Source organism: Cryptomeria japonica, chromosome 11 (genome assembly GCF_030272615.1).
Source record: "Cryptomeria japonica chromosome 11, Sugi_1.0, whole genome shotgun sequence".
Classification (NCBI taxonomy): domain Eukaryota; kingdom Viridiplantae; phylum Streptophyta; class Pinopsida; order Cupressales; family Cupressaceae; genus Cryptomeria; species Cryptomeria japonica.
Window position 1 is genome coordinate 403,730,034 of NC_081415.1, and position 288,358 is coordinate 404,018,391.

A 288,358-nucleotide genomic window follows, 5' to 3' on the forward strand; every position below is an offset into this window, starting at 1 on the left:
TACATTCACTATAAAACACAATAAGGGAACACAAAACAAAGTGGCAGATGCACTCAGTAATTGAGTCCATTTAGTGCAGGAGGTTCAGATCCAGAGTATTGGGATTGATGCCCTCAAAGACCTATACAAAGACGATGCAGATTTTGGTGAGATATATGAGGTTCGCATTACTCTTTATGACGCATATCATACTTTGTATTTTGTTTACATGATTCAGAATCACTTATTGTTCAAAGGGGGACAGTTGTGTATTCCAAAGTGTTAAATGAGAGGAAATCTCATTAAGGAGAAACATTGTGATCCTATGGGAGGTCATTTTGGTATTGATAAAACACTAGAGTTGGTCAGGAGGCACTACTTTTGGCCTAAAATGCAGATAGACATTAGGAAGTTTGGAGAGTCTTACACAATCTCTCAAAGAGCTAAGGGAGTTAGCACAAATCAAGGCCTTTACCAACCATTGCCAATACCTACAAAACCATGGGATAGTGTGAGTATGGACTTTGTTATTGGTTTGCCTAGGACAAGACAAGGGTTTGACATCATTTTTGTCATTGTAGATAGATTCAGTAAAATGACACATTTTGTACCCTTCAAGTTCACAAATGATGCATCTCACATTGCAAATTTATTCTTTAAGGAAGTAGTCAGAATCCATGGATTGTCTTCCTCAATCATATTAGACAGAGATGTAAAGTTTCAAGGCCATTTTTGGCAAACTCTTTGGAAGAAGTTAGGCACAAATTTGTCATTCAGTTCTACCTACCACCCTCAAATAGGTGGGCAGACTAAAGTCACAAATAGGTCTCTTGGAAACCTACTCAGATGTCTAACCAAGAAGTATGCACAAGCTTGGGATTCAATTCTTCCACAGGCAGAATTTGCATTTAATGATACTATTAACGGGAGCACTGAAAAACTCCTTTTTAGATCAACTATGGCATTCATCCTAGAGGGGTGATGGAGTTAAGAGAGCTACCAAATTATTTCAAAGCAAGTGCCCAAGGAGAATATTTGGCCGAGTTTATCAAACAAATGCATGAACAGGTGAAGGAGACTTTGAAATCTACTGCAGAGAAGTATAAGGTACATGCAGATCATAGAAAAAGATATGTCAGTTTCAAAATAGGAGATCAAGTGTGGGCTTATTTGAACAAAGGCAGGTTGCCTAAAGGCAAGTACACCAAGTTGTAGATGATGCAGATTGGTCCTTGACAAATCATCCATAAGTTTGGAGATAATGCATATGAAATCTCTCTACCACCTAATCTTGCTATTTCTCCTATTTTTAATGTTTGTGATCTCATTCCATTTAGGAGTATTGTAGATGATAACAATTCTTTGTAGGAAGCTGATGATGAACAGGTTGAATGGCTGAAGGACCTTCCACCTAGCCAACCACTCCAGTTGGAGAAAGTGTTGGACACTAAAGTGATAAAACAGACTAGGAAGAACACCTACAAGGAACATCTAGTCAAGTGGAGAGGTTTACCAGACTTGGATTCTACTTGGATGGATGAGCAGACAATCCTCAAGCATGGCACCACATTTCAAGGGCTACTCTCAAGTAGGAACTTGAGTTCAAAGCAACAAGGGGAGTATGGTGCAGGAGTACCTAAGCACCAAGAGGCTACAAGAAGATAAAATGCAATTCATGAGTAAATTCAATCACATTTGAGTTTTTATGTTCATTTTAAGTCATGGTGAATAAATATGTAAGGCTAATTAGAGCCATTTGTAAAAAGGTGTCAAATTATCCTAGTTAAGCTCTTAATTGGTCAAATGGGTTAAAAATTGTGAAATGACCCTTGAAATGATAATAAGAATGTATAATATTTTTAAATGGTCATTTGGACATGTATTGAAGGTTTTTATAAAGCCATAAAGTCATCTGTGCAAAAGTGTAAAAGTTGTCAACTTGACAACAAAATGTTGTCAAGCAAAGTTGCAAAAGGGGTTAAAAGCTGGTTATGAGAGGTAGTTGTATGGTCAAAACTGACCAAGAGTCTATAAAAAAGAATTTTATGGTCATTCCAAGTGAGAAAAGGAAGAAAGGGAAGAAAGGAGAACATTTTGATACATTTTGGTGCATTCGACTATTGTTATTTTGATTGGCTTTCAAAATTTTATGTTGGTTCTAGGACTTGTGCGACCATGTATGGTCTGGAAACCTTTGTATATATATAATTAATAGTTATATATGCGAATTAATTTTATTTTCCTTTTGGTTTGGAGTGATTATCTTTAGAAATGAAGAATTTATGGAATTTTTGGTGAAAGTTGTTGATTGCAGATTTGAGGTTTCCTAAGAACAGTCATGTTGCAGCATATGGTATGGACTCATATGAAATAATTATGACCTCTAAATAGATTTAATTAAAATATATGTGAATTATCTTTCTTTTATTTTGGTTTGATACTTTTTTGTTTATATTTGTGGAAGTTATGAAGAGTTTGGTGAAAACTGGTTTTAAACTATCTTCAATGGAGTTGCAGGCAATGATGTGTCTTTATATATAGATTAAACCATTGGAAAATTTAATGTATTACATATTATTAAATTAAATCCATAAAGGGTTCATGTAAAATTGGTTTTAGATCATTTGGGTTTGTTTTTTGAAAGATATTTGATGCCCTAGGCGGACTGGACATGCACATGCTTTGTTTGGGGACAACAAAAATGGATCTCAATGCAGCGGACATAACTTTTAATTGAACCGTTGGATGTGGATAATATTTTGATATGTTGTTTCTAATTTAGTTATTCAAAGTCTGACCGAAGGGATTGAGGTTTTGTTTTTGGGTTAGAGAGTTATAGACCTTTGTGTACAGGATTATCCAAGGGGACAGCAAGTTGGCAAGTTTGATACCTAGATTAAGTTTATATTTTCTTGATTGATTGATTGTTGAAGTATGATGAAATATGCCTCTAATAAGTTATTCTCATGATGAAAATGTGGATCAATCAGCATGATCCTATATTTGTGATTGGTTTTTCGAGATGCTCTGCATCAAGCTTCTTCCTCTCTTATCTCATGCTCTTTCCCCTTTATCTTTTTCTGGTGGTCTAGGTCCTCATAGCCACGCAGGATAAGCTTTTCCTTCATAACTATGACTTTTCCTTATCCTGCGTGACTTTTCACATCCTTAGTTAACCCCATGGGATAAGCCTATTGAGTCTCCCTTTCTTTTGCCTTTACCTTTCCTTATCCCACGTTGCTTGTGTTTCGTTGCTTGCCTTTGATGTCTGAAGACCATGTAGGATAAGCTCTTTTGTCTTTCATCTTAACATTTTCTCATCCCATGGCCCTTTCCTTATCCCCATGGGGACATGTGGGATAAGGAAATCCATCTTTGTTTCCCTTCATTCTCTTATCCTTCGAGCCTCAACTGACTGATGGGAACCTTTGTGGGATAAGGATTTCTTTAGTATCTTTTGATCATTCTTATCCTATGTTGTATTTTCATCTTTTCTCCTTGCCTCTTCATACACTAGCAGTCTTGATCTTTTTTTCCATGCGAGATAAGTCTTTTCGTCTTTTTTTTTAATATATTCTTATCCCGCATTGCTCATATTCCTTTTATCTTTTCATTGCTTGATCATGTCTCTATACCCTATTATACGCCTATGCGGGATAAGCTATTTTCCCTTTACCTTAGTTCCTTCTTATCCCACAACCCTTTTCTTATCCCCGTGGGGATGCGCAAGATAAGAAAACCTTTTACTTTTCCCTTGTTAACTTGTCTCGCATGACCCTTGCTTGTTGCTTCCTGCTCCACAGGATAAGGAAAACATTTTCTTCACTTTGTTGCCTTGTGGGCCTTATCTCGCACAACCTTTGTTCATCACCTTTTGCCCTATAGGATAAGGGAAATCTCTACTTGGCTATCTTACATGCCTTATCATGTGAGCTTTGGTGATGCTTCTCTTTGTAACATAGGGAAACATTTATTCTCTAAATAAGCCTTAGTCTTATCACGCGCTGTCAGGAAACTGCATGATGATGCTCGCGGGATAACACCTCTCTCTGCATGATGCTTTCAGCTTATCCCGCACGAGCGGGGCCCACTATGAATATACTCGCGAGATAACAGCCACTCACACATCCATACTTTTTGCTTATCTTGCACAACTGGGATATTGGGGCTAGCACTTAAGTGAAGAATTCAAGCACATGGGACTCATAATGGATAAAGTGATCGTGTGATGGGGCGATCCTAAGGAAAAATATGACTAAGCTTTAGTCACCGAGGGAATTATATGATCTTTAGGGAACAAATGTTTTAGGTAACCAGCCCTATATAAAAAATTGATGTGTGGGGTTGGTAAACTTATGACAGAGAACCCTCTTGATCATGACCTAAGGTGAGGAAACTAGCTTACGTCAGTCAACTACGAAACATAACATAGCCCAAGAGAACAAAGGGGAAATTTAGCAAAATAAAAATCCTCCAAAAACCCTAAACATCACAAGAGAGGCATATCAAAAGCCAAAATTTAGCACTTCCAATAGTGCAAAAATATGAGCTCACCAAATGAGCTACAAAGGCATGTTCTGAAAGGCGATTATGAATGCAATATACAAAATTTTGAGGCTAGGTCTTCAAAATTGGATAAAAATTTTGAAGTCCCAACAGTGGCTCTATCTCAAGGATGCATACCCCTCGCAGGCATGGCAATAATTTAGATCTCTGGAGGAGAAAACCGAATGCCTTGTCCATTGGGCCACTCTATCATTGTGTACTGCATTCTAAAAATCTGACTTTAGCATCCAATAGGTGGTCCCAAACCACCAAACATGTAGAACCAAAACTTACCCCTATCAAAAATATGGCATCCCACAGATTTCATTATGCCCAATCTAAATTAAATGTTGAAAACACATTGATCATAGGCATAACCATTCATACTAGCAGCTAATGTCTTATTTATACTGCTTCTCTCATTACCCCAATCACTTTGCAATGCACCACTACCTAACAGCTGAAAGTATTCATCATAAGACAACCCATGGTTGTCATGCTCTTTGAAAGACACACATTCATATTCATTGTAGCCTACATCATGACATACCATGGATGCATGATTCATCAAATGGGCACATGGATTTCCTACAAGTTGAAAACACTCATGCACCTCTTTGTTGTCAACATTACGTGTTTCTACCTCATTAATCAAGAGAAGATCCATTTCATCTTTTGAATCTTCTTGCTCATGCACATAGGACCTCTCATCAAAGAGCTCAGTCACATTTTGCAAGCTCTCTTCATCAAAATCAGCATGAGAGTCCTTTTGATGTTGATCCTTATAGTGGAACTCATAGATATACTTATTCAACTATGTAATCATAGATCTCTGAATCATCTTCAATCATCACACTTTCAGGTTCACCATAGTTATCTTCATGAAGTTCAAAAACTTATATTCCTTCATAGGCATTGCTAGTATCTTCCACCTCATGGGCATGACTCATGTTAGCTAGAAAATATTGTCAATCCAAGCTATTTTTGGTCCTATTATGATTCCACACAAGAGTCTAAAATCTCTATGACATCAGCTAGTTTTGTGGTATAACAATCATGGATGCACTGTGTTTCCCGCTCATCCACTTCCTCGTGGTACATAGGTAACTCATCACATGAAAAAATTGAGGTACCAACATCTTGTTCACTAAAATTAAGCTCATATAGAACATATGAACCTATTTCCTTAGCTTCATGGAGGTCACTCTCACATATTGACAATGCAACTTCCTCATCTAAAAGTGCATCCTCCTCTTCAAAAAGTGGATTTAAGACCACATAGGAATTGGTCGCAAGCATGTCATTGCAAAAAACATGCTAGTTCATGTCTATGGTCTCATCACAGTTGTATAAACCATTTCAATTTTTTTATCAGCACATATAGGCTCATTTATTTTAGGTGCATGGCCTTTGCACTTCATTCATATCACGTTGCTACACCATGCCATAACTCTGAGCAATAAACTCATCATCAACATAATCATATTCATAGGTGAAACTAGGATGTGAGGCTTCATCTTCTTCATTGAGCACATATTTATAGTCATCATCATTGTTCAAGTCTACCCCAGTCTCATATGCTGCAACTGAATCTAAATTTGATTCACAATCGACATTCTGAGCACTAAGACAACAAACCACATGACTCTAATCATGGAAGTAGACAACATTATCATAAGCATGAGCATGGGGATCATAACTTGCATGGTTTTCAACACTTGTATATGCATAATCAGTATAATGTATTTTTTGTTCACTTATTAACTGAGGTGTCATGTTATTAGCATCCATAACACCAAACATTTTTCTTGAGTCAAGACCACCATAAGACTACCACTGACATGTCTTCATTTCTTTCAAACATCATTGCGTTATTGCTGACCAAATCTCGGTCATACACCATTGGATCAATGGCACCTTCATATTGCTAGTGAGAAACACAAGGCTTAGCTTGATATTCATTTGTGTACATCACTGGTTCTGGGACACTGGGTTCAAACTGATGCAAACAATCATTCTCGGGTGTATACACATAATTGAGCTGCTCATAGGTGCATCTTGGAGTAGGCGCTTCAAAAATAAATGTTTCTTGAGGCACACTTGCTTCTTCAACATACTTTGTATTAGCTCTGGGCTCATGAACAACACTATGTAAAACTTGTTGATTTTCATTTTGGGGAGATACACATGAGGGGACATCAAGCTGGAAATTACCTCTTACTTTAGAACCATTTTTCTTATTTACATACCAAGCTCTCTTTTCAAGCTTTAACGTTCTGCCCATTCCAAACTTAGAGACCTTATAAATGTTCTTGGCTATCTCATAAGCTTCATAAATCATTTTAGGGCTCTCATTTCTTAGCCCGTAGCTCATATTTTTACCAAAGGTGCCAAGGTAAACCACTAAAGCTATGTCATCTGATGGTCTGATATTCTGTGGGATTATTTTCAATGTCTTCGCAAATCTGAGATTGAAAGTTGAGACCATCTCATCTTCTTCAATGTGAATCTCCATAAAATCCTAGATCATTGAAGATAGAAATTTTCTCACAAAACTGATCTCTGAAAGCTGACTGAAACTATTCCCATGAGCTGATCGAACATGGTAACCAATTAGAGAACCACTCTCTTACATCCTCTTTCAAGGAATGAACAAAGAGTCTCATAAACACATCATCATTATTGACCTTATATTCCTCCATTATCTCATTGAACCATTGCAAATTCTTCTTAGATGATTCCTCCTTCAACCCATCGAATTTAGGAATCTTATCTTTGACTTCAAGGGGTATGGGGTTTGGGAAACCCACAATAACATAAAATCTTAAAGCCTTATACCTTTGAGTGATTAAATCTCTTTGATTTCTTGGCTAGGGCTAACTTCTTAGCCTATTTACACTAGGAGCCAAGTAGGGATACATACTTTGATACATTTTAAATGTGCTCACCCAAGATTTTGTAAATACAACTTGAAAATGCTTTTGACCACAACCCTTTCTCAAGATCACACACTATTACAACATGCATGTTTTCTTTCAAGAAACATAACTTATAAAATACCCACAAGCATGTAAAAACTTTCTTATTACAACTTCCCTCTAGTAATGCTAAAATCATTCAATAGGGAAACATTCAAGTGCTAAAACTTTTAACACATGATTTTCAGAAAAAAATTTATTCTCAGCAATATTCTGAGAATAACTAGAAGTATGCAATTGTTGCTCACTTTCCTTTTCAATAAAACTTCAAAGGTCTGGATCTTCACATCACCCCTTCATTAGGGTCTTTAACGGAGTTGCCAACTCCTTGCAAAGGAACATTTTTTTGAACAACAGAAAGCTTATTTAAAAAACTTTAATATTCTGAGTTCTTCACCAACAAAGCTACTTCAAACTCCTTTATACAAGCTGTAACAAACTTCTTCTAGACTGAATACCTTTTAACCAGAGACTCTAGGCAACCTTTTGATACACTTTTCTTTTAAGACTCCCCAGCATAGTCGTCAATCTGTTGGTTCCCAAACCAATAGTCCCTGAGTCCCAGAGGAATTGCAACTAACTCATCGACAAACTCAGGGAGGGATTTGGCCAATGAATGAGACTTAGTCACAAGACTGAGATCTCCTGCACTTTTGGCTCTACAAGACCAAGGCGGGTGAACCTATGCAATGTCAAAACAACTAACAACTTCACAATATTACGGACATTATGTGTACAACAATCATCCCAATGAAAATGTACTAAGGAAGATAGTTTAACTCCTTGTTATGGCATCAACCTTAGTTTTTAAGCATCTATGCAATTCATTGAGGGAAGGTTTCGACACTAATCCTACTCCTACAAACAAGAAAATAAAGAGACTTGAAAAGAGAGGGATTTTGGAAATGAGAATAACATATGACCAGTGCCTTCATCAATTGAGCAGTATAGTTATCCCTTAGTTTGGAACTTTACATCCAAGTATTTTTCTTTGTAACCAAGGAGATCTAAGTGCTAATACCTTCTATCAACACCCATCAGCCTAGTCTTCCTGCAATCATGCTTAACAATCCTATATGCAACATGCATTACTCACCATTCTACTTAAGAATTTTAATCTCTTCCTTGAAGAGATGCAAAAATGGAATGAGCCTTACTGGGACAAAACACATGCAATCCTTAATTGTGTATTTCATAAATAACCTAGTTACATATTGGAGACAAAAGCAAGGAAAACCAATATCTATTCTTGCCCTGCCAATTACAAATACTCAAGATATAAAGTCTACACAAGTTGAAGATATACACTAACTATCATTACATCCCTGCACTATACATGGAGGTCGTTAAGAACCTCAACCAAACACAACCTCTACTCATAACCAACCCCTTCACACTAGCCCTGAATTCCCTTTTATAAGACAAGGGAGCAAAACAAGCTACAGGCCAAGTGAGACACATGCATCAAAATTAGATTGTTTGGGATAAAATACACAATGCGGTATCCCTCTTCCTACTCTGCATGTAATCCATCTAGAGATAATCAATGCAAGAAGCCATGAATATAGTCTTTGGGATCTGGGACCACAAATCACAAGGACAACCATTAGTAGGGGCTTCAAGCCTCACATAAATCTACCACATTTAGTTCATCCTCTACTGCATTTTAACTGATCTCTGAACCTAGATTACTATATTTAGTAATCTATACCCTCTTTGTGTCCTTTCATCTTCTTGGTTGGAGACCCTTTGATGTGCTCAAGGCAGAAAAATCCCACTAGCAAAAGATCATCAGATTTCATGGAGCTACTCAACTGATCCTCATTCAATGCAAGACCCCTCGGCACCATTGTTGTTGTTTGATCAAATCTGGTTGCAAAAATCTACCTGCAGCATGTTGGCACAATCATTTTCACTAGCATCATCTCCTTTCTCGATATGTGGAACCTAGCCAATCAATACGTGCCATGTCCTCAAAATACTCCCCTCTGTCCTCTGGTCAACCTCCATCAACCCTCGACATGGATAACTTGACGCCACAAGCCCCTCATTCTATCACTTTCACACTATGGGATAATGGGGAGCTCTATCTCCCTTTGCGGCTTTGACCTTTTCCTTATCCCCGCAAGGACACGCAGGATAAAGAAATTCATCTTTGTGTTCCTTCACTTTATTAACCCACGACCTTTTGCTACACCCTTCTTGCCCTCATGGGATAAGCCCTTTTCCTTTTGTCTTCATATTTTCTTATCCCGCAAGCCATTTTACGCCTCTTGAACACTGCACGAGATAAGCCTTCTTTGATTTTTCTTTGTTCGGCTTCCTCCTCTCTTATCCCGCGCTCCTTTCCCCTTTATCTTTTTCTGGCAGTCTGGTTCCTCATAGTCACATGGGATAAGCTTTTCCTTTGTAACTTCAACTTTTCGATATCCCACATGACTTTTCACATCCTTAGTTAACCTCGCAGGATAAACCTATCAAGTCTCCCTTTCTTTTGTCTTTACCTTTCCTTATCTAGCATCACTTGTGTTTCCTTGCTTGCCTTTTATGTCTCAAGACCACATGGGATAAGCCCTTTTATCTTTCATCTCAACATTTTCTTATCCTACAGCCCTTTCCTTATCCTCGTGGGGATGCGCGGGATAAGGAACTCCATCTTTGTTTCCCTTCGCTCTCTTATCTTGTGAGCCTAAATTGACTAATGGGAACCTTTGTGGGGTAAGGATTTCTTTAGTATCTTTTGATCATTCTTATCTGCGTTGTATCTTCATCTTCACTCCTTGCCTCTTCATACACTAGCAGTCTTGATCTTTGTTGCCATGCAGGATAAGTATTTTCATCTTTTGCTTTGATATTTTCTTATCCCACATTGCTCATATTCCTTTTTTCTTTTCGCTGGTTGATAATGTCTCTATATCCTATTTTGCTTCTATGTGGGATAAGCTATTTTCCCTTTACCTTAGTTCTTTCTTATCCCACAACCCTTTTCTTATCCCTGCGGGGACGCGCGGGATAAGAAAACCTTTTACTTTTCCATTGTTAACTTGTCTCGTGTGACCCTTTCTTGTTGCTTTCTACTCCGCGGGATAAGAAAAACCTTTCCTTTGCGTTGTTTCCTTGTGGGCCTTGTCCCGCGCATCCTTTGTTCATTGCCTTTTGCCCTACGGGATAAGGGAAACCTCCACTTTGCTGCCTTACATGCCTTATCCCGCGAGCCTTGGCGATGCTTCTCTTTGTAACATAGGGCAACATTTATTTTGTAAATAGGCCTTAGTCTTATCCCGTTCTATCAAGAAACTGGATGATGATGCTCGCAGGATAACACCTCTCTCTACATTATGCTTTCAACTTATCCTGCGCGAGTAGTACCCACTGTGAATATACTCACGGGATAACAACCGCTCAGACATTCATATGATTTTCTTATTTTGCACAACTGGGATATTGGGATCAGCACTTAAGTGAAGAATTCAAGCACATGGGAGTCATAATGGATAAAGTGATCGTGTGATGGGGCCATCCTAAGGAAAAATATGACTAAGCTTTAGTCACCAAGGGAGTTATATGATCATTAGGGAATAAATATTTTAGGTAATCGGCCTGATATAAAAACTTGATGTGTGGGGCCAATAAACTTATGATAGAGAATCCTCCCAATCATGACCTAAGGAGAGGAAACCGTCTGACTCCGGTCAACTGTGAAACATAACATGGCCCAAGAGAACAAAGGGGAAACTTAGCAAAATAAAAAATCCTCCAAAAACCCTAAACCCTAGGATTTTTATCACAAGAGAGGCATATCAAAAGCCAAAATTTAGCACTTCCAACAACGCAAAAATATGAGCTCACCAATTGAGCTACAAAGGCCTGTTCTGAAAGGCAATTTTGAATGCAATATACAAAATTTTGAGCCTGGGTCTTCAAATTGGAAAAAAAAATTGAAGTCCCAACATAATGCAAAACTAAAATCAAAATAGAAATATAACAATTATACCTCAATAAAGCATGCATCATTTTGACCTTCATTACGCTTCTTGACCTTCGTGTATTGGTAATATGTTGGTCTCATAATCTATAGAACTATTATTGTAGTGTAATCGAATGAAAGCTCGAAGACTATAGTTAGAAATAATACATGGTCAAGGTTTCTTTTATAGGTTTTCTAATATTGATCAAGAGTGGATATCCGATCAATTAGAAGCATATAAGATTAGCGGATGAGATTAAATATGAAAAAGTCAATCAATCTAATTAGGGAGATAATTTATTGAAAGGAGTTAGCCAAGATTGATTGATCAGTCAAACTAAAAGTGAGTGGGAGTTGGAGAAGTGGAAGTGAAAGATTAAATTAACATTAAATAATTAAATAACTATTTAATTGTGCATGAAAGAGAAATAAATAAATTAATATTCTATTTATTTTTAGAAGAACTCAATTTTAAATAAGTGAATAATTAAATTAATTACAGTACTTATTTAATTATATAAGACTTAATTAATTAAATAATCAAAATAATTATTTAATTGTGAGAAAAGGAGAAGAAAACATTTAATTAACTAATTAAATTTATTTAATTAATCTTTATAATAATTAAATAGTACAAATTATTTGATTGTTTGTGCATGAAAGAATTAGTTAAATAATAAAAAATTATTTAATTAGTGTTAGAAAAAATTAAGATAATTAAAAATTATTTGAATTATGATGGAGGGACATTTTGATTTTTGAATTTGAAATGGAAGAATAAAGTTAGTTTAATTAAATAATTAAACTTATTCAATTATTTAAATGAAAAATTAGTAAAATTTTGTTTGCAAGCATTAAGACAATTTGTAGTGTCTATTGGTATGTATGTGTTTGTGTTTTGGTTGGTTGTTGTGTTAAGTGGAAGAGACATGTTGGGTTGTGGGATGAAGTTTATATTTGTTTGTGATGTATTTGGTTGTTGATTTTGGGTGGCATGGTTTTGGTTCTAGTTCAGGTTTTGGTTTTGGTTATATTATTTTGGGTTGTGTGTGATGTGTTGGTGGATTGTGTTGTTTTTTGGGTGAGTGGTCACATTTTGTAAAGTGGGTTTGGGAATTGTAGTCCAAAGTATGGTGGTGTAGGAATTTTTGTGTTATTCATTTCATGTGAGGCGTTTACCAAAGGCATGCTCATGTTCAACTACTAGGAAACTAAACTTTTTGTGGGAGTATCATGTTTTGAGATCCTATGTTTTGGGATGTTGAATTAAATGTGGGCTCTATCACATTGGAGATGACAAGATCAGAAGGAATTCTAGCTCCATTATATGCTATTAATAAGAAATACCTATTGGGGTCTATAGATAATATTGCATCCATGAATCTAAAGATTCAAGGATCTTGAGACATATTGTCAATTTCCTCCTGAGTTATTATTTTGTCAACATTAGTCAAGGAGAATTTATCAGTAGAAGGTTGCAATGTAGCACCTTGTCATGGAGTTTGATATGAGTTTGAGGATGATCCAAATTGCATCATGCTAGTATGATTAAATTGTTAGACAACTCAAATAACCAGAGGACAACTGAGAGGGGGGTGAATCAGTTGTCAACAGATTATAGAACTTTAAGCATTCAAATCCTTATTACCGGAACACATAAACTCAATACCGAAATGCATAAACCAAATACCAGAATAACTGATATAGCAATTAAACATAAACATAAATCACAAAATAGTTACCATCCATCCAGAATACATGACACCAAGAATTGTACGTGGAAAACCTAGTAAAGGGAAAAACCACGGTGGGAAGCCTACCCACACTCAGATAATACTTATGCAGTAAGTATGTGATTACAAAATGAGGGGCCTACACATGCAGGAAGGCCAACAACCTAGAGCACATTGCTCATCACAAAAGGAGCCTCACTGACTATAAAAACATCAGACTACAATCCGAAATGAAGATTGAACTGCAAGTATAGCATCTCCTATGCTTGAGTACAGTTCCAGTTAAGCTCAATATTGGAGTCCTTAAAACTCTTCCACAAACCCAATTTGATCACCTATGATTGACCAAAACCTCTGCATATGATTACAACATTATTCGCACATAGGTAATCCTATATCCCATAACCCATGATCTACAAAGAGATCTTACATCATATTTATACCAACCTAGGACCTAAACAATTAGGTCGGCCACCTAAAAGATAATACAATAGATTCATAACATAAACCCGCAATCCAATGATCAACCAAGTCACCTTAGGCCGAAAATAATGTAAACCAATCATTAAATCCTACCAGTAATGCATCGAGATCATCCACCAACATGTTACATAAACTGGTCCATAACCTAGATAACACTGGACCCAGAATAGGTCATCATAAACCAAATCCAACACCACCAATCAACAGGAACATGAACAAGATAATCAACAACATCCTGAAAGCCATATAGAAGCCGCACCAACACCACTTATCACGTGCATCAAAATATCTTTAACAAAGCTCTGTTGGTAAAACCTTTACCGGTAACCAAAAGGCTTACTAGACCAAATGATAGCTCTTGAGTCATCAAATCCCAAACCAACTGATCGTGATACGCATTTGAATAGCATGAATGATAGATCCAAACCAATTCCACAAACCAAAGCATACTGGATCAATATCATAATCCAACCACTCTACCAAAACCAACTGGAAACTAGTAAACAACCAAAATAGTCGATGTTTCCATCAATGACAAAACATCAATGCAACACATAATCAATTCCTCCAAATTGCTATTCATATGCTAATACGATGATGGACCAAAATTAACCCAAGAAAAGTCTAGACCTCAAAAAGATAATGATCACAATGTTGGTTGATAAAATTTATTAAACCTAAACTATATTGGTGAATTTTAGGCCCTACTATTGATAGGATGATGGATGGTGTGATATCAAGACTACCAATGAATAACTATGGTCTAATTAGGATTTGATTTGTTTGTTGGTTTTGATATACTTGGTTTTTTGGTTGAAATGTTGGATGGGTGCTTGATGATAATTCGATCCTAAATGGATGTGTTCCTAAGATAAGTGAATGCAATGGTGTATAAAATAAAAATGTTAAGCTAAGATTATATGTTAGGTCTCAGGTCTCTATCTCTAGTCTATGTAAATCTAGTTTGGTCTAAGATTTGGATTCTCAAGGTAAAAACCCTATTTTTTTAGTGTAAAATAGATCCATCAGGTAATGGGTTGGTTGCAATGCAGACTCTTATATATGTATGACAAGAAGTTTCAATTGCATAATTCTACTCAAATATGTCAAAATTTAGGATATAGTCAACAAGATTGATGTGTGGTAGAGTTTAACAAATATATGACCAAATCCTATAGATGTGTAGTTGACTGCAACAAATGTATGATAGAATCTAATACTTGTGTAACTAACTGGAATAAATGCAATGATAAAATCTATAGTTGTAGTACAAAACTTATAGTTGACTAAATTTATGTGGCCCTAGTTTTTTTAAGAATAGATGTGAGACTATTTTACTCAAATCCATAATTCTGGTCTGATTTTGTAAATTGTGTGTCTAAGAGTGTTATTTGATTTGAACAAACATTTTATGTTTTAATTTTTTTCAATAAGACACTTAGAAGACAATAAAAATAGAATGGTTGAGTAACTCTGGACTTTAGGGTGATACGGCTTAAGGCTAAAAAGGCCAATTTCATCACTGTTATAGCTCAACTTGGAGACAGACATAAGCAAGCACAACCAAATTATTCAAGTATGTGTGTATACTTAATATAGGCCCATAATGCAAGCACTAACACCCTAGGATTGGTGTGAGACACCTTTCTTTCAAGAGAATATAGCTAGACATCCAGTGGCACAAGGGCTCACATTTTCTCTCTCCTTGGGAAGCTAGAGAAGCCCAACCCAAGAATTTCCATCTCAAAACAAGGGAGTGAATGTGAGTAAATTTGAGGTACAGTCTACATCTCCTAAATTGCATAATTAATGGCCAATGGATCCTAGGCTTCTATGCACAAAGGCTTATAGTATGGGACAATTGTAAACATAGATCCCATCTATAATGGCCTAAGATTTGAGGGGTCTCCTCTACTCTCCTCACCAAAAAATTCTTGGTTGACTGAGGATCTTGTGGCTTAGCTTCAAACAAAACTAGCCACTTGTTTAGGCACAACATTTTCTCTCCCACATTTATATATCTATAGTGCCATACATTGTACTCCTTTAATTATGCGTCTAATTTTACACTCTCATAGATGTCATTTTATTTTATTTTTCCATTCCTCTAAGCATTTTGGGACCTTTTCTTTCCTTGAATTCATCCTCAATTCAATAATATGAGTCATGTCTTATTTTAAAACTTTAATACACTCTTCTTTTGACCCTTACTTTAAGTGTGTTCTTTATTCTTTATCATTTTAAGCTTATATAGAGCCTATCTCATTTTAAAGTTCAAAGAAATTTTTCCCCCACTTAAATGTCATCAATCATAATATAAATTATATATCCAATATCAAGGCCCTATTATGATGCTTAACTTAAAATTTAGGCCTATTTCATCAAGTCTGAAGTGTGTGATGCATTTTGACTGAAATTTTGGGAGAGTAATGTGTTGGCCTTGACATTTCTCGATATATCCTTGAAGTTGGTCTATGACAATTTTAAGTAGGCCAAAAATTTAAATTATCTTGACAAGCCTATATAATTCATCACCCTCAATTCATTTCAAGAGCATTTCCTATTCTTCAATAGAAGATATGAGTTTAAGGAACATCAAGCTACAACAAGAAAACTTCAGTTATATTTTAATGATGAATTTTTTGACCATTTATAATGTTATTGTATAAACACATAGAGGGGTTACCTTAAGAGCATTGCATCATCATTGATATCATTAAACCTGAGATAATATTGTTTTAGTTCAATATATTACTGTAGATTTTTATTTCTTTCCTAATAATAATTCTTGTAGGGTCAATTCCAGCATGGGGTTTGAATAAGGCAATCTCATATACAACCCAACTCATATTTTTCTTCTCTTTTGTATTTTTTGGATTAGAAACAGGTTTCATGTTTAGACTAAGGATATAGGAGCATAGTATAGACAAAGATAGAGGAAATGATAGAATATGTATTACAAAAGAGGATGACTACGATGGCCACCACCATAGTCTAGGTGTTTTAACCTACAAGTTGATCAAATGATAGTTTGGGAGCTCACAAGTTTAGTTGGAATCATGTTCTACACCTAAAGAGCTATCTAGACTAGGGCACCTAGCCATAGTGCCCACCCAGTTTCAACTTAGATTTATATGGCAAGTTCCTCTTTGCATCTCCTTTTTAGTTCTATACACAAGTTTGTATTTGGTAATATTGGTTTTTCTCAAATTTATTTGGTGGTGTTGGGTTTGATTCCTAGTTTGCATGTCTAGACTAGTGAGCCCCATTTCCCATACATTACATTTTGGTAAACCTTGTTGCATAAGACACTATTCGAGTGATGCTCCAATGGAGATTGGTGATGTATGGTGCATGATTTTTCTTAGGAGTTGTCATTGATCGAAACTCAACCTATTGATCTTATCGGGTATGGAGTTTTGGTTATCCAAATGTCCTAAGGATGTCTTGAGTATGTTTTGGCATAAGTCTATCGGTGATACACAATGTACACTGTTGATGAAAATCTCTCATTTCTAGTGATGTTTTTTTGGTTTCAGTGATCTGATTTAAGTTGATTGAGTATCAGAAGCATATTATCATGCAATTATCCTCTGGTGTTGTCTCTTAAGCACGTTAGAAGGTCTGGTATCCGGTAGAACAATAAAACAAGGTTATCTTCATTATTAATGATGTATCATGTGGACTAGATTCCTTGAGGTAATTCTAGTAGTTGTTGGTAATTTCAAGGTAATTGGATCGACTTATGGAAAGTGTGATCATATGTTTTGGATCCGGAATATGGTTTTGTGAAGATTTGAGCCGACTTGAAGCTACACATTTCATATTTTGATATTTTGTGAAGCCGACTTGTGGGAGATCATTTTTGCTAGTGTGGATATATAAGATTGACTTGGTTAATGCATTTATGTGTGGATATAATGTGTGAGATGATTTTGGGATCAATTGAACATAATTTCACGTGTGTACCTTGAGTTTTTTTAATCTAATAATTAGTAGTAGGGCAAAGCAAAGAAGTTTATCAAAACAACAACAATGGATCACTTTGTGCCTAACCGAAACTGTTATTAGCATGGTTAGATGCTTTTCTTTAGCTCATTACTAATTGTAATTATTTTTTATTAGCTTGTAAGGTAGTGAGCCTTCCTCTAGGTTGTAGCCCTTTGTAATAGAGAAGTGAGCTCTAGGTAGTGTCCCTGAATGCATGTGCATCCTGTTGGAGTTGAGAAAATACAACACCACAGGAGCCCAAATGATCTCTACAAGTTGAAAAACCTGTTACACGAAGAAGTAAGGAAGCAAATCACAGAAGAAAGAAATACACAGAAAATATGCTCAAAAAGAGAGAGCTCAATATTCACAAAATGTAATGTAATAATCCTCCTTCTTGTTCCAAAGAAAAGAAAGAACTTAACCTTTAATAGGTCAAGAAGCCCTAAAAGGGAAAACCTAGGTTTGCACATAATAATTAATAAAAGAATTAATTATTATGCACCTAAAGTTAGCTTAAGTGTAAAAGAGATAAAGGGAACTTAAATAATTAAACAAATATTGTTTAATTAATCAAGTAAATACCTGAATACTCTAACACCCCCCCTTAAGCTAGACTTAGGGAGAAGCTAAAACCTAGAACAACTACTGAAAGCAGGAAAGATGGGTCCCGGCAACAAGGCCTGATCAGGTACCCAAATACAATGAAATCTCTATGAACTGGAGAAATAGAGAAAACCACGTGGGAAAAAAACTCTACTCCAAAAAGAGATGGAAAAGAACACCATTGAAGCATGAAGAACCTGCAAACACTGTCAAAGAATAATTGTTGATCTGAAGAACCTCCACTGAAAAAGAACATGACCAGGTAGAGAAGACTGTAATCTGTATGAGTGACCTCAAATGACACTACTCGAATCAGAAGGCAAATAAGGCAAACAACTGAAATCGAAGATACAGATGGCATGAAAACACCAAAGCCTGAAGAGTTGATCAATCGAACCAAGGAAGCATTAGAACCAACAGGACAAACCTCCCCATAATGCTGAAAAAGGAGAGGGACAGGAACACTGAAAAGAATGGCCAAGAAGAACTGCATGACGAAGAACCAAGAACATCAAAGGTGCTGAGACAGTACATGGTGTCATGGAAGGAACACTCACTTGACACATAACATGAGGCGAATATCATGGAAGGAACACTCACTTGACAAAGGTGGATGGCAAACAAGACAAACATCAACCCCCTCATGGCACTTTATCAAAAGTGCATGTACAATAAGGCACAAGATGTGCAAGATCCCAAGTAAACAATGCACAATGGCACTTTATCTCAGTGCATTTGCATAAAAGAAGCTACAATGATAATAAGATTGGAAAGAGAAAGGAGAACCAAAATAGAGACATCCTACCCAGAGAAGAGATCCCAGGACCTGAAACAACCAAGATATCCACCAGAGTGCTGAAAAGAAAAAAAATGAATAAAATATGCATGGAAAAAAATCTGGAAATAAAACTCAAATGGCTAGAAAGTACACAGCACACGCTTTCCAAATTTTTTTTTTTTTTGAAAAATAGAGGTCGGATGCTCATTCTACGTCTCTCGGAGTGCAAAAAAGAGACCTCACTTTGACTGGAAAAAAAATAGTCAAACAACAAAATTGGAAAAAATTACCAACATCACGAGGTCCGGCTCAGAACCAAATTTTCGATGCCTATTTGTTTTCAAAAAAATGACTTTGTATGCCCAAGATATGACCAAAAAATCAAACCCCCCTTCAAAACAAAAGGAAGGGGTAGTCTGGTGGCTCTGGCGAGCAGAGGTGGCTAGTGAGTGGCGCTCTGGTGGCAGGTTGGTGGTTCCCCGGTGGTGCTCCGGTAGTGGAGCGGCCATCGGGCGGAGCAAAGGCAGCCCAGGCGGTGGGGCCGAGGAGCAGGACCAAGCAGAGTGGAGCAAAGGCAGTGCAGCGGCCGGGAGGCGGAGATAGGCCGGGCGGAGGTGTTGGGTCGGGCGGAGCAAAGCGCTGGCGGCGCGGCGCTACGGGATAAGCAGAGTAGAGCACTAGAGGCGCGACGCCGCGGGCAAGGTGCTGCAGGCTGAGCGGAGCAGGCTAGGGCAGTGCGGCGGCTAGGGTTGCTGCGGTCGCAACGGCGTGGGCCACAGGCAGGAAGACCAGTGGTGGGGGCCGGCGGGCGGCAGGGTCGAGGAGCGACGGGGGCCGCAGGGAGCTATCGGTAGGGGCTGAAAGGTGGGGCCAGAGACCGAGGACCAGCGGGGTCTGGTGGGCGTGACGGTAGGGGTCTGGACTGATAGGTTCGATCGTCGTACGACGGCCGGACTGTTAGCGCCGATACCTTGCGCAATCCCAAAAAACCCAAAAAATTGCAAAAAACTTGCTTCTTTTTTCACCGTTTTTTTTATTTTTTTATTTTTTTTTATTTTTTTCAAAAAATCAAAATCCAGCCTGCATGTAGTAAAAAGGCAAAAGAAAAAAAAAATTGAATTTTTTTCTCGATTTGCGTGCCAAAGCCGTACAGCCTATTGTTGGAGAAAAAATTCACCCAGATGCTCAGGAGTCAAAAATAGATAAATTTTATATGACTATAGGGGTTTTTGGGCCTTTTGAGCATGATGGTGAGGTCTATTTAGGTGCAAAGTGCTCAGACAAAAAAATCCTATCCGTAAGCATACAAAACAAATTGCCTGAAACCCTAGATCTGCTTCCAATGCAAAAATTCTCAAAACAAGAACAAATAGCTGCAGATCTGAAGCTCTGATACCATGTTGGAGTTGAGAAAATACAACACCGTAGGAGCCCAAATGATCTCTGCAAGTTGAAAAACCTGTTACAAGGAGAAGCAAGGAAGCAAATCACATAAGAAAGAAATACACATAAAATATGCTCAAAAAGAGAGAGCTCAATATTCACAAAATGTAATGTAATAATCCTCCTTCTTGTTACAAAGAAAAGAAAAAACTTAACCTTTAATAGGTCAAGAAGCCCTAAAAGGGAAAACCTAGGTTTGCACATAATAATTAATAAAAGAATTAATTATTATGGACCTAAAGTTAGCTTAGGTGTAAAAGAGATAAAGGGAACTTAAATAATTAAATAGATAGATATTATTTAATTAATCAAGTAAATACCCAAATACTCTAACACATTCCAACTCATGTAATATTGTTTTACTACTGGCTATAGTATAATATTATTGTGGGTCCAAATCCCATCGTGTTTTCTCCCTTTCCTAGTTTCCATGTAAAAATATTGGTGTTATGGTTATATGCATATTGGCTTTGTGTTTCTACATTTCAGTTTCTTATTTGTGCATCTGGTTGATAAAGAATCAAATTAAAAAATTTACAAATACTAAAACACTAATTCACCCCCCTCTCAGTGTTCATTGATTCCAACAATTGGTATCAGAGCTTAGTTCCTCCAAGGAATCCTAACATCTTGAGGAAGATCCAGAAGATTGAATCAATGGACTCCAGTTTGCAGAGACAGCTTAGTGTGGCACTCGAAGATCTTGATGTAGCAATGAAGGAAAAGAGTACCCTAAAAATAAATCTTAATGCAGTTGAAGACTTCATTGAAACCATGAAAGATCGATTGAACACCTCTTGGGAAAAGAGAAAGGAGATGATGGACAAGCTAAAGGAGAAAGAAGAGCAAAGCATTGAAAATCAAGACAAGACTGATTAATGTGAGAAGTTGGCAAGGGAGAATGCATTTTTGAAGAATGAGATACAATCTATTGTGATGAAGCTGACTAAGGAGATTGAAGACCAGAAGAAGAATGAAGAAATCTTGACTCAATCCTTGAAAGAAAGATCTGATGAATGTTCTAGATTGACATATGAGAATGATCATTTGAAACTTGAATTGGTGTAAACAAAGAATGATGTATAAGAATTTGAAAGACAGATCATAATTCTAAGAGATGAGCTGACTACTGTTAATGAGTACAAAGAGAATTTCAAAGCTAGTTCAGCCCAGTTGGATGAGATGCTAGATAGTTAGTGACATGGAAAAGACATGCGAGGACTTGGATTTGAGAAAGGAGAATCCTCCGGTCTCAGACAAATCAATGAAAAATATAATCATCAGCAGAGAAAGAAACCTCTAGTTAGACAACCTAATGCCTATAAATTCAATGGTATATGTTTTACTTGCAATACATTTGGTCATATGGTAAATCAATGCAGAAGTAGGATGAATGATGAAATGATAAATAATGTGATGAATAATGGTCCTACCTTTATCACTCAATGTTTCATATGCAAAAACTTTGGTAATAATTCAAATATGTGTAGAATGATGATCAACTTATGTTATGCCTCGCATATCTACCCCCATTATTTTTTTGGCATGAAAATGCGGGTCCCCCTTTTTTGTCTTTCATTTTCTTTCTTTTTGCCTTCCTTTTTGTTTTTGCTTTGGACACTTCAGAACCCCAGAACCCTAGAGTTCCGAGGTGCCCTTTTGGTTTGTTTTTGGCTTGCTTCAGAACCTCGGAACCTCGAAGTTCCGAAGTGGTCTTTGTGCCTTTGTGTTTTTTTTAAAGACCTCAGAACCCTGAAGTTCCAAAGTCTTGTCTTCTTCATTATGTTGATAACTTAGATCCCCGAAAATTTGAATTCTTGTTTTGTTTTGTTTTTCAGTTTGAGCTTTGGAATTTCAGAATTCTGAAATCCTAGACTCATTTTGTGTTTCATCTCAGGACTTCAGAACCCCGGAGTCCCAAGATGTATTTTTGTGCATGTGTCAGGGCCCAAGGTTTCGAGCTTCCCTTTGTTTTATCTCAGGATCCTGGAACCCTGGAATCCCGAGGTCATGTTTTGTGAGATAGTATGGTCACCAAAGAGGGTATAAATAGGGCAGCATGGGTGATTTTTATTCATTTGTGCATTTTGCATCTCTGAAACTTGAGCTCTCCCTCCGCACGATTTGCTTCCTCACTCGTTCGTGTTTTTCAGTTCGTCACCTCGTCACGTTGCTTGGTTTGTTTGTTTGTTTTTATTTTCTCATTTTTTTCATGTTGTTTAGCTAGGGTAAGATTATTTTTATGCTTTCAATAAAATTGGTTGTTTCATTTTTCCTGCCTTGTGGAACCCTAGTTTCAGCACCTCGGATCTCGGAACCCCAAAATCCTGAGGTGCCTAATTTTACCTAATTCAGCGACTCGAAACCCCAGAACCCTGGAGCTCGGAAGCCCTCATTTGACAAAGTTTTATCCACCTTGGGACTCTATAATCCTGAAATCCTTGCACATAAAGTTTGATGTTTTACCCACCTCAGAACCCTAGAGTTTTGAAGTCCCTTGCTTGAGAGATTTTCCCATTTTGAGATTCTGAAATTTTAGAATCCCAAAGTCTATTTTTTAAGTTGTCTCATCCAACCTGGAACCCCAAAACCCCAGAGTTTCAAAATTGATCTTTGGAGTATTCTACCTACGTCAGAACCCTGAAACTTCAGAGTTTTGAAATCTCCCTTTTGAGGTCTTTTGCCAAACCCAGAACCCTAGAACTCTAGAGTTCCGAAGTTGGTTGCTTTTGCCCTTTCATTAATTCGGGATCCTGGAACCTCAGAATCCTGAAGTTCCTTCTTGTTTTTCATTTTATAACTCGGTATCTCAGAACCCCGGAATCCCGAAATTAGCTGCTTGAAGGGTTTTATACCCCGAAAACCTAGAGTTCCAAAATATGTGGTGATTTGATAATATGAAGTGATAGCTAATTATTGATATTTTCTTGCAAGATAAAGAAGATTGATGGACTCATCCCCAAGAAAGGAAAGAATAAAGGAAGAAGAAAAGCTTGATAAGAAGCCAATAACAATGAAGTATCAATATCAAGGGCATGTTGATGCCCAAAACCACAGATTGGGAAAACAAGAGGCTTGTCGAATCCTCAGGTAGTCCAATCAACCTTGGCCAGCGAACAAGGATGGTCAAAGACCAAATCCCTCTGCACTTAAGGCTCCACTGAACCTAGGTGGGTGTGCCTCTTCCTCTCAAGCACAAAAGAGGTTATTTATAGTGGATTTAAACCTTTTAGCAAGTTTACACAACTGGCAAATTATTGTTCTGCAACTATGCTTTATTATGTGCTTTAACCGAATGCTTTGAAAAGAAATGATTGTGAATGTATATTGAAAATGAGATTACTTTTAGGACTTAAATGAAATCTGCATAGATCAGTTCATATAGGATTTGGGAAGAACGTTTCTCTATCAAGGACCTTGAATGCATACAGATAAAAAACTTAAAAGATCAATAACAGACTAGTGCCTCTATCCAGCAATATATATGACACTTTGTGGACAAAATATCTTATCAACTCAAGAGACAATTTCTCATCAACTATGAAGGTTCAGTATGCGTTACACAAACAATAAGAACTCAATCTTTCACTTAATGCAATAGCATGTGATTCACATCATAGAAAAATATAAACAAATTTATCAAGAGGACAAAGACAACCATCAACACAAAAGTGTACACAATATTTGGAAAAAGAAACAGCGAAATTTGTATATTAATCTTCAAGAAATAATTGCATACATAAGCTGCACTTGTAGATACTCCATTACAGATTGCTTGCACAAAATGATACTTCTTCTTCCTATAGACTTCTCTAATACAAAATGATATTCAATCCTTACAACAGTATCTTGTTCTTATGACTCTCTAATTGTCCCCCCTTGTTCTGGGTGACTTCCCTTTTATACACATAAGGGATAGTTACAGACAGTTGCTTCTCAAAGGACACACCCTTTGCTTTAAGCAATAATTACAAAGCAAACCCTAAAAAATACTAAATGATGCTTAATAATGTTCTTTCTAATCTTTCACTTTGATAAAATTCCACTTCCGCTCTTGAACTCCTTGATATTCCTCATCACCAAACTTTGATAAAATATCCTGCACATAAACTAAACCAATCAAATTCATTGATTTAAAAAATTAAATACTCTCAATTAGGTTTTTCTTATGAAAGATTAATAATCCCTTTCCCTAATGCAAGATTAATCCTCCTTAATCAAATTATATCATCAAGAGTATATTTTGCAAAGTGATATTTATACTTGGGACTTTTAAAACATTACTTCATATAATAAAACAAAATATTTACCCTAGTATATATTTCCAAATAATAATAGAAGGTAAAATACTTTATAGTAAATAATAATACTTCCCTTAGAAAATGATAAGCATGGATAAATATTCCAACTTTGCAATACCTTTTCATCCTTTTAGGACAACTTCATCTTTCTTGGGAATATTTTATCATATAGGATAAATACTTTGTAAAAATCAATCAAACATTAACTATATGATAAAAATAATTTACCCTAATGAACATATTCAATTTATTAACTTAGGGCAAATAATATGCATATGAAAAGATTGCCTCAAAACACCAAAATCCATTTTAATAAATGTTACATTTTACCTTGGGTAAAAAGAACTTTTCAAAATACATTTTCTTCTTTGAACAAAATATAATATTCACACTTTGATCCTCAAATACATTATTCATACAATAAAGAATAATATTTACCCCAATATGGATTCAATTCAAAAAATTAGGGTAAAAACATGATGAGAGACAATATCATTAGGTCACCATATTGAGAGCACTTATGTATAAATATAATTTCCCCTTTGTCAAAATATATTATTTTATAACTTCTTCAAAGGCAATTAGAATATTATCATAATTATATCAAAGACTACAAATAAAATTTGTTTTCAAAGTGCTTTTGCAAGTAAATAAAGATTATTATGTGGTGAGAAATACTCCCTGCTCAACACGTGCTTAGGAAAAATAAATTCAAACTTTCATATGTGAGTGTCCTGCACACCAAACAATGTAATAAAAAATTTATATTACATGAGGGATATTTAATAATTTTCCCCTTAAAATAGAATTTTAGGGCAAATGTTTACATAAATAAGAATCCCTAACATTCAAATGATTTTCAGAATATCTTTCAAAAGTTACACTAATCATTTTAAAATTTCTCAAAAATTTGTCTATTTACATTTAATAATGTTTAGAGAAATTTTTACTTAATAAATTCTGAAAATTTCCAATAGTAACAAATCCTTTTGGAAATATTATTACTCTCTAAACCAACAAAAGAGAAAAATAATTAAAATATACTCATTCTTTGGTTATTCATAAATAAAATTTACTCAAAAATATATATTCAACTCGTTAATTTAAGGTAAAAAATATTTATGAAAGCTTAAAAGATCATAACATTAAAATCCACTTATTAATCAAATATTATGCATTAAAGAACATTTCTATGTAAAATATAATTATTCCTTTTACACAAATATTTCCCTTTCAAAAAATAAAATAAAATAATTCAAAGTTCATAAAATGTGGAAAATATAATCTTTGAAATAATAATTTTCCTTTTCTATGGTATTTACATGAATGGTAAAAAATCATTATGAAAATAAAATACTCTATTAAATTTCTTAGGTAAAAAGATACTTCCTACATGCAAACCTAAGAAATATAATTTTGTGTTATAGTATCCTCCACCAAAAAAAAATAAAAAATAAAAAAATCAAATACCTTAATAAATTTATATCTTTCTAATCATATTTTTAGAAATAGAAACATTGACAACATATCCCTTATGAACAAATAATTTTCCCTAAAGAACAATCTAGACCTTTGTTCATGCTAAAATAGTTGCTTGGAAGTATAAATCATTTTACCCTTTAAAAATTTCCAAAAGTAAAATATTAAAATAAAAATACTTACCCTTTGCAAAACAAAAATTAAAAATATATTATGGCAATGAAGACTTCTCCTTTGGTTTTGATTTATTAGGCATAGAGGCTTTATTATCTCTCTTCCGAGAGCGTTATTTTTAATTTAGTGCTTCTGTCAATCTTCCCTTTTAAAATTGTTTCAAACTATGCAAGAAAATAAAAAATTTAATTTCTTCTGCGGCCTATTTTGGATTAATTTCATTGCCGACTAACCAGGCATCCGATTACCACGAAATTTGGCCAAAAGTTATGATAATTTAAATAAAACATGGGTTTTATTTCAAATTTCAATTAGCTCACCAAATTTTGGTACTTGCTTTGTAAACTGGCATGTCAGAGCTAGTCGCGGGCAATATAAATTTTAAATTAATACATCAAATGACCTCTGATCTCTGTGAAAATTAAAATGGAAGCAACTGATATAATAATGCTTAGGTGAGAAGAAATCATGATTCGAAAAGACTTACCTGGAATGATTTCGTCTTTGCAACCATATACATACCTGGAAATCGACCACCTTGTTCATGCATCAAAGTAGGTTGCAGGGAACTCAGAGTGGAATACACACTTGATCTCAATAATTGCAGAGAGAGATTTGCTTCCTAGTATGAATCTAGAACCTTAAAAAAATTTAAGGGTCCAATAGGGCAGACACTCACCTCAAAGTTGGAAGATGAAGTTCAATGGGTGACTGATACTGAGATTAGACACATAGAAATTGAAGATATCAAAACCCAACTGGCACCTGCACCTCATACCCTTGAAGCACCCTACAAGAGAATTAGGAGATCGAGGCTGGTAGAGGCAACTATTTTTCCTCAAGCCATGTAGTCACCCGAGCTTATCATGGCAATTGCCCAATACTACCATTCGGATACAAGATAATGTGTTGATGCAGACAGAAATGTGATTGTAGATCTTTCACCAGATATGATAGGAATAACTTTTGGAATACCAGTGAGAGAGGAGGTTCTAGTAACAACTGAAGAACAGTCCACCTCCATATTTCTAAAGAATGCTTCTAATTACAAAATACACATCAATGAAGCATGGCTCGAGGAGCCAAGCAAGAAAGGGCTAAAAGCTACAAAGATTTTGAAAGCATATTTTTCAGGAACCTCAAAGAGACCTCATCATCATGTTGAGTAGAGCATTTGGAAAGCCAAACTGTAGGCATTTTCATACATGGATGTTTAATTACATGCATACAATTTTGATTTACCACGGGTTATTTCAAATAGCATTCATAATCAACTAACCACGGTCCTCCAAAAGTAAGAAATTCTTCATGAATTCTTATGTCATATGGGTGGTAGCTTGTGTCGATAAGTTTCCAGGGCTAAAAACTAAAGGGAAACTAGGAGAAGATCCCAGATAGAAAAGAGTGTGGGAATATTACACTTAATTGCCTATCTCTCAGACCAAACTTCATTTTAAAAGATTGAATGATGCTTTCATTTATGTTGTAATAATAAAACTAACAGGTGATATTGGGTACAGACTGGCCCTAGAGGCAATGCAAATGGTTTAAGAATAAGGGTGTTGGTTCTTGCAAAACCAACAATCTACCTACCTTCGGGTCAGAGGCTTTACAGGCAACCCATTCCTTCTACCAAGGTATTGTAGCAATAGAATAATCATTTTCGAGTATGCCAAGCAATTAGTTAGTCTACAAGCATTGTTGATATTGAAGCACAAGATAGGAATTACTTTGCCTATATCTCTAGAACATTTTCCATGTGCTAATATACAGGCAGCTAAGGCGACAGAGAAAGAACTTTAGGATTTGAGCCTAAAAGAGTTCAATTATTCAAGAGAAATATATGACCCATATTTAAAACTGAAACAAATGATGCCTATTTCTTACAAGGGTCACAAGCCAGCCTTAGAAGAATTTTGGGATAATTACAAGATAGCTTTGAGGCCAGAGAAAAAGGATATTACAGGTTGATTGCCCCATAGATTAGAGATTTTGAAATTAAAACAAATATGTCAAAGAAGTTAAGGGATGATGGTGAGCTTCTCGATCCCTTATTCAAAGAAAAGGGAATTGATAAAAGACCCCTTACTCCTATTAGATGGTCTAACCAAGAAGAGTTGGATATTGATACTATTACTGCAAAGGTTCTAGAGAGAACAATGCAATGTCTAAACTTAAGGATCCAACCAAGTGCTACCATGGAGAAGAAAAAGGGCAAAGCTATTGATAACCCTCAAACCAAAGTCCACAAAGAGTATGTAAGAATAAGAGGTCCGATTCAAGGAAGAATACTTCCACCGATCGTGAGGAGGCAGCAGTACCAATTGATAATCAGGAGCTTAAGAGGCAATTGGATGCTAAAATGAAAGAATCTAAATTCTTGAAAACCGTCGTTGAACATGGGATCGCCACAAGGTTACAAGTTATTCCACAAGCTTTTGTTACTCCCATTGTTCCTACTATTGGGATGGTTCCAAGAGAGGGCGCCTCTCAAACTGAGACTACTTAAACATAGCCTCCTACTACTACTTCAACACAAAAGACCAAACCTCCTTGAGTGCCAACTCAAGAACAAGTCATCATCCATAAAATTGAAACAGATTCTGATGAAGATGATGATCCAATTGCAATTGTAGCAAAGAAGAGGAAAGTTGAAAAGAAACAAAAAGAACCACAAGAGGATCCTGCTACAACTCAACCAAAAAAAAACTAGGGGTTATAGAAGAGCCAACAGTATAGGTGCAACCAATGGAAATTCATGTACAGGTTATGGGAGAAGAAGGATATGATGAAGGACAAGAACATGTTGAACATGATGAGCAAAATGAAAGGATGGTCCCTACTCTTGAGGACCAAGAAATATTACTTCAGTGGTTAGGACGGGACAGGAAAAGGCAGGTAGAAGAAACAAAAAAAGTATTTGAAGAAGAAGTTTTAGAAAAGTTGGAGGAGATAGAAAAGAAAAAGTATCCCATGCAGGTACTGCAAGCTAATATTTCTCAACAAGTTGCTCAATTCCAACAAAGGCCTCCAACTCCTTTAGATTAGTGGGAGAAACAAGAAGAACAATAGGAACAAGACCACCAAGAAGAAGAGAAGGAATAGAATATAGAAGCTCACGGGCTCACTGCAAATGTAACAGTGCAGGGAGGGGAACAGAACAAAACTGCAACTCAATAGTTAAACTTTACCTTCAAGAAGAAGGAAAAGGTCATCCTCCCAAATACAACTTTGTAGGATGCAATTACCGAGTCTCCAAGGAGAGAAAATAAAGCAAGAACAATTCATCATCTATCAAGGACAGACTCAGAAGATGTATCGGTTCGAGATTTTGAATAAACCTCTCAAGCCACCCCTAGGTACCAAGTATCAGAAGTCATTTTGGGTAGATAGGCTAAGTGGGGGGAGATTGATACTCTAGTTGTTGCGACTTCCACTGTCCGAACAATAATGTAGAAGGAATATAAAACAAAATCGGAGGTCAAGGCACAATTGAGGCAATATAAGAAACTAATCATGGATATAGCCAAGCCTCTTGATTCTAGAACTGATGATGCTTTTCCATCTACTTCTTCTCTCCTGCAAGGTGATATTAAGGCATTGTATGAAATGAGGAAAGTAGCCCCAACGGTTAATATTTGGGCAAAATATCAGTTGAATAAAGTTAAAATGTTCCTACAAAATACAATGGAGATAGTTGACGAAGCCTATTTTAATAAAAATGCTCTTATTTACTATTCCACACAATGGGAACAAGAGCTTCTTCAATTCTCAAAATAACACAAGATCCTGAAGAAAATCAGAGGGTTAGAAGAAGATGTGACTGCGAAAGAGGATTTATTGGGAGGAGGGACTATTGACAAATTACAATCATGTATACACATTCTAGGCCTGAAGATAGAAATAATGGAGCAAATTTGCATCAAGGTTCTGAAAGAACATCCTCCATTCCTTGATGTACTTGAGAAATATGCGCAATTCTTGATCAAATTGTTAGGAAAGTATGGCCATAGCCTCAAATAGAATGGAGTGTTACATCAAGAGGTCGTACTCAACAAGTGGGATTCTTATGTCACTGATCATTTTGCAGATATTACAGAGGTTACTATGGACACAATGAATAGATATATGTATGTAATTTTCCACTGTCAAGGATCTGAGACAATAATGGATCAAATGGTCAGCAAGTTGGAGGGTATAAAGGAGATACTTAGAGTATCTAAATTCAAGATAAGTTGCATTGTTGACCCACCTATAGCTTCCCTAGATTGCTTCATCAACAACTACCGAAAATACAAGAAGAAGTAAATGATGAACTTGTAGTTGTAGGAAGCATTGGAGCACCACCACCACAATCACCATCAACACAACTGAGACTTCAAGTGGAGCTACATTTAATACTTTTTTGAGTATTCCTTTTTGCATAATTCAAAGTTATTTCTATTGGAGCATCATTTTGTAAGTGAACATTGAGTACTAGTATAGTAGCACTTAACTGAAGTTCACAGGAAGCGACTTGCATGTCAACTGCAACTCCCCCCTTTTTGTAATCCTAGTTTGTAGGAATGGTGCCTACTTAGAATGTAGGGTTAAACTCTATAAATTGTAGAATTTGGGCAATTTTGAGGTCCGTGAATTGATGATTCATGGCCATTTAGTTAGCAAGTTTAGTTTTATGCAATTTCTTTCCCATGAACTCTTGAGGATTTTTTTATTCATTTTATAAAAGATTAATACAAAAGAAGCTTGTGAATTGCCTGATCTACAATATGTATTCTCTTGGTTTCTATTCTTCGTAGTCTGGTATCTTCTTCCATTTGAATCAGCAACTTTTCCTTCCAAGATTTATTGCTTTATGAATCATATTACACATGTTACTGGTATATGAGGATTAAATGGTAGAGAGATTATATGATCTTGTGATTGCCATTTCCATTTATGTGCAGGTTGTATGACTTCGTATATCTGCTGGAACGTCCCTTTTGAATACTGATTAAATGTTAATGATAATACCTTATTGTGATCCATTGACTTTGTAATTCATTAAGTTGTTCAGTATTGGTTTAGTTATTGTCTCTTGTTACCCTGACCAATCTATTAAAGTTTAGTTATCAATTGAAAATCAGAAAATACAAAAAAGGATTTTGTTTGTTTTGTTTCAACCAGCAGGTCCCTTGACAGGTACAATCACAGCAGCCACTGAGTGACCCAACACTATCATGACCCGACTATAGAGAACTTGGAGTAATTAGTCTTTCGAGATTGATTTCTTTTTAGGAGAGGTGGTATACATTTCATATTCTACCTGACTATTGGTGAGTGTGTCAAAACATCTATCAACAACTTCCAGAATAAGGGATGTTTTGCATGTGGGATGTTTGCACATATATCTAGCCAATGTAGGATGAGACCAAATCAAATGAACTTTAGGCATATGCAAAGAAATGTTGTTTGTCATGCATGCAATAAACTAAGTCATATTGAAAGGCATTGCAGAAGCAAGAATGCACTAGTGAACAAGAGCAAATCATATGAGAAAGGCAAAGCAAAGGTAGATGAAATAAGAGACCAGCATAAGAAAATGTGGGTAAAGAAAGAAGATCAGAATGTGTAGAATGGCTCCACACCTGAATCCGGTGATGGAACCTCATCTGTAACTAGGGATTTTTGGCCTTAGGGGGAGTTTTTCATGTAAATCATTAGAACCCCCTCTTTAGAGATCTATAACCGGTTCTGGAAGGTTGCAGAAGATTTAGATCAATTATGCAGATGATATCCAAAAGATTTGTGACAGATTGGTAATTTAGTGAATGTAATGATGAAAAGTAAGGTAAGCGAAAGATTTAAGGTTGAGAATTTATTACAAATCAAAATTAGGTTAAAAAGGCATTCCAAAATATTATTCTTCACAATGCGACCAAGAGAAAAGAGAAGAGCTTCAAAGTGAAAGAGATTCGATAGCATAAAGCAACCTTGAAGCGATCATTCACTGAATTCCTGCGCCCAGTTGAGAATCTAGAGGTATTTATGCATTCATGAGCTATCTTTTAAACCCTAAATTTGCAATGACATCCACATCTGGCATTGCTAACCCTATGGTTGTTGATTTCTGAGAGGGATAGGCCCATTTTCAAAAGGCATCCTTTCAAATCGGTCGAAGATGATTCGGAAGGAGTGTTTTCTTCAGTTTTGTACGGTGTTCTTCACAATGAAGATATAAGGGCATACATTCACTGTGAGTTTAAAGAACTTGGAAATGTAGACATCCTTACACTCTACAACAAGCATATGGTGGATAGCCTTGGCAACCTGAAGCCAAAATACAAGATTCTTATCGAAAAGGGTTTCAAATAGTTCATCCATTTTCTAGTATTTGATGAAGTGGAATGGGTCTGGAATATTCTTAGAAGGGTTCATGATGAGTTTATCTGGCTGGACAAACCACATAAGATCACAAACTAGGCCATTTAGGCAGTCACATGTTTGAGTGCAATTGGTGAGATTCTGAGCCTAAGAAAAGTGCAAAATACCATTGTGGCAGTTGTTACTAGTTCCCAATATGATAATCGTTCGATGACAATTAGTGATATAGTTAAGAATGATGTGAGATTCACCTCAATGGTGGTGGACTACAAAGTATATCAATCCAGTAGGCAGAATTCAATCTCTAGTACAACAATATTCACTACATATTAGATGCTTAAGGAGGATAAAAGGTGTGATCTTTGTTCAGTAGTTTTAAGTGAATTGTTAAGAAATTTGAAGAAAATAAAACAAGAAAAGAAACATACTTTCAAGTTTGGATCTTTAATTGTGTACTTAGCTCTATATTTCTTGAATGAGATCCCCAATATTGGTAAATTCCAGTGGGCTTATGAAAAACGGGTGGTGATGCAAATTAAGGAAGGGTTGTTGGGTATAGGTGACAATACAATTAGAATATCTACCTTGTGGGGATATTTCAATAATTTCCAAGCCTCTATGAAATCCTAAGAAAGAATCCCCAAAGAGATAGTAGAGAAGTATGAGAAGACAATTTGTTTTATGGTTGATAAAGATCAATGCCATATGGAGGCAGTTGAGCCAAGAACAACCTGAATCATGCCCATGGGGTATGAGGTTGATGCTATTATGCTTGAAGCATATGCTCAATACCTACTAAGTCAACTGGTAGATCAAAAGGAGCAAAGATTTGGAACTTTTCAGGAAAAAGACCTAAGCCTACATAAGAAATTCACTGAGGCATAAAGGAAGAGGAAAGTGAGAAAGGAGGTAGAGGAACTGGGTAAATAGGTGGGCATTACCAGAGAAGCAGTGCAGAAGGCAAGAGAGAAGAAAATTTTGAAGGACGAAGATGTTGTGAAGCCACAAGCTAAACTGGCTCCTCCCAAGCAACCCAAGGCTAAGACTAGCAAATTTGCACCTGCCCCTAGTCTGTAGAAACCAGTACCTCCTCCCAAGCCTAAACCAGTAGTATCTATCGGTGGTACTGAGAAAATGAAGAAGGAGAAGTCTACAAGATAATATATTGCAACAAAAGAGGAAACATAGTCAAATGAAGAGGTGAGGCAAGTAAAGAAGACTGCCACCTATGCAAGGGTAGTCAGAAAGCCTACATCTAGTGATGCTCCTCAAACCAAGAAATCTAAGTCTCAAGCAGAGCCATTCAGAAAGGCTAGGGCAGGCAAGAAGAAGAAATCAGAGATAGATGAAGCTCTTAAATCCGGTAAGATAGAAGGTCCATAGGAAATTGTGCCCCCATTGACTTTACAATAGTTAATTGATGAGATTTTGAAAGATGGAAATTTGAAAAATGTTAATGTATATTATGAGAATTTTGAGGATAAAGATCAACGAGTTGTTGAAGAGGAAATTGTAGAGTATATGGATAAATTCAGTGAGGTTTTGATAGAATTATCATTTATTATCCCCAAGAGCTTGTATGATATCTTGGATGCCTGATGACACATAGCCAATATAGAGGATAAAAGGTTGGAAGAATTTACATTAGTAAAGTTGTGTCCGAAAATAACTAGAGAAGAAATACCTAATATTTTGGGACTTGCAAGGGAAAACTTTCGGAGCAAGCATAGAGTGAATAAAATAATGATCGGAAGGGTAGACAAAGTAGTAAAAGATATTGAAGGTATTTTAAGGAAAATTTTGAAAGAAAATGGCTATCAAGTTATTCCGAAAAATAATGATACCCAACCGGAAGGACATTCAAGTAAAGACACTTCTCCTCCGGCAATTCATGTGTAGACAAAAGTTCCTCATGATCAACCAACTATACAAATTGATCTAGTTGAACAAAAAGCTTCAGTTGAAGTTGTGGATAGCTCTGGTGATGCTACTCAGGATCCTCCTGAGATAGAAATAACTAAAGAAGTTATAGTAAAGGAGTTAGGTGAAGTAGGAAAGGGTGATAAATATGATGGCCAAGAGGGTAAAAAGGATAATATTGAAGAAGTTGTGAAGGAGAAGGGTGATGAGCAAATTTTTGAGCCTCTAGCAACCATGAAAGTTGTGAAGGAGAAGGGTGATGAGAAAATTGTCGAGTCTCTAGCAACCATGACAAAAGCTATTGTTCCTAATAAAGGAAAGTAGATTGCAGCTGAAGATGATCTTTCTCATGGTCTAGTTGACTTAAGCACCCTATCCCATCTTCAAGCATTAAAGTTGGCCACCCTTGCACAAATCAAAGCCAGTGAGGACTTACTCAAGTCTACATCAGAAGAGAAAGAGGCAATATCTTTGGATACTACAGTTTTGGAGAAAGTTTTGCCTAACCTTAAGCAGATTACCAATGACTCACGCTCTGGTAAGATTAAGGATATGTTGAACCAAGTAGAATCTGATTTTGTATCATTAGAAAAAGCTTTAGATATAAAGGTCTTGAATAAGTTCAATAAGATGAGGCTTAAAACCTATTTGAAGATAATTGAAGTTGATAGAGAAGTTTTGAAGACTGCAGTGAAGAGTGTAGAGGATGCATTAGGTGAAGGCAGAAAAATATTCAAATCACGTATATTTTTGCCCAAGTTTACTATAGATATTGATAAGCAAATAAGAGATTTTGAAGGGAAGCTTGCAAGTATTGGTCATTCATTTGCCCCTCATTCAGTTTTTCCAAGTTCCCTTGAAGCCCAAATAATGGATTTTACTGACAAAATAAAGGGATTGACTAAAGAAAAAGAGAAAGTATTGAGCAGAGTGTGAGAACTAAGAAGTATGATCACTCCTTAGATGGACACCTTACTTGGAACTCAGTAGGATGCAACCGGTGCTTTAGGTAAACTGATGACATCTGATCTCAAAGGTCTTGAAGTTCATGCATACATGTTTAGTGCTCTAATTAATGTATTAGATTGTTTCTTGAGAGGATGGAATGATTACTTGAAATCCTTAAAGGTTACCTATGCAGATATTTTTAAATTCATGTAAATTATTGCATTCATTTGTACATAAGTTTTGGTTGATCCCTACCCTTTGCCATTGATGTAAAAGGGGGGGAGAGAGTTGGAGATAATAGTGAAAAATGATGCTTATTATTAGGGGGACTCAATTGAGTGTATAGAATTCAGATTGTCATATTTCTTGCAGTTTTTGGAGCATTTTTCATAGTGTTGCCATCAATGCCAAAGGGGGAGATTGTTGGCATAAGACACTATTTTGGTGATGCTTCAGTGGATATTGGTGATGTATGGTGCATGACTTTTCTTAGGAGTTTTCTTTGATTGAAACTCAGCTTATTGATCTTATCTGGTATGGAGTTTTCACTATGCGGATGTCTTGAGGATGTCTTGAGTATGTTTTGGCATAAGTCTATCGATGATACTCAGTGTACATTATTGCTAAGAATTTCTCATTTTTGGTGTTTTTTTTTTTGTTTCAGTGATCTAAGTTAAGTTGATTGAGTATGAGAAGCAGATTATCATGCAATTCTATCCTCTGGTGTTGTCTCTTAAGCATGTTAGAATGTTTGATATCTAGTAGAGAAAAAAAATAGGGTTATCTTCATTGTTAATGGTATCATGTGGACCAGATTCCTTGAGGTAATTCCAGTGGTTTTTGGTAAGTTAAAGGTAATTGGATTGACTTATGGAAAGTGTGTGATCATATGTTTGGATCTGGAATATGGTTTTGTGAAGATTTGAGCTGACTTGAAGCTACATGTTTCATATTCAGATATTTTGTGAAAACTTGTGGAAGATCATTTTTGCCAATGCGGATATATAAAATCAACTTGGTTAATGCATTTATGTTTGGATATGATATGTGAGATGATTTTGGGAGCGATTGAGTTCAGTTTCATGTGTGCACCTTGAAGTCTGTTGATCCGATAATCAATAGCAGGGCAAAATAGAGTAGTTTATTAGAACAACAACATCAGATCACTTTGTGCCTAAATGGAACTGTTATTTGGCATGGTCAGATGCTTTTCTTCAATTCATCTCTCATTTTAATATTTTTTTATTATCATGTAAGGCAGTGAGCCCTCCTCTAGGTTGTAGCCCTTTTGTAATTGAGAAGTGAGCTCTAGGCAGTGTGCTTGAATGCATGTGCATTGCAACTATGTAATATTGTTTTACTACTATCCATAGTATAATAATATTGTGGGTCCAAATCTCACCATGGTTTTTCCCTTTTTTGGTTTCCACATAAAAATATTGGTGTTATGGTTATATGCATATTTGCTTTGTGTTTCTACATTTAAATTTTCTATTTGTGCATCTGGATGATAAAGAATCAGATTAACAAATTTACAAATACCTGAACACTGATTCACCACCCCCCTCTTAGTGTTCATTGATTCCAACAAACCCAACTCTTCTTACATTTGCATAACTTTTGACTTTAAATTTTAAATCTGATTTTTGTGTGAAATTTCTATAAACCCATTGCATACAATGGTTGAACATTACTTTGGTTACAACATTGTTGATTAATATGACACATGGTTATATTATTTGATCATAAATGTATTTGATTAAATGGAATCATTATCTTCTTTTTCTAGTTAAATTTCAATTTTTATCTAAGGTATTCATGATGTTCCCTTTTATGGATATGGTGATAACTTAGTTATTCCTTCTCTCCATGTTGCAATTTTTTTTCCTCTTCCGAAATTGGTCCCACCCACGATGACATTATAGTAACTCATGCCAATAGGAAGGTTATTTCCAATTCATCCAAGTGTTTGATTCAATTCTTGATTCATTTTGATGGCCAAGGCATAGACTTTTGCCAAGATATCCCTGTCAGCTTCAAGTACAGTTTGTATAATAAAAATTTCACTCCAAGGGTCTATGGCCATAAAGTAAGCTTTGATTGCTACTGGTTGTCACACTTGATAAGGAGCTTGAAGCTTTTTGTAATCTCTCTAAAAAATTGTATTGAAGGTAGTCAAAGGTTCATTAGACAACTTATTCAATGAAGCAAATTGATGATAAAGGGTTGTCGGATCGACATATAGTCAAAACTGAGACACAAAAACTTTTTCCAAAATATCCTAACTGGTGACAGAGTTGGCAGGTAGCGTCAAATACCAATTATACTCATTATCTCCAAGTGAGTATGGGAAGAGTCGATATACCACATCCTCATGCTCGATGTGGCTACGAACAACTACATCCTTTAGTGCTTGAATATGCTCTTTTGTTGTCCTAGGTCCCCCAAACTCATACTTTCTACAAAATTTGTATGGGTTTCTAGGGAGATCATGAATTCCTCTAGGTATTTCTCCTAATGGTGTATGATTTTGGTTGAAAAATCCCATTTGAGGTTATGATGGATTCTGACTTACAAAAGGTGCAGCGATGGATTGAGGACTAGGGATTAGCTAGTTTTCTATGTTTAATTCTGTTGACTGCACCAATTATTCTATTGAAGACTATCCTTTATATTTGTTTCTCTTCTTCCTAGTCATAGGTCCTAACTCTACCAAGTCCGATGAGGAAGATGTGCTCCTAAGAACTCTCTAAAAGCATTCTAGAGAAAAAAAAGATATATACTCCAGTTTATTTCCTTAGTTTCTCAGTGGTTTAGGAGGTGGTTGAGGGTTTCTTTAAGCAAAGAGTTGTCTTTGTGCTTCATCTTCTATGTGTCTACCCTTCTGCCTATTGTTTTCAAGCACTTCTCTCATATGTAAGCAATCACTATAACTCTTTCTACTGTTCCAAGCAAGGAGATAGAGTTGAGAAATGACTTCTTCTTGTTCGTAACCAAGATTGCATTTTGTAAATGGGAGAAATCCATCTCCTTGGAGTACCATGTTAGGTCATACTATGATAGTGTAATGGGTACTCAGAATAGACTATTTGAGGCCCTCCTTCTAGTGCCATTTTTTGTTGATGGTTGTTTTGACACACTCATCAATAGTCAAGTAGAATATGAAACGTATACCACCTCTCCTGAAAAGCAATCAATCTTGAAAGACTAATTACTCCAAGGTCTCTATATTCGAGTCATGATGGTGTTAGGTCATGCATTGGCTAATGCGATTGTACCTGTCAAGGGGCCTGCTAGTTGAAACAAAACAAACAAAATCCTTTTTTTTTGTATTTTCTGATTTACACTTGATAAAGAAATTGCAAAAGATTGGTCAGGGTAACAAGAGATAATAAATAAACCAATATTGAACAACTTAGTGAATTACAAAGTCAATGGATCACAACAAGTTATTATCAATAACATCTAATGACCATTCAAAGGGACATTCCAACAAATATGTGAGGTCATACAACCCACACATAAATGGAAATGGAAATCACAAGATCATATAATCACTTTACTATTTTATCCTCATACACCATTAACATGCACAATATGATCCATAAAACAATAAAGATTGAAAGAACAAGTTACTGATTCAAATGGAAGAAGATACTAGACTATGAAGAACAAAAACCAAGAGAACATGTATTGTAGATCAAGAAATCCACAAGCTGCTTTTGTATTGATGTTTGTAAAATAAATGACAAAATCTTCAAGAGTTCATAGGAAAGAAATTGCATAAAACTAAATTGTCTATCTAAATAGCCTTGAATCATCAATTCATGGACCCTTCAAATGGCCCAAATTCTGCAATTTATAGAGTTTAACCCTACATTCTAGGAAGGCACCATGCCTACAAATTAGGATTACAAAAGGGGAGAGTTGCAATCGACATGCAAGTCGCTACCTATGAACTGCAATTAAGTGTTACTAAACTAGTACTCAATGTTCACTTCCAAAACTATTCCCCTACAACAAGAACTTTGAATCATGCAAAAAGGAATGCTCAAAAAGTAAGTATTAAATGCAGCTCAAGTTGAAGGCTCAGTTGTAGTGCTGATGATTGTGGTGATGGTGCTCTAGTGCTTCTTACATCTACAAGTTCATCATTTACTTCTTCTTGTAGTTCTGGTAATTGTTGATGAAGAAGTTGAGGGAAGCAGTAGGTGGGTCAACAATGTAACTTATCCTAAATTTAGATACTCTAAGTATCTCCTTTATACTCTGTGACTTGCTGACCATTTGATACATTATTGTCTTATCTCCTTGACACTATAAAATTGCATAGATATATCTATTCATTGTTTCTATAGTAACCTTCGTAGTATTTAATAAATAATCAGCAACATAAAAATCCCACTTGCTGAGTACAACCTCTTGATGTAACACTCTATTTTGTTTGAGGTTGTGGCCATACTTTCCAAACAATTTGACCAAGAATTGATCATATTGCTCAAGTGCGTCAAGGAGTGGATGATATTCTTTCAGAACCTTGATGTGACTCTGCTCCATTATTTCTACCTTCAAGTCTAGAATGTCTATACATGATTGTAATTTATCAATAGTCTATCCTCCCAATATATCCTCTTTCACAGTCACATCTTCCTCTAATCCTCTGATTTTCTTTAGGATCTTGTGTTGTTTTGAGAATTGAAGAAGTTTTTGTTTGTTGGCAATTGACACTCATTTGATTGGTTTCATATGTTGTCATTGATGGCAACATGTTCCGGCTTCAGTCTTTGGTTTGGTACTTCATCGGCACTGGTAGGAAGGACTCTATGAATACCGGCATTGGAGACCGACATCATTGGGAGATCTGGCAATAAGAAAATAATTTTGTTATTTATGTATATATGTAATGAGTTGACATGTATAATCATTTTGGTATTGCCTATGTAAGCCGATATGATTCATGATTGTAAGGGTATATAGGTCAGTTGATTAGATCATTTTGATGTATGATGTAGAGATGAGTTTTGTAATGCAAAGATCATGTATATGAGGTTTGTAGATAATTTTGGATGCACTCATAGAGTGAAGTTTATTCCAGTAAGGGTTTAAGTTTTCAAAACCAGAACAGTCAGGGTTTGAACCGGAACTCAATCAGGCATAGAAGATGCATTAAATGAGCTTAGTTTTATGTTTTACTATTCAAAGTGATTGTAGTCAGTGAGACTCCTTTGTTTTGAGAAGTGTGCTCTAGATAGTAATCCTTATTGCATGTGCAGGCCCCCATATTATGTAATATCTTTTCATATGGCCAGTGGATTGATATTGTGGGTCAAAAATCCCACTGTGGTTTTTACTCTTTGAGGTTTTCCACATATAAATTCTTTGTTTTATGGTGTTTAATTGTGTGATTGGTTCATTGATTTCTTTACTTATTTCAATTATATATGTACCAATTTATCGATTAGTGAATGCTTTTTATAACAAGGTTAAAATTGAACATACTGGCAAAACATTGATTCACCCCTCCTCTCAGTGTTCTTGGATTCCAACAATTGGTATCAGAGCCTTGTGCCTTGGAGGAAGTCTAACAACTTGAGGAAGATCCTGAATCTGGAATCCATGGATATGAGTATGGAGAAAAAACTTGAGGTAGCACTTGAAGATTATGATGCTAAAAGGATGAAGAACTTGAAGTTACAAGATGAATTAAATTCTGCAAAGGAATTCATTCTTATCCTAAAGGAGAGGCTATCATCTATTCAAGCTAGGAGGAAGGAACTTCTACAAAATCAAGATAATGAAGAGAAAGATGCCCTTAATGAAAAAAGTCAGAAGCTGAGTCAAGAGAATGTGGTCATGAGGAAAGAAATGCAAGCTCTGATGAATGAAGAAGACTGGAAGATGAATGAAGAAAACCTTGGGACATCTCTAAAAGATAGATCTGATGAATGCATTTGGTTGGATCATGAAAATGATATGTTGAGAACATAATTAGTACAATCCCAAAGAAATGAACAAGAACATGAAAGACAGATGATATTCCTAAGAGATGATCTGACTATTGCAAGTGAGTACAAGGACAAATTCAAGGTTAGTTTAGAACAGGTTGATGAATTATTGAAAAGCCAAACACAAAATGGAGATTCCAGTGGACTTGTTTTTGAACAAGGTCAAAGCTCTAGTACTGCAAATGAGGATCAGAACAACCAAAAGAAATCGGTAAGGCAGCTTAATCCTTACAAAATTCAATGTTAGATGTTTTGTTTGTAATAAATTTGGTCATATGGCTAGGCAATGTAGAAATAGAGAAAATCATAACTATAACTCTACTCTCGATCAATTTTCTAAATGCACTAAGTTTGGTCATAAGATAGAAGATTGCAGAATGAATGTAAAATGTCATGCATGTGGAAAATTTGGACATATGGCTAATCAGTGCAGGTCAAGCAATTATACTGGTTATAGCAAAGCAATTATACCAGTTATAGCAAAGCAATTCAAAAGAACAATATTACATGCTATGCATGCAACAAGATTGGACACATAGCTAAGTTTTGTAGAAGAAGAAATCCACCGGTTAACAATGATGGATCAAATGATAAAGGGAAAGAAAAGATCAATGAAATCCGATTGGATCATACCAAGAAATGGGTTAGGAATTCATATGATCAATCAGTAGATGGAATTACTCCAGTTAATCAACTGACAGAGGAGATTGCTCCTACACCAGTAGGAAGCTCATCCAGTAACTGAGGTAGATGCCTTAGGGGTAGGAAAATTTCATGAAAATATTGTATGAGCCCTGGGAAGGAGATTTGGAAGAAGTTCCACACATTGGAAAAGGTTTATCCGACATGGAGATGTTCGACTGAGATCCAGTATGTTCCACTGGAAGTCATTCATATCAATGGCAGATTAGGGTTTTTCAAAGGTTAAAAGGTTGAATCCACTTCATTTTTTATCACCTTGCATTCAGAGTGATCTAGAGTGATACAGAGTGAGTCTAAGGCGATTCAGTGCAATCAGAAAACTTCATCAGCGATTTCACCAGCACTTGGAAGAATTCTCTAGGGTTATTCACCGACAACCATTTCTCAGGTATTTATCACAATCATCTTTCATCATGGAAGTTGGATCATCCTCTACACCTACTTTCATTGCAAATCCAACTGTTGTCGAGGTTAAGGATCGTCTCAGGCTAATTTTCAAGCAATTCCTGCCTATTGCCACCTTGGATGATTCGATTGGCACATTTTTTGCGTGTTTCGAAAGGAGTTGTTTATGTGGAAGATGTCAGAGCATATATTCACTCTCACATTGAGGATTTAAGTACCAGTGACATCAAGAATATATATATGAATGATTAAATGGGTGACTCTGGAAAGATGAAGCCCGAATATGAGCATGTTGAGGATCTAGGGTTTACTGGAATTCTTGATATCCCGAAATTCAAAGATGAGATCATCCGATATGTACTGAGTAGAGTTCATGGAGAGTTCATTTGGTTGGATAGGACATATAAGATCATGAAGGAGGCCATTAGGGCCATCACTGGTTTGTCGTAGATTGGTCAACATCCAAAGAAAAAGATTTCAAATGATCAAATTAATAAACTCACTAGCGCAACTTTGAACTAGCGATCGATGAGGGTCAGCACCATCATTGATAGAGACATTAGATTTGGCAGCATGATCATTAGGTATAAGGTAACTCAATCCAATTATTTCAATTTTGTTTCTAGCTCTTGCATATATGTCGCACATAAGATTAGGAGGGAAAATGAGAAAATAGATCTTTGTGGATGGATGAATAATGAGTTGTTAATTAACCTTGGAAATATTAAAGGAGAGAAGATAGGGATATTCCAATATGGGATCTCATTGTCTGCTTGATTCTATTTTTCCTTAATGAAACTCTTGATTTTGGGAAGAGACAGTGGGAATTTGATATCTCGGTAGGAAGACAATTGAAGCAATCTATTGCTAGCTTGGGTAGCTTACAAGATGATAAGGTTTGGGGTTACTTCAAGGCATTTAAGAAAGAAATGAAATCTAGAGAAAGGGTTCCTAACCACATTGTTGACAAATAATCAACCGAGATCTTCTTTATGGTGAAAAAGTATGAAACCTTAATGGAAGCAGTTAAACGCTAGAAGATATGGATAGAGGAGATGGGATATGAGGTTGAAGTTGAGATTCTGGATGCTTATGCTAAAATGTTAATTGATGCTCTAATTGATGAGGCTGAAAAGACTTTCGGTACTGCAAAGAAAAAGAAGCAAAAGGTTCAAACTGAAACTGAATTCAATAGGAAGAAGAGGGAGAAACAGCAAGGCAAGGCCAACAAATTTGTTGAACAAGTATCCCAAGACATCAAGGCCTTAATGGATGTTGTTCTGGCAAAAGGAAGGAAGAGGAAAGAGCTTGAAATCTTCATTGAGCCCATTCCATCAAACTCTGGAACTAAAGTTGACACTCCTTTAGCATTCAAGAGGGTATTGAGGAAGAAAGGTGAGGAGTCTAAGGAGTAACAAGGAAGAAACCGGTAAGAAAGGTCACAATCAAGGTACCGACCAACAAACCTGAAAAGAAAAGAGATCTAAAGGAAACATCTCTTACACCTTCTGCACCATCTGATATTAGTAGAAGAAAGAAGAAGGATGACATAGACCTTGCTATTGCAATCGGTAATGTATCTATAATCCCTCCCAAGACTTGTACATAATTGATAGATGAAATCACTAAGGATGGTATGTTGAAAAATGTACAATATTATTATGAGCACTTAGATGATGATGAGCATAAAGAAATTGATGAAGTAGTTTTGTTATACCTAGATATATTTAAGAAGGCTTTGTTAGAAATTGAGAAGCAAATACCAACACAACTATATGAAAATCTAGATACTAGGAGATTATCTGCTATGGAGGATAAGCACATAAAAATTCAAGATTTATTAACTAACTATGGTTCAATTACTCCAAATGAGTTGGATACAACCCTTGAAGTTGCAGACAGAACAATTTTCCGCAACAAGCACAGGATAATTAGTCTTATGGCAGGTAGGGTTAATGAAATAATCAATGAAACTCACAAGGCATGGGTTCAATTCTTTGTTGATAACCTTGGTTTCTTCTCTTCATCGAAATCCAAGACTGAGACTACTGAAATCCCAGTTGAAGGGAAAGGAAAAGGTATAGTAGGTACCCCACCTACAATTTTGATGGATACTAAGGCATTGGATGTAGAGCCCCCGATAGAATCTAATTTATAGGATAGAGAGGAGATACCGGTAGATACATAGAATGTATGAGTAAAGGATACAGTTCATGTGGAACGGACAGTAATGGATATTGCACCAAGTGGCAAAGCCACCAATACAATAAAGGATATTATTAAAGGTATTAAACCATAAAAGGAAAAGGGAGAGGAATCTGGTATCCAACACATCATTATTGTCAATTGACACCTCCCAGGTAGAGTAGAAGAGCATAACTGAGATGAGTTCTATTGAGCTCATGATGATGGCTTCTCAAAAGATGATGAAGGAAGGATCAGTGGACAAAGGAATAATTAATAAGTCAATTTCAATTTTGCACAGACTTGTCCCGAAGTGCCAGTTTGACAAAGGACCAAGCCCATCCGGCAAGCTCAAAATAATTACTGAGCACATTTCTAAGGATTTTCAATCACTGCAGCAAATATCTAACCGACAGGCATTGGAAAGATTCACTCAAGCTAAGAGAGCTACTTTTGATCACTTGATTGAATTAGAGAAGAAAGAGATTACTAACAAATTGAAGTTAATTGATACTACTTTAAGGCAATGTACAAATATATACAGAGTATGTTGTAACACTAGATTACTTACTACAGATATATATAAAGGGATCAAAGGTTCTCAGGATAAAATTGTAGGTATAGTCAAATCTTTTGATGGTTCCAATTCTTTGACTACATCTATTGATGGGAAGATTTTGGTATTAGAAGCTTAAATTTCATCTCTTGAAAGGGAAAGAGACAAAATCATAAGGAGAGCTAAAGGGCTTAGAGGATTGGTGAGTCCCTAGTTAGACTCCTTGAGTGTACATAAGAAGGAATGCATTGATATAGTTGGTAATCCCACATAGGTAGATCTTAAGGAGAAAGATTCCCATTCTCATATGCTTAGTGGACTTGTATCAGTATCTGGCACATTCAAATCTTGTTGGGACACTTATCTAGAGCTTTTGGAGAAAGCCTATCCGGAAATTTTCAAGTATATTCAGCTCCGGTAAAGTGTTTTGGGACACATTCTTTGTACATAATTTCATTTTTTCATCCCAATTTTTGGTGTTTTTTGGCATTCATGTCAAAGGGGGAGGTATAGGTGAAAAATATATCCTTGAAATCAAGATATTAGGAGTATTTGTATAGATCATGATTACAAGTGGATATTCAGCTCAAGGGGAGCAGTCGCAGGTTGAATCCGGTAGATGGAAACCATTATCATTTTTCACATGAGTGTTGCCATCAATGCCAAAGGGGGAGATTGTTGGCAATTGACACTCATTTGATTGGTTTCATTCATTTTCATTGATGGTAAAATGTTTTGGCTTCATTCTTTGGTTTTGTACTTCACCGGTAGACACTTCACCGACACTGGTTGGTATCTTCACCTGTAGGAAGGACTCTATGAATACCGACATTGGAGGCGGACATCATTGGGAGATCTGGAAATCAGAAAATAATTTTGTTATTTATGTATATATGTAATGAGCCGGCATGTATAATCATTTTTATATTGTCTCTGTAAGTCGACATGAGTCATGAAGGATTGTAAGGGTATATAGGTCAGTTGATTAGATCATTTTGATGTATGATACAGAGATAGGTTTTGTAATGCAGAGACCATGTACATGAGGTTTGTAGATGATTTTGGATGTGCTCATAGAGTGAAGGTCATTCTAGTAAGGGTTTAAGGTTTCAGAACCAGAATAGTCAGATCTTGAATCGGAACTCAATGAGGCATAGCAGATGCATTAAATGAGTTCAATTTTATGTTTTATTATTCAAAGTGATTGTAGTAAGTGAGACTCCTTTGTGTTGAGCAGTGTGCTCTATGCGGTAAGCCTTCCTATATGTGCAGGCCCCCATATTATATAATATCTTTTCATATGGCCACTAGATTGATATTGTGGGTCAAATCCCACCATGGTTTTTCCTCTTTGAGGTTTTCCACCTATAAATTATTTTTGTTATGGTGTTCATTTGTGTGATTGATTTACTTCTTTCAATTATATGTGTATTGGTTTACCAGTTAGTGAATGCATGTTATAATAAGGTTTAAATTGAATATACCAACAGAACACTGATTCACCCCCCCCCCCCCCTCTAAGTGTTCTTAGATTCCAACATTGTTCCCATTGTGTGGAATAGTAAATAAGAGCATTTTCATTAAAATAGGCTTCTTCAACTATCTCTATTGTATTTTCTAGAAACATTTTAACTTTATTCAATTGATCTTTTGCCCAAGTCTTAACCATTGTGGCCACTTTCCTCATTTCATACAATGCCTTAATATCACCTTGCGGGAGCGATGAAGTAGATGGAAAAGCAACGTTATTTCTATAATCAAGATGCTTGGCTATCTCCATGATTAGTTTCTTATATTGCCTCAATTGTGCCTTGACCTCTACCTTCATTTATATTCCTTCTTCATTCTTATTTAGACAGTGGAAGTCGCAGCAACTAGAGTATCAATCTTTCCCCACTTAGTTTTTCTACCCAAATTGACTTTTGATACTTGGCACCTTGGGGTGTCTTGAGAGGATTCTTCATAATCTTGAACCAGTGTTGTTATGTTAGCAATTACATCTCCTGAGTTTGTCCTTGATAGATGATGGATTTTTCTTGCTTCCTTTGCTCTCCTTGGAGACTCGGTAATTGCATCCTGCAAGGTTATATTCGAGAGGATGACCTTTTCCTTCTTCTTGAAGGTAAGATTTAACCATTGAGGCACAATATCGTCTTGTTTCCCTCCCTGCACCATTGCATCTTTAGTAATCATGTGAGCTTCTATATTATGGTCCTACTCTACTTCTTGGTGCTCTTACTCGTGTTGTTCTTCTTTTTTCTCCTGCTGATCTGTAGGATTTGGTGGCCTTTGTTGGAATTGAGAGACTTTTTGAGCAAGATTAGCTTGCAATACCTGTGTGGATTGTTGTTTCTTTGTTATCTCCAACTTTTTTGAAACTTCTTATTCAAATACTTTTTTTGTTTCTTTTGCCTGCCTTTTCCCTTCGCCTCCTAACTATTGAAGTAATATTTCTTGGTTTTTAGGAGTAAGGACCATCCTTTCATCTTTTTCATCATGTTCAACATGTTCACTGTGTTCTTGTCCTTCATCATATCCTTCTTCTCCCATAACCTGTACATGAATTTCCATTGGTTGCACATGTACTACTGGCTATTTTGTAACCCTAAGTTGTTTTTCTGGTTGAGTTGTAGAAGGCTCCTCCTATGGTTCTTTTTGTTTCTTTCCAACTTTCCTCTTCTTTGCTACAACTACAATTGGTTCATCATCTTCATCAGAATCTATCTCAATATTATGGATGATGACTTGTTCTTGGGTTGGCACTGGAGGAGGTGTGCTCTTTCTTGTTGAAGGAACGGGAGGAGGTTGTGTTTCAATAGTCTCAATTTTAGAGGTGCCCTCTCCTGGAACCATCCCAATAGTAGGAACAATGAGAGTAATGAAAGCTTGTGGAATAGCATGTAACCCTATGGTAATCCCATGTTGAGCACCAGTTTTCAAGAATTGAGATTCTTTCATTTTAGTGTCCAACTACCTCTTAAGCTCCCGATTATCAATTGGTATTGTTGCCTCAGGATCAGTGGAAGTATTCTTCCTTGAATCAGACCTCATTCTTCTTACATATTCTTTGTTGACTTTGGTCTTAGGGTTATCAATAGCTTTTCCCTTTTTCTTCTCCTTGGCAGCACTTGGTCGGATCCTTAAGTTTAGCCATTGCGTTGTTCTCTCCACAACCTTTGCAGTAACAGTATCAATATCTACATCTTCTTGGTTGGACCATCTAATTGGAGTAAGGGGTCTTTTATCAACTCCCTTTTCTTTTTTATGGGATCAAGCAACTCACCATCATCCCTTAACTCCTTTGTAATATTTGTTTCAATTTCAAAATCTTTGATCTGTGGAGCAGTCAACCTATAATATCCTTTATCAATGGCCTCAAATATATTATGTAAATTAGCCAAAAAATATTGTATGGCTGGCTTGTGACCTTTGTAAGAGATAGGCATCATTTGTTTTAGTTTTTCATATGGGTCATATCTCTCTCTTGAATAATTGTACTCTTTTATGATCAAATCTTGAACTTCTTGTTCTGTCTCCTTAGCTGCATGTATATTAGGACATGTATAATGTTCTAGAGAAATGGGCAAAGTAATTTTTATCTTACTCTTCAGTGTTAGCAATTCATGTAGACCAACCAATTGCCTGACATATTCCAAAATGATTATTTTGTTGCTACAATACCTTGGTAGAAGGAATGGATTGCCTGTAAAGCCACTAACTCGAAGGTGGGTAGATCATTGGTTTTCTAAGAACCAACACCCCCATTATTTAACCATTTACATTGCCTCTGGGGTCAGTCTATATCTAACATCACCTGTTAGTTTTATTATTACAGCATAAATGAAAGCATCATTCAATCTTTTAAAATGAAGTTTGGCCTAAGAGATAGGCAATTGAGTGTAATATTTCCACACTATTTTCTGTCTGATTTCTTCTCCTAGTTTTCCTTCAGTTTTTAGCCATGTAAACTTACCAACATGAGCTAGCACCCATATGACATAAAAATTCATGAAGAAATTCTTCGTTTGGAGGACTATGGCTAGCTGATTATGAATGTTATCAAAAATATGTGGCCAATTAAAATATTCTTTTCCAATCAAAATTGTGGTCATGTAATGAAATATCCATGTGTGTAAATGCTTGTAATCTGGCTTTCAAAGGCTCTACTCAACATGATGATAAGGTCTCTTTGAGGCTCCCGAAAGTCTACTCTCAAAATATCTATATCCTTTATACATGTCTTCCTTGGCTCTTCTAGCGAGGATTCATTGATATGTCTTTTGCAATTAGAAGCATTCTTCACAAATATAGAGCTGGATTGTTGCTCAGTTGTTACTAGAACCTCTTCCCTCACTAGTATCCCAAAATTCAATAATATCATATCTGGTGATAGATCTACAGTCACATTCCCATTTGCATCAACACATTTCATGGAGTTCGATTGGTAGTGTTGGGAAATTGTCATGATAAGCTTGGATGACTGCATGGCTTGAGGAAAAAGAGTCACTTCTACTAGCCCTAATCTTTTGATTCTCCTATATGGTGCATCAAGGGTATGAGGCGCAGGTGTCAGTTGGGTTTTGATGTCTTCAATCTCTATATGCCCAATCTTAGTATCAGTCACCCACTCAACTTCATCTTCTAGCTTTGAGGCAAGCATCTTTCCTTGATATTGATACTTTAGCGTTATTGGCTTCTTGTCAAGCTTCGCTTCCTCCTTAGTCCTTTTCTTTCTTGGGGATGGTTTCATCAATCTACTTTATCCTGCAAGAAAAGATCAATAATTATCTATTACTTCATATTATCAAATCATCACATACTTCAGAACTCTGGGGTTTCAGGGTGTAAAACCCTTCAAAAAAGCTAATTTCAGGATTTCAGGGTTTTGGGATCCCAAGTTAAGGAAAGGGAAAAAAAACTAACTTTGGAACTCCAGGGTTACGGGGTTTCAAGTTTGGCATAGGACCTCAAAAGGTAGATTTCAAAACTCTAGAGTTCCAGGGTTTCGGGGTGGATAAAACATTACAAGAGTCAATTTCAGAAATCTAGGGTTCTGGGGTTCCGAAATGGATAAGACCGCTTCAAAAACAAAGTCTGGGATTCTAAGGTTCTGGATCCCGAAATGGGCAAATCTCTCAAGTGTTCAGCTTCAGAACTCCAGAGTTCCGGGGTGGGTAAAACATCAAAGTTTATAAGGTGCAAGGATCTCCGGGTTATGGGGTTCTGGGATCCCAAGTTAGATAAAACTCTTTTAAAATGAGGGCTTTGGAACTTCGGGGTTCTAGGGTTTTGAGTTGCTAAGTTAGGTAGAACTTAGGCACTTCAGGATTTCAGGGTTCTGAGATCCCAAGGTGCTAAAACTAGGATTCTGCAAGGCAGGAAAAATGAATCAGCCAATTTTATTAAAAGCATAAAAATCTAATCTAACCCTAGCTAAATGACATGAAAAATGAGAAAAAAAAAACAAAAAAATCAACCAACCTGACGAGGCCATGAACCGGAAAACACGAATGAGTGAGGAAGCAAATCATGCAAAGGGAGAGCTCAAGTTTCAGAGATGAAGAATGCACAAACGAATGAAAATCACCCATTTTGCCCTATTTATACCCTCCTCTTTGGCAACTATACTATCTCACAAAAAACCACCTCGGGATTCCAGGGTTCCGGACTCCCAAAATAAAACAAAGGGAAGCTCAGAACTCTAGGGTTCCGAGGCCTTAACACATGGAAAATGACATCTTGGGACTTCAGGGTTTCGGAGTTCCAAGGTGGAACACAAAATGAAATCGGGATTTCAGGATTCCAAAATTCTGAAACTCAAGCCAAAACACAACCAAAACAAGAAGAAAAAAGACAAGAATTTGGAACTACGAGGTTCTGAGGCCCTAAGCTAACAACACAAACAAGACTTTAGGATTCCAGGGTTCCAGAGTTTTGAGATCTTGAACCAAATGACAAGAAGGAAACTACGAGATTCTGAAGTTTTAGAATTTTGAAGTCTCATAGAAACAAAAGCACAAAGAACGCTTCGGAACTCTGAGGTTCCGGAGTTCCAAAGCAGAGATGAAAACAAACAAAAGGGCACCTCAGAACTCTGGGGTTCTAAAGTGTCCCAAGCAAAAACATAAAGGAAGTCAAAAAGAAAGAAAACAAAAGACAAGAAAAGGAGGACCCACATTTTCATGCCAAAGAAAATGATGGGGGTAGATACGCAAGGTATAACAAATGGCGACTTTCTGGGAAAAATGACTCTAGGCATTTTAGAATGTCAGATTCTTTGTTTTTGCAGATTTACAAGAATACTGCCATTTAGGGTAATAAGGTTTGAATGAACCAATGACCAGACAATCAAATTAGGAACAAAACAAGATCAGCATTAAGTGTGTGCTTCCGATTAAGTACTGAATCTCTCTAATCATGAAGATAGACAATAGAACGTGAACCCAAGTTACATGAGTGAAGTCAACATATATATTTTGTGAAATTTTATCCTAGGCATAGATATGCTACCAGCCAGGCTTCTATAGTCTCGATAGAGATACCTCTGGTCCTCGTCAAGTAGTGCTCCACTGCCAGCCAGGTGTCTATAGCCTTAGTGGAGATTACTTGAAACACCCTAAGAAGTTGCATCAGGTTAATAGTTTTGTTCTCATTCCTTTTTTTTAAAGCATTTACTTTCACTTTATTGGATATAAAGCCTTAAATGCTTGAAACTTAAAGCAACTTTCAAAACAATGAATCTCTGAAACCGGGTTGGGGACCATGGTGGACAACGATAAACAACCTGACTTTGGATTTTTCACTTTGAAACAAGCTCTATTGACATCTTCAAGGATTTCATGATGTATCTTAATGTGACGATGGTGTTGGGCAATCGAGTTAGTCTTCACCAATTGAATATCAAAAATTCAAATCATCATTGACCTTTTATATTCCACCTTGGACAAATGTAGGCAAGGATTTCAAAACTATCCCAGGGATAATGAATTTATAAAGAGCTAAGAATCAAAGTCTCTCAAAATGCAACCATGTTATGCAAATAATATATACCATATCAAAAAATTTGAGAATAAATACTTTCCCCAAATGAAACAAAGCAACGAACAATGACAACAAAACAAAACAAAACCAAAACACAAACAAACACAACAAAACAAACAAAAGAAAAGAAAACAAAGCAAACAAAAACAACTAAACTACTATGATACAGAGGATCAAGCTCAACTTTATATTTAATCAAAATAATGCTTGAGAAACTGACCATTGATAGGAAATGGTACAGGTTCTCTAGTTAATGAGCTCAATCGGAAGGTGTTCTCTCCTAAGATTTCAGCAATTTGCTAAGGACCTAACCACAATCTTTCAAATTTATGGTGATAACCCTTCTTTTCTTTGGCTTTATCCCATAGAAGAACTAAGTCAGAGATTCAAAAGATATTCACCTTGTCTCTTTTATCAAACCATCACTTAATGATAGCTTGATGCTTAGCGAAATGTTGTAAGGTGTTTATCCTACATTCATCAAGTTTAAACAGGTTCGGGAGGCGAACTTCTACCTGGTCCTCAATTTCAAGTTCTTTCATCAATTGGAGGATAGGGATTTCTATATTGACCGAGAAAACCAGATTTTTTCCATAGACAAGGTAGTATGGAGAAGTCCCTAGGCCAGCCTTAATTCTTGTTCTCTCAACCCAAAGGGCGTACTTCAATTGGTTGTCCCAATCCCTAGGGTTCTTCTCAAGTAGTTTCTTGATGACATCTAGGATATTCTTATTAGTAAACTCAGCCACTTTTTTTCCCTGAGGATAATAATTAGACAAAAATTTAAGAACTACCCTGAATTCATATTCCCATTGCATTAGTTGTGCAGAAGTAAAAGCTAGACAGTTGTCACATAGGCATTCCAAACCTGGTCATGATATGTTCTTCAAGGAATTTAAGAATTATTTTTGTAGTGGCATTCTTACATGATTGGGCTTTTGTCTAGGGAGTGCAATAATATGTGGCGGTCAGTATGAATTTGTGCCCTGCAGATGAATTGGGGTTAATCACTCCAACAAAATCCAATGCCCATTGGACGAAAGGTATAACCTCAAATACTGGCTGAAGGGGCATAGCTAGATTCCTTTCTCTAGAAGTCATTGTCTGACAAGTGTGATAGTGCCTTACATGTGCATGAGTGTCCTTAAATATATTGGGCCAATAGTAACTAGCTTTTATGATTTGATGAGTTGTAGCATCTGCCAACCCATAGCTCATACCATATTTGCCATGAAATTCTTCAATCATCTTACTAGCTTCCTGGCAATCTAGACATCTAAGATAGATGCCTTCATAATTTTTTTGATAGAGTGTTGAATCCTTAATCATATAATTGGCACTTTTGAGCCTCAAGTCTTGTCTTTGTGTCACAATCAATCCTTATGGGCATCTGTTATTCAGTAAAATAAAAATCAAATCCATGTACTAGGGATCTTTTGTGAATGATTCCAAAGTGTAATGTTGACATTGAATGTGGGGGGTATCAACTGCTATTGTTTGCGACACACCTTGGTCTCTCACCAATCTCATGGGATGCATTTCTAAATCAAATTCTTGCAAAATGGCCATCCATTTTCCACGGTGTTCTCCAAGTTCACTTTGCATTAGTAACGACTTGACTACTTGGTCAGGGACAATTGCATATATCTTACTCCTAAAGATATAGGGTCTAAAATTCTTTACAGCTCTTACCAAAGCAAAATCATGTTTCTCAAGAGTTGAGTATCTTACTTCAGCATTTTTGAAAGGTGAACTCATAAATACAATTGGTTTTTCATCTCCCGCTTGTCTTTGTGTCAAAACAACAACACCAGAATGCAATGAGGCAAAAGAATATATGTAGAATGGCAAAGTATAATCAAGACTAGTCAACACAAGAGCTTTTGCAATGGATTTCTTGATCTGGGTAAATGACTCTTTTTCTTCAGTGTTCCATTCTATTTTGGCATCATTCTTCATCATCTCATCCAATGGTTTGACTATCTCTGCAAATCCAATGATGAATTTTCTCACAAAATTAATCTTCCCAAAGAAAGATCTCATCTCCTTTTTATTCCCTGGCATTTGCAATTTCAGCAGGGCTTCCACTCAATCTGAATCGATTGATATTCCTCTCTCTGAGATCAAATGACCAAGGAGCTTCCCTTCAACAACCCCAGACACACACTTCTTGGGATTAAGAGATATGCCATATTTTTGGCATCTTTCTAACACTTTACATAGGTGGTCTAGATGATCTTTCCTGATTTTTGAGAATATGGTGAGTTCATCCATATATATGATGATGCATTTGCAGATCAATTCCTTGAAGGCAATATCCATTGCTTGTTGAAAGGTTGCGCCAGTGTTTATCAACCTGAATGGCATCCGGAGATATGCATAAGTACCCCATTTGGTGGCGAAAGTTGTCTTCAAATGATCTTCATGGCTGACCAACACTTGATTATACCCAGAATAACCATCAAAGAATGACATCATTTGTGAACCATTCACAATCTACAAAACTTCTGTAGACATCTAAAAAAGGTCAACTCTTGCGGAGTCATACTTTAACATTAGCGCATTGCCTTATTTTAGGTATTTTTGTGTCGCATCAAAATTTGTTCTATGTTGCATACTTGGTCTTTATCATTTGTGAGCATCGAGTCCTTCTTCTGCATTCCTCATTTTTATCGCTTTTGAATTAGGGTTTTATCCTCTTATCAATCTTGTCATTTTGAGATCGATTTGTCATCGATCCTCGTCCTTGTCAATCTCATCAATTTTGTGATCGATTTGTCATCGATCCTTGTCCTCTTCAATCATGTCAATTGGCACATATCAATTTGGTCTCTTTATCAATATTGGTCAAATTTGTCAACCAATTTCAATTGTTTATCAATCAAATCATTTATCAAGTCAGAATCATGATCAAATCGAATCTACATCAATTATCTTTTGTCAAGACCTAATCTTCTAAGGTTTTATGATTTATTCATTTAATCTTGTTTGGCATTTTCCCTCTAGGTTAAATAATTTATTTATTTATCCTAAGTCTTCTTGTCAAAATTAAATATTTGTTTAATTGGCTAATTAATTCCTCCTCTTTTTGTGAATTAATTAATGAATGAAAAATTGTTAATTAATTCACTTAATTTTCTAATTTTTCCAATTCCTAATTTCCACCTCATTTTCTAATTTTCTAAATTCAATTTCCACCTAATCAATTTCTCTCTAGTCTCTCCCTATTTTTGTGCTTCGGTGGAAGCATGAATTTCTCATGCGTCATACTGTTGGCATAGCAAGATGTCATAAAGCTTTTAGTCCTCTAACCTTTGCATTGGCAATATGTCATAATTCATGACATAGAAGGTGTCATAACCTTCTTTCTTCAACTCAATTTTGCCATTTTTGAAATCAATTGCCTCTAATATCAATTTCATGCTAATCTTGTCCTCTCTCCAATTTGTTTATAAATTGGATGAGTTTCTTCAATCAAAGGATCTGGTCGAATCAATCACGCTTCTAGTACCCTTATGTTGTCGTCTTGCTTTGACATTATACTCATGCACTTGAAGGTGAGATCCACAAAACAAAGCTATTTGAAGGAGAAAGAAGGACAATGGAGCCACATGAAGGAGACATCTGCATTTGGTTTGCTTAGTTTTCATTTTGAATGTCTTGTTTTCATGTTTTCATTAAGTGTAATTAGGATTGGTCATTGCAATTGAGTTTTTGTGATTGAGCTAGACCAATTTGCTATTTGCTTTGATGATTTCCAAATTTCCTATCTACATTAATTGGTGAACCTGACATGAACTAACCCCCTAACCAGGCTTTGAGTGCTTTTGAGTTGATTTGCAGGTGAAAAACCCAAGAAACAGGGCAATTCAGGGGTATTCGGGCACTTCTGCGCCTGTGTAGGAGAGTTCTGCGCCTGTGTCAAGCAATCTGTGCCTATGTCAAGGACTTTTGTGGCTATGTCAAAGGGATTTGTGCCCATGTTACTGCATTCTACGCCTGTGTGAAACATTTTGCGCCTATGTAAGGCCAGAAACAGAGGTAAAAAGCAGTGTTTTTACTTGCAAATTGCTTTGTTTTGCATTTTGTTTTTGCTTTTTTGTTTTTCTTTGGTACTAATTCTCTATGCAGCACCTTGGCATTATGCATGACAAAGACAAAAATGAAACTACTAACAAATTTTATGCAGGTTCGCTAGTCAAAGACCAAACAAATCAAACTTTTAACTTGATGATTTTTTAAGTTGCCTTGTATTTCAACCGAACTTTTGTGTTTGTGGTTCATAATTAGGCACCTAGTATGATTGCTAAGTAGGATGGAATGAATGTGTGTTTTCTTTGATTGTTGAGTTTGACATTGGAGTAGGAGAGTATGCTCTCATCCTTCTTAGGGTGATCAGAAATCCAAATCTTCGATACCATTCTCATGGCTCGGATTGTTTGTTACCTTTAGAGGGCCTACCTTCTCGACCATTTGCTTTCTTTTGCAAGCAAGTGACAATCGTGAGAAGGGAATGACCCAAAGTGAGCACAGCCAGAGTACCCTGGCATTCTAACTCACTATAAATAAATACCTGATGGGCGAAAGATTTGAAGGAAGGGTTATGTGGGAATTGCAGTTACTTGGGAAGTGATGACCCTTGGACTCTTTCTCATATCAACATATAAGTAGGGCCTCACGGTCTAAATCATGTTTGCACGACTACATTTGTTTGGTATCTTGGTGGGCTTAATGTCTCAATCATGCTTGCATGACACCAAGGAGTAACGCTTAACAGAAATCCTTACTAAACACCTTGTATTTAGAGGCCAAAAATCCTTCTAGTTGCTTGAGAAGGACAAGTTCGGATACTTGGAAGAGATACTAAGTTCACCATGGGGAGATTTCCATGGGGACTAATGCTTGGCTACCCTGAGAAGTGAGTGTCGTGGAGGGGAGCCCGTGGGGTCAAGCATCTATGTATTCTCCTTGAATCTCATAATGAATCTACCTCTCAAGTACCTACTGCCCTTGCCATCCATAAGAAATGTGTGAATGAGCATGATTGTTTTGAGTCTAAGTTGAAATATCTTGTCTTCTTTTCTTGTCAAAAGTTGAGTTGTGTCTCATTTCAAAAAAAAAACCAAGACAAATTGATTCAAAACAAGGTTAAACACAAGAGTATTTCATTCAACAAAGTTCAAAACACCTTCAAACATGGTTGTCAAACATTTTCCAAAATCTTGTCTCAACATTCATGTCACTTAGATTTAGGTTCATCCTAGGTTTACATTTTGCAAATTCATTGTCAACTACCAAGGTTAGGTTTCACCTAGGTCATACTCCTATGCATATCAATAAGGGTCATCCATTTGCATGTGTCCTCTTGCATTAGAGTAATACCATTTCATAATTCAACCTTAGGTTTTGTCTTAGGTTGACATTGTCATACATTTGCATTTGCATCCTTGTCCTCATAACATTAGGTCACATTTGCATACCCTAGGTCCCTTCATTAAGCTTAGGTCATTATCATATCATATTAGGGTCATTTGCATAGTAATTGTCCCTTTGCATATAGTGCCAAAACTAGGTTTTGTCATACTTGAGTAATCCAAATCTTTGATACAACCCTAAGTCATTGTTAAGAAGTCTAGACCTTATCAAACTTTTGTCTTTTTGTCATCAATGTCATTTGGTCAAACCTAGCTTAGTATCCAAGCATATAGGGGAGACATTGTCATTTTGTCCTTTTGTCACTTGGTCCTTTTGTCCTTTGAGGTCTAGACGTCATTTCAGTTTCCTAAGGGTCTCTTTTTAGATTTGCATCCCTAAAAGTTTGTCAAAATCTTGAAAAGGTACAAAAACATTAAGTTGCATTGTTATCCTTTTAGCTTGCATTTGTCAATCCCATTAGTTGCATTTCATAGTGACATGTTTGTTGAAATGAGGTCTCAACCTTCTTACGAAGCCATGTCATCACAATTGAGAAATCAATCATGTCAATCCAATCTCTACATGTCTCAGAACTTGGATCAAACTTATCATGATGATGTAAATGTCCAAATACAAAAACTAGAGGAGAAACTAGCTCAAGAAGAGGAGATATTGGAACAAAAAGTGAAAAACATTGAGAAGAATAGATCACAAATGTCCAAAATGTTACAAAAATTTCCAGGTCGAAATCCAAAGATTGAGCCAATTGATGTAAGATCTCTTCTTGAACGATCAGACATACCAGCTCTCCTCTCCCAAATAGAGATGATGAAACAATTTCAAGAAAGGAGACAACATCAATTTCAACATTATGTGCCTCCACAACAAGAACAAGAAGGTGTTTACTATCAATCAGATTTTCAACCTGTAGACACCTAAAAATGGTCAACGCTTGCGGAGTCATACTTTAACATTTGCGTATTGCCTCATTTTAGGTTTTTGCGTCGCATTAACATTTCTCCTATGATTTGTATTTGGTTTTTATCATTTGCGAACATCGAGTCATTCTTCTACATTCTTCATTCATCTCGTCTTCGAATTTGGTCTTGTCGACAACAATCTTTAATCATGATTTTGGTCGATTTTTGTCCTTGTCAATCTTGTCATATTGCGATCAATTCGTCATCGATCCTTGTCCTTTTCAATCATGTCAATTTGGTCAATTTGTCATTAATTTTTGTCAACCAATCTCAATCAAATCATTTATCACATTGGTCATTTATCAATCTAAAATCAAATCATGATCAAGTCAATTATCTTTCATCAAGACCTAATTCACCTTCTAGGGTTTCATGATTTAGTCATTTAACCTTGCTTATCATTTTCTTCCTTTAGGATTAATAAATTACTTATTTATCCTAAGTATTCTCATCACAATTAAATATTCATTTAATTGGCTAATTATTCCTCTTTTGTGAATTAATTAATAAATGAAAGATTATTAATTAATTTACCTAATTTCTAATTTCTTAATTCCTCTTTTCCCTATTTTTCTAATTTCTTAATTCTTAGATTCAATTTCCTCCTATTTCTCTCCTAAATTTATGGAAATGACATAGAAATTTGTCATAAATTGTCATAAATTCTTGACATAGAAATTTGTCATAGAATTTGTCATAAATTGTCATAAATTCTTGACATAGAAATTTGTCATAGAATTGTCATAAGCCTTGCATAGCAATTTGTCATAGATATGTCATAATTTTGCTATTATTGATTTGAATTTCTATTTGAATCACTTTCATGCTAATAACCCCCTAATCCGAATTTCTATCGAATTATCGAACTTACGCTTCTAGTACTCTTGAGCTTTTCATCAATCTTGCTTTCAATTGTGTGAGCACTTGTAGGTGAGATCCACAAACCCATTGAAGAGGAAAGAACAACAATGGAGCCGCATGGAAGAAGCATATGATTTGCATGATATTTTCTTTTAAATGCTTTGTTTTCATACCTCTATTGAATGTACTTAGAATTAGGTTCATTTACAATGAATGTTCTTTTGATTAAGTTATCATGTCTTGTGTTTTGATCTACTTATCTTGTGATGATTCCTAATTTCTATGCTACATTAATTGGTGAACCCGACATGAATACTAACCTTCTAACCCCTCTACTGTGATTTGGAGTGCTTCTAAGTTGATTTGCAGGTCAAAAACTCAAAAACAGGGCCGTGCAGGGTATTCTGGAGACTTATGCGCTTGTGTGAAGCATTCTGCGCCTGTGTTGAGACATCTTGCGCCTGTGTTGAAACATTCTGCGCTTGTGTTAGACATCCTGCGCTTGTGTCCTGACTTCTGCGCCTGTGTCAAGTCCAGATCAGAGGTGAAAAATGCAGTTTTTACTTGAAATCTTTGGTGTTTTTGCATTCTGTTTTCTATGCTTTGGATTTTGGTACTGATTATGTGTGCAGGATCTTGGCATATGCATGACAAAGACTAAAAATCAAATTACTAACATGTGTTATGCAGATTCGATGGTCAAAGACAACAAATCAAACTTCTGACATGTGTTTTTGCAGGTTGCCTTGGAGAAACAACCAAATTGTGTGTTTGAGATTTTTAATTAGGCACTTAGTGATTTATAAATAGGTGGAAATGAACCTTTGTTTTCTTTGTTTGTTAATTATGACATTGGAGTAGGAGAGTATGCTCTCATCCTTCATAGGGTGATCAGAAATCCAGATCTTCGATACCATGCTTGTGTTGTTGATTGTTTGTCTCCATTAGAGGGCTTGCCTTCCCGACCACTTTGCTTTAGCAAGTGAGTGATAATCGTGAGAAGGGAATGACCCAAAGTGAGTACGGCTAGAATTCCTTGGCATTCTAACTCACTATAAAAAAATACCTGATGAGCGAAAGCTTTGAAGGAAGTGTTACGTGGGAATTGCAGTTACTTGGGAAGTGATGACCCTTGAACTCTTTCTCATATCAACATCTAAGTAGGGCCTCTTGGTCTAAATCGCGCTTGCGCAACTACATTTGTTTGGTATCTTGATGGGCTTAATGTCTCAATCATGCTTGCATGACATCAAGGAGTAACGCTTAACAGAAACCCTTACTACATACCTTGTTTTTAGAGGCCAAAAACCTTTCTAGTTGCTTGAGAAGGACAAATTCGGATACTTGGAAGAGATACTAAGTTCGCCATGGGGAGATTCCATGGGGACTGATGCTTGGCTGCCCTGAGAAGTGAGTGTCGTGGAGGGGAGCCCGTGGGGTCAAGCATCTATGTATTCTCCTTGAATCCCATAATGAGTCTACCTCTCAAGTACCTAATGTCCTTGCCTACCCTAAGGAATGTGGAAATGAGCATGATTATCTTGAGTCTAAGTTATAACATCTTGTATTCTTTGATTGTCAAAAGTTGAATGTTATCCCATTTCAAAAGCAAAACACATTGATTAAAACAAGATTAAACCCAAGATATTCATCCAACAAAAATTCAACAAGATTCAAAGATCATATTCCTTCAAACATGATGATCCAACATTGTTCAAAAACTTGTCTCAACTCTTATGTCAATTACATTTAGGTTCATCCTAGGTTGCATTTTTCAAAGTCATTGTCAAGTATCAAGGTTACGTTTCACCTAAGTCATACTTCTTTTGCATATCAATAGAAGTCATCCATTTGCATATGTCCTCTTGCATAAGAGTAATATCATTTCATAATTAAACCTTAGGTTTCATCTTAGGTTGACATTGTCATACATTTGCATTTGCATATCCCAAGTCTCTTCATTAAGCCTAAGTCATTGTCATATCATATTAAGATCATTTGCATATTAATTGTCCCTTTGCATATAGTCTCAAAAACCTAGGTCTTGTCATACTTGAGCAATCCAAATCTTTGATAAACCCTAAGTCATTGTTAAGAAGTCTAGACCTTATCAAATCTTTTGTCCTTTTGTCATCAATATCATTTCATCAAACCTAGCTTAGTATCCAAGCATATAGGGGAGACATTGTCATCTTGTCCTTTGTCAATTAAGCCCTTTTGTCCTTTGAGGTCTAGATATCATTCCAATTTCCTAAGGGTCCCTCTCTTAGATTTGCATTCATAAGTTTGTCAAAATCTTCAAAAACAACAAAAACATAGATTGCATTCTTAACATAGATTGCATTTTCATCTATCTAGTTTGCATTTAGTTGCATATCATACATCATCCTTTTAAAATCAAAAAAATTCCAAAAAAAAATATTGCATTTGCATAAGTGACATGTCTATTGAAACAAGGTTCCAAGCACCAATGATGCAACAAAGTTTGACATATCAACCGACAATGCAATCACAATTCTATCCAACCCAACAACAAGGCAATATCAATAAAACTTATGATGATGAAACAAGTCTCCAAATACAAAAACTAGAGGAGAAACTAGCTCAAGAACAAGAGATTTTCGAACAAAGAGTGAAAAACAGTGAGAAGATTAGATCACAAATGTCCAAAATGTTTCAAAAATTTCCAGGTCAAAATCCAAATATTGAGCCAATTGATGTAAGATCTCTTCTTGAACGATCAGACATACCAGCTCTCCTCTCGCAAATAGAGATGATGAAACAATTACAAAAAAGGAGACAACATCAATTTCAACATTATGTGCCTCCACAACAAGAACAAGGTGTTTACTATCAATCAGATTGTCAACCATCACAACCAATTGTTCAACATATGCAACCAACACAATCAATGGTCCAATTTCAACAATATGTCCAACCCACTATACAATGTCAACAAATGGTTCAACCAATGGTGGAATATCAACAAGTTCAATCAACATATCAATGTCAACAACCGCCATCAAACATTCAAAAACAAAGGTTGCAACATGCACCAAGCCAAATTTTGAACATGTCAAACCAATCTGATCAACATCTAGTTCGAAATCAAAACATGACATCAAATCAAATACAAGTTCAAATTCCAAGTCCAATCAGGTCAAAACCTAAAAAGAAAGGTGGCTTTATTGCAATGTTCTTAAAGAACCGACCAAGTGAATTCTTTGAGGAAGATAAAAATAATACAATTATGTCTAGCAATGCCTCATCCCCTCACGAGAAAATTGACTCTCCAGTGGCATCTATCCCTACACCTCTAGAAGTTTCACAAGAACCTTTTATATTGTCCTGATCAAACAATACACCCAAGGATGCAATTATTCAAGAGCTATCCATAATTGATTGCCAGGATAATCCAATTCATGATGCACATCCTTGTCATGTTTCAGAAATACAAGACCCAATGCCACCATGCACTTTACTGCCATTACCTGTTTTAGAGGACCCCATTCCAAGTCCCTCTTCCTCATATTTAAGCATTGATTCCTTGCTAGAATCCATCACAAATGTTCAAAGTGCATTTCCTTCATGCCAAAACATTGATTCCTTGTCAAAATCCCCCATGCATATCCAAAGTCCAACCTCATGTCAAGAGGATAATTTAGAGCATGAAGATATGTGTCCTAAAGAAAATCAAGATCAAGATCCCAAAACCTTATCATCCCATCCAATTGTTGACCAAGACCCCATCTTCCCACACATTCATAATGATCCTCCTATCACTATCCATTCTATCCAAGAGAACACCTTTTCAAGTCCTATTGACACTCCATTCCCCGAGCAAGATCAAGATATTCTAGTCCATCCAATCCCAAACGATCCCATTCCATTTCATGAACACGATGTCCTTTCAAATCTCATTGACATTCCACTTCCTAAACAAGATCAAGATATCCCTTCCATTCTTTCTGACGATCCCATTGAAAGTCTAGAGCAAAGCACCTTTAAAGAGGATTCCAATGATCTTCCTCCTTGTCAAGATCAAACCATTCCTTCAAATCCTCCACAAGATCCACTTGTTCCTCCATCTCCTTGTCCTAATCTCATTTCTTTTGAGGATCCCATTATTTCTCCCATTCCATCTCTTGAAGAGCCTATCATTGAACCATGTCCACTACACAATCCTAGTCCCCCTCATGATCCTGATACCCCTCATGATTCTAACATGTCAGTGCAAGATGTTCATGAACCCCCTACATGCATAATGGGTTCTTCCACTTTGGTGCAATCTGATCCACTTCAAGATCTCATTATTTCTCTCATATGACATCCACCTCATAATGAACTCGCGTCTTCTTCCCAAAGAAAAGAGTATCCTATTAGTCAAAATATTGATAAAGGCAAAGGGGTAGACCTTCACAAGCAAGAACCCTTCCATATCAAAGAGTATACTAATGGTCATGGCTACAGAGCTCACACTCAAGGCGTTGGTATCCCTTCAAAGTCAAAATCCAAATGTCCACCTTCCCCATCATCGCTTCCATCCATTCTAGGTCCCTATATCCCTCCATCTCCTATGCAACGTCAGCAAAGGCACACATCTTGGAGAACCTTCCATCCATCCCACATGCCTCCATGTCATTCCCATCCACACCGACATTCATTCCCTCCTCCAAGCAATTTGGATGCCAAGTATAAAAGTCATAAGTCTAAAAATCCACATGTATTCAAGGATCAACATGTCCAATCTAATCGGCTTGTCAAAACAAAGAACAATATGATTTATAAAGAAAAAGAAAAATACAAAAGGCCACAAAGGCCCACTGAGAAAAATAAAGCAAAGTCAAAATATATATGGGTTCCTAAATCCCTTGTGCAAGCAATGCACTCCAAGGAACCACAAAAGCATGAAAAATCAAAAACCATGTGGATTCCTAAGAAGCTCCTTGAAGCACAAAAAGAACAACCCAGCTTGGCATCCAAACCTCTCAAATTTGTTCCTCCATCACCTTCTTCATCCATTTTGGGCCCTTATGTCCCAAAATCCCAAGCTATTCCTCCATCCAAATCTCACAATCTGAGATACATTTTTCCTCCATCAGTCCATCACCCCTCAAGGTGTGTGCCAATGTCGATCTTGCCTTCATTTCCATCCACTAAAGCCCAATTCTTCCAACACCCTATCCATTATCCAATGCATATTTTCCATCCTTCGATCCCTTTGGTCCAATCCTTTGCATAAATCCTGGCCTTAGTTTCATGTCATTTTCCATGTCCTTATCCTACCAACATCTTTGAGCATACTTTTAAAGGTCATGGTCTATTTTTTTCAAGGCTACTATCCAAACAAAAAGACGCTTGAGTCCTTCTTCCATTCCCTATCATGTGTCCGTCTTCTTCTGAAAAAGTCAAAATCCAAAAAAATACAAAAAAAAAAATACAAAAAAATGAAAAAAGAAAAAAATACAAAAAAATGAAAAAAGCAAAAAATACAAAAAAATGAAAAAAGCAAAAAATACAAAAAAATGAAAAAAGAAAAAAAGAAAAAAAGAGAAAAGAAAAAAATGAAGGATTCGCCCTCTAGTGAAAACCTGGGAAAACAGGCGCTTTGGGCAAGTACCATGGTGAAAACCTGGCAAAACAGGCGCTTTGGGCAAGTACCATGGTGAAAACCTGGCAATCAGGCACCATGAGTAATGAGATTATTTCTCCGTCATCTATCATGACTTCTAGCCATGATTTCTCTCGGCTAGTTATCATGCCTATCTTTCACTCAACCCAATGTTTTATTCCAGGCCTGTTATTGGTCAACATCACTGTCTTGCTTACTCCAGTGTCTTGTACATATGTTTTGGTCCTGGTTTATGTGTCTTTCAAGTGCGCATTGGGTACTTTTCCCTCGTCATGATCAATCACTAGAGCATAAAAATCGAATAATGTCCTGAAAAAGTCTTAAAAAAATTGAAAAATGATCCTGAAAAAATCCAAAAAAAAATAAAAATTGAAAAATGTCCTGAAAAAAGTCTTAAAAAAACTGAAAAATGTCTTGAAAAAATTCATAAAAATCAAAAAAAGGTCCTGAAAAAAATCTCTAAAAATCAAATAATGTCCTGAAAAAAGATCAAAAAAAAAAAAATCCCTAAAAAATCAAATAAAGTCTTGAAAAAATGAACACAAAAAAATTGTAAAACTCCAAAAAACAAAAACAAACATTTTGCAATAAATTATTCCTTTTGTGCATAAGACAAACCACTGAGCATTCATCCAATGACACTTGCAATCCATTTCACACTGTGCTTTAATGAAATCACGCTTTAACAGATGAACTCTTTCAGTCAAACCAAACATTCAACCTGATCAAAATTGTCATATCACTCGAATATCAGTATCGAAATCATTTGTCCTTGTCTCTTCTATCATGGGTCTTATACAAGGTGTGGTATACTCGAAACCAGACTGTGTCCTGTCTTAGACGGGGTACTGCATTCCCTGAAACCAGACAGCATGATCGTCCTACCAATGCTTTCAACTTTTGACAATGAAGATCAAGATGTTTGTTTGATTTGTTGGAATTTGTGCATCTTATCTTTTTACTGATTTATCTTTGGCTTCGATCATGTTCCTATGTTGCTCGATGATGTCACTAAGTGATTTAGAGTGACCGGGATGGTTCATGATCCTTTTCCTTTTGGTTGTGATTGTTGTTTGTCTGCGATGTGTCTGTCTTACGCAAAGGGATTGCATTATCGCTTTGGCCTTCATTGCCATGTAGCACTGCATCCATTTTGCCATATCAAATAAAGGTTCTCACCTACTTCTGTGCATTAGTGAAAGCAAGTATTTCTTCATCTCTACCTGCCCTCTACATTTTTTCGGTCAGTCTTGGCAGTCCGTTCGATCCTATGATTTTTATCGATCAATTGGCCTCTTTTCTGCATATTTCAGGCCAATTCCTCGAGGGGGCATGCATATGTCATTGTTATTGTCTGGGGCATTTTCATATGTCATTATTATTGTCTGGGGCATTTTCATTATTGTTCTTTGAAACAACACTCAAAATCGCATTGTCTCAAAGAGAGGCAAAATGTAGACACCTAAAAATGGTCAACGCTTGCGGAGTCATACTTTAACATTTGCGTATTGCCTCATTTTAGGTTTTTGCATCGCATTAACATTTCTCCTATGATTCGTACTTGGTTTTTATCATTTGCGAACATCGAGTCATTCTTCTACATTCTTCATTCATCTCGTCTTCGAATTTGGTCTTGTCGACAACAATCTTTAATCATGATTTTGGTCGATTTTTGTCCTTGTCAATCTTGTCATATTGCGATCGATTCGTCATCGATCCTTGTCCTTTTCAATCATGTCAATTTGGTCAATTTGTCATTAATTTTTGTCAACCAATCTCAATCAAATCATTTATCACATTGGTCATTTATCAATCCAAAATAAAATCATGATCAAGTCAATTATCTTTCATCAAGACCTAATTCACCTTCTAGGGTTTCATGATTTAGTCATTTAACCTTGCTTATCATTTTCTTCCTTTAGGATTAATAAATTACTTATTTATCCTAAGTATTCTCATCACAATTAAATATTCATTTAATTGGCTAATTATTCCTCTTTTGTGAATTAATTAATAAATGAAAGATTATTAATTAATTTACCTAATTTCTAATTTCTTAATTCCTCTTTTCCCTATTTTTCTAATTTCTTAATTCTTAAATTCAATTTCCTCCTATTTCTCTCCTAAATTTATGGAAATGACATAGAAATTTGTCATAAATTGTCATAAATTCTTGACATAGAAATTTGTCATAGAATTTGTCATAAATTGTCATAAATTCTTGACATAGAAATTTGTCATAGAATTGTCATAAGCCTTGCATAGCAATTTGTCATAGATATGTCATAATTTTGCTATTATTGATTTGAATTTCTATTCGAATCACTTTCATGCTAATAACCCCCTAATCCAAATTTCTATCAAATTACCAAACTTACGCTTCTAGTACTCTTGAGATTTTCATCAATCTTGCTTTCAATTGTGTGAGCACTTGTAGGTGAGATCCACAAACCCATTGAAGAGGAAAGAACAACAATGGAGCCGCATGGAAGAAGCATATGGTTTGCATGATATTTTCTTTTAAATGCTTTGTTTTCATACCTCTATTGAATGTACTTAGAATTAGGTTCATTTACAATGAATGTTCTTTTGATTAAGTTATCATGTCTTGTGTTTTGATCTACTTATCTTGTGATGATTCCTAATTTCTATGCTACACAACCATCACAACCAATTGTTCAATAGTTCGAACATTTCCAACAGACACAACCAATGGTCCAACATATACAACCAATACAACCAATGGTCCAATTTCAACAATATGTCCAACCAACTATACAATGTCCACAAATGGTTCAACCAATGGTGGAATATCAATGTCAACAACCACAACCAAACGTTCAAAAACAAAGGTTGCAGCACACACCAACCCAAGTTTCAAACATGTCAGAACAATTGAACCAAGTCCAATATCAAAACATGACATCAGATCAGAACCAACTCCTTGCCAAACAAGTTCAAATTCCAGATACAACTATGTCAAAACCTCGAAAGAAAGGTGGCTTTATTGCAATGATCTTAAGGAAACTACCAAGTGAGTTCTTTGAGGAATATCAAGATAATACACTTATGTCTAGCAATGCCTCATCCCCCCACAAACAAATTGACTCTCCAGTGGCATCTATCCCTACACCTTTAGAAGTTTCATAGGAACCTTCCATATTGTCCTCATCAAACAATGCACCCAAGGATGAAATTATCGAAGGACTATCCATAATTGATTGCCAAGATAATCCAATTCATGATGCACATCCTTGTCATGTTTCAGAAATACAAGACCCAATGCCACCATGCACTTTATTGCCATTACCTGTTTTAGAGGACCCCATTTGAAGTCCCTCTTCCTCATGTTCAAGCATTGATTCCTTGCCAGAATCCATCACAGATCAAGATCAAGATCTTGAAACCTTATCATCCCATCCAATTGTTGACCAGGATCTCATCTTCCCAGAAACTCATGATGATTCCCCTATTCTTGTCCATCCTATCCAAAGTCCTATTGACACTCCATTCCCCGGGCAAGATCAAGATATCCCAGTTCATCCAATCCCAAATGATCCCCTTCCATTTCATGAACACAATGTCCTTTCAAATCCCATTGACATTCCACTTCCTGAGAAAGATCAAGATATCCTTTCCATCCTTTATGATGATCCCATTGAAAGTCAAGAGCAAAGCACCTTTAAAGAGGATTCCAATGATCTTCCTCCTTGTCAAGATCAAATTATTCCTTTAGATCCTCCACAGGATCCACTTGTTCCTCCATCTCCTTGTCCTAATGCTCCATACACACTCCAAGATCGCATTTCTTTTGATGATCCCATTATTTTTCCCATTCCATCTCTTGAAGAGCCTGTCATTGAGCCATGTCCACTACACAATCCAAGTCCCCCTCATGATCCTAATCCCACTCATGATTCTAACATGTCAGTGCAAGATGTTCATGAATCCTCGACATGCATAATGGGTTCTTCCACTTTGGTCCAATCTGATCCACTTCAAGATCTCATTATTTCTCTCATATCATATCCACCTCATAATGGACTCGCGTCTTCTTCCCAACAAAAAGAGTATCCTACAAGTCAAGATATTCATAAAGGAAAAGGAGTAGATCTTCATAAGCAATAATCCCTCCATATCAAAAAAGATCTTAAGGGTCATGTCTACACAACTCACTCTCAAGACGTTGGTATCCCTCCATCAAAATCAAAACATACACCTTCCCCATCATACTTTCCATCCATCTTAGGTCCTTATATCCCTTCGTCCTCTATGCAAGGTCAGCAAAGGCACACATCCTTGAGTAAATTTCATCCATCCAAAAGAATTTTATTTCATTCATATCTATCCATGCATTCCTTTCCCCCTCCAAGCAATTTGGATGCCAAGCATAAATGTCATAAGTCTAGCAATCCACATGTATTCAAGGATCAACATGTCCAATCTAATCAACATGTCGAAGCAAAGAAAAATATGAGCCAAAAAGAAAAGGAAAAATCCAAAAGGTTACAAAGGCCCATTGCTAAAAAACAAAAGTCAAAATCTATATGGGTTCCTAAATCCCCTGTGCAAGCAATGCACTCCAAGGAACCACAAAAGCATGCAAAATAAAAAACCATGTGGATCCTGAAGCAACTCCTTGAAGCACAAAAGCCTAAAGAAACATCCAACTTGGAATCCAAAGTTGCTATTCCTCCATCCAACCCTCTCAAATTTGTTCCTCCATCACCTTCTTCATCCATTTTGGGCCCTTATGTCCCAAAATCCCTAGTTATTCCTTCATCAAAATCTCCATATCCAAAACCCACTCTTCCTCCATCAGTCCATCACCCGTCAAGGTGTGTGCCAATGTTGATCTTGCCTTCATTTTCATCCACTAAAGCCCAATTTTTCCAATACCCTATCCATTATCCAATGCATATTTTCCATCCTTCCATCCCTCTGGTCCAATCCTTTGCATAAATCCTTGCCTTAGTTTCATCTCATTTTCCATGTCCTCATCCTACCAACGTCTTTGAGCATACTTTCAAAGGTCATGGTCCATTTATTTCAAGTTACTATCCAAACAATAATATGCTTGAGTCCTTCTTCCATCCCCTATCATGTGTCCAACTTCTATTGAAAAAGTCAAAATACAAAAAAAAATTGAAAAAAAAAAAAAGACAAAAGAAAAAAATTAAAGCAAAAATAATTTGTCCACTGGTGAAAACTTGGCAAACAGGCGCCTTGGGCAAGTACCATGATGAAAACTTGGCAAACAGGCATCATGTGTAATCTATGAACTTCTTGCATACCGTACTTGGGGGCAGGTTTCCTCCTTCATATCTTATTGCCCTTCACTATCCTATCGAACCCCTGTCATTACCCTTCATATCCTATTGTCCCTCATGTCCATTTCCTCTTTCCACCTTTGATCTTGACAAGGCTGAGGATCTTCATGAGCATCACACATCTTGTAGTCCATCATAGCTTTTGGTCATTTATCCATTTGCTTATTATAACTTTTCATCCATATTCCCTATCTTATTGCAAATTTCTGCCACTATCCCGTATCCTATCCCGACCTTCAGTCCATGTCCCTTATCCATTCTTGGTCTTGCTTATCCTATCCATATCTTATCACTATCCATACACTCTTTTTCATTCCTTGATCTTGATCTGACATAAGGACGCAAAATTTAAACATGGTTTCAAAAACCTCTTAACATGTCCCTCATGCCATGTCACTGCTGTGCATTGTCATATCCAGTCTCTTGTCCCATCATGCCATAGCCCTTGAAAATTGCATCCGCATTATCTCCATGATAAAAGGCCTTTGTCTTCCCTCTATCCATCATCATTTCAGAAAGCCTATTTATTCACCTATCATATTCCTTGCCTTGCTAGACACTGGAGGCAAAATCCCTAAAAATCAAATAATGTCCTGAAATAATAAAAAAAAAAATCAAATCAAATAATGTCCTGAAAAAATTAAAAAAAATCAAATAATGTTCTGAAAAAAAACCAAAAAAATCAAATAATGTCCTGAAAAAAATGAACAATTTTTTTTTCAAAACATTCAAATTCCAAAAACAATTCCTTTGGCATTTTGCATTTTGTCAATAAATATCCCCTTTGTGCATAGACAGATCGCTGAGCATACATCCAACGATAATTAATCAAACATTGTGCTTTAATGAAATCACGCATTAATAGATGAACTTTTCAATCAAACCAGGCATTCAAACTGATCAAAATTGTCATGTCAATCACTCAACATCAATATCATTTGTCCTTGTCACTATTATAATGGGTCTTATACAGGGTGTGGTATACTCCAAACCAAACTGTGTCCTATCTTAGATGGGGTACCGCATTTCCTGGAATCAGACAACATGATCATTCTTGTTTTCCACTTTTGACAATGATGATCAGAATGTTTGTTTGACTTGTTTGAATTTGCAAGTCTTATCTTTTTATTGATTTATTTTTGGCTTCGACCATGTTCCTATGTTGCTCGATGATGTCACTAAGTGATTTAGAGTGGTTGGGATGGCTCATGGTCCTTTATTATTTTTTGTCTTCTATTTGTGGAGTGTTTCATAACATTCTGGGGCAAGCTGTCTTAGGATTTTTGAACTATTCCTTGTCTGTGAACATGTCTATCTTACGGAAAGGGATTGCATTATCGCTCTAGCCTTCATTGCCATGTTGCACCGCATCCATTTTGCCATATCAAATAAAGGTTCTCACCTACTTATGTGCATATGTGAAAGCAAGTTTTCCTTCATCTCTAACTGTCCTCTGTCTAATTTCTTCTTACTAACATTTCTTCCATCAGTCTTGGCAGTCCGTTCGAACCTATCGTCTTCTGTTATTCTTATCGATCACTTGGCCTCTTTTTTGGATTTTTCTGGCCAATTCCTCGAGGGGGCATGCATATGTCATTATTATTGTCTAGGGCATTTTCATTATTGTTCTTTGAAACAATGCTTAGAATCGCATTGTCTCAAAGAGGGGCAAAATGTAGACATCTAAAAATGGTCAACGCTTGCGGAGTCATACTTTAACATTGGCGCATTGCCTTATTTTAGGTATTTTTGCATCGCATTAACATTTCTTCTATGTTGCATACTTGGTCTTTATCATTTGTGAGCATCGAGTCCTTCTTTTGCATTCCTCATTTTTATTGCTTTTGAATTAGGGTTTTGTCCTCTTATCAATCTTGTTGTTTTGAGATCGATTTGTCATCGATCCTTGTCCTTGTCAATCTTGTCAATTTTGCGATCGATTTGTCATCGATCCTTGTCCTCTTCAATCATGTCAATTGGTGCATATCAATTTGGTCTCTTTATCAATATTGGTCAATTTGTCAACCAATTTCAATTGTTTATCAATCAAATCATTTATCAAGTCAGAATCATGATCAAATCGAATCTACATCAATTATCTTTTGTGAAGACCTAATCTTCTAAGGTTTTATGATTTATTCATTTAATCTTGTTTGGCATTTTCCCTCTAGGTGAAATAATTTATTTATTTATCCTAAGTCTTCTTGTCACAATTAAATATTTGTTTAATTGGCTAATTAATTCCTCCTCTTTTTGTGAATTAATTAATGAATGAAAAATTGTTAATTAATTCACTTAATTTTCTAATTTCATCAATTTCTAATTTTTCCAATTCCTAATTTCCACCTCATTTTCTAATTTGCTAAATTCAATTTCCACCTAATCAATTTCTCTCTAGTCTCTCCCTATTTTTGTGCTTCGGTGGAAGCATGAATTTCTCATGCGTCATACTGTTGGCATAGCAAGATGTCATAAAGCTTTTAGTCCTCTAACCTTTGCATTGGCAATATGTCATAATTCATGACATAGAAGGTGTCATAACCTTCTTTCTTCAACTCAATTTTGCCATTTTTGAAATCAATTGCCTCTAATATCATTTTCATGCTAATCTTGTCCTCTCTCCAATTTGTTTATAAATTGGATGAGTTTCTTCAATCAAAGGATCTGGTCAAATCAATCACGCTTCTAGTACCCTTATGCTGTCGTCTTGCTTTCACATTATACTCATGCACTTGAAGGTGAGATCCACAAAAAAAAGCTATTTGAAGGAGAAAGAAGGACAATGGAGCCACATGAAGGAGACATCTGCATTTGGTTTGCTTAGTTTTCATTTTGAATGTCTTGTTTTCATGTTTTCATTGAGTGTAATTAGGATTGGTCATTGCAATTGAGTTTTTGTGATTGAGCTAGACCAATTTGCTATTTGCTTTGATGATTTCCAAATTTCCTATCTACAACTTCATCCAAGGAAGGTAAGGGATAGTTGTCTTTTTTAGATGCCTTGTTGAGATTTTAGAAATCTACGCACAACCTAATCTCTCCATTTTTTCTATATTGGTACCAGGTTAGCCACCCAGGTGGAATGGCATATAGGGAAAATAATCCTAGTAGTAAGCAACTTCTGAACTTGTTCGAAAATAAGGGGCTCTATCAATGAATTGGCAGATCGTTGTTTCTATCTGAATGGATTTATATTGGGTTTCAAAGGTATAACATGTGTGATAATAGATGTATCAAATGTTTTCAGGTCTTCGTATCCCCATGCTATAACATCAATATATTCCCTTAGGATTTGCAAGATTTTCTCCCTCAGTGGGAATGCAAATCTTCCCAATATAAACTATATTTTCTTGACCTTCCTAACCAATGTTATGTGGTTCATATTTTTTGGCATCTGAGTCAATAGTCAGTCTTTCTTTTACCCTAGGATCATAGTCAAAAAGTCATTCTAAGGTCACCATACCTTTAGGAATAACATTTGTGGAAAGGTTAACGATATCCTCATTACTATCTTCATCAGAGATATACCAATAATTTGTTCTTCAAAGGTGGCAAAATTAGCAAGGAAAGCTAGAATGTGTCTATCATCTTCAAAGACTTGGAAATGAGTAATGTTGTCAGATATTGTGGGTGTTGAGACTAGATCTATAGAGAATATTTTCAAAGGAGATTAACTTACTAGTTCCAACATACTTGCTGCTACAACTAATGCATCTGATATGCCATTTCTTTTCCTGGGCACTAAGTGAATGTCAAACTCATCAAAATATTCAATCAGCACCCATACCTAGTTCCTATATGTCACCAGCCTCTTATCATGACACGCATACTGACTCCTTACTTTCTTAACCACCAACTTGGAATCTACTTACACCCTTAAACACTTAGCTCCCTTTTTGAGGGAAAAGAGGAGTCCTCTAACTAAGACCTCATATTTAGTCATATTGTGAGTACAAGAGAATTAGAGTCCATATGAGGCTAGAAAGGTTTTCCCTTTGGGACTAGTTAGTTCAAATCCAACTCCACTGCCTTGTTTGGATCTAGATCCATCAAACTTCAAAAGCGAGATCTCATCTTTGATTTTCCTTATATTATGCTCTTTGGAAATGGTAATTGTAGGATCTTGCATTGGTTCTGAGTCTAATTGTCATTCTTCAGGAATAGCATTTGCAGAATCCTTCATAGGATCTACTGTTGACTCATGTGTATTAGGAGGAACCTCAGTGGTTGTAAGAATAGGTTGTTCAACATGTGGCTCTTCTATGGTCATGGTTTGATCTTTTGTTGGTTCATCTTTCTCCTCTCGAGGGATTTCTATTCGGGCTACTAGTCTTCGCATTCCTTAGGTGTAGTATCATAATAAGTGTCTTCCTCAGAAGGAGGACTCGTCAAATTTGTAACTTTATTTCTACAAGAAATGCAAGCCACCTCTGAGTATGCTTAGTGGTGAATTATACACCATTGCGGCAACAACAAATATTCAAGCCGAAGATCATTTCCTAACAACTGCATCCCTTGTCGCATTTTTCGTAACAAACTTATTGATCCTCTTCATCTGATCAGGAACCTCAACTTATTGTGGCTTGAATATGGCTAGAGTTGTGAAAATTATTATTTCATTCATTTTGTAAACTCCAGGTTTTACTTCAATGTAAGCTACCTCATTAGCGGCCCCATAGTCAGTAATCAGCTTCTTCAACCTGGGCTCACTATCAATCTGTATCTATTTACTCACCCATTTCCATGGAATCCATAGATAGGTAAAACATGTTGAGAAGTATCCTCCTAAAGTCAGACCAATCCCTACTGAGAAGAATCTTGTATACTTCAGGTATGTCAACAACTTGGATATCTATGTAATGGGATACTCGAGGATCTACACCCAGCTAAATATAAACATCTTTTGGTTCCCCAATTAAATTGACTTCATTTTATCTACTTGTACCACTTTGTTGTTGGTATGAACTGGATTGAGACCTAATTTATGATAAATGGAATAAGGCATTACATATCTGGAGGCTCCTGAATCTACCAAACAATTATGTAGGTTCTTACCAAAAAAAATTATACATAACAAAAATGGAGGGTTCTCAATGTTATCAGGGTGGGTTGTAGCGTTAACATCTTCTATTCCTACCATTTTGACTTCATGACTTTGTGCCTCCACCTAATCAAGTTTCTTCAAGAGAGCTTCCTTCTACTTGGGGCAATGCTATAATACTTCTAAGAGAGACATTGTGGTGGCAGTATTCTCCATTTCTCTAGTGACATCATATGACCTCTTGATAGAGTATTCTTGACCCTTTTCACCTTTAGATTTTACTCCTTGGAAGGGTGGAAGTGAAGGTGGATTGTTACTTGTAGTTGGATCTAGTGGAACTTGGATATCCTTAGGAGGCATAGGTGTAGTAAACGGTCATTTTTCTTGACTCCTCAAGTTATAAATATTCCTTGTATTTTGAAAGGCCTGTGCATCATAGACCTGTGGTTCTGCCTGAGCTTCTCCTTCAAACTCCCTAAATAGGAAAGTATCTACTAGCATTGTAGTGTTGACCTTCTCAAGTTCCTTAGTGGAAGATCCTCTCAGTTGTGAATCAGATTGTGTAATCCTGATCATCTTCTCCATTTAAGCATACTTAACTTCCAAGTACGACATCGTATTGTGTAACCTGCACCAATTAGTCATTAAATTCATGTCAGCCATATTAACCATCTAAGTCTAATTAGGATTATCTCTTGCATCAGGATGATCATGGTTTACACCCCCATTGTTTGGACTAGTATTCCAATATTTATTGTAATGTTTGGGGTTATATCTCTAATTTTAGTTTTGATTTTGATAACCTCGTTGGTTATTATATGACTAAGATTGGTTATACCCTCGTGGGTTTATCTTTAATTGGCTTAAGTTAGTAGTGACTTGGGATAGAATTTTCTTTAATGCTTCTACTTCAGCTAAGCGGTGTGAGCCTTGATTAATCGATGTTGATATTGCTTCATTTGCAAATATTGTGCTAGGAGAATTATATAGTTGTGTTGTTCCATGTTCTTTATCATTGAATTGAACTTGTGGGGCAAAAAAGTTGGGATTAGTCCATTGTAAAGCTTGAGTTGCAAATTGTTGGTTCACTTGTTGATTTTCAATTGGTTTTGGTCTGTATAAGGGAACCAGATTCATAGTTGGTGCTCCAACTAGTGTTGTTGATGATACTCCTAGAAACTAGTTGTACTTTCCGTAACTCATGCCAATAGGAAGGTTGTGTCCAATTCCTCTAGGTGTTTGATTCATTTTGATATCCAAGGCATAGACTTTTGCCAAGGTATCCTTGTCAACTTTAGGTATAGTTTGTGTAATAAACATTGCACTCCATGGTTCTATGGCCCTAAAGTAAGCTTTGATTGCTATCGGTTTTGCAAATTGATAAGGATCTTGAAGCTTCTTGTAATCTCTATGAAAAACTTGTATTGGAGGTAGTCAAAGGTTCATTAGGAAACTTCTTCAATGAAGAAAATTAATGATAAAGGGTTGTCAGATAGACATATACTCAAAACTGAGCAATAAAACCTTTTTCCAAAATATCCCAACTGGTGACAAAGATGGTAGGTAGTGTCAAATACCAATTATACTCAATGCCTTTGAGTGAGTATGGGAAGAGTCAACATACCACATCTTCATGCTCGATGTCATTACAAACAATTGCATCCTTGAATGCTTCAATATGCTCTTTCATTGTCCTGGGTCCCCCAAACTCATACTTGCTAAAAAAATTGTCTGGGTTTCTAGGGAGATCATGAATTCCTTTAGGTATTGCTCCTAATAGTGTATGATTTTGGTTGAAAAGTGCCATTTAAGGTTATGGTGGATTCTAACTTAAGAAAGGTGCAGTGATGGGTTGAGGAGTATGGATTAGCTAGTTTTCTATGTTGGATTCTGATGACTGCACTGGTGAGTCTGTTAAAGACTATCCTTTATCTTTGTTTCTCTTCTTCCTAGTTACAAGTACTTTATCTTTGATGTAATACTTCATTCTGTTTGAGGTTGTGGCCATACTTTCCTAACAATTTGATCAATAATTTCTCATATTGCTCAAGTGCATCAAGGAGTGAGCCATGTTCTTTCAAAACCTTGATGTGACTCTTCTCCATTATTTATGCCTTCAAATCTAGAATGTCTATACAATATTGTCATTTATCAGTAGTCTCTCCTCCCAATAAATCCTTTTTCATAATCACATCTTCTTCTAATCCTCAAATTTTATTTAGGATCTTGTAATGTTTTAATAATTGAAGAAGTTGTTGTTCCCATTGTGTGCAACAGTAAATAATAGCATTTTCATTAAAATAGGCTTCTTCAACTATCTCTATTGTATTTTGTAGGAACATTTTAACTTTATTCAACTGATCTTTTTCCCAAGTCTTAACCATTGTTACCACTTTCCTCATTTCATATAATGCCTTAATATCACCCTATGAGAGTGATGAAGTAGATGGCAAAGCATCGTCAGTTCTAGAATCAAGAGGCTTGTCTATCTCCATGATTAGTTGCTTATATTGCCTCAATTGTGCCTTGATCTCAACCTTTATTTTATATTCCTTCTCCATTGTTTTTCGGATAGTGGAATTCATAGCAACTAGAGTATCAATCTCCCCCCACTTAGTTTGTCTACCCAAATTGACTTCTAATACTTGGCACCTACGGGTGGCTTGAGATGTTTATTCATAATCTTGAACCGGTGCTGTTATGCTAGCAATTACATCTCTTGAGTCTATCCTTGATAGATGATAGATTGTTCTTGCTTCCTTTTCTCTTCGTTGAGACTTGATAATTGCATACTAAAAAGTTATATTGAAGGTAAAATTTAACCATTGAGGTACAGTGTCTTCTTTCTCCCCTCCCTGCACCATTACATCCACAGTAATCTTGTGAGATTATATATTTTGTTCCTGCTCTTCTTCTTGCTGCTCTTTCTCTTGTTGTTCTTCTTGCTTCTCCTGCTGATCTAGAGGAGTTGGTGGCCTTTGTTGGAATTGAGAGACTTGTTGAGAAAGATTAGCTTGCAGTACTTATGTGGGTTGTTGTTTCTTTTCTATCTCCTTCAACTTTTATGAAGCTTCTTCTTCAAATAATTTTTATGTTTTTTCTGCCTGCCTTTAACCATCTCCTCCTAAATTCTGAAGTAATATTTCTTGGTCCTTAGGAGTAAGGACCATCCTTTCATCTTTCTCATCATGCTCAACATGTTCATTGTGTTCTTGTACTTCATCATATCCTTCTTCTCCCATATCCTATGCATGAATTTTCATTTGTTGCACCTATACTGTTGGCTCTTTCATAACCCCGAGTTGTTTTTCTAGTTGAGTTGTAGAAGGATCCTCCTATGGTTCTTTTTGTTTCTTTTCAAATTTCCTCTTCTTTTCTATGTTGGTATTTTGGTATGCTTTTGTCATTGATGTCAACACCTATCAACACTTATCAACTCTGGTACTTTGGAGAAATGGTTATGTTCATTGGCAAGCAAGTGACTTATGCACAATCACCGGTATCTAGTACACTGGCAGGATATATTGTTCACCGACACTTGGAATGACATGGAAAACATCTGGTTATGTCAAAGACATCATTTGGACACTTTGTCTTGGAGATTTGTTCATTGGATTATTCGTGTTTGCATATTTGTTGTTACTGGTAAATAGGTCTAGAATAAGCACCGACAGGCTTATCTATTCCAGATCAGCACGGCATGCTTTGGAGATGATTTTGTTGTTATTGTAAATGCATTAAGCTGACATGTTGAATTGGCATCGGTTATTGATTTACTTGTAATTATTTTATTGTAATATCTTTTAGAGCTGACCTACTAAAATTGGTCTTAGGTTATGGTATATATGTAAGATCGATAGGTGATTGGGAAAAAGAATTATAAGAAGATATATGTGACAATAAGCATAGCTATACACATAGACATTATTTAAGGTGAAGCAAGGTTTTTGTAAAGGCAATCAGAACTACATTGATACTGAATCTAGCATATGAAGATGCTATTTTGAGCAGTACATCATTATTGGATTTAACCATCCAATTGTAGTTAGTGTGACTCCTATCTGTGTTTGAGCAGTGAGCTCTAGGTGCTTGGCCTTTCTACATGTGCAGACCCCATTTATATACACATAATATCTGCAGTAGTATCATCTAATTGTGGGTAAGGTTTCCCACCTTGGTTTTTCCTCTTATAGGGTTTCCACGTACAAATATTGGTGTTATGTGTTGTGGATGTTATTGTCTTTCTATTTCATGCATTAATCTTTACTGGTATTGTAATTAACTAATAAACTATCTACCGACATAAAGTTTGATTTACTGGTATTAAGCATTAAGATTGGTTAAGTTGTTTTTGGTTTGAATTTATTTGACAACTGATTCATTTCCCCTCTCAGTTGTCACTGGGACCTAACAATTGGTATCAGAGTAGAGTCCTCTTTTTGCAGAAGTTTAACAGCTTGAGGAGATCCAATGTCTACTAACTATTTCATGAAGGACAGTCCTAAACTTGATGGAACCAACTATGGTATATGGAAGATCAGAATGGAGACACATCTAAATTACATTGGAAAGGACATCTGGGATGTTACAAAGAATGGCTACATTGCTCCTACTCAAAGTCAGCCTAATCCACCTACCTTAGGAAAAGATGAAGAAAATGATTGCAAGGCAAGAGAAGCACTTTTGAGCGCATTATCAGATCAACAAATCATGGGATTATCAGATAGGTCTACTGCTAAAGCTATTTGGGATCATTTGGAAAGAAGGAAGGAGATTCCACAGTCAAAATTGCAAAACTTGAAAGCTTCCGGGTGAGGTATGAAAATTTGAAAATGGAAGAAGATGAAAGGATTTCTGCTTTCATGGAAAGAGTAAATGAAATTGTTTTGGGTATTAAATGTTGAGGAGGAACCTTAAGTGAAGATGAAATTGTTTCACAAGTTTTAAGAGGATTGCCACCAGCATATAAAATGAAAGTTACTGCTATAAATGAATTGAGAACAATGCCTAATACATCAGTAACTAGGGATACTTTGATTGGAAAACTTTCAGCTTTTTAAATTGAGGAATTTGGTCATGTTGCTACTATAAAGATAGATTTAGCTTTTAAGGCATCAACATCATCTGCACCATCTTTTAACAAATCTGATTGGAAAGCCTTTTATGCAAAAGAACTTGAGGAAAGCAGGAGAGAAAATGAAGAACTTGAAGAACTTGAAGCACTATTTGCAAGGAAAATGCCTAAAGGTCCAGTTGGAAGTAAGTATGAAGGTAAATCACCTTTTAAATGTTTTAACTGTAATAAGATTGGTCATATGGCTTCAAGATGCCCTAATAGACATTCTAGACTAAGAGAAGAAGCTAGAAGAACATAGAAGTCTAACCCTGAATATCAGAGATACGGATTTAGGAAGAATAAAGATAAATCTTGTTATCTTTCTAAGGAGTCACCGATGATTCTAATGAGGATCCGACAGACAATGGATGGGTTTTTGTTGCTATGACATAAGATCAACCAGCACCTAATGTTCAACTGGTAGAGAAGGCCTTGGTAGCTAAAGTTGAAGTTAAGGATGAATGGATCATTGATTCAGGATGTTCACATCATATTACTGGTGATAAAGGTAAATTGTTGAACTTTTAGGAATATAATGGAGGTCTGGTAAGATTTGGAGATGATAAAGCTTGTATGATCAAAGGAAAAGGTACTATATCTCTTGATGGTAAGCATAATAATGACAATGTTTCCTATGTAGAAGGTTTAAAGTATAATATTTCGAGTGTTGGTCAATTAGTTGAAAAAGGATTTCAATTACAATTCAAGCATGGAAAATGCAAAATTATGAACAGAACTGCTTTGGAAATTGCAACCGGTAATCAAACTAAAGGAAATATCTTTCATTTAAATAATAGTGAAAAGACATGCTCGATTGCACACATTGATGAAAGTTGGCTATGGCATAAGAGACTCTGTCATGTAAATTTTGATTGCATGGTAAAAATTAGTACTACTAAGGCAGTTAGAGACTTACCTAAGATTGTTAAACCTCACAATCTGGTATGTAAGGAATGTCAATTTGGAAAACAAGTTAGAGCATCTTTTAAAAGTATTCTAGAAAAATCCAATAATGCTCTTGACTTAATTCACACTAATTTATGTGGTCCAGCTAGAACTAAAAGCTTACAAGGTGATAGATATTTCATGCTAATCATTGATGACTATTCTAGAATGTGTTGGGTTACTTTTCTCAGAGAAAAATCAGAAGCTCTTGGGAAGTTCAAACTATTCAAAGCAATGGTAGAAAATGAAACCGGTAAGAAAATCAAATGTCTGAGATCATATCAAGGAGGTGAATTCACATCTAAGGAATTTAATACATTCTATGAAGTGAATGGAATCAAAAGACAATTATCAGCACCCCGGACACCATAGCAGAATGGAGTTGTAGAAAGGAAAAATAGAACTATCTTGGATGCATCTAGAAGTATGTTATCTGAAGCAAATCTACCACATGTATATTGGAGAGAGGCAGTAAGCACAATGGTCTTTACATTCAACAAAGTTCACATCAAAGGTGAAACCGGTAAGACCCCTCGTGAACTATGGTTTGGTATTACTCCTACTCTTAAATATTTTAGAATATTTGGAAGTAAATGCTATATGAGAAGAGATGAGTATATTGGCAAATTTGACCCTAGAAGTGATGACGGAATATTTCTTGGTTATTCATCTAAGAGCAAAGCATATAGATGTTTTAACAAGAGATTGCAGAAAATTGTTGAGAGTACAAAAATGAAGATTGATGAACAGTTTAGAGGAAATTCAAGGTATATAGACTCTGAACCGGCAACAGAGATATTGACAAATGAACCTACATTGAATCCACCGGTAAAAAATGAAGATCCAGTTACACCGGTATCATCTGAAAATTCCACTGTAACTGAGGAACAATAGCAAACAAAGACACCCCAGCATGTAAGATTGAACCACTCTGAAAATCAGATAATTGAGAACAAGTATCAAGGAGTTATGACAAGAGGAAGACTGGAAAATGAAGAGGTATGTCTTATTTCTCAAATTGAACCATCATCAATTAATGAGGCATGTGAAGATGAACACTGGATTAAAGCTATGGAAGAGGAACTAGAACAAATTGAGAAGAATAACACATGGACATTAGTTCCCCAACCTAAAGACAAAAATGTGATTGGAACAAAATGGGTATTCAAAAACAAACTTAATGAAGATGGGAAGGTAATCCAAAATAAAGAAAGACTAGTGTGTAAGGGATATTCTCAAAAAGAAGGAATTGATTATAATGAAACCTTTGCATCGGTAGCTAGAATTGAGGCAGTTAGATTATTCTTGGCTTTTGCAACACACAAGAACTACAGAGTATATCAAATGGATATTAAATGTGCATTTTTTAATGGAGATCTCGAAGAAAAAGTCTACATTGAGAAATCTGATGGATTTTCTTTAATAGACAACAAAGATATGGTTTGCAGGTTAAGGAAAGCTTTGTATGGGTTGAAGCAAGCTCCAAGAGCTTGGTATGCTAGATTGAAAAAATATCTTTTAAAGATCAGGTTTTCTAAAGGTAATGCTGATAGCAACTTATACTATAAAGTGACTAATGATGACATCTTGGTTATAGAAGATTTTGTTGATGGTATAATCTTTGGAGGAGAAGATGGATTATGTAAAGACTTTTCTATTGAAATGCAGCATGAATTTGAAATGTCTATGATTGGAGAGATAAAATTCTTTTTAGGATTGCAGATTTCATAGACTGATAAAGCTATATTCTTGAGTCAATCCAAGTACTTGAAGGAGTTGCTAAAGAAATTTGGGATGGAAAAGTCTAAACCGGTAAGTACACCTATGACTACAAATGACAAATTATCACTGAGGGGTGAATCTACACTTGTTAATCCGAATAGGTACAAGTCTATGATAGGAGGCCTACTGTATTTGACACAAACAAGACCTAATATTATTAATGCAGTATGTATTGTTTCATGATTTCAAAGTAATCCTAGAGAAAATCATGAATCATCAGTAAAAAGGATTTTCCGGTACTTACAAGGCACTACAAATCTTGGCTTATGGTATCCTAGAGATGAAAACTTTGAATTATGTGCATACACAGATGCAAATTGGGAAGGAGATGTGGATGACAGAAAAAGAATCACCGGTGGAGCATTTTTTCTTGGAAGCAGATTAATTTCTTGGTTAAGAAACAAAGTTGTACATCTTTATCAACAACAGAATCAGAATATGTTGCAGCAGCAACTAACTGTACACAGGTATTATGGCTTAAGCAAATGTTGAAGGACATAAAGGTAAAATGCAAGGAACCTATAACTATCTATTGTGATAACACTACAACAACTGATATATCTAAGAATCCAGTACTACATTCTAAAACTAAACATGTTTCTATCAAATTGAATTTTCTGAAAGAGAATGTTAAAGCAAAAAAGGTAAAACTGGTTTATGTGAATACTAACGAGTAGATTGCAAATATTTTCACTAATCATTTGCCTAAGGAGACTTTTGAATATCTCAGAGATCAGCTTGGGGTCATACCCCCACCAGTAGAGACTTAGATAGTTGATGTTTGTCATCAACTGGCAGAACTAACATAGAAATCTTTTATTCTGGCTTTGATGAGGAGAGCTACTTCTCAGGGGGAGTAGTTGGCATATTGAACTGATTGGTATTTTGTATTTGAACCTGGCTTTTGTATTGGCTTTGGCATTTGATGTCAAAGGGGGAGAGATTGATATGGAAAAACACAAGGAAAACACATGTTACTCTCAGGGGGAGAGACTATTACTTTGGGAGAGATTGATTACTCTTTGTATCTGAATTTTGATTTATGTTTATGATGTCTTTTGGGAGATTTTTGGTTTTTGGTATTTGGCATTTTTGTTTTGGCACTTTGAGGGTTTTTCCATCTTGTGTTGCCATCAATGCCAAAGGGGGAGATTGTTGGTATTTTGGTATGGTTTTTTCATTGATGTCAACACCTATCAACACTTATCAACTCTGGCACTTTGGAGAAATGGTTATGTTCACGGGCAAGCAAGTGACTTATGCACAGTCACCGGTATCTCGTACATCGGCAGGATATATTGTTCACCGACACTTGGAATGACATGGAAAACATCTGGTTATGTCGAAGACATTGTTTGGACACTTTGTCTTGGAGATTTGTTCATTGGATTATTCGTGTTTGCATATTTGTTGTTACCTGCAAATGGGTCCAGAATAAGCACCGACATGCTTATCTATTCCATATCAGCACGACAGGCTTTGGAGATGATTTTGTTCTTATTGTAAATGCATTAAGCTAACATGTTGAATCAGAAATTGCATCGGTTATTGATTTACTTGTAATTATTTTATTGTAATATCTTTTAGAGCTGACCTACTAAAATTGGTCTTAGGATATGGTATATATGTAAGATTGATAGGCGATTGGGAAAAAGAATTATAAGAAGATATATGCAAGAATAATCAGAGCTATACATGCAGACATCATTTAAGGCAAAGCAAGGTTTTTGTAAAGGCAATCAGAACTACACCGGTACTGAATCCCGCATATGAAGATGCTATTTTGAGTAGTACATCATTATTGGATTTAACCATCCAATTGTAGTCAGTGTGACTCCTATCTGTGTTTGAGCAGTGAGCTCTAAGTGCTTGGCCTTTCTACATGTGCAGACCCCATTTGTATACACATACTATCTACAGTAGTATCATCTGATTGTGGGTAAAGTTTCCCACTCTGGTTTTTCCCCTTACAAGGTTTCCACGTACAAATATTGGTGTTATGTGTTGTGGATGTTATTGTCTTTCTGTTTCATGCATTAATCTTTACTAGTACTATAATTAACTGATAAACTGTCTATCGGCATAAAGTTTGATTTACCGGTATTAAGCATTAAAGTTGGTTAGTTGTTTTTGGTTTGAATTTATTTGACAACTGATTCACCCCCCTCTCACTTGTCTCTGGGACCTAACATTCTACAACTATAATTGGTCCATCTATCAATATTATGGATGGTGACTTATTCTTGGGTTGGCGTTGGAGGAGGTTTGGTCTTTTGTGTTGAAGGAGTAGGAGGATGTTGTGTTTGATTAGTCTTAGTTTGAGAGGTGCCCTCTACTATAATCCTCCCAATAGTAGGAACAATGGGAGTAGCTAAAGCTTTTGGAATAGCTTGTAACCCTATGGTAATCCCACGTTTAGCGACACTTTTCAAGAATTGAGAATCTTTCATTTTAGTGTCCAACTGTCTCTTAAGCTCTCAATTATCAATTGGTACTGCGGCCCCCTCAGGATTAGTGGAATTATTCTTCCTTGAATCAAACCTCATTCTTCTTACATATTCATTGTGGACTTTGGTCTGAGGATTATCACTAGCTTTTCCCTTTTTCTTCTCCCTAGCAGCACTTGGTCAGATCCTTAAGTTTTACCATTGTGTTGTTCTCTCCACAACCTTTGTAGTAATAGTATCAATATCTACCTCTTCTTGATTGGACCATATAATAGGAGTAAGGGGTCTTTTATCAACTCCCTTTTCTTTAAATACAAGATCAACCAGCTCACCATCATCCCTTAACTCCTTTGGAATATATGTTTCAATTTAAAAATCTCTGATCTGTGGAACAGTCAACCTGTAATATCCTTTTTCTCTACCCTCAAATTTGTCCTATAAATTAGCTCAAAAATATTCTAAGGCTGACTTGCAACCTTTGTAAGAGATAGGAATTATTTGTTTCAGTTTTCTGTATGGGTCATATCTCTCTTGAATGATTGAACTCTTTTATGCTAAAATCTTGAATTTCTTGTTCTTTCACCTTAGCTACCTATATATTAGGACATGTATAATGTTCTAGAGAAACGAGCAAAGTAATTCTTGTCTTGTCCTTCGGTGTCAAAAATACCTATAGACCAACCAATTGCATGACATATTCCAAAATGATTATTTTGTTACTACAATTCTTTGGTAGAAGGAATGGATTGCCTATAAAGCCACTAACCTGAAGGTAGGTAGATCATTGGTTTTTTAAGAACCAACACCCCCATCCTTTAACCATTTGCATTACCTCTGAGGTCAGTCTATATCCAACATCACCTATTTGTTTTATTATTACAGCGTAAATGAAAGCATCATTCAATCTTTTAAAATGAAGTTTGGTCTGAGAGATAGGCAATTGAGTGTAATATTCTTACACTCTTTTCTGTCTGAGTTCTTCTCCTAGTTTCCCTTCAGTTTTTATCCCTAGAAACTTACCAGCATGAGCTAGCACCCATATGACATAAGAAGCCATGAAGAACTTTTTGGTTTGGAGGACTGTGGTTAGCCGATTATTAATGTTATCAAAAATAATTTGTGGCCATCAAAATAATATTTGCCAATCAAAATTGTGGTCATGTAATGAAACATCCATGTGTGAAAATTTGTGCAGTCTAGATTTCCAAAGGATTTTCTCAACATGATGATAAGGTCTCTTTGAGGCTCTCGAAAGTCTGCTCTTGAAATATGTATAGCCTTTACACCTATCTTCCTTGGCTCTTCTAGCCAGGCTTCATTGATATGTCTTTTGCAGTTAGAAGCATTCTTCACAAATATAGAGGTGGATTGATCCTAATTTGTTACTAGAACCTCTTCCCTCACTGGTATCCCAAAAGTCATTCCTATCATATATAGTGATAGATCTACAATCATATTCCCATTTGCATCCATATTTCTTGGTGTCCAGTTGGTTGTGTTGGGAAATTGTCATGATAAGCTCGGATGACTACATGGCTTGAGGAAAAATAGTCACTTCTACTAGCCCTAATCTCTTGATTCTCCTATATGGAGCTTCAAGGGTAGGAGGTGCAGGTGTCAGTTGTGTTTTGATGTCTTCAATCTCTATATGTCTGATCTTAGTATTGGTCACCCACTGAACTTCATCTTCCAGCTTTGAGACGACTGCTTGCCCTTGATATTTATACTTCATCGTTATTGGCTTCTTCTCAAACTTTGCTTCCTCCTTAGTCCTTTTCTTGCTTTGGGATGGGTCCATCAATTTGCTTTTTCCTACAAGAAAATATCATAATTAGCTATTACTTCATATTATCAAATCATCACATACTTTGAAACTCCAGGGTTCCGAGGTTCTGGATGTAAAACCCTTCAAAACAACTAATTTTGGGATTCCGGGGTTTTGGGATACTAAGTTATAAATGATTAATAGAAAGGAACTTCAGGATTCTAGGGTTTTGGGATCCTGAGTTAAGGAAAGGGCAAAATAACTAACTCCAGAACTTTGGGGTTCTGAGGTGGATAAAAAACATTACAAGAGTCAATTTCAGAACTCCGGGGTTTTGAAATGGATAAGACCCCTTCAAAAAAAAAGTTTGGGATTCTGAGGTTCCAGAATCCTGAAATGGGCAAATCTCTCAAGAAAGGGACTTTGGAACTCTAGGGTTTCGGGGTGGGTAAAGCATCAAACTTTATAAGGTGCAAGGATTTTGGGATTTCGTGGTTCTAGGATCCCGAGTTAGATAAAACTCTTGTCAAATGAGGGCTTTGGAACTCTAGTGTTCTAGGGTTTCGAGGTGCTGAGTTGGGTAAAACTTAGGCACTTCGGCTTTTGGGGGTTATGAGATCCTAAGGTGTCAAAACTAGGGTTTTGCAAGGCAGGAAAAATTAATTGGCCAATTTTATTAAATTCATAAAAATCTAATCTTAACCCTAGTTGAATGACATGAAAAATGAGAAAATAAAGAAAAAAAAACCAACCAACTTGACAAGGCGGCGAACTAGAAAACACGAACGAGTGTGGGAGAAAATTGTGCAGAGGGAGAGCTCAAGTTTCCAAGATGAAGAATGCACAAATGAATGAAAATCACCCATGTTTCCCTATTTATACCCTCCTCTTTGGCAACCATACTATCTCACAAAACACGACCTCAGGATTCTAAGGTTCCGAAATCCTGAAATAAAAACAAATGGAAGCTCAGAACTCTGGGGTTCCATGGTTCCAAGGCCCTAACACATGCAAAACAAGATCTTGGGACTCCGGGGTTTCAAAGTTCTGAAGTGGAACACAAAATGAGCTCAGATTTTTTAGGATCCTAAAATTCCCAAACTCATGGCAAAACACAACCAAAACAAGAAGAAAAAAGGCAAGACTTCAGAACTTTGGGGTTCCGGGGTTCTGAGGCCCTGAGCTAACAACACAAACAAGACCTCAGGATTCTAGGGTTCCAGAGTTTCGAGTGTTAGGACCTGAAGGCAACTGAGAGGGGGGGGTGAATCAATTGACTATTAATTTCAACCCAAATATAACTTAATCAAACTTGATGCATAATACTGGTAAACCAAACTTAATGTTGGTTGACAGTTTAACAGTTAATAACAATATCGGTGAAGCTTAATGCATGAAACAAAAAGAGAAATAACATCCACAACACATAACATAAATATTTGTATGTGGAAACCCTATAAGGGGAAAAACCATAGTGGGAAACCTTACCCACAATCAGATGATACTACTGCAGATAGTATGTGTGTACAAATGGGGTCTGCATATGCAAAAAGGTTAGCTCCCTAGAGCTCACTGCTCAAACACAAAATGAGAATCACACTAACTACAATTGGATGGTTAAATCCAATGGTAATGTACTGCTCAAAATAGCATCTTCATATGCTGGATTTAGTACCAGTTAAGATCTAATTTTCTTCTTCAAACCTTCCTTGAATCTTCAAATGATGTTTGCATGAGGATCTCTTCTTATATTCTCATATACCGAATATCACAACCTTATAATACCTTATGTCCTTCCTCTACCACATAATCTCACAAATGAGATCTTACATATATACCAAAACCTAAGACCAAATGTGTAGGTCGGCTTACTAAGAATATTACAATAAAATCATTTACAAATGAATCAATATGTGATGCATCATGTCGGGTTAATGCATTTACAATAATAACCAATCAATAAATCATCTCCATAACATTTCATGCTGATTTGGAATAGATAACGCTTGTCGGTCCATAACCTAGACCAATTTGTCGGTAACAACAAATATGCCAACTCAATTAGACCAATAACCAAATCTCCAAAACAAGTGTCCAAACCATGTCTTTGACATAACCAAGTAACCTCCAGATGATAACAAGTCATCCTTAGTGCCGGTGAACAATATAACCTGCCTATGAACCAAATACCGGTGACTGTGCATAAGTCACTGAACATGCCAGTGAACATAACCAAAGATCTCCAGAAAGATAAGTGTTGATAAGTGTTGACATCAATGAAAAAACCAATGCAACACATCCATAATACCAACAATCTCCACCTTTGGCATTTATGGCAACACAAGATGGAAAAACCATCTAAGTGCCAAAGCATAAATACCAAAAACCAAAAACCAACAATCTCCCAAAGAGATCAATTACCAGAAATCAAAATATAGAATATCTCTCCCCCAATGAGTAATCTCTCCCCAAAAGATAATGTGTTTTTCCATAGATATCTCTCCCCCTTTGACAATCAAATGCCAAAGCAATACAAATACCAGATACAACTAGTTCATATAACTAATTATAAATACCAACTTATCTAACTACTCCCCCTAAGAAGTAGCTCTCCTCCATCAAAGCCAGAAAAAGGTTTCTCTGTAAATTCCTATCAGTCTGGTGCCAAGCATCAACTATCTAAGTCTCTATCGGTGAGGGTATTAACCCAAGTTGTTCTCTGAGATATTCTAAAGTTTCCTTATGCAAACTCTCTGTAAAGATATTTGCAATCTTCTCTTTAGTATTCACATAAACCAATTTCACTTCCTTTGCTTCAACATTCTCTTTCAAAAATTGAATTTGATAGAAACATGTTTAGTTTTAGAGTGAAATACAGGATTCTTAGATATATCAATTGCTGCCATATTATCATAGTAAATAATTATAGGCTCTTTTCATTTTACCTTTATGTCCTTCAATATTTGTTTAATCCATAATAACTAAGTACAATTAGTTGTTGCTACAACATATTTTTATTTTGTTGTTGATAATGATGTACAACTCTATTTCTTACTCAACCATGAAATCAATCTGCTACCAAGAAAGAATGCTCTATCAGTGGTGCTCTTTTTGTCATCTATATCTCCTACCCATTTTGCATTGGTGTATGTACATAAATCAAAATTTTCATCTTTAGGATACCATAAACCAAGATTTGTTGTGCCTTGTAGATACCAGAAAATCCTTTTTACTGTTGATTCATGATTTTCCTTAGGATTACTCTGAAATCTTGAAACAATACATACTGCATTCATAATATTAGGTCTTGTTTGTGTCAAATATAGTAAACCTCCAATCATAGATTTATATCTTGTCGGATTAACAGGTGTTCAATCATCCTTCAATGATAGTTTATCAGTTGTAGTCATAGGAGTACTTACCAGTTTAGATTTTTCCATACCAAATTTATTCAGTAGTTCCTTCAAGTAATTTGATTGACATATGAATATACCTTTATCAGTCTATGAAATCTACAATCCTAAAAAGAATTTTATCTCCCCAATCATAGACATTTCAAATTCTTCCTGCATCTTATTAGAAAATTCTTTACACAATCCATCTTCTCCTCCAAAAATGATATCATCAACAAAAAATTCAATAACCAAGATTTTATCATTAGTCACTTTGAAATATAAGTTGTTGTCAGCATTATCTTTAGTTTAACCAAGCTTCAAAAGATATTTGTCCAATCTAGCATACCAAGCTCTAGGAGCTTGCTTCAATCTATATAAAGCTTTCCTTAACCTACAAACCATATCTTTGTCATTTGTCAAAGAAAATCCATCAGGTTGTTCAATGTAAACTTCCTCTTCAAGATCACCATTCAGAAATACACATTTAACATCCATTTGATATACTTTATAGTTCTTGTGTGTTGTAAATGCTAGGAATAGTCTACCTACCTCAATTCTAGCTACCGGTGCAAAGGTTTCATTGTAATAAATCCCTTCTTTCTGTGAATATTCCTTACACACTAATCTTGCTTTGTTTCTTATTACCTTACCATCTTCATTAAGTGTATTTCTGAATACCCATTTAGTTCCAATTACATTTTCATTTTTAGGCCGGGGAACCAATGTCTATGTGTTATTCTTTTCAATTTGTTCCAATTCATCTTCCATAGCTTTAATCCAATGTTTATCTTCACATGCCTCAAAAATAGTTGTTGGTTCAATTTGAGAAATTAAGCATACCTCTTCATTTGTTAGTCTTCCTCTTGTCATTACACCTTGATACTTATTCCCAATTATCTGACTTTCAGAGTGATTCAATCTTACATACCTGGGTGTATTCACTTGTTGTTGTTGTTCAGTCACTATAAAATTCTTAGATGATGCCAATGTGACTGGATCAACATTCAGTACTAGTGCACTCAGAGTAGGTTTATTTATGATCATCTCAATTGCCGGTTCAGAATCCATAGACCTTGAATCTCTTCTAAAGTGTTCATCAATCTTCACATTTGCACTCTCAATGATTTTCTGTAATCTCTTATTAAAACATCTATATGCCTTGCTCTTAGATGAATAACCAAGAAATATTCCTTCATCACTTCTAGGATCAAATTTACCAATATAATCATCTCTCCTAATATAACATTTGCTTCCAAATATTCTGAAATATTTAAGAGTAGGAGTATTACCAAACCATAGTTCATGAGGGGTCTTACCGGTTTCACCTTTGATGTGAACTCTGTTGATTGTGTAAACCATTGTATTCACTGCTTCTCTCCAATATACATGAGGTAGGTTTGCTTCTGATATCATGCTTCTAGCTGCATCTAGAATAGTTATGTTCTTCCTTTCCACAACTCCATTCTGCTGGGGTGTTTGCGGTGCTGATAGTTGTCTTCTGATTCCATTCACTTCATAGATTGTATTAAATTCCTTAGATGTGAATTCACCTACTTGATCTGATCTTAAACATTTGATTTTCTTACTGGTTTCATTCTCTACCATTGCCTTGAATAGTTTGAATTTCCCAAAAGCTTCTGATTTCTCCCCGAGAAAAGTAACCCAACACATTCTAGAATAATCATCAATGATTAACATAAAATATCTATCTCCTTGTAGACTTCTAGTTCTTGTTGGACCACATAAATCAGTATAAATTAAATCAAGAACATTATTGGATTTCTTTGCAATACTTTTAAAAGTTGTTCTAACTTGCTTTCCAAATTGACATTCCTTACATACTGGATTGTGAGGTTTTACAATCTTAGGTAAATTGCTTACTGCCTTAGTTGTACTGATCTTTACAATGCAATCAAAATTCACATGACAAAGTCTCTTATGCCATAACCAACTTTCACAATATGTGCAATCAAGAATGTCTTCTCATTGTTATTCAACTGAAAGATATTGCCTCTAGTCTGATTACCGGTTGCAATTTCCAAACCAGTTCTATTCATGATTTTGCATTTACCATTCTTGAATTGTAATTGAAATACCTTTTCAACTAATTGACCAACACTCAAAAGATTATGCTTCAAACCTTCAACATAATAAACATTGTCAGTATTGTGCTTACCATCAAAAGATATAGTGCCTTTTCCTCTAATCAAACAAGCTTTATCATCCCCAAATCTTACTAGACCTCCATTGTATTCCTAAAAAGTTAAGAATCTACTTTTATCACCAGTCATATGATGTGAACATCCGGAATCAATGATCCATTCATCCTTTTCTTCAATTTTAGCTACCAGGGCCTACTCTACCAGTTGTACAGTGGGTGTCGGTTGATCTTCTGTTATTGCAACAAAATCCCATCCATTGTCTGTTGGTTCCTCATCAGAATCATCAGTAACTCATTCATTAGCATAGTTACATGATTTGTCTCTATTCTTCTTAAATCTGTATCTTTGATATTCAGGGTTAGGCTTGTATGTTCTTTTAGCTTCTTCTCTTAATCTTGCATGTCCATCAGGACATCTAGATGCCATATGACCAATTTTATTGTAGTTAAAACATTTAAATGGTGCTTTACCTTCATACTTACTTCCAACTAGACCTTTAGGCATTTTCCTTGCGAATAGTGCTTCAAGTTCTTTTGGTTCTTCATTCTCCTTCCTAATGTCTTCAAGTTCTCTTGTATAAAGTGCTTTCCAATCAGATTTCTCAGATGATGATGATGATTTTGCAGATGATGATGATGCTTTGAAAGCTAAATCTATCTTAATTGTAGCAATAGGACCAAATTCCTCAAGTTCAAAAGCTGAAAGTTTTCCAACCAAGGTATCTCTAGATACTGATGTATTAGGCATTGTTCTCAATTCATTAAGAGTAGTTACTTTCATTTTGTATACCAGTGGCAATTCTCTAAAAAATTTAGAAACAATCTCATCTTCACTTAAGGATCCTCCACAACATTGTATAACCAAAAGAATTTCATGAAATCTTTCCATAAAAGCAGAAATTCTTTCATCTTCTTCCATTTTCAGATTTTCATACCTGACTCGGAAGCATTCCAGTTTTGCAATTTTGAGAGTGGTATCTCCTTCATTCAATGTCTCCAATTTGTCCCAAATATCTTTAGTAGTAGATCAGTCTGATAATCCCATGATTTACTGATCTGACAATGCGCTCAAAAGTGCTTCTCTTGCTTTGCAATCATTCTCCTGATCTTTAACCAATGTAGGTGGATTAGGTTGACTCTATGTAGGACCAACATAGCCATTCTTTGTAACATCCCATATGTCTCTTCCAATGCAATTCAGATGTGTCTCCGTTCTAATCTTCCATATACCATAGTTAGTTCCATCAAGTTTCAAATTGTCCTTCCTCAAATAGTTAGTTGCCATAGAATCTCCTCAAGTTGTTAAACTTCTGCAAAAAGAGGACTTAGCTCTTATACCAATTGTTAGGACTCAGAGGTAACTAAGAGGGGGGTGAGTTAGTTGATGATTAATTTCAACCCAAATATAACTTAATCAAACTTGATGCATAATACCAGTAAACCAAAGTTAATGTCGGTTGATATTTTAACAGTTAATAAGAATACCGATGAAGCTTAATGCATGAAGCAGATAGATAAATAACATCCACAACACATAGCACAGATATTTGTACGTGGAAATCCTGTAAGGGGAAAAACCACAGTGGGAAACCTTACCCACAATCAGATGATACTACTGCAGATAGTATGTGTGTACAAATGGGGTTTGCACATGCAGAAAGGCCAAGTGCCTAGAGCTCACTGCTCAAACACAAAATGAGAGTCACACTGACTACAATTGGATGGTTAAATACAATGATAATGTACTACTCAAAATAGCATCTTCATATGCTGGATTCAGTACCGGTTTAGCTCTTATTGTCTTCTTCAAACCTTCCTTGAATCTTCAAATGATGTCTATGTGAGTAGCTCTACTTACATTTGCATATGCCGAATATCACAACCTTATAATACCTTATGTCCTTCCTCTACCACATAATCTCACATATGAGATCTTACATATATACCAAAACCTAAGACCAAATGTGTAGGTTGGCTTACTAAGAATATTACAATAAAATCAATTAGAAATGAATCAATATGTGATGCATCATGTCGGCTCAATGCATTTACAATAATAACCAATGAATAAATCATCTCCATAGCATGTTGTGCTGATTTGGAATAGATAATACTTGCCAGTCCATAACCTAGATGAATTTTCCAGTAACAACAAATATGCCAACTTGACTAGACCAATAACCAAATCTCCAAAACAAGTGTCCAAACCATGTCTTTGACATAACCAAGCAACCTCCAGATGATAACAAGTCATCCTTAGTGTCGGTGAACAATATAACATGTGGGTGAACCAGATACCGGTGACTATACATAAGTCACTGAACATGCCAGTGAACATAACCAAAGATCTCCATAAAGATAAGTGCTGATAAGTGTTGACATCAATGACAAAACCTATGCAACACATCCATAATACCAACACTGAGGTCTCTAACCAAACGATGAGAAGGAGACTTCAGGGTTTTGGATTTCCAAAATTCTGAAGTCTCAACAGAAACAAAAGCACAAAGAATGTGATATAGAGCCCTCCTAGTAACTTGCCAAGCACTCCAAGGTATCTAACACTGACCCCTCAAAACAACAATAGGATCCTATCAAGACAAGGCTCTACAACATTGGTTCAATATCTCAGAACCTCAATGACTCATACCTACTCAACTTGGATAAGTTGCTCCAACATACACTTTGAGACCTCCAAGGTTATTGATCATTAGTACACTTGTTTTGGGTCAAACATGACTCACCTGGACTAGATCAAACATTGGTTGTATGGGTTTGATCCCATTCCCTATAGTACCTTCACAATTAGGCCTATTTGCTAGTAGCCCTTTGAAGCGAGTAAAGGGACCTTAACTCCAAACCTTTCCAAACACCGTAGAAAAAAAATCATGGATTCAAGTACACTTTTGGGCCTTACACAATTCCCCAAAAGGAAGGGTTAAGGTCTGACAAACAAAGGTCTGAACCAATAGAATGTTAACTATTCTAAAGGGCTAATTAGGCCTCCATTTGTGAAGCATCTATGTCCAAATGAGAAAACCATAAAATCACAACCCCATGAGAATGTGGGGAACCATAAACCATCATGGATTCTAGGGTTACACACCTAGAATCACCACCATTTGAATACAAGGGTAACTTTGTTGTTTAGAAACTAGGTTGCCATATAGAGATGTCTACCTAGGGTCAGTCCAAACACACATCTCCCTTACTCCTCTTGCAAAATTATTTTGGAAACTTAGAATACACTGGACATAATTTCATTTCACCAAATCTAATGAGTCTCAGATTGATAAATTGCAAGTTATGGCCATGGAGGAGTAAAACCCTAGGTAAACCCTGGTTTTCCAGGCACCTACAGCCAAAATTGGAATATCAGGAGAAAACACACGATCTGAACCCCAAAACAAATCCAAAACAAAGGTAACTCTCTACTCTAATCAATTCAAATCAGTGGGGATTATTCCCAATCCGTACAATACCGTACTCCATACCAAAACTCTAGAATTGTAGGAAAAACTTAGAATTTCATTAGTTTGCAGTCACCAAAATATTTCCTCCATACAGTCTCTCCTTGGGAATTGGATCCACAAGGTGTATAAACCACTCCACAAATACTCTCAACTGAAAACAAGAGGTTAGAGCCATTGGAGGAGTTCAAAAAAACAAAAATGCAAAAAGTGCATAAAAGTTGCTTATGACAACTTTTGACAACTTTTGCCAAAGTTGTCAAAATGTCATCTTTCACCTCCTAATGCCTTGGGTCAAGACTAACCTCTCTTAAAACATCCTAGAAGCACTAAAACTACTAGGATAACTATTTCCTACACACATTTTATCCCCTATTGTCCAAAAGTCCTAATTGGCTTATTGAGATGCCAAAATAGGAGTTTGGATCACAAGATGGGGGTCTTTTATTACAAACACATAATGCATGATTGAAACACATATAAAATATCCCAAAGACATGTTTGATGCCTTATCCTTCCTCCTCTAAGTCTTATTTATCATCTTGAAGGGGTGCTCCTGCACTATACTCCCTGAAAGAAGTAATCTCAAGTCCACTTTAGATGAGAGCCTACAGGTCTGCACCATGGTCTTTGATCTATTGTTCTGTCATCCAGACTACTTCAGAATCAGGTTGTCCTTTCTAATCCACCAAATACTCCATGTAAACTTTGTTCCTTATTCTCTTTGCAACCTTGGTGTCTAAAACCTTATGCAACTTTGGTGGTTCATGTTTGGGAATGTCATAATCTGCAATAACTTGAATTGTGTCTTCTCCTACATGAACACAATATTTATAAAGTGTTAAGTCACATACATTAAAGATAGGTGACAAACCAAGATCAGGTCAGAGTTGAAGTTCATAAGCATTTTGGCCACATTTTTTTCAAAATTTGCAGGGTCCAATCTTTCTTTGCATCGGCTTTGTATATCTACCTTTTGGAAGTCTTTCCTTATTCAAGTGAACCCACACCAACTCTCCCACATCAAACTGAACATCCCTCTTCTTTTTGTCAGCATGAGCTTTATATCTTTCTGTGGATTGTTGATGGTGAGTTTGAACTTGGTCATGGATTTCTTTTATGGTGGTAGAAAAGGTTTCCCCATCTGCACTAATAACTTCTCCTTGAGGTAGTTCTCTCAACTCCATCACACCCCTTGGGTGGATGCCATATACAATCTAGAAGGGTGACTTTCCGGTACTCCTATTCACTATATCATTATAGGATAATTCTACCTAAGACAATATGGTATCCCATCTCTCTCCATGCTATCTAGTCAAACATCTTAGCAGATTTCCCAATGACCTGTTTACAACTTCAGTTTGGCCATCCGTTTGGGGATGGTGGGCTAAGGAGAAGCCTAGATTTGTACCAAGCTTCTTCCAAAGGGTCTTCTAGAAGTGTCCAATAAATTTCACATCCCTGTCAGAGACTATAGTCAAAGGTAAACCATGTATCCAGACAATCTCCTTGAAGAACAAGTCATCAACATAAGAAGCATCACAATTGGTTTTGCATGGCAAGAAATGTACCATTTTACTAAACCTATCCACCACTACAAAAATGCTATCATATCCTTTCCTTGTCCTAGGCAATCCTAAAACAAAATCCATACTTATGCTTTTCCATGGTCTTGAAGGGATGGGTAAAGGCTGGTATAGGCCTGCATTTGTGGACTTTCCCTTTTCCTTTTGGCATATCACACATATCTCCACAAATCTCCTGACATCTATCTGTAGTTTGGGCCAAAATTAGTGCCTCTTCACCAAATCTAGTGTCTTGTCAAGGCGAAAGTGGTCTGCCATTGCTCCACAATGTTTCTCCTTAATTATATTCAGTCTCATAGAGCATTTGGGTATGCATAGTTGTGCACCCTTAAAGAACAATCCATTTTGAACCAAAAAATAAGAGAAATCAACATGAAACCGCTCATCAAATGAAGCACATACCTTATAGATTTCTCCAAATTCTTCATCATCCTCATACATGGCTTTCAAGGAATCTATTCCAACACTCTCCAATTGGATTTGATTTGTTGTTAGGACTCTTCTACTCAAAGCATCTACCACCTTATTCTTGACCCCTTTCTTGTGCTTAAGAATTAAAGTGAAGGCTTGTAGGGTCTCTACCCACTTCATATGCCTGTGATTCAACTTTTCTTGACTATTTATAAAGCGAAGGGCCTGATTGTCTGTGAAGACTATGAATTATTTTGGCAACAAGTAGTGTCTCCACTTTTTCAAGGATTGTACAAGAGCATACATCTCTAGGTCATAGGATGAATATCTTCTCTTTGCCTCATTTAACTTCTCAATGAAGAAGGCAATAGGTCTTCCCTCTTGACTGAGCACTGCCCCAATAGCCATTTGACTAGCATCACACTCCACTTGGAAGATCTTGTTGAAATTAGGTAGGGCGAGGACCGGCTGCTCTGCAACTTTTCTTTTCAATGTTTCAAAGGAGTTATCTACCTCTTCTATCCAGCTGAACCTGCACTTTTGTCCTCCCTTTATGGTATCAAGCATAGGAGCACAAATATGGCTAAATCCTCTTATAAACTTCCTATAGAATGTAGCTAAGCCATGAAAACTTCAAACATCATTCATTTTTCTAGGTGTAGGCCAAGACAATATGGCACTCACCTTTTCTTGATCCATTTTCAACTCACCATATGAGATTACAAATCCCAAGTAAATGATCTCTTCCTGCATAAAGAAACACTTTTCCAAATTGATCATTAATTGCTCTTCATACAATCTTTTTAGGACCAAGTCTACATGTTTTAGATGCTCTCCTTTGGTTTGACTGAAAACTAGAATGTCATCTAGGTATACTATGACAAATTTTCCTATGAAATCCCTGAAGACTTCATTCATTAACCTCATAAAGGTACTAGGTGCATTGGATAAGCCAAAGGGAATGACCTTCCACTCATACAAACCCTCATTTGTTTTAAATGCAGCCTTCCACTCATCTCCCAACCTAATCCTAATCTGATGATAGCCACTCTTCAAGTCAACTTTTATAAAATACCTAGCACCCCCCAAACAATCCACTAAATCTTCAATCCTAGGCATTGGAAATCTATACCTGATAGTAATTTTGTTGATAGCCCTTGATTCAATACAAAGCCTCCAAGTGCCTTCCTTTTTGGATGCCAAGACTATAGGGACTACACATGGGCTCAAGCTTTTGCCAATCAGTTCATACTCCAACAATTCTTCAACCTATTTTGCCATCTCAACATTTTGATCCAGTGTGAGCTTGTATGTTGCTTTATTAGGAAAGGTGGATCTAGGTATAAGATCTATGCAATCATTTATATCCCTCATGGGAGGTAGTGACCTTGGCATGCCATCAGAGATGACACCCTTGTATTTGCTTAGTAGTTATTGCACTGCAGGTTTAACCAGCCTCAATCTGTCTTCTTTCTTATCTTCAGACCTCTCCACCTTTATTACTGTTGGACTAGGAATAAGGGAATAACAAACAATTCCTTCATCTACCATGTTATTCATGAATCGCTTCCCTCCTAACACCAACACCTTGGCCTCCTTTGGTTTGGTTTACTCCTCATTCTCCATCAGAGGTAACAAATCAATCACCTTACCATATTTGGTGATGGAATATGTGTTCCTAGCACCATAATGTTGTGCCTTCAAATCAAATTGCCATGGTCTCCCAAATAGGAGATGGCAAGCATCCATCTTTGCAATGTCAAACATCAGTCTATCCTTATCGGTTCCAATCTGGAACTCTACCCAAGCCTACTCTTCCACAACAGCTTGTTGTCCTTGGGTGGGCCATGAGACCTTGTAGGGGCAAGGTGAGGTAGTCTCCTCAACTTTAGTTTCTCCACCATTTCTATAGACACAAAGTTTTTAGTTGAACTAAAATCTATTAGAACCTTGCATACCTTTCCACCCACTTTGCAAGTGGTCTTGAATAGAGACTTCCTCTGTGGGGGTTCTTTATCAGTCATCTTCATGGTAGTTACTACTCTTCTGATCATCAAAGCCTCACCTCTTTCAGGGTAGCCATAACTATCAGGGGTATTGACACTTTAGTATGTATTTCCTCTTGCCACACTTTGGCAATCAACTTCTAAAACTAAGTTACTTCTCCTCTCTCCCATGGAACTAGTAGGTTTATCAGGGCATCTATTGGCCATGTGTCCTTCTTGGTTGTAGTTATAAAATCTGATTGGACCTCTACCTTGAGATCTCCCTCTAAATGGTGGTCTCCTTCCTCTGAAGTTACCTCTCTGATTGTATCCTCCATTGTTATTGGAACTACTCTCTCCTTTAGTGCCTTCTTGACTGGTTTCACCTTGGTTTCCAAAACCATTTCCCTTACCTCTGAAAAAATTTATTCCACCCTCTATTGTCTTCCTCTTCCTTTATTATTCTTCTCTTGTCTCCTTTTGATCTTCTCTTTCACCTTGATGGAAAGTTGATGGAATATACAAATGGTATCTGGGCTAAGAAGGTTTAGTTCTTCTTGAATGTTGTACCTTAATCCATTTAGGTATTAGGAAAATTTCTCACTCTCTTCCTCCTTTGTTTTAGACTTCATACATAGCCTTTGGAACTCCTCAGTGTAAGAGTTCACATCCATCTCCTTCTGCTTGAGATTTTGTCTCCTCTTGTGGAGTTGAATTTCATAGTCTTTGGGTGCATATGTCTCCTTTATTAAGGCAACCATCCTCTTCCAAGAAACAACCTTGGGTTTTTTGTCCTTCTCTCTTTCCTCTTGGACAAAGTTCTACCAAGTTAGGGTGGCTCCCTTCAACTTGGACTTAGAAATCTTCACCTTCTGGTGTCCTGGAATGTCTTAACATTCAAAGAAACTAGACAGAGAGTCTATCCAATCTACCACAACATCTGGTTCCATCTTCCCAGTGAATGTTGGAAAATCAATCTTCTGCTCCATGGTTCTCATCTCCATGGATTTGAGGGCATTAAGGAAGTGCCTCTAGTTAGGATCAATCGCCTCTTCCTCCGGCATAGGGATCTCATCCTCATCCCCTTATTCACCACTACTAGTACCTCCATCTTCCTTCCCATCTACTCTGCCTCTCAACCTCTCTAGCTCCCTCTGCATTTCCTTGGAAGAAGTTGCCTTCTCTCTCACAATCTTTTCCAAATCCATGTTGGTGATTGCTCCTCTAGGGACTTCTTCTTCATGTCCCTCTGCCATTCCTCAAATCTCTATCTCCTTACCAAAGTTGTTACTAGCTTTGATACCACTTGATGCAGAGATCTCCTTGTAACCTGCCAAGCACTCCAAGGTGTATGACACTGACCCCTCAAAACAACAATAGGATCCTACCAAGGTAAGGCTATAAAACATTAGTTTAATATCTCACAATCTCCATGACTCATACCTACTCAACTTGGATAACTTGCTCCAACATACACTTTGTGACCTCCAATGTTATTGATCATTACCACACTTGTTTTGGGTAAAACATGACTCACCTGGACCAAGTCAAACATTGGTTGTACGTGTTCGACCCCATTCCCTATAGTACCTTCACAATTAAGCCTATTTGCTAGTAGCCCTTTGAAGCGGTAAAGGGACATTAAGTCCAAACCTTTCCAAACACCCTAGAAAACAAATCATGGATTCAAATACCCTTTTGGGCCTTACATAGTTCCCCAAAAGGAAGGGTCAAGGTCTCACAAAAAAAGGTCTGAACCGGTAGAATGTTGATTGTCTTAAAGGGCTAATTAGGCCTCCATTTGTGAAAAATCTATGTCCAAATGAGAAAACCATACAATAAAAACCCCATGAGAATGTGGGGAACCATAAACCATCATGGATTATATGGTTACATGCCTAGAATCATTTCCATTTGCATACAAGGGTAACTTTGTTGTTTAGGCACTAGGTAGCCACATAGAGATGTCTACCTAGGGTCGGTCCAAACACACACCTCCCTTGCTCCTCCTACAAAATTATTTTGGAAACTTAGAATACACTGGCCATACTTGCATTTCACCAAATCCCATGAGTCTCAGATTCATAAATTGCAAGTTATGGCCATGGAGGAGTAAAACCCTAGGTAAACCCTAGTTTTCCGGGCACCTACAACCAAAATTGGAATATCCGGAGAAAAACACATGATCTAAACCCCAAACCAAAGCCAAAACAAATTTAACTCTCTACTATAACCAATTCACATCATTAGGGATTGTTCCCAATCTGTACAGTATCGTACTCCGTACCAAAACTCTAGAATTACAGGAAAAACTCAGAATTTCATTAGTTTGCAGTCATCAAAATATTTCCTTCGTATAGTCTATCCTTGGGAATTGGATCCACAAGGTGTATAAACCACTCCAAAACTTTTCTCAACTAAAAACAAGAGGTTAGAGTCATTGGAGGAGTTCAAAAAAACAAAAATTTAAAAAGTGCATAAAAGTTGCTTATGACAACTTTTGACAACTTTTGCCAAAGTTGTCAAAATGTCATCTTTCGCCTCCTAATGCCTTGGGTCAACACTAACCCCTCCTAAAACATCATAGAAGCACTAAAACTACTAGGATAACTATTCCCTACACACATTTGATCCCCTATTGTCCAAAAGTCCTAATTGGCTTATTGAGATGCCAAAATAGGAGTTTGGCTCACAAAATGGGGGTCTTTTATTACAAACACATAATGCTTGATTGAAACACATATAAAATATCCTAAAGACATATTTGATGTCTTATCCTTCCTCCTATGAGTCTAATTTATCATCTTGAAGGTGTTCTCCTACACCAGAATGCTTTGGAACTCCAGGGTTCCAGAGTAGAGACAAAAACAAACAAAAGGGCACCTCGGAACTCCAGGGTTCCAAGTTTCCGAAGTGTCCCAAGCAAGAACACAAAGGAAGGAAAAAAGAAAGGAAAAAAAGACAAGAAAAGGGGGACCCTCATTTTCATGCCAAATAAAATGATGGGGGTAGATATTCAAGGCATAACACTTCCCACTTCTTAACCTTTTTTTCCGCCACCCCTTCGTCTTTCACAATATGTTGGTAAGGAATATGATCTTATTGAGAAACTTTGTGCTAATCAAGCCTAGTTCTCCCTTTAATACCTGATTCAAACTTCACCTACATACCATTGGATTCTCCAAGAATCCTTATACAATATAGTTGTCCCACCTTCTGCTAGACCAAATTATGTAGCAGCCTTTCTTGATCATATGAATGAAAATAAGATCGACATATTGTGTTTTCCCAAGGTGAGTTACATTTTTGGAAGTTAAAAACCAATATAATCTTATAATAATTTTCATCAATGAAACTATGATAATAAAAACTTTAGTAGATGTTGGATTAGGTCTTAATGTTTGTAGCATTGACTTGATGTGTAGAATAAAAGTGGATACTTCTCTTATTCAACACAGTCCTCTTCCTATTTGTAGATTTCATAATTTTGGTAAGCGGTCATTAGGTAGAATTAAATTTCCTATTAAAGTAGGTCATGTGATCGTACCCATGCATATCCATGTCATGCATGGTACTCTCACGTTTAACCTTCTTCTAGGTATACCTTGGATTCATTCTATGCAAGTGGTCCCTTCAACTCTTCATCGCAATCTCATGTTTATCTATAGCAACATGTATACCTTAAAGGGTGATAAGAATTTACAGAGTTGTTTGCACATAGAAATTCAATCTCAATCTCTTTCAATTTATTCAATTATTTCCCCAATACAAAAAAATGCACCATCTACTACTAAAGATCCTCCTTCACTTGAAGAGATACTCTTATAGGATGATTGGGGTTCTTTAGACATTACACCCTTCTTTTGTGAACATAAAGTCCCCAAATTTAAGACTCAATCCTTGAAGGAGCCTAGTGTGTCATTTGTTCAAGCTTCTACTAAGTCCACTCCAACCTCTTCTTCTTCTAACACATGTATTTATGATAATTAAGGGTCATTCAATTTCAACCCAATTAAAACCAAGAGTTAGCCCTCTCCTGACATTTCAAAACCCACTAAAACTCCTACACAATTTGGAAAAAAATTATGGAGTTGATCTCAAAATAATTTCTAAACATAGATATAATGGACACAGTTTATAACGTGTGTCAAAAAGTATTGAGGCTCATGAGAAATCTATGTCACACTATTATAAAGAGGTTTTATGTTTCCAACCTCCTCCTTTATTGACATTGCCTCCCCCATTTCCTAAAGAATTTATGTCCTCTTCTACCATCTTCTCATTGCAACAAGAGAGTATTTTGCTAAACTTTCTTCAAGACAACTTGATTACTCCTCCTTGGCCTAAATGAAATAGAAAATGTAGACAAAATCTTGAAAATTCTTATGTATGTGTGTATCATCAAGAATATGGCCATTCCACTAATGAATGTCAAACTTTGAAGGTTAAAATTAAACAATTTATTGATCCTTGTATTGTTCAAATGACAAGTGACAACAAGTGGCACATTTTTCATGACCCTTCTAAATAAAATTTAGTTACTATTATTTTTCTCCTCACTATGTGACATTAGTATCTTACCTATTGGGGGCTCATTGTCATTCATGGTGGTACAATTTCATGTGCAATCATACTAGGTTAGCAAAATTTTCTCTTTTTTATTCGTTTCTCTACCCTAGGGGGCAATAATAATTTTCAATCATTTATTCTTCTTAAGGATCCACTTTCCCCTTGTTCAATTGCATCTTTTGTGGCATTTTTCCTTTCTTGCCTAGAATTGAGGACCTCTTCCTTTCTTGAAATATTATATCTTGTGAATGATCTCTTCTTGGTGATAGAGAGTGTTTAATCCTTCATCAAGGGTCTCCTTTCCTAGCAATACAAAATGTGTGTATCCTTGATCTCCTTGCCCTTATAGTTGAAGATTTCATCTTTATTAAAGATATCCTCTTTTAGGTAGATATTTTTATTAAATATTTCCTCTGAGAGGTAGATATCTTTATAAAAATATCTATTATCCCCCCTATGATAGTCATATATCCTTAAAAAGGATCCCTTTACACTTGTTGCAAAATATCTCTTTTACAATTATTTCTTCCTTGCTATCCTATACAAGGATTTTTTTTCCTATTTTATAACACATGTATGTTTATTGAGGATATCTCCTTGGTGGTGAAGGTGTTTATCCTTGGTGTGGATCTCTATCTTCCTCAAGTTATTAACATGGAGATATGTTGACATTTTAAGGGGGTCATATGAAGCCTCCTTGTTGTTTGTGTTGGTGCACACTACAATGCCCATTTTGTAGTTGAGTTTTCAAATTGCCTTAAAAATAGAGGATTTTTTTTGGTAATCCTTGTGTCGATGCATTTTACAACACCTATTTTACAATTGATTTTTTCTTTGCAATCTTCCTTAGCATAGATCACCTAGCATAAAAAACACAACTTGCTAGCTAGTGGAATATGTGATGCAATCATAAATCACCCAACATTAAACACCTTGTTGGCAAATGGAACTCTCTCTCTCTCTCTCTCTATGGACCCATAGTAGAACATACCTTTCTAGTTATTGGATCATGTTTTCTTGTCTCATCAATCAATATACATCCTTTTTCTTTGTATAAGTTTTTGATTAAGGAAAATAAGGTTTTAAGGGACCCAAAACCCACTTACAATACAAAGGATAGGCACGAAATAAACTAGAGAAGACAAGACCTAGACAAAAAAGCTGCAAAAAAACTAGTAGAAAAACCAGCAGCTAGGAAAAAAGGACAGCATAGAGCCAGTGAGAAACTGGCAGCCAAAAACCAACATTACATATCAAATAAAAACTTTAATGGACTCCTCTACATTCTTAACCAACAGCATCATGGCCTTAGTGGCTTCTCTCATATCTTTGTTCTTCTGCTTCAACTGAATGTCTTTTGCCTTTGTCTCCAAATCACTGGTCGTCTACCCGGTCCTTCGCCTTGAGATTTGTGGAGTAGAGCTAGAGGTTAGCATATCATCAATGATTACAATATCCTTATTTTGATGTTTCCTCTCCAAGTGATCCACTAAGGCATTCATATTTTGAGACAAGATCCTCAAGACCTCAAGACTGTGATTCATAAAATTCTTCAATGCCTTCTCAATTTTAACAACCCGATTGATGATAATTTCATTATCAGCCTCAGTCTTATCTTTGACAATCCTAATCACATCTTCCAGATGTTTCAAATCACCATTTATAAGATCTTTCTCTAACCAGTCCTGTATTTCAATTTCATCCTCTGCTTCGTTGGTTTCCACCTCCGCACTCTTTTTCCCTGAATTAGTATCCTTGATCAAATTGTGAATCTTATACTCCAGGTCTCTCTATTTACTTTGTATGCTGGTTATTTTTTCAATAACCCACTTCTGAAAATTGAAAGACTCCAACATGCAATTTTGAGCGGCATTCAAAATGGTGTTCACCATATCCCTTCCCTGCTCAGAGCTCATAGAATTAGGGTTATCTTCCTCCATGGAATCCTGGGCAACATTCCTGCTATCCAAAACCATAGGGTTAGAATTAGGGTTTTTGGTATAAGCATCTCTTTTCTCTTCCTCCTCTTCTCCAGCATCCTCTTTCTTCTCACTTTCCAGATCAATATATGCCTCCTTCCCCTGTTCCTCCTCCATACCATCAACCACATCCATGTCCACTTTTTCAATGTCAATCCTCCCTTTTTTATGGATAGGAACATTAGACAAATCATCTTTAGACTCAAAGTCATTACAACTCTCTGAAATATGAGCATTTGTCACCAGATTATCATCCTTGCTAACCCTAGCTTTTTCCTTCAAGTGTTCGTAAATGAGCAGAATAAGCCCCTGATGGGCTATGGGGTAAGATTTGGACTTTTTGGCATGGTCAGCCAAGCTCTCATTCAAGGAGGATGGTAAATAAAAGGGCAAAGAAATCTTAACCCCATGGCGGAAATGATTAAGTATAGCAAAATTATAGTTGTAAACTTTAGTAAATCTACCATCAATAGTCAGGAATTCCATCAAAACCCTTAGCATCTTCTACCAAAAAGATTTTACCTGATGAGGGAGGTAGTAAGAAACGTTGTCTTTCTTGGCAAACTGAGCCTTCTCATCATCAGTTTTTGGGAAATTTTTAATTGCTTCAGTGACAAACTTTCAGTCTCTGTAGAACTTTGTGCCCTCCTTTTGCAATCATGTGACTTTCGCAACCAAATCCTCATCAATCTTCTAGGTCTCCCCAAACAATGTAACTTTGTTGTTGTTCCAACCCTTAGCAAAGCCTTGAGATACCGATTTTTTGTTTCCATGCAGCTTTTCCATGTAGTCTATGAATCCATATCTATGGAGCCTCCTCCACACTTTCCGCTCACTTTTCCAATTCTCACAACTAGACAACTCATTCTAATTTAGGTTACCTCCCATGTTGAAAATAGGTCGAAGTCTTCAATAGTATATCTCACAAATTGTAGACCAAGACTTAAACACAGGATCTTGAGAAAAATATGGGATTCACAAAATAGAGTACCTTCCATGGTTTTAAAAAAGTAAATAATAATGGCCGCAGAGATCCAGCACTTATTATTATAAGTCCCGTCATACCAATGATCATAAAAATGATGCCTAAAAACAATCATTAACTGACATTTCACATACCCCCAATCTATGTCTTTGATTTCTGGACCCCAAGAGGTAATCATGATTTTAACTTGAACCATTAATACGATCAAAAGATAATTGCTCCCAAACATCCCTTTTACATTGGGCTTCTCCAATATATTTAGAATCCACCTCTAAATAGACCCCCTCATTAGCTAAAAGGTCTGCAACCTTATTGCCTTCCCTTACAGTATGGGTTATGAGAATACTATCATAGTCATTTAATAACTTTTTAGTACTTTCAATAGTATCAGTTATATTCCAAGATGAAGAGCTAGTACCTTTAAGAGCCTGAATGATATTGAGGGAGTCACCTTCCAACCATATTTTTTAAAATTTGAAACCCTAAGAAAGTTGGAGGCATTTCAGCATAGCCTGAGCTTCAGCAACATGATTATTTTGAACTCCTAAGGGAGAAGCAATAGCAGCAATGCAAACACCTTGAGAATTTCTTATGACACCTCCCCCTCTGGACTTCCCAAGGTTTCCTTTAGCAGCCCCATCAAAATTCACCTTGACCTAGTCATAATTGGGAAATCTCCAGACAACATTTTCTCTCCTATTCTTATTGTCAGATTTGCAAACTTTGTGAATCAGATTCCATTCAGTAAGGATGTCTTTCTCAATATCATTCATGTTAGCAAAAAAGCATTGCTTGTTGTTTATGTGAGGAATATTTATGTTTTCTTTTATAGCCCTACAAATTTTTTCAAAGACCACCTGAGATGTGCACTTAGCTTCCCTAAAGATTCTGTTATTTCTCTCTTTCCAGATATACCAACAAGTCATGGGAAGGATCAAGCACCAAAGGTTCTTGATAAGAGGAAATTTGGCAAGAAAGGTCCATTGCCAAATAGTTTCCTTGAGACTGTTGTGCATAACCCAATCAACTTTCCATTTCACCCAAAACTTACTCCAGATTTTCCAAGTGAAGGAGCAATGGATGAACAGATGATCAACTGATTCTTCCTCTTTCTGACAAAGCTCACACCTATTAGGAAACATAAACCCTCTTCAGGCCAAGTTATCAATAGTTAGAATCCTATTATGAATAGCAAGCCAAAAAAACATGTTAACTTTAGCAATAAGAATTATATTCCACACTTTACCCCATATTGGGTTGTTGATCTAGGTAAAAGTGTTTTTATAGGCTGAGGCAATAGTGAATTTACCCTTAGGATTACTCTTCTAGAGGAACACATCATCAAAATCTTTATTAATAGAAAAGGACAGCAGATCCTACTGAAGCAACGAAAACCCAGCATAAATAGCATCAAGCCTTACCCATCTATTCTCCTTCTAGTAGTTACAAACCATAGACCCAGACCTTCTTTTACATTCATCAATGAATTGACTGCAGTCTTGATTAAATAGAGGTTCATCTTTTTATAAGTTAACATGTACTCTTGTAATAACATACAGAGAATCATATTAGTGGTTGAGGCATTTTAATGTCAAGGTCCCTTCAATTAGTTGATTTGGATCCTTTTGTTTTTGTACTAATGTTGTTTCCCTTGTGTATATTTGAAGGTTGTTTTGCATGGATTGATAGGATCCTATGCTAGGGAGCTTGCACAACCCTCAAACTTAATAGAATCCTATAGCTAGCTTCTCTTTCTCTTAGATTCTCTTTCTCTTCATTTCTACTTTACTATGAGTATGATTGTAAGTTCATACTCCCACTTAAGTTGGGGATAAATGTAGTATTGTAAATTGTACTTCTTTAATTATTAGTCCAATTTAACACTCTACTAGCACTCATTTTAATTTTTTACCATTCCTATAAACATTTAGGGACATTTTCTTGCCTTGAATTAATCACCAATTCAAGAATATGAGTCCTATCCTATTTTAAAACTTCAACACATTCATCTTTGGTTCCTTACTTTAAGTGTGCCCTTTATTCTATATCATTTTAAGCTTATATGGGTCCTATCTCATTTTAAAGTTCAAATGATTTCCCCCCCACTCAAATGTCATCAATCCTAATATAAATTACAGATCCAATATCAAGGCCCTATTATCTCACTTCCCTTAAAATTTTCACGAGGGTTTCACTTAGTGAACTTGGGTTATATCACGTGCATTCATGGCATACTAAAGAATCCCCCTATTTTCAATAAATATTGCCCTAAACTCCTTTTTTGTCACCCCCTCCCAATACACAGCCTGAATTAAAAGCCCCCTATCTTCGCCAAATATTGCATTTTTTATTACCCGAATTAAAAACTGTTGGCAATATTACAAGGATATTGAGAAGGTTGTTGATGATTATGGACATAACTGATTAAAGATGTTTTACTATCTTGATATTATTATTTTGTCATTGATGTCAAGAAATTGATTTTCTAATTCAGTATGATGTTTCCATATCTTAAGAAATATGATATGAAGATTATAAAGAAGTCGGTAAAGACATAGGAAAGAATATGATGAATAAGGGGATAAGTTATTCAATGGGCAACTCTACCGAGTCAGACAATGATGAGATCTTGATGTTTTAGATTGTTTTAACATCATACATATGTTGTAAAATGTAAAGGTTAATACTACACTATGATATCAGGCAAAGAACCTAGTCAGTAAACCCTAAGGTTATCGCAGTCGGTTAATAAAGACAGAATGTCTACCGAGTAAAGTTTAGTATTCACCAAGTTGTAGCCGAGATATAACAGAATGCATTAAATGTTTACATGTGATATTTAATGAAAGAAGATGATGAGCTGGAGCGGATCAATGATTGGCAAGCCGTGGAAGAAGTTTGTTAACAAATCTAAGGCAATGGAAAGTCAGCAAGAAGATCTACAGCTCAGATTGAACCGCATTACCCTAACACAAGTTCCAAGGTGAATGTGAAAGTTCCAAGGTAGGGTAAAATGTTTTCAGATCAAAAGATACAATGAACCCGGACAAGATTGAAGATCTGATGGCTATGATTGATCATGGGAAATGTGATCAAGGAGATTAAGCGGATAGAAGATTGTTTATAAATAAGGAACTGTTGATAAACAATGTATGCAGGCAAGTGTATGCACAGGGATTCTACATAGTGATTACCAAGCACAGAAGCTTGAAGACCTATTAGAATAACAAAGTATTGATGCCCAGTAGATAGACAAGATTAGTTCTATGTCTAGATTGTATTGAACAAATAGGAATCTGCTTTAGCATTTTAGATGTGAAGTTGCAGACAAATTGTATTACTGTTATTTTGTGAAAGTGACAAGAAATCTCTTAACCAAGTGGACTTAACAGTCTTATATGTAAATCCTCTAACAAGGTGACATTCTAAATGAGTGTTTGAAATCCTTTGACAAGGTCACTTCTAACAAAGTGAAGATCCTAACAGATCTGAGGGAAATCCCTTAACCGGGTCACATCTAGCAATGTGTTTTGTAATCTTTAACAGGATTGGCTTTTAACCGAGCATACTCTAGAAGAGTATATTTCTTAGTGGGTTTGAAATCCCACAATGGTTTTTCCCTATTTGGGTTTCCATGTTAAATTTGGTGTTATGAGGTTTATATTGTTCATATACTTTTGAGTTTGCATGTTTGACAGTTTTTGATTATATGACTGATATATGTTACCGAGGTTGAATCTGATGTTTTTATGGATGAATAAGTTTGTATGATTCACCCCCCCTCTCATCTTGTTGGCTATTGGATCTGTACTTATATTAAGTATAAGAACTATCAAAAACACCCCTATTTTCACTAATAGGCAATATATTGTACCCTCATTTTTGTGATATTAAACCCCCCAATATGAATGCACGTGATATAATATTGCCTAGTTAGTGAAGCCCCCGTTAAAATTTTAACCTATTTTGTTGAAACAATTTAGACAAATTTGAAGTGTCTGATGCTTTTTGGATAAAATTTCCAAAGAGTAATGTGTCAACCTTGACATTTCTAAATCTATCCTTGAAGTTGGGATATGACTATTTTAAATCAGTTAAAAAGTCAAATTACCTTGTGAACCCTATATAGGTCATCACCCTTAATTAACTTTATATCTCATCTACAAGTTTCATTTAAAGAGTAGTTATTATTCTTCAAGAGAATATTTGAGTTTAAGGAGTATCAAGATATAACAAGAAAACTTGAATTAGTTTTAAATCATTGTGGAATTTGTGATGATTTATCATATTATTGCTTCAACACATGGAGAACTTATCCTAAGAACATTGCATCATCACTGAGATCATTAAGCTTGAGGTAATATTATTTTTAGCTCAATATATTACTTCATATTTTTATTTCTTTCATAATCATCATTGTTGTAGGGTTAATTCCAACTTGAGGTTTGACTTAGGCAGGCCTGCATATAGTCCAACACCATTTTTGACTTCTCTTATACATTTATAGGCTTATAAATAGGTTTCATGTTAAGACTAATGATACATGATCATAATACAAAAAAAGGAAGAGGCAAATAGAGAAAATTAATTAGTAAAATGGAGGACTAGGGTGCCTAGTGCCATATTCCACCAAGACTAGGTCACCTAGCACCATATTCCAGGTGCTTTGACCTAGAAGTTGACTAGAGGACTATTTGGGAGCTCCAAAGTGTATCATCATAAATTATATCCCTATACAATTTCATCCTCACTTAGGTATCACTTTAGCATCCTGACCTTCCATGTTTTGACCATGTTTGATTTGTGCTCACACCGACTTCAAATTTTAATCTTCATGATCATTTGGCTCAGTGGTCTAGAAATCAGACCTGATAGCTTGAAAATGAACATCCCAAACACCCTTGTCCTCAAAAAAGGACATCCCAGATGCCATCATCCCACTTAAAGGTGCCCAATTTTGGACCCAACAATGCTCATAAATTTGAGTGGGAATTCCATTCTTGTGTCAGCCTATCTCAAAAATTCACACGTGTTTGATGAGGTGAGGTATAAAAGTAAGCCTTGCCCCATAATTTGAACATATGTGTCTTACATCCTCTCCATATGATTCAATTCTAAATTCAACTCCCAAAATTCAAATTCAAGTGAGCAAGTAATCAAGCATTTTCAAGGCATTGAAAGAGATGTCAAGTATTCAAATTTGAAGCATTCAAAATGGCATCCATGATCAAGACATTGTGAATACATCCTACATGACAACATCAACCTTTGCATTAAGACTTCAAGGAAATATTTATCAAGGTATAACATTCCATTTCAACATTTCATTTCAGATCTAGCCTCTACCCTTAAAAGGAATTCTTTACATTTCAATCTCAATTTTAATAATTTGGTTAATTTCAAACCTAGGGTTTGACCTAGGAAAATTCCTATTCCCAACACAAATTCATTTTTTTGTGTGCAGATCACAAGTTCAAAAGTTTTAATTGCAAAATCAGACAAAGTAGATAGAGACAATTAGATCCATCTTTTACAAGAGCAAAAAGAGGAGGACAAGGTCACCCCACACACCTATGTCTAAATTTTTTTTAGCAAATTTTTAAGAGGATATTCAAGATTTCAATGCGATCCTAGAAAGATAAACTTTGTCCACATCTAACATTGTGAGGATGGGGTCACCTGGATCATCCTTGTCCCACACTTTGAGGCTTAAATTCTAGACACAAGTTGCCCTCTGCTCCCTAATTCCAAATCTATGTTTATATCTACATATCATGTCTAAAACTTCCTATTCATGATAATTTATATCAATTTCACACATTTAGTTATAGATCTAGCATTTAATTTATATATTTTCATAACTCATTTTCAACTCAAATAAGGAGACCCAAATCTCGCTTGTGCTCAGACCCTTTCAATTAGACTTCTGATTAAGCCAAGTGGGTGTATCACTCTCCTTAATGTTATATGTTGAAAAATAGGTTTTGTTCTTAGTTTGCATGCATAAAGTTGTGAACACTCATTTTTTACCATTACACTAATCTTAATTGAATTCATGTTTAACACCCGAAGAGTTGTCTAGACTAGGGCACCTAGCCACAATGCCCACCCATTTTCAGCTCAAATTTTTGTGACAAGTTCCTCTCTACATCACTTTTTTAGTTTTGTACATGTTAGTTGATTTATACATCTACATTTGTTTGTTTATGTTGTTTATTGTCAATTTTGCACCATTTAGCCTAGTTCTTTGCATCTATCTTATCCAATCAATCAAAAACAAAAGAGTACTATTGCAACACATTTATTGTTGTGCTAAATGATCAACCTAGTAATGCTTAGTACAAATGCTAGAGATAAATAGATCTGTGAGAGGTAGTTAGTCCATGTTCCAAATCCAAAGGGGGACATTAGTGATTAGTCCAACCACCCCCCCCCCCCCTCAATATCACCTGAGGAGATTCAAACCTATGACCCGGATTTGATACCAATTGGTATCAAAGTTGATTTCCTTTAGAAGAAGCTTAATCACTTGAGGCAGACCCAGGATGGCACAAGATGGATTCTTTCTTGAAGATAAGGATGGAATCACATTTAAACTCTATGGATTTTGGGAGTTGGAACTCTGCTGTAGATATTTATATTACTCCCTCTACTCCACGTACTACTCTAGATAAGATTAGGGAATATTTGAACAATGAAAATGCAAGGAATGAAGATATAAGTAAATTGTCTAATATTGAGCTCTTGAAGGTAATGGACTACAAATATGCCAAGGATATTTGGGAGAAACTTAGTAGTACCTGTTATGCCTTGTATACTAGCCCCCTCCATTTCATGCCTTGAAATGTGGGTCCCCCCTTGCTTTTCTTATTTCCCTATTGTTTTCCTTTTCCTTTTGTGTTATTTGTTTTTCCTCTCAAAAGTTTCAGATTTCCAGAACCTTGAAGTCCTACTTTCCTTTTTCTTCCACTTCGCAATCCTAAGCTCCTAGAATCTTGAAGTGCACTTTGTTCCCCTTTTTTCTTTTTCTTTGTTTGGCTTCACAATTTTGAGATCCCCAGAACCCGAAGTCTTTGTTGTTTTCCTCTTGGGAACTTCGCGATTCCAAGATCCCAAAATCTTGAAGTTCCCTTTGTTGGTTTCTTTTTTACTTCATAACTTCGAAACCCTAGAGCCCTGGAGTCCTCGTTGGCTTATTTTCTACACTTCACAACTCCAAAACCTTGGAGTCCCAAATATTTCCATTGTTGGTTTGTCTAGGCCTCGAGATTTTGGAATCCCGATTTTGCCTTGTTTTGTTTGTTATTTCCTTTAGAGTTTCAGAACTCTGGGATCCCATAATCCTAGAGTGTGCCTCGGTTCCCATGATTTGCATGGAAGTATAAATAGCCCTCCTGGGGTCATTTGACCTCATTTGTGTGCTTTGGTTTATTGATCTTTTTTCTCCTCTCAATGATTTAGTCTCTCCAAGGTGTGCTTTGTGTCCCTTCTTTCTCTCTCGTCCAAGTAGGCTTCCTCATTCCTACCTTGTGTTTTGTTTTTTCTTGCCTTTGTGTTTCATTTCGCATTTTTTTAGCTTTTTCTTAGGTTTTTTTTTTACATTTCAATAAGTCAAATTTTTGACAGTTAGGTTTTTTTTCCAATCTTGTAGCATTTCGGGATGTCAGGTCCTTGAGATCCTAGTCTATTGGCCTGACCTTCACTCTAAAACCCTAAGTTCTTGAGAGCCCAGAGTCCCCTTGTAAATTGCCTTCTTGTCTCTACAGAACTCCAAAATCTTGAGATTCCAGAGGATGTGCTTAACCCCATGTTTGACAAAATTCGAAACCCCAGGTTCCTGGGGTCCCAAAGTGAGTTCTTGAGTGTCTTTCCATCCACTTTGAAATCTCAGGTTCTTGAGATCCAAAAGTATCTTGCAGCCTATCTATCTCAAGCCTTTGAAACCCTGAAATCTTGAGATTGTGAAGTCATCCCATAAGCCTCTTACCCTCCGCTTTGGGATCTTGAGACCCCGAAGCATTGATTTTATTGTCAAACTCACCCTAGAGCCCTGGGATTTCAGATCTACGAGGAGAGTTCTTTTTTGAGTTTCCAAGATTTGAGACCCCAGAATCCTGGGATCCCGAAGTCTAACTACTTTAGTAAGGGTTTATTTTGAACCCAGAACCTTGAGACTCCAAGATTTTAGAGTTCATTTTTATATTAAAAAAATTATAAAGTATTGACTAAGTGCTTCCTTGTGCGGTATGAAGAATTATTATGGAAACATCCACCACCCCAAGGAAGAAGACCAGAAGTGAGGTCAAGCTCGAGAAAAACCTAATCACAATGAAGTACCAATACCAAGGCCAAACATTGGTCTCTAAATTTGAAAATGAGGTACAGTGGGTTACTAACACAAAAATAGGGCATATTGAGCTAGATGTAATTAAGAAGGAAATGACTCAGTGAAACCTCAAGGGATCATATAGGAGAATCAAGTGGTCTAAGCTCATGGAGGAAACAGTCTTTCCTCATGCAATACAGTCTCCTAAACTAATACTCACAATAGCCCAACATTATGAGAATAATACCAAGAGATGCATGGACACCAAAGGGAATGTAATGGTTAGCCTCTTGCCCGACATGCTCACTATGACCTTCAATATTCCAAAATATGAGAAGTTCCTCCAAACAACTAAAGATGAAGTTATCCAAATTTTCAACAAGAATTTTGTAGACAATAGGCACCATATAAATGAGATGTGTCTTAAAGAACCAATAAAATTAGGATTGAAGGCTACAGACAACATCCTAAGGGGTGACTTCAAAGATGCACCATGGACTTGATTATCATGCTTAGTTGAGCATTTGGCAAAGAAGAGTGTAGGAATTACCATTTATCGATGTTCCACTACATTCACATTATTCTTATAGGGAAGGAATACTTTGACTGGGCACAAATCATGTTTGATAATATTCATCAGCAAATGTGTAATGTATTAGAGAAAAAGAAGTTTTTTATGACCTCTTATATAATTTGGGTAGTGGCTAGGAACAGAATCTACCCTGGGTTGAACACTAGTGGTAGACTTAGAGAAGCACCTAAGGAATGGAGCGCATGGGAATATTATACTCAATTGCCCATCCAACAAGCCAAGTTTCATTTTAAAAGGATTAATGACTCTTTCATATATGCAGTCATATGTAGATTGACAGACGATGTTGCGTATCGACTCTCTTGAGAATCCATGGAGATGATAAAAGAATGGGGAACATGGTTCATCCAAAACCAATGATCCACCTATATCTAATTAAGTGGATTCACAGGGAATCCCCTCCTTCCTCAATACTACAGCAACTGTGTCATCATTCTTGAATATGCAAGGCAAGTTATGGGACTTCAGTCTCTCATGACCCTTAAGCATAAAATTGGAGTTACCTTTCCAATTTCTCTTGAGTACTACAAGTTACATAATATACAAACATCCAAGACATCTATCCATGAGTTGCATGATCTCAGCCTTAAGGAATTAAAGTATGCCCCACAGAGGTACAACCCATTTGGAAAACTTAAAGCAATGATGTTGGTATCTTATGAATGTGATATTCCAAAATTGGAAGATTTTTTGGCAGGTATGTAGGATATCTTTGAAGCCACAAAAGGGGGTTCTACAGGTTAATAGTTCCCCAAGTCAAGGAATTCAAGATAGAAACAAATATTCCCAATGAGCTCAGAGATGATGGGGTGATCCTCGACCCGACCTATGATGAAACCATGGTCGACCAAAGACCTCTCTCCCAATCAGATATCCAAATAGAAGAAGGTGGATATTGACATTGTCACTAAAAAGGTGGTTCAAAGAATGAGGCAGTGGCTGAGTCTCAGGATTTGTCCTAGTGTTTATAAACACAAGAAGAAAGGGAAGGCTAACAAAAATCCTCAATCAAAATCCACCAAGGAATATGTAAGAAGGATGAGGTCCAAGTCTAGAAAGAACACACCACTAGATCCAGAGGCTACTGTGCCTACCATGGACAAGGAAGATTTGATGAAACAATTGGATGTAAAGATGGAGTCACAACTCCTCAAAATGACATTCTAACATGGTATAACAACTGGACTACTTGTGATGCCACAAGCTTCAATCACACCTATTGTGTTGGCAATTGGCATCATCCTTTGGGAAGGAATGTCACAAGAATGAGGCACTAAACAATCATCTCCCCCTACTCAAACTCCGACATCAACCACTCAAACTCTGACATCAACCACAACATCATCTCATGAGCAGGTAACAATTCATAATGTCGAATCAGATTTAGATGTTGATGATGATGATGAGCCCATTTATTTGGTAGCTAGTAAAAGGAAAGAAAACCTTATGTGTAGGCAAACTAACCCCAGAAAAGTTAAAAAAAAAATAGTGATGGAACAAGTTTCTTTTATCCCTTGGGATGAGCTGCATACTCAAACATAGCATGATGAGCCCAACGATCAAATGGTGGAAATCACTCGAACATAGTGTTAGGTCCCGAAGACAACTGAGAGGGGGGGGTGAATCAGTAGTCTAATAAATTCAAACCAAAAACTTATTAACCAACTTAATGCTTAATACTGGTAAACCAGTTAAGTATGCCGGTAGACAGTGTTAACAGTAAATTGCCATACCGGTAAGAATTAATGCATGAAACATAAACACAAAGTCATCCACAACACATGACACCAATATTTGTACGTGGAAACCTTGTAAGGGGAAAAAACACGGTGGGAAACCTTACCCACAATCAGATGATACTACTACCAATAGTAAGTGTACAAAGAGGGGTCTGCACATGCAGAAAGGCCAACAGCCTAGAGCTCACTGCTCAATCACATATGGGAGTCACACTAACTACAATTGGATGGTTAAATCCAATAAGAATGTACTGTACAAAATCGCATCTTCATATGCTGAATTCAGTATCGATGTAATGTTGATATGCTTCTACAAAACCCTAACTTCACCTTCAGATGATGTCTTTGTGTATACCTCTTCTTGATCTCGCATATACCTTCACTCAAATATTTTTCGCACACCACACTTGATCTTACAAATAAGATCTTACATTTATACCATACCCTAAGACCAATTTTAGTAGATCGGCTCTACAAGATATTACAATAAAACATTTTACAAATAATATAATATCTGATGCAATAACTGATAAAACATGTCGGCTTAGAGCATTTATAACAATAATAAATCATCTCCATAGCGTGCCATGCTAATCTGGAAAAGATAAACCTATCGGTGTAACCCTAGATAACCTGGACCTATTTGCCGGTAAAAGCAAATATGCAAATAAGATTATATCAATGATTATTAATTCAAAATAAAGTGTCCACATGATGTCTTCGACATTACCAAGTGTCTTCCATGTCATTCCAGGTACCGGTGAACAATATATCCTGCCGGTAAACCATATACCAGTAACTGTTGCATAGTTTACTGTTTGCCAGTGAATGTTGCTGGATCTCCAAAGTAGGTGTATTTAGTAGGTGTTGACATCAATGACAAAACCATACCAAAATATCAACAATCTCCCCCTTTGGCATTGATGGCAACACAAGATGGAAAAACCATCAAAGTTGCAAAACAGAAATGCCAAATACAAAAACCAACAATCTTCATTTCTCTCCCAATCTCTCATGTGTTTTTCAAAATCTCTCCCCTAAAATCTCTTTTTCTTACCAAAAAGATAATGTGTTTTTCCATAGATATCTCTCCCCCTTTGACATCAAATGCCAAAGTCACAAAAGGTCAAGTTCATACAAAATACCAACCAATTTAATATGCCAACTACTCCCCCTGAGAAGTAGCTTCCTCATCAAATACCAGAATAAAAGATTTGTCCATTTAATTCTGTCGGGTGATGACAATCATCAACTATCTAAGTCACTACCAGTGGAGGTATGACTCTGAGCTGATCTCTGAGATACTCAAAAGTTTCCTTAGGCAAGGGTTTTGTGAAAATATCTGCAAGCTGTTCTTTAGTATTCACATAAACTAGTTTTATCTCTTTTTCTTCAACTTTTTCCCTTAGAAAATTTAGTTTGATAGAAACATGTTTTGTTTTAGAATGTAATACCAAATTTTTAGATATATCAATTGCTGCAGTGTTATCATAGTATATAGTAATAGGTTCCTTGCATTTTACCTTTATGTCTTTCAACATTTGCTTAAGCCAAAGTACCTATGTACAGTTTGTTGCTGCTGCAACATATTCTGATTCTGCTATTGATAAAGATGTACAACTCTGTTTCTTACTCAACCAAGAAACTAATCTTTTTCCAAGAAAGAATGCTCCTCCAGTGGTGCTTTTTCTATCATCCACATCTCCTGCCCAATTTGCATCTGTATATGCACATAGATCAAAATTTTCATTTTTAGGATACCATAATCCAAGATTTGTTGTGCCGTGTAAGTACTGAAAAATCCTTTTCACTGCTGATTCATGATTTTCCTTAGGATTACTCTAAAATCTTGAAACTATACATACTGCATTCATAATATCAGGTCTGGTTTATGTCAAATATAGTAAACCTCCTATCATCGATTTGTATCTAGTTGGATTAACAAGTGTAGATTCATCCCTTTGAGATAATTTTGATAACTCAATGATGAACCACTAGTACCAAACCGGTACTGAGAGGGGGGGGTGAATCAGTACAAACACCAATACAGTGCAAAACTAGTTTGACAACAAATACTCCAAAAGACTAACAAAAAGGGATACCAGTAAAATAGAGTGCAACCGACAACATCCAGTATAGCTCAACCAGTCATGAACCAGTCACTCAATAAGCTTTCCTCTTGGCTCAATACCACAGTATCATTATATTCTCATGCATAAACAAGTAAACTTAACCATCAAATCTTCACAATAGTGAGTTCAATATGTTTTATAGACAGGCATAAAACATAGAACCTTCATGTGCTTAACAGGTAAAACAAAGCATCACAAGACAAAAGCATTTCACATGACACACATATTTTTAACGTGGAAACCCAACTGGGAAAAACTACGCTGGAGATGAATACCCACAAGCTACTTTTTGAACTCTCTAGAAGTCCACTCTGTTAGGAGCCTTGTTCGGTTAAGGACATTACAATAGGTTCTTGTAGGAACCGATCCTGTTAGCGATCACCCGGTTAAGGGATACCTAGTTAAGGGTTAAACCCGGTAGGGTCACCTTGTTAGAGGATTTCAAGAACTCAATAGCTGAAAGGATCTCCTAAGCTTCTCAATCTTCTTAGAACTCATTAGCCTCGAGTTACACGGTTAAGGGATTTGAAACAAGCTGGTTAAGACCACCCAATTTAAGGGATTTTGAATCAAGCCAGTTAAGGCTACCCTGTTAGGGGATTTTACAACTGTTGAAGTGGTTAGAGATCAACAGGTATTACAATGATCTGTTAGTAGCACTCAATGCTAATGTAGATCCATTTTGGCTCCTCTTCACCTTTTGCACATTCACTTTGTAGATATCTCTTCTCTCCTTTGGTCTGGCAAGAATCACGTATCACTTCCCTTGGATACACACTCACAACTTTTGCCAACAATCTCAGAAAGAAACACAACATCAACCTTATAGGAAACAAACAGGTCGGTAGCAAAAACCCTAAACCCTAAACCTGTTAGGTTAAGCAATTCAAATGGTTCGATCCTGACCATTGAATCATAATGCATTAAATGCAACAATCTTGAATTGATCTCAAGACATTCTCCATCATCCATTATCCACCATTTTCATGGCAGCTGATAACCCATCATGCATTATCATTGTTTGACAGACTTCGCACTTTCCCGAGGTGGATAGGAATAGTCTTCTTCATGCAAGATCCTTCACGCGCATAGAGCTTACATGGCAACATGATCTGTCCTCCATCATACTGCTAACTCATCACAAAAAGATTACCGATTGCATCACTTGAGTTGCTCCAACTGGAAACCCTAAAGTGGAAGCTACCTACCAACCGGTAACCATACAATGCTTCCATGTGCCGGTTCACATAACTACATGCCGGTTCACCTTGAACAAATGTGCCGCTTCACTTTGGCATATAAACCGGTTCATACATATGTTGGTTCCTCTCTCTTCACCTATCACATGTGTCGGTTCTCACCATGTCTCGTATTGACATCAATGACAACATACAATATCATTATGTCTTCATGTCAGTTCACATAATGCCAACAATCTCCCCCTTTGGCATTGATGGAAATATACAAAAGATATCTTCTCTGCTTCACATCTTCTCCCCATTTGCTGCAGATATATTTTCGCTTCACTCCTTGTCCCCCTTTGACAACAATGCCAAAGTGGACGTACAAAGATTTCTATTTCATCATGTTGCTCCCCTTGAGGAGTAGCATCCTTCAACACACCAATCAACCAAAACTTTATCTTTCCAGTACCTGACTGATGTGGAACAATCACTTTTAGTTCACCTCCTGAAGGGGCAATACCCCTAATTCACCTCTCAAATGCACAAATGTTGTTTTTGGGAGAGGCTTGGTGAATATATCTGCTAACTGCTCCTTACTGGACACATGCTCCAGTGCAATCTCTTTATTCTGAACCTTTTCCCTCAAGAAATTATACTTAAGCTAAAAATGCTTGGTTCTAGAATGTAAAACCAAATTCTTTGATATATTGATAGCACTTGTGTTATCACAGAATATACTTACCAATTCAGAAATAGGGATCTTGAAGCCTTCCAGTACATGCTTCATCCAGATTGTCTGAGTGCAGTTCATGAAAGCTGCAACATACTCCGCTTCCGCTGTAGACTGAGAGATGCAACTCTATTTTTTACTCATCCATGAGACCAGTCTACCACCAAGAAAGAATGCACCACCGGTTGTGCTCTTCCAGTCATCCACATTACTAGCCCAATTAGCATCTGCGAATACTTTTAGATTGAAATTATTGTTGTATGGGTACCACAATCCATAGTCAACTATTCCCTTCAGATAGCTAAGAATCCGCTTGACTACACTTAAGTGAGACTCTCTTGGACTCTTCTGGAACCATGCAGTGATGCCAACTACATGGGCAATATCCGGTCTACTATGCACTACATAATGAAACTTACCAATCATTGATCGGTATTCCTTCTCATCAACCAGTGCGGAATCATCTTCCTTTGTCAATTTGCAACCGGTCACCATCAGTGTACCAACCGGTTTTCTATCTTCCATGCCAAAAGTCTTCAACACCTCTTTGACATATTTGGACTGAGTGATGAAGATTCCATCTTCCATTTGTTGGATCTATAGTCCAATGAAGAACTTAATCTCCCCTATGAGTGACATCTCAAACTCTTTCTTCATCTCATCAGCAAACTCATGACTCATCTTATCATCTCCACCAAAGATGATGTCATCAACAAAAACTTTATAGATCAGGATCTGATCTCCTTCAAATTTCAAGTAGATGTTGTTGTCTTCACTTGTTCTCTCAAATCCAATCTTCACAAGATGGGAATGTAGGCGCTCATACCATGCCCTAGGTGCTTGCTTTAGACCATATAATGCTTTATGTAGCCTACATACCATGTCACTATCTTCAGATAGGGCAAACCCATCTGGTTGCTCAATATACACCTCCTCTTCAAGTACACCATTTAGAAATGCAGATTTTACATCCATTTGATATACCTTGAATCTCTTAAAAGCTGCATATGCAAGAAGCATATGAACTCCTTCTAGTCTGGCTATAGGAGAAAAGGTTTCCCCATAGTCTTCACCTTCTTCTTGAGCATATCCTTTACATACCAATCTGGCTTTATTCTGAATCATTGTGCCATCCTCATTCAACTTATTTATGAACACCCATTTTGTGCCAATGACATTTTTATGCTCTGGTCTGGATACCAAGGACCATGTACCATTTTTCTCTATCTAGTCAAGTTCTTCTTCCATTGCCTTGATCCAGTCTTCATCTTTATGAGCCTCTTTGAATGACTTAGGCTCAAGTTTAGAGATCATACATAAGTTTTCTCTGATCTTTCTTCTAGTAAGGATTCCTACATCCTTATCACCTATGATCTGCTTGGGATCATGATTCAACTTGACATACCAAGGAATGGTCTTAATTTGTTCTTCTTGGTTTTCTTCTTCATCCTCATCTTCATCAGTATCAGCATTCACCGGTTCAGGAACATTGTTACTGGTACTAGGTTGACTGACAACCAGTTCCTAGAAGGTTGCAACCAATTCATTTACAACTTGCTCACTACCGGTTTCCTCAGTCTTCTCAAAGGATTCACCAACTTTTACATTGATACTTTCCATAATTCTTTGAGTCCTATTGTTATAGCACTTGTAAGCTTTACTCTTGGTGGAATATCCTAGAAATATTCCCTCATCACATTTAGCTTCAAATTTACCCTAATGATCACTCCTCTTGATGTAACATTTGCTACCAAATACCTTAAAGTAGTTAACCATAGGTGTCTTACCGGTCCAATACTCATAAGGAGTTTTGTCCTTACTCTTTTTGATGAGTACCCAGTTCATAGTGTAGACTGCAGTGCTCACTGCTTCTCTCCAGAAGGTGTGAGCAACCTTTCCTTGGATCAACATGGTTCTAGCTGCTTCAACCACAATCCGGTTATTCCTCTTTTCTAGGCCATTCTGCTGTGGAGTCTGGGGGGCAGACAACTATCTCTTGATGCCAAATTCTTCACAATACTTGTTGAATTCACTAGAAGTGAATTCCCCTCCTTGATCAGTTCTAAGACATTTGATCCTTTTACCGCTTTCCTTCTCCACTAATGCTCTAAATGCTTTGAATTTCCCAAAAGCTTTAGACTTGTCTTTCAAGAATGTGACCCACATCATTCTTGAGCAGTCATCAGTGAGAATCATGAAGTACCTATCACCCTGCACACTTCTAGTTTTCATAGGACCACATAGATTAGTATGCACAAGATCAAGCAAGTTGTCAGCAGTGAAAGATTTACCTTTAAAGGTTGAGGAAGACATTTTCCCCAATTGACATTCTCTACACAAGGTATTATCCAGTTTGCTCAGCACCGGCAACCCTCTAACTGCCTTGATCTTACTAGCCTTCACAATGTTGTCAAAGTTCACATGACAGAATCTCCTATGCCATATCCAGCTATCATCAAGCTTAGCCATAAGACATGTACTTATATTAGCATTTAGATGAAATAGGTTACCTTTAGTCTGCATGCCAGTGGCTACCAATTTACCATCTTTACCTTTGATTCTGCAAACTCCATTCTTGAATTGTAGAGTGAAACCACTGTCATTTAGTTGGGCAACACTTAGAAGGTTGTGTCTAAGACCATCAACCCAGTACACATTGTCAGCACTACTCTTTCCATTCAAAGAGATGGACCCTCTGCCTTTGACCATACATGGTGCATCATTGCCAAAGCGAACCACACCACCATCATACTCCTCTAAGAGTAGAAACTTGCTCCGGTCACTAGTCATATGGTGAGAACAGTCGTTGTCAATGATCCACTCATTGGAATCATCAAACTGGGAGACAAGAGCCTTCTTGTCTGCCACATCTTCCTTTACAGCAACAAACACAATGTCTTCATTCTCTTCATCTTCTGATTCCTCATCTATGACACCTTCATCAATTGCCACAAAACAATTTCTTCGGTTTCCTCCTTTGAATTTCTTGGACCTTTCTGGTTTATCCTTGTTGTCACTATTAGGACAGTTCATAGAAATATGTCCTATCCAGTTATAGGAGAAACATTTCAAAGGATGCTTACCTTTGTATTTACCAGTCCCTTTTGGGAATCTCCTAGGTAGAAGAGCTTCAAATTCCATCAGAAACTCTTCATCCTTCATTTCTCTATTCTGACTGGGTTCCCCACTAGTGCTAGCCTCTTTTCCTTTTCTGGATGGTATGGCAGAAGCTTTAAAAGCTAATTCTGACTTTTGAACACTACCATCAAAACTATTTAGCTCATAGGCTGTCAACTTGGCTATGATGGAGTCCAAGGATGCCTTAGACTTGTCTATTGATCTCAGCTCTTGAATAGAAGCAACCCTTATTGCATAGACTGGCAATAGGGATCTCAGGACTTTACTTACCACAATGGAATCTTCTATTTTGCCACCTACACTCTTTATTTCTCCAACAACTGTTTTGATTCTTATTCCATACTGCTGAATGGTCTCTCCTTCAACCATCCGCATGTCTTCAAATTTCCCTCTCAGGCTTTCTTCCTTAGCCTGTTTTACATGCTCATCACCACCATAGATATTTTCAAGAGCATCCCATACCTCTTTGGGGTTTGCCTTGTCCTGAACATCAATAAACTCAATGTCAAATAAACTACTGATGAGGGCTTCCATGACTTGCCCATTTTCTTGTATCTTTCTCTTTTGGTCATTGGTGAGAGTATCGGTAGGAACAACATATACATTTTCAACATAAATCCAGTGTTGAACACCCATGATTTTGATGAATATCTTCATCCTATCTTTCCATATACCAAAATTTTCCATGTTAAACTTTGGACCTTCCCTCTTCATCATTTATCTAGGATCTTTTCCTCAAGCGGTTAGGCTTCCAGCACAAAGGACCTAGAGGAGCTCTGATACCAATTGATAACTCAATGTTGAACCACTAGTACCAAACTGGTACTGAGAGGGGGGGGTGAATCAGTACAAACACCAATACAATCCAAAACCGGTTTGACAACAAATACTCCAAAAGACTAACAAAAAGGGATACCGGTAAAACAGAGTGCAACCGACAACATCCAGTATAGCTCAACTAGTCATCAATCAGTCACTCAATAAGCTTTCCTCTTGGCTCAATACCACAGTATCATTATATTCTCATGCATAAACAAGTAAACTTAACCATTAGATCTTCACAACAATGAGTTCAATATGTTTTATAGACAGGCATAAAACATAGAACCTTCAAGTGCTTAACAGGTAAAACAAAGCATCACAAGACAAAAGCATTTCACATGACACACATATTTTTCATGTGGAAACCCAACTGGGAAAAACCACAGTGGGGATGAATACCCACAAGCTGCTTTTTGAACTCTTTAGAGGTTTGCTCTGTTAGGAGCCTTGTCCAGTTAAGGACATTACAATAGGTTTTGGTAGGAACCGATCCTATTAGGGATCACCCGGTTAAGGGTTAAACCCGGTAGGGTCACCTTATTAGAGGATTTCAAGAAATCAATAGCTGAAAGGATCTCCTAAGCTTCTCAAGCTTCTCATAATTCATTAGCCTTGAGTTACCCGATTAAGGGATTTGAAACAAGCTGGTTAAGACCACCTGATTTAAGGGATTTTGAATCAAGCTAGTTAAGGCTACCCTGTTAGGGGATTTTACAATTGTTGAAGTGGTTAGACATCAACAGGTATTACAATGATCTGTTAACAACACTCAATGCTAATGCAGATCTGTTTTGGCTCCTCTTCACCTTCTGCGCATTCACTTTGGAAATATCTCTTCTCTCCTTTGGTCTAGCAAGAATCACGTATCACTTCCCTTGGATACACACTCACAACTTTTGCCAACAATCTCAGAAAGAAACACAACATCAACCTTATAGGAAACATACAGGTCGGTAGCAAAAACCCTAAACCCTAAACCTGTTAGGTTAAGCAATTCAAATGGTTTGATCCTGACCATTGAATCATATTGCATTAAATGCAACAATCTTGAATCGATCTCAAGACATTCTCCATCATCCATTATCCACCGTTTTCATGGCGGTTGATAACCCATCATGCATTATCACCATTTGATAGACTTCACACTTTCCCGAGGTGGATAGGAATAGTCTTCTTCATGCAAGATCCTTCACGCGCATAGAGCTTACGTGGCAACACGATCTGTCCTCCATCATACTGCTAACTCATCACACAAATATTACTGATTGAGTCACTTGAGTTGCTCCAACCAGAAACCCTAAAGTGGAAGCTACCTACCAACCGGTAACCATACAATTCTTCCATGTGTCGGTTCACATAACTACATGTCGGTTCACCTTGAACAAATGTGCCGCTTCACTTTGGCATATAAACTGGTTCATACATATGCAGGTTCCTCTCTCTTCACCTATCAGATGTGCTAGTTCTCACCATGTCTCATATTGACATCAATGACAACATACAATATCATTATGTCTTCATGCCGGTTCACATAATGCCAACAAATTTGTCATTTGTAGTCATAGGTGTGCTTACCGGTTTAGAGTTCTCCATCCCAAATTTCTTAAGTAGTTCTTTCAAGTACTTAGATTGACTCAAAAATATACCTTTATCAGTCTATAAAATCTACAATCCTAAAAAGAATTTTATTTCTCCAATCATAGACATTTCAAATTCTTACTGCATTTCAAGAGAAAATTCTTTGCATAATTAATCTTCTCCTCCAAAGATTATATCATCAACAAATACTTCAATAATCAGGATGTCATCATTAGTTACTTTGTAATATAAATTGCTATCTACATTTCCTTTAGTAAAACCAATCTTTAAAAGATACTTATCCAATCTTGCATACGAAGCTCTTGGGGCTTGTTTTAATCCATACAAAGCTTTTCTTAATCTACAAACCATATCATTGTCATTTGTTAAAGAAAATCCATCAGGTTGTTCAATATAGACTTCCTCTTCAAGATCTCCATTCAAAAATGCACATTTAATATCCATTTGATAAACTTTGTAATCCTTGTGAGCTGCAAAAGCCAAGAATAATCTAACTGCCTCAATTCTGGCTACTGGTGCAAAGGTTTCATTGTAATCAACTCCTTCCTTCTGAGAATATCCCTTACACACTAGTCTTGCTTTATTTCTGACAACCTTACCATCTTCATTAAGTTTGTTTCTAAATACCCATTTGGTTCCAATTACATTTTTATTTTTAGGCCGGGGAACTAATGTCCAAGTATTATTTTTCTCAATTTGTCCTAATTCTTCCTCCATGGCTTTGATCCAAAATTTATCTTCACATGCCTCATTGATAGTTAATGGTTCAATTTGAGAAATAAGACATACCTCTTCATTTGCCAATCTTCCTCTTGTCATAACTCCTTTAAATTTGCTTCAAATTATCTGATCTTTAGAATGATTCAGTCTTACATACCGGGGTGTCTTAGTTTGTTGTTGTTCTTCAATTACTGTGGAATCCTCTGATGATACGAGAGTAACTGGATTATCATTATGTACTGGTGGATTTATTGTAGGTTCATTTGTCATAATTTTTGTTTCCGGTTCAGAGTGTATATATCTTGAAGTTCCTCTGAATTGTTCATCAATCTTTACATTTGTACTCTCAACAATTTTCTGTAATCTTTTATTAAACCATCTATATGCCTTGCTCTTAGATGAATAACCAAGAAATATTCCTTCATCACTTCTAGGATCAAACTTGCCAATATACTCATCTCTTCTAATATAACATTTACTTTAAAAAATTCTGAAGTACTTAAGAGTAGGAATATTACCAAACCATAGTTCATGAGGGGTCTTGCCGGTTTCACCTTTGATGTGAACTTTGTTGAATGTATAGATAGCAATGCTTACTGCCTCTCTCTAGTACACATGTGGTAGATTTTCTTTTGATAACATACTTCTTGTTGCATCCAAGATAGTTCTATTTTTCCTTTCAACAACTCCATTTTGTTGTGGTGTCCGAGGTGCTGATAACTGTCTTTCGATTCCATTCACTTCACAAAATGTATTAAAATCTTTAGATGTGAATTCTCCTCCTTGATCTGATCTTGAACATTTGATTTTCTTACCGGTTTCATTTTCAACCATTGCTTTGAATAGTTTGAACTTTCCAAGTGCTTCTGATTTTTCTCTGAGAAAAGTAACCCAACACATTCTAGAATAATCATCAATAATTAGCATGAAATATCTATCACCTTGTAAGCTTTTAGTTCTAGCTGGACCACATAAATCAGTGTGAATTAAATCAAGACCATTATTGGATTTTTCTGGAATACTTTTGAAACTAGCTCTAACTTGTTTTCCAAATTGACATTCCTTGCAAATTGTATTCTGAGGTTTCATAATTTTATGTAGATCTCTAACTGCCTTAGAAGTACTGATTTTTACCATGCAATCAAAATTTACATGACATAGTCTTTTATGCCATAACCAACTTTCATCTATATGTGCAATTAAGCATGCCTTTTCACTGTTATTCAAATGAAAGATATTACCTCTAGTCTGATTGCCGGTTGCAATTTCCAAACCAGTTCTATTCATGATTTTGCATTTTCCATTTTTAAATTGTTACTGAAAACCTTTCTCAACTAATTGACCAACACTTAAAAGATTATCTTTTAATCCTTCAACATAGTAGACATTGTCAGTGTTATGTTTACCATCAAGAGATATTGAACCCTTACCTTTGATTGAACAGGCTTTGTCATCTCCAAATCTTACTAAACCTCCATTGTATTCTTGAAAGTTCAAGAATTTACCTTTGTCTCTAGTCATGTGATGTGAGCATCCTGAGTCAATAATCCATTCATCCTTTGATTCAACTTTAGCTGCTAGGGCTTGTTCTACCAGTTAAGCAATAGGTGTCGGTTTATCTTCTGTTATAGCAACAAAGACCCACCCATTGTCTGCTGGATCCTCATCAGAATCATTAGTCACACCTTCATCAGCAATGTAGCAAGATTTATCTTTGTTCTTCTTAAATCTATATCTCTGATATTCAGGATTAGGCTTGTATGTTCTTCTAGCTTCTTCTCTTAGTCTAGCATGTCTATCAGGGCATCTTGAAGCCATATGACCAATCTTATTGTAGTTAAAATATTTAAAGGGTGCTTTACCTTCATACTTACTTCCAATTGGACCTTTTGGCATTTTTCTTGCAAATAGTGCTTCAAGTTCTTCAAGCTCTTCATTCTCCTTCCTGGTTTCTTCAAGTTCTTTTGCATAAAAGGCTCTCCAGTCTGGTTTGTCAAAAGATGGAGCAGATTATGTTGATGCTTTGAAGGCCAAATCAGTCTTTATAGTAGCAACAGGACCAAATTCCTCAATTTCAAAAGCTGAAAGTTTTCCAATCAATGTATCCCTAGTTACTGATGTATTAGGCATTGTTCTCAACTCATTTACAGCAGTAACCTTCATTTTTTATGCCGGTGGCAAACCTCTTAAGATTTTTGAAACAATCTCATCCTCACTTAGGGTTCCTCCACAACATTTGATACCCAAAACAATTTCATTTACTCTTTCCATGAAAGCAGAAATCCTTTCATCTTCTTCCATTTTCAGATGTTCATACCTGACTCAGAAGCTTTCAAGTTTTGCAATTTTGACTTTAGAGTCTCCTTCATTCAATGTTTCCAAATGATCCCAAATAGCTTTAGCAGTAGACCTATCTGATAATCCCATGATTTGTTGATCTGATAATGCGCTCAAGAGTGCTTCTCTTGCTTTGCAATCATTTTCTTCATCTTTAGCTAAACTAGTTGGAGCAGTCTGACGAGCTACAACAATAGTATAACCATTCTTAGTAACTTCCCAGATGTCTTTACTGATGCAATTCAAATGTGTCTCCATTCTGATCTTCCATATCCCATAGTTGGTTCCATCAAGTTTAGGACTATCCTTTCTAAAATAATTAGTAGACATTGGATCTCCTCAAGTTGTTAAACTTCTGCAAAAAGAGGACTAGGCTCTGATACCAATTGTTAGGTCCCAGAGACAACTGAGAGGGCGGGGGGGGTGAATCAATTGTCTAATAAATTCAAACCAAAAACTTATTAACCAACTTAATGCTTAATACCAGTTGTAGCATAGGAAATAGGGAATCATCACAAACAAATATAAACATACTAATCATTAGCTCAATCACGAAAGCTCATTGCAATGATCTATCCTAAACCACACTCAATAGAGACATGAAATAAAAACATTCAAAACTAGAAATTAAGAAAACCAAAGGTATGATTTGAATGCTCCTTCATGCGGCTCCATTGTTCTTCTTTCCTCTCCAAATAGTTTTTGTTGTGGATCTCACCTACAAGTGCACACACATAATTGAAAGCAAGTAGACAAGATTATTGATCAAGAGTACTTGAAATGTGATTGACTAGAAATTTGATAATCCGATTAGCAATCAAGAATCAAGGCCTTTGAGTGAAGAAATTCATCCAATTTATAGACAAATTGGAGAAAAAGATCAAATTAGCATGATAATGATTCGAATGGAAATTCAAATCAAGAATAGCAAATTTATGACATGTGTATGACAAATTGCTATGCAAGGATTTATGACAATTTATGACAATTTATGACAAATTGCTATGCAAGGACTTATGACAAGATTTTGGAATAGAAATAGACATTTAGGAATTTAGAAAATTAGGTTAGAAATGATGACTTGGAAATTAGGAAATTGATGCAAATTAGGTAAATTAATTAATAATTTCTCATTCATTAATTAATTTACAAAAATAGGAGGAATTAATTAGCCAATTAAATAAACATTTAATTGTGACAAGAAGACTTAGGATAAATAAATAAATCATTTAACCTAAAGGGGAGAATGACAATCAAGATTAAATGAATAAATCATAAAACCTTAGAAGATGAATTAAAAATGCAAGGATGACAATTAGGTCTTGACAAAGGATAGTTGATATCGATTCGATCATGATTTTGAATTGATAAATGACCAGTGTTGATAAATGATTTGATTGAGATCAGTTGACAAAAATCAATGACAAATTGACCAAATTGACATAATTGAAAAGGACAAGGATCGATGACGAATCGATCACAATATGACAAGATTGACAAGGACAAAGATCGACCAAAATCATGATTAAAGATTGTTGTCGACAAGACCAATTTCAAAAGCGAGATAGATGAAGAATGCAGAAGAAGGACTCGATGCTCGCAAATGATAAAGACCAAGTGCATAACATAGGAGAAATGTTAATGCGACGCAAAAACTCTAAAATGAGGCAATGCGCAAATGTTAAAGTATGATCCCACAAGCGTTGACCATTTTTAGGTGTCTACATTTTTCCCCTCTTTGAGACAATGTGATTTGAAGCATTGTTTCAAAGAACAATAATGAAAATGCCCCAGACAATGACAATGACATATGCATGCCCCCTCGAGGAATTGGCCAGAAACATGCAGAAAAGAGGCCAATTGATCGATAAGAATGATAGAAAATGATAGGTTCAAACGGACTACCAAGATTGACGGAAGAAATGTTAGTAAGAAGAAATGAGACAGAAAATAGTTAGAGACGAAGAAAAACTTGCTTTCACTAATGCACTTTGTAGGTGAGAACCTTTATTTAATGTAGCAAAATGGATGCATAGCATCATGGCATTGAAGGCCAGAGCTGAAATGCAACCCTTTTTTGCAAAAGACAGACACATCGCAGACAAACAACAATCACAACAAAAAAAAAAGAAAAAAAAGAAAGGGACCATGAACCATCCCGGTCACTCTAAATCACTCAGTGACATCATCAAGCAACATAGGAACATGACCGAAGCCAAAGATAAATCAGTAAAAAGATAAGATGCACAAATTCCAACAAATCAAACAAACATGTTGATCTTCGTTGTCAAAAGTTGAAAGCGTTGATAGAACGATCATGCTGTCTGGTTTCAGGGAATGCGGTACCTCATCTAAGACAGGACACAGTCTAGTTTCGAGTATACCACACCTTGTATAAGACCCATGATAGTGTGCCAAGGACAAATGATTTTGCGGTTGATTGATACGACAATTTTGATCAGTTTGAATGTCTGGTTTGAGTGAAAAAGTTCATCTGTTTATGCATGATTTCATTAAAGCACAATGTTGATTGTGAGTCGTTGGATGTATGCTCAGTGATTTGTCTTATGCACAAAAGGGATCCTTTATTTTTTTTGTTTTGCTTTTCGATTTTTACAATTTTTTTGTGTTCATTTTTTCAAGACTTTATTTGACTTTTTTAAAGATTTTTTTCAGGACTTTATTTGATTTTTTTGGATTTTTTCAGGACATACTAATTTTTATGATTTTTTCAAGACGTTTTTCAATTTTTATGATTTTATTTGAGGACATTTTTCAATTTTTATGATTTTTTCAGGACATTTTTCAATTTGTTTGGATTATTTCAGGACATTTTTCAATTTTTTTGATTATTGCCCCCAGTGTCTAGCAAGGCAAGGAATATGACAGGTGAATAAACAGGCTTTCTGAAATGTTGGTGGATAGAGGGAAGACAAAGGCCTTTTTATTATTGAGACAATACGGATGCAATTTTCAAGGGCTATTGTGTGATGGGACAAGAGACTCGATATGACAATGTAAAGTAGGAACATGGCATGAGGGACATGTCAAGAGGTTTTTGAAACCATGTTTAAATTTTGCGTCCTTATGTCAAATCAAGATCAAGGAATGAAATAGAGTGTATGGATAGTGATAAGATATGGATAGGATAAGAAAGACCAGGAATGGAAAAGGGACATGGACTGAAGGTCGGGATAGGATAAGGGATATTGGCAGAAAGTTGCAATAAGCTAGGGAATATGGATGAAAGGTTGCAATAAGCAAATGGATAAAGACCAAAAGCTATGATAGACTAAAAGCTGCAAACAAGATGCATGACGCTCATGATGATCCTCAGCCTTGTCAAGATCAAAGGTGGAAAAGGGAATATGTACATGAGGGACAATAGGATATGAAGGGTAATGACATGGTATGATAGGATAATGGAGGGCAATAGGATATGAAGGAGGAGACCTGCCCCCAAGTACGATATGCAAGAAGTTCATGGATTACGCATGATGCCTGTTTGCCAGGTTTTCATCATGGTACTTGCCCAAGGCACCTATTTGCCAGGTTTTCACCAGTGGACGAATTATTTTTGCTTTAATTTTTTTTTTTTTTTGTCTTTTTTTTTTTGTCTTTTTTTTTTGTATTTTTTTAATTTTTTCAATAGAAGATGGACACATGATAGGGGATGGAAGAAGGACTCAAGCGTCTTTTTGTTTGGATAGTAGCCTTGAAAAAAAAATGGATGATGACCTTTAAAAGTATGCTCAAAGACGTTGGTAGGATAATGACATGGAAAAATAAGATGAAACTAAGGCAAGGATTTATGCAAAGGATCGGATCAAAGGGATTGAAGGATGGAAAATATGCATTGGATAATGGATAGGGTATTGGAAGAATTTGGCTTCAGTGGATGAAAATGAAGGCAAGATCGACATTGGCACACACCTTGAGGGGTGATGGACTGATGGAGGAAAGATGTATTTTGGATATTGAGATTTTGATGGAGGAATAGCTATGGATTTTGGGACATAAGGGCCCAAAATGGATGAAGAAGGTGGTGGAGGAATAGACTTGGAAGGTTTGGATGGAGGAATAGCAATTTTGGATGCCAATTGTGATGTTTCTTTAGGCTTTTGTGCTTCAAGGAGCTTCTTAGGGATCCACATGGTTTTTGATTTTTCATGCTTTTGTGGTTCCTTGGAGTGCATTTCTTGCACAAGGGATTTAGGAACCCATATATATTTTGACTTTGCTTTATTTTTCTCAGTGGGCCTTTGTGGCCTTTTGGATATTTCTTTTTCTTTATAGATCATATTTTTCTTTGTTTTGACATGTCGATTATATTGGACATGTTGATCCTTGAATACATGTGGATTGCTAGACTTATGACTTTTATACTTGGCATCCAAATTGCTTGGAGGGGGAAAGGAATGCATGGATGGATATGAATGAAATGGAGTTATTTTGGATTGATGAAATTTACTCAAGGATGTGTGCCTTTGTTGACCTTGCATAGGGGATGAAGGGATATAAGGACCTAAGATGGATGGAAAGTATGATGGGGAAGGTATATGTTTCAATTTTGATGGAGGGATACCAACATCTTGAGAGTGAGTTGTGTAGACATGACCCTTAAGATCTTCTTTAACATGAAGGGATTCTTTCTTATGGAGATATACTCCTTTCCTTTATGAATATCTTGACTTGTAGGATACTCTTTTCTTTGGGAAGAAGACGTGAGTCCATTATGAGGTGGATATGATATGAGAGAAATAATGAGATCTTGAAGTGGATCAGATTGCACCAAAGTGGAAGAACCCATTATGCATGTCGAGGGTTCATGAACATCTTGCATTGACATGTTAGAATCATGAAGGGGATTAGGATCATGAGGGGGACAAGGATTGTGTAGTGGACATGGTTCAATGACAGGCTCTTCAAGAGATGGAATGGGAGAAATAATGGGATCATCACAAGAAATATGATCTTGGAGTGGATATGCTGGATTAAGACAAGGAGATGGAGGAACAAGTGGATCTTGTGGAGGATCTAAAGGAATAATTTGATCTTGACAAGGAGGAATATCATTGGAATCCTCTTTAAAGGTGCTTTTCTCTTGACTTTTAATGGGATCATCAGAAAGGATGGAAGGGATATCTTGATCTTTCTTAGGAAGTGGAATGTCAATGGGATTTGAAAGGATATTGTTTTCATGAAATGGAAGGGGATCATTTGGGATTGGATGGACTAGGATATCTTGATCTTGCTCAAGGAATGGAGTGTCAATAGGACTTTGGATAGGATGGACAAGAATAGGGGAATCATCGTGAGTGTCTGGGAACATGGGATCTTGGTCAACAATTGGATGGGATGATAAGGTTTCAAGATCTTGATCTTGATTTTCTTTAGGACTCATTTCTTCATGCTCTAAATTATCCTCTTGACATGAGGTTGAACTTTGGATATGCATGAGGAATTCTGGCAAGGGATTAATGCTTGAACATGAGGAAGAGGGACTTCGAATGGGGTCCTCTAAAACAAGTAATGGCAATAAAGTGCATGGTGGCATTGGGTCTTGTATTTTTGAAACATGAAAAGGACGTGCATCATGAATTGGATTATCATGGCAATCAATTATGGATAGCCCTTGGGTAATTGCATCCTTGGGTGTATTGTTTGATGAGGACAATATAGAAGGTTCTTGTGAAACTTCTAAAGGTGTAGGGATAGATGCCACTAGAGAGTCAATTTGTTTGCGAGGGGATGAGGCATTGCTAGACATAAGTGTATTATTTTGATCTTCCTCAAAGAACTCACTTGGTAATTTCCTTAAGAGCATTGCAATAAAGCCACCTTTCTTTCAAGGTTTTGACATGATTGGATCTAGAATTTGAACTTGTTTGGAAAGAATTTGGTTCTGGTCTGATGTCGTGTTTTTATTTCGAACTAGATGTTGATCAAATTGGTTTGACATGTTCAAAATTTGGCTTGGTGCATGTTGCAAGCTTTGTTTTTGAATGTTTGGTGGTTGTTGTTGACATTGATATTCCACCATTGGTTGAACCATTTTTTGACATTGTATAGTTGGTTGGACATATTGTTGAAATTGGACCATTGGTTGTGTCTGTTGGAAATGTTGGAGCTGTTGAACAATTGGTTGTGATGGTTGAAAATCTGATTGATAGTAAACACCTTCTTGTTCTTGTTGTGGAGGCACATAATGTTGAAATTGATGTTGTCTCTTTTCTTGAAATTGTTTCATCATCTCTATTTGGGAGAGGAGAGCTGGTATGTCTAACTGTTCAAGAAGAGATCTTACATCAATTGGCTCAATCTTTGGATTTCGACCTTGAAATTTTTGAAACATTTTGGACATTTGTGATCTATTCTTCTCAATGTTTTTCACTCTTTGTTCCAATATCTCTTCTTCTTGAGCTAGTTTCTCCTCTAGTTTTTGTATTTGGACATTTACATCATCATGATAAGTTTGATCGATATTGCCTTGTTGTTGGGTTGCATAGAATTGTGATCGCCTTGGATTAAAATTTGATTGCATTGTCGATTGATACGTCAAACTTTGTTGCATCATTGGTGCTTGGAACCTTGTTTCAATAGACATGTCACTATGCAAATGCAATATTTTTGAAAATTTTCAAGGATAATATATGATATGCAACTAAATGCAAACTAAATGAATGAGAATGCAATCTATGGCAAGAATGCAACCTATGTTTTTGGTTGTTTTTCAAGATTTTGACAAACTTTTTGGAATGCAGATCTAAAAGAGACCCTTAGGAAATTGAAATGATGTCTAGACCTCAAAGGACAAAAGGACCAAGTGACAAAAGGACAAAATGACAAAGTCTCACCTATATGCTTGGATACTAAGCTAGGTTTGACCAAATGACAATAATGACAAAAAGAGAAAAGGTTTGATAAGATCTAGACCTCCTAACAATGACTTAGGGTTTATCAAAGATTTGGATTACTCAAGTATGACAAAACCTAGTTTTGACACTATATGCAAAGGGACAATTAATATGCAAGTGACTCTAATATGATATGATAATGACCTAAGCCTAATTAAGAGACTTAGGGTATGCAATGTATGACAATGGTATGACTTTAATGCAAGAGGACATATGCAAATGGATGACCCTTATTGAAAAGAGTATGACTTAGGTGAAACCTAACCTTGGTACTTGACAATGAACTTTGCAAAATGCAACCTAGGATGAACCTAAATGTAAGTGACATGAATGTTAAGACAAGATTTTGAACAATGTTTGACAACCATGTTTGAAAGTGTTTTGAATCTTGTTGAACCTTTGTTGGATGAATGTCTCGTGTGTTTAATCTTATGTTGGATCAATTTGCTTTGTTCTTGAAATGAGATACAATTCAACTTTTGACAAACAAAGAATACAAGATATTTCAACTTAGACTCAAGACGATCATGCTCATTCCCACATTTCTTATGGTAGGCAAGGACATTAGGTACTTGAGAGGTAGACTCATTATGGGATTCAAGGAGAATACATAGATGCTTGACCCCATGGGCTCCCCTCCATGGCACTCACTTCTAAGGGCAGCCAAGCATCAGTCCCCATGGAAATCTCCCCATGGAAAACTTAGTATCTCTTCCAAGTATCCGAATTTGTCCTTCTCAAGCAACTAGAAGGGTTTTTGGCTTCTAAAAACAAGGTGTTTAGTAAGGATTTCTATTAAGCGTTACTCCTTGATGTCACGCAAGTGTGATTGAGACATTAATCCCATCAAGATACCAAACAAATGTAGTCACACAAGCACGATTTAGACCATGAGGTCCTACTTAGATGTTGATATGAGAAAGAGTCCAAGGGTCATCACATCCCAAGTAACTGCAATTCCCACGTAACCCTTCCTTCAAAGCTTTCGCTCATCGGGTATTTTTTTATAGTGAGTTAGAATGCCAAGGAATTCTATCCATACTCACTTTGGGTCATTCCCTTCTCACGATTATCACTTGCTTGCAAAAGCAAAGTGGTCGGGAAGGCAGTCCCTCTAAAGGTGACAAACAATTAAAGACACAAGCATGGTATCGAAGATCTGGATTTCTGATCACCCTAAGAAGGATGAGAGCATACTCTCCTACTCCAATGTCACACTCAACAATCAAAGAAAAAACATGTTCATTCCAACCTATTTTAAAAATCACTAGGTGCCCAAAACATTAATGACAAACACCAAGTTTAGTTGTTTCTCCAAGGCAACCTGCAAAACCCGAGTTAGAAGTTTGAGGTGCTTATTCTTTGACTATCGATTCTGCATAACACATGTTAGTAGTTTGATTTGTTGTCTTTTCCATGTGTATGCCAAGATTCTACATAGATAATTAGTACCAAAAACCAAAAAATAGAAAACAGAATGCAAAAAAAAAGACAATTTTCAAGTAAAACACCGCATTTTTACCCCTGTTCTGGACTTTACACAGGCGCAGAACTCAAGACACAGGCGCAGAATGCAGGACATAGGTGTAGAATGTCTTCAACACAAGCGTAGAATGCTCAAAATAGGCACAAGTTGTCTTACACAGGTGCAGAAGTCTCCAGAAAGCCCTGCACTGCCCTGTTTTTGGGTTTTTTGGCCTGCAAATCAACTCAAAAGCACTCAAAGACACAGTAAAGGGGTTAGATGGTTAGTGTTCATGTCGGATTCACCAATTAATGTAGCATAGGAAATAGGGAATCATCACAAACAAATATAAACATACTAATCATTAGCTCAATCACGAAAGCTCATTGCAATGATCTATCCTAAACCACACTCAATAGAGACATGAAATAAAAACATTCAAAACTAGAAATTAAGCAAACCAAAGGTATGATTTGAATGCTCCTTCATGCGGCTCCATTGTTCTTCTTTCCTCTCCAAATAGTTTTTGTTGTGGATCTCACCTACAAGTGCACACACATAATTGAAAGCAAGTAGACAAGATTATTGATCAAGAGTACTAGAAATGTGATTGACTAGAAATTTGATAATCTGATTAGCGATCAAGAATCAAGGCCTTTGAGTGAAGAAATTCATCCAATTTATAGACAAATTGGAGAAAAAGATCAAATTAGCATGATAATGATTCGAATGGAAATTCAAATCAAGAATAGCAAATTTATGACATGTGTATGACAAATTGCTATGCAAGGATTTATGACAATTTATGACAATTTATGACAAATTGCTATGCAAGGACTTATGACAAGATTTTGGAATAGAAATAGACATTTAGGAATTTAGAAAATTAGGTTAGAAATGATGACTTGGAAATTAGGAAATTGATGCAAATTAGGTAAATTAATTAATAATTTCTCATTCATTAATTAATTTACAAAAATAGGAGGAATTAATTAGCCAATTAAATAAACATTTAATTATGACAAGAAGACTTAGGATAAATAAATAAATCATTTAACCTAAAGGGGAGAATGACAATCAAGATTAAATGAATAAATCATAAAACCTTAGAAGATGAATTAAAAATGCAAGGATGACAATTAGGTCTTGACAAAGGATAGTTGATATCGATTCGATCATGATTTTGAATTGATAAATGATTTGATTGAGATCGGTTGACAAAAATCAATGAAAAATTGACCAAATTGACATGATTGAAAAGGACAAGGATCGATGACGAATCAATCGCAATATGACAAGATTGACAAGGACAAAGATCGACCAAAATCATGATTAAAGATTGTTGTCGACAAGACCAATTTTGAAAGCGAGATAGATGAAGAATGCAGAAGAAGGACTCGATGCTCGCAAATGATAAAGACCAAGTGCGTAACATAGGAGAAATGTTAATGCGACGCAAAATCTCTAAAATGAGGCAATGCACAAATGTTAAAGTATGATCCCACAAGCGTTGACCATTTTTAGGTGTCTACACCAGTAAACCAGTTAAGTATGTCGGTAGACAGTGTTAACAATAAATTGCCATACTGGTAAGAATTAATGCATGAAACATAAACACAAAGTCATCCACAACACATGACACCAATATTTGTATGTGGAAACCCTGTAAGGGGAAAAACCATGGTGGGAAACCTTACCCACAATCAAATGATACTACTGCAGATAGTAAGTGTACAAAGAGGGGTCTGCACATGCAGAAAGGCCAATAGCCTAGAGCTCACTGCTCAATCACAAACGGGAGTCACACTGACTACAGTTGGATAGTTAAATCCAATAAGAATGTACTGTACAAAATTGCATCTTCATATGCTGAATTCAGTACCGGTGTAATGCTAATATGCTTCTACAAAAACCTAACTTCACCTTCAGATGATGTCTTCATCTCGCATATACCTTCACTCAAATATTTTTCGCACACCACACTTGATCTTACAAATAAGATCTTACATTTATACCATACCCTAAGACCAATTTTCGTAGGTCGGCTCTACAAGATATTACAATAAAACATTTTATAAATAATATAATATCCAATGCAATAACTAATAAAACATGTCGGCTTAGAGCATTTATAACAATAATAAATCATCTCCATAGCATGCCATGCTGATCTGGAAAAGATAAACCTGCCGGTGTAACCCTAGATAACCTGGACCTATTTGCCGATAAAAGCAAATATGCAAATAAGATTATATCAATGATTATTAATTCAAAATAAAGTGTCCACATGATGTCTTCGACATTACCAAGTGTCTTCCATGTCATTCCAGGTACCGGTGAACAATGTATCCTGCCAGTAAACCATATACCTGTAACTGTTGCACAGTTTACTATTTGTCAGTGAATGTTGCTGGATCTCCAAAGTAGGTGTATTTAGTAGGTGTTGACATCAATGACAAAACCATACCAAAATACCAACACATAGGTTTTTGATGCACATGTTGAAACCATGGATGTTGATGACTATCATGAACAAGATGAATGAATGGTGCTCATGCCATAGTATTAGGAGCTACTCCTTAAACAATTGGTAGGAGATGAACAAAAACAAAAAGATGATGCAAACAAAGAAGCCTTAGAACAAGGAGTGGGAGAGAAATTAGAAGAGTTTGCTAAGAAACAACAATGGTAGAACTTTGAGAAAGTGTTGTAAGCAAATATAGCACAACAAGTCTCACAGTCTCCCTTGCTCCATGAACAATCTATTGAGCAACCATATGAGTGACCCTAGAATACAAATAATGAACAAGAGTAAGAAATGAATAATGATAATTAAGAGGATGGGGAAGAATAGGAACAACAATTAGAAGCACATGTGCTAACTACCCAACTCACCTCACAAGATGACCAACTGGACTCCAGCATGCTATAATGGTTGAACTTCAACTTCCAAATGAAGAAGAAGATCGTTCTCCTCAGCATAACCTTGCAAGAAGCAATCGTCGAGTCCCTGAGAAGAACCAAAAAGGCTAAAAATCTATATCAACTCTTGAGGAGTGACTTTGAGGATATTGTGGCTAGCATTTTTGCCCCCACTCAACAAGAAGGACAATCTTCTCTGAAATATCAGATTTCTCAAGTCAATATTGGTAAACAAACCAAGTGGGGAGAAATAGCCTCTTTAGACATAGCCACTGCTTCCATAAAAACAATAATAGAAAAGGAACATGAATCTAAGAAAGAAGTAAAGGCCCAGCTATAACAATAAAAACAATTGCTCATCAAAATGTCAAAACCATTAGATTCAAGGTCTGGTGACACTTTATCTTCAACCTCCTCACTCCCATGGGAAAAAGTCAAGAAATTGTATGAGATGAGGAGAATGGATACCATGGTAAAGACTTGGAAAAGAGATCAATTGAGAAAGGTGAGAATGTTTTTACAAGACACCATGGAGATATACAAAGATGCTCACTTCCTCGAGAAGGGACTCATTCTCCATTCTACACAATGGGAAACTCAGTCTAATAGGCTCTCAAAACAAGCCAAAGTACTTGGGAAGATCAAGGGATTGGGAGAAGAGAAGATAAAGAAAGAAGACTTGTTAGGGGGACAAGACCTTAGTAGTTTGTAGTCCTGCATTGATATTTTGGAGTTGAAGGTGGATATGATAGACAAATATAGGGCAAGAGTACTCAAAGAACATCCACCTTTCTCTGGTCTCCTGGAGAAATACAAGCAATGTGTAACAAAACTCCTAGGCAAATATGGAACTGACCTAATGCAAGCAGGGGTACTATATCAAGAAGTGGTTCTCAAGCAGTGAGATGGGTATGCAACTGAATACTTTTCCCCAACCACCAAGTTTGATGTCATAGTCATGGACAAGTATATGCACTTATTTATCTAGTCTTATCAGGCTACACAAACAGTAGATGAGTTGGTTGATAAGATGGAAGGGGTCAAGGAAATATTAAGAGTTTTAAAGTTCTGGAGTAAGTATGTGTCTGATCCACCATTTGCCTCAATAGACTACTACATGGGGAACTACCACAGTTACAAGGAGAGTAGAAAGTAAACAAAAAGTTGACTCTTGGTGTGCTCCTTGGTAACTACAATTTTGAAGAGGAGCTTGGATCACACCTGTCATGCATAGATATCACTTTCAGGCAGGCACACTCATGTGTAAGGTGGAAGTGTAGTCACATCTAAAGAAGACTCACTGTTCACATGCATAAAGTGTGAGCTGAGTGGAGTTCAAAAGAAGTGACTTGCATGTTGAATATGACTCTGACCATTTTGTAAGTAGGTTGTAGGCTTAGTTTCTTCCTAGATTATAGGAGGCATGGCACTATAAATTTTAATGACCCAAGCCATTTTGAGGGTCTAAAATTGAAGATTGGAGCCCATAGTTAGGATTTTATTTACATTTCCAACATTTTAGGTTTCAAACTTTTTTAAAATCTTCCAATATCAGTGCTCGTTGGTACCTATATTTTTCATAAGTAATCAATGCAAGATGCTTTATGGATCACCTGTTCCATGATCTGTGTTGAATGAAGTTAGTATTTTTGTGATCTGATATCTTCTCTCATTCCAGATAGCATGAATTCTTTGAATATTATGGATTTCATTTTTATGGTATGTGAAGTTAACGATCATCTCTTTTTGTGTGTAAGGTTTCTAATCTTGCATGTAGGTAGAAGTTTTACCTACTACTATCTAGTTTGTTATCTAAAATATTTGATTATTTGGAGTATCTATCTTTGATTTAACAATCTTACATGGTTATATTTGTTTCCTCTTCACTCTCTATATCTTTTGTATTTTATTTCTAAGTGCATGTGAGTGTCTTTTGTAACCAGCAATACCACCTTGATTTAGCAAGTCACATGAACCTTGAGTTACCCCTTTCACATTTGTGACCCAACAAATGGGACCTTTGGAGGGCTTGGATTTTGTAGTCATTGTTCTTTTCAAGAGAGGCTCCGCTTCACAAATCCTACATGTAAGGTGAGTATAAAAGTCCCATCAATATCACCTATGAAGGATACAAGAAGATAAAGTAAGTCAAGTTGCAAAATCTCAAAAGTATATTTGAAAGCTTAAGAATGTCAGAAGATGAAATTATTGACAACTACATGCACCAAGTAACAAAGGTAGTTTCTAGAATCAAAGGTGTTGGTGGATAAATAAAAGAAGATGAAATTGTGAGGAAGGTACTTAGGACTCTTTGAAAATATTTTATTCCTAAGGTGTATATTATTGAAGATAGTAGAGATTTGGATACTTATACTATGGATTAGCTCTATGGATCCCTCTCTGCCTTTGAGATGAGAAATATTGAATTGATTAAAAATAAGAGAGAAGATGCATTCAATTAAGTAAGAAGGATAAATATGATGCTTACCTAGATGAACAAGAAGAAAACTTTGTGAGAACACTACCGAAGCGAACTGGTAAAGTAGATGATAGAGATAATGGAGATAAGCCTAAGGGAACTATTTACTCCAAAGAGAGTAGTCATGCATTAGAAGATGAGGACTATGATGATTATAGAGATGAAAACCTATTTATGGTTGTGAAAGTTGATGATGACAAGGAAACCAATATCCAGAAGTCTTAAGAGAACAATGAAAGATCAATAATTGTGTGGTTTGGTTTGCATGCAAAAGAGGAGATGAATGCATGGGTGATTGACAGTGGTTGCTCTAACCACATGACAAGTGATAGAAGAAAATTTATCATTTTTTAAAAGACAAATGGTGGATCAGTTAAGTTAGGTGGTGTAGAATCTATTCAAGTCTATGGAAAAGGGACAATATCCATTTATGGGAATATCAAGACAAAGGATGATCTATATGTTAAAAGTTTGAAGCACAATCTTCTTGGTGTTAGTTAGATGTTTAATAAAGGATATAGACTTACATTTCATGATGAGGGTTGTGAGATCAAAAAAGATGACTCTAGAAGATTGGTTGCAGAAGGAATAAAACTGATGGAAATATGTAGTAATTGAAGGAAGTTATTCATGCCAGCTATTTGATTGCTTAGAGTAGTGAATATTGGCTTTGGCATAAGAAGATGGGACACATAAACTTTGATAACTTGGTGAATATTAGTTCCATGGACATTTTAATAGATATTTTTTAAATATTACCAAACTTGCAAACATGGTATGCAAAGAATGTAAGATGGGAAAATAGACAAAGACAAGATTCTAGAGCAAGGATTTTTCTACATCAAAACCTTTGGAGCTAATATATACCAATCTATGTGAACCTACCAAGACAAGGAAACTTAATGGTGAAAGTTAATTTATGATACTTGTAAATGATTATTGTAGAATAACATGGGTTACTTTTACATAGGAGAAATCAGAAGCTTTAGATAGATTTAGGATTTACAAATCTATGGTTGAAAATGAAATACATGCTAAGATAAATTGCTTAAGGTCTGATAGAGCTAATGAATTTATATCAAATAAGTTTGAAATATTTTGTGAAGAGCATGGTATAAAAAGACATTTGTCTAGTCCTAGGATACCATAGAAGAATAGGATTGCTAAAAGAAAAAATAGGACTATTAAAGAGATGGCTAGAATAATATTGAAAGATGTCAATTTACTGGATGTTTATTGGAAGGTGTTGAACACAAGATGCCACTAAGAGGGGGTGGATGAATCAGTGATATCCAATTTCTTAACCTCTTAATACTAAGAGTGATTTCGGGTTATCAATTTTAATGCCAAGTTAACCTACCAGTAAGATAAAACAAGACAACACAATGCAAACACACAAAGGCACATCACATAGCACTAGTATATATGAGGAAAACCCAAGATGGGAAAAATCGTGATGAGAAATGTTGCTAGAGTCTACTACTCCAATCCATCCTCATAATGAAACATTTGTTACAACATTTAGGGTACCAACCCAAGGAGCACCACCCCTTCTTTAGAACACCAACCCAAGGAGCACCAACCCCTAATTTAGGGAGCCAACCCAACAAGAACCAATCCTTGCACCGAGCACCAACTCAGTATTCACAATACATAACAAATTAATACAAAAGTAGTAACCCCGGTTACTAGTAAATATTGTAACAACAGCATATGCTTCACCATGTCAGTTTTGCACCTCCTTTGCCTCACCGGTCCACTCCTCCACTTGTCACTATTTCCTTTCTTGTCTGATCTCTTCTTATTCTTTCTCTCTCTCTCTTCTTAGCTTGATGCTACTTCCTTACCAGTCCAGACACTACCGATTCACCTCTTCTCTAAACTCTATCGATTTTCTGCTCTTCCAGTATGACTCTCCTCCTGCTTTGCTTCTCCCTTCCAGGATCTCCTTGGAGCTAACACTTCACTACCACATTCTCTGCAACCTCCTTTCCAATTCTAACATTACTAGTTTCTTGACTGTCTCACTCTTTGGCAACTTGTCGGTTGCTTTGACCTTACCGGTTTGACCCTTTGTTAAACCCTCTTACCGGTTTGACCTTACCAACATTTAGTCACTGTGATCTTCAATGAACTTCTCTAACTGATTATCCCTTTTCTACCACTTACTTCACCAGCATCACTTTCCCACGCAACATCCACTACTTTCCATCTTTGGTCCACATACTTATAGCCAGAATTTCCCACCAAATGGTAGATTCAAATTTTGTGTGTTAGGTTTCTTCATTGACCAATGAGGCATACCATATCCAATCAAATCTTATCAAATAATGTCTCAGAGATGATTGCATGTATATCACCACCAATGTTGTTCCTTCTAGTGTACACCTTCTATTTTAAACAACCTCCATTCAATCTATCAGTTCATCTCATAGTCAATCACCATAAATGGTTTGATGGTTTGCATCACCTACTTTGATTTGTAACCAGACATCCTACATCAATTAGTGCATCCCATCGATCACCTCTGTTACACCTTCCTCAATCCACACACCTCTATAATACATTCCTTGATTTACAGGGTCTACATTTAATATCGACCGACTCTATAACTACCACGTAGATGCACACTCCATCTACCGCTTCATGTATGTCCGCCACCTTGACTCCACGTGGCACCTTTTTTAGCATCTGCCTTGGCTCACTATGTTAGTATGATTTGGTCACTAACCAATCAACTCACAACCTATATATCTTACCTTACTGATTAACCTTCATAACTTCACCTTCCTTGTGTCAGTGGATCATGTCATCCCAGTCATCACACATAGTGGTTCTCATCTTTGTGTTGCATGGTCATTGTCCTTACAAATCAGCATGTTCATGTTCATCTGATGAGAGCCTTTCACTCGTGCACTTTCTCTCATACTGGTAGCCCTATTTATTGATGGACACTACATCTGCCTTCATGTCAGTAACATGCATAACAACATCATACAAGAAGACTTCAACTATCATTGCATCAATCTGCATCTGTATTCCAGTTGCACTCTCTTTCTGTAGATGAATCTTTCCTTCTCCTTAAACTGACAGGTTCTCCTCTTAGCTGGTTTGTCAAGGTGGAAAACTTGTCATCTTATCTCTTCCTTCTCTGTCTTGGTAGCACATCATGTCTTCACATGCTGATCTAGTGCACATCTCTAATCTCAAACTCAAGAGGCTTCCTCATCATCCATATTACTCATCTGGTCTATGCATCCAATCACCAGCCTTTTCTTACTCTAACTATCTTATCCCAGAGAGTTATGATGTATGCCATGTATATTGTGGGATAAGCAAGGTATTGCCACTTACCGATGGGAAGAATAACCAATTGTACTTCAACTACCAAACATAGGTGGAGGAGGATCTATGTCACATGCCAATAATAATGTGACCTCACTAAGGAGAGGATACATCTTCAAATTGACATATGTCTTGATAGCTTTTCCATATGTCATCTTTTCTCACTAAAGTAGCACACTCTCTATCAACCTTCTCTTCATCCAATGGGAGTCCTTCTAGATGGCATCATACTAGCATACTGGTGCTTTGTTCACTTTGCAATCTTATCGTTCATCATCATATTGGTTAGTACCAACATGTATACTAACATGTTCATCCACTTGTTCACTGGATACCGGTTTCTTCATACCCAACATCAACTTGTATATTGGTGACTCTAGCTTGCATATTGGTTGGCCTAAATTGCACATACTACCGATTGACATCCATTACAATAATACCAGTTTACATCAATGACATAACTACACATACATTTCCCATACCGGTTGTTGTTCTCAAAATTTGATTCCCCTTAAGACCCTTATAGTAATATGATAAACTCTGCCTGCAGAAGAGAAATCAAAGAGAAGGAAACTTTCAAAACAACATATGACAAGGTTTGATTAACCTTCTACACTTTGAACTTGTCCAAATTTCAGGTGGGTATACCCTTTTGTGAACTGAGTTCACACTTTTAAAAGACAAATCCATAGTAAACCAGTCCGAAAACCAGTGGATCCTATCACCTTAAAACCAACTGAAACAAAGAAATAAAACTTGTACTCATATTTAGTATTGGTCTACAAGTTGTGTAAAAAGACAACCACAATATATACCAGTGCCTTACCCATTGGCCACAGAGTCATCTAAGTTTAGGCAATGCTCCCACAATCGAATATCTCCACACATCCTATCAACTCTGCTTCTACAGATCCCCACATATGCCTAACATACATAAGAATTTCACTCATACCAAACCAAACTACATTTATTAAATTCAAAGTATCCCACAAAGAATTTACAAATAGAAATGATTCCTGCGTATTTAATTCCCCTCATGAAGAGAAAAGATAAGAAGCACATCTACTTGAAGTCACCTTACAACCCATATTCAAAAGGAATAACCCTAGATTACTCAGAATTAAATAGTAAATATTTGCAAAACATAATTGAAGACAACACAAAGTTTAAGCTCAAAACTGATGGTCTGTATATTGATATTATTTCAGAAAGTATTACAAAAACATTTGAATTTTCTCCATTAATACTTAGAAAAAAGCTCAGATAAATTTTTGTAGCGTTTCCTTACAATTGCTTCTGATCCCCCTTTTACTAGTCTCGGTATCCATTTATAATAACATGGATGCTTACAAAGCTTTGGACTTTCCTAGGAGAGTTTGTTACAATCATTACTTCTCTTAAGAAGTAGTTACAAAACCTTTTCCAAATGTGGTTACAAGTCTTTTTCAACATCTACGGCTTCTTCTACTTGTTGTTCTTTTGCAACATCTTCTAACTATTCCACATCCAATACTGCATATTTTCTTGTCCATTCCTAGTATACATCATCAGTAGGCCATGAGAAGTTAACCACTTTTCCTTTTGTCTTGGCTAATCTTTTCCAAGAGTTCCTCATTTTGTTGACCTCTGAGTTCAGAAAACCATAATGAGATTTGATTTTCTCAATCTCCTCAATTGTTTTGATAAATATGGAGGCATCCTCTGAATTAATAATTCCTTTTATTCTCAATGACAATTTGGCTTCTAATTCCTTAAGCCATATTTGTTTGTCCTTTAATTGTGTTGGATTGGCAAAACCCCCTAGGAGTAATTCAAAAACTTGATCAGTGTACTCTTTCTTGTACAAGTTGATCTTTCTATCTGCATTATCTACTCCTTCTGCCAACTTTACTAAATCCTTTGTCATATCATTGGTAGATTTAATAATGGGGTCAGCCCCTGCCTCATCATAGGATACACAAATAAGTTCTATATCCTACTCTCTGGGCTTCCACTTGTCAAAAATAGGCATTAGAACAGCCTTGTCTCCATTTAGCTCATTCCACATTTCCAAAATCTTACTCATGTTATTGTACATTAGTGAGGACCCTATGGTGTCAGTAAAACTCAAAATTGTAGCCCTTACTCTTTCTTCATATTTCTTTGTATATAAGGCCTGAGCCTGTTTTAGCTTCTCCAATTCATGAGGAGTGATCTCAATCAACTAGGAACTAGAAGGTGTTGGAGATGGTGGGAATTCAATAATGGGGCTGGTAGGTGGAGGCCTTGTAGGAGAAGAAGATATCATCAATGTTGAAGACTCACCTTGATGGTATTGTCCTGCCAACTGGCTTTGTATCTTGGCAATGATGCTATCTTTACCCCTTACCTCTTCCTTGGCACTGTTATAAGCTTTTAAAACTGTTTCCAACTTAACTTGAAGATCTGCCTTTTCTTCTGCTTCTTTCTCTACCACTGCAACACTGAATTTTGCAGTCTCTAGGACTGTGCTTGCAGCTTCTACCACCCAGTGCTTTGTACTCTTTTCACTATCATACCTCCAAGGTAACTTGACCCTGGGGTGTCTTTATTCTTTCTATTTTCATCTCTTTTCAGAGACCACATAACCAGGGCAGCATTATCCTTGCTGAAAGTGACTCCCTCCATAGGTTTAGTCTCCTTCCTTACTGCCTCTAAAACCAAGGCATCTGCTATGTCCCATTCAGGGAGAATGAGTACACCAGCCTTTGCCACCATGTCTCTTCCTTTCTCAGGAGTGATGGTCTTAAACTCAGTAATCATCTCTTGCTTGATTTCTTCCTCCACCACAGATGGATCCTTATGGGGCTACTCACCTTTCCTTTTCTCACACCTAGCATTAAATTGACCAATATTGTGCTTCCACATGAATTGCATGAAAGCTCTTGATGTGACAAAGTTATTATTAGCCATGAAATCCTCACTAGCTTGTTTGATCTCAGGATCCAACTCTTGGCCTTTGAACTCACTAGTGGTTATGTTCATCTCAACATTAAGGGGCTCTTCTAGCATTCCCTCTTCCACTTCATCATAGGTGTAGGCTACCTCTCCAAGACTGCCTAATTGTAACAGTTGCTCAGTAGCTTCATGTTTATCTCCTATATGAATAGGGGATTGAGATGGGGAATACAAGGGTTCATCAAATTGTACTTCCTTTCCCACTCTTTGCCTCTTTGGGCTCTCCTGAAAGTCAATGACATCCTGTATCTTCCTCTTTCCTTTTGAGGTAGAAGGCTCCCTTATTGTTGGCATCAACACACTCTAGTTAGACTTCTTATGTAACATGTGATCACCTAGAGGGATTGCTTTGGCAGATGTAGACCTAGTTAAAACTAGTATTTCTTTCTCAGGGTTGTTCTTAATCACAACCTCCCTCTTTTCTTTCAATGTCTGCATTACATCTTCAAAACAAAGAATTAAGAATTTTACCTTTTCTTCAAAGGGGTGGAAATTGGACAAGGGGTCATAGCTGGTGTCAAATTGGTGCACAAAATCAAGGGCCTTCTTATAGGTCACCCACTTTTCTTTCCTTAGATCTTGCTCATCCAAATCAAACTCATTCCTGGTGAGGTCTTCAGGGAAATAGAATTGGTGAGGTCTACCTCTACATATTGCCCTCTTTCTGAACATGTCATTGAAGAAATCTTCAGGGTCGGCATACCTTGATACTTCAGTTGATAAATGGTATGGTTGAAGGAAATATTCAAAGCACTTCCAACCCCCTTTAGTTATTACAAACTGATGAGCTATAGTTATTGTAGGGAAAATGGTCCCTTTACCTCTACCCGTTAGCTCTGCCTCTTGCACATCACCAATCTACCTAAGAACTTCTGCAATTCCTACTTTAAGAGGGACCTAATATGGCAACAAAAATGGAGTGCCGCTGAAACCATACACTCTGAAAACTATGGAGACAGGGTATAAGTACATATCACCCCAATTGTGGACAATTTTAATATTTTCAGCAAACCCTTTTGGCCTAATGAATTCAAAAAGGACCTTAGGGACTCTTGGATTTTTTGAACATATAAGAGTCCTAATCTTAGATGCAAAGCACTTATCAAATCTCAAGTAGATAGCATCTTCTCTGTCCCATGAAAGCACCGTACTCCATAACTAAACTGGCATCTTCTCTCCATCATTTTATTTCACAAGATCCATTCCATTTACAAAATAGTCACCTCCCTTGAACAAAAATAAGTACATGAGGAGGGAGTACCATCCAAAAGGCCTATCCACTTTCCCATTCTTTATCCCTATCAAGCCTTCATGGATGGCATCAGTAACATAGGAAGCATAATCAAAGGTCACTGCCAAAGAAGGATTCAAAATTTGAGCAATCATTAATGTGTAATGAGTTTGCATGTTTGCCTCAGCATCCTCTCCTAAAATTTGGCAGAGTGACCAGTATAATCCCTTGGCTCTAAGGGTGAATAGATTTAAGGAGAAAGGATCCATAGTATTGGGACCTACAACTGTTAATCCACCTATCTTCACAAAGAATTCTTTAAGAGGCCTACTCCTAAGGTGATTCCTTTGTGCATTGTAAACCTGAGCTAGTGATTTAAAATTGATGGGTTCTAAAAAATTGGAAAATTCACTAAGCCCAAAAGCATTTTTGAACTCCTCATTATTAATCTCAATGAGGGTTTTTCCATTTATGTCCCGAATACTCTTTGTAGTAGGGTCATAATTGTGTGCAACCTGAGTTAGAAGGTCCACATCCATGAACACTCTAGGAACTACCAATTTTCCTACATCTAACTCCCAAATGTTGTTCATTGGTGCTGGGGAATGTCTCATACCGAATCCAACCTTGAAAAGACCCAATCCAGACAATCCTATCTATGGGTCTCTCAGCTAATTGCCTTTGTCATATAATCCTTCTCCTATTTTTCAGGCGAGGAGCTCTTGGCACTAATTCTTTTACCTTAGCTGCCACATTAGTTGACATGGTCAACTATTCTAGGAAATCGTCACAAATTGCCCTCTCTTGGTAATTAACCTTTCTTGAGAAATCCCTTTTAGGTGCCATCTTAAAATTTCTAGACAAGCAACTTAATTACTAACCACACAGTTCTGTAACAGATCAAAACTCCAATTTAAACAAACTGTCAAGTAATTTCTAAGCAAGAGTACAAGAGAACTTGTTCTTGGCTCGAAGAATTCTGCTTTGCACCTGAAAAAATCTGCTCTGCACCCGCTTCTCTGCAATAGCTCTTCAAAATGATGTCTTCATTCAATTGATACGAGATCATATATGGTAGTCGGGCTCTTAACTGCGACATTGATACCGCATGCTTCGGTCGTCCCTTCAGGATTGAATTCATAGAAGAATTCAAAAATTTCGCTCCAATGGGTCATAACACACTTGTGTATTTTCTTTTTTGCTCTTTCTCCATTTCGCAGAGCCTAACATCCTTGCACGTTCATCTAACAAAATTGTGTTGGCCATTAGATCATATCAAACTTGCGCTACCTTTACCCTTTTACCTTTCCTCATCTGGCAACGAGCTAAAAATCTTTTCACCACTTTGTGGGCTTTAACCCTTGAGCATTTTCCTTTCGCGAAGCTACGCCAAGCGTTAGATAGAACTCAAACTGCTCGGCCTTTAACTCTGACCAGGACCGTCAACCCATTTAACTAACCACAACTCATCTTGATGGCTAACGGTTTTTGCTATTTCGCAAGGGTTAATCTGCTTCCATCTTTGGACCACAAAACAATGAGAAGCATTGGATCAATCTTGAGATGAACACCTTTTAAGTGGGACCTTTATCTGGGTATTACATACCCCACTTGTTTATTGACTAACAAAGGCCACGTGGCACTCAGCCATTAGCCCTAGAAGCTCCTTCGGGTTCAGTTCTGAGTCAGCCACATGTCTTACTTCAATATTCCCACATAACTGTCGGTTACACATAGGCGGGCCCTTAATTTATTTTTAAAACCATGTGTCATCCGACACATCACCATCGAGCCCCACAAGAAGTAGCAAATGTCAGTCCATGTCATGCCGGATAGAACCTCTTTTGTCTTTCACCATTTTGCGGGCCTTAATCTTCGGTTGGTTTGCAGCCATGAAACAATGAGAACCCTTGGATCAAAATAGAGTTGATCATCTTTTACCTTTATTACCTATCCTTTGGGCCCACTAGCTCTTTCACCATTTCGCAGGCCTTAAAGTACTAGCATCTTACCTTCACGAATTTACGCAAGTCATCAGATCTCAAGAACATGCATGATACTTAACAACTTACTTAAAATCGGCAAACGTGGGTCTTCTGACTCAGCTTTATCCACCTGGCATTCGGTCATTCCTGAACTAACATGTCAACTTCTTACTTGTTATCTCAGCCAGCTGGACTTCCCACTTGGAATGACATGTCATTTTGCCATTTTGTGAAAGCTATCTTGTGAGCACCTTCCTCCTATGAAACTGCGCTGGCCATTAGATCTCGGGGACCTACACGTCTATTATGCCTTTTAGGAACCTCTTTTGCCTGGGCCCAAAAACCTTTCGCTATTTCGCAAAGAATAAACTGTGAGCATCTCTTGGCCGCGAAACAACGAAAGCTGTCAATTTCTTTTAAACTTGATCGCCTTTTGGTCATGGAAAAGTATTCATCATTGGGTCCCACCAAACCTCTTCGCCATTTCATGAAAGGTAACTTACTTGCTTATTTTGGCTGCGAATCAACATGAACCATTGGATTCAAAATGAGATGGGGTCTCGTTAAGCTGGCCACCAATACACATAGTCAAGCCTACTTTTGCTTTTCGCTATTTCACATAGCTTAATGCACCTGCAAATTCACCTAACAAAACAGTGAAAGGCATAGATTAATCTGAGAGTTTCGTGACACTTACAGGACTCGACAACATTTAGGAAAAGCCATAAGCAATAGGCATAAAAAATTTCAATTAATCAGAGACCGCCTAGGCAAGTAACATGGGGGGACACTTTACACAACTCAAAGACCCATTACTTAAGTGAATAAAGTAATTCAAAAATAGAAGCTAGAGGGTTTTTTATCAGACATTTGAGAGATTAAAAACTAAACCCTTAACCCTTAAAGACCTAGAACAGATTTGAAGCAATTAATAGCATACCTGACCCAAAAATTTTCAAAGCTTAGCCAATCATGGGAAAAGAAAACCCATTTCTTAAAGAGTGATAACACCAGTTACCATCCTATATCGATTGACATTAAGGACAACACAATGCCAACAATCTCCCCCTTTGGCATTGATGTCAACACATCTAGTATCTGGCATACTATAGATTATTTCTCTCCCTTTGACAACAATGGAAAAGGGTCTTGACATCTGGTATACTACAAGCTCTCTCCCCCTTTTCTATCGGTACTGCAAATATTATCTCTCCCCCTTTCTACTGGTTGCTTCTTCCCTTTTTCACCACTATGCTCTGCAACCTCTCAACTAGCAGCACTTAAGATGGAGGACTCAGACAGTGACTGACACCAATTGAGTATACTAATTTGATACTAATTGTAGAAGCACTCAATTGTGAAAGATGTGTCAGTGAATACGGCTTACCTATGTGTCAGACTACATCATCCCCATCTGATATCAATTATTCTTAAGAATCAAAAGTAATTGTACTATGAGTGCTTCCAATTGATACCAATTGTTTATGCAGACACTGATATCAATGATATATTTTTCCTCTAGTGGGGTTTTCTTTGACACCAATATGTTGAAAGAAATCATATATATTTGACATATTCTTCCCCTGTGCATGTAATTCTCCCTCTTTGTCAACATCCCTGTATACCAGCCCAGTGTTCCTTTCACTTGGTGTCCCAGTTGCTATTTTCATTAAAGTACAAATTGGATAGACATTGAAAGATACAAAATATGAGAAATGATGAGCACTTCCTAAAGTCTCATCCATATTGATGCAGATGCAATGACACTTGATCTCCTCCTGTGTCCAGTGTATCATATACCAATCGTAAGATATGATTGTGAACTCCCCCTAAACCATAGATCTCTCTAGTCTTCATTTTTCTATTAGTTCCTAAACTAGTATACCAATCTGCACCTATTATTGGTAGACATGAGCATAAGTGCTCTGCAGATGGTCTTCCACTTCTAAGATGTCCACCACAATCTTGTGAAATACTCTTCAATGACCACAATGCCAAGTCATATTAACTTCATGTCAACTCTCAACCCGGTTGACATCATGATGTCTCATATACATGGGATCATCTACTGGTCCAACATACTGTCGTTTAGGACTACTTCTAATATCATCAGAGACATAAATTCATATGTCCAAGCCATAGGAGCCACTGCAACACTACCGAAACATATTGACTTACCTATTTGGCAATATCGGTTAACAACCATACCAGTAACACACTACACATATTGGTTTACTCTACCGGTTCAATATCTCCATTGTGACACCTTGTCCATTAGCCTTTGTCTTCTTGTGTCAAGTGTCTTTGATCCCAAATGCAATTTGAACCATCCATTGAAACATGCAGCAGTAACTCATTTTCCCTATATGGATGTGTAGTCAAGGCAGTAACCACACACACTACTATCTCACTTTATTCCTCTTATGGACAACAACCTATCTTCTCCTTTGTCCCTATCAAGCATGGGGGTGAATGATCTGATCAATATTTAGCTCCCCCTTAATCCTACATCTCCTTTAAGCTTTAGGATATATCACTTGTGCATTGAATGCACAATGTCTGTTCATGCTCTTATCTTCCTACTTCTTCCTCCATACCTTCTTGATCTCTTTCCTTTCCTCATTTGTAGCCTTTGGATTAGTGTTGACCTTCTTCTTCTCATTGGACCTTTCTTTACCAAATTTTACAGCATGACTGGTAGCATTGTTGTAGTAGCACACAACATTCATGCCAATCAAATGATTGGGGGACCTTCTAGCATACCAGTTTGCTCCTCCTTTTCTAATTATTTCATAGTAGCCAGCTACCAGTCTCCATGGATTCCGTGATTGTAAAGAAAGACTTCTCCTCTTGTTCCATACAGGTCTATGTTGCTCATATGCCCTATGACTTCTTCCATACTAATCATAAATGTTATACCGGCTGCCATGTAACTGAAAACTCTTCTTCCTGCATTCATGACTTTTATGGCCAAAACCACTAGATCTTCGACAGATAATATTATTATTTCTAGGAAAAACATTGTCTATTCCTAGATCTCATTCTGCATTCATCTTCCCTATGACCGTAATCTTTTCAAGAGAAGCAGTAACTGGTAAAGAATGGCATATGACTTACAAATTTATTTTGCCATGCATGAGGAGATCTTATCGGTTTAGTATCTCCATATCTTCTTCTCCTAGGATTGTTCTTGAACTGTGCGGTCAGTGTAGTCCTTTCATTTGATCCCTTCTTATCCCACACTTGCTTTGTCTTGTGGGTAGTAGCATTTATTTTTCTTCTACTAGTAGGATGTCTTCTATGTTGTCTCCTTCTCAGGTTCTTTCTTCCAGTGAAGCTACCTTCTCTTTTCTTTCCTTTTCCTTTTGGATCAGCATTGTTCCTCCTTCTTATAGCATCGGTCTTCATCATCATGTCTTCACCAGTTTTGATTAGATCTACCTTCTTCCTAGGATTATTTCTAACTATAAAGGTTTGACCCTTGCCATTTCCATTTGAGGAGACAAATTGAATATCTTTTTGGGAGGTCTCCTTGCTTATAGATAATTGATCGATACCACATCCTAATCCACCGGTATTCTTGGAGTGTTTATGTTGGCTTAACATCTTAACCAAGGCCTCAGTGTTGCCATCATATCAGATCCTTACCTTGAGCTCATCATGAGATTTCTCAAGGTCTCTTCTAGTGTTCTCCATTTCTTCTCTTTTCTTATGGCATTCTTTATCCTTGGCCTCTAGATCAGACTAGAGATCTTTGCACCTACACTCCTTGGAGTCTTCTTGTTGATTTTTCAACTCTGAGATATATTTCTCAAATTCTTCAAGGCATTTGATCAACCGGTTTTGTTCCACAATAGCAACATTCTTGAATAACTTGTATTCATTTCTCACTTTACTAAGCTCCTCGAGTACACTTACAAGTTCTCCTTCTAGATCTACCTTTGCTTCATCTTCACTATCAATCCCAAACACATCTTGCTGGTGGGATTCATCTTCATGATCACTTTCAGATGTGTGCCTCTCATTTTCTGATTCTTGAGTCATGAAGAGTTGAGTTTCCTCATCATCATTACTGTAGTTGTTGATTGATCTTCCTTAATCATCTGCACATATGTTTTTTGCATTGTTATACTTGTTTTCACAGACTGATCCAACAATAGTAGGCTCATTCCCATAGAGCTTATTCAATCTATCCCATTAAATCTTTGCAGATCTACACTTATCTACCTATGAAGGAACATCACCGGTAAGCTCATTGAATATGGCCTTCATGGCTTCTTCATTGCACCTAGATCTTCTTTCTGCTTCAGTACCGGTGGGAGGACTGACAGGACTAGAGAGACCATTGACAACTGACATCCATACATCATACCCTAAGGAGGACAAGTAGACTTCCATCCTACAACTCCAAATAGAAAATTTTGAACCATCAAACACTGGAGTAGGGGGTGACACTAAACAGACCATTGTGTTCAAATACCAGAATCTACCCAAGCTGGAGAAAGCTTATCAACCGGGAACCTAGGCTTTGATACCAATTGTTGAACACAAGATGCCACTAAGAGGGGGGGGTGAATTAGTGATCCAATTTCTTAACCTTTTAATACTAAGAGTGATTATTGGTTATCAATCCTAATGCCAAGTTAGCCTACCGGTAAGATAAAACAAGACAACATAATGCAACCACACAAAGGCACATCACATAACACCAGTATTTACGAGGAAAACCCAAGATGGGAAAAACCTCGGTGAGAAATGTTGGAGTCTACTTCTCCAATCTAACCTCACAATGAAACATTGGTTACAACATTTAGGGCACCACCCCTACTTTAGGGCACCAACCCAAGGAGCACCAACCCCTGCACCAAGAACTAAATCAGTGTTCACAATATATAATGAATTAATACAAAATTTGTAACCTTGATTACTAGTGAATCTTGTAACCACAACATACGCTTCACCCTATCAGTTTTTCACCTCCTCTGCCTCACCGGTCTACTCCACCTGTCACTCTTTCCTTTCTTGTCTGATCTCTGCTTATTCTTTCTCTCTCTCTTCTTATCTTGCTACTACTTCCTTACTGATTCAGACACTACCAGTTCACCTCTTCTCTAAACTCTGTCGATTTTCTGCTCTTCCAGTCTGACTCTCCTCTTGCTTTGCTTCTCCCTTCCTAGATCTCCTTGGAGTTGACACTTCACTATCACTTTCTTTTCTACCTCCTTACCAGTTCTAACATTACTAGTTTCTTGATTCTCTCACTCTTTGGCGGCTTTCCAGTTGCTTTGACCTCACCGGTTTGACCCTCTGTTAAACCCTCTTACCGGTTTAACATTACCAATATTCAGTCACTGTGATCTTAAATGAACTTCTTCGACTGATTATCCCTTCACTTCCACTTAATTTATTGGCATCACTTTCCCATGCAGAATCCACTACTTTCCATCTTTGGTCAGCATACTTATAGCCAGACTTTCCCGCCAAACGATAGATTCAAATTTGGTGTGTTAGGGTTTCTTCACCGACCAACGAGGCATACCATATCCAATCAAATATCATCAGATCATGTCTCATATGTTATTTCTTGTACATCACTGCCAACATCGTGGCTTCCAGTGCATGCCTTCTATCTTTAGCAACCTGAATTAAATCTCTCGGTTCATCTCTTGGTCAATCACCATAAATGGTTTGGCGGTTTGCATCACCTACTTTGATCTGTACCCATACATCCTGCATTGATCAGTGCATCCCATCGATCACCTTTGTTCAACCTTCCTCAAGTCACAAACCTCTACAATACATCCCTTGATTTATAAGGTTTATATTTAATATTGACCGACTCTGTAACTACCTTGTAGGTGCACACTCCATCTACCACTTCATGCATGTCTACCACCTCGACTCCATGTGGAACCTTTGTCAGCATCCACCTTGGCTCACTATGTTGGTCCGACTTGGTCACTGACCAATCAATGCACAACTGGTATATCTTGCCTTATTGGTTAACCTTCATACCTTCACCTTCCTTGTGTTGGTGGATCATGTCAGCCCGGTCATCACACCTACCGGTTCTCATCTCTATGTTGTCACTGCATCACATTGACTGATTATTGTCCTTACAAATCAGCATGTTCATGTTCATCTAATAAGAGCCTTTCACTCATTCACTTTCTTGCATATAGGTAGCCCTATTTACCGGTGGACACTACATATGCCTTCATGTTGGTAGCATGCATAACAACATCATGCAAGTGGTCTTCAACTATCATTGCATCAATTTGAATCTGCATTCTAGTTGCACTCTCTGTCTGCAGTTGAATCTTTACTTCTCCTTAATCTAATAGGTTCTCCTCTTAGTCGATTTGTCAAGGTGGAAAACTCATCATCTGAAATATTCCTTTTCTATCTTGATAGCACATCATGTCTTCACATGCTGATCTGGTGCACTTCTCTAATCTCAAACTCAGGAGGCTTCATCATCATCTACATCACTCATCCGGTCTATGCATCCAATCACCTGCCTTTGCTTACTTTGATTGTCTTATCCTGGAGAGTTATGATGTATGCCATGTATATTGTGGGATAAGAAAGGTATTACCACTTACCGATGGGAAGAATAGACAATTGCACTTCAACTGTCAAACACTGGTGGAGGAGGATCTATGTCACTTGTCAGTAATAATGTGACTTCACTGAGGAGAGGATACATCTTCAACTTGACATATGTCCCGGTAGCTTTTCCATATGTCATATTTTCTCACTAAAGTAGCACACTCTCTGTCAACCTTCTCTTCATCCAGTGGGAGTCTTGCTAGATGGCATCATACTAGCATACCGGTGGCATGTTCACTCTGCAGTCTTACCGGTCATCATCTTACAGATGTATACTAACATGTTCTTCCACTTGTTCACTGGATACCAGTTTCTTCATACCCAACATCAACTTGTATACCGATGACTCTAGCTTGCATACCGGTTGGCCTCAATTGCACATACTATTGGTTGACATCCATGATAGTAATATTGGTTTACATCAATGACAACACTGCACATACATCTCCCATACTGATTGCCATCCTATACCAGTTGACATCAATGACAACACAATGCCAATATAAGAAAGATATGCATATTACAATGCATATTCCTAACTGACTGAAGGTGAGAGTTAATCATTCAAAGAATCCTTATGAGATTTGGCATAAAAGACCTATCACTTTCAAGTATTTAAAAATCTTTAGAAGAAAATGTAATGTCAAAAGATATGAAGATGATCTTGGAAAGCATGATTCAAGAGTTAATGACTGAATCTTTCTTAGTTACTCAACAAGAAGAAAGACATACAGATGTTTCAACAAAATACTTTGGAAGATAATTGAAAGTGCAAAAGTATAGATGATGATTGGGATCACATTACACTAGGACCTAAGGATTGTAGGTGCAATGTTTCTCCTTGCACTAAAGAGGAAGAGGAAGAAAAGGAAAAGGAAGAAAAGAAAATATAGGAAAAGAAATTAGAAAATACCCCCAAGACTCTAGATAGATATTCAAAAAAATCAGTCTGAAGATCATATTATAGGTGAAAAGAATGGAGTGCGGGCCCAGAGGAGACTTGCTAAGGAAAGAGAATAGGTAAATATTTTCCATCTACCAAATGTTGAGACAAAAAATTTCTTATGCATGAAAGGAGGAAGGATGGATGAAAGCTATGGAAAAAGAAATTGATCAGATTGAGAAGAATCAAACATAAAATCTTATTTCTAGACCTAATGATGAGAATGTCATTGAAACACAGTGGGTGTTCTAGAACAAATTGAATGAAAAAAGGAAAAGTGAAAAGGAACAAGGCCATATTGGTGCATAAGGGATATCCTCAAGTTGAAGGCATTGTTTTTAAAGATAATTTTGCTTCATTGGCTAGAATGGAGGAAATCATAATGTTTTTAGCTTTTTCTGCTCATAAAAACTTTAAGGTATATCAAATGGATGTTAAGTCATCCTTTCTAAATGGAGATATAGAAGAATAAATCTACATAGAACAACCTAATGTATTTTAGTTGGCAAAATATCCAAACATGGTATGCAAAATAAAAAAGGTGCTATACAATCACAATCAAGCTCCTAGGGCTTGGCATGCTAGGTTGGACAAGTATCTACTATAGCAAGGCTTCAAGAAAGGTACAAATGATAGAAATATTTATTTTAAAATTGAGTATGGAATTGTTAAAGTTGTGAAATACAACCTCACAGAACCCAATGAACACTTGTATGCAAATAACCTGTGACAACAATGGAAGATTCACAAAACACAAAGATTGCTTTGAAAACCTAGAGAAAAAGAATGCAATAATAATAATAATCAGATAATGAATTACAAAAGGTATCAATCCTTATAAAAGGAGATCAAAACTAAAAAGGGAAAACCATAAAAGCAATTAATAATTAATAATAAAGTAATTATTAATATTCCTAAGTTTAGCTTCCTAAATTTAGCTTAAGTGAAATAGAGAAAAGGTGACTTAATTATTACTTCAATAAGATTTAATTAATTAAGTAAACTAATACCTTTTATTCTAACACCCCCCCTTAAGATGAAGATAGAGAGAATCTAAAAAAACAACTAAGGACTAGATGCATGAAATCAAAAAATGGGTCTCGGCAACAAGGCCTGATTAGGTACCCAAGTACAATGAAATCTCTGTAAACTAGAGAAAAAAGGGAAAACCCAACAGGCAAAAACTCTTCTCCTAAAAGAGATAAAATCATGCTAAAAAACATGAAGGAAGGAAGGCCTCACAAAGACCCCCCAAGGACATCTTCCTTCACCCCGAGCATAGAGCGCAACTGAAGATAGCACGACGATGCCAAAGGTTTCGTGAAGGTGTCAGCAACTTTCTCCTCTATAGGAATGTACTCCAAGGTGAGTGAAGCATCCTGAATCAACTTCCTAATGAAGTGCATGTGGATCTTAATGTGCTCCATTCATTGATGCTCCACTGGACTACACAAAATGTGTATAGCACTCTGATTGTTGCACCAAATAAGTGTGGGACTATCAGGAGAAAAACCAAACTCTGTCAACAACTATCGAAACCATAAAATCTCCTGGCTAGCTAACACTATAGATCAGTACTCAATCTCTATAGATGGTAATGCAATAGCAGATTTCTTATTACAAGACCATGTGATAGGACCAAAACCAAGACAAAAAAAAGCCAGAAGTAGACTTTCGATCATCGACATCACCAACTCAATCTGAGTTAGTGAAGCCAACTATGTGAGGAGCCCCTGATGTATAGTGAATGCCATATTGTGAAGTGCCCTGAATGTACCTCAAGATACATTTGGTAGCATGCTAGTGGCTCTCATGTGGATCACATGAGAACCTAGAGACAAAGCCAACTGGAAAGGAAAGATCAAGATATCAATACGTCAGGTACAACAAATTGCCAACCAACTGCTTGTATAACGTAGATTCTATTGAGAGTAGGGCAAGTGGAAGACAAAACAACACTTGACTGAAATGGTATGGGGGTAGGCTTACAATCAATCATGCCAAATCTTTGGAGCATGTCAAGAGCATACTTCTGCTGATAAATGTAAATCCCATCCGAAGACTGGACAACCTATAGACCAAGAAAATAGTGCAAAAGACCAAGATTTGTCCTTTTAAACTGCTCCATCAAATCTCTCTGAATACTTTCAATCATAGAGGATGAGCTACCTATAATAATGAGACCATCAATATATACAACAAGAATCAAAATATCACCCTCTAGAGGCTGAATGTAAACTATGGGATCAGAATGATAGTGAGTGAAGTGAGAGGAGAGCAAAAAAGAGTCCATCTTCTCATACCAAGCTCGAGGGGATTTTTTGAGACCATATAAAGAACGCCTAAGTCTAAAAACTAGATAAGTGTCTTGCACAAACCCCTGAGGCTTCTCCATATAGATCTCCTCATGTAGGTCACCATGCAAGAAATCACTCTTCACATCCATCTGAAAAACTAGCCATCCCTGGGAAGCTCCTAGTGATAGTACAAAGCAATCTTGGTAATAGGAGCAAAGGTCTCAGAGTAGTCAATACCCTTATCCTGAGAAAACCCCTTCGCAACAAGATGTTCTTTATACTTATTTATCGACCCATCTATAGAATACTTGGTACGATACACCCACTTGCATTGAACCAACTTTCTTCCCTTAGGAAGAGATCTAAGTGTTGGTATTTTGGATATGTTGATATGGTTTTGTCATTGATGTCAACAAATAATTAACACTTATCAACTCTGGCACTTGGAGAATTGGCAAAGTTCATCGGCAAGCTAGTGGCTTATGCACACTCACCAATATCTGGTACACCGGCTGGATATATTGTTCACCGACACTTGGAATGACATGGAAAACACTTGGTTATGTCGAAGAAATCATTTGGACACTTTGTCTTGAAGATTTGTTCATTGGTATATTCATGTTTGCATATTTGTTGTTACCGGCAAATAGGTCCAGGATAAGCACCGATAGGATTATCTATTCTAGATCAGTACGGCACGCTATGGAGATGATTTTGTTGTTATTGTAAATGCATTGAGCTGACATCATGCATCGGATATTGTTTTATTTGTAATTAATTTGATTGTAATATCTTTTAGAGCCAACCTACTAAAATTGGTCTTAGGTTATGGTATATATGTAAGATCTTATTTGTAAGATCAATATGTGAATGTGAGAAGGATTGTAATTCGGTATATGTGAATATAAGAAAAGCTATACACGTAGACATCATTTGAAGGTTGAAGAAAGGTTTATGTGAAGACATATTAGAACTGAACTAGTACGGAATCCAGCATATGAAGATGCTATTTTGAGCAGTACATCATTATTGGATTTAACCATCCAATTGTAGTCAGTGTGACTCCTATTTGTGTTTGAGCAGTGAGCTCTCTGCGCTTGGCCTTTCTGCATGTGCAGACCCCATTTGTATACACATACTATCTGCAGTAGTATAATCTGATTGTGGGTAAGGTTTCCCACCGTGGTTTTTCCCCTTACAGGGTTTCCACATACAAATATTGGTGTTATGTGTTGTGGATGTTATTGTCTTTCTGTTTCATGCATTAATCTTTACCGGTACTGCAATTAACTGATAAAGTGTCTACTCGCATAAAGTTTGGTTTACCGGTATTAAGCATTAAGGTTGGTTAAGTTGTTTTTAGTTTAAATTTATTTGACAACTGATTCACCCCCCCCGCCCTCTCAGTTGTCTCTGGGACCTAACAATTGGTATCAGAGCCTATTCCTCTTTTTGTAGAAATTTAACAGCTTGAGGAGATCAAATGTCTTCTAACTATTTCAGGAAGGACAGTCCTAAACTTGATGGAACCAACTATGGCATATGGAAGATCAGGATGGAGACACATCTAAATTGGATTGGAAAGGACATCTAGGATGTTATAAAGAATGGCTATACTGCTCCTTCTCAAAGTCAGCCTAATCCACCTACCTTAGGAAAAGATGAGGAAAATGATTGCAAAGCAAGGGAAGCACTTTTGAGCGCATTATTAGATCAGAAAATCATGGGATTATCTAATAGATCTACTGCTAAATCTATTTGGGACCATTTGGAAACATTGAATGAAGGAAATTCCACAGTCAAAATTGCAAAACTTAAAAGCTTATGGGTCAGGTATAAAAATCTGAAAAATGGAAGAAGATGAAAGGATTTCTACTTTTATGGAAAGAGTTAATGAAATTGTTTGGAAACATTGAATTATCTGATAGATCTACTACTAAAGCTATTTGGGACCATTTGGAAACATTGAATGAAGGAAATTCCACAGTCAAAATTGCAAAACTTGAAAGCTTCTGGGTCAGGTATAAAAATCTAAAAAATGGAAGAAGATGAAAGGATTTCTGCTTTTATGGAAAGAGTTAATGAAATTGTTTTGGGTATTAAATGTTGTGGAGGAACCTTAAGTGAAGATAAAATTATTTCAAAAGTTTTAAGGGGATTGCCACCGGCATACAAAATGAAAGTTACTGCTATAAATGAGTTAAGAACAATGCCTAATACATCGGTAACTAGGGACACATTGCTTGAAAAACTTTCATCTTTTGAAATTGAGGAATTTGGTCTTGTTGCTACTATAAAGACATATTTAGCTTTTAAGGCATCAACATCATCCGCACCATCATTTGACAAATTTGATTGGAAAGCCTTTTATGCAAGAGAACTTGAAGAATGCAACAGAGAAAATGAAGAACTAGAAGCACTATTTGCAAGGAAAATGCCTAAAGGTCCAATTGGAAGTAAGTATGAAGGTAAAGCACCCTTTAAATATTTTAACTGTAATAAGATTGGTCATATGGCTTCAAGATGCCTTGATAGACATGCAAGATTGAGAGAAGAAGCTAGAAGAACATACAAGCCTAGCCCTGAATATCAGAGACACAAATTTAAGAAGAATAAAGACAAGTCTTGTTATCTTATTGATGAAGGAGTCACCGATGATTTTGATGAGGATCCGGTAGACAATGGATGGGTCTTTGTTGCTATAACAGAAGATCAATTACACCTACTATTCAACTAGTAGAGCAGGCCCTGGCAGCTAAAGTTGAAGTTAAGGATGAATGGATCATTGATTCGGGATGTTCACATCATATGACTGGTGATAAAGGTAAATTCTTGACTTTTTAGGAATATAATCGAGGTCTAGTAAGATTTGGAGTTAATAAAGATTGTTTGATCAAAGGAAAAGGTACTATATCTCTTGATGGTAAGCATAATACCGACAATGTTTACTATGTTGAAGGTTTAAAGCATAATCTATTGAGTGTTGGTCAATTAGTTGAAAAAGGATTTCAGTTACAATTCAAGAATGGAAAATGCAAAATTATGAACAGAACTGGTTTGGAAATTGCAACCGATAATCAAACTAGAGGTAATATCTTTCATTTGAATAAAAATGAAAAGACATGCTTGATTGCACATATTGATGAAAGTTGGCTATGGCATAAGAGACTTTGTCATGTAAATTTTGATTGCAATGTGAAATCAATACAACTAAAGTAGTTAGAGATTTACCTAAGATTGTTAAACCTCACAATCCGGTATGTAAGGAATGTCAATTTGGATAACAAGTTAGAGCATCTTTTAAAAGTATTGCAAAAAAATCCAATAATACTCTTGACTTAATTCATACTAATTTATGTGGTCCAGCTAGAACTAAAATCTTACAAGGTGATTGATATTTCATGTTAATCATTGATGACGATTCTAGAATGTGTTGGGTTACTTTTCTCAGACAAAAATCAGAAGCACTTGGGAAATTCAATCTATTCAAGGTGATGGTAGAGAATGAAACCGGTAAGAAAATCAAATGTCTGAGATCAGATCAAGGAGGTGAATATACATCTAAGAAATTTAATACATTATGTGAAGTAAATGGAATCAGAAGATAGTTATCAGCACCCCGGACACCACATCAGAATGGAGTTGTAGAAAGGAAAAATAGAACTATCTTGGATGCAGCTAGAAGTATGTTATCAGAAGAAAATCTACCGCATGTATATTGGAGAGAGGCTATAAGCATAGCGGTCTATACATTCAACAAAGTTCACATCAAAGGTGAAACCGGTAAGACCCCTCATGAACTATGGTTTGGTATTACTCCTACTCTTAAATATTTCAGAATATTTGGAAGTAAATGCTATATTAGAAGAGATGAGTATATTGGAAAATTTGATCCTCGAAGTGATGAAGGAATATTTCTTGGTTATTCATCTAAGAGCAAGGCATATAGATGTTTTAACAAGAGATTGCAGAAAATTGTTGAGAGTACAAATGTGAAAATTGATGAAGAGTTTAGAGGAACTTCAAGGTATATAGACTCTGATACTGACAAATGAACCTACATTGAACACATCAGTACAGAATGAAGATCCAGTTACACCAGTATGATCTGAAAATTCCTTTGTAACTGAGGAACAGCAGCAAACAAAGACACCTCGGTATGTAAGATTGAACCACTCTAAAAATTAGATAATTGGAAACAAATATCAAGGAGTTATGACAAGAGGAAGACTAGCAAATGAAGAAGTATGTCTTATTTCTCAAATTGAACCAACATCAATTAATGAGGCATGTGAAGATAAACACTGGATTAAAGCTATGGAAGAAGAATTAGAACAAATTGATAAGAATAACACATGGACATTAGTTCCTTGACCTAAAGACAAAAATGTAATTGGAACAAAATGGGTATCCAGAAACAAACTTAATGAAGATGGTAAGGTAAAAAGAAATAAAGCAAGACTAGTGTGTAAGGGATATTCTTAGAAAGAAGGAATTGATTATGTAGACACCTAAAAATGGTCAACGCTTGCGAAGTCATACTTTAACATTTGCACATTGCCTCATTTTAGGTTTTTGCGTTGCATTAACATTTCTCCTATGATTCGTACTTGGTTTTTATCATTTGCGAACATCGAGTCATTCTTCTACATTCTTCAGTTATCTCGCTCTCAAATTTGGTCTTGTCAACAACACTATCCAGTCATGATTTTGATCGATTTTATCCTGTCGCATCAATGTGCGTACTAATTTATTATCAATCCTTCAATCTTGTCGATTAACGATCGATTTGTCATCGGTCGTTGTCATGTTCGATCTTGTCATTTTGCGATTGATTTGTCATCAATCGTGGTCATTTTGAATCCTGTCATCTTGCAATCTATTTTGTCATCAATCCTTGTCCTCTTGTCAATTTTGTCATCTTGCGATAAATTTATCATTGATCGTTGTCTGTCTCAATTATGTCAATTTGGATCAATTAGTCATTGTTCCTCGTCAATTGGCGCATTTTATCAATCAAATCATTTATCACATTTGTCATTTATCAATCCAAAATCAAATCGAATCGATATCAATTATCCTCTGTCAAGACCTAATTGTCATTCTCGCATTGCTAATTCATCTTCTAGGGTTTCGTGATTTCATCATTTAACCTTGTGTGTCATTTCTTCCTTTAGGATTAATAAATTGTTTATTTATCCTAAGTCTTCTCATTGAAATTAAGTGTTCATTTAATTGGCTAATTATTCCACTTTGTGAATTAATTAATAAATGACAAATTATTAATTAATTTACCTAATTTCTAATTTCTATCAATTTCTTAATTCCTAAATTCTTAAATTTCCTAATTTTCTAATTCCTAATTTCAATTTCCTCCTATTTCTCTCCTAAATTCATGGAAATGACATGTCAATTTGTCATAATTTGTCATAATTAACAATCAATCAATTTTTGACATACAAGTTTGTCATAATTTGTCATAAATTATCAATCAACAAATTTTGCATATAAGGTGCATAATTTGTCATAAATTTGTCATAATTGACATAATTGATTTGCAATTTCCATTTGAATTGAATCATGCTAATCTTGTCATCTCTCCAATTCTTCTATAAATTGGATGATCTTCATCAATCAAACCCCTTGATTCTTGATCCCTAATCAAATTATCGAATTTCTAATCAATCACATTTCGAGTACTCTTGATCAATAATCTTGTCTACTTGCTTTCAATTATGTGTGTGCACTTGTAGGTGAGATCCACAACCAAACCATTTGAAGAGGAAAGAAGAACAATGGAGCCGCATGAAGGAAGTATTCATATCTGCATATGGTTTGCATAGTATTTACTTTTGAATGTTTTATCTTTATGTCTTTATTGAGTGTGTTTAGGATAGATAATTGCAATAAGCTTTCATGATTGAGCTAATGATTAGTATGTTTATCTTGTTTGTGATGATTTCCGATTTCCTACGTACATTAATTGGTGAACCTGACGTGAATCTCACGTCTATCTTTGTCTTGACCCAATGTTCTCTCCCAGGCCTGTTATTGGTCAACATCATTGTCTTGCATACCCCAGTTTCTTGTACATATGTTTTTGTCCCGGTCTATGTATGTCTTTCAGATGCGCATTGGGTGTGTTTCCCTTGTCATGATCGATCACTGGAACTTTTGCATTCAAAAATGTCCTGAAAAAATCTCAAAAACATTTAAAAATGTCCTAAAAAATCTCATAAAAATTGCATAACGTCCTAAAAAAATCTTTTAAAAAATTGCATAACGTCCTGAAAAAATCCCTAAAAAGTCAAATAAAGTCCTAAAAAACATGAACAAATTTTTTTTCAAAACATTAAAATCCAAAACCAAGCATTTTGCAAAAATATATCCCCTTGGTGCATAAGACAGATCACTGAGCATACATCCAACGACTCGCAATCAACATTGTGCTTTAATGAAATCATGCATTAACAGATGAGCTTTTTCAATCAAAGCAAACATTCGAATTGATCAACATTGTCTTATCAATCAAATATCACCGTTAATGTCATTTGTCCTTGTCTCTACTATCATGGGTCTTATACAGGGTGTGGTATACTCGAAACCAGACTGTGTCCTGTCTTAGACGGGGTACCACATGTCCTGAAACCAGACAGCATGATTGTCCTATCAACGCTTTCAACTTTTGACAATGAAGATCAAGATGTTTGTTTGATTTGTTGGAATTTGTGCATCTTATCTTTCTATTGATTTATCTTCGATCATGCTCCTATGTTGCTCGATGATGTCACTGAGTGATTTAGAGTAACCAGGATGGTTCATGGTCCCTTTCTTTTTTTTGTGATTGTTGTTTGTCTATGATGTGTCTGTCTTTTGCAAAAAGGGTTGCATTTCAGCTCTGGCCTTCCATGCCATGATGCTACGCATCCATTTTGCTACATTAAATAAAGGTTCTCACCTACAAAGTGCATTACTGAAAGCAAGTTTTCCTTCATCTCTAACTGTCCTCTATCTAATTTTTGCTTACTAACATTTCTTCCGTCAGTCTTGTCAATCTGTTTGCTCCTCTTATCGATCAATTGGCCTCTTTTCTGGACATTTCCGGCCAATTCCTCGAGGGGGCATGCATATGTCATTGTTATTGTCTAGGGCATTTTCATTATCATTCTTTGAAACAACGCTTACAATTGCATTGTCTCAAAGAGGGGCAAAATGTAGACACCTAAAAATGGTCAACGCTTGCGGAGTCATACTTTAACATTTGCACATTGCCTCATTTTAGGTTTTTGCGTCGCATTAACATTTCTCCTATGATTCGTACTTGGTTCTTATCATTTGCGAACATCGAGTCATTCTTCTACATTCTTCAGTTATCTCGCTCTCGAATTTGGTCTTGTCAACAACACTATCCAGTCATGATTTTGATCGATTTTATCCTGTCGCATCAATGTGCGTGCTAATTTATTATCAATCCTTCAATCTTGTCGATTAACGATCGATTTGTCATCGGTCATTGTCATGTTCGATCTTGTCATTTTGCAATTGATTTGTCATCAATCGTGGTCATTTTCAATCCTATCGTCTTGCAATCTATTTTGTCATCAATCCTTGTCCTCTTGTCAATTTTGTCATCTTGCGATAAATTTATCATCGATCGTTGTCTGTCTCAATTATGTCAATTTGGATCAATTAGTCATTGTTCCTCATCAATTGGCGCATTTTATCAATCAAATCATTTATCACATTGGTCATTTATCAATCCAAAATCAAATCGAATCGATATCAATTATCCTTTGTCAAGACCTAATTGTCATTCTCGCATTGCTAATTCATCTTCTAGGGTTTCGTGATTTCATCATTTAACCTTGTGTGTCATTTCTTCCTTTAGGATTAATAAATTGTTTATTTATCCTAAGTCTTCTCATTGCAATTAAATGTTCATTTAATTGGCTAATTATTCCTCTTTGTGAATTAATTAATAAATGACAAATTATTAATTAATTTACCTAATTTCTAATTTCTATCAATTTCTTAATTCCTAAATTCTTAAATTTCCTAATTTTCTAATTCCTAATTTCAATTTCCTCCTATTTCTCTCCTAAATTCATGGAAATGACATGTCAATTTGTCATAATTTGTCATAATTAACAATCAATCAATTTTTGACATACAAGTTTGTCATAATTTGTCATAAATTATCAATCAACAAATTTTGCATAGAAGGTGCATAATTTGTCATAAATTTGTAATAATTGACATAATTGATTTGCAATTTCCATTTGAATTGAATCATGCTAATCTTTTCATCTCTCCAATTCTTCTATAAATTGAATGATCTTCATCAATCAAACCCCTTGATTCTTGATCCCTAATCAAATTATCGAATTTCTAATCAATCACATTTTGAGTACTCTTGATCAATAATCTTGTCTACTTGCTTTCAATTATGTGTGTGCACTTGTAGGTGAGATCCACAACCAAACCATTTGAAGAGGAAAGAAGAAGAATGGAGCCGCATGAAGGAAGCTTTCAGATCTGTATATGGTTTGCATAGTATTTACTTTTGAATGTTTTATCTTTATGTCTTTATTGAGTGTGTTTAGGATAGATCATTGCAATGAGCTTTCGTGATTGAGCTAATGATTAGTATGTTTATCTTGTTTGTGATGATTTCCGATTTCCTATGTACAGATTATAAAGAAACCTTTGCATTGGTAGCTATAATTGAGGCAGTTAGATTATTCTTGGCTTTTGCAGCACACAAGAACTACAAAGTATATCAAATGGATATTAAATGTGCATTTCTAAATGGAGATCTTGACGAAGAAGTTTACATTGAGCAACCTGATGGATTTTCTTTGACAGATAACAAAGATATGGTTTGCAGGTTAAGGAAAGCTTTGTATGGTTTGAAGCAAGCTCCAAGAGCTTGGTATGCTAGATTGGATAAATATCTTTTGAAGATTAGTTTTTCTAAAGGTAATGCTGACAGCAATTTATACTATAAAGTGACTAATGATGACATATTGGTTATAGAAGTTTTTGTTGATGATATAATCTTTGGAGGAGAAGATGGATTATGTAAAGACTTTTCTATTGAAATGCAGCAAGAATTTGAAATGTCTATGATTGGAGAGATAAAATTATTTTTAGGATTGCAGATTTCACAGACTAATAAAGGTATATTCTTGAGTCAATCTAAGTACTTGAAGGATTTACTAAAGAAATTTGGGATGGAAAACTCTAAACTGGTAAGCCACCTATGACTACAAATGACAAATTATCACTAAGGGATGAATCTACACTTGTTAATCTGACTAGGTACAAATCTATGATAGGAGGTTTATTGTATTTAACACAAACAAGACCTGATATTATGAATGCAGTATGTATTGTTTCAAGATTTTAGAGTAATCCTAGAGAAAATCATGAATCAAGAGTAAAAAGAATTTTTCGGTACTTACAAGTCGCTACAAATCTTGGCCTATGGTATCCTAGAGATGAAAACTTTGAATTATGTGCATACACAGATGCAAATTGGGTAGGAGATGTAGATGATAGAAAAAGAACCACCGGTGGAGCATTTTTTCTTGAAAGCAGATTAATTTCTTAGTTGAGTAAGAAACAAAGTTGCACATCTTTATCAACAGCATAATTAGAATATGTTGCCGCAACAACTAACTGTACACAGGTATTATGGCTTAAGCAAATGTTGAAGGACATAAAGGTAAAATGCAAGGAACCTATAACTATCTATTATGATAACACTACAACAATTGATATATCTAAGAATCCGGTACTACATTCTAAAACTAAACATGTTTCTCTCAAATTGAAATTTCTAAAGGAGAATGTTGAAGCAAAAGAAGTAAAATTGGTTTATGTAAATACTAAAGAGCAGATTGCAGATATTTGCACTAAGCCTTTACTGAAGGAGACTTTTGAATATCTTAGAGATCAGCTTAGGGTCATACCCCCACCGGTAGATACTTAGATAGTTGATGTTTGTCATCAACTGAAATAGAGAAATATTTTACTCTAGCCTTGATGAGGAGAGCTACTTCTCAGGGGGAGTAGTTAGTATACTGAATAAGTTGGTATTTTGTATTTGAACTTGGTTTTTGTATTGCTTTGGAATTTGATGTCAAAGGGGCAAAGATTGATATGGAAAAACACATGTTACTCCTAGGGGGAGAGATTGTTATTTTGGGAGAGATTGATTACTCTCTGTACCTGAATTTTGATTTTTGGTTTTGATCTCTTTTTGGGAGATTGTTGGTTTTTGGTATTTGACATTTTTGTTTTGGCACTTTGATGGTTTTTCCATCTTGTGTTTCCATCAATGCCAAAGGGGGAGATTTTTGGTATTCTGGATATGTTGATATGGATTTTTCATTGATTTCAACACCTATTAACACATATCAACTCTGGCACTTGGAGAATTGGCAAAGTTCACTGGCAAGCTAGTGACTTATGCACAGTCACCGGTATCTGGTACACCGGCAGGATATATTGTTCATTGGCACGTGGAATGACATGGAAAACACTTGGCTATGTTGAAGACATCATTTGGACACTTTGTCTTGAAGATTTGCTCATTGGTATATTCGTGTTTGCATATTTGTTGTTACCGGAAAATACACTAATACATTTGGACTAGATTTTCGACTGAGGTTTCCAACGGAGAAGGTATATTGTGGCCAAATTTGATTTTTTTTGAAAAAATGCCCGCATTCATCGTAATTCCGACGGAAATTTCCCATTTGGTTTCGATGAAGAAAGCATTAGCAATGAGAATTTTCTTTTTTTCAAAAAAGTGCTTGAGTTCATCGTAATTCCGACAACAGCGGCCATTAGAAAATAAAAAAAGAGGCGGGGAATTCATTTGTGAATTGCAATCCTGCATAAGCATCCGTGGTGAATTCAACCCCCAAGAACATCAAACCCGCATCGAAGGCAATCCCACGCAAGAGGTAGATTCAAATTGCCCTAGTTTTTAGTTTCATGTTGCAAAAAATATACATGTGGTGGTTAATTGTCCTAGTTTAATCTCATAAAACCATAGAACTATGATTGAGGAGTGAGTGTTCAATTTTGTAGCAGCAATCCCTTCCTCCCGTATACACGCATGTTGATTGTTCACACGAGATCACATCTCTTTGCGGTATCATATCAAAAAATTCATGAGCCTTGTCCATGTTTCCACATTTTTCATTCATGTCAAGCAGGGCATTTGCAAGTACAACACCTAACAAAATTCCTCTATCCATTATGCTTTGATGGATGTCCATACCCTGTTCCAAAGCTCCCATTTTTGCATAGGCAGGGAGGATGCTGGCAAAGGTTGTGGAATTTGTCTTTATGCCTTCCAATTTCATTTGCTTGAAAATTTATAAAGCCTTTTCGACAAATCCATTTTGTGCATATGCAGCCATCATTGTAGTCCACGAGACAACATTTCTTTCAGGCATTCTATCAAACAGTTCACCTGCCTTGTCTATGCTTCCACATTTTGCATACATGTCTACCAAGGCAGTTACATCTACAACATCTGACAAAATTTCTCTATCCTTTATGCTTCAATGAATGTCCATACCCTATTCCAAATCTCCCATTTTGGCACAAGCAGGGAGGATAGTAGCAATGGTCATGGAATTTGTCTTTACACCTGCCGATTGCATTTGCTTGAAAGTTTCTAAAGCCTTCTCAACAAATCCATTTTGTGCAGCTGCAACTACATCTGACAAAATTCCTCTATCTTTTATGCTTTGATGGATGTCCATACCTTGTTCCAAAGCTCCCATTTTGGCACAGGCTGGGAGTGTGCTGGCAAACGTAACTAAAGAAATGCAATGATCTGCTCCAAAGACATCAAACCACTACTAACAAAACCAAGAGTCTAAAATATGATAGGGAATAGTGTGAGTTGTCCTGAAATAAAATATTTTATTTTCAATTTCAACTAAAACATAATTACTCAGCCATTTAATGTTATTAATAAGTGTTTAAGTTATGAAAGAGATAAATGGTTGGCCACAAGTACATGAGCTAGTAAATGCACACAAATAAGTGAATTTGATACTCAAAACAATCTACAATGAATTCAATTCTTGTCCATTAGTCATTTATGTTTGCAATAAGCATCTTTCTTTGTTTTTCTTAATCTTTATTCATAGTTATGTGCATATTTCACATTCTATAATTAGGATATCAATTGCTATGGCTGAACACTAGCATGTTGTGGTATAGATGTGTGGAAACATAATTATGGGATTGTTATATTATAGAGATCATAAATCTAGATATCGCATATTAGTTCTAGCTCTTCTTGGATTGAGTCTAAAGTTGACATACAATCATAAAGCCATTATTAGCAGATCTATCCATTTATAGTAAAGACAATTGAGAAAGTCATTTTGATATTGAGAGTTTCTTATCTATTTACCTATTGATCATTATTAAGCCATAATATTTAGGTCTATTTATCTCTCTTGCAAAACCTCTGTAAGTGTCCTAGATTTTCCCTACTACTCACTCTTCAATGAAATAATGGAGTTCTAAAGATTTTTTGTACAAGATGGTGTTGAACGTATCAACAAGGCTGGCATGGAAGGCATGTTCAAGATTCCACTTGTATAACTTACAACAAATGATTTGTTGATAGAAGAAGTTCTTGAAATAGGAATACAATCAAAAGACAAGTAAGTACATACAAACCTCCTCAGTTGAAAGTAAAATCTGTGTATAAAAAGAGTACATTGAATCCCAATCCATAAACACAATAGAGATACCGATGGAGACTTAATTGGATGTAGCATGTCACACCAAAGTTATTAGAGTATGCTAAGCTAGTACATAATGTTTCCTAAAGCCACATTACTATTTTACCTAGATCATTATCTACCAAAACTAACTATAGTAATCCTTTTGAGGATTCATTTCATGGTGCTAGATCTTCATTTAGTTCCACTTCTTGTTGGAGAAAAGAATAGTTATTTCTTGAGGTAGATGAATATCACATCAACAAAGGACAAGACCCTTTCTAGAATATAACAAATTCTACTCCAACAAAAGATCATGGGGGTTTCACTAGAGATATTAAATAAGAGATAGACTTCTACTGCTACATTAAAAGCATTGGCATGTTCTTCATTTATTGATGTAAACTCTCTATGATGCCACCACAACCAACAAAGGTGTAAAAAGTTGTTTGCAATGCATGGATTTTTAGGATTGTCCTTTGAGAAAATAGAATTGAAGTATGGAAGCAGGATCTGCCAGCTCCTGAGGGAATCTTGATGAAAAATAACTGTAAAATATTTGGGCAAGCTTATATGCAAAATAAGAAAACTAGAAATCTAAATTCAATAAGATGCTTTGTTCAATGATGATAATTTCTATTTTCTTGCCAGTGAAGAAAGACCATGTTAGACAATATCAATGAACTACAAAATAAGGAGACAATTGCTAGATTGTGGTCTAACTTGAAAAGAAAAGGTGATGGAAAATGTTATTGTCCATGCCAAATTTGTAAGGGGTTAAAGACTAGAAGACTTCTAATCAAAACAGTGAAGAAACATTGTAGGCTGCACGTTCACATTGAAGGTGGTCATGATTATCATCCATTGGTAATTTTTTCATTATATCATGGTGATAATTTATATACATAATAAATCATGTGATGATGAGATCATGATCACAGTTTATTTGTTCCTATCAATTTTATATAGGTAGAGCACCCCAGAGCACATGGTATGGATCAACACAACCCTGAGAATATGGTTTTTGAAGCAGATGAACATAGAGGTGTGAATATTGAAGCTGAAGATAATGATCCCATGGAAGATGACGATCATGAGCCAGAAAACACAATTGAAGATGATGGTACAAATACATTGATCCATGACTCATTTAGTACTCGCGTAGCTGATCATGATGATGAAGATGACTTTGATTTTGTTCATGATGTCCCTCTACTTGAGAAGGCATTTGAGGCCCTTTACGAAGGCTCACAGGCAACTCTTCTCTCTGTTGTATTGTTGTTGGTGAACTTGAAGGTTATGAATGGTTTATCCAAGATAACAATGTCACATATGCTAAGGTATGTCATATAAGTCATATATGTCATAATAAACTATGAATCATGTTGTACCATTAATATTCTTTATTATAACAAATTATATTTTTTCACTGTAGATTGATAGGTGAGTTTTTGTTACCACCATCAAATATTCTACCTCGCTCATATCGATAATTATCTATCGTTATGAAAGCTATTGGAATGGAGTATCGAGCAATAGATGCTAGTCCCAATGATCATATTATATATCATAAACAACATGAATTTCAAACTGAATGCCCTAAATGTCATGTCAGTAGATATCAAACAAATCAAATAACAAAAAGGGTTCCTCGCAAGGTTCTTCACTATATTCCCATTATTCCACGTATGCAACAATTATTCAAGTGCACTAGCTTGGCACAATTTATGGATTACCATGCACGTAATAGAAGTTGAGATGACATTATTCGAATGCCTATGGATGGTTCAGCATTTATGGACATAGAGGAAAAGTGGCCACACTTTAAAGAAGAACCTCGTAATCTCAGGCTTTCATTGGTAGCGGACGGTGTCAATCCATTTGGAGAGATGAGATCTGTTTACTCAATGTGGCCTATTTTTGTTATCAACAATAACATTCCTCCATAGATGTCAATAAAGAGGGAGCACATAATGTTGGCAATGATTGTTCTAGGTATTTTATCATTTAAATATAGTCGTCTAAATTTAATTATAAATATTGCAGTAAAATGGTCATAATAATTATGTAATGTTTTTGTTCATTCGATTAGGTAAGTACCAAGTTAAAGATATGAATGTATATATCAAGCCTCTTATCGACGAGTTGTTGGAGTTATGGAATGGTGTCACTATGTATGATGTCTCTAGACCAATAGGACAAAGACAATTTCAATTCCATGCGATGCTTCTATGAACAATACACGATGCCCCGGGGCTAACACATTTTTGTGGTATGTTATAGTGTTTAAGTTGTGCATGAACATTATAATTCAAAAAATTACCATATTTAATCCAATTATACATTATCTTGTAGGTCTTCAAACAAAGGGAAAATTTTCATGTCCTGTTTGTGGTCCAAAGATGAAATCTTGTCATTCAAAAAGTTTAGGAAAGCAGGTGTTTGATGAGTATAGGCACTTTCTCCACAAAAATCATAAGTATCAAAATACTGAAAAACATCTTTTCAATGGGAAAGAAGAGAATACATCAAAGCCATGAAGAATGACACCTCTCCTATGGAAGTTGGAATATAATAAAATTAATCATCAAGGTAATGCCATTCCATCTATTGGTTTGTCAGAAAACATCTTTTCTATTTTGTTTTGTTTATTGATGATGTGATTGATGATCATGAAGGTCATGAAGGCATAAATGACCACCTTCCTAAGGGAATAAAAAGTTATCCCCAACAATTTAGTAGGTTGCCCTACTACGAGCAGTTACAAATTGTTCATTTGTTTGATAGTATGCATATTGGAAAGAATATAACATAGACAGTATGGAAAATATTGGATGGAAGGCGTGACAAAGAAAAAATGTCAAAATATGTAGTGACATTCAGGATTCCAATCATGCAATGATAAATGTCATTCAATCAAATAGCCATGGAGACCAGATTAATATAAGTGAGCTTCCTTGGTTATTAACAGACCAGCAAAGCAATGCTATAAAAGAATTCATACGAAAAATTCAATTTTCCACAGGATTTGCTATGAACATAAACAATCTCATATCAAAGAAAAGTGAATTTGGGCCAGGGATGAAAATGCATGATTGGCATACCTTCATTAAGGTAATTCATGTTCTTGTGTTTTTAGTATGTATTTAAGTACTGCACGTACATGTACTTTTCATTATGTTACAAAAAAATGAAAAGATAATTTTATAATTGTTGCAGTACGTTCTACCTCTATCTCTCCCAGACGACTTCGACAATAATGTCAAGCAAGTCATATATGATCTTGGAAAATACATGAGGTAATTAGTGATATTTGTTTAGTTTGTTGTATAGATATTATATTTGCGATTTGTTTTACTTGTTATGTAATATATTTTTTTGTGTCTTGAATACCTTGTAGGTGGTTGTCATGTAAAGAAATCCATAAAGACGATATAAAATATTGGAAGAGAAAAATTCCTCATTTAATGTGTGAAATGCAAAAGTGTCTACCTCCAGCTTTTTTAAATGTACAAGAACACTACCTCATACACCAAGTTGAGGAGATTGAATTGTGTTTACCTGTACACACTAGGTCAATGTGGATGGTTGAGAGGCACTTGAAATTTTTGAAGGCTTTGGTTCAACAAAGAGCACATCCTGAGGGTTCTATGGTGGAGGGATATATGGTATACCACACTACGGTGTACATTTCTGAATATCTTCCTAAGTTTGCACCAAAGATCCACGTGGATCGCATTTGGGATCCCAACACCATTAACAAATTTGAAGGGGAGTACTTGACGGGGAAAGGTAGATTGAGGAAAGTGAGAGGTAATTATAAGATGTTATTGTATTTAATTAATTCTTAATCTTCAAAATAAATCGATTGTAAGACGTCTATTCATTTTTTGTACAGTTGGTCGAGAGTGGGATGCACTACATTTGTATATTGCAAACAATCTTGATTGGATGATGATATGGATTGAATGTTGTCAACATTATAGACACACGTTAACATGGGAAGGTGTGGCTTCATTGGTTAAAGAAGCACATCGTAATGGAGATTCCAATGTTACACAAAGGGAAATTGATTTAGCATATTGTTTAAGAGATAAACAGGTACGTATAAATTTATTAATCACCCATATGTTTATCAACTCACAATGCAATAAATTTTACATATTTGACATATCGCAGGTCAAACACCACAACGCTATGTGCTACAATGGTCATAAATTTTGCATAAAAAAGTTGGATGACATGAAGAAAACTTGTGATTCTAGCATCACTGCAGTCTTTGAGGTGACAAATATTTCATCTAGAAATGACATTCATCCTCAAAATTCTCAAAATCGATACTATGGCATTTTGGATGATATACTTGAGTGTGACTTTAATTCCTTCAAATTAGTTTTGTTCATCGTCAAATGGTACAGGCTACAATTGAATTAAAATGATCCTGATAGAACTATTATTGAACATGATAATGGTTTTATAATGCTAAATACAAGGTCATTTAAACCAGTTGGGGATGATCCCTATGTTCTTCCAAGCCAATGCGAGCAAGTATTTTACTCAGAGGTTCCACATAAACCGGGTTGGTCATTTGTTGTTAGACATGATCCAAGAGGAAGGCTGATAAAGTATAATGTGATGGAAGAAGAAGATACCGAAGGAGTAGAAGATGAAGTGGATGATGATCATGATCAACAGTTTCTTAATGACGATGAAGAAGAACAAGAAGAAGAAGAAGATGATGATGGTGATGGTGATGGTGATGGTGATGGTGATGGTGATGGTGATGGTGATGGTGATGGTGATGGTGATGGTGATGGTGATGGTGGTGATGGTGATGGTGATGATGGTGATGGTGATGATGGTGATGATGATGGTGAAGACATTGATGATGATGATGAGGATGATGATGATGATGATGATGATGATGATGATGATGATGATGATGTTGGTGATTGTTTATTACCTATGTGATGGATGGTGATTTATGATACATATGTGATGGATTACATGTTTATGATGACACATGATATGTGATGCTATTTGTGATGCTCAATTACATATATGATGACACATCATGTGATGCTTTTGATGCTTATGATACATATGTATTTATTGTTTATCAACTTACAAATGTAGTAATGCTTATGATTCTCAATTGATGGTGTTGATTTCAGGTATAGTCCCTATGTGATGTTGTCACCCTTGGTGGGAACAGGTCATTGACTATAGACATCATCAACCATTTAGTTCAAGATCCTACATAGTCTACATAAAGTAAAGGTAAGGAATTAAACAATTTACAATGATTTTGATGACAACATCTTTTTATTATTTAATACTCTTTTTGTCTACAAAGTTCATGTTGTTCATGTTGTGTACTATGTAATTTCGCTAACATTTTTTATACTTTTTCTTTGTCACAGGCCAACATGGATCCATCACATATCACAGATAGAGATGTATCTTGCGACACTTCTACCGAGCAAGTAAACCTCATTGTATTTGTACAAATTAGATAGAAGCAAACTGTTACATTATTATGTTCTTTTTTTTAGTGATTTACACTAATTTTGTAATTGTTAATGATATTCTTGACATAGATGGATGTTCGTGGAAAGGGAAAGGGAGTTGCAGTACCTAAGCACCTTTCTATGGATATGGAATCATTAGGGTTAAGCAATGATGACCCTGAAGATCCCACAGACCTTGTGAAATTCTTTAAAATGCCTCTTATAAAAATTAGAAAAGAGATTGTTGCTTTGGCAGTCGTGCATCCTACCACTGATGAGATACGACAGAGGGTGGAATTATTGCTTAAGACAGCAAAAAACTTGCAAGTAAGCAGTAATGAAAGCTTTAATTATAACAGAAGTTCAATAATGGTTTATATTCTATTCTCTTTTATGTCATTAACTCAAATATGTACGTATTGTTTTTACAGCAATTTATCTGCCCTCATGAAAGTCATTCCCATGATCAAGGTGTTGCAGGATCTTCAGATTATGATGATTTTCTTGTATTATCACTTGCTTGGCTTATCACTCTAATACCCAAAACACATCATACTTGATACTGTAGACGTTTAAAAATGGTCAACGCTTGCGGAGTCATACTTTAACATTGGTGCATTGCCTTATTTTAGGTTTTTGCATCGCATTAACATTTCTTCTATGTTGCGTACTTGGTCTTTATCATTTGCGAGAATCGAGTCCTTCTTCTGCATTCCTCATTTTTATTGCTTTTGAATTAGTGTTTTCTCCTCTTATCAATCTTGTCATTTTGAGATTGATTTGTCATCGACCCTCATCCTTTTCAATCTCATCAATTTTGCGATCGATTTGTCATCAATCCTTGTCCTCTTCAATCATGTCAATTGGTGCATATCAATTTGGTCTCTTTATCAATATTGGTCATTGGCGCATATCAATTTGGTCTCTTTATCAATATTGGTCAATTTGTCAACAAATTTCAATTGTTTATCAATCAAATCATTTATCAAGTCAGAATCATGATTAAATCGAATCTACATCAATTATCTTTTGTCTAGACCTAATCTTCTAAGGTTTTATGATTTATTCATTTAATCTTGTTTGTCATTTTCCCTCTAGGTTAAATAATTTATTTATTTATCCTAAGTATTCTTGTCACAATTAAATATTTATTTAATTGGCTAATTAATTCCCCCTCTTTTTGTGAATTAATTAATGATTGAAAAATTATTAATTAATTCACCTAATTTTCTAATTTCATCAATTTCTAATTTCCTAATTTCCACATCATTTCTAATTTTCTAATTTCCTAATTTTGTAATTTTCCTAATTCCTAATTTCCACCTATTTTCTAATTTGTCAAATTCAATTTCCACCTAATTAATTTCTCTCTAGTTTCTCCCTATTTTTGTGCTTCGGTGGAAGCATGAATTTCTCATGCGTCACACTTTTGGCATAGCAAGATGTCATAAGCTTCTAGTCCTCTAACCTTTGCATTGGCAATATGTCATAATTCATGACATAGAAGGTGTCATAACCTTTTTTTTTTCAACTCAATTGTGCCATTTTTGAAATCAATTGCCTCTAATATCAATGTCATGCTAATCTTGTTTTTTCTCCGATTTATCTATAAATTGGATGAATTTCTTCAATCACACTTCGAGTATTCTTGCGCTATCATCTTGTCTACTTGCTTTCACATCATGCTTATGCACTAGTAGGTGAGACCCACAAACAAAGCTATTTGAAGGAAAAAGAAGGACAATGGAGTCACATGAAGAAGACATCTGCATTTGGTTTGCTTAGATTTCAATCTTGAATGTCTTGTTTTCATGTTTTCATTGAATGTAATTAGGATTGGTCATTGCAATTGAGTTTTCGTGATTGAGCTAGGCTAATTTGTTATTTGCTTTGATGATTTCCACATTTCCTATCTACATTAATTGGTGAACCCGACATGAACTAACCCCCTAACCATCCTTTTGAGTGCTTTTGAGTTGATTTGCAGGTGAAAAACTCAAGAAACAGGGTGACCCAAAGCTTTCTGGACACTTCTGCGCCTGTGTAGGAGGGATCTATGCCTGTGTAGGCAATCTTGTGCCTGTGTAGGCAATCATGTGCCTGTGTGAGTAATCCTGCGCCTGTGTAGGCAATCCTGCACCTGTGTAATGCATCATGTGCCTGTGTAGGCAATCCTACGCCTGTGTAGGCAATCATGCGCCTATGTGAGCAATCCTGCGCCTGTGTGAGTAATCCTGCACCTGTGTAATACATTTTGTGCATGTGTAATGCATTCTGCACCTGTGTCAAGCATTCTGCGCCTGTGTAAGGCCAGAAACAGAGGTAAAAAAAAGCAGTGTTTTTACTTGCAAATTGATTTGTTTTGCATTATGTTTCTGCTTTTTGGTTTTATGGTACTAATTCTTTGTGCAGCATCTTGGCATTATGCATGGCAAAGACAAAGATGAAACTACTAATGAATTTTATGCAGGTTCGATAGTCAAAGATCAAACATATCAAACTTCTAACTTGGTGGTTTTGCAGGTTGCCTTGGATTACAACTAAACTTTGTGTTTGTAATTAATATTTAGGCACCTAGTATGATTTCTAAATAGGATGGAATGAACGTATGTTTGCTTTGATTGTTGAGTTTGACATTGGAGTAGGAGAGTATGCTCTCATCCTTCTTAGGGTGATCAAAAATCCAGATCTTTGATACCATGCTCATGTTTTTGATTGTGTGTTACCTTTAGAGGGCCTGCCTTCCCGACCATTTGCTTTTGCAAGCAAGTGACAAATCATGAGAAGGGAACGACCCAAAGTGAGTACGGCTAGAATACCTTGGCATTCTAACTCACTATAAACAAATACCTGATGGGTGAAAGCTTTGAAGGAAGGGTTACGTGGGAATTGTAGTTACTTGGGAAGTGATGACCCTTGAACTCTTTCTCATATCAACATCTAAGTAGGACCTCACGATCTAAATCATGCTTGCACGACTACATTTGTTTGGTATCTTGGTGGGCTTAATGTCTCAATCACGCTTGCGTGACACCAAGGAGTAACGCTTAACAGAAATCCTTACTAAACACCTTGTATTTAGAGGCCAAAAATTTCTTCTAGTTGCTTGAGAAGGACAAGGTCGGATACTTGGAAGAGATACTAAGTTCACCATGGGGAGATTTCCATAGGGACTGATGCTTGGCTGCCCTAAGAAGTGAGTGTCATGGAGGGGAGCCCGTGGGGTCAAGCATCTATGTATTCTCCTTGAATCCCATAACAAGTCTACCTCTCAAGTATCTAATGTCCTTTCCTACCATAAGAAATGTGTGAATGAGCATGATTGTCTTGAGTCTAAGTTGAAATATCTTGTCTTCTTTGTTTGTCAAAAGTTGAATTGTATCTCATTTCAAAACCAAGACAAATTGATTCAAAACAAGGTTAAACACAAGAACATTTCATCCAACAAAGTTCAAAACACCTTCAAACATGGTTGTCAAACATTTTTCAAAATCTTGTCTCAACATTCATGTCACTTAGATTTAGGTTCATCTTAGGTTTGCATTTTGCAAATTCATTATCAATTACCAAGGTTAAGTTTCACCTAGGTCATACTCCTTTTCATATCAATAAGGGTCATCCATTTTGCATGTGTCCTCTTGCATTAGAGTAATACCATTTCATAATTCAAACTTAGGTTGACATTGTCATACATTTCCATTTGCATACCCTAGGTTTCTTCATTAAGCTTAGGTCATTATCATATCATATTAGGGTCACTTGCATAGTAATTGTCCCTTAGCATATAGTGTCAAAACTAGGTTTTGTCATACTTGAGTAATCCAAATCTTTGATAAACCCTAAGTCATTGTTAGGAGGTCTAGACCTTATCAAACCTTTTCTCTTTTTGTCATCAATGTCATTTGGTCAAACCTAGCTTAGTATCCAAGCATATAGGGGAGACATTGTCATTTTGTCCTTTTGTCACTTGGTCCTTTTGTCCTTTGAGGTCTAGACATCATTTCGATTTCCTAAGGGTCTCATTTTTAGAATTGCATTCATAAGTTTGTCAAAATCTTGAAAAAAGAACAAAAACAATAGGTTGCATTCTTGCCATAGATTGCATTTTCGTCTATTTAGTTTGCATTTAGTTGCATATCATACATCATCCTTTTAAAATTAAAAAATCCCAAAAACATTGCATAGTGACATGTCTATTGAAACAAGGTTCCAAGCACCAATGATGCAACAAAGTTTTACATATCAACCAACAATGTAATCACAATTATATCCAACCCAACAACAAGGCAATATCGGTCAAACTTTTTATGATGAAACAAATCTCCAAATACAAAAACTAGAGGAGAAGCTAGCTCAAGAAAATGAGATTTGGGAACAAAGAGTGAAAAACATTGAGAAGAATAGATCACAAATGTCCAAAATGTTTCAAAAATTTCCAGGTCGAAATCCAAAGATTGAGTCAATTGATGTAAGATCTCTTCTTGAATGATCAGACATACCAGCTCTCCTCTCCCAAATAGAGATGATGAAACAATTTCAAGAAAGGAGACAACATCAATTTCAACATTATGTTCCTCCACAACAAGAACAAGAAGGTGTTTACTATCAATCAGATTTTCAACCAATACAACCAATGGTTCAACCAATTGTTCAACATATACAACCAATACAACCAATGGTCCAATTTCAACAATATGTCCAACCAACTATACAATGTCCACAAATGGTTCAACCAATGGTGGAATATCAATGTCAACAACCACAACCAAACATTCAAAAACAAAGGTTGCAACACACACCAACCCAAGTTTCAAACATGTCAGAACAATTGAACCAAGTCCAATATCAAAACATGACATTAGATCAGAATCAACTCCTTGCCAAACAAGTTCAAATTCCAGATACAACCATGTCAAAACCTCAAAAGAAAGGTGGCTTTATTGTAATGCTCTTAAGGAAACTACCAAGTGAGTTCTTTGAGGAAGATCAAGATAATACACTTATGTCTAGCAATGCCTCATCCCCCCACAAACAAATTGACTCTCCAGTGGCATCTATCCCTACACCTTTAGAAGTTTCACAAGAACCTTCCATATTGTCCTCATCAAACAATACACCCAAGGATGAAATTATCCAAGGGCTATCCATAATTGATTGCCAAGATAATCCAATTCATGGTGCACATCCTTGTCATGTTTTAGAAATACAAGACCCAATGCCACCATGCACTTTATTACCATTACCTATTTTAGAGGACCCCATTCGAAGTCCCTCTTCCTCATGTTCAAGCATTGATTCCTTGTCAGAATCCATCACAAATGTTCAAAGTTCATTTCCTTCATCCCAAAACATTGAGCCCTTGTCAGAATCCTCCATGCATATCCAAAGTCCAACCCCATGTCAAGAGGATAATTTAGAGCATGAAGAAACATGTCTTGAAATAGATGAAGATCAAGATCTTGAAACCTTATCATCCTATCCAATTGTTGGCCAGGACCCCATGTTCCCAGACACTCATGATGATTCCCCTATTCTTGTCCATCCTATCCAAAGTCCTATTGACACTCCATTCCTTGAGCAAGATCAAGATATCCCAGTCCATCCAATCTCAGACGATCCCCTTTCATTTCATGAAAAAAATGTCCTTTCAAATCCCATTGACATTCCACTTCCTAAGAAGGATCAAGATATCCCTTCCATCCTTTCCGATGATCCCATTAAAAGTCAAGAGCAAAGCACCTTTAAAGAGGATTCCAATGATCTTCCTCCTTGTCAAGATCAAATTATTCCTTTAGATCCTCCACAAGATTCACTTGTTCCTCCATCTCCACATCCTAATCTAGCATATCCACTCCAAGATCGCATTTCTTTTGATGATCCCATTATTTCTCCCATTCCATCTCTTGAAGAGCCTATCATTGAACCATGTCCACTACACAATCCTAGTCCCCCTCATGATCCTAATCCCCTTCATGATTCTAATGTGTCAGTGCAAGATGTTCATGAACCCTCAACATGCATAATGGGTTCTTCCACTTTGGTGCAATCTAATCCACTTCAAGATCTCATTATTTCTCTCATATCATATCCACCTCATAATGGACTTGCATCTTCTTCCCAAAGAAAAGAGTATCCTACAAGTCAAAATATTCATAAAGGCAAAGGAGTAGACCTTCATGAGAAAGAATCTCTCCATATAAAAGAAGATCTTAAGGGTCATGTCCACACAACTCACTCTCAAGACATTGGTATCCCTCCATCAAAATCAAAACATACACCTTCCCCATCATACCTTCCATCCATCTTAGGTCCTTATATCCCTTCGTCCTCTATGCAAGGTCAGAAAAGGAACACATCCTTGAGTAAATTTCATCAACCCAAAAGAACTCCATTTCATTCATATCCATCCATGCATTCCTTTCCCCCTCCAAGCAATTTGGATGCCAAATATAAAAGTCATAAGTCTAGAAATCCACATGTATTCAAGGATCAACATGTCCAATATAATCAACATGTCAAAACAAAGAACAATATGATCTATAAAGAAAAAGAAATATCCAAAAGGCCACAGAGGCCCATTGAGAAAAATAAAGCAAATTCAAAATATATATGGGTTCCTAAATCCCTTGTGTTAGCAATGCACTCCAAGGAACCACAAAAGCATGAAAAATCAAAAACCATGTGGATCCCTAAGCGGCTCCTTGAAGCACAAAAGCCTAAAGAAACATCCAAAGTTGCTATTCCTCCATCACCTTCTTTATCCATTTTGGGCCCTTATGTCCCAAAATCCATAGCCTTTCCTTCGTCAAAATCTCAATATCCAAAATACATCTTTCCTCCATCAGTCCATCACCCCTCAAGGTGTGTGCCAATGTCAATCTAGCCATCATTTCCATCCACTCAAGCATAGTTATTCCAATACCCTATCCATTATCCAATTCATATTTTCCATCCTTCCATCCCTTTGATCCCATCCTTTGCATAAATCCTTGCCTTAATTTCATCTCTTTTTCCATGTCCTTATCCTACCAACGTCTTTGAGCATACTTTTAAGGGTCATGGTCCATTTTTTTTCAAGGCTACTGTCCAAAAAAAAAAAAGATTCTTGAGTCCTTCTTCCATCCCCTATCATGTGTCCATCTTCTATTGAAAAAGTGAAAATCCAAAAAAAAGTAAAAAAAAAAAGTGAAAAAAAAAGAAAAAGAAAAAAAAAAGTAAAGCAAAAATAATTCGTCCACTGGTGAAAACCTGGCAAACAGGCGCTTTGGGCAAGTACCATGATGAAAACCTGGCAAATAGGTGTCATGTGTAATTTATGAACTTCTTGCACACCACACTTGGGGGCAGGTTTCCTCCTTCATATCCTATTACCCTTCATTATCCTATCGAACCCCTGTCATTACCCTTCATATCCTATTGTCCCTCATGTCCAGTTTCCCTTTCCACCTTTGATCTTGACAAGGCTGAAGATCATCATGAGCATCATGCATCTTGTTTTGTAGCTTTTAGTCCATCATAGCTTTTGGTCTTCATCCATTTGCTTATTACAACTTTTCATCCATATTCCCTGTCTTATTGCAACTTTCTGCCACTATCCCGTATCCTATCCCGACCTTCAGTCCATGTCCCTTATCCATTCTTGATCTTTCTTATCCTATCCATATCTTATCACTATCCATACACTCTTTTTCATTCCTTGATCTTGATCTGACATAAGGACGCAAAATTTAAACATGGTTTCAAACACCTCTTGACATGTCCCTCATGCCATGTTCCTGCTTTACATTGTCATATCCAGTCTCTTGTCCCATCACACAATAGCCCTTGAAAATTGCATCTGTATTGTCTCCATAATAAAAGGCCTTTGTCTTCCCTCTATCCACCATCATTTCAACAAGCCTATTTATTCACCTGTCATATTCCTTGCCTTGCTAGACATGGGGGCAAAATCCAAAAAAATTGAAAAATGTCATGAAATAATCAATAAAAATTGAAAAATGTCATGAAATAATCCAAAAAAAAATTGAAAAATGTCCTAAAATAATCCAAAAAAATCAAATAATGTCCTGAAATAATTCAAAAAAATTGAAAAATGTCCTGAAAAAAATCCCTAAAAAATCAAATAATGTCCTGAAAAAATCCCTAAAAAGTCAAATAAAGTCTTGAAAAAATGAACACAAAAAAAATTGTAAAATCTCGAAAAGCAAAACAAAAAATATCCCTTTTGTCCATAAGACAAATCACTAAGCATCCCTCCAACAACACGTAATCACACATTGTGATTTAATGAAATCACGCATTCACAGATGAACTTTTTCAATCAAACCAGACATTCAAACTGATCAAAATTGTCTTATCAATCGAACATCAACATTAATATCATTCGTCCTTGGCACATTCTCATGGGTCTTATACAGGGTGTGGTATACTCGAAACCAGACTGTGTCCTGTCTTAGATGGGGTACCGCATTCCCTGGAACCAGACAACATGATCATTCTTGTTTTCCACTTTTGACAATGATGATCAGAATGTTTGTTTGACTTGTTTGAATTTGCAAGTCTTATCTTTTTATTGATTTATTTTTGGCTTCAACCATGTTCCTATGTTGCTTGATGATGTCACTAAGTGATTTAGAGTGGTTGGGATGGCTCATGGTCCTTTATTATTTTTTGTCTTCTATTTGTGGAGTGTTTCATAACATTCTGGGGTAGGTTTGTCTTAGGATTTTTGAACTATTCCTTGTCTATGAACATGTCTGTCTTACGCAAAGGGATTGCATTATCACTCTAGCCTTCATTGCCATGTTGCGCTGCATCCATTTTGCCATATCAAATAAAGGTTCTCACCTACTTCTGTGCATTGGTGAAAGCAAGTTTTTCTTCATCTCTACCTGTCCTCTGTCTAATTTCTGCTTACTAACATTTCTTCCGTTAGTCTTGGCAGTCCGTTTGATCCTATCATTTTCTATCATTCTTATCGATCAATTGGCCTCTTTTCTGGATGTTTCCGACCAATTCCTTGAGGGGGCATGCATATGTCATTGTTATTGTCTAGGGCATTTTCATTATTATTCTTTGAAACAACGCTTGAAATTGCATTGTCTCAAAGAGGAGCAAAATGTAGACGTTTAAAAATGGTCAACGCTTGTGGAGTCATACTTTAACATTGGCACATTGCCTTATTTTAGATTTTTGCATCGCATTAACATTTCTTCTATGTTGCATACTTGGTCTTTATCATTTGCGAGCATTGAGTCCTTCTTCTGCATTCCTCATTTTTATCGCTTTTGAATTAGGGTTTTGTCCTCTTATCAATCTTGTCATTTTGAGATCGATTTGTCATCGATCCTCATCCTTGTCAATCTCGTCAATTTTGCGATCGATTTGTCATCGATCCTTGTCCTCTTCAATCATGTCAATTGGCGCATATCAATTTGGTCTCTTTATCAATATTGGTCAATTTGTCAACAAATTTCAATTGTTTATCAATCAAATCATTTATCAAGTCAGAATCATGATTAAATCGAATCTACATCAATTATCTTTTGTCTAGACCTAATCTTCTAAGGTTTTATGATTTATTCATTTAATCTTGTTTGTCATTTTCCCTCTAGGTTAAATAATTTATTTATTTATCCTAAGTATTCTTGTCACAATTAAATATTTATTTAATTGGCTAATTAATTCCCCCTCTTTTTGTGAATTAATTAATGATTGAAAAATTATTAATTAATTCACCTAATTTTCTAATTTCATCAATTTCTAATTTCCTAATTTCCACATCATTTCTAATTTTCTAATTTCCTAATTTTGTAATTTTCCTAATTCCTAATTTCCACCTATTTTCTAATTTGTCAAATTCAATTTCCACCTAATTAATTTCTCTCTAGTTTCTCCCTATTTTTGTGCTTCGGTGGAAGCATGAATTTCTCATGCGTCACACTTTTGGCATAGCAAGATGTCATAAGCTTCTAGTCCTCTAACCTTTGCATTGGCAATATGTCATAATTCATGACATAGAAGGTGTCATAACCTTTTTTTTTTCAACTCAATTGTGCCATTTTTGAAATCAATTGCCTCTAATATCAATGTCATGAAAATATTGTTTTTTCTCCGATTTATCTATAAATTGGATGAATTTCTTCAATCAAAGCCCCTGATCCCTGGTCGAATCAATCACACTTCAAGTATTCTTGTGCTATCATCTTGTCTGCTTGCTTTCACATCATGCTTATGCACTAGTAGGTGAGACCCACAAACAAAGCTATTTGAAGGAAAAAGAAGGACAATGGAGTCACATGAAGAAGACATCTGCATTTGGTTTGCTTAGATTTCAATCTCGAATGTCTTGTTTTCATGTTTTCATTGAATGTAATTAGGATTGGTCATTGCAATTGAGTTTTCATGATTGAGCTAGGCTAATTTTCTATTTGCTTTGATGATTTCCACATTTCCTATCTACAGATACTGTCAATTTTCAAAATAAAGGTTCATCCTTGTTTACAATTCTTGCACTTTTCATATATTTAATGTTGATATATTTAATGTATTATTCTTTAGGTGTTGTCAATGTTACTATGCAAATTTCGCCACCGCCTCATTAGAGGTCACCCTCACCTGTATTGCTGACTGTAATGTTGGCAACACGTAGCATGCAGACATCCTCTAGTGCACATCATATTGGCCCGCCCATTGTTGGTAGATCCCTATTTTTCTCTATCTTCTGTCATGTGTTTATTTTCCTTCAAGCATTCTTTCTTGAATTCTAATGCCATTTCATAGTGGATTCATTTTTTGTAGGAGGAGATGCACATGAGGATGTGCCAGAGGCGACTACTGCTAATAACATACCATCATTTCCTGGATCTTCTTGTATTGCTAGTACGGGAACGTTGCAGGCCACATAGGTGGTGAGCGATGAAGAAATGATTCCCTTAAAGATACAAAAGGTTCCAGGTACTTTAAAATTATTATTATATATACTCTAATTATAATTTACTTGATGATCACTCGTTGTGGACTAATGATCCCATGAATATTTTGCAGGCAATGATATTTTCTATAAACATCTTAGTGACATTGCATTGCAAATATTTGGGCCCACCATATGTAAAAGGTGGTACATCATATGTGAACTAATCCTAATCCACTTTTGATTTCATATCATTGCTAGAATAGTTTTCCTTTGATCCATTTCTTGAAGTGTAGTAAATGTAGCTTCAGTTCATTTTTTAATCTAACAGGTTTGTTTTTTCTTTAAAAGGTGGAATGACCAAGAAAAAAAATTAAAAGATGAATTGACAAACCAAATGGTTGAGTGGTTTGGAAATGACACCTTTGACAAAACCAAGCTCCTTGAAAAAGCTGGCACATATCTAAAGTGTGTAAGGGACCAATACAGGACCCATTTGGAGAGGAACCTAAAGTACGAGCGTCCCCCCATGATTCCAGAGAGGGAGTGGAAGGACCTAATTTTGGATGCCAAGGAGAAAATTGAAAGGAAAAAAGGAAATACACCACTAGATGCCAGAAGAAGGTATGGGATGCTATTCAGAATGTAATTATGTACTAATTAATTACTCTTTATATTTATATAATCTAACATATTTCAAACTTTTTATAGACTGAGTGACACGTCAAAGGCAACCAAGGCAAGGCAAGAAAAGCACGGGCAACACAAACTCGGCTCTGGTGGTTACATGAAACTTGCTGCACGAATTGTAAGTATCTCATATAAACGAAATATTCCATCAAAATATTAATAAATTGCAAACGTTTTTTTTTATCAAACAATGCAAGCAAAATTCATGGTACCAAGCAAAAATGCAGGGCTCTGAATTCAATAGAGTGCCCATGAAAGATGACAAGAGAATTGCCTACCATCAAGGCTATTCAGCCATGGCTGATCGGCTACAAGAATTGAGTGGGCATACACAACATTTGAGTGCATCTGTCACACAAGTAAATATGGTAAATGGAAGTTGTTTCAAATTGAATACTTTACCAATAATCTAATTGATTTTGAGTTCCAACATAAAGTGACTATATTTGTTTTAAATATTCAAGCAATGATAACAATGTGCATGTCATTGGAATGCAGCCTGCTAATTGTGAAACACCACCTGCACATGAAGTTCTGTATGTGCATCCCAGTAGTGGAGATTATCATGCCCAAACTTTAGGGCAAGAACGGGATAAAAAAAATAAAATTAAATCACAACTTAAAATATTAAATTAGCAAAGAAATTCTCTAACATGTTTTGTCTTTACTATGTTTAGAGTTAACTCTATCTACTAACTCAAGTAAGTAAAAATAATTTTAAAGTTAAATGCAGAATATTAAATGAATAGTTTTATTGTCTCGTCGATTTTAATCAATAAACTAATTTAGTCAATTAATTGGCGTAGATAAAATTAATCTCCAATAGCCATTAATTGATTTTAGAACTAATTAAAATAGTCATAGCATATAGTTTTGTAAGTGTCTTTGTTTTATTTAACAATAATTAAAAAGTAGTTTAAACTAAATCGACTAGAGGGTCGATTAAATTTCATAAGGAATATTTTCCTATAAAGTTTAATTTTATCAAAATAACTTACCCTATTTGTCATACATTACTAAAGGGATTAAACTTCATAGTATTTTTAATTTAAACATTTTATTTTTCTTCTTTGAATAAATCCATATGTTTATTAAAAACATATATAAATTATAACTCAAGATAAAATATTTAATCTAAAAGGTTTTCCTCTCTCTCTCTCTCTCTCTCTCTCTATATATATATATATATATATATATATATATATATATATATTTATATATATTTGTATAAATAAATAGATATTTAACTAATATACTAAACTACACATCTTTATTAAATAACCCATGCAAACCCTAACTAAGGATATTTGTTATATAATACCCCCACTTTTTAAAATTTCATTGTTGTTTTATACTACCCTAGCCCTACCCGGGCTAGGGTTTTATTTTATTTTTTGCTACTTTGTTTATGCAAGGGGGGGGGGGGGGGGGGGGGCGAAAGATTCCTCAGAGGAGCAGCAGCCATGCATTATGACGAGGGCGGAGGTTGAGACGGCGGCGGGCGGCGACCCTGGGGCGCCGCTCACTGTGGACTTCTACAGTGGCAGCAACCATTGTGGCCGCCCATAGTGGCGGTGCTCGGTCGTCCACTATGGGAAGCCATAGTGGTGGCGACACTGTGGATGCCCACAGTGGCGGCCCTTGGGCCGTCCATTGTGGTCACCCATAGTGGCGGCTCCCAGTCGTGTCGACCACTGTGCAAAGCACAGTGGTTCGGCCCAAAACCCCTATGCACTATTCTTTTTTTTTTTTTAAGTTTAACTTTCTTTTTTTTATTATTATTATATATATATATATGTATATATATATATATTTATGTATAAATAAATATGCATATATATATATAACAAGCAAATAAGTATATATTTATATATTTTTTTTATAAATAAAAAAACAAAAAAATTGATTCAAACATATATATCTGTGCATATAAATTCATATATATATATATATATATATATATATATATATATATATATATATATATATATATTTATTGCATCTAGGGTAGAATTTTTTTTTGTATAAATACATGTTGATATTTGTGCTTTGAAACATATCTTTATATTTCTTTATTTTTTTCTTTTATTAAAAAAATCAGAATAGATGGAGTTTTTTTTTATTTATATCCAATATACGTATTTCTTGTAATTTTTAAATGTCTTGCATCTAAAATTGAATTTAATGGTTTATTTAATCCTCAGATTTATTTGCAGCAAGTAATTAACATATTTAAATAAACTTAAAACAACAACTATTTAAATCTAGAAATTATTGAAATAAAACTATAGAAATGACTATAATAAATTTTTATTTTTATTTTTTGCAATAAACAAAATGACCGATTTAAATAAAATTAAATATTGCATTTCCATGTATAGATCTAAATTTTAGATTTTATTTTATTTCCCAACCTACTACATGCATGTAAATCTATTCCATTTCCTTTCTATTATTTTGTTTTAAATGCATAAAGGGAATGAATAAATTTCTTTCTTTTCCAAAATATCCTATACACAACAAATGTTATTTTTTTCAGAAATATAGAGATCTAAAACCAGAAATACTCACTTATTTTCTGTCATATAGCATAAATAAATATTCATTTCATTAAAACATATTTCCAAGGCATAATCGTCACTTTACAAATAGGTCTCTCATTTCTAATGAATGAGGAAAATAATAAATACATTTCCAAATGTTTTTCTGCAACAAATAACTCGAGCCACATCTACTTGTCCTATTCTTTTCTTCCAACAACCTGCAAATAAATCAAAGGCTGTGACCATGGAGTGCTCACCTCCCAGCCTAGGCTATCTAGTAGCCACCCCTGAGATTGGAGAACTAAGCCCTAGACAGGATACACACATGCAAACACACACAACCAAGGGAAAACAATCACAAACACATTCCCAACCCAGGGCTACACTGCACCACACATTGTGATGTCTTTTCAAGGGTGGTAGTGGACCAAGTACCCTGAGGAGACTGCAAGTATGGTAAAACATATAGCCACCTCATGGCAAACCAAATACATCATAAGTATAACAACCCCACATCCTTATGCCCCCCAAGGCATTCATGCCTTATTTCCCTCCTTATGACCCCCAAATGCATAAACAAGCCATGCAGCAAGGGTCACATAAAATCCCTTATGATCACTCTCATAACGAGAGCCTCTCACTTGAGGGCTATCACTTCTACCATCCACAAGACCATCCTCTCTCCCAAGAGTAGGAGGCCTTGATTACTCCCAAAGAACATAAAATGCATACAAATAGTAAAACATAGAACACAATAATTTTCCAAGGAAAACATGCAAGAAACTAGCCTTCTTACACAAGCAAATCCTTTCAACACAACATGCAATATAAAAGAACATAAGGAGAAAATTTGACCAACCTTCAACTTCCCAAAGGTATGCTAGATTGGTTGAAGATGAGCAGCCCAATTCCACAAACCCTTGCCTCTCTACACTTCGCCAAAATTCCTAAAACCAAATCTGTATTTCTTTCAAATTCTTGTCTCCAAAAATGGAGAGTGGGTGATTACCCACAAAATATCTCATTCTTGCCTAAAAAGGCCTCAGTGAGAGTTCTCACAAGTTTCTAAAATTGAAAACGGAAAAGTCAGAAAAAGATCCAAAAGGATCTCTCATCAAAAAGGAAAGTTAACAACTTAGGTGATGCCTTCTAATTTTCAATTTTCGCTCAACTTAGGAAACCCACTTTTTATGGTGTCTAAATGGTCACATGGGAGTTGAAACATGCCTAAAATTACTCCTAACCCTTAGGTATACCTTATGGGCTTTAGGAAACACTCTTAAACTACCCCTAGGTGTCCATTTAACCCCTTTTAAACCCCTCTAAAGTTAATTTTTGGGTCAAACTTAAGTTGACCACCCCAAAGATTCTCTTCCCAAGGCAATTATGGAATCACATTAAATTAATTGAAAAAGATATGGTTAAACAACTCCCTCCAAGAGACAATTTATAAAAAAAAAAAAAAAACATTAATCAACACGTGTCAAGTGACACAATAAAAATACTTTTACAAAATTATACCTGAAATCTTGTCTCTTGTTGGATTTACACAAATAAATAAATTCAATCTAACACACATGCAACATCCACTTTTACAAATAAAATACTATACAAATGGGGTGTTGTCTCTCCAAATGGACAAACCCTGGTTTTACGAATGTACATAGGTCTAGGTTTGGTTCTCCATAATATTTCCATGGTCACATGGATAATTTTCCTGTGCATCTCAATTACACATTAGTAATTTTAAATAACCTCATATAATATAAAACACATGAATAAGAATACACATCAAACACTCTACATACAATATACACTTAAACAAATCAATACACCTTATATCCAAACAAATCCACATAAGCAATTATCATAATTCTCATAATTTTGATCCACACATAAAACATGCATCCTATTTCTATCATCATAGTAAAGTCCTGCAAATCTAATAATGACATATATCATCTCAAATTCATCCTATTCTAAAATCATGTAGAGTTCTATATCATAAAGCATATAAATGAAGCATCAACATATAGAAATGTTATCCAAATCATGGAATCATATAAGTTCTAAATCTATAATGCATAAAAATAAAGCATCCATAATAGTCTCAACATAAAAAACACTAAAATGCTAGACTGAGTCGGGGTAGGGCCTCACAGAGGTATTCATTTGCTATTCAAATTTATTTATTTAGCTATTAATACAAGTATATATATCTTAATTTGTAATTAGAGTAGTAATTAATGTAACCTTTTTTGTTAATATTTTAGAGCATGTAGTCGGTGGTGAGCAAGTGGAGCATGATCTGGGTACACAACCTCAAGAACATGATGTTCCCCACTCAGGTAAAGAGGACCACTGTTATTTATTTAAACAAATATAATTCCAATTGGTGTTTAGCATTAATGTAACCTTTAGTATTTCAACTACAGATGATCTAGAGGGTGTTCAACATGTTGAGGTTGAGGCTACACAAAATGATGTGTCCCCATCAGGTAAAGAGCACAACAATTATGTTCTCTAAATTAATGAAATACTTGTAACAATAATAATTTTTTTTTTTTGAATTTAACCCATTTCTTTGTTATTGTAGAGGACCCTCCTTTGCTTCAGTGTCATCGTCCTCAGTATAGGACTAGGCATACATTGAGATCACGAGCAGTTGGCGGAACATCTGTAGAGGGGGGAAATGATGAAGAAACCAATGTTCCACTTAGTCTTTTCATAGCTTCAAAGAAAAAACAAAGAAAGAAATGATTGTAATCTAACTAATTTGATAATGACTGATTTTTATGTGTTAGTGAATGTAATTATGTGCTAATTAATGGTTATGGATGATATGTGTTAATTAATATTGATGAATGTTGCGTGTTAATTAATGTTAATCAATGTTATGTGTTAATGAACATTATGTGATATTAATGAATGAATGCTATATTTTATTAATGATAGAAAGAATTAATGAATGAATGTTATAAGATGTTAACGGGGAATTTAGAGTGATGTTAAGGTGGGGGAGGGGCCAAATGAGCTTCCACCTTCACGTGGTTGGCCCTGTCAAGTAGAGAATATTAAACTATTCTCAAAACCAAGCAAAGCTCAACAAGGTAACACACTTTTCAATATTTCATTATGTTGCATAGTTAATCTTATTGAATAATGTATATTGAATCTTAATTGCAGGGTGCAAGTGGAGCCAACACGAACAACAACACCACAAGTTGCTGGGTATAATGAACTCCCATATTGTCTTGTCTGTACACGAACAATATGAGTTGCTTCTAGTGTTGATATCCAAGGTAGCACTGCAAAAGTTATGAATATGCATCATCCTTGTAAGTTTTTTAATTAGTTGTAAGTAATGAATATGCCTCATCCTTGTAAGTTTTTTTATTACTTGTAAGTCATGAATATTTCTCTTGAGTTGATTAAAATTAAATGAAAATCTTTAATGAATAGATAAAACTATATACATATGCAGGCGCACCATGGTTGAGATGGTCCAACTCCCAATCTCACTCTACAACTAAGCTCATGCCATATCTAAATCAAAGACATCTCAACTACATGGTCGATGGAAAGCTACAAAATGCCAGTTTCATACATAAGCAAGACATACACAATTGAGCAAAATCACCAAGAGAATGGTAAAAAGTGTGTTTGAGATTGTATCATGGATGCTTTTAAGGATTGTATCATGGATGCAAAAAATCTCTTCATTAATCCTTGACTCATGATTGCTATAATACTTCTTTATACTTCCCATGTCATTTGTTGCACTTCTTCACTATTTTGGACTGAGTTTCAACTATGAATTTGCCTTGACTTATGATTGTACCTAGCTTTGTCCTATCTTTGTAAGCTTCCTCTTTGAATTGTGGTTGTAGCTTTGATAATACCTTTTTAATGTTGCACTATTTGTAAGGAGGACAACTCCTAATGCATGTTGCAAATTGTGTTCTAGTGACTAAGACTAACCTAATGCATCTCAGAATGGCATAAATTGTCAGGATGGAGATATAGCAAATGAGTTCAAGATTGTTGTTGTAGAAATTATTCAAAATCTGTGCTTGAAATTTATGTATATACACTATTTATAGTCTACTCTATATTTCCTACTCAACTACTCCTATTGCTTTAAAATGAAATGTGAACTGATGAATTGTATTCTATAGATGACCAGTGCCTTTCTTCATTGTTCAATTGAAATAACCCTAAATTACCCAAATGAAACCAGTAAAATATTTGAAAGCATACCAGAAGACAACACAAATTTTAGGCTCAAATTTAATGGTCTGTATATTTATATTCAATTTGGAAAATCTTAAAAAACTTAGATAGTTTTCTATGAAACATTAGAAAAAAACGCAGATAAATTTCTGCAGAGTTTCTTTACAAATTCTTGTGACCATTTTTCCTCTGTCTTGGTATCCATTTATAACATTATGGATGCAGACAAGCTTCGGACATCCCTAAGGAAAATTAGTTACAACCATAGCTTCTTTCAAGAAGCAGTTACAAGTCTTTTTCTGTCTCAACGACCTTTTTGGTTGGTAACTCTTCTGCAACATCTTCTAACTATACCGGAGCATCTTCCAACTATTCTAGAGCATCTTCCTCTTGCACCGCATACCTTTTGGTCCACTCTTGGAAAACATCATCAGTAGGCCATGAGTAGCCAACAATCTTTTTCTCTAACTTAAGTAACCTTTTCCAAGAGTTTCTTATTTTCCTCACCTCTGATTCCAAAAAACCATAATGTGATTTTATCTTTTCTATCTCATCAATTTTTTTAACAAACAGAGAGGTGTCATCTTTGTTAAAAATTTCATTTACCCTCAAAGAAAAATTAGCTTCCATCTCATCAAGCCATACCTGTTTGTCCTTCAACTGATTTTGGATGACAAAACCCCCAGGAAATAATTCAAATTTATGCTCAGTATATTCTTTCCTGTACAAGTTAGCTTTCCTCTCTACATTGGCTCTTCCTTCTGCTAACTTGGTCAAACCTTTTGCCAACTCACATGTGGATTTGATAGTAACATCAGATCCTGCTTCATCATAGGATGCACACATAAGTTCTAAATCCACTTATCTTGGCATCCACTTATTCAAAATAGGCTCTAAAATAGCCTTGTCCTCATTTAACTCACACAGAGTGTCTAAAATTCTTTTCATATTAGTGTGCTTAGTCGGGGCCACTACTATATCAGCAAAACTCAAAATGGTGGCCTTTACCTTCTCTTCATACTTACTTGCAAACAAGGCTTTAGCTTATTTCATTTTTTCCAACTCATATTGAAAAGTCTCAGTTGGTTGAAAACCAGAAGGCATAGGAGAAGGGGGGAATTCTATAATAGGATTGGTAGGTGGAGGTCTTGCTGGAGAAGAAGAGATCACCAAGGTAGAGGACTCACCTCCTTGGTGTTGTCCTACTAACCGACTCTGAATTCTAGCAATAATAGTATCCTTATTGGCTACCTCCTTTTTGGCTTCATTATAAGCCTTTAAAATTGTCTCCAGCTTGACTTGGAGATCAGCTTTTTCCTTTGCTTCTTTCTCTGCTACTGCCACATTAAACTTTGTAGTTTCTAAGACTGTACTGGCAACTTCTACCACCCTTGTATCCTGGACTCTTTGTACTATCATACCTCCTAGAATATTAGATCCCGAGGTATCTTTCCTTCTTCTACTTTCATCCCTCTTGAGGGACCACATGACCAGAGAAGCATTATCTTTGCTAAATGTCACTCCCTTCAATGGCTTGGTTTCTTTTCTAACTGCTTCAAGAACCAATGCATCTGCTATATCCCATTCAAGGAGGATTAGAACACCAGCCTTTGACACCTTCTCTCTTCTAGCTTCAGGAGTGATAGCTTTGAATTTACCCACCATTTCTTGTTTAACCTCTTCTTCCACTGAATTTGTATCTTTGTGAGGCAGCTCACTCATTCTCTTTTAACATCTAGCCTTGAATTGTTTAATGTTTTGTTTCCATACAAATTGCATGAAAGCCCCTATTGTGACAAAATTGTTGTCAGCTAGAAACTCTTCACTAGCTTGTTTGACAGTGAGGTCTAATTCCTTTCCCTTTAGCTCACCATCGATTATATTCATTTCAGCACTAGGTGGCTCTTCCGGCATTCCCTCTTGGGTCTCATCATAGGTGTATGCAATTTCACTGAGACTCCCTAACTATAGCAATTGTTCAGCCACTACTTGCTCATCTCCTATGTGAATAGGGGATTGAGATGGAGAGTATTGAGGCTCATCAGTTTCAACTTCCTTCCCTACTCTTTGCCTTTTAGGGGAATCTTGAATATCAATGACATCTTCAATGGCCCTTTTTCCTCTTGAAGTGGAAGGCGCACTTGTCACTAGCATCATCACAATATATTTAGATTTTTTATGCATCATATAATTACCAGGTGGGATAGCCTTAGCAAAGGTGGGCTTAGCTAAGACCAATTTAGCCCTATCAGGATCATTTTGCATTATAGCCTCCCTTTTTTCTTTTAGGGTTTGCATTAGGTCTTCAAAATAAAGAATTGAGAATTTAACCTTCTCTTCAAAAGGGGTAAAACTAGAAAGAGGGTCATAGCTAGAATCAAATTGATGAATACAATCAAGTCCTCTTTTGTATGCAACCCACTTCTCCTTTCTTAATTCCTGCTCGTCAAAGCTGAATTCATTTCTAATTAAATCTTCAGGAAATTGAAATTGGTGAGGCCTACTTTTATATACTGCCCTCTTTCTGAACATGCCATTCAAGAAATCCTCAGGGTCTGCACACCTTGAAACTACAGTTGACAACATATATGGCTTAAATAATTCTTCAAAGTATTTCCAGCCACCTTTGGTAATTACAAAATGATGGGCCATGGTAATAGTTGGGAAAATGGTCCCTTTACCCCTATTGGTCAGCTCAGCTTCTTGTACTCCTCCAATCTGTCTCAACACTTCTGCAATCCCTATCTTCAATGGGACCTGATAGGGAAATAGATAGGGGGTTCCTTTGAAGCCATATACTCTAAAAATAGTAGAAACAGGGTACAAATACATGTCTCCCCAGTTGTGAACAATCTTGATATCTTCTGCAAACTCTTTAGGCCTAAGGAATTCCAAAAGAGCCCTAAGAATCCTAGGGTTTTCTGCACATAAAAGAACTCCAATCTTAGATGCAAAGCATCTATCAAACTTCAGAAAACTAGCATCCTCTCTATCCCAAGATAGAACAGTGCTCCAAAGTTGCACAGGCATCTCCTCTTTATCTTTAACCTTGACCAAATCCATATCTTTTGCAAAATAATCAGCACCTTTGAACAAACACATGTGCATTAACAGGGAGTACCATCCAAATGGCCTATCCACCTTACCATTTTTAATCCCTACAAGCCCTGCATGAATAGCATCAGTGAGGTATGGGGCAAAATCAAATGTTATTACTAGGGAAGGGTTTAGAATTTGGGCAATCCTCAACATATAATGGGTTGGCATATGTTTCTCAAAATCTTCTCCAAAGATTTGACACAGTGTCCAATACATACCCTTAGCTCTTAAAGTAAACAAATTTAGGGAAAATGGTTCCATTATACTGGGGCCTACAACAGTTAACCCTCCTCTTTTAACAAAGAATTATCTCAATGGACCACTCCTAAGATGATCTCTTTGTGCATTGTAGACTTGAGCTAATGCTTCAAAATCAATAGGCTCAAGATAGTTTGAAGCTTCACTAAGCTTGAAAACATTTCTAAACTCATCACCTTTGATTTCAACTAGGGCTGATCCCTTTATATTTCTGATACATTTGGCAACAGGGTCATAATTCTATGCAATCAGGGTCAACAAATCTACATCCATGAACACACCAAGGACCACAAGCTTCCCCACATCTAGTTCCCAGATGCTATTCAAAGGGGCGGGGGCATGTCTTTGACCCAAACCAACTTTAAAAGGACTTAGACCTGATATCCCTATTTTGGGGTCCCTTAACCAATTTCCTTTGTCATACAGGCAATCCCCAATTTTCAAACGAGGTTTTTTGGTACTAACTCTTTGGCCCTAGCCCCAACATTAGCTGACATGGTTAACTGCTCTAGAAAGTCATCACAGATGTTTCTGTCCTGATAGTTCACCTTTCTTGTCAATTCTTGTCTGGGTGCCATTTTGAAAGTATGCAACTATGCCAATTATCAATCAAAGCAGTTCTTTAACAGAACAAAACCACAATTCAACAATTTTCAAGAAATGGGTAAGCAAAGAACATGAAAAACTGATTTCAGCTTGAAGAATTTTGCTCTACAACAACTTTCTCTGCAACAACTTCTTTGAAATGATACCTTCATTCAATATATGCGAGAGTATATACAGCAATTGGGCTTCTTAACTGTGACATTAACACTGCATGCTTCGGCCATCCCTTAATGTCGCATGCTTCGGCCATCCCTTCAGAATAGAATTCATGAAAGAATTCAAAAATTTGGCTCCAACGGGTCAAAACTATCCTGAGTATTTTTTCTTTTCGCTCTTTCGCTATTTTGCAGAGCATAAAACCCTTGCATGTTCATCTAGCGAAGTCACGCCAACTGTTCGATCAAATAGAACTTGTACTGCTTTTACCTTTTGACTTTTCCTCATCTGGCAACGGGCTAAAATTCCTTTCATTATTTCACAAACGGTAACCATCGTGCACTTTAACCCAGCGAAACCATGCTAGCCGTCCGATCAGATAGAACTTGATTAGTCTTTATCATGTCTTGACCTAACTATTTACCTCACTAGCCATGCACCAAGTGGTTAAGGCTAACAGTCTTTGTTGTTTCACGAATGGTAACTGTCCTGCTCCTTCGGGCTATGAAATAGCACCCACCATTGGATCCTCCTCGAGATACATTCTCTTTAACAACTTTAATTCGGTAGATGTGGGCCCTCTAATTCAGTGCTATCCACCCTGGCATTTGATCTTCTAAGAAACTGGCATGGCAACTTCTTACTTGCCGAAAAACGTCTGTGGGATCCACTTCTAAACTGCCACCTATGCCTGATAGGTCACCTCTTCATTGGCGGTATGATTCAATCTGTCTATTGGGCCCACCACCTGGTTGCCAAGTTTATTCTTTGATTTACTTAACCTCAAGGCCACGTGTGACTTTCTAATTTGCCACCTAAACCACCTAGATCACTAATTGGACTGCCATGTCATTTTGCTACTTCGCGAAGGCTAAATCTCGAGCACCTTTTGGCCACGAATCAACACAGGCCATTGATCATTCTCTGAACCAACCACTCTTTACTCTTTGGAAAACCTGCCTGCTTCTGGGACCTACCACTTTTCGCTATTTCACGGAGGGTAAAACTTGGTCATCTTCATCCCACGAAACCACACGATCCGTCTGATCAAAAGAGAAATGATCGGTCTTTAACTTTAGCTTTATTACCGTGTGGACCCACTTTCCTTTTTGCCATTTCGCGATAGGTAACTCACAATCATCTTCATCCCATGAAATAGCACGGGCTGTTAGATCTCAGGGACTTGCACTACTTTTATTCCTTCTATTGACCACCTCGCCCGGGCCTACCATCTTTTCGCTGCTTCGCAATAGGTAAACCACGAACATCTCCCGGCTACAAATCAACGTAGGCCGTTGGATCAACAAAGAGTTGCATGACACTTATAGGGCCCGATAAACATTAGAAAAAAGGCAAAGTAATAGGCATATAAAATTTAAAATATTTAAGGGACCACCTAGGTAAATAACAATGGGGGGACACTTTTCATGACAAACGGACCCATCACTTAAGTGGTAAAAAGTAACGTAGAATTAGAACTAGGTTTTTACTCAGACAGCTTGAAGGTTAAAAATTAAAATTAAACCTTCCCTTTGGCTTACAACAAAAAAGAGGTAACAAGGCCAATACCAGACTCAAAATCTCAACAAAATTAGCCAATTATGGACCGAGAACATCCATTTTTTAAAATAGTGATAATAGGACCATCTCTTTCGGTGAGTCTTTTTGCACTGATAGTGTTATATCCTTGAAGACCTTTTCTTGTTGATGAGAACCATCTCCACTTTCCTTGAAATCTTTTATCGATGGAGTTACTGTCTTCGATGAGTCCTTTCTGAAGTTGATCGGTGTTTGCTTTCTTCGATACCCCTTTTATATCGATGAGACATCGCTGGGTCTCATTGATATTGTTTGAATCTTAGATACTTTGATAGAATGATTTTAGACTTGTTTGATAACTTATGGGTTATTACGGTATCAATGAAAATGATGATTTCTTCCAAAGAGAGATGACTTCTATGATTTAATTTCTCAAATCAAGATATTTTACTTAATTCAGATTTGATGCTCAATAGAATGACTGCACTATCACCAATCTATCTTGAAGATTTGACTACTCTTTAGATTATCATTATGACTGTCATGATATTTCATGAGACTGCTCTATCCCATATGAAACCCTTTGTTCCCACAAATCAATGCTTTGAACTTGACTGTAACTTTATAGTGATCACTGTCTTTATAGAGTAAGCTTGCTACTTTCTCAACTTTTGATATATTGGAGGCTCCTACGATGGTTTCTATCGTATAGTCACAATACCTTGCTATAATTTGTAGCTATTGTATTTTTATTTGTTTTCTATGTTTATTTGTTTTCCACTCTTAACTCATAGTTGAACCGAATATGGTTCATCTTGGAATCAATGCACATCAGTTATAATCATATTATAACCAGTCTCCATGGTTGCAAGACCTGGAGAAGGATTTTTATCATCAATTAGATGCATACTTTTGGGAATATAGAAAGACAAAAAATAATATTAGAACTGTATTTTTTGTTGAGTCATAATATGATGTGTTAATTTAGCTAAATAAGGGAACCAATGTTGTATTAGGTTTAATTCCATGATGACAGTTGAAGCTTGTTAGAGATAGGGGATTTGTAGTAGTTGGCTTGTTAGGTTATATCACAATCCTATGAAGGTCCTTGTAAACCATTAATGTCACTAGACATGAGACTGTTATGTAACCAATTGGATCAGCTAAACCTAGAAGTTCTGTAACCAATGAATCAACTGACTCAAGTATATGTTAATTATCTTATGATGGTCATTTATGACCGTTATTCTTAGTAGACATTAAGCAGTTCGCTAGATAGTTGGTTAGTAAACCAGTGAGTTAGTTGGCTCAAGTGTATGCCAAATGTGGAATATTACATGTGGTATCTGTAAAGTTTTGATGCCAATAGCTAACAAGATGAGAGGGGGGGGTGAATCATACAAACTTAATCTTCCATAAAATCCACAGATTCAACCTCGGTAACTTATACTTCAGCAATATAACCAAAAACTGCTAAACATGCAAACTCATAAACACATAATCATCATAACACATATAACACCAGATTTAACATGGAAACCCAAATAAGGAAAAACCACTGTAGGATTTCGGACCCACTAAGAAATATACTCTTCTAGAGTATGCTCAGTTAAAAGAAAATCCTATTAAAGATTACAAACATATTGCTAGATGTGACCCGGTTAAGGGATTTCTCTCAGATCTATTAGGATCTTTACTTTGTTAGAAGTGACCTTGTTAAAGGATTTCAAACACTCATTTAGAATGTTACCTTGCTAGAGGGTTTACAAATAAGACTGTTAAGTCCACTCGGTTAAGATATTTTCTATCACTTACAAAATAAACAACAGTAATAAATATATCAGCAACTTCACATCTAAAATGCTAAAGCAGATTCTTATTTTCTCAAAACAATCTTGTCATAGGACTTATCTTGTCCCTCTGCTAGGCTCCTTACTCTGTTATTCAAACAAGTCTTCAAGCTTCTATGCTCGGTAATCACTATGTAGCATCCCTGTGCTTAGACTTGCCCGCATACATTTTTCATCAACAATTCCTTATTTATAAATAATTCTAACCGCTTAATCTCCTTGATCACATTTCCCATGATCAATCTTGACTAGGTTCAATGCATCTTTCAATCTGAAAATGTTTTACCTTTCCTAAGGACTTGCATTCCTTTCTTGGAACTTGCACAAGGTTATTGTGGTTCAATCTGCGTTGTAGATCTTCCTGCCGATCTTCTATTGTCATAGATTCTTAACAAACTTCATGCACGACATACCAATCATTTATTCATCATTAGCTCATCAACATCCTTCATTAAATAATGCTTTTATCCATCCAATGTGATCTGTCATAACTTGGTTGCAACTCGGTAAATACTAAACTTTACTCGGTAGACATTCCGCCTTCATTAACCAATATCGATAACCTTAGGGTTTACCAACTAGGTTCTTTGCTCATTGACATAGTATAGTATTAACCTTACAATCAACAACATATGTAGGATATCAAAACAATCTAAACATCATGATCTCATCATTGTCTAACTCGATAATAGTTGCCCATTGAATAACTTATTTCTCCCCTTTCTTATCACATTCTTTCTGTGTCACTTACCGACCACTTAATACTCATCAAAACATACTTCTTAAGATATGGCAACATCATACTGAATCAGAAAATCAATTTCTTGACATCAATGACAAAATAATGTTATAAAGATAGTTATCATCCTTTTTCAGTTATATCAAATAATCTCCAACAACCTTCTCAATATCCTTAATGAATATCAACAATCTCCTTCTATTGAAATGCCAACAATCTTTCTTTCTACTGAAATGCCAACAATCTCCCCCTTTGGCATTGATGGCAAAACCAACAATTAAATGGTAATACCAACAAGATATTCAAATGGATTCAGATTCAGATTGCTGTTAGACTACTCCTATTATCCTTGAGTTGTTAAAAATCATCTGAAGTCTTCTCCCTTTTTCATTAGGCTTCTGAGTTGTTGACTTGTATTAAGTCTTCTCCCCTTTGTAGTCTTCTCCCCCTGTCATTAGTCTTCTGTTATCTTCTTCATTTAGGATTTTACCATTTAGTCTTCTCTCCCTTTGACAACAATGCCAAAAAGTAAAAGAACTAAATCATGATTTCTTCCTCTATGAAGTGATTTGCCTTGTTGTGTATCATCTCAGTCTCGGTTAGAGCAACTTGTCTCTATTCACTATTTCCTACACACCTTTAGCAAACCTTCTAAAGTGCGTAAATAAACATCAATCCACACACAATATTCTATAGATTCATCGAGTTGATGCTTTCACCGAACTCTGTCAGTGAGTAGCAGATAGGGGTAGGACCCCTAACTTGCTTCTGAGATACTCAAAAGTGTCCCTTGGCAGTGGCTTTGTGAAGATGTCTGCTAATTGCTCCTTTGAACTGATATATTCCAGCACAACTTTCTTCTCTGAGATAATGATACTTTATAGAGATATGTTTTGTCTAAGAGTGCATTACCGGATTCTTTGAAATGTTAATGGCACTCGTATTATCACAGAATATAGTTACTGACTCAGTAAGTTTCTCATTTATACCTTCCAACAGTTGTTTTAATCCATGCTATATTGGTACAATTCAATGTTGTGGCAACATATTCAGCTTTTGTTGTTGACTGTGAGATACATCCTTGTTTCTTACTAAGCTAACTCACTAGTCTTTCTCCTAAAAAGAAAGCTCCACCACTTGTGCTTTTCCTATCATCTATGTTGCCTGCCCAATCAACATCAGTATAAACTTTATTCCTCTTTTCATATACTAAGCCATAATCTTCAGTACCTCTCAGGTATCTGAAAATTCTCTTGATTGTTGTCATATGGGTTTCCTTGGGATCTGCAGAGAATCTTGCAACAATACCTACTGCATGTGCTATTTCCGGTCTACTATGATAATGTGTCTCATCAACAGATGCAGATTCATCATTCTTTGATAAATTACAGTTAGTAGTCATAGGAGTACTTACTGGTTTAGAATCCTCCATTCCACATTTCTCCAAGATTTCCTTTATGTACTTGGATTGATTAATGAAAATCTCATCTTTCATTTGCAGTATTTGTAAACCTATAAAATAATTTATCTCACCAATTAATGACATCTCAAATTCTTTGCACATTTCATTTCTAAAATTCTTGCATAAGGAGTCATTACCACAAAAAATAATATCATCAACAAATATGGCTGAGATCAGTATTCCATTGTCCTCATCCCTCTTCATGTACAGGTTGTTGTTTTCACTTGTCCTTATAAAACCAATCTTGATTAAATAAGAGTGCAGTCTTTCATACCATGCTCTAGGTGCTTGTTTTAGACCATATAAAGCTTTGTTTAATTTACATACCTGATCTTTACTCTTGTCTTCAACAAATCCTTCAGGTTGTTCAATATAAACTTCTTTTTCTAGTATACCATTCAAAAATGCAGATTTAACATCCATTTGATATACCTTGAAATTTTTGAAAGCATCATATGCCAACAATGTTCTTACTCCCTCAAGTCTAGCCACAAGTGCAAAAGTCTCACCATAATCTATTCCTTCTTCTTGAGCATAACCTTTGCAAACTAGTCTTGCTTTGTTCTGAATGACCTCACCTTTTTCATTTAGCTTGTTTCTGAAAAAGAACTTTGTACCAATTACATTTTTATCCTTTAGTCTTGGGATCAGTGTCCATGTGTCATTCTTCTTGATTTGATCAATCTCTTTTGTCATAGCATTTACCTAATCTTCACTATTAAATGCCTCTTTTACTATTCTTGGTTCAAATTTGGATATCAGACATGTGTTATGTCTCAATTTGTTTCTTGTCATTACTGGATCATCCCTATCTCCCATAATCTGACTTGATGCATGATGTGTTCTGACATATTTGGCTAATATAGGCTCGGTAGGTTCTATATGAACTTCTTCATCACTCGGTAACTGGACATTATTTTCATTTTCTTCAACAACTTTCTCGGTAGGACTTCTTGGTTGAACATAAACAAATTCTTCATAATCTTCTGGTTCTTTGGAATTTCTTTCATCATTTCTTTCTGCAAATTCATCAATTTTCACATTTGCACTTTCTACTATTTTGTTACATGATTTGATCAGACATTTAAATGCTTTACTTCTAGAAGAATAACCAAGAAATGTTCCTTCTTCACTTTTATGATCAAACTTTCCATTTCTATCATCTTTGTGAACATAGCATCTACTTCCAAAGATTTTAAAATAACTTACATTAGGTTTCTTGTCATACCAGATCTCATATGGGTTCTTCATAGTTCCTTTGTTCAGTTGAACTCGGTTTAGGGTGTAAACTGCAGTGCTGATTGCTTCTCTCCAAAATATTTTAGGTACCCTCTTTTCTATCATCAGGGTTCTGGCACAATCTACAATTGATCTATTTCTTCTCTCATCTATCCCATTTTGTTGAGGTGTTCTCGGTGCAAATACTTGCCTTTTTATATCATGAGCATTGCAGAATAAGTTAAATTCATCAAAAGTGAAGTCTCCTCCTCTATCAGATCTAAGACATTTCAGTTGTCTTCCTGTTTCATTTTCAACTCTTGCCTTGTACCATTTAAACATTTGAAAAACTTCTGATTTTTCTTTTAAAAACATAACTGACATCATCCTTGAGTAATCATCCACAAATAATATGAAATATTTATCACCATAATAACTTTGAACTTTCATGGGACCACAAAGATCAGTGTGTACTAGATCTAAAATTCTTTTAGAAGTGTAGGACTTACTTGTAAAGCTTGATCTTGTCATCTTACCCATCTGGCATCCTCAGCATATAGCATTCTTAGGTTTTTCCAAACTCGGTACACCTCTTACTTGGTGCTTCTTACTTATTTTGATCAGATTATCAAAATTTACATGACAAAACCTTTTATGCCATAACTAGGTATCATCTATTTTTGCATAAAGACACTTGTTCCGAGTTGAGTCAAGATGAAATGTATTACCTTTTGTTTGTCTCCTGGTAGCAGCTAACTTTCCATGCTTGTCATGAACTTTGACAATTCCTTTCTAAAATTCTATTTGGTATCTTGTATTGTTTAGCTGTGCTACACTCAACAAATTGTATTTCAATCCTTCAACCCAGTATACATCATCACATTTAGCATTGTCAAGAAGTGTTATAGATCCTTTCCCTTTCACTGGACATGGTGCATCATTACCAAATCTTACATAGCCTTCATCATAGTCTTCTAATTTAACAAACTTGTGTTTATCACCTGTCATGTGATGTGAGCATCCACTGTCTATAATCCAAGAATCATTATTATTTATGTGAGATATTAGGGCTTTTTCTTCATACCTTTCTTCATCTGATCCATCTTTAATAGCCACATAAACAACTTCCTTAGTATCAGTTTCATCGGATTTATCATCATTGGATTCCTCATCAGCTACTAGGCATGTCTTTCTGTCTCTCCTTCTGAAGTCTTGGTGTCCTCTATATTGGTTGTCTTTCTTCCTATTATCTCGGTATTCTCTCTTTTCACTAGATTCTTTGTCAGGACAGTTAGAAGCCATATGTCTTATTTTATCACAATTGAAACATTTTAAAGGTAGCTTTCCTTTATACTTACCTTTTCCTCTTGGTAACCTTCTGGTTAATAATGCTTCAAACTCTTCTTGCTTCTTGATTACCTCATACAGTTTGTGCACTTCTTCCATGTTCTTGCAAAATCTTTCACTTGCTCCACTGTGATTCCCTTCAGAGTACTTACTCATTCTATCATTGTAATCATCAGTTTCACCAATATGAAAAGAACTAAATGCAGATTCTACTTTATTTACCGAAGACCCACTATTATCAAAATTACTTAACTCAAATGCATGTATCTTACCAATCATAGCATCCAAAGAAACTGGCATGTTAGGTACAGACCTCAATTCATTGATTGCAGAGACTCAAATGGCATAAGTAGGTAGAAGGGTTCTCAACAACTTACTTGTTACATCCTTTTCTTCAATAGTTCCTCCTACTCCTTTAATTTGATTGACAGTCTCCTTTAACCTTGTATTGTATTGGTTTATGTTCTCACCTTCATTCATTCTCATGGATTCAAGTTGTCCTCTTAGACTATCTAATTTTTCTCTTTGAACATGTTCATCACTGCCATACACAGATATGAGCTTGTTCCACATTGCTTTTGCATCATTGCAACCTTCTAGATCATTAAACTCCGAGTCGGTCAATGTTGGTGTTATTTCAATCATAGCTTGAATATGTTCTTGCCTTGCCTTTATCTCTTCCAAGGTCATCAAGTTGGTGCTTGGTGGTATGTAATCATTCTCCAAAAAATATGTTGCATATTCTCTAATTCCTGATAAATGCAGCTTCATCCTTTTCTGCCATGTGGAGAAACTTGACTTGTTCAGATTTGGTGCATCCCTTTTATACATCTTCGGATCTTTGCCTCAAGCACCTTTAAACTTTTCTTCCAGATTCCAAAGCTCTGATACCAATTGTAAAGTTCTGATGCCAATAGATAAATGAGAGGGGGGGGTGAATCATACAAACTTAATCTTCCATAAAATAAACAAATTCAACCTCGGTAACTTATACTTCAGCAATATAACCAAAAACTGCTAAACATGCAAACTCATAAAAACATAATCATCATAACACATATAACACCAGATTTAATGTGGAAACACAAATATGAAAAAACCACTATGGGATTTTGGACAAACTAAGAAATATACTCTTCTAGAGTATGCTCGGTTAAAAGAAAATCCTGTTAAAGATTACAAACACATTGCTAGATGTGACCCGGTTAAGGGATTTCTCTCAGATCTGTTAGGATCTTCACTTTGTTAGAAGTGACCTTGTTAAAGGATTTCAAACACTCATTTAGAATGTTACCTTGCTAGAGGGTTTACAAATAAGACTGTTAAGTCCACTCGGTTAAGAGATTTTCTGTCACTTACAAAATAAACAACAGTAATAAATATATCTGCAACTTCACATCTAAAATGCTAAAGCAGATTCTTATTTTCTCAAAACAATCTTGTCATAGGACTTATCTTGTCCCTCTGCTAGGCTCCTTACTCTCTTATTCAAATAGGTCTTCAAGCTTTTGTGCTTGGTAATCACTATGTAGCATCCCTATGCTTACACTTGCCCGCATACATTGTTCATCAACAATTCCTTATTTATAAACAATTCTAACCGCTTAATCTCCTTGATCAAATTTCCCATGATCAATCTTAGCCATTAGATCTTCAATCTTGACTAGGTTCAATGCATCTTTCGATCTGAAAACATTTTACCTTGCCTAGGGACTTGCATTCCTTTCTTGGAACTTGCACAAGGCTATTGCGGTTCAATCTGCGTTGTAGATCTTCCTGCCGATCTTGTATTGCAGTAGATCCTTAACAAACTTCATGCATGGCATACCAATCATTTATTCATCACTAGCTCATTAGCATCCTTCATTAAATAATTCTTCTATCCATCCAATGTGATCTGTCATAACTCGGTTGCAACTCGGTAAATACTAAACTTTACTTGGTAGACATTCCGCCTTCATTAACCGATATCAATCGACTAGGTTCCTTAGGGTTTACCGACTAGGTTCTTTGCTCGGTGACATAGTATAGTATTAACCTCAGAATCAACAACATATGTAGCATATCAAAATAATCTAAACATCATGATCTCATCATTGTCTAACTCAGTAATAGTTGCCCATTAAATAACTTATTTCTCCCCTTTCTTATCACATTCTTTCTATGTCACTTACCGACCACTTAATACTCATCAAAACATACTTCTTAAGATATGGCAACATCATACTAAATCAGAAAATCAATCTCTTGACATCAATGACAAAATAATGTTATAAAGATAGTTATCATCCTTTTTCAGTTATATCAAATAATCTCCAACAACCTTCTCAATATCCTTAATGAATATCAACAATCTCCTTCTATTGAAATGCCAACAATCTTTCTTTCTACTAAAATGCCAACAGTATCAGAGAAACCAAGTTCAACATTGAACCTTAGGCTTTCCACCTATAAACAAAACTATATACATATGTAGGTCCACCATGGTTGAGATAATATGCAAGCGCACTATATACAAAACTATATTCACAAGTAAATCTTTTATTCAAATCCACAATATGAAACACAGAGTTTTACTGGAAGAACACAAGTAACCTTATCTCCTTTAGATAATATCACAAACAACTACCTACAGAAAGATGCAGTAATCCACAGCATATACACAAAGGAAAGATGACTGATTATATTATGTATGTTCACAAAATGGTACAAAAGTAAGCCTGAGGCTATATTCTACTTCTTCTCTAATGATCCTTATTGTTATAAAAGTTCCCTCATTTATATGAGGGTATACATTGTCACCAAGCATCGTGGCTTTTTAGCACATAACTATTAATTAGCACTTTTGTTAACAAACTGGAAGATAAACAAGTTCAGCATTCCTATGTGTTGAATGTACTTATCATCTTTATACATTAGAACGTCATTGTTTAGTGTCCTCATGTCACTTTCTGTCTGGAAATGATTGGATAGAATATGGTTAACACAAAGTGACAATTCTTTGTCCCAATCCAACTCTGCTACTGCTTGATTATTCTCATCAATGAAATCTTGTTTCCATTGTTCAAAGGATACTAACTTACCATTACTAAAAATAGAGGGCACCCTAAGTGTATTCCCATCGTCCATCCTCTGAAGCTCTTTCCTTAATTGATTTGCCAATTCATCATGGGACTTCAAGTAAGCCTCAGCTTCAATTTTCACTTGGATTAATCAGACTGTTGTCATTCATCATGTCTTCCAGCCGAGACCTGAGCCTTTCATGCTCTTTCAAAGCTTTGACTATTCCAATGTATGTTTTCTAATAGATTTCTGCAACTTGGATCATACTTCTAAACCTATGTTCAATGATCTCCAGAATCAACTTATCTATCTTTTGATGTACCTTTTCTACTTGCTGAGATGTCTTTTCGGCCTTGTTCCTCCAATACATAGTGTCTATCAAGGCATCCATGGCATCTTTGTCAACATCGTATGTCATCCCTGTTTGACTGGTACCTATATCAATCTAAAGCAATCTTGCTTGTACCCTCTATTTTTCTTCATCATTTTTCTCATATAGGCTTTTGTATGTAGAATTTTCTCGGACCAGAAACTCTATCTGATCTTGGTTCAATTTAGAGACATCCAAATTTAGTTTGGCAGTTGTTCTAGGGTCAGTCTTTCCAACCTGCTGCACCATCAAATGTCCAAAAGCTTCTTTTGTATCAACCAATATAGGTCTTTTATCTTTGGGATAGATAGCCCACTGTAGAAGAGCCTTCTGGTCTGGATCATATCTTGGTCCTCTAAAGAGTTTAGCAATCTCTTTTGGAATCATTTGCCTACTTGGGTCCTGTTTCTTGAGGAATCCATCAAATAACAAGGCAGAGTTCATGTCCCATCCAGAGTATAATAGCACACCAGCTTCCTTAAGCAACTATCTTCCCTTCTCAGGTGTCATTTCTCTCATCACAAGATCCATCTCCTCTTGTAACTTTTGAAGCTATTGCTCTTCTTCACTATTTCTCATGTTATTCCTAATTTGAGATCCTTTATGTTGATAGAGGAATGCGGTGAACTCCTTAGAAGCAATGAAGTCACTATCAGCAATGAAATCCTCATGCTCCAGGAATCTGATGTCAGCCACTTCTCGGACATTTAGTTGTCCTATTTCCAAGTCTATCGGTGTATCCTCTTCATAACCAGGGGGTAATCCTCTTGAGGAGTGAATGGAATGATGCCAGATATGGAAGTAGGAGACATATGAGCCAAAGGCTCTGTATTCCTAATAGTATCAATGTAATCCCTAAAACCATAAGGTGGGACTCCCTCAAGCATTTTGAATTCATGCTCCACAAGTTTGTTGGCCAACTCCAAGGGGTCTTCAATCTTTTGTAGCACATTCTCATCCATTTTTATTCTAAAAAGCTTCCATTTATAAGCCTGCATTGCTTTCTCAAACTTTATTCGCTTCACTCTGGCCTCTTCTCTGCCAATGTTCTTAATGAGGTCATCTAGTAGGTAAGATTTATGCTCTCTAGCCTTCAGCTTTTGTGATGACCAGGATATCTGTATGTATCCTTCAGGATCAAAATTGGGCCTTGGATCCCCCATAGCCATGCCATAATAATCCAATTTTGTATGCAATAGGCCATAACTCTTTGAACTTTTCACAATAAAATCTAAAAATACTAACAACCCAGGTACAATTGATTGTTTCCCATGGCTTGTCAGATGTTCTGTACTCACTATTGACGGTTGCCTCACAATTTCTAGACAAGCCACTCTATTAGGGACTGTAAGTGGTAGTAAGTATGGTCTCCCTCTGAACCCATATACCCTGACTTGTGTGCAGTCTGAAAAACAATACCAATCTCCCCAATTGTGTTCAATTGAGGGATCTTCAGCAAAATCTTTTGGTCTTAGGAATCTTTGAACCTCTGGTGCAAGGGCATGATCGCATGGGCATCCCAACAGTCTATATAATGGCTTGACAAAGAACTCCTCAAAATGCCAATATTGATTATTCGCATACCTCTGGTCCCATGAAGAAACCCATAGTTGCACTAGTTTTCTCATCCCAGCATTGTCATATGTCTTGACACATAACTCTTCTGGCCATAACCTTTCATCTTGGCCCACATACAATAGGATATGCATAAGTAAGGAATAATGCTTCAAATGAACATTGATGGCATCCCCCTTTAACTTTTCTAACCCATGATTCAAAACCTCAACCAAATAAGAAAAAAAATCAAAGAAGCAGGGGTCCTTAGACTACAAATCGGCACAAATGACCATGGCTGCAACATCCATCAAAGGATGGGCTTTTATCCCTAGCACTTGGGCAACACAGTAATAGGTATACTTCAAATATGGATGGAAAGAGTTGACATCATAGGGAGCTTTGTCATCCTAACCTAGTGGCACTAAGGACCCTGCATTCCTAGGTCTATGTATAGGGAGTCTCCATGTTTTTTAAATGTGCTCTAGGTTAAAATATTCACTTGTTAACTTCTTAAGGTCAATCAATTCTTAAAATCCCCAATCCAACTCAAACACGGTGTCAATAACCTCCTTTTTGATTGCAAGAATTGGCTCACCCATGTAGTTATATATGGTCCTAGTTTTATAGTCATAATTGTTTGCCAATACCTTCATGAGCTCCACATTCATGAATACATTAGCCACAGCTAACCTTCCTAAGTTCAATCACCATAAATTATTGATAGGTTGAGGGGAAACTCTTCTATTGTACCCATATATGAGTAATTCATACCCTCTCAATTTTGTCCATATGTCTCGAAGATCCTCAAACCGGTCCTCCAGGCCTTCCTCATCAGCTCTAATCTTCTTGGACCTCAAACTAGATGATGGCCACTAGTCAATCAGGTCCTGGGCCAAAGAACTCCCTTCCCTTTTCTGTCTTTTAGGTTTTTCTTTTGCAGCGATAGGTTCTTTTCCCATTATGGTCTTATTAGTTTTAGATGATGATTCCATTTGAATTTTAAAAAAGAGGTCTATGTGCAAACAACTTACTTTGAATTAATGAGCTTTATCTGTGAATTCGCCCAATTCCTTCTTTCAATTCATCGCCTATGAATTCCCTAATGTTGTGTCCTTTGATGTTGATCCACTACTTATGGTGTATTTAATCAGTTAGTAATGGCAGTTTGGACAATGGTCACTCAGGCACATGTTTGAATTTAATGGTGATGTGACCTTCTGTGGGATTTGTTTCTAATTTTTGTGGTAATCAATAATCATTTTGATGAGGATATGTCTTTCGATCATTTATTTCTTTAGTCCATCAATCTCTTTGTTTCTATCGACAATACTTTTTGTTTCAAATATTACTTCGATCAAGTATTTTTTCCCTTCATCAAAATACTGTATTCGGTCAGTATGGTTGTCTCCTCATCGAAACATATCTGATATCCATCGGGTCTTATGTTGAAGAAACCTTGGTCTTTGGTGTGCTCCTTTATTTTTCCATCGAAATACTTCTTTCATTGATATCACTATATCCCATTGATGAATGAGTCTATTATCTCACCGATAAAGTTACATCGGCAAAACCACGCATATCAAGAACATGCCTTTTAACCTCCTTGAAACCTATATCCTCATCAATATCTTTTATCGATATAGCTTCCTTTTGTTGGATCGATATTATTCTTTCAATGAAAATGCTCCTTTCGGTGGGTCCTTTTTATGTTGCACCGATAGTATTATTTCCTCAAGAACTTTTCCCATCAATGAAGACCCTCTTTGCTTTCTTAGATATCTTTTGTTGATGAAGTTATTATCTTCGGTGAGTCCTTTCTGAAATTCATTGGCATTTCCTTCCTTCGATGGCTCTTTTATATCGATGAGACATCGCTGGGTCTCATCGATCCAAATTCAAAAGGTATCGATGAGACCCAGCGATGTCTCATCGATATAAAAGAGCCATCGAAGGAAGGAAACACCGACATCGGTAATAAAATTTTTTTTGATAAAAATTATCATCGTCAGAATTACGATGACTACCAAGCTTTCGACCGATGATGTAATCGGCGTACATACAGCATCGGCAGAGTCCATTGGATTGTCGTATTTCTGATGGGTATGGCATCATCGACCAATCCGACACTGAGTTTTTGATGGTTGATTTTGTTGGCACTCCGACGAAAATTCATCGCAAATCCAACAAACGGCTGTCAGAAATCAGCTCTGAATGTACTAGTGATAGGTCTAGGATAAGAACCGACAGGCTTATCTATTCTAGATCAGCATGGCATGCTATGGAGATGATTTTGTTGTTATTGTAAAAGCATTGAGCCGACATCATGCATCAGATATTGTTTTATTTGTAATTGATTTTATTGTAATATCTTTTAGAGCCGACCTACTAAAGTTGGTCTTAGGTTATGGTATATATGTAAGACCATATTTGTAAGATCGATATGCGAATGTGAGAAGGATTGTAACTCACTATATGCGAATATAAGCAAAGCTATACACACAGACATGATTTGAAGGTTGAAGGAAGGTTTCTGTGAAGACTTATCAGAACTGAACCGGTACTGAATCTAGCATATGAAGATGTTATTTTGAGCAGTACATCATTATTGGATTTAACCATCCAATTGTAGTCAGTGTGACTCCTATTTGTGTTTGAGCAATGAGCTCTAGGCGCTTGGCCTTTCTGCATGTGCAGACCCCATTTGTATACACATACTATCTGCAATAGTATCATCTGATTGTGGGTAAGGTTTTCCACCATGGTTTTTCCCCTTACAGGGTTTCTACGTACAAATATTAGTGTTATGTGTTGTGGATGTTATTGTCTTTCTGTTTCATGCATTAATCTTTACTGAAACTGCAATTAACTGATAAAGTGTCTACCAGCATAAAGTTTGGTTTATTGGTATTAAGCATTAAGGTTGGTTAAGTTTTTTTTGGTTTAAATTTATTTGACAAACCTAATTCACCCCCCCCCTCTCAATTGTCTTCGAGACCTAACACAAAGATCCCAAGTATGATTCTTCATCAAAGAAGAATACTTTTTCTCTATAGCCCTATCCTACTCAAGTCGGCCTTTCACCTCTACAAATCTTTGAAGATCATCTGAAATGGCATGACTCAAGAGACTAGCACCTGAAGTATGTTCTCGTGTATGACGGGTATCTGAAGGGTCACCTGGCATAGATCCAATTGCCTCTACAATAAAGTGGGACCACTTGGGCAAATGCAGTGGATCAAATGATGGGGGGGTCAATCAACATCTGCATCATCATCAAGAGATAAAAAATCCTCAAGAGATGAAGAGGAAGGAGTAGGTAGCGAGGGTAAATTTGGTGAAGGAGAATCTTTCGGAGGAAAGCACTAATCAAACATGACATCCCGTCAAAAGAGGACCTCTCTAGAATTAGGATCAAACAACCTGTATGCCTTCACATCCTCATAGTAGCCAACAAAAATTAGTGGTTGGCTCTTCCTTTCCATGGCCTTTGAGAATTAGGAATAAATGCCCAAGCCCCATAGCCAAATACTCAAAATGTAGAAACATCGGGCTTGACGTGGGTCCAAGCCTCCTCAGGAGTCATATGTCGTAATGCCTTATGAAAGCATCTAATTCTGAATATAAGTGGCATAATTGATTTCCTCAACTGAGAGAGAAGAATCCATAGATCGTGATTGAAGCATATAATTTCCCATCTCCAGTAAAGTCATGTTCTTTCTCTCAGCTACACCATTCTACTAAGGGGTATAGGGTACAGTAAACTGATGTTGCAAACCATGCTTAGTGCAAAAATCACTGAAAGCCTGATTCACATACTCCCCCTAGTAATCTGTGTGTACCCACCTGATAGAAAGTCCAAACTACTTCTCCACAAATGTCTTAAAGATCCTGAAGGAATCAAAGACATTAGACTTGTACTTAACAAATTACACCCATGTACATCTGGAGAAGTCATGAATAATTATGAGAACATATCTAGCACCTAAAAAAGAAGGAGTTGGAAATGACATGAGGTCACTATGTACCAACTCCAAGGGTGCCATAGTACATGGTGATCCTCTCATGGGAAAATAATCCTGATGATGTTTGTCAAGTACACAACCTCGACAAACACCATCATTATAGGAAATCTGGGGAAGCCCAATCACTAGTGCTTATGTACTCATCTATTGTAGATATTTATAATTGACATGGCCAAAATGTTCATGCCAAAGTCTGCTCACTGTGTCTGCATGCACTAGAAGAGATGAACCTATACCATCTATCATATAAAAGCCATCAAATCTTTATAAGCAGGATGCAGGATCAACACATCCAGTAGCCACAACCAAATCAGGATCATGAAGGTCTCGAATAACCACATCATGTGGTGAGAACTCAACTATCTTACCAATGCCAGAGTGGAAAATCTAATAGATGGAAAGAAGATTTGTTGAAATATCAGGAACAACAAGGACTTCCTAAAGACAACCACCATCCAAAGAAACAGTTCTTGAACCTATAACAAAAATTTGTGTAGAGTCGCCAACTACAATATGAGAAGTGCCACAAGGGGCAAGTGCGGTGATAAACTCCTGAGTGTGTGTCATATGGTGAGAAGCACCAAAATCTAGGATCCAAGTGGATCCTAAATGAAATGCTCATGCAGAAAGAGCATGACCTTTCCCTATGGATCAGAAAGGTCAATGAGGTGAGGTGATTTTATGTTGTTGCATGGTCTCCTCTAAAGCCTCTAATCATTTCCAACACCTGAAAACTGGATGTCCTTCCTTGCCATAGAAACTGCAAGGATCACCTAATTTCTTCTTAGTCTTGGAGGAGGACTCACCAGACTTAGAAGAATTACCCTTCTTAGGGTGGGATTGTGGTTTTGAAGGAGACTTTGGTGGAGGCTTGGAGGAACTCTCACTACTTGTTGGCTTTTGTTTTTGCTTGTGCTTCCCCTGAGATGCCTGAGCTACCAATGCTTGATTCTTAGAACCAGGGAGAGTATCCAACTATGTGAGGTGGGACTTCTCTCATGTCGACCTATCACAAAATACCTCAAATGAAGGCATGGTAAATTGAGTGCCCAAAGCATCCATGGTGGAATAGAAGGTAGAAGAGAATATCTAAAAGGAACCTGGAAGCCTAGATAGAATCAGGTATATACACTCTGTGTCTGTTTTGGTCTTACCACAACCCTGTAACAATGATTGCAGTTTCATGAAGAAATTGTCAATAGAGGGAAAAGAATCAGGTGCCAAGGTGGTCAATTCTGCCTCAATCTGAAGTGCCATGAACTGATTGATGATGCCAAAAAGATCATGAAACTTAGTCCATATAGCCCGAGGAGTTGTGCAACCTTCCAGGTGAAAAAGAAGACTATCTGTAACATGTAAGGATATCAAACTCATGGCCTCATCCATTTTGTTTCTATACTATAGAACCTCAAAGGGTCTTGTCAAGAAAGGTTGAACCTCATCCAAAAGGACCATAACCCCTTAGACATGAGAAGTCTACTCATATGTGCTCTCTAGGTATGATAATTGTGAGGAGTAAGATGGACATATGAAGAAGTATCCACCATGATAGATATGGTTTTGAAATGTGTTTAAGAGAGAGGATTCTGATTTCTGATATGATAATACAGAAAGCAAGAAAAAAGACACCCCCACAACACAAAAAACCAAACCCTGGTACAATTTTGAAAGTGGGAAAGCTGAAAAAGCAAAAATAAATTCTAAAAAATTTATGTGTACCTGATAAAATGATGTGATGAAATAGCCTACAAATCTGGAAAGAGCTCAAAAAGAGCTTTCCCGTGATATCTGGTTTTCTGAAAATGGACTTCGGATGCAAAAGATATGGCCCCGAGAAGCTAAAAGTCAACCCTAACTTTGATTGGCAAAAACAGAGACAAAACTAAAAAATCAGAGAAAAAAACCTCCAGATCTAGGTCTGTGGCAAAAAGATCTTTCTGACAATATATAATATGTCAAAAAATGCCTCCATATGCTCCCGATATCACAAAAAAAACCCAATAGGCTTACAAAAGCTTCATAAAAAAAACTGGGTGGCCAACTAGTTGTGCATAGGCAACTGCCAAGGTGAGGTGGCAGCAAAGCGGTGAAAGGGTGATGGAGCCGCCAGGCTGAGGCTTGGTGGCCACTACTAGCGGTTACTATTGGTCGTACGGTATGGACTGTATGACCCAAAAAATTAAAAAAAATTGCCTCATGTGCCTGTAATGCCAAAATACAGCAAATTATATATCAAAATTCATGGAATCAGCCTCTAGAAGCCAACCGTGATGTCCTTTTTCCCAAATTTCTCTAAAAAATAGGTGCCCCTTGGATCACAAAAAAAGCTGAATTTTTCAAACCCTCACAGATCTGGCCCTGTCAATCAAAAATTGACAAACAAAAGGTCAATCTTGACTTATTTGCATGTGTCGGATTCTATGGTGAGGTCCAAATCAACCCATAATTGCATAGAAGACCTTCTATAGGAAGAATCTCCCAATCTGAAGAAAATGAAAGCCTCAAGTCTGAAGCTCTGATACCATGTTAAAGTTGTGAAATACAACCTCACAGAACCCAGTGAAGGTGTATGCAAATAACCTGTCACAACAATGGAAGATTCACAAAACACAAAGATTTCTTTGAAAACCTAGAGCAAAAGAATGCAATAATAATAATCAGATAATGAATTAGAAAGGGAACAATCTTATAAAAGGAGATCAAAACTAAAAAGGGAAAACCCTAAAAGCAATTAATAAATAATAATAAATTAATTATTAATATTCCTAAGTTTAGCTTCCTAAATTTAGCTTAAGTGAAATAGAGAAAAAGTGACTTAATTATTAAATCAATATGATTTAATTAATTAAGTAAACTAATACCTTTTACTCTAACAGGAATTTTGTTGATAGTAGTTGTATATGTTGATAATATCATCTTTGGAGGAAAACATAAGGCATGTAAAAGATTTGCAAAAGAAATGTAGAATGAATTTGAGATGTCAATGATTGGTGAGTTATCCTTCTTTCTTAGCCTTCAAGTTACTTAGTTATATAATGGTATCTTTATCTCTCAATTAAAGTATGTTAAGGAGACGTTAAAAAAGTCTAGAATGGAGAATGCTAAACTAGTGAGTACTCGCATGACTACTAGTTGTCACTTGAGTAAGGATGATGGATCTCCGAAGGTCGATCAAACTCAGTATAGATCTACGATTAGTGGTTTGTTGTACTTGTTTGCTTCTAAACTAAATATTATGCATGTAGTATGTATGGTTTCTATATGTCAAGCTAATTCTAAGAAATCTCATGATGTAGTGGTCAAAAGGATATTCAAGTATTTGAAAGGGACTCTGGATTATGGCTTATGGTACAAAAAGGACATTGATTTCTCTCTCATGGCTTACATAGATGTTGATTGGGTTGGTTGTATTAATGATAGAAAAAGTACCATTGTCAATGTATTTTTCTTGGGAGGTAGATTGGTCTCTTGGTTTACCAAGAAGCAAGATTGAATTTCCCTATTCATTGCTAAAGTAGAATATATTGTTGCAACATCTTACTACACTCATGAAATATGGATGAAGAAGAATTTGAAATATATCAAGGTGATTTATGATGAGCCTATTCCTATTGTGTATGATAATACTAGTGCAATAAATATTTCAAAGAATCTTGTGATGCATTCAAGAACCAAGCATATTTCTATTTGGCATCACTTGTTAAGAAAAATTGTTGTAGAGAAGGAAGTTAGATTAGAGTGTGTTCCCACTAAGGATCAAATTGCAATTATATTCACTAAGGCACTCTCAAACGATACCTTTGAGTATCTCTAACAAAATCTAGGGGTTATTGCCCCTCTTTATTCCAACTAAGATGCATATAATGGTGCTTTTGTCTAAGGGGATAATTTCAAGATACATCCTTAGTCTTGGATTGATGCTTAGTGTTTCTCTCAAGGGGATTAGTTGGTTGATTTATTGTTGTTGTAGAGGTATAATTATTTGGATACAAAGTTAAAGGGAGTGAAATATCAGTTAAGGGAAAAGATCAATTGTTAGTACTAGAATGATGATGAAGTGTATCTATGTGCCCTTTGTCCTTGATGTCAAAGGGAGAGACTGAGAGAGAGACCTACTAAAGGAGAGAACAATTGAGGAGAAGAGTTGCTGATAATAGAGGGAGTTTATGCAGATATTTGTAATAATATATGGTGTTTCCATCAATGACGAAGGGGGAAATTGCTAGAAATATGTGTTTTCATTAATGTCAACCTAATGTCTGACAATATGTGTTGTCATTGATGATGTGTTCTTGATGATGATATTTTTTATGGGGTCATTGATGCTATTGTGTTGTTGTTGATGTCAATAGAGAGAGTTTTGGAAGTGTTGTAATTTGTTGTCAACTTGTAGTCTATATTGGGATGTCAGATATGTTTTGGTAAAATATGAGGACATAGTTATTATTGATTGTAGTTACTTTGTGTTGTGGATGTCCACCTTCTTGGTGTATGATGGCTACATTCAGTATGAGGTGTTCATACTAATCATGGTACTATAATGTTGTTTATTTTTGGTATAATGATGATGATGATGATGCCTAGGATGTGATTTACTTCACCCTAGCACTCTTGTTCAAGTTAATGTTGTTTCTAGAATGTTTTTCAGTATGAGGAGATATGATATGCAGGAAAGAGTATTTAAGTATGGTTGGAAGAATTATCTACATTCCTTTTCATTTGACAATTTGGTCTTGCAAATATCAACATGATGTTTGTGCTCCATAGACATTGCACTACTATCTTATCATTTTCTTGGTGTTGTAGCTAATGTGGGTAGTGATTTTTGTTTGCTAATAGTTTGGTTGTCTATCGGAAGTGGATTTGATTGGTCCAAAAAATTCTCCATATTTCTCTGCATTAATGTTTCAATCATTGCAACTTGGACAAAATGCTTGTAATCTTGTGCATTTTCTTAGTTTCATTTTTAGCTGTTGAGGTGTTATGTAAGAAGATTTATTAAGTTTTGTTCAGGATTATATTTCCTAACATTTTGGCAATGAGGTGTTTTGTATTTGTTTATGTTGTTCCAACATGTATGGATGTGACAGTGAGAAAGAAGTATTTGGAAAGATGCTTGATATTCTAGGAATATCCTTGTGTTCTTTTTATGGTGTTGAGTGTTATGGTTGGTGCTACATTTTGTCTGATGTTGTCTTTTGAGTAATTATTATGGTCTGGCCAATAGAGTCTTCTTTTCCCACTTGTGCTAAGATCTTAATTATATATGCCAACATTGGAGAGTGTGTTAACTTGTATTTGGATCCTACCTTTGGCATGTGGGGATCCATATTATTTTAGTTGATTTTGATGCTATATTTTTTACCCGATTGGTTATGTGCTGCATTGTTTATCTGCATGTTATCTAGTTTCCATCCTTGGATGATGTATGCCAACTTGTATATTATTTAGAGATACTTAGAGAAATGTAATATAATTTTTAGGCCCTCTCTATCTCCTAGATTGGATTGCATTCATCATAATTATGTTTGGTGGATAGCTTAATAGGATCTATGTCTATGCTTTCTTTTGACCAACCTAATTGATGTTTGTAATGAAGAAGATGTTATATATAGAAGATCAATTTGGAGTTGTGAAATGTAGTGTTTCTTGTGATGTGAGTGTGAAAATTTGAATATGTGCAAATGTGATTTCATGATCATATCATCTACAGAGTTTTGTGATGTCAGGGAAGTGAAACTGTGGTGGTGATTTTTGTTGGACTTGGCTACTTATGACAGTGGTTCAAGTGCAACTTCATATTTGTAGAAGACTTTATCTTGCTAATTCAAATGTTGTGATATTGTATAATACCTTGCAGAAGTGATCTTCAATTAACAAGTCTATGTATCTTGTCTTGGATAAATGAGCTTCATCTTGTAAGCCCTTGTGTATCATCTCCTAGAGAAGTGAGTTGCAGCCTACAAGTCTTGATGTATCTTACCCCGAAGCAATGAGATTTAGCCCAAAATTCCTTGTGTATCTTGCTTTGGGATAGTGCATCTCAACCTGTAAGTTTTTAGGTGTTAGTGTGTTTCCTTGGCAATGAGCCTAAAACAAATTTGTAATCATTCATATATTGTGAGTTGACTCTCACTGTCATTTTTCCCTATTTGGGTTTTCAATATAAATATAGTGTTTTGTTGTGCATTTTGTTTTATTCATCTATTCTTCAGTGTTTCTAATAAAGTTAAAGATAAGTTGATTATGTTTTGGGAAAGATAAAGTTTAAGGTCTAGACTTATTCACCTCCCCTGTCGGCCCTAAGGTCTGTTCAAAAAGAATAATCAAACTATAGTGCACATCTCTCCCAAGGGTTTATACTTGGGCCTATTGGCATTATAATAGACAAGGGGGAGATTGTCGAGATTGTTGGCATTTCAATAAGGATATTGAGAAGGTTGTTGATGATTATGGATATAACTGATTAAGGATGTTTACTATCTTAATATTGTTATTTTGTCATTGATGTCAAGAAATTGATTTTCTAATTCAGTATGATGTTCCCATATCTTAAAAAGTATGATTTGATGAATATAAAGATGTCGGTAAAAGACACAGAAAGAATGTGATGAATAAGAGGAGGAATAAGTTATTCAATGGGCAACTATTACCGAGTTAGACAATGATGAGATCATGATGTTTAGATTGTTTTGATATCCTACATATGTTATTGATTATAAGGATAATACTATACTATGTTACCGAGCAATGAACCTAGTCGGTAAACCCTAAGGTTATCGCTATCAGTTAATGAAGGTAGAATGTCTATTGAGTGAAGTTTAGTATTTACCGAGTTGTAACCGAGTAGTAATAGAATGCATTGAATGAATAAAATCATTATTTAATGAAGGAAGCTGATGAATTGGCTATGATTAAATGATTGGTATGTCCTGCATGAAGTTTGTTAAAGAATCTATGGCAAAGGAAAATTGGCAGGAAGATCTACAGCTCAGATTGAAACGCAATACCCTAACACAAGTTCCAAGAAATATATGCAAGTTCCAAGGTGGGGTAAAACATTTTCAGATCGAAGGATGCATTGAACCTAGTCAAAGGTTGAAGATTTGATGGCTATGATTGATCATGGGAAATGTGATCAAGGAGATTAAGCGGTCAGCAAATTGTTTATAAATAAGGAACTATTGATAAACAATGTATGCGGGCAAGTGTATGCATAGGGATGCTACATAGTGATTACCAAGCACAGAAGCTTGAAGACCTATTTGAATAAGAGAATATAGAGCCCAGCAGATGGACAAGATAAGTCCTATATTTTATTGAGCAAATAAGAATCTGCTTTAGCATTTTAGATGTGAAGTTGCAAATAGATTTTTATTACTATTATTTTGTGAAGTGACATAAAATCTCTTAACCGAGTGGACTTAACAGTCTTATTTGTAAAACCCTCTAGCAAGGTGACATTCTAATTGAGTGTTTGAAATCCTTTAACAAGGTCACTTCTAACAAGGTGAAGATCCTAACAGATCTAAGGAAATACCTTAACTGGGTCACATCTATAAATGTGTTTGTAATCTTTACCAGGATTTGCTTTTAACCGAGCATACTCTAGAAGAGTATATTTCTTAGTGGGTCCAAAATCCCACAATGGTTTTTCCCTATTTGGGTTTCCACGTTAAATCTGGTGTTATGAGTGTTATGATGTTTATATGCTTTTGAGTTTGCATGTTTAGCAGTTTTGGTTATATTACTGAAGTATATGTTACCGAGGTTGAATTTGTTGTTTTTATGGAAGATTAAGTTTGTATGATTCACCCCCCCCTCTCATCTTGTTAGCTATTGGATCTGTACTTACATTAAGCATCAGAACTATCAATTGGTGTCAGAGCTTTGGACTAAGGAAGAAAAGTTTAAAGGTACTTCAGGCAAAGAACTAAAGATGTATAAGAGGGATGCACTGAAGTTGAACAAGTCTAGTTTCTCTACATGGCAGAAAAGGATGAATCTACACCTATCAGGAGTTGGAGAATATGTTGTATATTATCTGGAGAATGATTTCATTACACCGAGCACCTATCCATTGACAATGGAAGAGATAAAAGCAAAGCAATAACATATTCAAGCAATGATTGAAATAACATCTACATTGACCGATTCAGAGTTTAATGATCTAGAAGGCTACAATGATGCAAAGGCAATGTGGGACAAGCTCATATCTGTTTATGGTGGGGATGAACATCTTCAAAGAGAAAAAGTGGATAGTCTAAGAGGACAACTTGAATCTATGAGGATGAATGAAGGTGAGAACATAACCCAGTACAGTACAAGACTAAAGGAGATTGTCAATCAAATCAAAGGAGCACGTGGAACTATTGAAGAAAAGGATAAAAAAAGTAAGTTATTAAGAACCCTTCTACCAGCTTATGCAATCCAAGTCTCTGCAATCAATGAATTGAGGTATGTACCCAATATGCCAGTTTCTTTAGATGTTACTATTGGTAAGCTACATGCATTTGAGTTAAGTAACTTTGATAACAATGGGTCATCGGTAAATAAAGTTGAATCTACATTTAGTTCTTTTCATATTGGTCAATCTAATGATTACAATGACAGAATGAGTAAGTACACTAAAGGGAATCATAGTGGAGCAAGTGAAAGATTTTGCAAGAACATGGAAAAAGTACACAAACTGTATGAGGAAATCAGAAAGCAAGAAGAGTTTGAAATACTATTAGCTAGAAGGTTACCGAGAGGCAAAGGTAAGTATAAAGGAAAACTACCTTTGAAATGTTTCAATTGTGATAAGATAGGACATATGGCTTCTAACTGTCCTGACAAAGAATCTACTAAAAAGAGAGAATACCGAGATGACAGACAGAAAGATAATCATTACAGAGGACACTGAGACTTTAGAAGAAGAGATAGAAAGTCATTCTTAATAGCTGATGAGGAATCCAATGATGATAAATCAGATGAAACTAATATAGAGGAAGTATTTTATGTGGCTATCAAAGATGGATCCGATGAAGAAAGGTATGAAGAAAAAGCCCTAATATCTCACATAAATACTAATGATTCTTGGATCATAGATAGTGGATGCTCACATCACATGATAGGTGATAAACACAAGTTTGTTATGTTAGAAGATTATGATGGAGGCTATGTAAGATTTGGTAATGATGCACCATGTCTAGTAAAAGGTAAAGGATCTATAACACTTCTTGACAATGAAAAATGCAATGATGTTTATTGCGTTGAAGGATTGAAATACAATTTGTTAAGTGTAGCACAACTAAACAACACAGGTTACCAAATAGAATTTCAAAAAGGAATTGTCAAAGTTCATGACAAGCATGGAAAGTTAGCTGCTACTGGGACACAAAAAAAGGGTAACACATTTCACCTTGACTCAACTCGGAACAAGTGTCTGTATGCAAAGATAGATGATACCTGGTTATGGCATAAAAGGTTTTGTCATGTAAATTTTGATAATCTGATCAAAATAAGTAAGAAGCACCAAGTAAGAGGTCTACCGAGTTTGGAAAAGCCTGAGAATGCTATGTGCTGAGGATGCCAGATGGGTAAAATGACAAGATCAAGCTTTACAAGTAAGTCCTACACTTCAAAGGGAATTTTAGATCTTGTACACACTGATCTTTGTGGTCCTATGAAAGTTCAAATTTATTATGGTGATAAATATTTCATATTATTTGTGGATGATTATTCAAGGATGATGTCAGTTATGTTTTCAAAAGAAAAATCAGAAGCTTTTCAAATGTTTAAATGGTACAAGGTAAGTGTTGAAAATGAAACAGGAAGACAATTAAAATGTCTTAGATCAGATAGAGGAGGAGAGTTCACATCTGATGAGTTCAACTTATTCTGCAATGATCATGGTATTAAAAGACAAGTCTCTGCACTGAGAACTCCACAACAAAATGGAATAGCTGAGAGAAGAAATAGATCTATTGTGGATTATGCCAAAACCCTGATGATTGAAAAGAAAGTGCCACAAACATTTGTGAGAGAAGAAATAAGCACAACAGTTTACACCCTGAATCGAGTACAACTAAAGAAAGGAACTTTGAAGACACCATATGAAATCTGGTATGACAAGAAACCTAATGTAAGTTATTTCAAAATCTTTGGAAGAAGATGCTATGTACACAAGGATGATAGAAATGGAAAGTTTGATCAGAAAAGTGAAGAAGGAACATTTCTTGGTTATTCTTCTAGAAGTAAAGCATTTAAATGTCTGATCAAATCATCTAACAAAATAGTAAAAAGTGCAAATGTGAAAATTGATGAATTTGCAAAAAGAAATGATGAAGGAAACTCCAAAGAACTAGAAGAATATGATGAATTTGTCTATGTTCAACCGATAAGTCTTACCGAGAAAACTGCAGAAGGAAATGAAGAGAATATCCAGTTACCGAGTGATGAAGAAGATCATACAGAGCCTACCAAGCCTCTATTAGCCAAGTATGTCAGATGACATCATGCATCAAGTCAGATTATAGGAGATAAGGATGATCTAGTGATGACAAGGAACAAACTGAGATAGAACACATGTCTGATATCTGAATTTGAACTGAGAATAGTGAAAGAGACATTTAACAGTGAAGATTGGATAAATGCTATGACAGAAGAGATTGATCAAATCAAGAAGAATGACACATGGACACTGGTCCCAAGATCGAAGGACAAAAATGTAATCAGTACAAAGTGGATTTTAAGAAACAAGCTAAATGAAAAAGGTGAGGTCATTCAAAATAAAGAAAGACTAGTTTACAAAGGTTATGCCCAAGAAGAAGGAATTGATTATGGTGAAACTTTTTCACTTGTGGCTAGACTTGAAGGAGTAAGAACATTGTTGGCATATGCTGCTTACAATAATTTCAAGGTATATCAAATGGATGTCAAATCTGCATTTCTGAATGGTATATTAGAAGAAGAAGTTTTTATTGAACAACCTGAAGGATTTACTGAAGACAAGAATAAAGATCAGGTATGTAAATTGAACAAAGCTTTATATGGTTTGAAACAAGCACCTAGAGCATGGTATGAAAGATTGCAATCTTATTTAATCAAGATTGGTTTTATAAGAACAAGTGAAAACAGTAATATGTACATGAAGAATGATGAAAATGGAATACTAATCTTAGCCATATTTGTTGATGATATTATCTTTTGTGGAAATGACTCTTTATGCAAGAACTTTGGAAATGAAATGAGCAAAGAATTTGAGAAGTCATTAATCAGTGAGATAAACTATTTTATAGGTTTACAGATACTGAAATGAAAAATGAGATTTTCATTACTCAATCCAAGTACATAAAGGAAATCTTGAAGAAATTTGGAATGGAGGATTCAAAACCAATAAGTACTCCTATGACTACCAATTGTAAACTATCAAAGAATGATGAATATGCATCTGTTGATGAGACATTTTACCGATTCATGATTGGAAAGCTACAATATGTTGTTCACAGTAGGCCAGATATAGCACATGCAGTAGGTATAGTTGCAAGATTCTCTGCAGATCCTAAGGAAACACACATGACAGCAATCAAGAGAATTTTCAAATACTTGAAAGGCACTGAGGATTATAGCTTAGTATATCAGAAAGGAAATGATTTTGATTTAAAAGTTTATACTAATGCTAATTGGGCAGGAAACATTGATGATAGGAAAAGTACAAGTGGAGGAGCTTTCTTTTTAGGAGAAAGACTAGTGAGTTGGCTTAGCAAGAAACAAGGATGTGTTTCACAGTCAACATCAGAAGCTGAATACATTGTTGTGGCATTGAATTGTACCAACATAGCATGGATCAAACAACTATTGGATGGTATAAATGAGAAAGTTACCGAGCCAGTAACTATATTCTGTGACAATACTAGTGCCATTAACATTTCAAAGAATACAGTTATGCACTCTAAGACAAAGCACATCTCTATGAAATATCATTATCTTAGAGAAGAAGCTCAAGAGAAGAAAGTGGTGTTGGAGTATGTTAGCACGAAGGAACAAATAGCATATATCTTCACCAAGCCACAGCCAAGGGACACTTTTGAGTACCTCAGAAGTAAGTTAGGGGTCCTACCCCTATGTTTCATTCACTGACCAAGTTCAATGAAAGCATCAATTCGATGACTCTACAGAATATCTTTTAGGAGTTGATGTTGATTTACACACTTTAGGATGTTTTCTAAAGGTGTGCACGAAACAATACAAGAAATAGGAATTGAAGACAAAATGCTCTAACTGAGACTAAGTTGACATAACAGCAGGAAATCACTTCGTACAGGAAGAAATTATGTTTTAGTTCTTTACTTTTTGGCATTGTTATCATTTAAGGGGGAGAAGACTGGAGAAAAGGAGTGGATACTAATGTATGGGGGAGAAGATTGATGACAGGGGGAGAGCATTTCAGCATTTCCGAATCTCACAACAATTTGAATCCGAATGAATTAGGTCAAATCAATTGGTTTTGCCATCAATGCCAAAGGGGGAGATTGTTGGCATTATAACAGACAAGGGGGAGATTGTAGAGATTGTTGGCATTTCAATAAGGATATTGAGAAAGTTGTTGATGATTATGGATATAACTGATTAAGGATGTTTACTGTTTTAATATTATTCTTTTGTCATTGATGTCAAGAAATTGATTTTCTAATTCAGTATGATGTTGCCATATCTTAAAAAGTATGATTTGATGAATATAAAGATTGTTTTGATATCCTACATATGTTATTGATTATAAGGATAATACTATACTATGTTACCAAGCAATGAACCTAGTCGGTAAACCCTAAGGAACCTAGTCGATAAACCCTAAGGTTATCGCTATCGGTTAATGAAGGTAGAATGTCTACCAAGTGAAGTTTAGTATTTACCAAGTTGCAACCGAGTAGTAACAGAATGCATTGAATGAATAAAAGCATTATTTAATGAAGGAAGCTGATGAGCTGGCTATGATTAAATGATTGGTATGCCATACATAAAGTTTGTTAAAGAATCTATGGAAAAGGAAAATTGGTAGGAAGATCTACAGCTCAGATTGAACCGCAATATCCTAGCACAAGTTCCAAGAAATGTATGCAAGTTCCAAGGTAGGGTAAAACATTTTTCAGATCAAAGGATACATTAAACTTGGTCAAAGGTTGAAGATCTGATGGCTATGATTGATCATGGGAAATGTGATCAAGGAGATTAAGCGGTCAGCAAATTATTTATAAATAAGGAACTGTTGATAAACAATGTATGCGGGCAAGTGTATGCACAGGGATGCTACATAGTGATTACCGAGCACAAAAGCTTGAAGACCTGCTTGAATAACAGAGTATAGAGCGCAGTAGATGGACAAGATAAGTCCTATATTGTATTGAGAAAATAAGAATCTGCTTTAGCATTTTAGATGTGAAGTTGCAGATAGATTTTTATTACTGTTATTTTGTGAAGCAACAGAAAATCTCTTAACTGAGTGGACTTAACAGTCTTATTTGTAAAACCCTCTAGCAAGGTGACATTCTGATTGAGTGTTTGAAATCCTTTAACAAGGTCACTTCTAACAAGGTGAAGATCCTAACAGATCTGAGGGAAATCCCTTAACTGGGTCACATCTAGCAATGTGTTTGTAATCTTTAACAAGATTTGCTTTTAACCGAGCATACTCTAGAAGAGTATATTTCTTAGTGGGTCCAAAATCCCATAGTGGTTTTTCCCTATTTGGGTTTCCACATTAAATCTGGTGTTATGAGTGTTATGATGTTTATATGCTTTTGAGTTTGCATGTTTAGCAGTTTTGGTTATATTACTGAAGTATATGTTACCGAGGTTGAATCTGTTGTTTTTATGGAAGATTAAGTTTGTATGATTCGCCCCCCCCCCTCTCATATTTTTAGCTATTGGATTTGTACTTACATTAAGTATCAGAACTATCAGGGCCTATGGTTGTTCTACAATATAATTGGTTAGATTGAGTTTTATTTATAGTTTGCATCTTTTTACTATTGAGCTCCATTTCCAACATATTACAATACCTCATTAGGAAATGCGGTTGAGGTTGAACCCTGGGGTGATGAAACCCCTAGGCATGAATCATAATAAAAAATGAAAAAAAAAAATATTGTTGTGTGTTTCTCTTGCACCTAGGTGTTGTTCTCAAAATTTGATTCCCCTTAAGACCCTTATAGTAATATGATAAACTTTGTCTGCACAAGAGAGATCAAAGAGAAGGGAACTTTCATAACAACATATGACAAGGTTTGATTAACCTTCTACACTTCGAACTTGTCCAAAGTTAAGGTGGGTATACCCTTTTGTGAGCTGAGTTCACACTTTTAAGAGACAAATCCACTAGTAAACCAATCTGAAAACTAGTGGATCTTATCACCTTAAAACCAACTGAAACAAAGAAATAAAACTTGTACTCATATTCAGTATTGACCCACAAGCTGTGTAAAAAGACAACCACAATAGATACTAGTGCCTTATCCATTGGCCACAGTCATCTAAGTTTAGGTAATACTCCCACAATCAAATATCCCCACACATCCTATCAGCTCCACTTCTACATATCCCCACATATGCCTGACATACATAATAATTTCACTCATACCAAACCAAACTGCATTTATCAAATTCAAAGTATCCCACAAAGAATTTACTGATAAAAATGATTCCCGTGTATTTAATTCCCCTCCTGAAGAGAAAAGATAAGAAGCATATCTACTTGAAGTCACCTTACAACCCATATTCAAAAGGAATAACCCTAGATTACTCTAAATGAAACAATAAATATTTGCAAAACATACTTGAAGACAACACAAAGTTTAAGCTCAAAACCAATGGTTTGTATATTGATATTATTTCAGAAAGTATTACAAAAACATTTGAATGTTCTCCATTAAGACTTTAAAAAAAGCTTAGATAAATTTCTGCAGTGTTTCCTTACAATTCCTTGCAATCCTCTTTTACTAGTCTTGGTATCCATTTATAATAACATGGATGCATACAAAGCTTTGAACTTTCCTAGGAGAGTTTGTTACAATCATTACTTCTCTTAAGAAGTAGTTACAAAACCTTTTCCAAATGCGGTTACAAGTCTTTTTCAACATCCGCGGCTTCTACTACTTGTTGTTCTTTTGCAACATCTTCTAACTGCTCCACATCTAGTACTGCATATTTTCTTGTCCATTCCTGGTATACATCATTAGTAGGCCATGAGAAGTTAACCACTTTTCCTTTTGTCTTGGCTAATCTTTTCCAAAAATTCCTCATTTTGTTGACCTTTGAATTAAGAAAACCATAATGAGATTTGATTTTCTCAATCTCCTCAATTATTTTGATAAATATGGAGGCATCCTCTGAATTAATAATTCCTTTTATTCTTAGTGACAATTTGGCTTCTAATTCCTTAAGCCATATTTGTTTGTCCTTTAATTGTGTTGGACTGGCAAAAACCCCAGGGAGTAATTCGAAAACTTGATCAGTGTACTCTTTCTTGTACAAGTTGATCTTTCTATCTACATTATCTACTCCTTCTGCTAACTTCACTAAATCCTTTTCCATATCATTGGTAGATTTAATAATGGGGTTAGCCCCTGCCTCATCATAGGATACATAAATAAGTTCTAAATCCTTCTCTCTGGGTTTCCACTTGTCAAAAATAGGCATTAGAATAGCCTTGTCTCCATTTAGCTCATTCCACATTTCCAAAATCTTACTAATGTTATTGTACATTAGTGAGGAACCTATGGTGTCAGCAAAACTCAAAATTGTAGCCCTTACTCTCTCTTCATATTTCTTTGCATACAAGGCCTGAGGTTGTTTCAGCTTCTCCAATTCATTGGGAGTGATCTCAATCAACTGGGAACTAGAAGGTGTTGGAGATGGTGGGAATTCAATAATGGGGGTGGTAGGTGGAGGCCTTGTAGGAGAAGAGGAGATCGTCAATGTTTAGGACTCACCTTGATGGTATTATCCTACCAATTGGCTTTGTAGCTTGGCACTGATGCTATCTTTACCCCTTACCTCTTCCTTGGCATTGTTGTAAGCTTTTAAAACTATCTCTAACTTAACTTGGAGGTCTTCCTTTTCCTTGGCCTCTCTTTCTGCTACTACAACACTAAACTTTGCAGTCTCTAGAACCGTGCAAGTAGCTTCCACCACCCCAGTGCTTTGTACTCTTTTCACTATCATACCTCTGAGGTAACTGACCCTGGAGTATCCCTTTTCTTTTTATTCTCATCTCTTTTCAAGGACCACATGACCATAGCAAAATCATCCTTGCTGAAGGTGACTCCTTCCAAGGGCTTAGTCTCTTTCCTTACTACCTCTAAAACCAAGGCATCTGCTATGTCCCATTCAGGGAGAATGAGTACACCAACCTTTGCTACCATATCTCTTCCTTGCTCATGAGTGATGGTCTTGAACTCAGTAATCATCTCTTGTTTTATTTTTTTCCTCCACCACAGTTGGATCCTTGTGGGGCTACTCACCTTTCTTCTTCTCACACCTAGCATTAAATTGATCAATATTCTACTTCCACATGAATTGCATGAAAGCTCCTAATGTAACAAAGTTATTATCAGCCAAGAAATCCTCATTGGCTTGTTTGATCTCAGGATCCATCTCCTAGCCTTTGCACTCATTAGTGGTTTTGTTCATCTCAGCACTAAGGGGCTCTTCTGGCATTCCCTCTTCCACTTCATCATAGGTGTAAGCTATCTCCCCAAGACTGCCTAATTGAAACAGTTGCTCAGCCGCTGCCTGTTCATCTCCTATATGAATAGGGGATTGAGATGGGGAATGCAAGGGTTCATTAGATTATACTTCCTTTCCCATTCTTTTCTTCTTTGGGCTCTCTTGAATGTCAATGACATTCTGTATCTTCCTCTTTCCTCTTGAGGTAGAAGGCTCCCCTATTGTTGGCACCAACACACTATAGTTGGACTTCTTATGTAACATGTTATCACCTGGAGGGATTGCTTTGGCAGATGTAGACCTAGTTAAAACTAGTCTTGCTTTCTCAGGGTTGTTCTTAATTACAACCTCCCTCTTCTCTTTCAATGTCTGCATTACATCTTCAAAACAAAGAATTAAGAATTTTACCTTTTCTTCAAAGGGGTGGAAACTGGATAAAGGGTCATAGCTGGTGTCAAATTGGTGCACAAAATCTAGGGCCTTCTTGTAGGCCACCCACTTTTCTTTCCTTAGCTCTTGCTCATCCAAATCAAACTCATTCCTGATGAGGTCTTCAGGGAATTGGAATTGGTGAGGTCTACTTCTACATACTGCCCTCTTTCTAAACATGCCGTTTAAGAAATCTTCAGGGTCGGCACACCTTGATACTGCAGTTGATAAATGGTATGGCTGAAGGAAATCTTCAAAGCACTTTCAGCCCCCTTTAGTTATTATAAACTGATGAGCTATAGTTATTGTAGGAAAAATGGACCCTTTACCTCTACCTATTAGCTCTACCTCTTGCACGCTACCAATCTGTCTGACAACTTCCGCAATCCCTACTTTGAGAGGGACCTAATATGGCAACAAAAACGGAGTGCCTCTGAAACAATACACTTTGAAAACTGTGGAGATAGGGTATAAGTACATATCACCGCAATTGTGGACAATTTTAATATTTTCATCAAACTCTTTTGGCCTAATGAATTCTAAAAGAACCTTAGGGACTCTTGGATTCTCTGAACATATAAGAGTCCTAATTTTGAATGCAAAGCACTTATCAAATCTCAAGTAGCTAGCATCTTCTCTTTCCCATGAAAGTACTGTGCTCCATAATTGAACTGGCATCTTCTCTCCATCCTTTTCTTTCACAAGATCCATTCCATTTGTAAAATAGTCACCACCCTTGAATAAAAATAAGTGCATGAGGAGGGAGTACCATCCAAAAGGCCTATCCACTTTCCCATTCTTTATCCCTATCAAGCCTTAATGGATGGCATCAGTAACATAGGAGGCATAATCAAAGGTCATTGCCAAAGAAGGATTCAAAATTTGAGCAATCATTAACATGTAATGAGTTGGCAGGTTTGCTTCAACATCCTCTCCCAAAATTTGGCAGAGTGACCAGTATAATCCCTTGGCTCTAAGGGTGAATAGATTTAAGGAGAAAGGCTCCATAGTATTGGGTCCTACAACTGTTAATCCACCTATCTTCACAAAGAATTCTTTAAGAGGCCCACTCCTAAGGTGATTCCTCTGTGCATTGTAAACCTGAGCTAGTGATTTGAAATTGATGGGTTCTAAAAAATTGGAAAATTCACTAAGCCCATAAGCATTTCTGAACTCCTCATTATTAATTTCAATGAGGGTTTTTCCATTTATATCCCTAACACTCCTTGTAATTGGGTCATAGTTGTGTCCAACCTGAGTTAGGAGATTCACATCCATGAATACTCCAGGGACCACCAATTTGCCTACATCCAACTCCCAAATACTGTTCATTGGGGCTGGGGAGTGTCTCATACCGAATCCGACCTTGAATATACTTAACCCAGACAACCCAATCTGTGGGTCTCTCAGCCAATTGCCTTTATCGTACAATCCTTCTCCTATTTTCAGGCGAGGAGCTCTTGGCACTAACTCTTTTACCTTAGCTGCCACATTAGTTGACATGGTCAACTATTCTAGGAAATCATCATAGATTGCCCTCTCTTGGTAATTAACCTTTCCTAAGAATTCCCTTTTAGGTGCCATCTTGAAATTATTATGCAAGCAACTTAATTACTAACCACAACAGTTTTGTAACAAATCAAAACCCCAATTTAAACAAACTGTCAAGTAATTGCTATGGAGGAGTACAAGAGAACATTTTCTTAGCTTCAAGAAATCTGCTCGGCACCTGAAAAAATATGCTCTACACCCGCTTCTCTACAACAACTCTTTAAAATGATGCCTTCATTCAATTGATACGAGATCATATATGGTAGTTGGGCTCTAAACTACAACATTGATAATGCATGCTTCGGTCGTCCCTTCAGAATTGAATTCATAGAAGAATTCAAAAATTTCATTCCAAAGGGTCATAACACACCTATGTATTTTCCTTCTTCTCTCTTTCACTATTTTGCGGAGCATAACATCCTTGCACGTTCATCTAGCAAAACTGCGCTAGCCATTAGATCATATCAAACTTGCCCTGCCTTTACCCTTTTATCTTTCCTCATCTGGCAACGAGCTTAAAATCCTTTTGCTACATCACAGAGAGTAGCCAACATGCACTTTAACCCAGTGAAGCCACGCCAGTCGTCCGATCGGATGGAACCTGATCGGTCTTTATCTTCGTTTGATCTATTTACCTTAATGTCGGGCCCTACCTTCTTTTTGCCACTTCGTGGGCTTTAACCCTCGCGCATTTTCCTTTCGCGAAGCTGCACCAAGCATTAGATGGAACTCTAACTACTCAGCCTTTAACTCCAACCGAGACCGTCAACCCTTTTCACTAACCGCGCCTCATCTTGATGGCTAACGGTTTTCACTATTTCACAGGGGTTAATCTGCTTCCATCTTTGAGCCACGAAACAACGAGAAGCATTGGATCAATCTTGAGATGAATGCTTTTTAAGTGGGACCTTTATCCAGGTATTACGTACCCCACTTGTTCACCAGTTAACAAATGTCATGTGGCACTCAGCCATTAGCCCTTAAAATTCATTCAGTTTCAATTCTAAACCAACCACGTGTCTTACTTCGATATTCCCACATAACCATCGGCTACACCTTGGTAGGCCCTCAATCACCTTTTAAAACCACGTGTCATCCGACACATCACCATCAAGCCCCACGAAAAGCAGCAACTGTCATACCACGTCATGTTGGATAGAACCTCTATTTATCTTTCACCATTTCATAGGCCTTAATCTTCGGTTGGTTTGCAGCCATGAAACAATGAGAACCCTTAGATAAAAATAGAGTTGATCATCTTTTATCCTCGTTCCTTGCTTGTCCTATGGGCCCATCAGCCCTTAACCCTTAACTTTAATTCACTGAACACTTTGATCTTCGGCCACATGTCACTTTCTTACTTGCCACTTAAAACAACTGGACTACTCACTTGGAATGCTGTGTTATTTCGCCATTTCGTATCGAGCTCCTTCACCTTGCGAAACTAAGATGGCTGTTAGATCTTTAGGATCTGCACATCTGTTATGCCTCTTATAAACTTCCTCATCCAGGCCCATCAACCCTTCGCTATTTCGCAAAGAATAAACTGAGAGCATCTTTCGCCCACGAAACAATGAGAGCCATCGATTTCTTTTAAACTTGATTGCCTTTTAGCTATGGAAAAGTCTTCACCGTTGGGTCCTGCCAAACCTTTTCACCATTTTGTGAAAGGTAACTTGCTTATTTCAGCTACGAATCAATGCAAGCCATTAGATTCAAAGCTAGATGGAGTCTCGTTAAGCTGGATCCTAGTGCACATGGTCAAACCTGCTTTTTCCTTTCACTATTTTGCATAGCTTAATACACCCACAACTTCGCCTAACGAAACAATGATAGTCGTAGATTTATCTAGGAGTTGCGTGATACTTATGGGACCCGACAACATTTAGGAAAAGGCATAAGGCTTAAATTTTTACAATTATTTAAGGACCGCCTAGGCAAGTAACAAGGGGGGACAATTTACATGACTTAAAGACCCATTACTTAAGTGAATAAAGTAATGTAGAAATAGAAGCCAGAGGGTTTTTTATTAGACTTTTGAGTGATTAAAAACTAAACCCTTAACCCTTAAAGACCTAGAACAAATTTGAAGCAACTAATAGCATACATGACTCAAAAATTTTCAAAGCTTAGCCAATCATGGGAAAAGAAAACCCATTTCTTAAACAGTGATAACACTATGTTTGCACAAGAATGCAAGGGAAGATAATACAGAAAAAAAAATTTGGGTATTCAAATACATGCAAGTGCAGAAAACACAAAAGACAAGGTTCCTTCCCTTAATAAATAAAAATGTGAGCTAACTAAAAATCATAGACACAACCTATAGAAATTACATTAATAATTTTGAGATTGATGTATTGTCCCAATGTTTGCCAAGAAGCTACACAAATATGATCGATAACATGAAAAACTCTATTTATGTGAATTGAAACACATGAAATGATTGAATTCACAAAGTTGTATACCTTTTCTTAAGCTAGAATAGATCTAACTCTTTAGAAATAGATATGTACAAAAGGTAGTGAATATGACGTAGAACATGGAAAATGTGGTGCAGAAGGTTATGTCTATGGCATAGAATGTGGTAGATGCATAATAGAACTTTGAGACTATGAATTGTTAAATGCTACAAATGTATCACAACATTACACAAACATGTCACAAGATTTGCCAATTAAAAAAAACAACTAGACACACCTAGAAAAAACCATAAAATGATAATTTTTTGTCATATGTTAAAATATGAGATATGCAATAATAATAAGAACCCGGCTCAGGAAAATGTCCATTTTTTAGCAATAGAAATAGATGCATCACTAGAATCTGCAAATGTGTCATAAAATTCCATGAATGTCTTACAAAAATCTCCAAATACGGTGTAGAATTCTTGAAATTTTAAAATTTAAAATTTTCTCACAAATTCATTAATGTAGCATCATAAATTGTCATCAGCCCAATTTGCACCTCATTTTTATGCTCCCACTTTAGCGTGTCATATCCTCACCCCCTCTCTAGGTCCATTCAAGTCGGATTATCCAACTTTGATGTCATATACAACCTTTGGTGGGTCCTGCTATGGGATACTCTCCCCCTAATTCTTTATTTTAGTCTTATTTGTGGAAGGACCAGGGTTTGGAACCCCTATTCCCTCTCAAAGGAGCCCCAATTTGAAATGGGGTAGGTTTTTTATCTTCCCAACTAAATTTGATTCTAGAGGCTACACATGACCATTGGAGGTCATCCTAATTGGTAAGTTACCTAGAGAACCCTATATAAATACATCCTATCAATTCATTTAGACCTAGAAGAAAATCAATTAGATAGTTCATGCATCTCTGAAGCATTCATCATCAAGCATCTTCAAATATTCAAGGTTGCATATTCATCATTCAAGCATTGTGGATCAAAGTTACATCAATGTGCATGCAAGCATGTGTGTGTGATTATGGTTTTTCATATTCATGTGTTTGTCATGCAATTACATTCAATATTTGTGATTATATTAAGAGAGAATTGCATCATCATCAACAATTTCATATCTAAGGTATATCTCCTTAGTATTTATTTCAGTATTTTCATTATTTCATTCATGGTAGGTGCAAAGTTGTAGTTAGGAAGTCTGGCAAAGTCAACAGTGATGAATAGATCAACTTTTGACAATGGAAAATTTGAAGGCCCAAGGCAGATCTGTGCTACTTGGTCCCAAAAAATTAGGTCAAACTTCTAGACATCTCCATATCTCCTTTTGCCCAGATCCAAGTTTGTGGCTTCATGGGACATCTATAGCTCATTGTTTCTGTCAAATTACTTCAATAATATCTCATTTTATCCTAATTTTATAATTCAACTTACAAAAAAGGAGACTCACACCCCACACACAATTGGTAAATCTAATCAATATTCTCAGCCCTTTTCCTAATCAAATTGTGAATAAGTCTATTGGATTTACCCCTTCTTTCAATGTAATTTTGTTAATTGAGCTAGTTATTGGTTTTACTTGTTGAAACCCTAATTCCTAATTTTCTAAACATTATTATTTTGGTGAACATAAATCCTTGCTTTCTTATTTCTTATTTGTAGTCCTAGATCTAATTTTTAGGAATTTGAAATATTAATTTTGCACTCTTAGATCATCATTACATAAATTTAGTGGTTAATTTAATAAAAACCTAATTTATTTTACTAATTTTGGCTTGTGGGTTGCATAATTTTTTAATTATATTTTCATTTCTGATTTTATGCACTCCTAATGGAAATTACTAAATATGATTTGTTTTCTGTATCATATTAAATTAAATTTCTTTTTTGTTACATTTATTACAATCAAGTGTTGGATAATGGCTTCTTTCATTTTACATTACTTATTTTCATTCATAGTACTTTTGCATATTGCATTTTTAGGGTTTTTAACATGTTTCCTACTTTCAAGTCATGTCTCTAAGATTTTATCCATGTTAAATGTTGTTTCATGATGATATTTTTAAGAGCATGCATTACATGTGTAGATAACATAAAGGCTTTTGTAGACAATGATAAACCTAAAGATGCAATTGGAAAAGCTAACACTTGTACCTCTCCTAGGGTATCTAATGTGAATGAGGAAAAATTTAATACTCCAATCAATGATCTCTCTAATAAAGAGAGATAATTGAAGAGCAACATGACACCATCCTCTTCTCACAATCATACTCTAGTGTAAGGGGGGCAAGATCAACATGTTGGCTTACCAATCCCTTTAGATCCTCCTTATTCTCCTAGAGCTTATCTTAGTCATCAAAATATATGTAGGGAAGATGATTTTATGCATTGTATTCATGACCTATCTCCTCATATAACATTAAGCAAAGATGAAGCCTTATATGATAAGGACCTTCCCTCCCAACCTATCAAAGAGGATATGAATAATGATGATAGAAACAAGAAATTTCCTACAAAGGATATTTCTTCTTAATATAATTCTCCCTTTGACCCTTCTATGTGTCCTTGCACTACAAATTTTAAAGAGATGCATGATAATGGTCCTTCTTCTTCACAATTGAAACATTCATATAGGAGTAGTTATAACATAATCTCAAAACAAGGTTATACTAGACAAGCACTTGGAAAAGATGAACAAGGAATCAAAGTCCCTATAAACCCTCATTAACAAGATATTAATAAAATTATAGGACATCCTCATCATTCACCTATGGATTATCTTCTTAAAATTCAAAGGTTTAAGGAGTATCTTGCAAGACATAGAAACTATTGTCCGTCTAAAGGTTCTTCTTCCTGAAAAAAATTATTTTTCTCATATCATCAAACTCATGATCATCATGCCAATTATTGTCCTAATTTTTAAAATGGAATACAAGAACTCATTGATAATGGAACAATCAAAATCATAGAAGACAATCCTCCTCCTTCTAGAAACCCTTGTCCTACATCTCAAGAGACAAGATCTACCCCTATTGATGATCAAGAGAAATTAGCTACTAGAATCTTTTGGAGATTGATGTATCATAAGAATGTTGTTTTTATTTTCATTAGACTTAATTACAATTATAATCATAAGTAAGGTGATGAAAATTATCATTTTCATCGTAATTATTCTCATTCTCTTGCAAATTGTAAATCCTTCAAAACATTTGTTCAAGACCAATTTGATCAAGCTCGCATAGCTCTTACAACCGTTCTTACACTTTTTCTTGGTGAAGAGGTAGTGCCTTAGCACTCCATTCACCCTATCATGTTTCTTCTCACCCTATGACACTAGTAGTTAACTTCATTGGGGGCTCTTTGTCATGAGTGGTGATGCTTTTTCAATAACAAACATCTTGAGGCAGCAACATATTTCTTCCTTGTTTCCTCACTTGGGGGGAAAGGACAATATATATTCAATTCTCTCTCCTTTTTTAAGATTGCCTTTTTTTTAGAGTTGCATTTTTCATATCTTGATGTATTTTCTTTCATTGAATATTCCTTCATGTGGGTACATGTGTGTTCCTTGTTTAGTTACTTTATTTTCTTGAAGTAGTGAATTTTCTCATGTATAATCTCTCCTTAAAGGTTTTGTAATTCTTCTTATTGTCCCTATGATTGGGGTGCATTGATCTTTTCTATCCTTTCTAAGGATCAACTTTTCCTTTGTTGAGTGGTGTTTTCTTCCAATACGATGTCATTCCTTGTGTGAATTTGTTTTTTTTCTCAAAGATTCTCTCTTATGCAAGATGTGTGTATCCTTGACTACAACCTCTTCACTTGGCAATGTATGTCTATTATGAACAAACCCCTCACTTTGGGTCAAAAGTGCATCATCCTTCATCAAGAATCTCTTTCACTTAGCAATAGGGGAAGGTATTCATTCTTGTTTTCCTTCCTCTCATTTGGTTGATGGTGTTATTTTTATTCATGAAACTCCTCTTGGAGGTAGATGTCTTTGAGCAAAGATCTCTTCTCCTCCAAGGACTCCCTTTACACTTGTTGCCAGATATCTCTTTTTCAACTATCTTGTTCTTTCTTGTAAGAGTATTGCCTCTTTAGCTTGGATTTATGAACATTGTTTCCTAAAAGGATATGTCCTTTGTGTTTAAGGGAATATCCTTGTTTCTAGCTTCTTTCAGACATCAACATAGGGCTATGTTGACATATTAAGGGGGGGGGGGCATTGCATATCGCCTTCTTTGTACTATATTTCTGCATGTCTTATACAGGGTGTTCATTCTCAAAACCAGACAAAACAAAGTCTTATAATATGAGATGCTTCATGCACAAAACCAAACACATTTATATATGTCTTATATGGGGTACATATTCTCAAAACCAGACAAAACAAAGTCTTACACAAGATATTCCCCAAACCAAGCACATATTTGTCTTACATGAGGTGTTCATTCTTGAAACTAGAAAAACAAAGTCTTACACGAGATGCTTCATGCCCAAAACTAGACACTATTATTTTCATTTCATGTCTTATATACGTCATTGCATGCTCAAAACCAAAAAATAATAAAGTCTTATATGAGATGTTTAACTCCTGAAATCACACGGTTACATATGTAGCAGAATGAGTGGAACCAGCAAAACACAACTAGATTATTCTGACTCTCCCCCCCCAATATGGATTCACCTAGAAAAACACATCTATTTTGTCGTATCCATGTCCTCTCTTTCTCTTTCTCTCATGGATCACCTAGTATAACACATTTTGCTAGCCCGTGGCATCCATGTTCCCTCTTTCTTCTCCCCATGAGCTCACAACTTTTCTATTTATGGTTGATGGATTGATGCATGCTCTTGCTCTTTTTATGTGATTTCCTATGTCCTTGTGATGGAATTTCAAGAATGATATTATTGGTTGAGACATTTAGATTATCAGGGTCTCTTCAGCTATTTGACTTGAGGTCTTGTTTTGGTTTTTATCTTTTGCGGTGTGTGTCTTTTGTCTTTTGTCTTTGTTTGTCCTTGTTTTCCTTTTTATCTTTGCCTTGTTTTGTGTGTCCTTGAATAATATTATGTGAGTTAAGATCCTAAGATTGGGGGCTTGATTTTGTTGAAATTAGTGATGTCTTATCTCCTTGTGATTTAAATCCTAATTGCTCCTCTTTCTCTCATCATTCTTCTTTACAGCAAATATTTGCACAGGTTCATCCTCCTATTAAAGATGGGGCTAAATGTGGCATTGTAAATTGTCACCGGTCTAATTTACACCTCATTTTTGCGCTCCCACTTTAGTGTGTCATTTCCTCATTCCTTCTCTTAGTCCGTTCAGGATCAATTATCCAACTCTGATGCCATGAACACCCTTTGGTGGGTCCTACTATGGGATACCTTCCCCCTTGATTTCTTATTCTAGTCATGTTTGTGGAAGTACCAAGGCATGGAACACCCTGGTCTAGACCAGGGCACCCCCAAATGCCTTGGTCTCTCTCAAAGAGGTCCCAATTTGAAATGTGGTAGGTGTTATATCTCCCTGATAGCATTTGATACTCGGAGCTACATGACCGTTGGAGGTTGGCCTAATCAGTAAATTACCTAGGGAACACTATGTATAGACATCCTATCAATTCATTTAGACTTAGAAGAACATCAATTAGATCATTTGTGAACCCCAGTCATCATCAAGAATCTTCAAACATTCAAGAATCTTGTATATTCATCATTCAAGCATTATGGAGCAAAGTTACATCAATGTTCATGCAAGCATGTGTGTGATTAGGGTTTTTCATGTTCATGTGTTTTTCATGCCATTACATTCAACATTTGTGATTACATTAAGAGAGAATTGTATCATCATCAACAATTAAAAATCTAAGGTATATCTCCTTGTAATGGGTAAAAATTTAGGGTTTCCACCCCAAGAAGGATGAAAACCACTAATTTTTGCTTAGGGACCTATTACATTCAAAAGAGGGATGAGATCCAATAAATTCAATCACAAACAAATAAGGATAAGGACCGAATATTGATTGGATTCAAGGTGATGGATTTGTTTTCTCTCTTTTGTGAGTTTAATTGTTGAAATTAGAGTAAAGTGCTAAAAATGAAGATAAAAACATGGAAACAGTGAGATATAGATGCTGGACTGAGACACACACATGGATCTAAGAATTATAATCAGATTCAAATCTAATCCCCGAAAAAGCTCCAAAAATGTCAGGACTAGAACTCTCATGACTCTGGTCCTCCTAACTTTTCTCACACCAAAAGGGTTTTATTTGTCTATGTGAATACTTTTGATTTTGATGATCATAGCTTTGTACATCTTTCTTTCACATGAAAAGAAAAGGAAATAGGTTGGGAATAGGAGCTTTCCTAATTCAAACTCCGGTTTAGGAATTAACCTTGATTGAAATATTGCAAATATTGAAATAAATAATGGAAGTATATACCTCATATCTACAATGAATGATAAAATCTTTGCTTCTCGAATGTAATTGCATATGTTGTATGAAATGGCATGCACATGAAAAAACCCTAATCGCACTCATTCTTACATATGAAAGATGTAATGTTAATCCAAAATTGATGAATGAAGAATGTAGCCTTGAAGACCTCTAGAGATGCTTGATGATGAATACTTCAATTCTTGAATGCCTTGTGATTATAATATTTCCCTTATTTTATGTATCATGTTTATGAAAATGAGAGGGGAAAGCCTCCTTATATACTTTTCCATCAAAAATCATGCTAATTTTCTGACATAGGCCAACACAAAGAGAGATTTCCTGCTCAAATTTTATAATGCAAGAGGGATTCAAAATAGATACCAATTAAGGAGGACCAAAGTTCCACACCCTGGTCCTACCCTATTTTGGGGCCAGACCAAATGGCCATGAATTGTATAAAGTGAAAATAAGGCCATTTTTTGTATGATGCAAGCATAATCAAGTCTTAATTGAGCATTGGGAGATGAACACTAAGGTTAGGGCCCAAAATGTGGAGTAAATTATAAGGGAGTACAATATATGATGTTACATGTATCCCCCACTTTAGCAGGAGTATGATCTTATGCAAATACTCATAGTAAAGTAGATGAAAGAGAGATGAAGAAGAGGAGGAATGCAAAGAAAAATATGAGAATAAGACATTGCTAATTTTAAGGAACCAAGCCCCCAATATTAGGATCTTAACTCACTCAATAATATGCAAGGGCACACAAAATAAGACAAAAATAAAAAGCCAAACAAAAACAAAAAGACAAACAAAGGAAAAATACATGAAAACACACACAAAAGCTAAAGACCAAAACAAGACCTCAAGTCAACTATCCAAAGAGACCTCGATATAAAAATGTCTCAACAACTAATATAATTCTTGAAAAATGTCATCTCACTACCACAAGCAATCACATAAAAGAGAAAAGCATGCATCATCCATGAACTATCAATAGCCAAGCTACGAGTTCATGAGAAGAAGGAAAAAGGGAGCATGAATACATGATAGATGTGTTTTCCTAGATGATCCATGAGAAGAATGATAAGAAAGGACATGGGTATCTTGCCCCTAGATGTTTTTATCTAGGTGATCCATGCTGGCGAGGAGAATAGGATAAATCTAGCTATTTTTAGCTAGTTCCAATCATCGTAGCACGTGTGTGCAAGTGATGTCTGGTTCCAAGTATATAGAACCCCATATCGAGTGTGCATAAACCTATTTAAAACATGTAATATAAATGCAAATTCCAAGTGGCAACTGTGTAAATGCCAAGGGATGAATGTTTGGCTTCAAGAACATCTCGCTTTAAGAATTTCCTCTAGTTCCAAGAATGTGGAACCCTGACTGAAATAGATACGTTCCTGGTTTCAAGGACATCTCATGTAAGGGATTTTTTTACTCTAGTTTTGATGATGTATGAACCTTCTTAAGACATATATCTGTAAAGGGGAAAATTAGGTGACTTGGCAATTTGCAAAAATGAAGGAGAAATCACCAAATCGCCTATTTTTTCTTGGGATAGATGATGCCTTTACATTCAAAAGAGGGGTTAAATCCACTAGACTTAGTCACTAATCAAATTAGGATTGAATACTAAGTACATTAATTGAAATGGAATATGGTTGACCCTCTTTTGTAAGTTGACTAGTTGAATTAAAACTAAGTGCTGGAAATGAAGACAAATGTGAGAAAACAGTGAGCTACAAATTTGGGATTTCTTCATGCACCTGGATCTGAGAATTTTGAGATGATTCAGAGCTTCTCTCAAAATATACAAAAATTAGCAAGGATTGTGTGTCTAGACCAGGATGCCCACCCTCTTGGTCCTCCGAACTTTCCGCGCATCGAAAAGAAATCTTTCGCCTCTGCAAATAAATTTTAATTCCAAAGGTACCATTGTGCACTAGCTTCCTGCACAGAGAAGGAAAGGGAAATGTGTTGGGAATAGGAGTTTTCCTTTAGGTCAAACCTTGGTTTTGGAATTAACTAGGTGGTTGAAATGTAATTGAAATGACTGAAAGTAGAAATCCTCCTCTTTTAGGGGATGTTGAATTGACTAAAAATGAAATGCTTATAACTCCTTGTGATGTTTTTATTGCCTCCACATGGAATTATGACTTCATGAATTAGAATGATGATCTCTTCTTCAATGCTTAACTATATCGGTGCTCCAAAGCTTGAAAGAAAACTGAAAATTCTCAATTTCTCTTGCATTATTGAATGCTTGATCTCTTGAATGCTTGAAGACCTCTTGAATTTTCCTCCTCTATCAAATGAGAGGGGAAATCCCTCTTATATACTTGTCAGTAGCATGAATTAATTAATTTTCCAATATGAGCCAACATAGATGGTGTTTCTCACTCAAATTTGAGATGGGTCAAGGGGTCCAATTTAGGTCCCCTTTAGGGAGGATCATGGAGCTATGCCCTGGTCCTGGTGAGGACCAGGGAACCATGCCTTGGTCCTGCTCTATTTTGGGGTAGGATCAAGGTGGCAATGTGGTGCACCTTTGAGCTTAATGGTGTTTTTGATATGTGTGAGCATAATTAGGTCTTTGATCAGGCCGAGGGGTGCAAACACTAAGGAAAAGACCCAAATGTGATTGAAAATTGTGAGGGGTGCAATTTTAGGATGCTACATTTAGCCCCCACTTTAGCAGGAGTATGAGCTTATGCAAATACTCATGGTAAAGTACAAGGAATTCAAATTGAAAGAATTTCACCACCTCATAGAGGTAAGATACACCAAGCCCTTAGTGGACTTTAGGATCTTACAACTTCAATGATAAGGTATTAGGGAAGATCATGAGAGAGAAAGAGAGAACCATCACTACAACTAGTAAGGTTCTCTTACTGTGAGTCATGAAAAGAAAAAGCACCAAAAATTAAAAAGCAATTAAAGACAAAGTTTTCTAAGTAACTTTAAGTATCGAGAGAGAGAATCATGAGTAGAGTGTATACCCCCACATTAAAAAGATTGCACATGCCTTGCCTAGAGAAATTGCTTTAAGGTAGGATACACCCAAAAATACAAGCACGTGATCACAATAATTTAGCCCCCAAGAGAAGATAAATCTATTGGCAAGAGATACTATTCTAGTGATCATTAGTGCATAATAGATGTTTAGAGGTTGTCATTGATGGAAACTCAGTTTGAAGATCACATCCGGTGTACATATAATTAGTTTACTAGAAGTCATTTTGTTCATAAGGCATAAGTCTGGAAGGTGGAACACAGTTACCAATAGAGCATGAGATCATGGTGCATATCTTGAATTTGGTGATGTATTTTTGGTTGTGGTGATCAAGGTAGTTGGTTCAAGGTTTGAGACAGATTACTTCATGATCCTGATATCCAATGTTGAATTGTGTGTCATTTTAGAGCTTTGGTATTCGATAATTCAGTTAGGGCAAAGCTATTTTTGGAGTAACATGTGTTGTGGATTTGTTAGGATATTTCTGGTGATCAATTTCTTGTTTGAAGTGATTGGGCCAACTTATGGGAAGAATTTTACCATCTTGTTTTGGTCCGCATTTGGATTTATGATTGGATTGATCTGACTTTGTGGAACATGTTTCATGTTGTGTGTTATGCGGTTTTTGGAAGCTGACTTAGTAAATGATTATTTTTTATGATGCAGATATATAAGATTGATTTGGTTGATCTTTTTGTAGTGTGTGATGATAAAAGGAAGTCTGTGTGAGTGATTTTGTTGCTCTGGTATGTGACACAGTAGAATGACAAATTAGTTGCAGAGGACAATCAGAGCCTAAGAGGAACTATATTTTTGCATAGTTAGATGCTACACTTCAGTTCAGTTATCATTGTAATCATTTTGTAATAGCCTATAAGGAAGTGAGCCTTCCTCTAGGTTGTAGCCCTTTTCTAATTGAGCAATGAGTTCTAGGCAGTGAGCCCAAATGCAAAAGCATTCCACTTTTGTAAAATTGTTCTACTATTGGTCATAGTATAAAAATATTGTAGGTACTCAATCCCACCGTAGTTTTTCCCTTTCTGGGTTTCCATGTAAAAATATCAGTGTTATGGTTGTGTGGTTGTTCATTTTATGTTTCTTCACTTTGATTACTTTCTCATGCATCTGGTGGTTTAAGAATCAAACTGATAAGTTTGCAAATTATAAAAACCGATTCACCACCCCCCCTCTCAGTGTTCATTGATTCCAACAAAATCAAAAGATAATGAACACAAAGAAAAAACATGATGTAGTTTCACCTAACTTTGGAGTCAGTATTCTTTTTATGATAACTCATGTATATCATGTGTGTGTGTGTGTGTGTGTGTGTGTGTGTGCATAGAATTGTGCTCACCCCCCAAAGAAAGGAAACCACCATGGAAGAAGGGAACAGATGTGTCTTTTGAGTCAACATGGAAGAGACCAAAAGAGATCTCAATGCTTTGCATAATCCTCAACTAGACGACACTAGGGACAACAAATAGAAGAAGAGGGGAACTGTGAGAATTTGCCAAGATCAAGAGGCAATGGAAAGCATAAATAAGAGAGATAAAATATATGATAAGAATAAACTGTATTCTATCAAGATGCAAAATATGATCAACTGGATCATTACAAGGTGTTCAATGATTGCCCATACAAACAATGTAGATGAGCCTACTTATATAGGCAAGGCTATATGGATATGTGAGCACACAAACATGAAATGTGGCTCAATAAGAAACAAGGGTAGGTAGGAGAAACAATATAATACTCCACATGAGGTAGATCACCCACTGAATGTGGAATGTAACAACAAGATAAGTCCACAAAAGGTGGAAATTCTCCTACACACACTATCCCAATGTGGCACAAACACCCAAGTGTCTCATACCCAAACTACTATGAAATGCATTTCCTAAGTCAACTTAAGTAAGGTGTAATAATATCCAAGATGAATAATTATTTACACCAACAAGAACAAATAGAATGTCACAAATATGCAAGAGAGAAGAGAGAAAGAGAATCTACGATTCTAATGAAGCTAATCAAGAACGTCATCCTCCCCCCAATATTATTGATCATTATTTTGGGAAGGTGGACAACATGCAAAAGGAGCCACATTAAGCATAGTAGATAGAGCTATCACAAGTTCCAAACAAGGACCATGCTCTAATGTTGAGTCACTTTGTTCGTTACTAGGAGATAGGATTAATGCTTTTGAAAATTTTGCAGATAAATCATTGTCAACATCAACATATTCATATTCATCATCAGAAATATTAGGATCAACATTTTCATCATTAACAACATTTTCACCTATTTCTTCATCAAGATTAATAATAATAGGAGCTCTAATAGGAATATAACTTGAACCATCATTTGTTTTAAGTATTTTGCATCTTGGAGAATTAGGTTGAACATCTTCTTTAGGATAAAATGGGCTCATGTCAATAGTTGGTGTTTTAGGATAATAAATGGTTTGGGAAGAAACTTCATGATGTCTAGCACGACATCTCCATCAGTATTCTCTCGCACAACGGTTTTGTCTAGTTTTGGCTAAAGGTTTAGGTTCATCGGGTATAGGATTTGTCTCTTCTTTTAGTGAAGGATGAATGAGCTGATGTCTTTTAGATTGGAAAATAGGAGAGGTCGGTCATTTCTCTCCACAAGATAAAGGAAGAGGAACCGCACCATATAAAGGACTAATGGGAGGTGTAGGAAGGAGATCGGGTCCATCATGAGGATGAGGGATAGGTCTACCCTTAGGAGGAATATATTGATGCTTAGGAGGAAGAACTTTTCCACCTTTGGGAGGAAGAGAGGACTCATTCATAGGAGAAGGAATAGATTCTTGCTTAGGAAAAAGAATATCACTTTCCTTAGGAGGAAAGATAATCTTATCCTTAGAAGGAGAAGTACTAGATGTCTCCTTGGGAAGAAGATTTCTATCCTTAGGAGTAGGAATAATCTTATCCTCAAGAAGGAATGTATGATCATCAAGAGGAAGGCTAAGTGTTGGATTTATAAGTTTACTCAAGGATAAAATCATTTCAATTTTCTAGTTTTGATATGATCTAAAGAGAGCATCACTTCTAGGTTGAAGAGGCTGGAATTGTTCGGACCAAAAGTAATCAAGACAAACATCTCCATTCCTCACTATAGGTTGATACATGCTATGATTGACAGTTATGATTTTACCATTATGAGGAAATTTAAAACACTTATGAAGAGTAGAAGAGATCCCTTTCATGGAAGAGAGCCAAGGATGTCCCAATTTTACACAAAATTAATCGGATGTAGGAATGATAGCAAATTGAATATCTAATAATTTAGTGTTGACATCAATAGGAATTGTGATAGAACCAATAGGAAGACAAGAAAAACCATCAAAGACTCTAACTACCACATCAGTATCATCATATATCACTTGATGCAATTGCAAATTATAAATAAATTCTTCAGTTATCACATTAACCATTCAAGAAAGATCAATAAGCACTCCTCTAGTGGGTATACCTTTGATTTTTTCACTTATATATAATGGGCCATCAGGTGCTTTAATGGTCTTACTAGGATCAAATGTGATGCACAAATCCTTAGGAGGTTCTGGTTGATCTACAAGGTTCACCACATTGTTAGATTCGAGGTCAACATCATCGGGAGAGAAAGCAAGATGATCAGTCTCAATCACATTATGGGATGGTAAAGGATCACTGAAAATATGAAGATTTCAATTATGAGGAGCTAGGGATTTGTTTCCTTTATCATTCACATCTTCCACAAATATGGTATTGTTATCAATCAATTCTTGAATCTTACTTCTCAATGAAAAATAAATTTCAGTATCATGACCAGGTTGATGATGGTATTGACAAAAGGATTTAGCATCAAAGTAAGGTGAAGTTGTCTTAGATGGATCAATTGGTTTTATTTGGGGAAGTTTTAACACATTCCTTTGTATTAACTGAGACATAGTGCTATGCAAAGACTCATTCAAAGGAGTAAATTATTTTTCTCTTTTAAAGTATTTAGACAAAGGAGGCACACTTGTAGTGGCTACCAGTTGATTGTTGTTGTTGTTATTGAATTTGATGAATCCTTTGTTTGGTTTGAACTTCACAAATGGTTGTTGAGTACTATCACCCTTATCACTCAGAGCCATTCAAGAATATTTCTCGAATTGACTCACACTTTGTTGATAATTGTGAAGTACTACACACAACTGCGGAAAGGAAGTAAACTCAGTTAAGAGAAGTTTATCCCTAATATATTTTTGTAAATTAGCAATAAAAATCTTTTGAATATATTGGTCAGGCATAGGAAAAGAAATCTGAGAATACAAATGCTTATATCTACCAATAAAATCAGTCACTTTTTCTTTAACACCTTGTTTACAATGTATCAAATCAGTCAATGTAACTTTAGGACCAATGTTATTGTGAAATTGTTGAATAAAAGTATTAGCCAATTGTTGAAAATAAGTAATAGAATAAGGAGGCAAAGAACAATACCATTGTAAATTTATATCCCTTAATGTTCTAGTAAACAATCTCGCTAGCAATCTTTGATCATGAAAAAAGTCACTAAATAAAGTTCAGAATATTTTAACATGAGTTAAGGGATCACCTTTTCCATTATAAAGTTCCAATTGAGGGACTTCTACATGTTTAGGAGGGATATCTCTAATAATGTCATTGGATAATGGGCTCGCTACATCAAATGTGGACACATTATACTTGGAATGATTCATAGAAACTATTTTTTGTTGTAAGGAAGAAATTGTTTGGGCTAGACTATTGATTGTAGCTTCGATAGAAGGATTGAAATTAGACATGTTGGATTGAGAGGGAGGAGTAATATTACTGAATGAAGGAAGAGATTGAGAATAAGGAGGTGGGACATTATGATAAGTAGGTAATGGAGAAGGTTGGGTAACACATGGAAGACTCATAGGAAGAATGAAGGAATTGTGATTGAAGGATTTGCCCCCTTGACTAACATTTATAGGTGGTGAGTGTGATTGGGTAACAAGGGGAACACTTGTGGTAGGAGGAATGAAAGAAGAGGTATTTCCCCATGAATAACATTTTGTGTAGAGGTAGCCATGATGTTTGATGTGAAGGTAGGAACACTAGTCATAGGAGTTGTCAAACGAATGGAATGATTAACATGACTAGGAGGTTGTGTATACCCTAGGTTCTTAGCACAACTCTTCATAGGCATGATATTAGAATCAACAATATGAGAAATACCATGCAAGATATCAACACCATATTTATCACTTTGAATCATTCATTTTAATCCTTCAATCAATGGAATAGCCTCACTTTCCAAGTATTCTTGACTCATCCATTGTTGAAGATTGTCAAATTGATGAACAAATTAATCAAAAGACCAATAATGCAATCTCCTAGGAAATTGAAAATTATCCAAAGGTGACTAAATTTTAAATTAGGGCCTAGTGAAAATAACCTCTTAATTTTAAAAATTGAAAATTGAAAGGAGGGAAGTTTAAATAGAAAATTAGGGTTGTACAAAACTAACCTCTTAATTTTAAAAATTTTGAAATATTAAAATTTTGCAGAAATTAATTTAATTTAAAAAATCAAGGTGTATTTCATTAACCACTTAATTTTAAAATTTAAATTGAAAATGTTGAAATTCAGATTTGTTTTGACCTTAGGGCGACCTAAAATCAATAAAATTTTAGAAATCTCTGGAATTGGACAACAAAATAGGCTCCCAAAATTTGAGGAGAAAAAGTCAGGACCAAGTAGCTAGCTACTTGGTTCGACCAACTTTTTACCAAATTTTTGAGGAAGTAAGATATTGTGATTTTAATGCGAATTCCGGAAGGATATAGAAATTGGAGATGTCTAAATATGTGAAATAAGGCCTTAGAGTTCGAAATAGGACACACTTGGGATATTTAATAAAATAATTAATTTAAAGAAAGAAACAAAAAAATGGAACTCTTCAGGTTAAGGACCAACTTTTATGAGCTTTATATCTAATTAAATATATTAAATGCTTAAAGGTAAATTTGAAATTGCACAAGATTAATTTAAATTTAAAAATTAAGGTTTGTTGCATAAACCGCTTAATTTTAAAAATTTAAATTTGAAAATTTGAATGCTGTAAGGTGGGAACTTGAATTTTTGAATTTGAAGCAAGGATTCAAATTTGAAAATTAATTCAAGATCCACACAATCCACAATTTAATTTTAAAATTAAAAATTAGGGTTTTTTTATTTAACCACTTAATTTTAAAAAATTTGAAAAGTGAACATGTAAATGAAAGCTTGAATTGTAAAATTGAAGAGTTCTCAGATCTGAAACAATCAATCCAATTTAGACAAATCACAAGCTCAATTTTGAATCTAAAAATTAGGGTTTTTATGAATTTAACCTCTAAACTTTTTTAAATCACAAGGAAATCAAACATGTAATTGAAAATTTAAATTTTAAATTGCATGCACTCAAATTGGAAAACAAAAATCAGAATTAAGGGTGTAAGGAGTCGGGTTTAGCAAAATGTAAAGGGGAAAATTTGGTGACTTGGCAATTTGCAACAATGAAGGAGAAATCACCAAATCACCTATTTTCGCTTGGGGGAGATGATGCCTTTACATTCAAAAGAGGTACCCTTTCCATAAACGAGACCATTTTTTCCCTAAGGCAAAAGTTGGAAAACTGGTTCGTGAGATAAAATTTCCTAAGTCATGTGCATAATTTCCCTATTATCGGTCCCCTTTTAAAATATTTAAGCCTGCGCTTATTTTTTCCTAAGTTCGACAAGTGCTAAATACCCTGACCACCTGTTAAAGAATGGATAGATCTAATGGGAAGCACTTCCCCATGATTAAAGATGTGAGGATTTTAATGATCGCGATATCACGAGATGATGCCACGTGTCCTTGTTTAATCAAGAGGACTTGCAGGGAGGTTGCTAACAAAGCTTGAACAAAGGATAATATGGCGTTGCCCAGTCAGAATTTTGTAGGTCCACAGATACAGTTGGAAGGTCAAAATACTAAGTTGGCAGAGAATGACCATTAGATTTGCCAGGTTAGATGAGATTTGCAGCTGAGTTTCAAATGAGAAGTTTGGAGGGATTTCTGGAGGCATCGGTTATAGCTCATGGGAAAGGTCAAAACGAATGGGATTCAGACTTGTCGATTCAGGAATGATTTGATAGTCAAAGATGATATCTTAGACATGTGAAAGGATTTGGATAAGTTTCCAGTTCAAGTGTGATGAATCACGAGTTCTTTGATGAATTCAGAGATTTGTTTATCGACAAAATCCTGAAGCCGGAGATTATACAGTGAAAAGAGGAATAAGATCAGAATAAAATCATTCGCATCGAGAGAAATTTGATAGAAGAATGTAGTAGATGTGATATGCATGAATTCTAGTGTCTATAGCTAGCAGAGCTAATTAAGAACATTAGAGTGATGATATTTCAAGAGCAACCACTACTTGATGAAGTATGTTTCAGCTATAAATACAACAAGGTGGTGATCGAATTGGTAGAAGAGTATGAAACCTGTTCATTTTCTAGGTGCAATTTTTCTCTCTGCAGAAGAAATTATGTTTGAGCATGCTTATAGATGGAGTTATAATATACTTTGTGATACCAGATGGAGCCTTTCTTTTATGTGTGAGTATGTCTATTGCCATAGGGGATGTGAAAGTGGGGAGGATTTCCAGAGGGGGCATGAGAACCCTTTTTTGCAAAGAAAAGTCATGCATGGCGCAACCTCTGTGTCATGTCAGTATTTGGGTGGAAGAGAGTATTGAGATAGAGCCTGTAGACAAAAACAAAAAAGGGACATACCTTGGTAGGGAGTGGCATCAATCCATCCATGTAGTTGCATGGAAGCTGCAACCACTCCCCAACATGTTATGTTTCCCCCCTATCTTCACCTCCCACTACCTCTGATCTTGTGCATGAAAGTTGAGTTCCCCCTCTAGCTTGAGGGGTGATTTCACCTCTTTCCAAGATCCTATTTCCCTTTCTAAGGGAGGGACATTCTCTATGGGACAAAAATACAACATCTCACATGCCATCCGAAGGTGTCAGGGCAATAACAACATGATGCAAAAGGTTTTGCTTCTACCAATCTTTGGTTCAAAATAAATGATTCACATGTGCTAGCACATAAACATGTGGATTTTTTTTTGAAACAAAATTGTACATAGCCTTTAGGGCTAATTATCAAGAAATGAATCTAATGTTGACAAGTGTCTAATGGTCTGAAGCTTGTCGCTCCCTTGTTTTCTATAAAAGGTAATTCAAGGCCATTAGTTCTGGTCTGAAATTTTCTAAGAAAGATCTCTGTAAAATAGATCTTTTCTGCAGGGTTACGTCCAAAATAGTTCTAGAGAGTCATAGGAAATAACTGAGACTATAATGTTATTTTGCAAAGAAAAAATGCAATAAAATAGTTGCAATTTCCCCTTTTCAAATGGGTCACTCTGTATTTGAAATTGTTGGCTATCATCTCATAAAAGATAGCTCATAATACTAATGCAAATATAGTTTCCGCATCTTTACTCTCCTGTGTATGATTTTATCTTCTTTTAAGCAAATGGGATCAAGGGTTTCTTTTGTTTATTGCATTGTTATGATGTATGTACTCTTTTATTCAATTATTTAATCCAAGGGGTTAATTAAAAATGCTTGAATAAGATTGCAGAGAAAAATAAGGCTCGCCATGGGATTTGATAAGTAGTTCAGATATAGGATCATAAGCAAAATAATACTGTAAGGCAATATTATTTCAAGGCAAGACTAGATATTATATGAAGGTTTATTAGATTTTCAGAAACACCTTTCATTGAATCTATAGCCCAAATGAAAAAAGGCACTAGTATTAGCTAGCAAATCTCATTAGGTTATCAGCTTTCTGGTTTTATCTTCTTCATGATCTCTCAGAACAAATCTTGTAAACAATTAGAACAATCATTTGCTAAGATTTATGTATTTTTTGAAAAATAGTCTCACCATCTCTCATACTCCAGGTTAAGGTTGAGGTTCACTGAAATATTTTTCATCCTTGAGAATTCTCCCTTTCTGTTGAGTTTTATTAATGAGACAATCTGCTTTGTTTTCAGTAAGTTCCCTGAATATCCTTGCGGAGAGCAGGAAAATTCTTACTGAAGGGATCACCCTCCCTGGTTTTGCAGAGCCTAAAGTGCAAGAGGACCCTCCATCCTTATTATTGTAGGTCCAAGCCTGACGGATATTGATAGTTGGAGGTGGCTCTCCATAGATATTTGGAGGATATCAACTTGGTCTCTTCCCTACAAGCAGTGTAAACCTGTTGTCCATTTTTGGGAACCAACAAAAATTGGCGACTCTGCTGGGGATGAAAAGTAAAGGATCTCTGGTTAAAAATAATATAAAAGTTGAGATTACCCCACAGAGTGAAGAAGTTTCTTAATCTGTCCCTTGTTGGTTTGAGTCAATTCTCATAAATGTCATCAAGAATTTGCTGTAAGTTATCATTCTATAAAGAGTTCATTCCAGATCTATCCATTTTTCAAGATTATGTGTAATACCTCATGATTGTGAGTGGCGACTCTGAGATCTATGCGCCAATGTGTGTCTATTGGAAAGAATACCAAGAAATTTGCAGGAAGAATGAAGCAGATTTGAGCTCTTATGATGAAGTACCCCAACAACTTGAGGATAGAATTAGTAGTGTTGTTTGAATGTTAAGGAAATGTGGTAGTGTTGTGTTAGAACAAATTTGACCTGTGAAGAAATTTTAGTTATTCGAGTATTGGTCCTCTGTAAGGAGGTGGCAACTCTGTAAAAGATCAGTGTTAAAGATTTGAAGGAGTGAAGGTGATTTTGAAAATCCCAAGTTGAAGAAGGCAACAACATTTCTAGGTATTTATATTTTCATGAGCTGTGTGTTTTCATGAAGTTTATAAAAGAATGTACTCCCTATGTAGTGAAAAAGGCACTAAGGAAGGGAATGGTAGTGATTATTTTATATGCTTCTGTGATTCGATTTTCATCTTTGTTGTATAAGATTAGATGGAGTATGTTTTGAGCCTCATAATGAAATAGTGTAAGAGAAGGAGAAAGAGATAAGGGAATGAATGAAAATATGTATCATATGTCTACATTTCCTTATGAAATATCAAGAACAAATGTGCAATCTATGTCAAGTCATCATAGAGCTTTCTTTAAGGAAAGATGTAAACCATTAAATTTTGATGGTATCCAAGGTTTCCCAAATCCTTTTCCTATAGGGGTTAGGGAACAATTACCAGTATTTAATGGGAAGAAATAAGAATCAACATGACAACATTTACAAGAGTTTTCTAAATTAATGGAGGATTTTGAAATAAATCAGGAAGATGTTTTCATGAAGTTATTTTTTCAGAATTTGAGGGAAAATGCCAGAGTCTGGTTCTTCTACATGCCATTATGTTCTATCTCATCATGGGATGAGTTGAAGGAGGTATTCATTGAACAATTTGGTGAAAGAATTGACCTAAGCTCTGTTATGAAAACATTCATGGACATTCAGAAAGGAGAGGGTGAGTTAGTACCTGCTTTTAATCTCAGGTTTGCTAGGGCATTGGATAAGATTCCTAGAAGTTACAAACCAAATGATGTAGTATGCCTAGTTGTTTATTTGGCTGCATTTGAAGAGGAAGAGAGTTATTTGTTAAGAGATAATGATCCTAAAACCTTGCATCAGGCTTATAGGATAGCAATGGAGATTGAAAACAATTTGAAATATGGGATCCCTAGGGGATACCATATTTCAAATTGTTTTCAATCTCCATTGCTATCCTATAAGATGATAGGGTTCGAATAAAAGAATGAATTTGAAATAAAATGACCATGTCAAGACTTGTATATTCCTACTGATTACATTAGCCCTAATATTGATTATGATATGAGCAAAAATGTGAGTGAAGAGGACTTGTCCCAGACAGTGGTCATTCCTCATTTTGATGAAGAAGAGGCTAATGAGATAATGTCTGACATATTAAATGAAGAGACAGATATGGTGTTCATTGCTTTATTGAAGGACAACAACAATGATTTTTCCAAGGAGAACACCTCATAGGAGATTGGTTGTAGTCTTCTATTTCAGATAGATATGACAATGAATATGAAGAATTGGAAAGTTTTATGTCTGAAACAGTTGTAGATTTGCAGGACTGTGATAATAAAAATTTAGATGATGAGATATCATCAATTTTTGGTGAAACAATTTATGAGGATTGTATTATTGGGTGTTGTTCTAGTTCAGATTCTGAATCGTGGTTTCCTGATAGACCTGAAGATGAGATCAAAAATAATTTCAGTGAAAATATCAATGCATTATTTGGTGAAGATAAGGATGAAGATCAATTGGTTCTCTGTTACAATATTTTTGAGAAGGGGCTTCATGTTATTCTTAACCCTTTATATGAAGAAGCAAATGAGAATCTAGAGATTATTGCATCAACTCCTGAAATGGACTATTGTGAAGATGAAGGTACAATATCTAATTCAGAGGTAAGTAACTTTGAACAGTCTTCCTCTACTACTGATATTGTTGACATTAGATTTGAAACAAAGCAAGAAAATGAAACATATGAAGAGGTCATCTATGATCCTTGCCTTCCCCATGATAATAGCTTGCTGGATATGATCAATGAGAAGGAGGATTCTTTGGAGAATCCTCATTTTATTAGGCAAGTTGATAATGCAAAAGAGGCATGTATTTTTAGTTATGTGCCAGAATATGAGATTTTCCTTTTCCAACAAGATGATGCATTTGCAGAAAAGGATATTGGTTGTAGTCAGGGTGTGTGTTATATAGAATACATAACATATATGCCACAAGATTGCAAATGTACTATGTCATTGCACAGTTTTCAGATTTTCAATAGTAATTGCAGTGATAAAGTTAAGCATAGTGGACAGACAGGACTAGCTAGCAAATTTGAAAAATGGTTTTCCACTTATGTTATTAGATTATATTTGATGCTTTCAAAAGAAAAGCATCTTTATGACAGAGGAAAGCAAAAGTTGACATTGGTAGATGGCTTTGGGCCATCACACTTGGTCTGATCCTGCAGGCCACAAGTGAATTGAGATAGAGTGGTTTTCTTTGACTCTATGCCCAATGGAGTTATGAATAAATTCCCTCTTAATTACCTGTTCATGGAAAATTTTGAGGTTCTACTTTTCTTAAAGTAGTTGTTATCCATGAGAATTAGTTAGGTTTTCTTTGTTAGTTTAGTTTCTTTTCAGTTGAAGTTACCATGTATAGGTGATTTCTTCTTAGTTTGCCCTGTAATTGGTCTACTTTACCCAGAGATTTTGGTTTCTCGCTTCATTCCTGAGAAATGATAGTCCCCAACTAGAGCCATTGATAGCCTTGAAAATTGATTGCATAAAATTTCAAATTTTAGCCCAAAACATTGATTTTAAGGTTGTTACTTTTATCCTCTAAGAACATTTCAAGGCTTAGGGTTTAGGAGTTATCAAAACTTCTTATATTTTTGTGAAGAAAACCCTAGAAATGATATATTTTACTGTTACTTTTTCCCACTTAAAACCAAGGGTACCCTTTCCATAAATGGGGCCATTTTTTCCCTAAGCCAAAAGTTGGTAAACCGATTCATGAGATAAAATTTCCTAAGTCAAGTGCATAACTTCCCTATTATCGGTCCCCTTTTAAAATATTTAAGCCCATGTTTATTTTTTCCTAAGTCCGGAAAGTGCTAAATACCCATCAAGCACTTCCCTGCGATTAAAGATGTCAAGATTTTAATGACCGCGATATCACAAGATGATGCCAACTGTTATTAGTGAAACCGATAGGGTTAGTAGCATAACCGATTGAAAGCTTTGTAATACCGGTTCATAGGCGGTAAAGTCCAGTCTACTAACAGTCTCACCAATTTTCACATGTTCAAAATGAATGAGGATTCTTTATCTTGAGGTAAAAGGTCCCCGACTTTTAAGTCCTAAAGGAGTTGGTGGGTAGTATGCACAATGGTAAAGGTCGAATAGATCAGAGGACCCTCATATTCCCGCAATGGAAGTTGTGAGGTGATTACAGACCATGGTATGACAAGATAATTCCACGTGTCCTTGTCTAATCAAGAGGACTTGCAGGGAGGTTGCTGACAAAGCTTGAACAAAGGATGATATGGTACTACCCATTTAGAATTTCACGGGTCCACAGATAAAGTTGGAAGGTCAAACTGCTAAGTTGGCAGAGAATGACTGTTATATTTTCTAGGTTAGATGAGATCTGCGGCTAAGTTTCAAATTTTTGGAGGCACCGGTTATAGCTCGCGGGAAAGGGAAAATGAATGGGATTCAAACTTGTCAATTCAAGATTGATTTGATAGTCAAAGATGATAGCTCAGAGATGTGAAAGGATTTGGATAAGTGTCCAGTTTAGGTGTGATGAATCATGAGTTCTCTGATGAATTAAGAGATTTGTTTGTTGACAAAAAATACTGAAGTAGGAGATTGTACACTGAAAAGAGGAATAAGATCAGAGTAAAATCATTTGCATCAGAAGAAATTTGATAGAAGAATGCAGTAGATGTGATATGCATGAATTCTAGTGTCTACAGATAGCAGAGCAAATTAAGAACATTAGAGTGATGATGTTTCAAGAGAAACCACTACTTGATGAAGTATGTTTCAGCTATAAATGCAACAAGATGGTGATCAAATTGGTAGAAGAGTATGAAAACTTTTCATTTTCTAGGTGCAGTTTTTCTCTTTGCAAAAGAAATGATGTTTGAGCATGCTTATAGACCGAGTTGTAATATACTCTACGATATCGGATGGACCCTTTCTTTTATGTGTGAGTATGTCTATTTCTATAGGGGATGTGAAAGTGGGGAGGATTGCTAGAGGGGGCGTGAAAACCCTTTCTTGCAAAGAAAAGTCACGCATGGCACAACCTCTGTGTCATGTCAGTATCTAGGTGGCAAAGGGCTATGAGACAGAGCCCACAAAGAAACAAAAAAGGGACATTTCTAGGCACGGAGTGGCAACAATCCATCCATGTAGTTGCATGGAAGTTGTGACCCCTCCCCAACATGTTATGTGTCCCCCCTATCTTCACATCCCACTACCTCTGATCCTAGGCATTAAGGTTGAGTTCCCCCTCTAGCTTGAGGGGTGACTTCACCTCTTTTGAGGATCTTGTTTTCCTTTCTAAGAGAGGTAAATGCTCTATGGGACAAAAAGGCAACATCTCACACACCATCCGAAGGTGTCAGGGGGATAATGACATGACTCAAATGGTTTTGCTTCTACCAATCTTTAGTTTGAAAACAATGATTCATAGGTTCCAGCACATAGACATGTGGATTTTTTTTGAAACATAATTGTACATAGCCTTTAGGGATAATTATCAAGAAATGATTCTTCTATTGACAAGTGTCTAATGGTCTAAATCTTGTCGCTCCCTTGTTTTCTATAAAAGGGAATTGAAGGCCATTAGTTTTGATCTGAAATTTTTTGAGAAAGATCTCTGTAAAATAGATCTTTTCTGGTAGGTTAGGTCCAAAATAGTTCTAGAGAGTCATAGGAAATAACTGGGACTGTAATGTTATTTTGCAGAGAAAAATTGTAATAAAATAGTTGCAATTTCCCCTTTTCAAATGGGTCACTCTGTATTTGAAATTGTTGGCTATCATCTGATAAAAGATAGCTCATAATACTAATGCAAATATAGTTTCCAAATCTTTACTCTCCTATGTGTGATTTTATCTTCTTTTAAGCAAATGGGATCAAGGGTTTCTTTTGTTTATTGCATTGTTATGATGTATGTACTCTTTTATTAAATGATTTAATCCAAGGGGTTAATTAAAAATGCTTGAATGAGATTGTAGAGAAAAATAAGGCTCACCATGGGATTTGATAAGTAGTTTAGATATGGGATCATAAGCAAAATAATATTGTAAGGCAATATTATTTCAAGGCAAGACTAGCTATTATATGAAGTTTTATTAGATTTTCAGCAACACCTTTCATTGACTCTGTAGCCCAAATGAAAAAAGGCACTTGTATTAGCTAGCAAATCTCATTAGGTTATCAGCTTTTTGGTTTGATCTTCTTCATGATCTCTCAGAACAAATCTTATAAACAATCAGAACACTCATTTGCTAAGATTTATGTATTTTTTGAAAAATAGTCTCACCATCTCTCATACTCCAGGTTAAGGTTGAGGATCACTAAAAGATTTTCCATCCTTGAGAATTCTCCCTTTTTGTTGAGTTTTATTAATGAGACAATCTGCTTTGTTTTCAGTAAGTTCCTTGAATATCCTTGTGGAGAGCAAGAAAATTCTTACTGAAGGGATCACCCTCCCTAGTTTTGTAGAGCCTAAAGTGCAAGAGGACCCTCCGTCCTTATTATTGTAGGTCCAAGCCTGACGGATATTGATAGTTGGAGGTGGCTCTCCATAGATATTTGGAGAAAATCAACTTGGTCTCTTCCCTGCAAGCAGTGTAAACCCATCGTCCATTTTTGGGAACCAACTGTAGACACCTAAAATTAATATTTAATTAATTTAAGCCTATCAACATAATTAATTAACGTAATTGTGTTATCCTTATTCCTCTCAGAATCAATTAAATCTAGTTAATCCCGTCACTATTGTCCAATAATTAATTTATTAAATAAATTAATTATTCCCCTATTATTCTAAAGTCATCTCAATAAATCATTTCCTCTAGACCCACTTAGTTAATTAATTATAATTAATTAACCTAGTCATGTGATTCCTACAAATCACTTTTCCTAATCCCTCTTAGCCTAATTAATCCTTCTAGAATCTCTCATAATCATGCTTATCATTATTCTCCAATTTTGAATTCCCACTTATGTCACATCAACATTGAGTCTCTCAAAGAAATTGAAATTTCTTTGAATCTCTCAGTGCATCCTTATTTTGGAATTTTTAATTCCTCAAGTTTGAAATTCAAATTTCTCCCCCCTTTTTCCAAAGGAATTTTATATTCCTGTTTGTTTTCCCAAGGCACCCTTGATCGATGCCTTCTATCTCAAATCAATCTCAACCATTAATAATCAAATCAATCTTGGCCCTCCATTGGCCTTCTCCAATCTATAAATTAGAGCCAATTCTCTTCACAAATCAGATCCACTTCTCATGCATTGTCATGCTGCCATTTCTTCTAATCCTCTCCCAAATCTAATCCAAATCCTCCTATCCATCATTCAAATCCTATCAAATCCTTCAATCCACCTTGTTGAGCACAAAGGAGAGCATTCCACATCACAATAAATCAAAGGAGCACATCAAGTGGAGCATCATCAAGGGGTGCCTTCACTTCATCAAGCTCAATTCGAAGGAGAAGGTAAAATAGAAAAGGTATAACTATTACTTTCATATTTTTATGTGGTTTTATGCATGTTTCATGTTTTAATTTCTTTTAGTCTTTTGTTTGTGCACTAACCACTTGAATCCACCTTGCTGGTTTTTTCCCTCTTCACCAACAAGTTCTTTCCTTGAGATGGTGTGTTATGCCCAGTTGATTGGTTCTAAGAAGGTGCTAAGTAAACCAAGTGAAGAAGAATATTTCAGGCAACCTGATGACTCTAAAATCCACTTCCTTGAGTACGAGTCAGATTCAAAAAGAGGAGGTGATATTTTGGTTACCTTGGAAGATCCTTCATGTGTTGTACTGATTAGAAATCAATAGTATGTCAAACCTCAGTGTGCTCCTTCATCTTCTGTTGTGAATCCTAAAGGTAAGGAGATTATTTCTCAGTTTCATAATAATGATTTCAAACCTCAAGAACCTCAGTTATTGAAATCCATAGAGACTGAAGGTTCGTTTGATATTGTAGAATTTTGTAAATCCTCTCGAATTCATATTACACCAATAGAATACCTTAAATTTAATCTCAAAGAACTTGATAGGTTGGTTATGTTTGTGAAAGGAAATAATGCATATGTGCAAACTGACATGATACAACAATCAGTTAATGCTACATTATCTTCCCAAGGAGATGTGTCAACTCATCCTGCTACCCATGAAGCTTTCCTTGAAATAGTTGCCCATCAAGCTGATGATACATTGTCTATTCTTGAATCAAAACCTGAGCCTTTTTATATATATTTGTTCATAAATGGTCACAAATTAAATAACTGTATTATAGACTCAGGTGCCTCAGATAACATCATGCCATCTGTAGTAGCCAAGGCCTTGGGTTTATCTTTAACAAAAAACTTTGGTAGGTGCTACTCAATGGACTCCAAATAAATACCCTTATTAGGACATATCAAAGATGCTCAAGTGGTCCTTGCTACTCATCCAGATAAAATAATTAAGTTAACCATTTTGATAGCTGATATTCCTACGAGTTACAACATGTTGTTAAGTCATAAATTTTGTAGAGACCTAGGGGGTGAGATTAAGATGGATTCCAGTCTCAGGCCACCATTCCCATAGGGAAACATCGAGTCATTTTACAACCTGGGCCCAAATCCAAGTTCACTATTTTTCCTTCTGATGATCCAAAGGCACAAATATTGTATCATGAATGTCAATTTGGGAATTATATGATCTTATCTGATAATGAAGCTACAGGAAATTTTTCATAACCTGAGGCAATGGAGGATTTATGGTTGATGGAATTCGATGGAAATTATGCAACATCAAGTTTTGGAGCCAGGATAGTTCTTATTTCCCCCTCTGGAAGACATATTCCTTTTTCTTTCAAGATGGAGTTCAAGAACAAAAATAATACTGCTGAGTAATAGGCCCTGTTGTTGGGATTAGCCAAAATGAAGAAATTGGGAGTGAAGCTATTGCAAGTTAAGGGAGATGCAGAGTTGATTGTGAAACAAGTCAGAAGGTTGTACAAAGAATGAGAGGTTGAGGCACTACCGAAATAGAGTCTGGGATGAAATTGAGGGTTTTGATGCATTTTCTATTGAGGCTATTCCCAGAGAACAAAATTCTAAAGCTGATTGTTTCGCAATATCAACTTCCCTATTGATTCCCCATCCTAAGTTTACAAATGATACCTATCGAGTGGAATTGATACACCGACCTAGTGTACCTGATATTTCAGAATTCTGTGAGGTTTTTGAAAATGACAAGCAAATCAATTTTTTTGGTTGCATTGCATAGAAACGTTCACGACCACTTTCTTTGAAGGATCATATGTTGAATGTAAGGAGTTTTCACTAGAAATGGGTCAAGAAATGAATGATGGAGTAATACAACTAAAGGGAAATAAGATTCTTAAAGGGCTGGTCTCTTTAGAATGTCTCTTTGATCGTCATCATACCTTTAAGAAGGAAAAAGATGAGTGAATTCTTGCAATCCAGGATGCTAGTGGTTATGAAAGAGTTAATATTGGAACTAAGGAGGATCATAAGTATGCTAATCTAGGAAAATGTTGCACATCTGTAGAGAAGGAAATATTTATAAGTCTCCTTTTGGAATACAAAGACATTTTTTCCTGGTGCTATGATGACCTGAAGAACTTCAGGGAAGAAAAATTTCAACACCATATTCCTTTGAAGCCTGGAACAAGCCCTTTCTGGCAGAACCTTAGAAATTTTAACCCCAAAGTTGCTGAAGCCATATTTCAGGAGGTAGACAAAATGTTGAAAGTTAGAATCATATATCCTATTCATCATTCCACTTGGATAGACAACATCATCCTAGTTCATAAGAAAAATGAAGAGATAAGAATTTGTGTGGACTTTAGGAATTTTAATCAGGCTAGCCTTAAAGATAATTACCCATTGCTTGCTATGGATCATATTTTGTAGACAGTCTTAGATTTAGAAATGATGTCTATGCTTGATGGTTTTTCTTGTTATAACCAGATTAGTGTTTCAGAAAGTGACCAACATAAAACAACTTTCATCAATTCTTGAGGTACCTTCATATACAACTGGATGCCATTTGGTCTAATAAATGCGGGGGCAACCTTCCATAGAGCTATGGACTTGTCTTTCGGTCATCTGAAAGATAAAATAATTATTATATACCTTGATGATTTAACTGTCTTCTTGACAAGAAGAAAACATCACCTAAGAGACTTAAGGAAAGTATTGCAAAGATGTTGGGAACATGGAGTGTCGTTGAATCTGAAGAAGTTAGTGTTTGGGGTTATAGAAGGAAAATTACTTGGTCACATCATCTCTAAAGAGGGAGTCAATGTGGACCCTGAAAGGGTAAAGGCAATTCAACAGTTAAGTTTACCATCAAATAGGAATGCAGTCAGGTCCTTCTTTGGGCGGGTGAATTTTTTGAGAAGATTTGTTTCAGATTTTGCAGAGACCACAAGATACATTGTGAACCCGATGTGTGAAAAAAAGGTATTCAAGTGGAATGAAGAGGGGAAGAAGGCATTTGAAGCGATAAAAAAAGCTATAGCTCAATCACATACTCTTGTTAATCCAAATTTTAAGAAAGATTTTATTATCTATTGTTATGCCTCAGAACATACCATGTTAGGGATTTTGTTACAAAAGAATGAAGAAAATGAATAAGTTCCAATTTCCTTCATGAGTTTTCCTCTCAAGAAACATGAATTGAAATATTAACTGATAGTGAAACAAGCATTTACTGTTGTGAAAGCTGTAAAACAATTCAGGTACTATATTCTTCATTCTCATGCTATAGTTTATGTGTCACATTTTGTTGTTAAGAGAATTTTAACACAACATGATATCGGAATGAACAATAGAGCCTCATTGATGTCTAAGATACATGAGTTTAATCTAGACATTAAGCCAACAAAATTGGTGAGAGGAAAAGGTCTATGTAAGTTAATTGCAGAAAGCAAGAATGAAGTGAATGAGGAATTGCCTTTAGTCTTATTTGTTGGACTTCAAGACTCTTGGTTTGTGGATGTTGCATATTTCCTAGACTTATGGAGACTGTCCAACGCATCTCTCTCTGAGAGAAAAATGGAATATGAGATTAAAGGCTGCTAAATATGTTATTTTGATGATGTGTTGTACAAAAAGGGGTTGGATGGAACTTTCTTACGCTGTGTAGATAAGTTACTTCAAGAGTCACTGTTGAAAACTTTTCATGATGAAGCCGATGGTGGTCACTTTTCATCAATAGTAATTGCCTATAAAATCTTGAGAAATTTTTATTATTGGCCAGGTATGTTTAAGGACACGTATGCTTGAGTAGATAAGTGTGAAAAGTGTTAAGTTATTCACTGGGAAGCCACAACTTACAACTTTGCCTCTCAGGTCGGTAGTTATTGATGAACCATGTAAACAATGGGGTCTAGATTTTATAGGTCCATTGTCACCTACTTCAAGTGCCAAACATACACGCATACTGACAACCATTGATTACTTCACCAAATGGGTTGACGCTATTCCGATGCAGAAGACAACTTCTGAGGTTGTTTGCAATTTTCTTATAGAAAATATCCTGGTTCGTTTTGGGGTTCCTCAGAAGATTGTGGATGATAATGAAACCAACTTCTCTTCTATCAAGATTTCATTGTTTTGTTATGATCAAGGGATATCTCTTGCTCACTCTTTATATTATTACCCTCAGGGTAATGGCTAGGCAGAGTCAAGCAATAAAAAAATCTGATAAATATTATGAAGAAGCCAGTCAGTGAAAACTTTAAAGACTGGCACAAAAGATTGTATGAAGCTCTCTGGGTGGATCACACATCTCCAAAAAGAGCCATAGGTATGTCACCTTTTGAACTAGTGTATCACATGGGAGCATAATTATCACTTCCCTTAGAACTTGCAGCTTAAAATTTACAAACAATTATTGAAGATGCATATTTTCAAGATTCTTTGGAGAAGAGGATCATGCATTTATTGAGGATTGAAGAAGAAAGAGATAAATTGGTTGATTAGATTACAGAACATTAGATGTGGGTTAAGAAAATATTTGATAGGAGAGCCAGGCCATGAAAATTTATGCAAGGTGATTAGGTTTTACTTTGGGATAGAAGAAGAGAACCAAAAGGAGCACATGGGAAGTTTGAGTCATTATGGAAATGACCATTTTTAATTCAAGAGGTAAAAGGCCCTAATTATTTCAAGAAAGCATACTAGGATGGTACTGTTCTTCCGCTAACCTATAATGGGCAGGATTTGAAATTATATCAATTGTAAGTAGGAGTCCCCTGCAGGTCTTGTACATAAGTTTTGTTGTGTTCAGTTTGTTGTTTCAGGTTTTTTTTTTTGTTGTTGTTGTTGTTGTTGTTGTTGTTTTGGTCCTTTTAGTTTAAGGCTTATTTGCGAAACCAGAGATCCTAGGGTTCATGTCTTGGTCCCTTGTCATCCCAGTCACCAGTCAGAGCCAATGTTAGTCTCCCCTACTTTTCTTTGAGTTTCAATTCGAAGGTCATCCTTTAATTTTTATTTTCCTTTTCAGTTATATATTTCCTTCCTTTGAACTCAAGTCATTGAACCTTGCCTTAGATCAAAGTTCAAGTTCAAAGTGCACATTAAAGATAGTTGTGTATGTGAAAAAGTGAAATAAGGTTTGATTGCTACAGGCACAACACTTCAATTAAGTCATTACATGTATGGTTAGTAAAGGAATAATCAATAAATAATAAACCATAACAAAGAGACTAATTGCCTTCTAAAAGATGCGAGTATAAGATTGCTCTTAGATTTTTATAAGCAATACCAGTGACTAGACTACACCAAGACAAAGGATTTAATCTATATGAGCATAATATTAAACTATATGGATGCAAGATGGATGAATAATACAAGCAATAGGGATTCAAGCAAGATGAATTCAAGCAATAATGATTCAAGCAATAATGATTCAAGAAATAATGATTAAACTAAATATGCAAAAAGCTAATTTTGATGCAAATAATCTCAAAAAAGGCAAGCACAATATCTTCAATGACTCTAGAGCAAAATCAACATAATAATAATCTCCAAGGTGTTTCTCAAGTATCTCTGGGGCGATTTGAATGAGAGCTCAAGGCTGAATTTATAGAAATTCACAAGAGAGATCAAGAAAAAACATAGTTTAGAATTAATTGAAATAATTGAGAAATCAGGTTCAGTTAACCTTGAGATAGATTCCAATTATAGTTTAATTGAAAAACATTCAAATAAGAAGTTCAAGTTGCATTAGAAATAAGAATTCATTAATTCCATGCATTTGTGATAAAAATAGATAATTCTTTGATTTATTCAAAAAAAGAGTCTTTTCAATGCAACTGAACTTCTTTTTCTCAAAAGCTTGGAGTTCCAATTTTAGAGAATGATTAATAATTCAATTAATTGTTTTTCTGATTTCAAGTTCTCAATTTAGAAGAAAGAAATAATATCTCAAGTTTGATTTCTCTCTCAATTTAATTCTTTTATTTTATTTTCAATTTAACTCTCGCTTTGTGATTAATTCCTCTTTTGTAATAAATTAATTCCTTTTTTGCATGATTACATGGCAAATTTATTAATTAATTAAATATGCTAGGATATTTCATAAATTAAATAGGATAATTGATCAAAATGATATTCTTGGAATGATTCAATTAATTAAATAAATATTTAATTAATATTGAGTAATTGATTTGCCATGTGACATTTGATGATTAAAGAATTAATTAATGTGCTCAAGATTGATTTAATTGCCTTTGGTTAGGACCTTGGTGATGTTGTCGAGATTAGGGGCCTATGGTTTAGATGACCATTTTTAGGGTATTACATTTGCCCCTCTTTGAATTAATGTGCGAGCAACGCGTTGGTTCAAAGAATAGTTGATGTCTAGGAGATGCCAGTTTTGAACTTAATTGATCACAAACCAGATGAAGAGCAAGGTGTTTAGCTTGATTTGAAGTGATGAAGCTAAACAAAGTTGATTAAAATGATACCGATCCCGAACGAATGAACTAGGAAGGATAGAGAGCAAAGATACCAAACTTGAACTTGATTGATCAAGAAGCGGATCTTACTGATCTAGAACTTGATTGATCTAGATGCAGCGAGCGAAGATAAAATCGATCTTGAGCTTGATGGATCAAGATGTGATGAGCGAAGATAAACTGTCCAGCTTGATTTGATGTGATGAAACTGAACACCTGCTTAGATTGAGTATGATCGAAGATACTCCTTAAACCCTTGATTGAGTTTAAACAAATAATCAGGTTGATGAAAAGCAATGAAACTGATTAACCTTAAGAGATTGATTCAGATGAAGACAATATCAAATTGATTTGAAGCGATGAAACAGATATGCCCTAGCAATTGATTTGATTTGGATGATCGAGAGATCTCAACTTGATGTGAAGCGATGAAGTTGAGATGTTGCTTAGCAATAAGAATTTGATTTTCTTTAGTTGAAAAATATTTTTTTGCTTAAATTTGATGAAGATTTGAAAATTTTCTTGACTTTGAAGATGTGAGGTCATGAGGTCATGAGTATGCCCCCTCGGGAGCGAAATCATAGCAAGGGTACATGATTATTAGGTAGCTATTTATTGATGATAATTATTTGAGCACAAATTAATTCAGAGGAATTTTTGAAAATTCGGTGTTGATTAATGAGAAATTGAGCGCAAAGTTGATATGTAGAATGGAATTGAGATTCAACATTGATTGATGAGCGCAAATTGAAGCGAGAATGAGCATCTGATGAAAAAGCCCTAAGTGGTCCAAATTGTGAAATTGACTAGGAAAATGATCTTGTATTTCGATTTCGATCCTGAAAATGGAATTAGAACGGGTAAATTAGCTAAGGGTACAATTTTCATGTCCATCAAAGCAAGTTAAAAAAATTAGGGTTTTGACTATATAAGGTGTAAAAGTGTCATTTTCAAATCATTTTAACCCTCCCAAGTTTGAAAATTCAAAAAGCCTTCTATGAATAAAAATGGTTGTTCCCACTCATGAACATCGATTCAAGCGCTAGAGATGACATAATCAACCTCGGAACTATGAGCCAACGGTAAGTGATCAATCTTAAGCCTATTTATTGTTTCAATTTTGAATTTTTTTGTTGAATGTTTCAATTTTGGCTCATAGAAGTCAGACGTTTTCATTTTGTCATGCGAGATAGGATCCTGTATCATAAGACAAACTGATTAAGTTTGTTTTATCGTTTAAGTCCACTAGTTTTGTCATACTAAAACTACCCTTGTGTCGTACGAGAACCTTCAAAATAGTCCATTTTGTCATCCTAGAGCTAATTGTGTGTCGTATCAGTCTTTTGTCGTACTAGGCCTATTCCTAACTCGTACGAGTTGCTGCCTCTACTATGTTATGTCGTTTGAAAAATAGTGAGCATTTTAAAATGTGCAAACTTGAAATTTTAAATTTGTTGTTGATGTAGTTGGATTTGCAAGATGTTTTTCTTCTCTTATAGGCTAATTTGAAATGTTTCCTAATGGTCTGTTGTTTGATATTTTTGTAGGTTTGATTGCCCCATGTGTTATTCTGATGTTTATATCCACCAACCATGACATTAGTTCAGGAGTTATCTGATATTAATTGAGCACATATTAATTTGTGTGGATTGACTCACCTTTTATAGTTGCCCGATATCCATGTGAATAACGGTATGCTCACAACATTAGTTGAGAGGTTTCATTCAGAGTATAACATGTTCCATTTGCCAGTTGGGGAGATGATGATCACTCCCGAGGATGTATACAAGATTCTTTGTATCCCTTTTGCTGGAGGGAAGGTTGATTATGATGTAGTGCATCTTCCTAGGTTACTAGCTATTAGACAGGTTTTCAGGGATCCTGATATTCTGACACGTTCTATCAGGTAGGACGTGATGATGACTAGGTATAGCGAGGACTTTCCATTGGCTTGCATCTTGGCAGGTTTTATTGGCTTCTTTCTGATGCCAGACAGGGGACAACAGGGGTTTTTGTGTGGATGGGGCAGGATGTTGGATAGACTTATTGAGCACCCCTAGAGATTAGGATGGGGTTCGTGTATTTTGGCACACATGTAACACGAGATGCATGAGATCATCTACCGAGAGGGGAAGAGTATGGCTACAGGAGTTTTGATTTTATAGGTATGGGCTTGGGAGCATCTCCCAGTTTGCAGGCTGATTGTCGATGAGGGCAGGGATCCTGGTCAGCTCATTATTTATAGATATTCAAGTTATGTTACTCAACCCCATCTGGGCAAGACAAATTATTGGAGATGATAGTTGGATGACTTGATAGCCGTGATATGGAGACCATACAGGGGTCTAGAGCCTTGGGATGATTGGAGAGTTGTACGTAGAGACCTCTTCATTACATGACCTCTCATAGGCAGATCACAGATAGTTGTCAAGTGGTTTGTTGTTACTCGAGTGATGAGGCAGTATGGTAGACCTCAGGGGACCTCGCAGGAGTTTACTGCATATGTGCATTATGTAGATGATGAGAGGCATGGATGGGGGCCTAGGCTATCATACGCCTGAGGCATGCAGGAGTTGACTGGGTTACAATGACTCAGATGGGACTATATGGATGATGTTGCAGATGCGGGGGTATTGCCCCAGTATAGGGATTGGTTTCAGCAGCATCCATTCCCGATATTTATAGATCCAGCAGACTAGGTACCTCTCATAGAGGAGGTTGAGGATGATGCCACCGTGCAGTGATAGGGACAGGGACAAAGACAGGGACAGAGAGCCGAGGCTCCGAGGTGGGCAGGTGATGATCCTAGTGCTAGCAGTAGTAGGGTGCTAGTTGGTGGTAGGAAACAACAAAGAGGAGAGGGTGGATCCCTAGGGGTTGTTGGCATTAGACTAAGTGGAGCTAGGTACTTGAGGGTGGAGGTGAGGAGGAGCGAGTAGCTCTGAGATAGGTCAGGAAGAGAAAGGAGGAGCAATGTGGAGATGGAGGCGGAGATCCTACAAGAGATGAGGGGTCGACACAACACGGTCGATGAGAGCATGCCTAGCGAGTTTACAGTCGCAGCTAATAGTGGCATAGACACAGTTGGCGGAGCAAGACCAACAGCTAGCAGAGCTTAGAGTAGAGAGAGATTGTCAGGTCATAAATATGAGAGTAGAGAGGAGGGAAGAGATAGACACTTTGCGAGATGAGGTACTTCATCAGACGAGTCAGGTAGCCTATTACATTGAGGCTTACAGCGTAGCAGTTCCAGTAGCGCGGCAGGTTGTACCTTATTCTCATTATATGGCTTGATCTGAGGGAGGTCAAGCACCTCGTCAGGATCCAGGCTAGTAGGCTCCACCTCCTCCACCAGGCGATGAGGAAGAGGCCGAGAGATAGATATTTTTTTTGTAGCTCTGAGATTTTTTGTAGACACACCCATTTTTTGTAGCCCTTACGATCCTCGCTCCGATGGGAGTTTGTACATGTCAGTTGACATTATTTGTACCCTGAGACATTGATGAGTATATATATACAAGATCTGATTGGACTTCATAGTACTTCTGTCAATCGATTATGAGATGTCTTCTATATGCTTTATTCTATATGTATGCATTTTTTTTTTTTCAGTATGGATGTATGTAAATGCAAGTGAATATGAATGTTTGTTTTTGTTGCTTTTCATATGAAAATAAAATGAATGAGAATGAGTAATGAGTAATGCAAATTTTTTATATTTTCTTTTTTTCTATGCAATAAGATGAATGCGAATGAGTGATAATGAAATGAATAAATCTATATAAGATGCTTATGTATGAAACTAACATCTCAATACAGAAGTACTCGATCAGAGAAGTGATGAAGAAAAGACCACTTAGCTAAGAAATGATGATCTTCCAACTCTCATTCAGAAGATAAAGAGACTATTACCATACCGAAATCACTCTAAATTCACAAAGTACATAATGAAATGCAACCTAAACCTAGTCACTAAATTTAAAATACTTAAGTTTCATCACTGAGCATAACAAACATAGGAGGGAGATTAGAGTTCCTTTCTTTTCATGTGCAATATTAATTATCTTGTTCGCAATAACCATTTTTTTGTTCATATCCTTGGACAGATTACGCATGGACCCGGATTGTATGATAAAGAAATTCTCTCAAAATAGATAAATAAATGATGTGAACCTCCCTGTAGCATTAAAAATAACCAGATTCGAGGTATCTGTGGTGATTTCACCTTGATGTGAAGAGTCTTATCATAGACACCCAACTGATTAGATGTTTCTAGATCATCGGAATCATTCCTACAAGCAGAAAACAAAGAAAATATTATGCCCCCAATCCTTGCTTCTCTTAGTCAAGATAGACTTCCTCGAGTTACTCAGAGGGATAATAATCGAAAACCAATATAAAGGACAACATACAAAGAAATTTTTTCATGCACAGCTCAAACTTGTTTAGTGATTGTTTTCCGTTATGTTGTAGGTGATATCCTTTTCTGCCACTTAGACTTAGAAGATTTTTTTTGGTCTAATGTCTTTTTTGGATTGTACCCCTAGTCTAGCCTTATTGTTGATTTTGTTTGCAGCTGAATCGGTTCAGTAATACCCTCTTGATGTTTTCCCAGGGGACCAGTACCTGAATATCCCATGCGTTGAATCATTTTGTAGCCTGGACTATATTGTGTTGAGGAAATCTCACAATGCCGTACTTCTTTGTTTTCACTATCTTCCTTAAAAAGCCATTTTAGAACAACATCCTCTTCTATTTCATCTGCCAGGGAAGTAGAAGATTGTACTAAAAGACCATCATATATGATATTCAAAGTTGAAGTCTGTGTTTTCATAGCCTCTGATGGTTTGCCCAACTATTTTGGCGATGGAGGAAGAGAGACTAATGAAAGTATTGGTTCTATCTTGTATCCATCCATGCTAGTATTGGTAATTTTCAATTTCTTTTCCAAGTCTTTCATCAGAGCTTCTAAATTTTCATTTGTAGAGGCTTCTCTATTATGAGGCACAAAGGTATCAACATCTTTTGTCAATGCATTATAGGGGACATTTGTATCAACAAGAATACTGACCTCAACTCCGTTATAAGGAAATTTTAGGCATTGATGGTATGTATATGGAATTGCCTTCATTTCATGAATCCATGGCCTACCCAGTAAGATATTGTATGACAAAGGAAGATCAAGTACCTAGAAAATGACATCTATTTCTACAGGTCCACCCTAATTGATAATGATACCAGACCTTTAGAGGTCCTTTCCTCTTCATCATAGGCTTTAATTATTATTTTCTTGACCAGATCAATGACATTTTCAGAAAATCCTAGTTGTGTAAGCAGATTGTAAGTACAAATATTCAACCCCATGCCTCCATCTATCAAAACATGTTTGACTCTGTGTTTATGGATCATGGCTTCAATGTGCAATGGCTGGTTATGTGGGTGATTTATCGAGTTGTTATCTTCTTCAGAGAAGGTCAGATAGTGAGGTGAAGTCAGATGGCCCACCATATATTGAAACCGATTGATATCTAAATCTTGTAGAATATTAGTGGTGAGCAAGGTGTTGTCCAAGATTTCTTTGTGAGCAAAAGAGATTTTTAGTAATTTAAAGAGGGAAATTTGAGCATTTGTCTTTTTCAACTATTCAACAATGCTATATCCAGAGGATGATGATGAAGTTAGTCTTTTAAATTTATCACATGTTGATTCTTTTTGTTTGTTTGACGAGGCTGGTAGGTTTAACATTGTTGGAGCAGATTTTGAAGAACTAGCTCCTTGGAGAGTTACTTTCTTTTGAGAATGGGTCATAGCCTTTGCATATCATGATTCATTTTGTTTATCTTGGATTATGATCATATTGCGATATTCAAATTGGGAAGGCTCAATCATGTTGATGATGTTGTCATTGCTGGTATAAGTATAATTTACTTCGGCACTTCCTTTGGTCTTTGAGGAATCACCTTGTTCATAAATAGGTAAGGGGTCTTTAAAATATTTATGATCAGCATTTGTCAGGTGATTCCCGACAACAATTTTACCAGCATCTATAAGATATTGAATCTCATGCTTGAGCTTCATGTAGTTGTTTGTGTTATGACCTTTATTCCATTGGTAGTCATAGTATTCATTTTCTCTCCACCATTTTGGTTTGAATTCTAGATCATATGGCCTAGAATTATCTGGTAACATTATTAGGTTGTTTTCCAATAGAGTTTTAAATGAAGATTCGTATGATTCTTCTAGAGGAGTGAATTCACGTCTAGGTTTTGAAAGCCAAAGTTTCTCTTTGAACCACTCTTTTGCTTTCTTCGGAGGATTTTTTGCTGCGGTTTCAGCTGCTTTGAGTGCTTGTGTGCCACTAGCCAAGTTAAATATCATGGGCTTTGAGTTGGTTTTAACAATGTCTACTAATGGGTCATTAACAACGTTCTTATTGTTGTCTTTGCCATACTTCCAATACTTGTTCTTCTCTTTAGAGCTAGATCCTAGTTGTGTTTCTTTCCAAGGCATGATATCTCCTTTCTTCATAAGCACATCTTCCATTTGGATAGCATTATCTACCATTTTATTAAATGATGGGTGTACTTGCATTTGGATACTATATTTCAATTTAGGGATTAGATTGTTGATGAATATATCCATTTTCTCAGCATCTGGGATAGGTCATGAAAACCTAGAGAACATCTTTCTCCAACAGTGGAGGAAAGTGAGAAAAGGCTCCCTTGTTTTTTGTTTGGTATTGCAAAGTTAGATCATAGTAATTGGATGTCAAATTTTGTAGGAGTATTATTGTAAAAATAGTTGGATTAGTTCTTCAAAAGTTTTTATCCCCTTAGGTAGACTTGAGAACCATTCCATAGCTTGTCCTCCCAAACTTCTTGGAAAAAGGTGCATGAGATACATTTGATCATGCATGAACTCCATGCAGGTAGCACAAAATTCTCTAACATGATCTTGAGGATATGAGGTACCATCATATTTGTCAAATTTTGGAATCTCAACTCGTGAAGGAAATGGAGGCACATATAGGTTTTTGTCAAATGAAAATGGGCATATTGTCTCCAGTGAATATTATTTTGGGGATTTATCCTTGTTTTTCAGTTCTATGATCCCATTCTGTAAAACTTGTAATTGTCCATGGACCATTATTATAGGCAATTCTTCCTTTTTAGTGATGAGAGTCTGAACATCATATCCAGTAGGAAGTTTGGTGCCTTGTTTTTCTAGTTCTAGAAAATAGTCTTCTTTTTCTCTAGCCATGATAGCCTTCATCATTTTTTGGAAATCTTTATCCTTTTGACATTTATGAATTCTTTTTCTGGAGGTTCAGAATCTTCAGCTTCACTTGATGAGGAATCATTATCGGTTTCATGAATACTAAGGTTGTCTTAATCATTTTGTTCTATTCTAGGTATAGCGGGAGATAAAGGTTCATCATAAAATGGTATCTCTGATGATGAAGGTTTATTAGTCAGGGGATCCTCTTCGTAAAATGGATTATCTTTATATGAAAAGGGTTGGCCTTTGTCTTTGGCATCTTTCTTATGAGAACTCCTAGTTTGGATAGGCATTTTTATTGATTGGTGTGACCTAAAGCTATTTGTGATGCAGAAGTCAAGATCAAATTAAGAGCTAGTTGTTCAGTTAATGAATTGTTTGAGAGGAGCAACTAAGATTTAGTCTGGTTTCAAGAATGATCTATCTTGTATAAGACATTATTATTTTTTTATCCGAGAGAAGTGACTAAGACTCAGTCTAGTTTCAAGAAAGATCTATCTTGTATAAGACGTTTATCTAAGTGACTTAGGTTTGATATGTAGTTGATTGAACTAGCTGAAAGATGATCGACAAAATTGTGCAACACAAATGGCAGAGGTACACTGTTTTGATCTGTTTATGACCAAGATGATGATAACTAGTGTTATGCTCATTGTAGACTATTTTAGGCAAGTTTTGACTATTCTAGACTGATAAAATCAGAGATTCGTACAACAGGTTTCTCAGGACCAGACGACAATTCAATAGTTTCAGGACGACAATAACAGTATTTTGTAAGAGTTGCTGCCTAGTACTGTACGATAGATGGGTATGTCTAGAACAACAAATTGTTCAATGTAATATTTTATCGTATGACACAGGAGTAAAGCTTAGATGACAATTCTTAGAAGTGGATGACAGACAATCAAGATTCGTATGACACAGGATTGAAGATGAAACAACAGACTGTTAGGACTGATGAAGTTTCGTACGACATAGAATATGAACTAGGACAATAAATCAGAAGACTCGTATGACTGTTTGCTAGACAAAGGTAAAATTCTGAGTTTTCAATGACTGAGTATGACTAGATTTGAGATGGACTGAGTTTTTGATCACTGACCGATGATGAGCAGTTTAGAGGTAGATTGAGTTTTTGACAGCTAAGGTATACTAGTTTGTGACACGGATAGAGTTTTGACTAGGATAGACTAGTTTTGGACAGAGTTTCAACTGGGACAGACTAATTTTGGACATAGTTTCGACTTAGGATAGACTAGCTTTGGACAGAGTTTCGACTTAGGATAAACTAGTTTTGGACAGAGTTTGGACTGGGATAGGCTAGTTTTGGACACAGACAAAGTTTTTGATCACTGAGTTGTTTCTTGTTTTCTCTAGTTTTGGTATTTCATTTTTAGTTTCAGGGATGAAAACACACAAGACACGTAATATGAATAATAACTCCAATCACAACATGCAAACCCTAGGGAAATTGGTGAGAGAAGAAAACCTTTACTTGTAGACTCAGGTACACACCCAATAGCTAATTAAAATATGGCCCAAAGTCTCACGCATATTCTCAACGCCATATTAGCTGACTCCAAATGCTAATGGGGGCACAAAATGACAAGTATCTTGGGAGAGTTACTATCTCTCTTGCACAAAGATTATCCCCCCTTTTGGAGGTGAATTGGGTAACTTCTAATTTGAATTGGAACTAGTAAGGGGTTTGTTCAGTGCGTCAAGGTATAAACTCAATTAAGAGGTCTCCTAGCCTTGAAAACCAAGGTTTAATATACCCGAAGGTATCGAGGAAAGCCATTCCTGAGCACTGCAGTTGACTTAATTTTCATCAAATCATGTTTATTTTATAGTGGGTTTGACTACTTGGCGTTTAGCCGTTCCCACTTGGGTCATTCTCCTCTCACCGGCCATAATGGCTTTAAGAGTTATTAGCTCCTTGGGAGGGCAGGCTCGCTAAAGATGTACAAATCTCAAACTTAAAGAAAATGCCTCAAGAGTCTGGATTTTTGATTATCTATACAGACAAGAGCATACTCTCCTACCTCTCAAAATTTACTTAAAACATAGAATACAAATTTTTTCTTTAACTAGATAGCAAGTTAGGTGACTAAAAATGAATCTAAAGAATACATGATGTTTGGTCGATTCTTCTTAGGCAACCTGCAAAGACAATGAATCAGTAGTCATATTGTCTTTGTGTGACAAGCATATTCTTTGACGAGCGTTCTGCAAAAAAATGATTAGGCTATGAAAATTTCACAAATAAACAGATAACTAGCTAGGGTCAGCATCAGTATAATCAATAGAACCGAAAGAATGAAATTTACTTTTTAACTAGGAAAATACAAAATCGTACGACAATTTTTTCCAGACCGTACGATAAACTGTACTAGATCATACGACACCTACAGTTTGTCATTCGGGCTTATGGGAAATGTTGTACGACAATTCGTAGAAACTGTAGGGATGAAAAATCCAAAAAGTCAAAAATCCGAAAAAAATAAAAATAAATAGTTAGTCTTAGAGGCCGAAAAAAAGTAGTCTTCTGCCCCACGGTGGGTGCCTAAAATGTGTGTGTGAAAAAGTGAAATAAGGTCTGACAGCTACAGGCACAACACTTCAATTAAGTCATTACATGTATGGTTAGTAAATCAATAATCAATAAATAATAAATCATAAAAAAGCGATTAATTGCCTTCTAAAAGATGCGAGTATAAGATTGCTCTCAGATTTTTATAAGCAATACAAGTGACTAGACTACACCAAGATGAAGGATTTAATCTATATGAGAATGATATTAACCTATATGGATGCAAGATGGATGAATAATTCAAGCAATAGTGATTCAAGCAATAATGATTCAAGCAATAATGATTAAACTAAATATGCAAAAAGCTAAACTAAGATGCAAATAATCTCAAAAAAGGCAAGAACAATATCTTCAATGACTCCAGAGCAAAATCAGCATAATAATAATCTCCAAGGTGTTTCTCAAGTATCTCTAGGGTGATTTGAATGAGAGCTCAAGTCTGAATTTATAGAAATTCACAAGAGAGATCAAGAAAAAGCACAATTTAGAATTAATTGAAATAATTGAGAAATCGCATTCAGTTAACCTTGAGATAGATTCCAATTATAGTTTAATTGAAATGCATTCAAATAAAAAGTTCAAGTTGCATTAGAAATAAGAATTAATTAATTCCATGCATTTGTGATAAAAATAGATAATTCTTTGATTTATTCAAGAAAAGAGTCTTTTCAATGCAACTGAACTTCTTTTTCTCAAAAGCTTGGAGTTCTAATTTTAGAGAATGATTAATAATTCAATTAATTGTTTTTCTGATTTCAAGTTCTCAATTTAGAACAAAGAAATAATATCTCAAGTTAGATTTCTCTCTCAATTTAATTCTTTTATTTTATTTTCAATTTAACTCTTGCTTTGTGAGTATTTTCTCTTTTGTAATAAATTAATTCCTTTTTTGCATGATTGCATGGCAAATTTTTTAATTAATTAAATATGCTAGGATATTTAATAAATTGAACAGGATAATTGATCAAAATGATATTCTTGGAATTATTCAATTAATTAATTAAATATTTAATTAATATTGAGTAATTGATTTTCCATGTGACATTTGATGATTAAAGAATTAATTAATGTGCTCAAGATTGATTTAATTGCCTTTGGTTAGGACCTTGGTGATGTTGTCTAGATTAGGGGCCCATGGTTTATATGACCATTTGTAGGGTTTTACAATAGTTGTCTTCACGACTTTGTTTCATGGTAAAGGCAAGTGCTTTGTTGAAAATTCATATTGAACTTGAACCTTTTGGTTTAAGGTTCAAGGTTCAAAGTTGATCGTGCGTCAGTTATGTCTTTGCTCATTCGTTGTCCTCTTGTTGTTATATCGTGAAGACTGTTTTATGTTCTATTCTATGTTATTCCTCAAAGTTGAACTTGAACCTTTGAACCTTTCAGTTCTTGGTTCATGGTTCAAAGTTCAAAATTTATAGTTCGAGGCTTCATTTAGAAGTGGTGCGAGTATCATGGAGGGAAAATGGCGGCGGGAAAGGGGAATATTATGGGTAGTTCAAAATGTTAGTTTCTAATTATGGCAAATAATCATGGTAATTTGTGTGTCATGTAATGAAATGACTCGAAATTAAATGCATGTTGGATATCTATCAAATCAGGTGTCAATTCACATGAGCTTACTTAATTAGTACAACTAGCTAGGATTTGAGTGAGATTTTATTCATTTTTGTTGCAAAAGCTAGCAATCTTTTTAGTACCTTCTTAGTAACCATGAAAGTGAAGGAAACCAGAGGTATTGTATATGCATTCAGAAGGTTTTTGAGAATTTGTTGTCGGGATCAGGTTAGTTTCAATTATTTCTTCTTCTATTGTATTTTCTTGTTCAGAAGCTAGTTGTTGTCCATTCCCTTATCTATGTAGAGGAATTCATTTTATTCCTGAAATTATTTGATAAACATGAGAGGGGCCATCATGAGGCCAAAGCTGCCAAAATTGGGGCGTACTTCTTGTTTGGTTAGCTCACTTCCAAAGATGGGTGACACTTCACTAGCACAAGCAGACCTCACCAATTTCCTTGAAAAATTTAAGGATCCAACCCAAAATTCCATGATGGAGAAAATTGTAAGAAGTGGTTTGATTGAGGCCGTTGCATTTCTTGTTGCTACACCATGCTTGGAGCTGGTTTTAGAATGTATGAACTGGTATGATGTAGAACACAAGAGTATAAGGGCCATCAATGGTGAGGTGCTCTTGAAAA